Source organism: Melanerpes formicivorus, unplaced genomic scaffold, assembly GCF_026170545.1.
Source record: "Melanerpes formicivorus ecotype bairdi unplaced genomic scaffold, bMelFor1.0.p_v2 SCAF_285, whole genome shotgun sequence".
Taxonomy (NCBI): domain Eukaryota; kingdom Metazoa; phylum Chordata; class Aves; order Piciformes; family Picidae; genus Melanerpes; species Melanerpes formicivorus.
The window spans coordinates 35,947-279,834 of record NW_027142637.1 but is presented as its reverse complement, the minus strand read 5'-3'; the positions used below and the strand labels follow the sequence as shown (position 1 = coordinate 279,834).

General features: G+C 42.0%; 1 protein-coding gene across 1 annotated transcript; it reads right to left on the bottom strand.

The window, feature by feature from the left end:
- Positions 1–1,659: 1,659 nt before the first annotated feature.
- Positions 1,660–167,768, bottom strand: LUZP2 (leucine zipper protein 2; the record flags this gene model as incomplete). The annotated part of the gene is made up of 11 exons (XM_068170101.1): positions 167,503–167,768; positions 81,028–81,145; positions 78,947–79,017; positions 74,463–74,544; positions 67,667–67,729; positions 46,599–46,661; positions 43,529–43,591; positions 39,079–39,153; positions 33,503–33,667; positions 16,231–16,317; positions 1,660–1,737 (listed from the first exon to the last, which is right to left on the bottom strand). Coding segments are annotated over exons 1-11 (927 nt in total), but the record flags the coding sequence as incomplete, so codon positions are not given.
- Between the last annotated feature and the right edge of the window lie 76,120 nt (positions 167,769–243,888).

Sequence of the window (243,888 nt, the reverse complement as noted above, 5' to 3'; positions counted from 1 at the left end):
TACCAATTTCTACTTTTTTTTTCCCATTTGCCCCAGTCCTATTACTCCCTGACACCCCAAAAAGTCCCTCCCCAGCTTTCTTGTAGGTCCACTTAGGAAGGCCACAATTAGGTCTCCTTAGAGCCTTCTCTTCTCCAGACTGAACAGCCCCAGCCCCCTCAGTCTGTCCCCATTGGACATCATCAGCTGTGCCTAGAAGAAGATTCTGATTTCCACTAAGGGAAGATTGTTTAACCATCTTTGACAGTCTAAAACCATACAAGTCTGATGCTGCTTTACAATCATGGTGATTTAAATCTTCTTCTTCATGGTCTATCAAATGAAGAGCTCAGTTATATGTTACTCTAACTTTTCCATAGGAAACATGGCTCCATATGGCTTCACATAACCTTGTCCCTGGTCTGCACAAAAGGCAGTGAGAGCCACAGGATGAGGGAGGTGAGTCTGCCCCTCTACTCTGCTCTTGTGAGACCTCACTGGAGTACTGTGTCCAGCTTTGCTGTCCCCAGCATAAGGACATAAAACTGCTGGAGCAGGTCCAGAGGAGGCCACAAAGATGATCAGAGGGCTGGAGAACCTCCCCTATGGGGACAGGCTGAGAGAGTTGTGGCAATTCAGCCTGGAGAAAAAAAGGCTCTGGAGGGACCACAGAGAGGCTTTACAGTACCTGAAGAGGGCCTACATAAAGGCTGGGAAGGAAATTTTTACAAGGGCTTGTAATGGTAGGAAGAGAGGGAATGGATTGAAACTTGAGGAGGGCAGACTTAGATTGGAGATTAGGAAGAAATTGTTTACAGTGAGGGTGGTGAGACACTGCAACAGGTTGCCCAGGGAAAGTCATGGATGCCCCCTCCCTGGAGGTGTTTAAGACCCGGTTGCACGAGGCCTTGAGTAACCTGGGCTAGTGGGAAGGATTCCCACCCATGGCAGTAGGGTTGGAACTAGATGATCTTTGAGGTCTGTCCCAACCTAAACCATTGTATGAATCTATGAATTATTTTAGATATAACTATGTGCTATGGACAGCACACTATCAAATTAAGCATTTGACTACTGGGATTGTCCAGTTCTTCAAGAGTTTTCCAGAATTCTGCCACCAGAAGCCATTTTGAAAGGATGGACTGCAATCAGGAACTAAGTCTGAACTGAAAAATCTGTTCTGTTTAAGAAACATTGGGATAGGATAGGATAGGATAGGATAGGATAGGATAGGATAGGATAGGATAGAATAGAATAGAATAGAATAGAATAGAATAGAATAGAATAGAATAGACCAGACCAGGTTGGAGAAGACATTCGAGATCATCAAGTCCAACCCATCACCCAACCCCATCTAATCAACTAAACCATGGCACCAGCCTCTTCTTAAACACTTCCAGTGATGGTGACTCCACCACCTCCCTGGGCAGCACATTCCAATGGGCAATCTCTCTTTCTGTGAAGAACTTCTTCCTAACATCCAGCCTAAACCTCCCCTGGTGCAGCTTGGAACTGTGTCCTCTTGTTCTGGTACTGGTTGCCTGGGAGAAGAGACCAGCCCCCACCTGGCTACAACCTCCCTTCAGGTAGTTGCAGAATGTGTTAAGAATACTTCAAGTACTTGCATGCTTTACAAGACATTTTAGTTAAAACCCTGAGAACTGCTCAGAAATAGGATACCTGAAAGCTGGTCTCTGCTTCTGCTGTCTTCAAATGCGATGTTGAATTATTGCCGTTCCCCAAACACGTCTTGCCAGCCTGTCAATACAAATGTTGGCAGTAAGTATGTCATATGTTTTTCCTAAAATATAAATAGTTTTCTTAAAAATAGGTTTGGTTGGCTTTTTGTTTGTTATTTTTTTAGCCTGGCTGATGGAATCAAAGAGAACAACTTTTCAAAGCTAAGTGAATCACCTCCTGCCATCATCTCTATTAATCCCTATTATAATATCTAATGTGGCTGCAAACTTAACCATACTTACCATAATTCCCCCCTTCCAGCCCCCCCCCCCCCCCCCCCCCCATCAAATTTCAGAACAAAAAGTGAAGTTTATTCTTAGAGTGTTTCCATGGAACAGATAACTACTTATAATTGCCTGTTATGGGTGAGAAAATAGAAACAAACAGCTGAAAGCTAGCATTGAAAGTAGGACTTCTGTGTTGTTATTCTCCTGTCTTAACTGCTCAATCTCCTTGGTAGAGCAATTCTCTGAATGGGGAAGTGAGATGACACTTAAGGTATGGAAATCCTTGTTATGGGTGAGAAAGTAGCAACAAGCACCTGAAAACTAGCATTGAAAGTAGGACTTCTGTGTTGTTATTTCTTTGTCTTAACTGCTCAATCTCCTTGGTAGAGCAATTCTCTGAATGGGGAAGTGAGATGACACTTAAGGTATGGAAATGCTTGTTAGATTCATTGCTGTCATTTGCCTCCAGCAAAAATGTAATTTTCTTTGGCAATATGCTTTTCAGTGGCTGGAAAACAGAGTTGAGGAGCATAAATAAAACTAACTACACGTTAGACTTCTTGAACCAAAGAGATCTCATGTTATGAGTCTTAAGTACAGATTGAACCAGCACTGAAATTTCTGCTGTAATTAAATTAAAGTCCCTTCAGGAGCAGGATTAATGATGCCATAACTGAAGAAGTGAAAATGTGAAATACAGTAAAATATTGCTAAACTTTAGTCATTACTTGAATATGTGATCACATTGGAATTTCTTTACTGGTTTTGTAATGAAAACTGGTGCATTTAAATGGAGTACTAACAAATGAAGGGGTTTAAAGTCATCCAGAGGAGGGCCATGAAGATGATCAGAGGGCTGCAGCACCTCTGCTATGTGGACAGGCTGAGAGAAGTTCGGGGAAGATTTGAACTTGATATTAGAAATAAATTCTGTACAGTGAGAGTGGTGAAATGTTGGAATAAGTTGCCCAGGGAGGTCATAGATGCTCCCTCCCTGCAGATGTTCAAGGCCAGGCTGGATGAGGCCTTGAGCAAGCTGGGCTAGTGGGAGGTGTTCTGGCTCATGGCAGTGGGGTTGGAACTGGATAATCTTCAAGGGGTCCCTTCCAACCCAAACCATCCCATGATTCTATGCTCAAGACTCTTTCTACCATAACAATAATATTATTTAGTTTAAATTTTAACATTACTCCTCTGAAATTCTTCCTGTTTGGCATGAGCCCTTGAAGTCAAGCCTGGATAGAATATTTTTGGCACATGAGATATAATCCAACAGATTAATGAAAAAAGGTGAAAAAATCATAGCTATGCAGACATGAGCTTTGCTCATAGGAATGTGAAATCAAACATGCCTTCAGTAATATCCAACAATAGCCACTATCATAGCACCATACAATCACTAAGGTTGGAAGAGACCTCAAAGATCATCAAGTCCAACCTGTCACTCAACACCTCATGACTACTAGACCATGGCACCAAGTGTCACATCCAATCCCCTCTTGAACACCTCGAGGGACAGAGACTCCCCCACCTCCCTGGGCAGCACATCCCAGTGGCTAACAATTCTCTCAGCGAAGAACTTTCTCCTCACCTCAAGCCTAAACTTCCCCTGGTGCAGCTTGAGACTCTGTTCTCTTGTTCTGGTGCTGGCTGCCTGGGAGAAGAGACCAACCCCCACCTGGCTACAAACTCCCTTCAGGTCATTGTAGACAGCAGTAAGGTCTCCCGTGAGCCTCCTCTTCTCCAGGCTAAACAATCCCAGCTTTCTCAGCCTCTCCTTGTAGGGCTTGTGCTCAAGGCTTCTCCCCAGCCTCATTGCCCTTCTCTGGACACATTCAAGAGTCTCAATGTCCTTCTTAAATTGAGGAGCCCAGAACTGGACACAGGACTCAAGGTGTGGCCTAACCAGTGCTGAGTACAGGGGCACAATGAGTTCTCTGCTCCTGCTGGCCACACTATTCTTGATGCCATTGGCCTTCTAGGCCACCTGGGCACACTGCTGGCTCATGTTTAGCCAGCTGTCACTAAAAGGTTTCCTGGCATTTCTACAGCTCTTTTTTCTTTTGCACTTTTTGGTTGGTTGGGGGGTTGGGGTTTTTCTTTTGATTGTTTGTTTGCTTTGTTTGTTTGTTGGGGGTTTTGTTTGTTTGTTTTTGTTGTTGTTTGCTTGTTTGGTTGGTTGGTTTGGTTTTGATATTGTGATTAATTACACCTGGAACAGAAAAAGTTGTTTGGGTCTAGGACAGCAGAGGAATCATGAACAAAAAGAGAGGGGTGAAAAAAAAATCCCTAAATGGGATGTTCTGAGAAATCTTTTCCAGACCTATTGTCTTAAGAAAGGGGAAGGTAAACTCTAATTCATCCTTTGGCATCTTAAACCACAACCCAATAATAGTTACCTCAGTGAGCAGAGAACACTTAAAAATAAACACCCTAACATGTACATAAAATATCAAGGAATTTTATAAATACCCTTGCAGAAGAGCTGATGTCAGATTAGAGTTAATTAAAAAGCAAGAGAGTGACAAGGGGAAAGAAATTCATTACATTTTTGCACTTGAGAAATCTCGTTGGTCTCCCTTGCCTGTAACAAAGTTGATCTATGAACAGGTGTGAATATGAAAATGAAACATGTTATTAAGAGAACTGCTTGGAGAGGGGACAGCTGCCTCCCTCCTGCAAGCTTCTAGAGAGTCAGGGGTGCTGCCAAGGATTTTATAATGCTTCAGGGGGGCTTTAGTCGTGTTCAAGCTACTGAAGAGCCTCTGAGATGCTGCAATTATGTGACTGATGGTGAGGAGTCCCTTTTGATTTTTTTCCTGGTTTACTCAAAAGTTGGGTTAATATCACATCATAGCAATAATCAGGGTAGCATTAGTGGGGAAAAAAACATAAAGAATCATAGAATTGTTAGGGTTGGAAGGGATCTCAAGGATCATCCAGTTCCAACCCCCCTGCCATGGGCAGGGACACCTCACACTACAGCAGGCTGCTCACAGCCACATCCAGCCTGGCCTTATAAACCTCCAGGGATGAGGCTTCCACCACCTTCCTGGGCAACCTCTTCCAGTGTCTCACCACCCTCATGGGGAAGAACTTCTTCCTGACACCCAATCTGAATCTACCCATTTCTACTTTTTTTTTTCCATGTGTGGTACTTTATGACAAAAAATACCAACAAAGCCAAGAGGTAGTTTTTTGTTCTAGAAAAAGTCTAGAGAGTGAGATGGCAACAGGAATTCTTAATAAAATTTTAATGCATCAAAATCTTAAAAGTGTGGTCCTGGCAGGACTGCTAGCTAATGTATTTACTAGTAAGCTAGATTAAAATAAATGTTTTCAGCTCAGTCATATTTAGAAACAAATCAAGGCTTTTAGAGATTTCCAGGCAAACAGATTGAGGATAAAAGATATGGCAGGTCAAAAAATGGAACAGCATTTCAGGTTGTGTGAAGAAGAGGGCAGAAACAATGCTAATGAGTTAGCATTAAAAATCATTAAATCATTTAAAAATAAACTGTACATACACTAAAAAATACCCTTCAGGCAACCTGTTTCACCACGACAATAGACATGAGATAGGAATCGAAAAACATTAATTGAAATTAATGCAAATGATATCCTAAGGCTGGGGAAGGACTTCTTAGTATATCAGGTAGTGATAGGACTAGGGGGAATGGAATGAAGCTGGAGGTGGGGAGATTCAGACTGGATGTGAGGAGGAAGTTCTTCCCCATGAGAGTGGTGAAGCCCTGGAATAGGTTGTGCAGGGAGGTGGTTGGGGCACCGTCCCTGGAGGTGTTTAAGACCAGGCTGGATGAGGCCATGGCCAGCCTGATCTAATGTGAGGTGTCCCTGCCCATGGCAGGGGGGTTGGAACTAGATGATCCTTGTGGTCCCTTCCAACCCTGACTGATACTATGACTCCATGATTCTATGAAAATACCAATCTAACATTTAAGATGTATATATTAGAAGGCAAAGAATAAACCAAGCCAACAAACTAATGGTTGGCTTAAAGAAAATAAATCAGATGATAAAACTGATGCTGTATAAGTGACTAACCATTCATACTCTTCTCATAGACCAGATAAAGGCTGTCTTGGTAGGAGAACAGCAGTGAAGATTTATGTCTAGCATATTTGTTCTTTCACAGTTGTTTTCCTTTTAATAGCACACCATAAGGATCACTGTTGGAGAGAGGTAGTAGAACTGGACATTTTTCTAACCAAAGCAGCTCTATGTCTTGATGTTGTTAATGCATCAAGCATTTGTTATTGATTCCTTGGCACAGAGGAACCTTGTAGATCATTAACAAACAGATTGCGGATCGAACAACAGTGATGACTTTCAATATGTCAACAGCAGTTCAATAGCCAGAAGTGTGAGAAGTCCCAATGAATGAGCCCTACTGGTCCATGGGCCTGTCAATTCAATTCCTAAAGGAGATGGCCATGACAACATAGAATCACAGAATCATAGAATGGCTTGGATTGGAAGAAACCTCCAAAGGTCATTTAGTCCAACTGCCCTACAGTCAGCAGGGACACTAGGTCAGGTTGCTCAAAGCCTTGTGAAGCTTCACATTGAATATCTCCAGGGATGGGGCCTCCCTGAGCAATTTGTCCGAGTGTTCCACCAGCCTCATGGTGCAGAACATCCAACCTAAATCTCCTCTTCTCTAAGTTCAAGGCATTGCCCCTTGTTCTATCACTGCAGGCCCTTGGAAACAGTCACACTGCAGCCTTTTTGTAGCTCCCTTAGGGTACTGGAAGGTCACTACTAGGTCTCCCTGGAGCTTCCTCTTCTCCAGGCTGTGCAAGCCTGGCTCCCTTAGCCTGTCCTTGTAGCAGAGGTGCTCTAGACCCCTGATCATTTCTGTAGCACTCCTCTGGACCTACTCCATCAAATCCATCTCCTGCTATAACTGCAAACTGGATTTAAAGCAACCTAAACTCAACCCCACACATATGCACCCTCACACCCACATAGAAACACATGCACATATACACACCTCCCTCCCCCTGTATCTTTATGTGCTTATGTAGATATGTGTATATATAAACACATACAAACATACACCTCCCCCCATCCCTTCCCTCACCTAAAGACCACCTTAGATAAATAGGGGAAATATCAACCAAAAGACCAGTGTGGCCAGCAGGAGCAGGGAGGTCATTCTGCCCCTGTACACTGCACTGGATAGGCCACACCTTGAGTCCCGTGTTCAGTTCTGGGCCCCTCAAATTAGGAAAGATATTCACTTGCTTGAATGTGTCCAGAGAAGAGCAACACAGATGGTGAGGGGTTTGTAGCACAAGCCCTGTGAGGAGAGGCTGAGGGAGCTGGAGTTGTGTAGCCTGGAGAAGAGGAGGCTATGAGGAGACCTTATCGCTATCTACAACTCCCTGAAGGGAGGTTGTAGCCAGGTGGGGGCTGGCCTCCTCTCCCAGCCAACCAGCACCAGAACAATAGGACACAGTCTCAAGGTGCACCAGGGGAGGTTTAGGCTGGATGTTAGGAAGAAATTCTACACAGAGAGAGTGATTGGCCATTGGAATGGGCTGCCCAGGGAGGTGGTGGAGTCACCATCATTGGAGGTGTTTAGGAGGAGGCTTGACTGGGTGCTTGGTGCCATGGGTTAGTTGATTAGATAGTGTTGGATGATAGGTTGGACACGATGATCTTGAAGGTCTCTTCCAACCTGGTCTATTCTATTCTATTCTATTCTATTCTATTCTATTCTATTCTATTCTATTCTATTCTATTCTATTCTATTCTATTCTATTCTATTCTATTCTATTCTACTCCTATTCTATTCTATTCTATTCTATTCTATTCTATTCTATTCTATTCTATTCTATTCTATTCTATTCTATTCTATTCTATTCTATTCCTATTCCTTCTCACAGCCATGAATGACATACAGGCAAATCTTAAAAGTATGGTTTTTTTGTTGGTTCCCTCTAGTGCCAAAGGCTGGAAGATTGTTTTGTTTGCTCTTCTATGCAAGTCTCTCTGTCAGACTCACTCCTGTGAGGGGTGCAGTAATTATACACATACAGAAGGATAGCTTGACATGGTGGAAACAAGCCAACAGCAAATATAATTGCTTTTGGAAAATAAAGGGGTTGAAATGCTGTCAATGTGTTTTAGCTGCTCTGTGAAGATGGTAGTTCAGAAGTGCCTGCTGGAAGGATACTGGGGTTTTTTCAAGCTTTAAGTTGAGGTTTCAGCACATTAAGGACATTAGGATGAACTCATATATTGGTGTTTCTCCCACAAGAGCGTTCTCTATTTCTCTAAGAGAAGCTCAGTTGCTGTTTGTTCAAAGAATTAATATTGTTTAGGAAGATTGCTGCTAAGAAAGCTAATAAAATGTTAAGTCTATAAGGAAAGTCAACAAAGAATCCAAAGTTCAGAAGTTAAAAAGGAAAAAAAAAAAGGCAATAAAACCCCAGAAAAACAGGGTCACAAGTCAGCCTTGCTAGTTTACTGCAACTCTATTGAATTCTCTTGTAGCATCAGAAGAAAGCAGGCTGTAATTTAAGATCTTGTCAGCACTACTTCAAAGAGGATCTGGCTTTCACATCAGGTGTAACAGGACATTTCACAACACTGCATCCCCTGCTGTTGTTCAGAAAGCTGTATGGCGAAGAGTGGGACCAACACACAAAGGAAGGAAGGGGTTTGTCTGCACACAGTCTCTGTTGGTCACAAGTTTTACATCTGTGCTGGCTTCATGGGAGGGCAAGGAACAGCCACTACTACACTGTCACCATTTGAAGACTTTGAGAAAGTTCAGGTAACTCTTCAGGCAGTTCAGTCTCAACCTCTGTGTAATGACTTCGAGAACAGAACAGAACAGAACAGAACAGAATAGAATAGAATAGAATAGAATAGAATAGAATAGAATAGAATAGAATAGAATAGAATAGAATAGAATAGAATAGAATAAGCCAGATTGGGAAAGACCTTTGAGATCATCGAGTCCAACCTATCATCCAACACTACCTAATCAACTAAATCAAGGTACCAAGCACCCCATCCAGTCTCTTCCTAACACCTCCAGTGATGGTGATTCCACCAACCCCCTGGGCAGCACATTCCAATAGCCAATCATTCTTTCTATGAAGAACTTTGTCCTAACATCCAGCCTAAACCTCCCTGGCGCAGCTTGAGACTGTGTCCTCTTGTTCTGTTGGTGTTTGCCTGGGAGAAGAGACCAACCCCCACCAGGCTACAAAATCCCTTCAGGTAGTTGTAGAGAGCCATAAGGTCTCCCCTGAGCCTCCTCTTCTCCAGGCTAAACAACCCCAGCTCCCTCAGCCTCTCCTCACAGGGCTTGTTCCTCACAGGGCTTGTGTTCCAAAACCCTTACCAACTTTGTTGCCCTTCTCTAGACATGTTCCAGAACTCCACATCTTTCCTAAACTGAGGGTCCCAGAACTGGACACAGGACTCATGGTGTGGCCTAACCAGTTCTGAGTACAGAGGTACAATGACTTCCCTGCTCCTGCTGGCCACACTATCCCTGATGCAGGCCAGGATGCCATTGGCCTTCTTGGCCACCTGAATAAATACATTGTATATTCCCTGTGCCCCTTTGCAGTGGTTCCACAGTTCAGCCAAGCTAGATACCTAAATAAATAAATATATATATATATTTTTCTCTTTTAAAAGAGAAATTTCTAATACCAGGAGGAAATAAAGACACCATGTCTAGACAACTGCCCTTTGTCTCTTAGCTAAAGCCTTTCGGGGGATCCAAAAGGGTAGTGTGTGGCTCTGGGGCCAGTGAAAGGATGCAACTAAATAATATAGGCTGTTTTCTTGCTTGTTCCTGAAGGTGATTGAAGAATGCATATTAAAAGGCAGAAGACATGGCAGGGCTGGGCAAGACTAAATACTTGGAAAGGTCTAAAGTAAGGAGAAGATACTTTAATTTAATGAAGATGTTTTGATCTAGTTGAAGCCACTGGATGACTGAAATCTTGCAAGGTTTTAAAAAGGGCAAGTTGTTAGCAGGGGGAAAAGCTGTCTTATAATGAACTTCTCATACATGATTATGAAAACACTCAGTGCACTGTTTTGCATTTATGAAACTGACAGCAAAAAAAGCTAACAACACCCTCCAGTTCTAACTTCATTACTGAACTCTGTTTCCTGCCATTAGCACTTGGAAGAAAAATGGGTAGTTTAACCCTAAGCTACATCCTGTGCTTTGTTCTGCCTTTCTTTAAGGTTGGCAGTTTCAAAGGTAGCAGGGATAGCAAAGTCCTAGTCCAATTCAGAAGCACAGTCTCTGTCTTTGTGGGGTTCAGGCAGTATTTCCTCTCCCTGGGCTGAAAGGAGCACTTGGACCATTTCATTGTTTTCTTCATCCAGCTAAGTTTAACATTTACCAAAGCACTACATTTATAGGTTCATGAGACAAAGAGGAATTCTACTATAGATACTTTCCCCAGTTCCTAAAGACTCCTCAGTCAAGTACACTTTGTCCTAGCTTCATCATCATCATCTGCCTACACAAGCAATCCCCTTTTTCAACATTCAGGAAGCAAACTTTCAATGTTTACAATCATAGCCTGTCTTTACCCAAGTACACAGTTATTAAGTAAATGATGACTAGTCCTTGAAGTAGTTTAATGACTCAGAGCAATGAAACAAGGCACAAAGATGGATTTCTCTGGAACTTAGTATCCTGTCTCCTCTCTTCCCCCCCCTTTCCTTAATATTTCCTTATCTTGATTTAAAATATACATATATAAAATTATAGTGTGTTCTATCTAAACCCTAGTGACAGATCCCAGAATTTAACCCATGAATAAATTACTATCACAGAACAATCTCTCTATTTTATGTGTGGAAGCATTCTGTACCATTAATTTGTCCTGTCAGTAAGTGATGCATGCTGGGGTTTTAATCATATAATATCAAAAAGGATCCAACATTTGAACACTCAACTGTAAAAGCTCCACCATACAGCACTGAGAATGCCGAGCAGTGAAAGCTAAACTTTTCCTAAGGAAAAAGGCTTTATGAAAAAGAGATTCTGGAAGCTTTTATTTGCATGCATTTGGTAGCTGGCTGTGTCATTTCACTTTTAATGTCTCCTTAAAATTTAGCTCAGGTAACATTTACAGTTTTTATGACTAAGCACAACAGAATTCTTGCGATTTTCTTCTACATGATAGAATCACAGTATCACAGAATATCTTTGGTTGGAAGAGACCTTCAGGATCACAGAATCACAGAATTGTCTGGGGTGGAAAGCACCCCAAGGATCATCTAGTTCCAACCCCTCCTGCCATGGGTTGGACTCAATGATCTCAAAGGTCTTTTCCAACCTGGTCTGGTCTGGTCTATTCTATTCTATTCTATTCTATTCTATTCTATTCTATTCTATTCTATTCTATTCTATTCTATTCTATTCTATTCTATTCTATTCCATTCCATTCCATTCCATTCCATTCCATTCCACTCCACTCTATTCCATTCTATTCCATCCTATCCTATCCTATCCTATCCTATCCTATCCTATCCTATCCTATCCTATCCTATCCTATCCTATCCTATCCTATCCTATCCTATCCTATCCTATCCTATCCTATTGCCCAGAGCCACATCCAGCCTGCCCTTAAAAACATCCAGGGATTTGGCTTCCACCACCTCCCTGGGCAACCCGTTCCAGTGTCTCACCACCCTCATGAGGAAGAACTTCTAAACTTCCAAAATCATCTAGTCTAACCTTTGCTCCACCACTGCAAGGTCACTGCTAAAACATGTCCCTAACCATCAGGTCCACACAGTTCAAATACCTCCAGGGATGGTAACTCCACAACCGCCCTGTCCAGAGAGAGAAACAGACCAAATGTAGTGATGGCAAACACGTGCCATTTGCTCTGCAGAAACCTTAAGAAACACATTAATGGTAGTTTGTGTTCATAAAAGAAAATTTCCACACAGGTGATTTTTGCCTTTAAGCAGTGCTTTGATGAAGAGGAAAACATAACTCTGGAAGAGTACGTGAGAAATTTAACAAGACAGGGAGACGGAGGTGGGGCGTAGGACTTGAGATACTGGGCTGCCTTTATCAGTTCAGGGTGCAGTTTAATTACCAAAGCATCTTTGTGTGAAATTCTGGTGATAAAATATGCAGCTTGATTAATAAAGTATGCAAAGTTTCAGAAGGTATGGCATTCCATTCACCCAGTGAATTACACGGCAGAGCAGGAGAGGCTCACAGCTGGATGTATAAATTTCAAAGGTGGATCAGCCAAGTGTGCATCTTCATTTCAAAAGAATTCTTCAAATGCCAGTTAAAATTCAGCACATCCCTTGGCTATTAAGCTATGCAATTTGATCTACAAACCTCTGAACAATGAAACTTAGAAGGATATTCCACACTGCATCAATGCAGCAAATCAGAACTGGCTTTATTGCTGAAATAATCGTGGCAACATATCACAAGTGGACAGCAAATCAAGAAGTTTAAATAAGTCATATTCCAACCAGCTTTTACACTCAGGACATAGTTCCACCACTGCAGACCAAAGTTTGAAGCTTCAGCATTCTTTTCCATCACTATTAGGAAGACCTCACTGAGGTCTGCTGAAACCTCACCTGGAATACCGTGTCCAGCTCTGAAGCCCTCAACACAGCAAAGACATGGACCTGATGGAAGAGGGTCATGAAAATGATCAGGAGATTGGAACACCTTTGCTACAAGGACAGGCTGAGGGAGCTGGAGTTGTTCAGCCTGGAAAAGAGAAGGTTCCAAGAAGACTTTCCAGTACCTGAAAGGGGCCTACAAGAAGGCTGCAGAGGGACTGTTTGCAAAGGTTTTGCAGTGATAGGACAAGGATCAATGGTTTGAAATTAAAAAGCAGATTTAGATTGGATGTTAGGAACAAGTTCTGCACCATGAGGCTGGTGGAACACTGGAGCAGGTTGCCCAGGGAGGTAGTTGAGGCCCTATTCCTATTCAAGGTTGGGGTTGACAAGGCTCTGAGCAACATGATCTAGATGAGGATATCCCTGCTGACTGCAGGGGATGGTTGGACTAGATGACCCTTGGAGGTCCCTTCCAACCTAAATCTTTTTATGATTCTATGATTACAGACCTCCTTTTGCCTTCAGCAGGCACTAAACAAGTATGTGGGATGTTTGTAGAAGTACAGTGGGAGAGAAAGAACTGAGCAAGTTCCAAAGAAGCTAAATCAGGTAAAGGAGAAAAGGATGAAATTGTTAGCTCAACTGGCTAGCTAGGTATCTTAGTAATCATGAACCAAGTTGACTCCACAGTTTATTCAAGGACATGTTTAATTAATTTTATTCATTAATTTATTGCAGATTTGTATTTCAAGCTTCTTTCACCCTCATTCTTTAGAAGGAAGATATGGAGCAGGAGGTATGTGAAGTATGCATATAGGATTCCAGGAGACACTTTGCACTTCTCCATATCCTTCTATTTTAGAGCACAACACACTTAGTGGATGCTTAAGCTAAGATGGTGTAATGTCTTATGACCTTCACAGTCCTCATTCAGAGAGCTACTGAATTCACTTTAACAATTTTATCAGGCTGAAATTATGTTATAATGAGGATTTCTTTCTCCTCTCATCACTCCCTTGGGAAAGCAATGGGACAGTACAATGTGATCAAAGCTCTGCAGTTGAAGCTGATAGAGAAAAATGAAGCAAAATGCTGTGGTTGCTTAGAAACTTGTAAAAGTTTTGCTCCAATACTCAGTGTCCTTTGTCAGTGAATGATTAATGAGCATGCAGTGTTTGTTTACTGCAGGAAATTAAGGCAGTAAATAAAAGCACTATCACTTTTATTTATCAGAGCAGACTCTACAAGGACAAAGAGCCAGAAATCTGAGATGAGAACAGAGAGCAAGAAAATCACTTTATGAATTGTTTGATGCTCTATCACTATGAAATAGATGGGTTTAAATGACATGTTGCACTCATAAGAATTGTTTGATATGAAAAAGGGACATTCTGGTATAAAAGCCAACTCCCCACATTTTCTTTGGGAAGAGGCCGCTGCTAGACACACTGCACCAAGAATAGTGTGGACAGCAGGAGCAGGGAAATCATAATGCCCCTGTTATCAGCACTGATTAGGCCACACCTTGAGTCCTGTGTCCAGTTCTGGGCCCCTCAGTTTAAGAAGGACATTGAGACACTTGAATGTGTCCAGAGAAGGGCAACGAGGCTGGGGAGAGGGCTCAAGCACAAGCCATATGAGAGGCTGAGAAAGCTGGGATTGTTTAGCCTGGAGAAGAGGAGGCACAGGGGAGACCTTACTGCTTTCTACAACTACATGAAGGGTGGTTGTAGCCCAGTGGGGGTTGGTCTTTTCTCCCAGGCATCCAGCACCAGAACAAGAGGACACAGTCTCAAGATGCACCAGGGCAGGTTTAGGCTCGAGGTTAGGAGAAAGTTCTTCACAGAGAGAGTTGTTAGCCATTGGAGTGTGCTGCCCAGAGAGGTGGTGGAGTCACCATCCCTGGAGATGTTCAAGAGGGGATTGGACGTGGCACTTGGTGTCATGGTCTAGTAGTCATGAGGTCTGTGGTGACAGGTTGGACTTGATGATCTTTGAGGTCTTTTCCAACCTTGGTGATTCTGTGATTCTATGAAAGGATGCAGTGAAAAGAGCCCAGCAGAACTCTGGTTCTGCATAGAGACTTTCAAGGAGTCAGTCATAGGAAAAACATCCCTGGACAAGACTAAGAAAAAAATAATATAGATAGGATTCCTTAATAATCATCCTTATCATCTAAATCCTGGAAAACAAAACTGCAGCTAAGTTCTTTAGGTTTTTGATCTTCGACAAGTTTGGGATGATATTAAACAATCAAAACATTGTATTACAGGGTATCCTACCTACATCAGGCTGCTGGGGGGATCAGCAGTATCTACTTTCAAAACTGGCCATTCTGATGTGGCCTGCCTGTATCCCACTTGTAAACAAAACTTCACTTACATTCATTCCAATGTAAACTACACTCATTATTACAAACATCCATAAAACCATTAGGAAGGAATTGCCGCTGGATTACACATTTGGGACAGAGAGATTGATGCTTAGCTATGCAAACTGAAAACTTAAAGTTGAGGCTAGTAAACAAAGAAAAGTGGATAACATCTACAGATTTTGACAATTTGTGGGACACTCAATTCTCCAAGATTTGCTTAACAAACTTTTCTTTACGTTGCTGTGCTCACTACCAGCAAGCTACTCAGTCACCTCCACAGGAGCATGTTCTATCTAGAGAAGGTTATGTGTTCAGTGCTTTATTCAATAACTGTTGTGACAGGCTTTTTCCTGCTGTCTCATGTATTTCTCCTACCATGGCTCTGTATAGGATTATTGAGCACACAGTACATTCACTCAATGTATTTTGCCCCTCTTTTCCTCTTTATTCCAGTTTTATTTATGTTGTGGTAATTGCAGCTGGAATACATGCACTTGGGATTTCTGTTAACAGCTCCCACCGTGCTGTTTGAAGGAGTTTTGCCTCAGTAAAAGCAGCAGATTGAGCTTTCTGTCAGACATGTCATAAGAAAAATACAGCTTACAACATTCCTAGGCTGGCAGTGGACAAAATTACATACGTAGCTGTCACCTCTTACATCTCCCCAAAGCTTTTGTGTTATCAAATGAAGCATCTGTGACAGCTCTGCCTGATTAATAGTGGAAACAATATGTAAACAAGGTTCAGCATCTCCCTGTAATGCAACAACTCTTAACTAGGAGCAGTTCTGAAATGGTTAAACTGAGCACATCTTTCCCACTGCTGCTCTTCCTGCAACAGCTCTACAAGTTCTATTATGGAGCCTTTGAAAGAAACCCAAAGAGTGTATCTGTACACATTGACAATAAATGATCTCAGAGGTCTTTTCCAGACCTTCCAGGTTAGTTCAGTTCTATTCTATTCTATTCTATTCTATTCTATTCTATTCTATTCTATTCTATTCTATTCTATTCTATTCTATTCTATTCTATTCTATTCTATTCTATTCTATCCCATCCCATCCCATCCCATCCCATCCCATCCCATCCCATCCCATCCCATCCCATTCCATTCTAAAGAGCATTCTAACCTAAGCCATTCTGTGATTTGCTCCTCAGCATTTTAATATAGAATATAGCCAGGCTGAAAAATATATGTACCAGCTTGACTAGGAAAAGTCAGTCACATTAATAGTTTCTAAAGGCATTAATATTTCCATCTAGATGAGATTCATTCTAGGTGAGCTAAGCTTACATCTTGAGAATCACATTCCTGGGTGCTCTGATTTTCTTCCTTTCTTGAGGCCAGGTGAAGATGCTCTTTCTCTGCTGAGGCATTTCGCTGGACATGGAAAACAACAAAGAAAATGAAATAAAATAAAGAGTTAAAAGAGATAAATTTCAAACAAGTCACATTTGAAAAAAATCAGGAAAACAACAATAACAAACTCCCCACAAAACCACAAAAAACACCAGAGTTCAGATACTGTAAATTGCCAGCTACTTTATATTCTGCATCTCCAGCAAGTTTCATAGAGGGTAAGATTTAATGTACATTCTCATTAAAGCAGAGCATTGCAAAGGATTACTTCCATAGAAGTAATCGAGGCTATATCTGAAAACTGACCAAGCCAATGTGATTTGGTGGTGGATTTACTTTGCTCCTAAGCAAGATTGGAATGAAACACAAGTTATATTACATTTTCTTTTGTGCAAATATTTGGATGGAAGGGGGAGGAAAAGGCAGGGGGGAAGGCATTTTTAGAACTCCTCTTCTTCTCAATCTTGTGGATTCTGGGAGAGCTTTAGGCCCTGAGTTGAAGTTATTTATAAACTGCTTTAGCTCACTTCAGCTTTCTGCGGTATCTGCCCTCTGGGACCTCACATCCTTGTGAGCTGGCAAAGCGTGTTCTGTTTTGTGCCTTTCACTCACCTCCCATTCCAGATGGACTGCTAGATGGGGCAGCTACTACACAACCCAAGCTGACACTGCTCTGCACATCCTGAGTTGTAGTTTAAAACCCCACCACACCTAACAGAACAGAGACCAAGAAAGTGTCCTGCTGGGTCCCCTAGATTTGAGTTCTGTCCTTATGGCCAGAACGCCACAGTTCTTTCTTCCATCTTCTGTAGGTACTCTTAATGTATAACATTTTGAGACTGATTTCTTACATGGAAAAAAAAAAGGGGGAGAGGGGAAAATGAAATAAAAAACATTGTGAAAGCTCCTCTGTGTGCTGCTGCTGCTGTGGGAGATTTTGAGGGAGGTTTTGTGAACAAAATCCTTTCTTATTAAGAATAATCTCTTCTAATAAAAGATGAATATGCTACTGTTTGTCTGAATAAAGCATATTTACTAGACTGACAGCTTACTGATAAAAATGCCATCAAATGTTCCAGAGTGAAACGATTTGGAAACCGGTGCTGAACTCCTTCCCAATTTGCTTACAGTTTTCTGAACCCTCCTCAAAGCTTTTCAATACAGGATTTTTAACATGTGAATATTTCTTCAGGGATCATCAACCTTTTCATCTTTTTTTCTTTAAAATAACTTAGAAATCACCACATATTTCTGGTGAGCCCTTGCAAGCTTGACTAATCACCAAGCTTTGCATTTCAGAAGGTTGAAATAGGCAAAAAACGTTTGCAGTGTATTTACCCTATCTGTTTGCAGACAGAGCTAGACTCCATCAGGGTGCACTTTGCTTGCAGCAAAACTTGCAGAATGCTTCTGACAGAGGATCAAACCAAAATCATTATTTCTTTGAGTTCTTTCCCAAAGTCTGCACTGGGATGAATCATGGAGCCCAATTCTTCATGCCTTTGAAATGTCCTTCAGTCATGCTTTATACATAGTTTATTTTCTAACATCAAACAAATTTTCTTCTCAAAGCATGCATTGTTATTATTGTAATATCCTCATCTTAACTGCAAAATGAAACTGCAAAGCTTTCATAAGATGCTTTGACTTTGATGGGCAGTTCAATTCTTTCCTATATTACAGGCAGTCTTAACAGATCTTTCTTCTTCCCACATGGCTTTTGGCATGAGTGCACAACTCTTAGTGCACAACTGTCTCTAGTCGGTGTTTGTTCCCATGAGATGCCAGAGTGCTACTGACAGAACTGCTTGCCAGGTGACCTGCCAACATAAACATGGGTTTCATCAACACATTTTGGTCCTGTTACTTAGACTCTCATATGTTATTCTTTTCTACACTAAGGCCTTCTACTAGTGACATTCAATTTCCACATTACAAAAAAATATGTGTGTTTTAGGATACTCATGCTGATCTAACAAGAAGAATGCACAGCATTTTGAATGGAAGCAAAGTGAGTGATTTCTGCCAGAGTGTAAGTTCCTGATAGTGAAGGACCAAAAGACCCAACTCTATGTGACCCTTGGATCCATGATATTTTTTCTCTCATAATGGGCAATGTTGTGATATTCATATCCTACTTTGATAAACTTTAAAAGCAGAAGTCACTAGATTTTGCCCAGGAGCATATTTTTCACTATTGAAGGCTTCACTGGCCTGATCTACGATCAAATGCTACCTGCAGGGAAGGCTGTCTCTGATGTGCCTGTTGTGCCTGGCTGCACTTCTTGACATTCGCCTGGCACACTGAGTGTGGCCAGTCTCAGAGACCTCCCTGATCTGGGAGGTGCTTCCATTCACCAGCCTCCACAGAGGGCACTAACAGATGGTCTGCAAGGGGCTACAGATAGGAAACAATCAAGGCCTGAGTCATCCCCATTTCTCAGCTCACCCAAACAGTTTGTATTCTTCTGGGAGAGGTTTTATTCCTCTGGGATGGAAACAGCTTATTGTAGTGTCTGGGAAACCCCAAATGCTCAAAGATTTGTAGCACTTACTGTGAAAACTTAGAGCAGTTTTGTATGTGGCAGGTGGATGAAGCTGTCAGAGCATTTCTGGGCAAGGTGTATAGTGCAAGAGCCAGAATTATCTCCTTCCCAGAGTCAGTTCTGTCTGACAGCTCCTGGAAGCCAGGGACTTTGTGTATCACACACATGGGCTAACTGCCACGTAATGCTTTGCTTATTTATCCAACGTGAACAAAGTGTCAATCCTCTCACCTTCTCCTTCCCTATTCCTTTTTGAGCAGCATCATTTGCATTACAGAAGTTTACAGCAGCATTTTGGATGGTGTGATAGACTCTTGGACACCCTGCTAGCTCCCCTTTGCAAACAGTCCTTCTGCAGCTTCTTTTAGGCTCTCCTCAGATACTGGAAGGCTGCTATTAGGTCACCTTGAAGCAGTCTCTTCTCCAGGCTGAACAACCCCAGCTCCTCAGCCTGTCCTTGAGCAGAGGTGTTCCAGCCCCCTGATCATTTTTGTGCCCCTCCTTTGGACCCACTGCATCAGGTCCATGTCCTTCCCATGTTGAGGTCTCCAGAGCTGGACACAGTACTTCAGGTGAGGTCTTACCAGAGAAAAGTGGCAGAATCACATCTTTTGATCTGCTGCCCGTGCTTCTTCTGATGCACACCAGGATGCCATTGGCCTTCTAGGCCAATATATATAGGCATATATTTGTCTGTGTTTACAGAACAGTAACCCACTTTTCTGTGTTGCACAGTTGATATCATTTAATGATAATTGGGAAAGACATAGCTCAGGTTTTATTTCTATTTAATGCCCATAGTTATGTTTATATAGGGTAATTCTTCTCAAAGGACTGCCAATCCTGCAGTGTACCAGATCTTTAAACTTCCACATGTTATTTCTTAAGCAAACAGAATGGTGCTTATTTGGATGGATACAGGTCCCTGTCAGGGGAAGCAAGGGAAATCCATCCCAGCCCTCTCCTCCTCTTCTGTTGCCCTTGCATAATAAGTATGAGGCCCTGCAGGCCAAGGGCAATGTGGATGAGAGGGCTGAGGAGCAGCCATGTGGGGAGATGCCTAAGGCCAAGCAGTCCCCACCAACTATAACGACCAGCGCCATGAAGTAAAAGAGAAGGGTTATAGTTGTTGGGGTCTCACTCCTGAGGGGTACTGAGGGACCCATATGTTGTCCCAACCCATCCCATAGGGAAGTTCTGTGATTCTGTGATTATTTACTTATTTTCTTCTTTTTCACTATATTCTATGATTCTGTATTCAAATATCTTTAAGGTAAAATCCAGCTGCTCACCACAAATGAAGTTTTGCGAAGAGCTAGAACAACCTCACTCCCATCAGAGGTGAAAATTGTTACCATGGATAATCAAAGATCACATTTGTTTTTTTTCCCCCCACACATTTCACATGCACTTGTGCTGGATTTAATGGGATTTCTTTGAGATGAACATTCACAATAACCTCAAGTGGCTGAACATCCATCCCAGAGAAAGGACTTCCACATGTTATTTCTTAAGCAAACAGAATGGTGCTTATTTACTTATTGTCTTCTTTTTCACTATATTCAACTATCATAAAGGTAAAACCCAGCTGCTTACCACAAACGATCAGAAGTTTTGCAAAGAGCTGGAACAACCTCACTCCCATCAGAAGTGAAAATTGTTTCCATGGATAATCAAAGATCACATTTGCCTTTTCTCCCCCCACACATTTCACATGCACTTGTGCTGGATTTAATGGGATTTCTTTGAGATGAACATTCACAATAACCTCAAGCAGCTGAACATCCATCAGAGAGAAAGGACGTGTTCTTTCAAATAGATCATTTGGGATGATAGATGACATATTTAGCTGTTAATTTCCTGAATCATCCTTTTCATAACAGTACTGCAAGTGCAGAAACTTCCCCTCACACATGCAGCCACACTCAGCAGTATGTTTTGTTGGACATCACATGTACATTATTGTTTTAAATGTTTTAAGTGGGTCCTTTCACTCTTGAAAAAAAAAAAAAACTACTCTAAGAAACATAAATATAAAATTCCAATGTCTCAGTTGTCAATATCTTCAAACATTCCCATTAGAGCTATGTTAGACCTAATACTAACCCAGCAAAATTTTGGCTTGGGTGTATCATTTGCAGATGACACCAAGTTGGGAGGAGATGTTGATCTGTTAGAGGGTAGAAGGGCTCTGCAGAGGGACCTCGACTGACTGGACAGATGGGCAGAGTCCAACAGGATGGCATTCAACAAGCCCAAGTGCTGAGTGCAGCACTTTGGCCACAAGAACCCCATGCAGAGCTACAGGCTGGGGTCAGAGTGGCTGGAGAGTGGCCAAACAGAAAGGGACCCAGGGGTGCCGATTGACAGCCGCCTGAACATGAGCCAGCAGTGTGCCCAAGTGGCCAAGAAGGCCAATGGCATGCTGGCATGCATCAAGAATAGTGTGGCCAGCAGAAGCATGGAAGTCATTGTGCCCCTGTACTCAGCACTGGTTAGGCCACACCTTGAGCCCTGTGTCCAGTTCTGGGCCCCTCAATTTAAGAAGGACATTGAGACACTTGAATGTGTCCAGAGAAGGGCAACAAGGTTGGGGAGAGGCCTCGAGCACAAGCCCTATGAGGAGAGGCTGAGGGAGCTGGGGTTGTTTAGCCTGGAGAAGAGGAGGCTCAGGGGAGACCATATTGCTCTCTACAACTACCTGAAGGGTGTTTGTAGCCAGGAGGGGGTTGGTCTCTTCTCCCAGGCAACCAGCACCAGAACAAGGGGACACAGTCTCAAGCAGTGCCAGGGGAAGTTTAGGCTTGAGGTGAGGAGAAAGTTCTTCCCAGAGAGAGTTGTTAGCCATTGGAATGTGCTGCCAAGGGAGGTGGTCAAGTCACTGTCCCTGGAGGTGTTCAAGAGGGGATTGGTTGTGGCACTGGAGCCATGGTTTAGTCATGAGGTCTTGGGTGACAGGTTGGACTTGATGATCTTTGAGGTCTCTTCCAACCTTGGTGATTCTGTGATTCTGTAAATGTGTAAGCCTGAGATGTATTAACAATTTACTGTGGGGGATTTTCATGCATGTTCTGTGTACACGGCAAATCTACTGTCTATAGTTTTGGGTGATGAGAACTTGTGCAGTTACAAGAAAGATTCATGCTAAAAAAGATGGTTGTTACTTTCTGCAGATAACAGAACTGAGTCCTGCAACTAACCTCACAGAGAGGTCTTCTGCAATGTAAGAAAAGCTACTGAAATGTGAGGCCAGATGGCATTTTGACATTAGTTGAAGTGGCACTGCATCATAACACCACCACCAAACCCAGCTCTTCAGCTTTGAGGATCACTGAACACTAACATTTTCCAAATGAGTTCCAATTACAAAAGCACCTGGGCCCAGTAATTTTATGTTAATTCAATGAAGAATGCAACAGCTTTAGCACCATGAGTCTACATAATTTCTCATTCATTACCTGTAGCAATGTAGCCTATTGTTTATCTGCTCTATTTTAGCAGAGGACATCATTGCAAAGTGAATTTAAAGCACACTTGGTTTACATTCTGCCAAACTCAAACAGGTCTTCTATTGTTAAAAATATCCAAACTTGCTAGCCATACAGCAAACTTAAATACAGGATGTTAACATAAATACTAGGCTACATTTTGTGTATTTATAAGACTCTAAAGTCAGAGAATAGTTCAGGTTGGAAGGGACCATAAAGATCACCTAGTTCTAACCCTCTTGCCACAGGCAGGGACACCTTCCACTGGACCAGCTTGCTCAAAGCCCCATCCACCCACCCTGGTCTTGAACACTTCTAAGGAGGGGACATCCACAACTTTTCTAGGCAAGCCTTTTCCAGTGCTTCACTGGAGAAGAACTTCTTCCTTATCTAATATAAATCTACCCTCTTTCAGTTTAAAGTCACTACCCCCTCATCCTGTCACTACATGTCCTTGTAAAAACTCCCTCTCTAACTTTCTTTGGCCCCCTGTAGGTAATGGGAGGCTGCTACGAGCCCATGGAAATGGAAATTGCACCTTGTCAGTAAAAGGCAATATGAGATTTTGGTATTACTGCCAGCAAGTGACACTTTATTCCATAGGAGAAGCCAGCAGAATTGCTGAAATGTTTTTCTTTATGTGATTACCTGTTGGGGTTTTGTTTGTAACCAGGTAGGTGTTCTGTCTCACTTTAATTGTATGGCTGATATGCAAAGAGGAGAAAAATAGCTTTTGAAAAACATTACCCACTCTATGAGTGTATACCAATACGTGAAAGTTTGTGCCTTAAAGAACAAAAACTGAATTATACTTCATATAATCCAGTTAGGTAACTGAAGCAGTGCTATTAGATCTCCATCTGTTTGCACAGCTTTTGTTAATCCTGCCTTTTATAGGTAAGAGAAATGCTCTATGGCTATATGATTCTCCTTTCAAGTCAACTGGGCTAATGATACAAACATTTTCTGAAGGCTAGTGCTGCCTCTAATGATATAGAGTGTGAGCTGTAAATATGTCTACAAGTACCTGAAGGGAGGTTGGAGCCAGGTGGAGTTTGGTCTCTTCTCCCAGGCAACCAGCACCAGAATAAGAGGACACAGTCTCAAGCTGCATCAGGGGAGGTTTAGGCTGGATGTTAGGAAGAAGTTCTTCATAGAAAGAGTGATTGGCCATTGGAGTGGGCTGCCCAGGGAGGTGATGGAGTCACCATCACTAGAAGTGTTTAGGAAGAGACTGGATGAGGTTCTTGGTGCCACAGTTTAGTTGATTAGATAGTGTTGGATGATAGGTTGGACTCAATGATCTCAAAGGTCTCTTCCAATCTGGTCTGGTCTGGTCTGGTCTGGTCTATTCTATTCTATTCTATTCCATATTATGTATTTTGAGGACAGTTGACTGCCATGGGAAAGGTGTTGCTAACATGTTAGGGGTTTGGTCCTGCAAAGCCCTGGCCACCGCCACAGCAGTGTCAGTGGGAGCTGAGCATGCTCAATGTCTTATAAAACAGAGTGGAATTCCTGTAGGACATCCCTTACCTCTATTTTTTTTGAAACCCCCAATGAAGCCTTTTCCTGTGACCTCTCTGTTTGGGATTTCCTTTAGACTAATTTCCAATCCTGTCACAGAGTTGAAAGAAAATGTTTTTGTAGTACTACAGGATTGCAGTCCTGAGTTCAGATCTTGTAGCACCACACTTGGGTCACAGGGTTACCATAAAGTTCTACTGCAGACATTTTTATAATTCATCTGCTGGTGTGTTGTTAAGGTCCACAGACAGCTCTGCATAAATTTCTCCAGAGAATTGGACTCTAAAACCCCTTATTTATACCATATAGACCTGCATATTTTGTTGGATATATTTAAAAGCATAAAAATATCATTGCTAAACTACTTTCAAGGCACTTTATTGCACCCAATGCACCTAAAGCTATGTTATATAGATAAAAGGGAAAGTAGAACAACCTCTAAAGTGGCCAGGCAAGGAATTACATTCATTACTGAAGGCTCTGTGAGGTTGGCCTAGAAATACAACTGGATTTGCCATGCAGAGCATCAAGACTTTCTTGAATTATTGTGCTGTTCAAGGACTTGGTAATAGGCTTTGGGCATCATTAATCATTTGCATTTCAATTACAAACTTTTAATGTGTTACTTCTCTAAGTCAAGCAAAAGAATTGGGGGCAATTTGAGAAATAACTGGGTTTGGACATAGTGAAAGCTAGATCTACTTTTCAGGCTGCAAGAGTTGGGACTGTTCAGCCAGGAAAAAAGGTGGCTCTGGGGAGAACTTATAGTAGCCTTCCAGTACCTGAAGGGGGCCTAGAAGAAAGCAGGGAAGGGATTTTTCACAGGAGCTTGGAGTGGTAGGAATGAGAGGAAATGGACTGAAGCTTGAGGAGGGCAGATTTAGACTGCAGATTAGGAAGAAATAAATATAATTCTATATTTTGATAACATGCTTGCATGCCATTAAAACAGCAGATAGAATTATTCATGCGAGCTTGTCTCCATCTTCCTGCTTTTAATTCTCGCTTTTCACAGCATAAATTGAGACCTGTTTGGAACAATGCAGAAGCGTGGACCTGATGACAAACAGCATGCTCAAAATAGCTCTCCTACTGTGGTTTGCAGTAGTCAGTGCCCCTTATTTCACAGATGACAAAGCACCAGTACTATATAGTGAACTGCAGGATCGCTTAATCAGTGGAAATAATAGGAAAGAACTTTGTTTCATTCAGTTGCCCAGGCTGCATTTTTCATAGTTTACCCCACTCAGGGACAATAAGTGAAATATCAGTCAAGTGAAATTAAGAATATTGTGGGAAATTACAGAGATAATTCCACCTCCCAGCAAATACAGGTATTCTTTTAGGTCCTAAACAGGTGAAGTCAGTGAATACGTTTTAGACTGAGCTATCACATGCACTTAAAACATAAGATCTGAACAGATCTAAATCAGCTTGGCAAGTACCTAAAGGGTGGAGGTCATGAGGATGGGGCTGGGATCTTTTCAGGGGTGCCCAGCCACAGTACACAGGGCAAAGGGCACAAACAAGAACACAGGAGGTTTGACTTGAAATTAAGGACAAATGTATTTGCTTTGAGGGTGCTGGCACACTAGACCAGGCTGCCCAGAGAGGTTGTAGAGTCTTCTCGTCTGGAGACTTTCAAAACTCAGCTGGGATGAGCAGATGGGCAAGCTGCTCTAGCTGAGGTAGGGAGGTTGGATTAGATCATCTCCAGGGGTACCTTCCAAACCCCACCAAAAACTACATGAAAAAGTTAAAACATTAAAAATATCCAAGTGCAGAGCAAAGGTACATCATTTGTGCCAGGACTATACTGCAGAGCCCGGGGGGGCTGGACTTGGGGGTTTTATTATGTGCTGTCTACCACCTCAGCATTGAGACATCTCTCTCGAGCTCCTAACATGCTGAGGAAAAAAGCAACCACCAAAACTTCTTCACTAAATAATAGATACAGTTTTAATTTCTGTAAGATGGATCTGGAGATAAGCAGAGCTTATTAATGTCTTCCTTACAGAGATTTAGGCTTTTGTGCTGACATTGGAGATCTCAGATCAGCGTGTGTGATAGAATAAATGGCATATTCTGCAATATCTAGGCCCAATTTTAGCATCTGAGGATGAAGGGTCACATTGACCCAGCTTAATTGTTCTTGGCACTTATGTAACCAATTTACTACCTTTCAACACAGTGTTTATGCAGTAACTTTTTTGTTTCTTGGTAAAATACATCAAACAGAAACTAGCTGATGTGCTTCTCCTGTTTTCGACTCTATAATCACATTGAAACTATTTTATTCAACTCTACTGAGGCAAGTCTAATCTTAAAAACATGAATTGAAATGTTGTTTTTTTCACTTGTTTCTCCCACTTGACTTGCAGTGGGAGTTGCACATTAACCTTTTATTTCTGTCTTTGCAGTTCCCTACTCCAGTGTTGACCACATCACAACAGAAACACAGAGGAAGATGCACCATGGAATCAACAAATCAAGTATATATTTCTCAGGTGTGTATCATAATTTGGAGATAAAGCTGTGCTAAACAAACTCCATGATGAGTTTGAACTATGGTATTACCTTCCCAACTAGAAATTGAGAGGAAGGCAATTTGTTCCCTTCCAGGTTAACATTTCCACAATGGATGGATTGTGAGGGACAGTGCAATGGAATGGTTTTAGCTGACTCTGCTGCCATGTAACTCAGCTGAATGTGAGTGTTGAGGAGGCTGAAGGTCCTAAAAAGTTGAACTGTTACACAGAATCACAGAATAGAATAGAACAGAAATAGAATTAACCAGGTTGGAAGAGACCTTTGAGATCATTGAGCCCAACCTATCATCCAACACTATCTAATCAACTAAACCATGGCACCAAGCACCCTATCAAGTCTCTTCCCAAACACCTCCAGTGATGGTGACTCCACCACCTCCCTGGGCAGCCCATTCCAATGCGCATCATTCTTTCTATGAAGAGCTTCTTCCTAACATCTAGCCGAAACTTCCCCTGGTGCAGCTTGAGACTGTGTCCTCTTGTTCTGGTGCTGAATGTTAGGTGTTGGAAGGGACCTTGAAAGAGCATATTTAGAGTGAGACTTTGGAGCATTTTTCATACACAGCAAACTGACCTGCAGTTAACAGCCACAAAAATGCTGTGACAAATGGTTACCTCTCCAGCCCATTAGCCCATTGTTAATTTGAGAGTTGGACCCTGGGGTAAGGGGCCAGGCCAGCTACTTAGAGTCTGTAACAAAAAAGCAGTGAGGTCAAACAGCTAACAAAATGACAATGATTATAAAGACCATGTCACTAAAACTTCAAAGGGGAATGATACTGGTTTTAAGTTATGGACTAATAAGAGATGCTAGGTGTTTGATTTTTTTCCCCCCCACTTTCCCTTGATTGTACTTAGCTGAAAAAAAAACCCACACGAAAACTAATTTACTATCGAGATAATGTGCTAATAATGAAGACTTCTTTAAAGTAAGCAATAAAAGCAAAGGGCTTCAGCTTTCAATATAATGATCTCTGCTGTTAAATGTTTTTCCAGCATGTAATAAAATTTTATTAAAAATTAGTCACTGAAGAGAAAGGGCTGTTAAAAACTTCCCCTGGAAGCTGTCGGAGGCAACAACAAAAATACACTCAATCTGAAGCAAGTCCTGGAAAGAAGAGATATGAGGAAGAGCTGCCACACTCTTCTGAGTCATCATTGAAAACAATGCAAGACTCTGGTCAGCATCTTAGTTAAACAAAGTGAGAATAAATGGCTGTCAGGTCAAAAACAGCTATAAAAAGAAGAGGAGAGAGACTTAGGTGAAGGAACATGCCACGCTAGTCATTCTTCTGTAATTAAATTACCTTTGATCTCCTTAAAAACAGATTTCTTACTGCATTAGCCTTACAGATACTCATAGCACCTGAGATTTTCATGGTAAATACCATAGAAAGAGATCTACTGTTCCTAACTCTCTTTGCAATTAAATCCTAACATTTTTCAATGCTATTTTAGTCTCATACTGTTTGTGTCTTAGGAAAGGGTTCTACGACTGCGTGTCACTAGTGTGCATTAAGAAATGTGGCTGAGTTTGCATTTAGTAATTGCCTTTTTTAATTATGGTTATTCAGTCCTGGTGCTGAATGCAGTGATCTACAGGTCACTGAAACTGCAGGTCTTGGGGACATCTCATTAACTCTGGTGGAAGCAAAGTGTAGAATCACAGAATCATTTCAGTTGGAAAAGACCTCTAAGATCATCAAGTCAAACCATCGACATAACACCACCATGGTCATTGAACCATGTCCCAAAGTGCTATGTCTACATGTTTTTTTAACACTTGGGTTTGATCCAGGCCAGGATGGCATTGATGTTCTAGGCCTCCTGGGCATACTTCTGGCTCTTGTTCAGCCAGCTGTCCACCAACACCCACGATCCTTTTCCACCAGGCTGCTTTCCAGCTGCTCTTCCCCAAGTCTGCTCAGTATCTATGCACTCAGGATAACTGTGAGCTTGAATTTAACCTAAAGACATTATTTATGTACCAACACAGAAAACTCAGCCTCTGAATTTCATATATGACAAATAAAAAATAATTTTCAGACTCTACTTTGCTATTGACCAACTTTCCAGACTTGTACCTCCTTTGAACAGTCTCACAAGCTCTCCTTGTTCCTGTTCATACAAGAACACTTTCTTAGATATAGGTATAACAAAGATAAAAAGTTCCCCAAGTTTACTTTGATGGGGAATGGATGAAGTACTTATTTGCAGATAAAAGAAGGGTGGCCCACAGTACTTTAACTTCTCTGAAGTTTTACACTGATCATTGTATGCTGGAGTCCAAAATACTCATAATAGATCAAAGACAGAGGCAATGGCTCCTTGCAGCACTTTTTACCACAGAAGTGATGCATTTCCTTGTGAGAACTTTAAGTCTTTTTAAAATGGAGTGGTAGTTCCCCTATTAATCTGTCTTATACACTTCTACAGGAGGACAGTTCTCATTCTTATGCAGCCTGTGTTTCCTTCATCAAGACTAGGACACCAGAGTGACATTCATATCTTCTCTTTCCACCTCTGCTATGTACAAGATGGGAGGGGGTGCTATTCCTCACAGTTTGAATTAATGTGTATTTTCACTCCTAAAACAGTGCAGTTCACAAAATACACAAAAACCTCAGGGCATTTCTAATGAGGGAATTTATCTGGGGAATACATGAAACAATGTTTTTGCATTAAGCAAAACCACTATAGAGCAAAGCAGTCACTATTACTCTGATATGTGTCACTGCATTCTCCATCAGTTCTGTATTCAAGCTTGGTGCTGGAAATAGACCTCTTTTTTTTTGTTGCTGTTTTGCTTCTGTTTCACTTCTGACTGTGGTTTGTCATTAATTTTCCACAGTGCTGCTATAGCATTTTGGTGTATTTAGAGCACAGGCACCTTTACACTGCACATAGTTGAATGGTAGCTGTTATTATGATTTTTTACAATGCATATTTTTAACCTATTTATAAAGAGGAATTAAAACAGAGGGAAAAAAAAGGCATTCCATCTGCTAACTCCATATAAATTCATAGAGTTGTCACACCAAGATAGAGTAAGTGCAGAAGGTGCCTCAAGAGGAAGCTAGTCCCTGAGCTCTGATTCGTGCAACCCACACATCCAACAGCAGGCAGCCTAGGAGATGCCATGGTTGCTATCCATTAGCAGTACCCTTTAAGAACTCAGGTGCTTTGGCACTCCTCTGGAGATTAAAACAGGAAAATGGAGTTTCAGCCTTCCTCCTTTCTATTAGTTTTTCTCTTTCCTCATCACCCCTGTAATGGGAATGGGGAAATGCCACACTGAAAGCCACGTCCAACAGCTCTCAACTAGTTCAGGAGCATTTTCCACTGTCAGAACACAGAATGGTTGCTGCTGCAACATTACGCAGCAAAAGAAACTCTATAGTAAAAATAATTGCCAACAATTCAGAAAGTTAAAGACCTCATAGTTCAGGATTAATGATCAGCCTTCTGGTTATGCTTGGTTTAGTTGTTAGTGTCATAGAACTTGTATGCACAGAGCCCTAAATCCATTTGTAACGGTCAATGCTTTCAGCAGCAGTATTGGTGTTATGACAGGTACATGACAGGTAAAATGGCTTTGGTCTGAAGTATTAGTGCCAATTCAAGTGGTGCATTCTGTATTTTATGTTCTTGCACACTGCAAATATTAACCCATTTAGGACATGTCACAAACCTCAGACTGATCCTGCTTTTGATCCCTTCCAGGGAACTTTCTCTACAATCTAAAGTTAAGGATTTCCCACTAGCCCCCACTCTGCTGAATTCTTAAGCTATCAAGAACAACTTCTTTGCACTGATTCAGGCACTTCTATACTCTGATTTTTTTTTAAACCTGATCTATGCTTCTTTACACCCTTTGCATTGTCTGGGAAGACCAAAGCACCTTCACCAGGAAATCAATTTTTAAAAATGAACCTTCCCCAGAAATGTGGCAATTTGCTTTCCTAATTACCCTTTCTACACCATGTTCTGTGTGTTAAATATCATCTCTAACAAGCACTCAGGTGTTAGGTCATCAGTTATGAGTAAAAATATGCAACCTACTTATTTTCCCTTCCTGCCCCCCCTGCTATTTTTCAAGCAGGAAGCATCCAGGTCCCAGGGATGATTGTCCCCAAGTGATACAGGTATCATGCAATGCTTGACGGTCCCTTCAGTGGATTTAAAATACATTGGACAATTTCTAAAGCAATTTTTAGTCTGGATGAGAATATCTTTCAAATAAGATATTAACCAGAGAAATAATTTATTTCCTGCAGATGAAACTGCTGCTTATCAGGCATGACAAGAGGCACAACTGCTGCTCATCCAAGATTCCCATTTTTCACAAACACAACCATATTTAAACAACCAAACACATTTATACTCACATAAAAAGTACTGCTGCATAAAAATGCATAAGAAAATCTAATTAAAAAAAAACCAAAACAAATATATGGAGAAAACCCTAGTTAGAGTTAGTTGGTCTGAAAGAGGAAGCAAATGGCAAGGAAAAGATACATAAGAATGGATGTCATCGTTACAAAATCCTTCTGTAGTACGGCTCAAGTACAGAGGGTATAATTATGGACTGACTAGGATTCTTTGACAACCTATTTCACAGCAGCAGATTTCAGTGGGTTTATAATCACAGATAATGCACAGATTTATAATAATGAGGTGTCAGTGTGTGGAAGAAGAGGATTGCAGGCCATTATTTTCTCAGACGTTTTCATGGCATATGCCAAGTGGGGAGAAATGTGAGCATTGTCTGTTAAAGAGGCAGTATGACTTATTCAAGCACTTTCCCACACAGAGGACTAAACGCCGCTTCTCCAAAGGCTGGAGCACAGAAATACTGCTATACTTTACTAACAGGAACATTAAACACAAAATCTATATGAATATGACCATAGGAGAAAAAAAAAGGCAAAGTACTCCATGTTTCTGCCAAATATGAATAATGTAATTCCAATTTCTACACTGTATTCCCATTTCTTTTATTGCATTACAGTAACACTTCTAAAACCAATGAGACCTCAAATGCTTTAAAGTGTCTGACCCTACACCAACCCTAAACATGGGCATAGTGGCTTGTTGAGCCTCTCCCTTCTGCACATCTCTGCATTCTGGACAGAGGCACAGACACTTCCACCTTGAAGAGAAGGGCAACAAGAACAAGACAGAGAATTCTACAGCTGCATTAACTAGGAAAAATGTGCTTCTGAGATCCTGGGGCAAAACTCAGACTGCATGACCTACAAAAGAAGTCTGGTCTCCTGCAGAATGCAGAGCCAGTGATCTTAATCTAAATGAGCACTAGTATCCCCATGTGCTGCCACTAATTTTTACAGTGCTTTGTTTGCAGAGGTAGTAATTTTGGGGAATGAAGGTTTCTTCCTGCAAAAGTTATTAAGGAAACAACAGCCTTTCTTGTAAAAGTAAGGATGTGGGATCCAGTTTATAATTATATTCTGTTGTCTGAAATTATATTTCTATTTTAATTACACTCAGATATATTGCTTGCTTGCTTGTTTGGTTCAGACTCTGTGCTAATAGTGAAGAGCAACAGCTGCCATTTACAGATTGTAAAGTGGCTATGAGTTAGCAATTCCTGTTTAGTTTTCAGGAGAGAACTTAAGGAGTCACTCTTTTGCATAAACTTCCTTCTTAACTGAAATCACTGAGTTCTAAATCTACTGTATGTGATGGGTTAATGCCCACCCTGAAAGCACGGTGGGGAGGGCTTGGGAGTGCTTTGCCCTCCCTGCAGCACATTTTCCCCCTGGGAAACTGAATCTGTTCCACTCCCCCTCCCTGCCCAACTAGGGTATAAAAGGGAGAACACTGCAGCCATTAGTTCTCTTTTTTGGCTCCTGCCTTTCCTGGACAAGAGCTACTGTAGCTGCCTTCCTGCTCCTCTACCACATGGTCAGGCCTGATCCTTCTCCCTGATGCCTCCGCGCCTCTTCAGAGAGACTAGTTTTGTACTTTTATTTGTTCCCCCCAACCCCCCACCCCCCCCGCCATCCATCCTTGTTCCTTGCCCTTGTGAACCTTACCTGCTATTGAGATAGATAGATAGATAGATAGATAGATAGATAGATAGATAGATAGATAGATAGATCGATCGATCATAGTATCATAGTATCATTCAGGGTTGGAAGGGACCACAAGGATCATCTAGTTCCAACCCCCCTGCCATGGGCAGGGACACCCCACACTAGATCAGGCTGGCCAGAGCTTTCATTCTCTCTCTCTCTCTCTCTCTCTATATATATATATAGTTTAAAGAACACTCTTTACCTCTCTACTTCCAAGCCAACTCCAAATTATTTCTTGCTGGATTTTCTCCTTCTCTTTCTTCTTTTCCTCTCTGTTGGGAGGGAGGAGGGGGGAGCGAGGGAGGGATTCTCAGCCTTGCCCCCATCTGAGCTCTTAAATCCCAGTTAAGGCTCAAACCACTACAACTGTATCACTTGAATTCACGAGCAGCATGCAACCATGGAGATGAAAATCATCAGCACAGGTGTTAATCACTGTGTATCTTGAGTTCAATAAAATGCTGAGTTGAAACAGTTTTCATCACCATTTTTCCCCCTTTTGCTTTCTCCTTTCCCATTTTACACGATTAGAACATCCTTTATGTTTTCTATTATCAATTATACAGAGCCTTCCTGGCAAATTTGATTTGGTTGTCCCAGACTATTTTGTATTAGTCTTCTTCACTTAAAAAATAGACCCATGATAAGCAAAACCTGACTTGCTGTTTAGTGTTAGATTACCACAAACTCACTATCAGTGCCGAACAGGTAAGTAATCCTATGACTGAACATCCTGCCTTATTTCAGATGTAAATCCATCTTCCTTGTAGATTTGTTATGTAGGCATGGTCCATTTACTAAGTGATAGACAGAAAAAAACAGCAGTAGCTTCCCAACTTTACTAAAAGTTTATTGACATCAGAAACAGGCTTAGAATTACCCTCAAAATTCATCCTAATCTTCCAATGAATTTAAAATCCTCCTTAGTTCCGGTTTGATGCTCTTATAGGGCAAACTTTCAAATAGGTTTGAAAAAATGGAGAGAGAAACCTTACCTTGGTGCCTGTCACTGGGAATGGCACTTTGGAGGCTTTTGTAACTGGGGATGTCAGCTTCTCAGCTGGTTTTGAAGGGATTAGATTCTTAGTGGGAGGCTGATTGTGCAGAACGGAAGACAAGCAAAGCTGCACAGTCTCTTTCAGAGCTTTCAGCTGTGACTCCTGGGAAAAATGAGAAACCATCAGCTCTCTAAAATGTGTTATTATGAACAGAATTGCTTGTTTTCTCTCTTTGCCTTAAACCAAACATTTATGAGCAGTTGCTGCTGCTTCTTATTAATGGAAGAAATTAAGGCTATTTGAAGCAGTGTTTTTTCCCATGGTTAGATTATTGTGGGTTGCACACCAAACTGCCCAGAAAGCCATGGCACTCTTCCCTTTCCTCCATGCAGTTATATCCACATGATTGCAAATAGTTAGCAAATATTATTTTACCTGGAAAGAAACAAACAAACAACAACAACAGCAAATACAATCTACCAAATATCATACAGTATCCAGGTTTTTACACATAATAGTTACAGAGAAGTAAATGTTTGTGGCTGTTGCAAAGACACAGGCTTAGCATGGAGTCTTGTTTACAATGTTCAGAATCGTTGCTGTTGCTCCACGGGGTATAAAGATTGATTGCAATCCAGCAAAGATGACTTCCCCCGTGGGCATATTATGCTGTTGTAGTGTGCAACAACTAAACCATAGGGTTTTTTTGATCTATTAAGAATATTACTGCCCAGCTCCATTACTGTCCATCAAAAACAAACTAAAACTTTTAAATGGTGAAGTGCTTGCGCCTCGTGTTAGATCGCTGCTATTTTACCCACAGAAATGCAACTAGGTGTATTAATGAAGATAGCAGGCTGTCACTGAAATGAGCTGAGACAGTAAGAACAATGAGAAACCCACAGCACTAACAAAATCTCACAGGATATCAAGGGTTGGAAGAGACCCAAAGAGATCATCAAGTCCAACTCCCCTGACAGAGCAGGACTGATAGCAGATAGAATCCAGCACAGGTCACACAGGAACACATCCAGACAGGCCTTGAAAGTCTCCATAGAAGGAAACTCCACAACCTCTCTGGGGAGCCTGTTCCAGTGCTCTGTGACCCTTCAGTAAAGAAGTTCCCCCTTGTGTTGAGGTGGAACCTCCTGTGCTGCAGCTGACATCCATTGCTCCTTGTCCTATCACAGGGAGCAAGTGAGTAGAGCCTGTCCCTTCCCTCCTGATCCCCAGCCCTCAGATATTTATAAACATTTATTAAATCCCCTCTAAGTCTTTTTTCCAGACTGAAAAGCCCCAGGTCCCTCAGCCTCTCCTCGTAAGGCAGTGCTCCAGTCCCCTAATCATCCTTGTAGCCCTCTGCTGGACCCTCTCCAGTACTTGAAGGAGGCTACAAGAAGGCTGCAGAAATACTGTTTGCAAAGGCCTGAAGTGATAGGACGAGGGGCAATAGTTTGAAATGAGAGAAAAGCAGATTTAGATTGGATGTTAGCAACAAGTTCTTTACAATGAGGGTGATGGAACACTGGAACAGGCTGCCCAGGGAGGGAGTTGAAGTCCCATGCCTGAAGATATTAAAAATCAGGCTTGACAGGGCTCTGAGCAACTTGATCTAGTGGAGGGTGTCCCTGCTCACTACAGAAGGAGGTTCCCAGACTAGATGACCTTTGGAGGTCCCTTACAACACAAATCATTTTATGAAGTATTTAATGTTTTACAGCAGATAAACTGAGCTGGAACCAAGGCATATAACAAAGACAGGTAGTAAGGTAGGATCAAAAGACAGCTATGAAAAGACTATTAATGCAGAGCACAATAAGGGAAATCAAAATAATATGAGATGGAATGGTTTGGTTTGGTTGCAAACAGATGAAATTGAATCTCCTTTAAGATGTGTGCAGTGAGGAGGAATGCTAGATTATCATCAAAGAGGACAGCACTTCACATGAATTAGTTATTCAAATGTATGAACCTTGGGCCAGGCTGATATGCCTCTGACCTAATGGCAGTGTAAAAGGGGATGGATTACTTCATCCATCTGACTCCAGGATTTGTTAATTTCTAACTGACAACAGAAGATCTTAGCACAGTTCTTTTCATGTAGTGTGTCTTTACCCCTACACTTTCAAGAAGTGACTGCACAAAGAACATAAATCACCAGCTCACAAAGTCAAAATAAGCTCAAACATCAAACTGTTAAGAGGTAGTAGACTGTCTGATTTTGCTTGAAGGTATGGACTCAGCTTTTACAGCACTATATGAGTCCAGTGCTCCTGGCTAACCACACAGATCTGAAACCACTCTTCCCATCCAGGAATCCCTCTGGCTACTTTCTCATCCCCTCATCTCCCACGCCTGTCACCCAGTAGGCTTGGCTACAGCCAGCCATTTTGCCATTCCAAAGGCAAAACCGGAACAGGTTATTTTGTTTTCATCTTGTGGGTATCAAAATTCCAATTTGACTTTGCTGATAGGAAATGTGCAAATGGGAAGCATGAGAGTACAACTGAAGGGAGCACTATGGGAACCGCGGATGTCAATAACCTTGTGTAGATGTGATTGTGGGGAAAACAGGCTGCTTGCTGATCAAAACACTGTCTTCAGATTTCCCAGACCTGTGTGTACTCTTGTCATGTGTCTGGATTCAGTACAGAATAATTTGGGCTGTGATAATGCCAAAGCTGTCAGTCTTCGAAGGATCCATCATGGGAACTGGAGAAGTGTTGTGTAAAACAGACTTCTGAGGGACGCTAAGTCCACTGTCAGCTCAGAAAAGTCTGATGCCCTCTCAAAGGAAAAACATAAATTAATGCCTATTTATAGGCCCAGTTTGAGATCTGATCACTCAATTATTCATTACTAATAGAGCTCATTGTTCCAAAAATGCACACTGCTTTACATATCACTTCTGTTCCTTCAGCTGAAAGTATGCATGCCAACTGAGGGCATGGATAAGCCACTTTTAACTCTTCTGTTCGCAGTTGATACAGGAAAGGTTTTAACCATGAGAAAAAGGCACCTGCTGCTTTAACAGTCTTATTAATCTGCAGAGAGAAGCAGCCAAACATGGATATTTCTAGCCTCACAAAACTGGCTTACAATTCTCACTGGCTTGAACTTTGCCTTTTCCCATCTTGTGCACTGCACTTTTTGCTCATGATTGCCATTTCCACTGCGCTGTTATAGCATGTAAGCAAAGACACCATCCAAAAAGACTCTCCTGATGGTTTGCAAGAAGATGACACCATGTTTCTGTTAAGCCTACTCAGACTGAAATGAAAATTCTATAATAATTAACAGGAAAGAAACAGAGTGTCAGAGAAGTCAGTTGGGTGTGCTACAAATCCCCTTTTAATTTGCAGACAGAAGCCCTTAATGGTACGCTCATTGAAAGTTCCTGATGTCAACTGTTCTTTGCTTTCTCCTTCAGAACTATCTGCATTACAATGAATGACTGCATTTAGCAAGATATTTAGGGCAAGCATTCCTCTCTAGCTAGTGCCATGGACTAGTGAGAGACCATGTCTGTGAGCATTATATGAGCAAAGAAGGAACAGGCTTAATTTGTTTACTTACTATATGGAGCAGTTCACTTCAATATGCTAACCACAAACTCCAGCTCTATCACCAGATGCACACACAAGTTTGAATAATGTTACTGTGAGCATTGCTTGCACAGATGACATTTTGCAGCAGAAGCAACTCCTCGCTCAAGAGGATGATTTCAGTGTTTGCTATACTGCAGAGTAAAGACAAAATCTTTGAGTGCAAGGGGTATGCTTTTATAAATGTCTAATGGAACCTGAAAATACTAGAAAACCAAACCAAAATAGCAGTCCTTGATAGTGTATTGAAGTTCCTTTTTTCCTTTCTGGATAACTTCCCTATTGCATGATATTTTCTTCCTAGCTAACCTAGTTTTGGGCCCAATCCTGTTCAATATCTTTATTGATGGTCTGGACGAGGGGATTGAGTGCATCATCAGTAGATTTGCAGATGACACCAAGCTGGGGGCAGGAGTTGATCTGTTGGAGGGTAGGAGGGCTCTGCAGAGGGACCTTGCCAGGCTGGGCAGATGGGCAGGGTCCAACATGATGGCAGTCAAGTCCAAGTGCCAGGTGCTGCACTTTGGCCACAACAACCCCATGCAGTGCTACAGGCTGGGGTCAGAGTGGTTGGAGAGCTGCCAAACAGAAAGAGACCTGAGGGTACTGATTGACAGCTGGCTGAATATGAGTCAGCAGTGTGCCTAGGTGGCCAAGAGGGCCAATGGCATCCTGCCCTGGATCAGGAATAGTGTGGCCAGCAGGAGCAGGGAAGTCATTGTGCCACTGTACTCTGCATTGGTTAGACCACACCTTGAGCCCTGTGTCCAGTTCTGGGCCCCTCAGTTTAGGAAGGATGGTGACTTACTGCAACATGTCCAGAGAAGGGCAACAAAGCTGGGGAGGGGTTTGGAGCACAATCCCTATGAGGAGAGGCTGAGGGAGCTGGGGTTGCTTAGCCTGGAGAAGAGGAGGCTCAGGGCAGACCTTATTGCTGTCTACAACTACCTGAAGGGAGGTTGTGGACAGGTGGGGGTTGGTCTCTTCTCCCAGGCAACCAGCACCAGAACAAGAGGACACAGTCTCAAGCTGCACCAGGGGAGGTTTAGGCTGGAGGTGAGGAGAAAGTTCTTCACTGAGAGAGTGATTTGCCATTGGAATGGGCTGCCCAGTGGGGGCGTGGGGGGGGTGGCGGTGGTGTCACCATCACTGGAGCTATTTAGGAAGAGACTGGATGGGGCATTCAGTGCCATGGCTTAGTTGATGAGATGGTTTTGGATGCTAGGTTGGACTCGATGATCTTGAAGATCTTTCCCAACCTGGTTAATTCTATTCTATTCTATTCTATTCTATTCTATTCTATTCTATTCTATTCTATTCTATTCTATTCTATTCTATTCTATTCTATTCTATTCTATTCTATTCTATTCCATTCCATTCCATTCCATTCCATTCCATTCTATTTTTCCATTCCATTCCATTCCATTCCATTCCCTTCCATTCCATTCCATTCGGATGGTCCCCTGTTGCACAGCTGACAGGCGCAAATATCTCCTGCTCTGTCGCTATCCTGAGGCTCCCCATAGCTTCCCCGAGATGATTTGGCATCTCTGCCTACAGAACAGTCAGCTCTGTCACATCAGACCCACCCTAACAAGAGGCTGCCCTGTTTCTATGCTGTGTCCTCCTCGGAACTCTGACTATCGCTCAGATAAAAACGGCAGAGGTTACAAGCACATTCCCATTAGTGTACTTTCGCACACAAAGAATCACAGCCTTTGGCTTTCCGGAGGCTGTTGAGATGTTTGTTTCTAATTTGATTGCCCTCCTCTTAAATAACTTTGCAGCTGTACTTAACTCCATGCATCATAATTAGTTCCACTGATTTCAGCAGCATTACTCCCAGGTACGTGCAATTAAGTTATGCATCTAAATCACAGCAAGGCTTTCATTTGTTTTTGTCAGATTACAGCGCAACATTCCTAGCTGATAGAGACAAACATGCTTACATTACATTACACTTCTTACTTTGTCAAGGGCTGCCTTTTCCAATTCATCTTTTGCAACTGCTAGCTTTTGCTCCAGATCTGTTAGCTGTTGTGCCTGTGGGAATAAAGAAGAAAAAGCTGATGCAGCCTGCAATGATTTCCACCCCTCCCCCCGATAATTTCTCATGCAGTGCCTGGGAGAGAGGAAAGGATATAAATTTTACAACTAAAATATACGAATTGGGTCAGAATTGCTTGCAAAAAGACCAGGGCTCAAGGGATAGGTGTGTTTTTTTTCCTGAGAAAAAGTGTATTTTTATGTGGGAAAGGAGCTCAAATCTGCTCTGTTTATGTGAATGCAAATTCACTCTGATTTTAATGTCAGTAGCAACAGTAATCCCATGGTATAAAATATTTAGACTTATGCCATAATACTTCTCTGGAAAATTCAAAGTATTCAAAGACCCTGGAGGTCCTAGGTGGTGGAAGGTTGACCATGAGCCAGCAGTGTGCTCTTGCAGCCAAGAAGGCCAATGACATTCTGGGGTTGATTAGGAAGGGTGTGGCTAGTAGGTCAAGAGAGGTTCTCCTCCCCTTCTGCACTGGTGAGGCTGCATCTGGAGTTTTGTGTCCAGTTCTGGGCCCCACAGTTCAGGAATGACCTCAAGGAACTGCTTGAAAGAGCCCAGTGTAGAGCCACAAAAATAATTAGGGGAGTGAAACATCTTCCTTATGAGGAGAGACTGAGGGAACTGAGGGCTCTTTAGCTTGGAGAAGAGGAGACTGAGGGGTGATCTCATTCATGTTTATAAGAATGTAAAAGATGAGTACTGAGAGGATGGAACCAGGCTTTGCTCAGTGATGTCCAATGACAGCACAAGGGGCAATGGGTGGAAGCTGAAGCATAGGAAGTTCCATAGAAACAGGAGGAAACAATTTTTTTCACTGTGAGGGTGACAGAAAACTGGAACAGGCTTCTCAAGGGAGTTGTGGAGTCTCCCTTTCTGGAGATATTAAAAACCTTCCCAGATACATTCCTGTGTGATCTTGTACAGGTGATCCTGCTCTGGCAGGGGGATTGGACTGGATGATCATTTCAGGTCCCTTCCAGCCCCTGACATTCTGTGAGTCAGTGAAAGAGTTTTATTATTTCATTCATTTATCTGCTATCTGCTTGCAATTGGAAACATTGCTTTGTAGTTTTAAACACTGAGATATTAACAATAATACAGCATGGCATTAACACCCAAACATTCATGCATGTAGACACCTTGTGAAATGCTACTATCTGCTGGTGTACCTGTGGTTAACTCTAGATTTGTTTCTCGATCTACTTCTCTGGAGATACAAATGGAAAACTCACAGCAGTAGCAAGTTACAGTACTTCATAGTGAGAAAGTATTTTGAGACATTTGGGCTTGAAGCCAGGGTCAGGCAAGCAGCTTGTGCCCTGTGCAGGAGGACTGCTGCCTTGTCTGTCACATAAGGAGACTTGATAGGGTTCTTGGTTGCACGGTTTAGTTGACTGGGTGGTGTTGGATGATGGGTTGGACACGGTGATCTTGAAGGTCTCTTCCAACCTGGTTTATTCTATTCAGTTCTATAACACTATTTTCCTCCACAGTCCTTCAGAAGATCTGCCTTTTTACCATGTATACGAAATGTATTGAGTGCAGGTGTTCAGAAGATGCTTTTAAATGCACAGTAAATAAAGAAACTTGTCTTCTCTTCCCTAAGAGCTAGATACACTCAGACAGACTACTCACTTTAGGGAAATAACTTCTCTGCAAGGTCTGCTCATTTTAGGGAATCAGGAGCTCCCAGATCCCTGCAGTTCTCAGCTCTGCCATTAATAGCACAGTACCATGCAACCAAAAGGAATAAGCACAGGTTTCTTTTACTGTTGTAGTTACAAACTCACTAGTTGTTTTCTGTCTGTTCCATAACTGTCATAGAAAACATTCCCTTTTTCTTGCTACTACATGCTTACACAGGATGATGCTTTGACTCATCTTTCAGCTTATAAGCCTTTCCCTCGGTCCTGTGGTTTTTTTCTCTCTGATCTTTAGGCAGTTTGGGATTTTTCAATACTTGACATGACAAAGTTTTTAAACTTTTCAATCCTGCTGGGCACACTCAAAATCGGTATTATAGTTAAACCATTTGGAAGCTGTCACTCAAAGTCCCAATCAATTTCAATTTGATATTAATAGTAAACTGCTCCTCATGTTAGCAGGAGTTAGACTAGGTCTGTAAGTTGATTGAATAGCTGTAAGGTGCCAGTTATAAGCGGAGCTGCTGCTGCTAGATTTAAGTCACCTTGCTACTGACTGGCTTTGTCTCACACTAGCTCAGACAAGCTATTTAAGATTGCATTACAGTCTAATGCAACTCTGCATCCTCAAGGCGACATCCTCAGGGTCATGCAGAAACTTTTCAAATTGGATTTGTTCAGTTCATTAAAAACAAAAAAAAAGTTACAACAATTTTTCATGCTCAAAACTGTGGTGTGAAATAATGCACTGACAATAAATTAATAGACCTGAATTACTAAGTGCTGAAACGAGTCACATTTTGCAAATCCATGATTTCCAGGACTGCATGAAACCATTAAAACCCCAGAAGAGTAGAAGGAGGTTGGTTACAATAAGGATAAAAATCAATTATGTTAATACATAATCCAATATCCTAACTGGGAAATACATATGATGAAATCCCTCCTTAGAATCACAGAATGGTAAGGGTTTGAAGGGACCTCTGGAGATCTAGTTCAAGACCCCCGCTGATCCAGGTGCACAGGTGGGTTTTGAAAGTCTCCAGAGAAGGAGACTCCACAATTTCTCTGGCAGCCTGGTCCAGTGCTCTGACACCCCCAAGTAAAGGATTTTCTCCTTAAGCTCAAGAAAAACTTCCTGTGTTCTAGTTTGTGCCTTAGGCCCCTTGTGCTACCAGTGGGCACCAGTGAAAAGAGGCCAACCCTCCATGATCTCCATGACTAGTGCCTGTTTCTAAATCTCTTCCCCTGGTTTGGGCCTTATGATGATATAGAATAGAATAGAATAGAATAGAATAGAATAGAATAGAATAGAATAGAATAGAATAGAATAGAATAGAATAGAATAGAATAGAATAGAATAGAATAGAATAGAATAGAATAGAATAGAATAGAATAGAATAGAAGTAGAGTAGAATAGAATAGAATAGGAGTAGAGTAGAGTAGAGTAGAGTAGAGTAGAGTAGAGTAGAATAGAATAGAATAGAATAGAATAGAATAGAATAGAATAGAATAGAATAGAATAGAATAGAATAGAATAGAATAGAATAGAATAGTTCCTGGGGGAAAAAAAAATGAAATCAACCTGTGGATGGAAAAAAAAAGTAATAAAAGAATTAAACCCCAAGCAAATAAAATAAGGACAAATCACAGCATGCATTTTAAGTGGCCTATGTCATCCCAGGTTTGCAGTACGAGGCATGCAACAGAGAGACAGGAGACAGAGTTAAATACTTCCAGAAGGCAATTTGGGCCTCACATTGAGAAGAATTACTTTGTAAGTAATTCTGGCTTTAGTCACTTAGAAGATAACTACTTATCTTCATCTTTTATGTCATGAATAAAAGCATTACTCAATTAGCAGCCTCCAGTCAGGTGACCTGAACCATTCTCCTCCTTTAGCAGAGATTAATATCTCCTCTGTTAACTCGGAGTTGATGCCCTTCAGCAACATGTCCTCACACCTCCCTTTCTGGTTTTCCTCTTTTTGAAATGTGCTAGCTAGACAGGCTGTTCATTTGAATTGCATAAGCCATGGCCTTTTTTTTTTTTCCCCCTAAAAGCTTCAGTTTTGGTAAAGGTATTTCCAGCTTACAGCAGGAATTTTGTTCCAGGGATCTAAGAAGCATCCCATTGCTCAAGCTTCTAACAAAGATTTGTTTTAAGTGTTGGCAATCATAGAATCATTTCAGTTGGAAAAGGCAGTTGAGATCATTAAGTCCAATCATTACCTAAGTCTGCAGCAACTGACACTGCCATAGAGGATTGTAAATAAAAGCACAACCAAGAACCATCTGTAAAATGTTTCATAGTTCAGTTAGAAATATCAAAAACTTGTTACAGAAGCTATAGAATGGGGCAATATGTTTTGGTTACCAGTAGGAAATGAGAACATTGCTTTATGTGAGCATATAAATACAGACACTCATAAATTAAATACTTGCCACTGCTTTTGTCTATTTAAATACAAGCACATCAGACAACTTTTTAGGCTTTGAACCTTATCTTCCTTGCTCCAAAGGAACCAAAAAGAAAACCAAAATAGATGTTATTTCTGAAATTGCATGATGGTGCTTTGAGCTGTTTTCAGTGTGGTGAGAAGGAAAGGATTCCTTAGAAGCAGAGCAACAAAGACAAGTCTCATACTCCTAGATTACCTCAGCACTATATTAATTCTAGTATATTAATTAGTTAGCTATATTAAAATAAAACTTACCTTAAAAATCAAATCCTTTTTCCCATAACGAAGCTCTTTTAGCTGGGCTTGGATCTTTTTTGACTGAAAGTGAGGATAATAAAATCAGAGGGGTTTTAAATCTTTCCTTTTAAAATTAGTTGGGGGGGGCGGGGGGAGAGGGGAAATTAGCAAGTTCTGACAACACCAGAAACAGGATCAGGTTGGGAATGCAGAATAACCAAAGTCAATGCCAATGGCTTGTCCAGGGTAGAATGGCTAAACCAGGCAAAAATTTCATGGAAAATGTAAAATGGCACAAATTCTGAAACAAATGCCCAAGATCAGGTCAGTTCAACTCTTTCTTCTGTAACTATATTGGCTGTTGTTTCACCCACACAGCAGAAAGTGCCAATAGCAACCAGAAGAGCTATGGAATATGTTCCACACCAACTAAAGACCCATGAGGAAACCTTAACCAACTTATTGCTCTAGGATCTTTTTGAACCAGTTGCTCAAGGAACTGTGCTTAAGAAAATGTAGAGTCTCTCTGACATGCAAGGTATCCAAAATGTCTATGGAAGTGTGGTGGTTCAGGCTGGGTGCCTCCTGCTGCTACCACACAAGCCACATCTGCGGTGTCCTGAGGGTCCAGCCCAGTGGGTGGACACGGGAAGCTACGTATATCATCCCATAATGTCCTGCTCCCTATAACACCAGCAGCAAGGTTCTACACTTCCTCTTTCTTCCCTTGCTGTGCTCGTGGGAGATGCTCCCTGTCTGGTAATGGAGGAGAAGTTATCTCAAGGCCTTTTTAGACCTGGCTGTGCTTAATGCCAAGAGGAAAAGGGGGAAAGGCAGTCTCAGATCTGGCCTGCAGAGATTAGCCTAACAGTGGAAGCGGGGGGGGGGGGGGGGGGGGGGGGGGGGAAGAAAGAGTGCTGGGGGTTTTGGGTGTACCCTCAAGTGGGTAAAAAGGGGAGTGTTGGGATGCTTCTGGGTATGCTTAAGGATCTCCTTTTGTCACTGTGCTTGTGGTTCTCTGAAAAATATTCACTGCTTTTCCATTTAAACTTTCCACCACTTCTGCAATCCGTTTGTCTGAGTCTCATTTTCTTTCTGCCTTGGTGGGAGGCAAGGAAGGAGGGGCCTTTCAACCCACCACAAGAAGGATCTAAGAGTTGCAACTGAGGTATCACTCATTTGCTAAATCACAAACCTGTGATTGAATACAGAGTTGCATTAATGTACTTGGTGTGTAATGTAAGTAACCGAAAACCAGGTACATGACCTGCAAGTCTTTAATTCTAAAATTTCATTGTTTTGTGGCATTGTTTTTGCTCCTAAAGAGAGGACTTCCTGGTGGATAACAGCAGCATCAGACACAAGATGATACCAATCTCTAAACCACAGCATCTGGGAATATTGCCACTTTTTGTGTCCTGGGAAGCCTGAGGGTTGCATCCCCCTGCCTTCCTCCCTGCCTTCCTCTGTCCAGGGCTCGTAGTTTTCAGAGAAGAAAATCCAGCCATGTACGCTGTGTAGGATCATGAGCATGTTCCCATCTATGCAGCTGGGGAAGAAGGAATCACAGGGTTCATTAAAAGTGTTTGCATGAAGCTTCAGAGCAGACTGAAACAAGAGCATCCTGGTAGGCAATTCTATCCATGAAGGGTATTTGATCTAATAACTATAAAGATACTGACTTCACACAGCTGTTATGCTTGGTGAGTACTTAAAGAGCAGAAAATACACCATGTTTCTTTGGTTGACACCACCTGACTGGAAAAAAACACCACGAACAAAAGGATGCTCCTGTAAGCATTTATTCTTGTTCTAATGGCACTAACCCACTTAAAAGTCACAAATTTGCCAGGATGATTCATAAAGGCTGAGATTCTTAAAGTCGAAAATACACTCACAATCTGCTGCCTCGAGTGTTAGTTAGCTTAGGTTTAGCTTTCTGAAATTTTCTGACAGCCAGCCTTGTCCCACTACAATAAATTTAATCTTAGGCTTTGCCCTTAAAGGCATTTATGTTGCAAACACTAAAGAAGACACAGCCAGGGAAAAGATCTTCAAGTTAATTACCGAGCACTTAAGATGCTATGCAGCTAGGGAAAAACAAACTTGAAAACGAGGGGGAAACAGAAAGCTGCGTTGCACACCCTGCCAATTCTTTAAGCAGTAAACATGGGAAGAAACATATATTTCTTTGATCTGTATCCCAGAACTATTATTTCTGAGGATTTCTCGGAAAGAGTGACTGCGGGTCTTCAGTTAGCCTAAATAGCGAATAGAACTAGAAAACATGACTTTGACCTCAGAAGTTTTGACCTTTAAGTTAAAAGGTAGAGTCTTTGAATAAAGAAAACCTGTTCAACCATAATCATGGCAATTTTAGTCAGGAACAAAAAGTGTTACACTTCTTGTTTCTTCTTGGCAAAGTGTAATGACTTACACACAAATTAGTCATGGATTTTTTGCATCGATGAAGCCAAGTAAATGAGCAAACCAGAGTCACATATAGTAATATCCTCCTTCATGAGAAGCTGAATAACTAAAGGGAATGCTTACATGCTTGCAGTTATATGTCCATTTATATATTGCAAAAACAAATAGGGCTTTTGTATCATCAACTGTCTTTGCCAGATTACTCTTCAGCAGAGGGGAGGTTTCTTCCCCTCCTTTTCATAAAGTGTCACTTTTTTTTTCCTTGAGGTAATGAAACATTCTGAGAATCAATAATAACAAATCTCTCTTGTCTCCATAAGCTAATTTCCAAAATAAAAGTCATTTGGCAATCCCTGCCCTAGTCCAAGCATGGAGCTCAATGAAAGGAAATCCGTTTTATACATATTGTAGAGCTAAGTTTACTTTTTGTAAACATGTCTAGACTTTAGTTTGTTTAATATGAGTTCATGACTCACAACTCTTTAACACATTTGAGCTGCTTCTAGTGAAGTCACAGAAACAAACTGACATGAGAAGGCTTTGGGAGCACTCACCATACATGCATAGTATAGAGTAATCTAGACTAGAACATCAGCACAAAAGATGCTGATACAAGCTTATTTGGGGTATGCTAACAATAGAGAGGATCCTTACTTACCTCTTCTGCATGAATACCACAAAGCTTGTTTCCAGACAAGAGCTTGTTTTTGAGGCTTTTGTTCTGGAAGAAGAGAAGAAAAAAATACAGATTTATTATTTAGAATAGCTGGAATATTAAGGTATTTTTTCAAATCTTTGATCACACTGGTTTTGTTTTATAGGTGGATGGCATCCTCAAGTCACCAACAAAAGCACAGATAAGAATACAAGACAGAAGCATCATGGCACAATACCTTCTCTTAGAGGTCTATGAGGCTATGCCTTATGTTAAAACCTGCATCCACAGGCACAAGAGCTGCACATAGAAATCTTCCAAAACACTACAGTAATTTCCACTGAATATACTGAAGTGAAAAAAAGGAGAGAAAAAATGCCCTAATCCTTAGCAGAAACTGCGATGTGCACAGGCGGCCAAAAGGGACAGAGGCATCCTGGCCTGTGTCAGGAACAGTGTGGCCAGCAGGAGCAGGGAGGTCATTCTGCCCCTGTACACTGCACTGGTTAGGCCACACCTTGAGTCCTGTGTCCAGTTCTGGGCCCCTCAGTTTAGGAAAGATGTTGACTTGCTGGAACGTGTCCAGAGAAGCGCAACAAAGTTGGTGAGGGGTTTGGAACACAAGCCCTGTAAGGAAAGGCTGAGGAAGTTGGAGTTGGGGTTGCTTAGCCTGGAGAAGAGGAGGCTCAGGGGAGACATTATAGCTCTCTACAACACCCTGAAAGGAGATCGTAGAGAGGCGGGGGCTGGTCTCTTCTCCCAGGCAACCAGCACCAGAATGAGAGGGCACAGTCTCAAGATGCACCAGGGCAGGTTTAGGGTGGAGGTGAGGAGAAAGTTCTTCACAGAGAGAGTTGTTAGCCATTGGAATGTGCTGCCCAGGGAGGTGGTGGTGGAGTCACCATCCCTGGAGGTGTTCAAGAGGGGATTGGATGTGGCACTTGGTGCCATGGTTTAGTCATGAGGTCTGTGGTGACAGGTTGGAGTTGAGGATCTTTGAGGTCTCTTCCAACCTTGGTGATTCTGTGAAAAACAAATTCTTTTCCAGCTGTTTGACACAGGTGCCCACAGTTCTGGCATGCAATAGAAAGGGATTGGAATGTAACTTTGAATGAGACAACTCAGATTCTGCCTTGCAAAATACAGTTTGCAGTGGGCTGGATGTGTGAGGAGCGAGAACAACTGTTATTCTATAAATCTCACTCTTTGTTCTTTATTTGGAAAAATGACATTGTAGCTTGTCACAGAGCAACACCTCATCACACTAACCACTGTAGAAACACAAAACAAGACTACTGGCTCTGCACAATAGAAATTGGGTGTCAGATGGAAGATGAAGAGAGATAAACCAAAAATAAACCAAAGATATGATGCACATCTAGCACATCTATTGCTCACCAGGTGTATACCTAAAGAGTGATGCTCATTTAGTAGCTGTGATTGGTTTCACATAAAAGGTCAACATCACCTCTTGGGGTGATGGCCAAACAGATGTGCCAAAGGCACTGCTTCATTAGGCAGATGCTCTGAATTAATCCAGGAAGTCACTACTTTGTTTTGACTGACTAGCTTCACTATCCTTCAGTTCCCTGACAGTTTGGCAATGGGTGGCTTAGGATATAGACTGCCTACATTTCAGAACCAAGTTAAGGATGAGTTGTAATCCTTACATTTTAACTCATTTATCTTCCTTTTGCCCAGCACAAGCTACTATAAGGAATAGTTCTACTAATGCGTTAACTAATTGCAAGCAACTTCTACATGCACTATTTTGAGGAGGCCCTGCACTAACCCCCAGTGTGAAGATGCAAACGCTTACCACCTTTACAAGACACACATTGTGTTAGATGGTGGGCACAATTTTCACATTTTGTGCCAAAGTAACCTGGTAAAAAGAAATAGTTAGAAGAGTTTGTTCAAAACCAAAATATTTTGTTAGGAGGTGGACTCCATATTGGAGATTTAACTAGGTTTTAGAGGATTTAGCAATCCTGCCTCATTATCCAGTCTACTAGCAACACAGAACCCCAGGATTAGAAGAACGCAGGCAAAACAGTTATGATTTAATCTGTACTTAGAGCTGGCAAACAGAAAGGGACCTGGGGGTGCTGATTGACAGCCACCTAAACATGAGCCAGCAGTGTGGACAAGTGGCCAAGAAGGCCAATGGCATCCTGGCCTGCATTAGGGATAGTGTGGCCAGCAGGAGCATGGAAGTCATTGAGCCCCTGTACTCAGCACTGGTTAGGCCACATCTTGAGTCCTGGGTCCAGTTCTGGGCCCCTCAGTTTAAGAAGGTCATTGAGACACTTGAATGTGTCCAGAGAAGGGCAATGAGGCTGGGGAGAGGCCTCGAGTACAAGCCCTATGAGGAGAGGCTGAGGGAGCTGGGGTTGTTTAGCCTGGAGAAGAGGAGGCTCAGGGGAGACCTTATTGCTGTCTACAGCTACCTGAAGGGAGGTTGTAGCCAGGAGGGGGTTGGTCTCTTCTCCCAGGCAACCAGCACCACAACGAGAGGACACAGTCTCAAGCTGCACCAGGGGAAGTTTAGGCTGGAGGTGAGGAGAAAGTTCTCCACTGAGAGAGTTGTTAGCCATTGGAATGTGCTGCCCAGGGTGGTGGTGGAGACACCATCCCTGGAGGTGTTCAAGAGGGAATTGGATGTGGCACTTGGTGCCATGGTTTAGTCATGAGGTCTGTGGTGATGAGCTGGACTTGAGGATCTTTGAGGTCCTTCCAACCTTGGTGATTCTGTGTGAAATGAGTGTAAGCATTAAACGTTACAAATATCGAGGGCATAGTATATAGAAGCTTGTCAAAGGTGTATGATGACTTCTTCCTGCGGTGGTTTGAGCCTTAACTAGGTTCTAAGAGCTCAGATGGGGGGCAAGACTGGGAATCCCTCCCCTGCTCCCCCCTCCTCCCAATAGAGAGGGCAAAAAAAAGGAAGGAGCAAATCCACCGGGAAATAATTTTTGAGTCAGTTTGGAAGTACAGAGGGAAACAAAATTTTCTTTAAACAATATATATATACATATATATATATATATATATATCAACAACAGAAAGGGTTCACTAGGGGTAAGGAACAAGGATGGATGGGAAAAAAATATAAAATACAAAACCAGTCCTTTGCAAAGGTGTGGAAGTAGCAGGGAGGAGGATCAGGCCCAACCACGTGGCAGAGAAGCAGGGAGCCACCAGCAGTCCTCATCCAAGCCAAGGCAGGCCCAAGAGAGCTAATGGCTGCAGTATCCTCCCTTTTATAGTCTTGCTGGGCAGGGAGGGGGAGTGGAACAGACTAATTTAGTTTCCCAGGGGGAAAAAACCCTGCAGGGAGGGCAATGCTCTTACAAACTCTAGCCCCGACCCCTGCTTCCAGGATGGGCATTAACCCATCACACTTCTTTACAATTTAAGTGATTTTATATTACTTTGCAAATCACATGTCACCATCAAAATTAGCTTTGCATCCTGATCAACAGTGATCAGTTTCTACAGCAGAATGTGAAGCATACCAGTAAAAGCATGTGAAGTCAATTCTTACTGTCCTGGTAGCTACGCTCAAGAAATAGTGGTGAGTACAGTGTCTATTTTGTGTCCTCCAAAAAAGTGAGAACTGCCAATGACAGCTTGTCAGATTTGTTAACATAGTCTTCACAGAGCTTCCATACTGACAAGAAAAAAAGCTATCTGCCTCATTCCCAAACAGATTTGTCAGTCAGCTCCTGGACATTTCTTTTCCCCTTTCCTTTTACACTGACATAACTTTTGCATATTTTGTTGAGTTCTCATCCGATTTTCAGCATGTGAGACCAGGCTTAACAGAAGCTGAATTCATTATATGAACACTGGCAGCCACTCTACATTTCAGTTACCCAAAGATCTCCCACCAACATAAAAGCATCTAACAGAAGCTGCAGTGCCGTAGTTGCATTGCTAGTGTGCCTTTGGAACCTGCAAGAAAAATAACATCCCCTTTCCTTGTTGGCTAGAGGGGTATATATTCCTTTACAGTCCGACCTTAGGAAAATAATTCCTTCATGTATGTCATTTATTCTCCTGAATTCAAGACCAGCAGCCAGACAAAACATCCACAAAGTATCTGAAGAGATGCCCCCATGTTAGCACAACAGCAGCAATCGCAGTCATGACCAGTGTGGCAGTTCAGGCTGGGTGCCTCCTATTACTGCCACATAAGTTACACCTCTGGTGTCCTGAATGTCCAACCCAGTAGGTGGATATAGGAAACAGCCTATTTCATGCCCATAAATCCTGCACCCTATAAATCCATCTGCAAAGTCATTCTTTCCCTCTTTCTTCCCTTTCTGCTCTCGTGAGAGATGCTCCCTATTGGGTAATGGTGGAGGAGTATCTCAAGGCCTCTTGGGTTTGTCTAGGCATAATGCCAGGAGGAGAAGGGGGGTGGCAGTCTCAGACCTGTCCAGCCTGAGACTAGCCTAGCAGTGGGGGGAAGAAAGAGCCCTGGGTGTTTTGGGTACACCCTCAGGTGGGGAGGGAGAAGGGAAGTGTTGGAAGGCCTTAGGGTGTGCTGTAAGGGCTCTTTATGCTTTGGGATATCTTTGCCACTATGCTTTGCAATTTCTGTAAAACACTAATTGATTTCCATTTACACTTTCAATCACTTTCCAATCCACTTGTGTGAGTGTCATTCTTTTGTCCCTCTCGGGGCAACAGAGGATCTGTCCGGCCTCAAACTACCAGTGAGCACTTCACCACTCCAGAGAAGTGGGAGAGAAGGAAGAAAAAACAGCAGGCAGATATGACTACCTTAGCATTTTTCAAAACCTATAAGCATGATGCCAGCAGTCTCTTCTTTTCATATTGTTAAATAGTTTTATTATCTTTTAGCTCAAGACAATGCAAGTCCCCTTCCCTCTCTCTCCATACAATATCGATGCATAATGGCTGAAAGATGTGACAGGGTTTTTTAGTAATTATTTTCTTGGTTTAATTCCCATGTCCCTATTGGAAAACTTGGACAAAGACTTAAGAACAAAAGCACAAACAATGCACTTGAGAGCTCGGTCCAAGAGCTTTTACAGTTGCAGTTTTAATTCCTTTTCTGCACACTCATTTGATTAAACCAATTCATTATGTAACTGCATATTGTATTTGTCAGAATATTCCCTCCTCATTTAGCGTACACAATAAACACCTCATGAGTTTATAGGCATTAAATGTGACAAACTACCCCTGGGTCCAGTTTAAAAGGGTTTATTGTCATTGCAATTCTGAAGTTATAGGGATTAAAACTTATCTGTTGTATCATCTACACTACTATCAGAAAGGTAAAATTATGCCACCAATGCAAAAAGGCTTCAATTCACACATGTTATGCCTTGAAGTTAGGTTAGCTTGACCTCTAGGCACATATATGAATGCTTTAAGGCTCTTATGCTTGTTTCATGATTTGAAACACAGGTATTACCTCTTTGAAACAGCATCAATCTTAACCCAGGATGAACAAACTGTACAATGTAGACATCATCAGTACAGAACAATTTGGTTTGCCTGCTAGCCTTTGAAAGCAGGAGGACGCAAAATATGTTCAAGGAAAGAAAATCACTTTCTCTCTCAGAAAATTATTCCCAGCAATCAACTTCAATTCAGACATTTTATCTGAGGTCTGACAGCAGTTATTTGTTGTATACAAGATAAATTTGTCTCTCCTTTCACTTGATGAATAGAGCAAATCAAGCCATGTTGAGCCCCTGCTCAGAATCTGAACATTTCTCTCTTATGGGCATCCTATAAAAAACACCGCCCCCCTTCCCCCCCAAAAATAAAACCCAAAAGCCAAAAATACCCAAGGCAAAAAACCCAAAGAATATCCAAGAACAACAAAAAAAACCTGGACTCTGATCAGCTGGAGTGTCAGGGCCAATTGCCAAGATTAACTGCTTTCCATCTCCTGTTAAACCAAAGTGTTTCGCTGTACCCTTAGGAAGGAGATCAGGAGAAAGACACACCAGAATCAAACACCTGGTCTTATCTGATGTTATGATGTATTTATACCCACTTTGCTTGGGATATTGGCTTTGTATTTCATGATAATGAAAAATGGTTCATATAGCATGAAACAGTGCAACTGCTTTGATTCCAGCAGCTTAGCCCTTCCTCTCTCTCAGACAGCTAAATTGAGTTTTCTGCATTCTATATGAAGTTTTTCAGGTAAGAACTGAAGTTCCACCTTGCCTTTATGGTCAGTGAAGACACTGTGACTTCTTGTAAGAGGAGATTATACTAGTATTGTGGAGGATGTTAGAATCTCTTTTCCTCACTTTGTGTGCCCAGCAGCTGATGGACTCTGCTCACCAATGTATTTTAGTACTGATGATGCACATCTGATCTACATGCTTTGCAGATCTGTTTTTGTGAGGTCACACCTGGAGTACAGTATTCAGCTCTGGGGCCCTCAACATAAGGAGGACATAGATCTGTTGAAAGAAGTCCAGAGGAGGGCCACAAAGATCAGAGGGCTTGAGGTCCTCTCCTATGGAGACAGGCTGAGATAGGCAGAGTTGTCCAGCCTGCAGAACAGAAAGCTCTGAGGGGGCCTACAGGAAAGGTAGAGGTGGATTTTTCATAAGGGCATATAGTGATAGGAGAAGGGGCAATGACTTTAAAGCAAATGAGGGTGAATTTAGACTGGTTGTAAGGAAGGGATTCTTTACTGTGAGGGTGGTTAGGTACTGAAACAGGCTGTCAAAGAAGTGGTGGAGGTCCCATCCCCAGAAGTGCTCAAGGCCAAGGTGGATGGGACCTTGAGCAACCTCATGTAGTGGAAGGTGTCCCTGCCTTTGGCAGAGGGGTTGAAACTACAGGATCATTAAGGTCTCTTCCAACCCAAACCATTCTATGATTTTATTTTGAGCTGTGTACTGGAACAAGTGTTCTTTTATTCCCCAGGGTGTTTTTCACTTGGATTCTAAAGGATTGGGACCATTTATTTTCTTTATATCTAATTAAAGATAGCTCATGATGGGAAAATGATGCACGAAATTTATTGGATGGGTTTAATATTCAGTTGCAATTCTCCAGCCATTTCAACAGGACTTTGCTATGAGACAGCAAATGCCCTTTCTAATTCTCTCCATGTCAGATATTCTAATTAAAAACATAGCAGCGTATTAAATACTGAATCCCATTTTGCAGAATTTATATCAGAAATGGAGGGTAATTGGCTATGCCGCGCAGGATTATCTAGAGAAGAAACCTGACAATTCTTTGATCTTTCACTTTGGTAGAGGTGGCTGAGTGCCCTGGGGATGGTTTGTGGGATCAACAAAGCAGAACACCTCGTTAGGTAGATGTTAGCCTCAAGCTCCCTCTTTTCATTTGTTCAACACTTGTAAACAGAACGGTGAAAAGAAGCTGGCCCTGCTGCAAGCTGTGGGTTAGGCTTAAAAAGAATAAGCTCAGTGAGAGCTCTGTTAAAGCAAGGTGACAGAAATGAAAGGAGCATGCTGAATGGGACCAAACATGCAAAGGAAAACAATTTAAATGTAAACCACATTTTTTTTTTTAACTGTGAAAAAAAACCTGAACTCCTTTATCACTAGAAGAGTAGAGGGTTGTACTGGTTACATTCTGTTCTACAACTTCACTTTTTCTGCTGTACCAGCTGCAGGGCATGAAATGCTGCATTAAGCATATTTTAGACCCAAAATTGTCACAACATCTGCCTTAAAACATAAATGACAGAGTTATGAAAGAAGGGCAGGAAATGACTATGGAATACGTATATGCTGCTCTCTGTGGAGTCATATCACTCAGATTCACTTTAATATTAATAGGCTCTGTCTTCTGAATTCTCCCAGTAGCAGTGCACTGAGGATTTGCTGTTACAGAACTTTTTTGCCAATATATTTAATTTTCAAAAGAAGCTTTGCCAGGTACCATCTATAAACACCTACTAATGTGTATCAGCTCTCTTGAAGACGTTACTACAGTATGTTTCAGTCCAGAAATAGATATCCCTGAGACAGTTGTCCTGGATTGATTCACATTCTAAACATCTTTCCAGCAGGCTGTGCTCATTCAGAGATTCAGCCAGCTAACTAGTCTATCCTTTGAGAACTACCTCAGTATGTGCAATGTCAGTCATGAGCTGACCACACGCCCTGCCCTCAGACATCAGTTCTGTGCTGGCTAGCCTCATCAAGTGCACCCTGATATGATAAATGATGACAAGGCTATGTAAAAAAAATAACAAAACAAAACTGTAAGACCGAAAGGAAGAGAGGGGAAGTAACAAATTTGTCTGTCTGCTGATTTAAGAAGACTATGCACCAGGTCCATTACTCCTGTGTAAACTGGAATTAACAAACACTGCAATTTTCATGCAGCTGCATGGATTTTATACCTGAGATTTCAACCCTGGGACCTGTCAAAGGCAGCTACAAACATGGAGAACATTGTTGTAGCATTCCCTCAGCACCAGAGGCTTCACAGTCCTAAAGGGATCTGCCATCTGAATAAAGTACTAGGAAATGCAGCTAAGCAAAATAAATGACAAATGCATTTCCTTTGTTCCAACAGTGCCATAAGAAAACACAAGTGCACTCACAGAAGCAAAAGATATGAATGACACCTCCCCTACAAAGGCAGGGAGGAATAACAGCCCTGTACAATTTTATTGCTCCCATAAGAGGAAAAGGTTTACACAGAAAACAAAAGGCCAAGCGTGTCAACTATGTGCTCATTAGGTGCAGATTCTGGAGTGAAACAAAAACACCCAAAGAAGCTAGTAAGGGTCAGGAAAAAGCAAAAAGCACAAAGCCAGTGCAAGAGAAACACATTTTTCTTCAAATTACTTATCTGCATTTTAATGAAATTATCATCATAGAATGGCTCACATTGGAAGGGACCTTCAAGATCCCATGGGCAGAGGATGCCTCCCACTAGACCAGGTTGTTCAAAACCTCATCCAACCTGCTCTTAAAACACTCACAGAGATTAATGGTAAATTAATTAAGTGTCAGACAGCAGGTCTTACTGGGGTTTGTGCTTTTCAACATTGTATAGAATCCAAGTTTCAAACAAGTCACACACTAAAAGCTGTAATCCCACAGGTAAATACTTTAAATACATGAATGTTTGTTCTCCTTCCCTGTCTCACCTCTATAGTCTTTCAGAGTCCACAGTGTTAAAACCTCACACAACCAACAGAGCTTCTGGGCAGGTCTCAGCCTCAACAGTATTCAGTATCACTAAGGTTGGAAGAGACCTCAAAGATCATCAAGTCCAACCTGTCACCACAGACCTCATGATTAGAGTAGGGAGGACACTACTGCCCACTGCAGGCTTGAACTCACGACCTTCCCATTAAGGGTCTGATGTGCTACCAGCTGAGCCACAACAGTATCCAGCAGTTTGTCAACATACCTTTACTTCACAAAACCTCACACAACCAACAGAGCTTCTGGGCAAGTCTCAGCCTCAACAGCATCCAGCAGTTTGGCAACGTACCTTTACCTCACAAAACCTCACAGAGCCAACAGAGCTTCTTGGCAGGTCTCCGCCTCAACAGCATCCAGCAGTTTGGCAACATACCTTTACCTCACAAAACCTCACAGAACCAACAGAGCTTCTGGGCAGGTCTCAGCCTCAACAGCATCCAGCAGTTTGGCAACGTACCTTTACCTCACAAACACCAAAGCTGAGAGCTGTCGTGTTGTGTCTCAGACTGTGGAAGATCTAAACTTGGATTCTTTCCCACATTTCAGACCCATCCCAGACCCAAAACCCATGCAGATATCATTTTAAAAGGGAGATCTAAACCCAGAAGTTTTGGTATTTTAGGGTCATGGAATGAAAATGACTCAATGTGGCCCTGGGCAGCCTGATCTAGTTGGAGGTGCCCCTGTTCACTGCAAGAGGGTTGAACAAGATAGTCTTTAAGGGTGTCTCCCAGCACAATGCAAGCTGGGAAACCATGAAAAGTATTCAATCTTCAATCTTGTTTTCCTGCTTTCATAAAACACAAAGATTCAAGACAGCTGTTCCTAAGAGAAGACCTACAAAAAGTCGTGCAGAATTAATTTATCTTTTTAATGTGTTTATGTTTCAACACCTATTAGATTCTTTCTTTTTGTTTTAGTCAAAATGAAGTGCTAAGAGGTTTAGATCAGACAGGAAATTTGACAGTCAGCAGATTTCATATTAATACTTGTCTTGGAAAAGAAAGGATGTTAAAAATGCAATTTACTCAATCCAATGATATCAGGTAGAATATTAGCCTGTCAGTCATAGGCAAGCAATCTCAGTAATGCATCTGCCCAGCAAATTTAATAACTTTTATGCTCACATACTTTTCAGAACTATCTTGGAGATCTGGCTCTAGGTCATGGAAGGTGTACTTCTCATCAATGCTTCTTAAAGCTAGAGCTGGCTACACACAGTACTCAAAAGCAATATGCTTTTATCTGCAAAATAGATTTCAATAGTTCTGAATGCAGCTGGATTTTCAGGGGAGCAATCTTTAATAAACTTACTGCTCCACAGCTGCTTGTTTTGGAATCTATAATTATTTCTCAAAATCCACATCCCATATCAAGGATAAAACTGACATTCCAAATACCCACAAATTCATAGAATCGTAGAATGGTCTGGGTTGGAAGGTCATCCAGTCCAACCCCCTCTGCAGTCAGCAGGGGCACAGAATCATAGAATCAGTCAGGATTGGAAGGGACCACAAGGATCATCTAGTTCTAACACCCCTGCCATGGGGGGGACACACTAGATCAGGCTGGCCAGAGCCTCATCCAGCCTGCTCTTAAACACCTCCAGGGATGGGGCCTCAACCACCTCCCTGGACATCCCATTCCAGGGCTTCACCACTCTCACGGTGAAGAACAACTTCCTGACATCCAGTCTGAATCTCCCCACCTCCAGCTTCATTCCATTCCCCCTAGTCCTATCACTGCCTGATATCCTGAGAAGTCCCTCCCCAGTCCCTCCCCTAGTCCCCAACTAGATCAGGTTGCCAGGAGCTCTGTCAAGCCTGACTTTGAATATCTCCAGGGATGGAGATATTCAGGATTTAGATTCCATGGCCTCATAGATTCATATTCAAAAAATAAGTAACTAGGCTTTGAGGAACTGACAGTCAAAGTCTTCACTTAGAGAGACTTGTAGCTCATCAGCATGAAGGCTACACTTAAAATGCTAAGTGCCTGGCATCAACCAAGCCAAACACTCAAAAGCTCATGGCTGCAACACACAAATGCTCAGCAAGAAAAGATTTTGGTTTTTTTAAAGCACATAAAAATGCTATTGGGAATTGATGGGGAAAAAATTCTATTCAATTTAATCTGCCTACAGACTCTGTGCAGCAGAAAAAAAAATGAGAAATTTACAGCATAGCAAGCATTTGATTTAATACAGACAATACATGGGAATTACCTCAGAAACTTAATGGTGCTCAACTGGCCTCTGTGACTGCTGGAAGAGAGGCAGCAGAGTACAAAAGAGGCTGGCTGACCATCCAGCTCCTCCTCCTCCTCACTCATTTAGGCTGTCTGATGCCTCAAATAAGGCATCATCACATCTCCTAGGACTTTTGTTTTACACAACTCTTTCAATATATCTGATAACCAATATTTTTTTGCTGTCCATGTCCATAATTTGAAATGGAAGGCAGCTTCTTATCAGAATTCAACACATTGGAAATTAGCAAAGGCAAATCCTAACCACCGGCATTTGCTCCAACAGGAAAGTAGCCTTGCTTCCATCATATTTTTTCCTACAGTCTTGCTTTCACCTTTAAAACACAAGTCAACAGCCATAAAGGACACATATCCAAATGGAAGGAAGTTGTTAATAGCTGTTCTGTTTCTCATTGAAATGTTTTAATTCTGGTTTTGTATGGTGTCTGGGGATTTTCCTAGGTAGGAAAAGCCCCAACCCCCTTTTGGTATCTCCCAGTAGCACAGCACCCAAAGCCAGAATCCCAGAGTGGTTTCGGTGGAAAGGGACACTTAAAACATCATCTAGACCAACCCAACTGAAGTCAGCAGGAGCATATACAACTAGAGCAGATTGCTCAGGGCCCAGAAAAACCTGTCCTGCATTGGTTGCAGGGATGGGCCATCTCCCAGCTCTCTGGGCAACCTCGGCCAGGGTCTCACTACCCCAGACCTACAGTTGCACAGCAGACCTCACGGTCCCCCACTGAAACATTATAGAATCAACAAGGTTGGAAAAGACCTCAAAGTTCATCAAGTCCAACCTGTCATCCAAGACCTCATGACTACTAAACTGTGGCATCAAGTGCCACATACAATCCCATCTTGAACACCTCCAGGGATGGGGACTCCACCACCTCCCTGGGCAACATGTTCCAATGGCTGATGACTCTCTAAGTGAAGAACTTTCTCCTCGCCTCGAGCCTAAACTTCCCCTGGTGCTGCGTGAGACTCTGTCCTCTCATTCTAGTGCTGGTTTCCTGGGAGAAGAGACCAACCCCCTCCTGGCTACAACCACCCTTCAGGTAGTTGTAGACAGCAATAAGGTCTCCCCTGAGCCTCCTCTTCTCCAGGCTAACCAACCCCAGCTCCCTCAGCCTCTCCTCATAGGGCTTGTGCTTGAGGCTTGTGCTTGAGGCTGCCCTTCTCTGGACACATTCAAGAGTCTCAATGTCCTTCTTAAACTGAGGGGCCCAGAACTGGGCACAAGACTCAAGGTGTGGCCTAACCAGTGCTGAGTACAGGGGCACAATGACTTCCCTACTCCTGCTGGCCACACTATTCTTGATGCATGCCAGGATGCTGTTGGCCTTCTTGGGCACACTGCTGGCTCATGTTCAGGCAGCTGTCAATCAGCACCCCTAGGTCCCTTTCTCTTTGGCAGAAATGCAAAAATACCACCACCAGAAAGTTGATACCTGATGCAGACAGGATTAAATTTATAGTCTGAAATGGAATACCTGGTTTACATTTGAAAGAAAGTAATCACAGTACATCCAAAAGACAGCCTAGCTTGTGGATGAACCATATGAATCTAATATTTTGACAGGGTTTTTTTTAATCCACGAAGACCTTTCCTGAGTTCAAGTAGTTATTTGATAAAATATTACTCAGATCCTTATGCACAAAAGTAAATTGACACAAGAAAACACCTTCCAGAATACCTTAAGTGGCACCTGCTTGATTAAATCCTTATAATTTCACATAAGAAACATTTCCCAACCTATTCAGCTCTGCATTTTTTAAATTGTTTACAAGAGAGATGCTCATAAAAAAGAAAGCAAATAAAATAGAAAGAGCAATTAAACCATTACTGTGGTGGTTGTTTTAAAGGGTGGTTGCTAATCTGCCCCTGTACTCAGCATTGGTTAGGCCACACCTTGAGTACTGTGTCCAGTTCTGGGCTCCTCAGTGTAAGAAGGACATTGAGACTCTTGAATGCGTTCAGAGAAGTGCAACGAGGCTGGGGAGATGTCTGGAGCACAGCCCTGTGAGGAGAGGCTGAGGGAGCTGGGGTTGTTTATCCTGGAGACAAGGAGGCTCAGTGAAGACCTTCTTGCTCTCTACAACTACCTGGAAGGAGGTTGTAGCCAGGAGGGAGTTGGTCTCTTCTCCCAGGCAACCAGCACCAGAACAAGAGGACACAGTCTCAAACTGTGCCAGGGGAGGTTTAGGCTCAAGGTGAGGAGAAAGTTCTTCCCAGAAAGACTAATTGGCCATTGAAATGTGCTGCCCAGGGAGGTGGTGGAGTCACCATCCCTGGAGGCGTTCAAAAAAGGATTGGACGTGGCACTTAGAGACATGGTTTAGTAGTCAAGAGGTGTTGGGTGACAGGTTGGACTTGATGACCTTTGAGGTCTTTTCCAATCTTATTGGTTCTATGACTCTATTAAATGAAATTCTGGAGAAGATTCATTCCATGGAAAAGTTTTTGTAGGTAGACTTGATAAATGAGCAAAATTATTTGGAGAGAGATGACAAAGGCACATGGAGCTAGTCTAATGAAAACTGTATTTTTAAATTCTAGCACAGCCATGAAAACCAGCTTTCTGGAGATCAATGCAGTGCTTAACAACTAAACAAAATCAATGCAACTCTTACCAGTTATTATGCCTAAAATTAGTGACAAGTCGATTGATCTGTTTAATATCTCCTTCTCCAATAACAGCTGCAGCCCCAAACATGGTTGAACACTGCTCAAATGGGACCATGGGAGAAAAGATCCAGAAATAAGTCTTTAAAGAATGTTTCTGGGCAAAAGAAAATTGGCCATTTGGGGCTAGAATACAAAAATTTCTGTGTTTAAGCCTCGGTGTGAGGTTAACTGGACAGTGAATGTGAATTTATGTGTCACTAAAGTGAGAGTGAATTGCTGCAGTGGTTTTAGAGGAAGAAGCCAGTTAAACTTGAATGTTTTGTTCCCATTGTGCTGCACAATCAGTGCTTTCACATTTGTAAGCCAAGCAATTCCCTAGCAAGGCTGACCTATTCATTAGAAAAAAACCAATACCTAAGTGTCTGAGCTGACCAAATCTGGACATCCCTCCTGAGAAATTGAATTTATTTACTTATTTACTCTGCAGGGGCAAAAATATCTGCATTTCAAAACATTTCAGTTTCAGGCTGAAATAGGTGAAGATTTTTTCCTGCTGGCAAGAAAAATTAGTTTCCTATACTGAACAGCCTGAACAGCCACCTTAACTTAGGTAGTGACATGAACAGCAGCTTAGGACTTCTATGTGAAACTTTTTTCTGGGGTAATTCTAACAAGTCTCAGTGAAGTAATCTGTTATTGTTATCTTGTTGTCCTCTCTGAAGAGGCTCTTCCCACTTGCTCCCCGTGATAGGACAAGGAGCAATGGATGTAAGCTGCAGCATAGGAGGTTCCACCTCAACACAAGGGGGGAACTTATTTACTGTAAGGGTCACAGAGCACTGGAACAGGCTGCCCAGAGAAGTTGTGGAGTTTCCTTCTGTGGAGATTTTTCAAGACCCATCTGGTTGCATTGCTCTGTGACCTGAGCTAGATTGTATGGTCCTGCTCTGGCAGGGAGGTTGGAATCTTTGGGTCCCTTCCAACCCCTGGCATCCTGTGATCCTGTGAATATATATATATATATAACTGCAATTACCATTCCAAATATTTTATTTAGCTTGATCAAATCACAACTGAAGTATTCAGTTTGATCATATCCTGGCTAGAGGATTATGAGTCTCAGGAGGGGCCTGTAATCCTTACAGAGTCACAGACTATCAACCCTCAGCTGAAAGATACTTCACCATGCAAAACTGACATTTTCCTGCTCATGTCATCTTAATTAAAATCAAAACACATGAAACAACAGCACATAAAAATAAGATTAAATGGATCATCAGAAAAATCTGGCACCTCCCACAGACCTCTAATACCTGCTCATTGACACGGGGTATAGAAGTTTATCTTGCACACCGCTATGGTATGCAGCATCAGTGTCCAGGAGCACTAACTACCAGCAATTTCCTATGAAAGGAAATGAAGGCACATGTTGGAAATTACTCTATCTTCTTTTCACTAAAAATGACAATTATAAAAAAAACGAACTCTTTCAGGGTTAAGAAGCCTATTACTCAGATTTGAGTGAGAAAAAGAAAAAATTCAGACCTATTTTGGAATGTTGGACTTGATGAAGGAGGATGTGAGAAATAAAGATTTAATAAAGCATCCTGGGCAAGCGGAATGAAGACGTCAGAAGGACTTCAGCAAAAGAACACTGCTGTTATTTTCAATTCTTTAGTTAATAGAAATGAAAGATAGAATAGAGTTAACCAGGTGGGAAGAGACCTTGAGATCATCAAGTCCAACCTATCAACCAACACCATCTAATTAACTGAACCATGGCACCAAACACCCCATCCAGCCTCTTCCTAAATGTCTCCAGTGATGGTGACTCCACCACCTCCCTGGGCAGCACATTCCAATGGCCAATCTCTCTTTCTGTGAAGAACTTCTTCCTAACATCCAGCCTCAACCTCCTCTGGTGCAGCCTGAGACTGTGTCCTCTTGTTCTGGTGTGGGTTGCCTTGGAGAAGGCCAACCCCCCCGCTGGCTACAACCTCCCTTCAGGTAGTTGTAGACAGAAATAAGGTCCCCCCTGAGCCTCCTCCTCTCCAGCCTAAGCAAGCCCAGCTCCCTCAGCCTCTCCTCATAGGGCAATATTGGACAAAATCCAAGCAAAATTTTCTAAACATGTGGCTAAGTACAGAATGAAAAGAGAGCCCTAATAGGTGTACATCTAATTTTTACCCTCCTCATTGCTTAAGGATGCTTTTCCCCTGCACATTCTTATTCAAACTTCTTCACTTTCTAGTAGTTCATAGCTGTGAATCTTTAAAGCTTGCATCTGGATGTGAAGAACAAATGAAGAATCCAAAACTGTGGCAGCCCCTTAGAGAGAGGGGTCCAGACACTGCAGATCCATTGTTTTCCTTCACCTAATACTCTAATTCTGATTAACATTCACAACAGCAACTGAAAACAAAAAGAAGTGTCCTACACACTTGGGCCTGAAGGACAGGGAAAAAAAATCCACCCAGCTTTTAAAAGCAAAAGCTTGTTTATTCTGACATTCACTGCAGTTACCACTGTATCACTATAAATATATCTCCCTGGCAATCTTGATGCTGCATTATTTGTTTTCTGATTGATCATATGTACTATCCCCTAAGAGCTATTTCCAACTGATTAAACTCCATTTCCTCTTTCCCCTTATACTCAGTAAAAACTTCAATGAACTATTTTAAATGAATCATTCTTTTAAACTAGGAGCATGTTTTCCTCCAAAAGGTGGACTCAGTCAAGAAACCAGAGTGAATTCAAAGTCCTTCAGCAGAATATGATGCCCTTACAAGTTGCCCCTAATCCTAGTATTTGAGGATGTTTCCTGAATTGTATGCAGCAATGCAATACCCAAAGAGCAAATAGGATTTTACCCAGGCTTTTACACTTAAAAAAACCAAACCCAACTACAACCAGAACAGGAACACACAGATTTGTAGAATCAGAACAGAACAGGAACACACAATCAAAGAAATAAAATTATAGGTTGGACTTGATGATCTCAAAGATCTTTTCCAGCCTGGTTAATTCTATTTCTATTCCAATTGTATTCTAATTCTATTCCAATTGTATTCTTATTCTATTCCAATTGTATTCTTATTCTATTCTATTCTATTCTATTCTATTCTATTCTATTCTAATTCCTATTCTATTCTATTTCCTATTCTATTCTAATTCCTATTCTATTCCTATTCTGTTCTAGTTTTCTATTCTATGCTATTCTATTCTATGCTATTCTATGCTATGCTATTCTATGCTATGCTATGCTATGCTATTCTATGCTATAGAAAACCCCCAGGTATTTTTATCTACAGAGCATGGAGACTGAGGAACTTCGATCATAGCTTGTCAGGTTGGATGGGACCTCAAGGATCATCAGGCCCAAACTTTCAAGGTAACAGCAGAACTTAAATCAGATGGCATGGCGCCCTTCAGCCCTGCCTGAAGCAAGGATGGGAAAATAGCTCAAGCACAGGAAAAAGCCACTGACTCTTTTGTAGTAACAATATTTGAACAAGTAGAAAAGAAACTCCTAGAACAGCATTAGCATACAGTCTCAAGCCCTTAATATTTCCGCTTCACTAAAGGAGGTTTGTTGTGGCTTTTTCTTTTTGTTTTCCTTCCCCCAGTATAATTCAATGCAGTTCAATTGAATTCACCCTGCAAGGCATGAAATTCCCAATAGATCAGGTGAGACTTTAAACTGCTGTGGCTTTACCTTTTATTAGTGCAGCGAAGCCCAGAGAGTTGGAGAAAATTCTGGTTTAGGGTAATTTACTCGACACCAAAGCTATAACCACAATTTATACATGAATAGAACAAAAGTATTGTTTGCAAGGTAGTCATTTAAAACTGTGCTTCACAGCAAAAAGAAACAGATATTACTGAGAGCTACAGCCAAATTCATTTCCCACTCCTGGTTTACTTTGTATTGCCCACACTGCTTTATGCAATTCATGCTTTTCAAAGTCCTGCCACAGCCTAATTAGTTAAGAAATATATTGCTTGATAGAAGCCAGTGGATCAGCTTTAGAAATAGATGGGATAGTTACAAATACATAAAGAATACCTTAGTGGAGGTATAAACAGAGATACAGTTTAGCCTAAATGGCTTAAATAAGAACAAACCTTTTTTTATTCACATTTTTTAGACCACCATAGCATCCGTGTGACAAAGCTGAATAACATTTCATTACCTTTCAGTAGGAAACATATAGCATTTGTTAACTTTTAGGGAAGAATCCTGACTCATTTATCTCAGGGAAATCACATATACATCAGCTAGGACACTCACCTTTAACTAGAGATTGCTTTTATAGGTGTACCAGTAGGAAAAGGACTTGTACCTGCAGAAAAGGACTTGGGGGGTCTTGGTGGATAGGAAGCTGGACATGAGCTTGCAGCCTGAAAGGTAAATGGCATCTTGGGCTGCAGCAGACGGAGAAAGGTGATTCTGCCACTTTCCTCTGGTGAGACCTCACCTGGACTGCTGTGTCTAGCTCTGGAGCCCTCAAACCAGCAAGGACATGGACCATATGGAGTGGGTCCAGAGGACAGCCACAAAGGTAGTCAGGAAGCTGGAATAACTCTGCTACAAGGACAGGCTGAGGGAGCTGGACTTGCTCAGCCTGGAGACAATCCATAGCTGGAAGCCTGACAGTTTTGTTGGTTTTGTTGTTTTGGTTTTGGTTTGTTTTTTGTTTTTCCCCTGGTTTTGTAGGAAGCGCATAGAGACCTCCAAAAAAGGATTTTGAGACCCAAACTTTCTATGTATTCTATCTGGCTCCTTTTTCCTCCACAACAGGGACTATTTTTGTGGTTAACTTTTTTTTTTTTTACCACAGCCTTGAATAGCCTGAAAATTGCCTTTCTGTACAATGTCATCTCATACACTACATCACAGCTGCCGCATTTAGTTGGAAGGCTTTTGTCTATTCCTATCTCCAAATTGCAAAGTTGAATGGCAGCAGGGCACATGCTGAAAGAACAGAACTAAAGAGGGAATTATTTTTACAGTCATGGAAGAGGCTGAGATTGCAAAATTCACCATTTGTCAGTACAAACTGGGGGTGGAAGCAGCATGTGAAGGACAGAAGTAGCAATGAAAGGAATTCCATTTTCATTATCTGCAGCTAGCACTTTTAATAAATACATATAAAATGTTATAAATCATTTAAATGCATAGTATATCTCATCTTAAAAACAAGATTGTTAAATGCATGCTGCACATTCAGTGACTGAATCACAGAACATTAGGAAGTGGAAGGGACCTCTAGAGACTATTGAGTCCAACCCCCTGCCAGAGCAGGATCACCTAGAACAGGTCACGCTGGAATACATCCAGGCAGGTTTTGAATGTCTCCAGAGAAGACTCCACAACCTCTCTGAGCAGCCTGTTGCAGGGCTCCAGCACACTCACAGTGCAAAAGTTTTTCCTTATGTTCATGTGAAACCTCCTCTGCTCCAGGTTGTACCCATTGCTCTGTGTTCTACATTTGGACATCACTGAACACAACCTGGCTTCATCCTCCTGACACTGCCCTTCACATCTTTATAAACATGAAGTTACCTCCTCAGTCTCCTCTTCTTCAAGCTGAAGAGACCTAGGTGACATAATGTTTCCTCAACATCACACCATTTAAATTCAGTCAAATCTCTGACAAAGCAGTAAGTCCTTAGAGAGACCCTCAAAAACCATTACTGGAATACCAGAAAAGCTGATATTAGTGAACCTCCTTTTTCAAGGAGGTAGTAAACATATATATAAAGTTCAATAGGAAGCTGTTAGATAGGTAGAGTTATTGTTTCCTTTACCACATAATAGATAGTACATAGAAGGACTAAGCAATGCTCTCAAATATAAACCAAACCAAACCAGGTTGGAAGAGACCTTCAAGATCATCACATCCAACCCATCAACCAATCCAACCCACCCAAACAGCTAACCCATGGCACCAAGCACCCCATCAAGTCTCCTTCTGAACACCTTCAATGGCGGCGACTCCACCACCTCCCCGGGCAACCCATTCCATAGCGCAATCACTCTTTCTGTATAGAACTTCTTCCTAACATCCAACCTGAACCTCCCCTGGCGCAGCCTGAGACTCTGAGAATCTTCTCAAAGGCACCTCTGTCTGAGCCAAGAAGCCAAGAAGCTGGAGCTTCTGGTTTCCAGGGTACACTAAGACCACATTGCTTCTCTAATCACAAACACTCTCCTGTGTAAAATAAAAAGCGCTCACAGTTCCTACAGCTCTTGGAACATTCTGCAAATTGACAACATAAACAAAAATTGGAATTTTGGAGGCAATTTAGCTAAATTAGAAGCAAAATAAAGAGCAGATCACTGGTGCAGACTTCTACATTATTTATCTATGTGAAGGTGTTTGGATAAAGTAGCAATGAAAGAATGTTTGGGACGATAAAGGAGGGGAAAACACATGAAGCTGTTGAAATGTTTTAAGCTTTTGTTCCAAGAACAACTTTTGAATTAATTCACTTTAATACTAACAAAAATTAAGCACACACATTGATGTTTTATTTGGGATTTGGGGATTAATCTGCAGCTAAAGGAAACAACTTAGGAATGTGATTTTCTTCTTTATTTTATTAAGGACTGCAATTCTAAGATGGTATTTCCTTTCTCTTCCTCTTGCTTCTTATTTCCAAAGCAGGCTATAAGACTGCAGAGAGTGTTTCACCCTGTATCAATGATTTAGAGGACTGAATTAAGTATTCCTTTCTGCAAAAGCACAACTCATAAGTACAGCAAAAGATACAGAAATGCACTATGGCCTTACTCATCAATTACAGTCAATAAATTACTGTTTCTAAAGACACACTCTCAGTTTTGTTTGCTTCTGTGTTTAGAGTATTTCATTGGAGCTTTGTCTTTCTACTACAACAGTGTGTGCTTTAAATATAAAGCCATACCCTAATTTCTTTCTGGTGTAAACTCAGCATGGAGATGACAATGCTCTTACCTCGTTTTGGAGGTCACGGATCATTTTGCTCTTCCTTTCCATTTCAGTCTTCAAAAAGTTAATCTGCAAGTTCAGAGAAATTTTGTGTGTGAGTTGCAATGTATCTAAATGCCAGGTAAATCATTAATTATTTCTCACTCTACTCACAGCTTGGAAAACAAACAAATAAAAAAACTCACAAATGACCAAACCAACCAACCTAAAGAAAACCAAAAGCTCCAAAAAAAACCCCAACCAAACCAAACTTCTGCTTATATACCAAATTGGTGCAAGCCAGAGTTAGATTGTTAGAAAGAAGTTCTTCACAGAAGGAGTGATTGGCCATTGGAATGGGCTGCCCAGGGAGGTGGTGGAGTCACCATCACTGGAGGTGTTCAAAATGGGATTAGATGTGGCACTTGAAGCCATGGTTCCTACAGACTGGATGGGGTGCTTGGTGCCATGGTTTAGTTGATTAGATAGTGTTGGATGATAGGTTGGACTTGATGATCTCAAAGGTCTTTTCCAACCCGGTTAATTCTATTCTGTTCTGTTCTATTTGCTAAGACTGTAAGCATTGAGCATGGTGTTTACTAGAAAACAGGATCCAAGAGAACAAAATCACTGTACACAAAGAGGCTTACTTAATTTCTCCACCACTACATGCAGTGTTTATTTTTTCACCATGAAGTCCAACATGATAAGGATTTTTACAACAATATTAACTGATTTTATGATCTAAAAGTCATTCTTTTTTTTTTTTTTACCCTCTAAGAACATAACATCACTGAAAGCAGGTTTATAACAGTTCTTTTTAATTGCTGCAGTACTGGTCCTAATGAGATAAACCCCTTGATTTTGTGGAATAAAGTGTATTATCTGTGAAAGAATTGAAGTTTAAGTCTTTACTTCCTATTAAATTCAATGAGTTCCCTTGGGAATCAGCAATTCTAATCTTAAAACTATGACTGAATTTAATCAAACACAGTTTAAAAGATTGTTTTCATAAATCAGTCCCAGGATTGAGCTTTCATCCTTAGCTTATGGAACATAATCAGACCAAGGAGGATGCAATTATAGCAACTAGGATTGAAAAAAACACACATTCCTTTCACTTTGAAGGATGCTTTTGGATGCCTTAATTAGCAAAATGCTCTTCACAGTATCACACTATCACCAAGGTTGGAAGAGACCTCAAAGATCATCAAGTCCAACCTGTCGCCACAGACCTCATGACTAGACCATGGCACCAAGTGCCATGTCCAATCCCCTCCTGAACCCCTCCAAGGACAGAGACTCTACCACCTCCCTGCTCTTCACTGTGCCATGCTGCATTCTCTCCCCATTGATACAATTGTCTACCTATGTTTGTGGGAAACTACAGTTCTGACACTGCAGCAGATTTGATGTGAAAAACAAAACCTCTGTAAGTAAACAAAACACATTTAGATTATAGAGACATGGAGCCAGAGATTAATGTTTTGGATGTCATGCAGATCAGAAATGACAGTGACATGATAGCTGTTCTTAGAATGATGTCCAAACTGAAGTAGACAGATGTCAGTAATTTAAAAACCATCACTGGACTTGACATCCCTCTCATCCGTTTCAAAAGACAAGTCAGAAGATATTACAACCACTTAAAAGAGATGGATAGGTAGGGGGGCTCCACGAGATTAGTGACTCCTGACATGAACAAAGAGAACTTCGTTTGCAAACTCCTCCAAACTTTTGTCGAAGTGGTTTGTTTGTACAAACATTAACCCTGCATCAAGCTACCACTGAGGCTAAAGTTTTAACAACAGTTAATCTATTCAGCACTTGCCTAGCAATCAGGGAGGTGGTTGAGTCATCGACCCTGGAGGCGTTCAAGAGGAGATTGGGCGTGGCACTTGGTGTCATGGTCTAGTCATGGGGTCTGTGTTGATAGGTTGGACTCGATGATGCTCGAGGTCCTTTCCAACCTAAGTTATACTGTGATCACATTCACAATTGCCTACATTTACTCTGTGTGTACTGTGTAATAAACATGAACATTTTGCACAACAACAAAATATGAGGTAAGGATTAATGGGGGAAACTGTAAAATGATTATTCACATGATGGGTTTTGGTTTTCCAGCTATTCAGATGATTTGCCAGTTGCCATTAAACCCTGACAAAAAGAACATACTGACCTCCATCAGAGTGTTCCCTTTCTCGGGCCTGGCGCTCAAGAGATTAATATTCCTTCAAAGCACTTAACTTCTAAATCTGAATATATGAAATAATTAAAGAGATAGGAAAGCAAAATTACTATCTGTGTCTTCTCTATACACAGCTTGGAAGTATCAACTTGGGTCTTCTAGGGGAGAGGTATTTAAGACACTGCAGCACTGCTAAATTAATCAGCAATCTATGTCAGTTAAACCAATAATTTTTGTTGATTACTCTTCACACAGACATGTATCTGATGTCACTAATACAGGCATATTAAATAGTAGAAACTTACTGGTTTAGCTTACTTAAATAATGAAAAATATATATTTTTGACATGCCTTTCATTAAAAAAAAATCATGCAAATATTAATTAAGAAGTCATTAATTTTTGCTTCCTTATTAGAACAGCTTTTTTAAAAGCTGTTCTACTAAGCCTCCAACAAGCAAAGAATCACTTAGTCATAAAATGCAGCTGTAGAGAGCTCCACTGGAGGGATTTACAGGGCCTGGCTACTGCAGCTAAAAGAGAAATAACTCTCTCTATCCATTTAACTTCATCTATGTCTATAATTTCATGCTTTAAGGCAGATCAGTCTGTATCAGACCATTTACATGATGCTTTTAGTCAGTCCTAAGGACAAGGCATAATGCTATTTTCCAGAAGAGATGTAAAAATTCTACTTCCAGTCACCGCATCCTGACAGCATAATAAATAAGAATGGACTTTTAAAACCAGCTCTAAATTGAAAGGCACAGAAACCAAAAAATTGAAACTATGAAACTTTCTACATCTCTTCCTCCTTCCTCCCCGCTCTTTGCTCCTGGTATTCACCTTTTCCCACGTTGGCTGCCTTTAATTGCCATCTAGCTATAATTATGAAAATACATAATGAAAACATACTGGTCTAAGGCTGAACTTTGCAATATTAAGCAAGGACACTGCTGCTGTCTCCTGGAGACAGACATCCAAGGTACTCAGAGCTTTGTGTGTTTCAGAGCTCATTATGTTTATTAAAGGCAACAGCTTCCATCCAGTGGCCTTTACTCACAGCAGTTTGTGACCTTGAAATGTTCAAATTAAATTTTCCCCCAACGAAATACAGAATGCTTTAGCAGATGGTGGTGATCTAATGCTAGGAGTCAGACAATAGTTAGTTATTCACTACAGAGGAAGGATGGAAGAATACCAATGTAGCATCATTAGCACACAGTCAAAGCTCAGCTGTAAGCTTCTTTGCTTACCTCCAGCCTTCTTGTATCTTGCTCAGGACTAAGACATGAGCAATTAAGATGGGACTGAAATGCATTCATTAACCCTAAATGATTTTGGCAACATCCAGAAACCCCAACATGCTCAGTATTCATTTTCATGCTCTGATTTTCAAGTTATAGAGTAGAAATTGACTCCAAAAATCAGAACGAACTGGTTAAGCTATTAAACAAAATAAATAGGAGTTAGTCTTTCCTTTGGCAAAAAGTGCTCTACAAAGTGTAAAATACTGCTAAAAGCAAAGCTAAATGTATTTCTATCCACTACAATTTATTTGATGAACATAACATTTAAGTAGTAGTTTATCTATTAATCAGTAGAAGATTTTTGTCAGAAATTCACCATGAGCCAGCAATGTGCTCATGCAGGCCAGAAGGCAAATCACATCCCGAGCTGCATCAAGAGGAGTGTGGCCAGCAAGGCAAGAGAGGGGATTCTGCCCCTTTATTCTACTCTGGTGAGGCGCCACCTCAAATACTTCATCCAGTTCTGGTGTCCCCAGCATAAGAAGGACACAGGGCTGTTGGAGTGAGTCCTGAGGCGGACCTCAAAGATGCAGAACACAAAGAACCCAGAAAGTGACTGCTCACTCCTGCTGAGGGACGCTAGGTCAGCCCCCACTGTGATTTGTACTGTAAAGGACAGGAATGTCTTTACATCTCCTTTTTGTTTCTTCCAGCCTGAGCTGCTCTTTCTACACTCAGAAAGTTAGGACTGCCTAGCAGCAGCTCCCTGGCTGCTCTCTGGGAGGCTAGACCCACCAACACTACAGCAGATCCACAGAACAGCAACTTTTTAGCTGCCTACCATTCTTGGCATCTCTTCTAGTAGCCACATAAATGACTAAGAATGCACAATAACGCTGATGAGATTGTTTCTGATGAACTATTTGTGCTTCCTACATCCTTACCATACACTTCACGAGATGTAGATGCAAAGTGTACTGTACTGCTGCGGTGCCTCCTTTGTTCTTTGGGTTTCATCAGTGGCCTTGAATACTTTCCAGGTTATTTTTCAGGCAACCTGACTTAATCTGTGTAAATTGTTACTTACACTTTTGCATTTACCTAATAAAGAACACCTTCAGGCAGGTGTCCCTGTTGAATATATACAGTGAATTAACCTGCAGCAAGCACTGTAAAACCTTTTCCAAGTGCAGAAAAGAAATATGCATTTCCAACCCCCTCCTGTGTTTTATTCATTTGGCTTTGAGAAATGTAATTCCATTCTTATTTACTCTGATGAAAAATCAAGATTTACTTCACCAAATGCTGCAGAATGAAGTGTGTTTAAACTGGATGAGAAACAAGACTCACAATTCATTAAATCAGAATTAAATTCAAGCTCCTATCCCCTAGCTAGGCTCTCCTCAAAGTACCTAGAGCTTCCTTCATAGCATTCATATTTATTTCAGAAAAGGGTGAAACACATGGAGAGAGCAGGTGTAAAGTAACCCTGTGTGACAGTAATAATATTATTTCCATTCCTATTGCAGATTTTATCTGAGGATCCTGAAGCACTTTTTGAATATTCATTCAGTCCCAGTGTGTTGGTGAGCTTCGTTATGTAGATTGTACCCTGAGGCATAAAGAAGTAAGTGTCACAAGCCAAGGACACACTACTGCTTTCCTTACAATCTGTGGCAAAGTTAAGATTCTATTATTGGCAAACTTCAGAATACAGCTCAAGAGCTCAGTTTCTCTAAGCAGCTGACAACACTCCAAATTCTGTTATCGACTCAGAGGGGTTTTTCCAAGTTTCTGCTCTGGGTAATACTTTTTTATTCACTAGCACAGGACAAATCTTGTGCTCTTCCCCAGTGCCAGGGCGTGTACAAAGAGTTTAACACAAAGCACTGCTGCCCCAGTTTAAAGCAGTGCTATAACACAAACAACAACAAAACCATTAATCACAGAATCACAGAATGAACCAGGTTGGAAAAGACCTCAGAGATCATCAAGTCCAACCTATCACCTAACACCTCACGATAACTAAACCATAGCTCCAAGTGCCACATCCAATCCTTTTTTGAACACTTCCAGGGACAGTGACTCCACCACCTGCCTGGGCAGCACATTCCAATGGCCAATTACTCTTTTTGGGAAGAACTTTTTCCTCACCTCAAGCCTCCAAGTGCCACATCCAACCCGTTCACCACATCTGAGATTTATTTAACCCACAGCTGAATTAGTCTTAAATATCAAAATCTCACAGAGAGATGAAATGGTGAAATATGTGTGCCATGTTTTATTTGCAGGACTAGAATTCATTGTGCTGATAAAGCTGGTGGGAATTCTTCCATGCACCTGGCAAAGGGCAGCTTTCAACCAGCATGTTCTGAGTGAAAATTAGGCGCTGTATTGTGTTCTTCTTTCAGGACCATGTATCATGCCTCATTACAAAAGCATCTTAAAACAAGTGCAGAAGGTTTTTCCTCCTGCATGGCTATTGAGAAAGACCCCCAAAATGTGTTAACACTTTTCCAGTTCCCTATATTCAGTTTGCTACTTTTCTCCCCTCAAGAACAAAAGAGCATTTCTGTTCTCTAGACAAAATGACAAGTACCAAAGTACAAGTACCAAAGATGTACTGAGTATTTCTTATACATGAAGAGATAAAACAATATCTTTACCCTTCAAACTTGTGAGCAACAAACAGGAAAAAATGATTTGCAAAAAATCATGTTAGTTGATAGAAACCTGCAAAAGGAGCAGCTGAGTTAAAAATCTAAGTACTTTATAATTGACTTATATTTATTTTACCAAGCAACATTAAAAGGCTACACATAAATCCAACCAATTGCACAATTTATTCAGAAACAGAACTTCATTCAAGCACAAACTCTTAGTGGGGCCCAATACCTTCCTAGAGTGGTTATTCCACCTGCCATGGTCACAACTGGGCGCTCTATTTTGTTGCTGAAAGCAGTAGTAACACCAAAAAGTTTGTGGATGTATGATAATGTAGAGAAGTATGGATGAGGCATGAAGGTCTGCATAGATAACCTCATCAGGGAAAGGATGAGGCCCAAGACTCCAAAAGCATGTATACACACACCAAAATGCTACAGAAATGACTGAAGAAAGTGAGCTCAGTGATTTTGAACTAACTTTTTTCCAGCTTCTTTCTCCTGAAGCTCATTGAGTACATGAAATCCTTTTTGTTTTATATACATTGTGACAGTTTTAGCTGTGGTTTGGGGGGGGAGAACTGAACTTTTCTCACTACCACATACATGCAAGGTTGTTTGAGCTAATGGCAAATTTTCAAGGCAGAAGGAATGGGGGAAAAAAAAAAAAGCAAAAAAGAAACAAACAAAATAATAAAAGAGAGGCAGAGAGTCACTCACGGTAGCCTGCTGCTTTTCTGCTTTCTCAGCTGCCTCATTAAGCTGCTTCTGAAAGGCCTCCTGGAGAGATTTCATTTCTTCCCTAGTTTGTTGAAAACACAGAACACAAAATGCATCACAAGTGTCCATTAAAGAAATAATTCCTCAGATTCAAGAAAAGGCACCTTTAATTATTCAGAGTAACAGATAGCTGTACTTGCTAATAAAATCGTAATGACCCATAAGCTATTGTGCCAAGACAAGGCAAAAATGATCTGTGATCAAAATTGGCCACCTTTTACATCTGCTGAGTAGCCTGCTGGGCAAAACATCTGCCAGTGCATAATTTCTAGTAAAAAGGATTGGCACCAAAAAAGGAAGGAAAGTGGGCTACTGAGAACGCATCGAAATGCAAACATACCATTGTTGGTAAGAAACAGTGTATACCTGCTTTAAAATAAATAAAGAACTCATGCTCTGATAAAATTCAGCTTTCACCTGGCTGTTTCTAGAGAGAAGCAGCATAAAATTCAGTAGAAGATTTTGGCATACAAGAAAAAAGGTAAACAAACAAAAGGAAACAAACCCCTCGGTCTAGGAAAGATTCTGAGTTGCTGGAAGGTGTCCAGAGAAGGGCAACAAAGCTGGCAAGGGGTTTGGAACACAGCCCTGTGAGGACAGGCTGAGGGAGCTGGGCTTGCTTAGCCTGGAGAAGAGGAGGCTCAGGGGAGACCTTATTGCTGTCTACAACTACCTGAAGGGAGGTTGTATCCAGCTGGGGGTTGGCCTCTTCTCCCAGGCAACCAGTGGCAGAACAAGAAGACACAGTCTCAAGCTGTGCCAGGGAAGATTTAGGCTGGATGTCAGGAAGAAATTCTTCACAGAGAGATTGGCCATTGGAATGTGCTGCCCAGAGAGGTGGTGGAGTCACCATCACTGGAAGTGTTTAGGAGGAGACTGGATGGGGCACTTGGTGCCAGGACATAGTTGATGAGATGGTGTTGGGTGATAGGTTTGACTTGATGATCTTGAAGGTCTTTTCCAACCCGGTTAACTCTATTCTATTTTATTCTAATTCTATTCTAAACCAAACCCAACAAGAACAACAACAAAAAAGCCCAAACCACACCCAACCAAACACAAAACAGGTAAGCCCAACAAAACAAAAAAGAAACAAAATGAGAAACACCACACAACCAACCGAACCCAAGAGAATAAAAATTAAAAAAAAAAAAATAAAAAATTACAGCCACCACAAAATCCCCAGGATCACTGCTTGGAGCAGGCTTTCTTTAAAGAAAAAGACCCCTTTGGTTACTGAGTTTCCCCAAATTCTCAGCTGTGGTGGCTGAGATCCTCTGTGGGTCACCTGCTCACAGCATATGACACACTGTGGAGCTTTTCATAGAATCATAGAAGCAATAAGGTTGGAAAAGACCTCAGAGTTCATCAAGTCCAACCTGTCACCCAACACCTCATGACTAACTAAACCATGGCTCCAAGTGCCTCATCCAATCCCCTCTTGAACACCTCCAGGGATGGTGACTCCGCCACCTCCCTAGGCAGCACATTCCATTCTGTGAAGGACTTCCTCCTCACCTCAAGCCTAAACCTTAAGACTGTGTCCTGTGTTCTGGTGCTGGTTGCCTGGGAGAATAGACCAACCCTCACCTGGCTACAACCTCCCTTCAGGGAGTTGTAGAGAGCAATAAGGTCTCCCCTGAGCCTCCTCTTCTCCAGGCTAAAGCAGTTTTAGAACAGCTGTAGACTTTGAAAACTGAAGACCAACACAGAACTGAGTTTACATGCAGATAATAATTTAGACCAGTGGAAACCAAAGAGGAATGGAAACCATGTAAGCACCTGTGAGCTGCTGGATCATCTTTCCTGTTCGCCAATAACTACTGTTTTCAGCAATTTTAGCAACACTAGTTGAACAGATTTAATTGAAATGGTGATTGAGCAGCATGAAACCAATGCACCATCAGCACAAAACAGCTTCCTTATTTTACAAACAGATGCGATCAAAGCATTGATGGTGCGCAGAAAGGATAAAAACAAACTTGAAGCATCTTAGTAAGTGATCAAGTTTTACTTGCAACTTGGGAAGTACTGAAGAACTCACACAAAAGAGATTAAAAGAAAAAAAGTTCAGTTTGAAGTCAGCAGAACTGCATCTGCTTACACAAGCTGAGATGCTAGAACTTTAAACTTTACTGTACCATCCATCATTGCAGAGAATAATCAAAGTAGGGCTCACAGCCCAAGCACAGCTCTTGTTTGTCCAAAGAAAGATGCTCAGATGAGTATTTGGACGTATTGTGACATTTGGTTCAAATTCAATACATTTAAACGTTATGTTCACTGCTCTTCACTTACTCCAGAGGAAGTACAGCCTGAGGATCTCAGCAAATAAACTGTGACCCTGAGTGAAATTCTGTCAGGGAGAGTCTCTGGCACATTTTTAACACCTTACACTCAACTTCGACCCTCTCTGGAAGAGAAACCCAGTAAGCCTCTAAACAGCTGTCAAGTACCCTCAGTATCTCCAAGGCATTTTCTTGAAGTATATTGTAAAAGCCTTTTATTCCCTGAAGCACAGCAATGTCATACTGCAGGGATCCAGGCTCTGGGAAGTGCTGTTGTGCAGTATACTCAACAGCTGAATCCTTCAGAAACAAAAGTCACCAAGTATTTTTGGGGGCATCTTGAAGGACTGCAAGGGTTGATTTGAGGAGGAGATTGGGAAGAATACTTCTAGTATGCACTGATTTTTCCCTTTAGCAGACTCAATTCTACCATCTGCTACGAAGAGCTATTTACTAAATGCCCCACTAGTACTTTTTATCTCTCTACAAAAACTGCACAACAATCAAACACTACAAAAACATATTCATGTATCAGGGATGGAGTCCATGACAAGGATAGTAATGATGCTGAAACCTAAAATCACAGAATCCACCAGGTTGGAAGTGACCTCCAAAATCCCCAAGTCCAACTGATAAGCCAACCCTAACTGACCAACTAAACCATGGCACTAAGTGCCTCATCCAGTCTTTTCTTAAACATTTCCAGGGATGGTGACCCCACCACCTCCCTGGACAGCTCGTTCCAATGGGCAATCTCTCTGTGGAGAACTTCTTTCTAAGGTCAAGCCTAAACTTCCCCTTGCACAGCTTGAGACTGTGTGTCCTTTTGTTCTGTTGCTGGTTGCCTGGAAGAAGAGACCAACCCTGGTTACAACCACCCTTCAGGTAGTTGTAGAGAGCAATAAGGTCTCCCCTGAGCCTCCTCTTCTCCAGGCTAAACAACCCTAGCTCCCCCAGTCGCTCCTCATAGGGCTTATGTTCCAGACCCCTCATGAGCTTTGTTGCCCTTTGCTTGACACTTTATTTCCTCGTAAGCAATAGAAATAGGAAATTATCTAAAGTCTAGTTTTCATCATTTACTAGATCAGTCTGGGATGCCTGAAAGACCTTTATGCATCTGATCCTTCTGTATCAGAGTAAAAATGAGAATTTCTCTATGTATTGTATTATGTATCTTGTTTGTCGGGCATTGGAGAGCTGAAGCACATTTTACCACAAACCCTCTCTGTACCCATGCAATTTACTTCTCTTAAAAGCAGTAACAGCAGAAAGATGGCTGTGGGATTGAAGTATCACATTTCTAACAAGGAAAGAAGCATGAACTCCAGCCTGATTTTGTAATATTTTCTTAAGTAAAACTATGAAGTACCTATGCATTCAGTATAGAATATTGCTTCAAAGGAAATAATCCCTGTGTTAGTTACATTTCTCTGCTACTGAAACTGGATTGATGTTCCTAGCTGCTGGTCTGAATTCCAAATATTAAGAGAAGTAGAAGGGTAGAAGGATGGGAGTTGCTCACAATGAAGCAGCATTAAGGGATTTGAGACTAAGGACTAGGCTGGGAACTTTTATTCCCAGCCATGAAGACTCGTTATCTCTTAAGTGCTCAATGAATAATTTGAAGCTAACACTTCTCTCTCCTCCTGATGGCCTTCCTCACAGAAACCCAGTGCAAGTATTCCTACATTTGTAGAATGGCTAGTGAGTTTGAATGCTTACATGCATGAAGATTTAATTAAGAGGCCTGAATACATTCATAAATTCAGATACTGAGACACTTTAGTAGTTCAATTAATTGGGCATTACCATCCACCAGTAATTTGCTAAAAACTCTGATGTTGTTCTTTAAGAGGAAACTCCATGGCTAAACCTTCCTGAGACATTCAAAATCCCTTTCTTTAGCAGATACCTCACTACAGCATTTTCATCTCTTTTCCTAACAGAAGTCCAAGTATCAGCTAATACATCTTTTGTCTCTGACACTTCCCAGACTACCATTCGCTGCACTTCTGTTGCTGTCAACAGACTCTGGAACATGGCAGTGTTTATACATTAAAATAAAAGGACAGAGGCAACTTCTGATAGTCTTCAGTCTGGAAATATGAAGACAAGGGAGGAGGTGTGGGGTCTTACCTTTGTTTTTGGCCCAATTCCAGAAGCTTCTGCACATCATTTTTGGCTGATGCTTCATCATTCTTCAATGACTGATGGCAAAGGAAGAATTCTGATTACTAAAGAGATCTTTAATATTATTAATCTGTGAAATGATAGATACATTTGATCTTCTTGCATAAAATAATCCTGGTGAGCTACAGATATTGCCACTTGTGGGAAATGGAGCAATGATCTGATTCTTCTTTTACTGTAACTCGGCACAGTTAATTGTACACAGCTGCTTTTCCAATAGTACATTAGAGTTAATCAAATAAAACAAGTAGATTCAGATACAAGCAAATTACTAAAAGCATCGAAATTGTATGACCAAGTGTGTTTATATAGAAGACAATGCTACAACTCTTTGCCTACATAAAGATCTCTGCAGTCTTGAGACTAAAATGTTTCATAGTATATATCCCTGCAAAACACTACCTGCAGCTCTGCTGCAGAAGAAATCCCATTCTAAAAAATAAACCAAAAAAACCTGGTGCAGGAAAAAAAGGGGGAAAAGGAAAAACAAAGGGGGAAAATTGGGGGAAAAGGAGGGAAGGTGTAAAGGGAAAAGTAGAAAAAAGGGAAAAGGGGAGAGAAGGGGGGGAAAGGGGAGAGAAGGGGGGAAAGGGGAGAGAAGGGGGGGAAAGGGGAGAGAAGGGGGGGAAAGGGGAGAGAAGGGGGGGAAGGGGAGAGAAGGGGGGAAAGGGGAGAGAAGGGGGGGAAGGGGAGAGAAGGGGGGGAAAGGGGAGAGAAGGGGGGGGAAGGGGAGAGAAGGGGGGAAAGGGGAGAGAAGGGGGGGAAAGGGGAGAGAAGGGGGGGAAAGGGGAGAGAAGGGGGGGAAAGGGGAGAGAAGGGGGGAAAGGGGAAAGAAGGGGGGGAAAGGGGAGAGAAGGGGGGAAAGGGGAGAGAAGGGGGGGAAAGGGGAGAGAAGGGGGGAAAGGGGAGTGAAGGGGGGAAAAGGGGAGAGAAGGGGGGAAAAGGGGAGAGAAGGGGAAAAAAGGGAGAGAAGGGGAAAAAAGGGAGAGAAGGGGAAAAAAGGGAGAGAAGGGGGAAAAGGGGAGAGAAGGGAAAAGAGAGGACAAGGGGAGATAATTGAAAAGGGGAGAAAAGGGAAAAAAGAAAATAAGAAAGATAAATTATTCAAGAGTTCACATTAATTAGAGCAAGAGAGATCTTTAATATAAGACTATAACATTATGCTGTAGCACAGTACTGACACAGAGTATCAGTATGAAGAAAGAATGACTTTACTCCTTGTATTTTCCCCATCTATCTTACATCAACATGAAGTTAAAAGTGCAGTGTCAGAAACATACTGAATTTATGCACGGTATGAAATAGAGAGACAAATCTTAACTGATAAGGAGTCTGAATATTTTCACCAGCCCAACAGGCTACATCTGGAAATGGCAGATGTGTTCTTAAGTGAACATCTGGTGATTTCAGGACCTCAAATCCAGAGCAGGAGTTTTAATCTACTTTTCACTCTGAGGAGCTAGGTGGACTCCCAAGTTAATCTGACTATTGCCCTTTCAGCCTGCCTGTGATACCAGAGTTAAACACAGAGGTGCCTCAGCTCTAGCTGCAGGCTTATCTAGTCCAATTTGTCAGCTGCACTTGTAAAGTGATGCCCTGCAGTAAATCCAGTCAGGCTGTGTAGATGGCACATCAGGTAGATAAAGTGAGCAGCTGAACTAGGCTGACTGCATGTAGCTCATCAGCAAAGATGCCACCTGCAAGAGTGAAGGTGATGCTTTAGAGTAGCTGCCAGGACAAAGGTATAACTCCATTGAAACAGCTTATTCATTTCCTTTCCCTTCCCTTCCTTTTTATTTTGTTCCATTGTGCTCTACTTCCATATTTTCTTTATTTTCAGTAAATGGTCAAAGGGCTCAACTCATGAGGTTTAAATTTTTCTCTAAAAACATCAGGTTTATTTCAAGTGCAAGATTAACAAAATTATTCACTTTAAAAACCACACCAGGGCAAAATGCAAGAACCCTCCACATCCTTAATAATAAATAGATACTAATATGAAAAACTCAAGTTAAGAAGAAGCCAACCTGGAGGTTTACTTTAATGCCCTCAAGTTCTTTAGAAGTCTTTGACAGCTGACGAAGGATATTGCTCCTTTCCTTGAAGACTTCTTTCAACTGTCTCTCCAGTTCTTCATAGCCCTGTCTAACACAGAAAATAAAAGCATGAGACAGTTTCAAAACATAATTCAATGCAGCTCAAAACAGTCTCAGCTCATCTAATTGAATTAATTCCAACACTCTTTACAGATCACAAAATGGAAGTGAGTTCACCTGTTCACTTCTATAATCACAGCTTGATGTCTCCTAACATAGATTCACAGATTGCATTGGGTTGGAAGGGACCCTCAAAGGTCATCTTGTACAACCTCCCTACAGTGAGCAGGGCCACCTCCAGCTAGATCAGGCTGCCCAGGGCCACATCAAGTAGATAAATAGATATTTCATATGTCGACATGATGTGCTGTGTCTGCATATGCATCTATAGATCAGACAAACACTGTGAAAGGTGCGGAGTCTGTGATGAACAGGAGGCAGCAAAGGTGCATTTAGCACCAGTGATGGCACACAGGCTACCTTCTGCATAACTTATCTTTTCTGAAAGATAATCCTTGCAAATGTGTCCAGCAGGTCTAAGGAGGTTCTCCTCCCTCTATATGCTGCCTTGGTGAGATCACCCCTGGAATACCGTGTCCAGTTTTGGGCTCCCCAGTTCAAGAGAGACAGGGGAGAGAGTCCAATGGAGAGGTACCAGAATGATTGAGGAACATGAACATCTCTCCTATCAGGAAAGACTGAGATAACTGGGAGTGTTTAGTCTTAAGATCTCCTCTCTGCCTTCTCCTCTTATTGATGTCTAGAAATATCTGAGGAATGAGTGTCAAGATGAGGTGATGGTCTGGTTTTGGTGGTGCCCAGTGATAGAACAAGGAACAACAGGTACAAGCTAGAACACAGGAGGTTTCACCTCTACATGAGAAGAAACTTCTTTACTGTGAAGTTGACAGAACACTGGAACAGGCTGTGGAGTCTCCTTCTCTGGAGACATTCAAAACCTGCCTGGATGTGTTCCTGTGTGACCTGCCCTAGGTAATCCTGCTCTGGCAGAGGAGCTTGGACTCAATGATCTCTAGAGGTGCCTTCCAACCCAACTGTGACTCTGTGAAACCAAGTGAAAATTTGGCAGTATGAAGTTTTGTGACACCCATTAATTTGAGGGAAGGATGATCCGAATCTTTAACTCTGAAAAATTTATTTCATTCCACAATTTCTCCTCACTTAAACCTCCCTGTGGTCTAAATGAGACCCGACAAATCTGCCAAGAGGAATCAAAAATTGTCAATTTGAGGGAGACTGGTCAGTGAATTGAAACACCTATTCCTTCTACAACTCAATCTTCTTTTTCCCTCTCTCTTTTTTTTCCCTCTCTCTTTTTTTTCCCTCCCTCTATTTTTTCCCCTCCTTACTGTACAACTGTTCTGAAGGAAAAAAGAGTACTTCAACTCTGCAACACATCAGTACTATTTTATTATCACATCCAAGAGCTTGAAGTTAAATGGGAATCTTAATGCTCCTTTAATAGATTTTGAATACACACAGTGGCAAAGAAAGTCAGTAAAGCAAATTAAATATGCTATCCAATATTAGTCCTACCTTTTTTAGCAATAGACAGCCCACAAAATATGATAGAACTATGCAAAAATATCGTATATGAAATGATACTTTGGATACCTAGAAGAGATGAAAGTGAATAAAACATCTCTCTCATCAACACAAGACTTTAGGCAACAAATCAACATTATACTGAAGTTGCAAACTAAAAGTGCACAGTTGAGTTTGCATCTCTGATGAAACACAAAATATTCCCAGTTTCTACTTGCTGATGGCAGAGGACTGCGATGCTTTGGTCTGCAAGGTAGCACCCAGCACTTTCAGTGAAGATCTTCAGCACAACTGCTAGGTCAACTGTTTAATTTTATAGGTGAAGTTCTTTTTAGAGGAAAGTTGAAATGGAAAAGAGAAGATTGTTAGGTTTTCCCTGGATGACAAAATGAAACCAACCATCTTTCTGGTATGGTCTGTAGCTGATAGATAAAAAGCTCAGCTCTCAGAAAGTTCAGATAAGTTCTTCTCTTTATAAGCTTTGCTTGTTCTTTCAACATGTGGATGAACTTTATGTCAAGAAACTGTGGTTCCAGGCCATTTTGATTACATCCATTCACCAAAGGAAAAAACTGCAGATCTAGTGGGAGGATGGCTGTAAGACGTGGGGTGAAGTCAGGGTAAGGAGGTAATGCCAGGACTCAGCTTACCTACTGGTAACTAAACAGCACAAATAAGTAACCTGGTTGTCCTTGATAGGGATATGATCCTATTTTTTTTTTTATTAACAATGTTATAAAAAATAAATTATGGAAAATAGAGGTCAGGGAGTCAAACTCATCAGGGGTTTACAGGAAAATCTATATGCCCAGGTGGTGAACCTTCCAGAATGTAAGCATTGTTTATGTGGGGGAGTTTGGTTCACATTTTTCCATCAAACTGAATGAAAGAACTTATATAAAATACATCCAGTTAGTGCTAGAACACTTAATAAATATTAGCATTCAGATCATTAGATGCAAAGTAAATAAAATGTCCTGCACCAAGGTTTATACAGAAGCATCTATTGCTACCACGCAAGCTAGGCATTATCAAACAAGGTATACATCACTGCGAGAGAGCTGGCTCACCCCAGCAGTAACAATATTATGTGTAATCAACCTGACAAGCTTCAGAGAATACTCCCATTTTAATTTGCAGATGAACAGAGGTCAAGGAAGAATTTCTTCCTGCTAAAGTAATCAAGTAGTTTCAATAAGGTCATCACTTCCATTCCTCTTTAAGCATCATAAAAAAGCCTGTTAGGCTTGATGGTCTCTTTTGCCCTTGAAATGTCCTGGTTTTGTTTAAAGTTAAATGCTGCATTGAGAAAGAATTACCTGCAAGTGCTAACACCTTGTTTTAAGGATTCCACTCCAATTCCAGTTTAGCTTGAGTATTTCAAGGGCAGTTATATCAAGCAGCCAATTACACAGTTCCATTAGTTGTTCAGTTAACCCAGGTTTCACTCTTGTAAATACTGATACATTTCAGTTTGCATAAACTAAGACATCCTCATTGTTAACAAATCAATTTAATTCAAATGTTTAAATGAAATTTAATATTAGCTATGTGTGCACCTTTTGTTTTTAATTATTATTATTTTTTAGGGCATGCTAGGCAGGAAGGAGCCAACAAAAAGCCAACAACAACTTATCACAATGAGTCACAAACCAGATCAAACTCTCACAACTATGAGAAAATAACTGAAAACAAGGATATAGAATGAAGATACAAGATACAGCTATCAGATCTCTTATCCATTTGCTCCTCAAAGATTTTATTCCTGGACATTATCTCTAAGAGGACACAGTCTCAAGCTGTGCCAAGGGAAGTTTAGACTTCAGGTGAGGAGAAAGTTCTTCACTGAGAGAGTCGTTTGCCATTGGAATGGGCTGCCCAGGGAGGTGGTAGATTCACCATCCCTGGAGGTATTCAAGAGGGGATTGGATGTGGCACTTGGTGCCTTGGTTTAGTCATGAGGTCTGTGGTGATGGGTTGGACTTGATGATCTTTGAGGTCTCTTCCAACCTTGGTGATCCTGTAATATCAAGCTTGACTCTCCACATTGTGTTTGAGAGCAGTGCCCGTGTATTTCAAGACAGGAACATTCCACTCTGCACCCTTGTGATAGCATAAAACTCCTCAGATTAGCCCAGAAAAAACAGTGAAGCATTAAACTCAATGAAAAAAATTATTGTTGGTGTGGAGGGAGAGTGGATTCTTGCAACTAGAAAAATAAGGTCTACAATGAACAATTTGTTGATGCTGATTTTGGATGCTGATTTTGTAGCACAGGACCATTCTGGAGGAAGCTGACTCAGCCCATGTGCCGTGTGACCACTGCACCCCCCTACTATAAAAAAACATCAAATTCTAGTGACTTTCTGAAATCTTCTGATCCTCAAAACCTAACAGGTCTCTCTACTCATTTTGCAGTGCAATTATGTGCAGCCAACATAAGTTAAACTCACTCCTAGGAAACCCAGCATGTAATCACACGCTAACCAAATCTGTTCTCTCACTTAGGTTACACCACTTATACCATTTTGCAAATAAAGTGTCACTATCAGCCTATCACTTGGGATTAAAATTGATGCAATTTTAGCATACAAATTTGATTTTAAAAATGTGCATTATGAAACAGAACAATTTAGCCAATACTCTGCATGTTAAGGTCATCTGTGGCATTCTAACGGCAATTTGTTTCGCTTTCACCAGCAGCCTATTGATGTAGTGTCCTTGTAAATTCCAATATAATTTGTTTTCAAGAGTGTGATATTAATTTAAGCATAAGCATAGCCAGCTGCTTTGACTCTCCTTACTGACATGATTTAATGGATTATAGTAAACATTTCAAGAGATTCTAATTTTCAGCACAAAACAGAGACCAATATCCAGTGACTAGAAAGACTTGCCCCCCAGAGATCACTCCACCTCTAACTGTTATTTCCTTAAACATTAGAAGTTAAGCTTCTAGTCTTCAAAATAAGAATGGAGTTTATTTCTCACTGAATCATATGCACTGTGTCATGGCAAAGTAAAATTGATTTTAGTTTCCCACTAGGTTTACAATGCCTGTCTTTGAAATAGAACTTTGATAATGATTTCAATTATTTATGGTATGCAAAAGTCCCTGATGGGGGAGGAGGGGAAACCAACCCAAAACAAACCACCATCCACAAAACACCACAACCCTTAAAACAAAAGAGGACATTGGAATACAATCTGCAGTTTAAGACAAACTTAAATAGATGTCTCTTTCAGTAAATCTGGTGCCAGTTCTACTCTTTAAGCCCTTCTTTAAGAAACACGCAACACTTTTCTGCTCTAATTACAGCTAACCATTTAGGGCATTCTACTATAAAGTCTAAGGAAATTCAGTGAGAGGATAAAGTTTCCAGCCTCATAGGTTTGGCTATTATTTGTTTTTAAGCAGCAATACTTAAGAAAAGAGTCTTGTCTTAGTTTAAAGTGTGGGCAGGAATACAGAATTGTATTCAAAAATATAGAGGAATATACAGAACTGTGGTGGGCTGAAGTTGCCCCCAACATAAAATTGCCAGGCCAGCTCAGTTGAAAGCAAATGAAGCTGTATCTACCATCACAACTGCAATCTAGAAATATGGAATGCAATGAATATGTACAGCAGATACAATATTTACATATATTTACAATTTGTAAGAAGAAGCACAAGAACTCCCCTGGACAAAGCTAGGGGATTACCAATAGCTTCCACTTCTCTGCCCCCCTTCCCTCCCCCTGTACAAGACTGGAGTAAAGCAGAGAGCCTTTTGTTATTACTTAGCCACTACAAGAACACATTCAAGATCAGCAGAAGCCAGCAGAAGCCAGAGTTAGTATCTGCTAGAGCAAAGGAAGTGAAAAGAGTGAAAGTTAGTTTATATATGTTAGTACTCAGACCAATGAGATTATTTAGACCTTATCATTATTTTCCCTTTAATGCACAGTGGTAATTTATTTACATTCTATCACTTTTCTGCTCAGGATCTGTGGAAAATTTTTCAGGCACAGCCTCGAGGTCCTTTCCAACCTAAGTGATACTGTGATACCACACAAATCTATGTTGGGGCTATTCAGTCTGGAGAAGAGAAGACTTAAAGGAGACCTTATTGTGGCCTTCCAGTATCTTAAGGGAGCCTACAAGAAAGCTGGGGATGGACTTTTTAGGGTGTCAGGTAATGATAGGACTAGGGGAATAGAAAAAACTAGAAATGGGTAGATCCACATTGGATGTTAGGAAGAAGTTCTTCCCCATGAGGGCGGTGAGACACTGGCACAGGTTACCCAGGGAGGTGGTGGAAGCCTCATCCCTGGAGATTTTTAAGGCTGGATGTGGCTCTGAGCAACCTGATCTAGCATGAGGGGTCCCTGCCCATGGCAGGGGGCTTGGAACTAGGTGATCCTTAAGGTTCCTTCCAACCCTAGCAATTCTATGACTCTATGTTTCTTTAAAAGAAAGACACCTGCCTCAAACCATGCCAAGTGTACTGATAGCTTGGCCAGACATCATAAACAGTAAATATTGCTTACAGTGTACACTTGAAAAGGATACAATTACCTAGGTGTTTCTAAAGCAATCTTTTGAAGATATTCTTGGTGGCAGATGTGTACACATAAATGCAGGTTGTAGTCAGGAAAGGGAAAATATTTGTTACAATTCTAAATCACTGTATTTGGAAATTGAAGGTGAGAATCTACAAAGCTCTAAAATAAGTGAGGTGAAAATAATATAGAACCACAGCATGTTAGGGGTTTGAAAAGACTTTGAAAGACCATCTAGTGCCAACCCCCTGCTAGAGGAGGATCACCTAGGGCAGGTCACCCTGGAACACATGCAGACAGGTTTTGAATGTCTCCAGAGAAGGAGACTCCACAACTTCTTTGGGCAGCCTTCTCCAGGACTGTGTCACCCTCAGAGTGGAAAAACTTTTTCCTTATCTTCATGTGGAACCTCCTTAGTTTTGCCTTGCTCCCATTGCCTTATCCTACCACTGGACATTACTGAGAAGAAAATGAGGGGATTTATGGTAAAGGTTTTTTTTCACCTGACTTTCATAGTCTTTGCAAAATATTTGTTTGGGATGTTTCACTCCCAGCTATTGAGAGTAATCCATGGTCATGTGGCCCTGGCTCAATTAACAATACTGTCAGCATGTATACAACTATAGAAGGTTATGAGTGCTTAAGTGCCAGACCCATTCTAACTATAGTAGCTCACGAAGGGGTGGCGGTGCTGGTACATTTTATTTGGTTTGGGGTTTTTTACACAGCTAGCAGCTATAGAATTAGGCCCTTTCCATCTATTTCCTCTCGGTTTTTAATGCACTCTTCATAAATAAAGCAAAACAATCTCGTCTCTTTCTGGCAGACTCATGGCTCTGTAGAATCAATGACTCATCAGGGAAAAGATGCCACTGTCAGTTCCCATCAAAGAGCAAAGGAGGAAAAGGAGATTTCTGAAAACTTGCAGCTGGTGTGTACACCTGGCCCCGGGAAATGAAACAGCAAGTTGAATCATGATGAATAACAGGATAATGAAAATAGCAACCCAGAGGGAAAAAACAGCAACTTGTCTTCATCCACAGAAAAGTGCACAGGTCACAGAAGCAGAGTTAACTTTATGACTGTGAAAAACCTTCTGACTAACCCCACAGAAAAATAACTCCTTCTCCCAAACATACAGGGGGGAGTGTTGAGGCATTTTCCTTCAAGTTATCATTGCCAAAGCTTCATTTAGTGCAGTAAATCCTGACTGGATTTATACACTTGGAAGGGAAATTATCAAAATCTTTGCAACTGCTCAAAATGTATAGCTATGGACTTGTTCTGTGCAGCTGACTTTTCACATCAGTTCTACAGATTGAGTCTTTAATGGGATATCCATTCACACCACAGGATCACAGAACATGAGAAGCTGGAAGAGACCTCTAGAGATCTTCAAGTCCAACCTCTGTGCCAGAGCAGGACCATAGAATCTAGTGCAGGTTGCACAGGAAGGCATCCACATGGGTCTTGATAGTCTCCAGAGAAGGAGACTCCACAACCTCTCTGATGAGCCTGTTCCAGTGCACTGTGACCCTCACAGTGAAGTTCCTCCTCATATTGAGGTAGAACTACCTGTGCTGTAGCTTACATCCATTGCTCCTTGTCCTACCACATTGTGCAAGTAGGAAGAGGCTATCCCTTGCTTCTTGACACCCAGCCCTCAGGTATTTATACACATGAACTTATATTTATACACATGACTTTATATTAATGAACATGAGCCAGTAGTGTGCCCAGGTGGCCAAGAAGGCCAATAACATCCTGGCCTGGATCAGGAATGGTGTGGCCAGCAGGAGCAGGGAGGTCATCTGCCCTGTACTCAGCACTGGTTAGGCCACACCTCGAGTACTGTGTCCAGTTCTGGGCCCCTCAGTTTAGGAAAGATGTTGACTTGCTGGAACATGTCCAGAGAACAACAAAGCTAGTGAGGGGTTTGGAGCACAAGCCCTATGAAGAGAGGCTGAGGGAGCTGGGGTTGCTTAGCCTGGAGAAGAGGAGGCTCAGGGGAGACCTTATTGCTTTCTACAACTACCTGAAGGGAGGTTGTAGCCAGGTGAGGGTTGGTCTCTACTCCCAGGCAACCAGCACCAGAATGAGAGGGCACAGTCTCAAGCTGCACCAGGGGAGGTTTAGGCTGGATGTTAGGAAGAAGTTCTTCTCAGAAAGAGAGACTGGCTATTCGAATGTGCTGCCCAGGGAGGTAGTGGAGTCACCATGACTGGAAGTGTTTAAAAACAAACTGGATGAGGCACTTTGTGCCATGGATTAGTTGATTAGATGGTGTTGGGTGACAGGTTGGACTCGATCTCAAAGGTCTTTTCCAACCTGGTTAATTCTGTGTTTCCCTATAAAGGATGGGGATTCACTTCTCACAATGTTCCTTTCTCAGTGATTTTTTTCTGTAGAGACGTGTGACTGGATTGAACTTTTTTTTCCCCCTCTGCATTTACCACCATGACACATAACCACAATGGAGAAGATGCAGTGTTGTGCTGTCTGTTCTTTATGATATTTGTGTCGTGATTCATAAGAAGTGATTGTGCCTTTCCAACCTGCTCCTCTTCCTAAAAACTTCCTCTTCAGCACTGATTGGTAAGTGAACACATTTTCCAGATATACTTCATTGCTTTTTTACCCCCTCCTTTCCTTCCATATTTCCAAAAGGAAGCAGTGAGGGGGGAGAAATGGTCTGTAAATGAGACACAAAAGCAGAGATTTATTGAATGAGAGCAGACTCCAGGGGCCTCCAGGTAAAAAGAGTGTAATTAGAATAATATCATATGGCTAAACAGGTCCTGCTCTTCCACCACCATTACTGCAGCCATCCCAGAGCCAGGGGCAAGACCCTCACCAGCCAAGAAACCACACAGAGGAGCTCAGCCCCAGGAAGGAGACCCAGCCAGCACCTGTGGATGATATTGGAGTAGTCATCAATTCTGGTCCTAACAACCGGGGGGCCACTAGGCCCCCCGGCCTTTGTTGTCACCACCACCATCACCCAGTGCACACCATGGGCACTCACCAGTGATGAGAGGAGGATCCCTCAGCCCAAATGGGCTCAGCTTGGGGTTTCTGCCTTTCCTGGTGGGGATTATAAAGGAGAGTGGGTGGGCAGGGCCAAGTGGCCACACTTGGGGTGGGAGGAGACTCCAAAAGAGCCCAGGTGCTCTGTGATATGATGGGAAAAAGTGGGGAAATGGGACAGGTGAGGGATATTTAGTGTGTCAGGTAATGATAGGACTAGGGGGAATGGAACAAAATAATTGAAATGGGTAGATTCATATTGGATGTTTGGAAAAAATTTTTTACCATGAGAGTGGTGAGACATTAGAACAGGTTGCCCAGGGAGGTAGTAGAAGCCTCACCCCTGGGAGTTTTTAAGGCCAGGCTGGATGTGGCTCTGGGCAACCTCCTCTAATGTGAGGTGTCCATGCCCATGACAGGGGAGTTGGAACTGGATGATCCTTGGGGCCCCCTCCAACCCCAACAATTCTATGACTCTGAAACAATTTTGCAGTTTAGGCTGGATGTTAGGAAGAAATTCTTCACAGAAAGAGTGATTGGCCATTGGAATGTGATGCCCAGGGAGGTGGTGGAGTCACCTGTCCCTGGAGGTGTTTAAAATAAGACTGGATGAGGCACTTAGTGCCATAGTTTAGTGATTAGCTGGTGTTGTGTGATAGGTTGGGCTTGATGATCTGGAAGGCCTTTTCCAGCCTGGTTAATTCTGTGATTATGTGTCTGTTCCACATCCCCTTTCAGTCTTCTCCTCAGACTAAAAAGCCCCAGGTGCCTCAGGAATTTTTTCTGATAGCTAACATCACCCTTTTCAGTTCTGTATTTCTTCATCATTTATGTCCATAATGCTGCCTTTGGGCTGGTTTTCTGCTGCACATTTGAAACTTTTCTTTACGACCATAATGCTATTACCTTTAAATACAGTACAATAATCTCTACAAACAGCCAGCAAGAGTGTAGATATGTACCTGCACCTCCATGTCCAATCCACCTCTCTCAGGTGTTCAAGAGATACTAGCAAAATAATTGAGTTACTAGCAGTAGATATATATATTAAAACTTGGAGGAAAGACGTTTCCTTGCTATTTAAACAGTGTGCTTGGTTGGCCAAGAAGGCCAATGGCATCCTGGCCTGCATCAAGTATAGTGTGGCCAGCAGGAGAAGGGAAGTCATTGTGCCCCTGTACTCCGCACTGGTTAGGCCACACCTTAAGTCCTGTGTCCAGTTCTGGGGCCCTCAATTTAAGAAGAACATTGAGACACTTGAACGTGTCCATAGAAGGGCAACGAGGCTGGGGAGAGGCCTCGAGCACAGCCCTGTGAGGAGAGGCTGAGGGAGCTGGGGTTGTTTAGCCTGGAGGAGGCTCGGGGAGACCTTATTGCTGTCTACAGCAATAAGTACCTGAAGGCAACTACCCAGGCAACCAGCACCAGAACAAGAGGACACAGTCTCAAGCTGTGCCAGAGGAAGTTTAGGCTCAAGATGAGGAGAAAGTTCTCCACAGAGAGAGTCATTAGCCCTTGGAATGTGCTGCCCAGGGAGGTGGTGGAAGTCACCATCCCTGGAGGTGTTCAAAAGGGGATTGGATGTGGCACTTGGTGCCATGGTTTCGTCATGAAGTCTGTGGTGACAGGTTGGACTTGATGATCTTTGAGGTCTCTTCCAACCTTAGTGATTTGGTGATTCTATGATTCTATAAACACCTACCATGACAAAGCATGACTATATCAGGTTATTCTTGCAGCAATAAATCTCCCTTTGTTTTTCCCCCAAATATACCCAATTTCCAAATCATTTATTTTGCCAATTTCCCAGCTCCCAAATATTTAAAACTGCTGTTGCAACCTAACTTTTACCTTAGTTCTGCTCATGCTAATGTGACTCAACACAAATCTGTGTGGTGCACAAAGCTGTGTGGTGCAGCAGACAGGCTGGAGGGAAGGGAGGCCATCCAGAGGGACTTTGACAGGCTGGAGAGGTGGGCACAAGCCAACCTCATGAAGTTCAATAAGAGCAAGTGCAGGGTCCTGCATCTGGGTCGAGGCAATCCCAGGCACAAATACAGGCTGGGCAGTAACTGGCTGGAAAGTAGCCCTGAGGAGAGAGACTTAGGGGTGCTGGTGGACGAGAAGCTCAACATGAGCTCTCAATGTGCACTTGCAGCCCGCAAAGCCAATCAGATCCTGGGCTGCATCAGGAGAAGTGTGGCTAGCAGGTCGAGGGAGGTGATCCTCCCCCTCTACTCAGCCCTGGTGAGACCCCACCTGGAGTACTGTGTCCAGTTCTGGAGCCCCTATTACAAGAGGGATGTGGAGGTGCTGGAACGTGTCCAGAGAAGGGCCACAAGGATGATCAGAGGGCTGGAGCACCTCTCCTATGAGGACAGACTGAAGGAGTTGGGGCTGTTCAGTCTGGAGAAGAGAAGGCTCCAAGGTGACCTCATTGTGGCCTTCCAGTATCTGAAGGGGGCCTACAGGAAGGCTGGGGAAGGACTTCTCAGGATCTCAGGTAGTGATAGGACTAGGGGGAATGGAATGAAGCTGGAGGTGGGGAGATTAAGGCTAGATGTGAGGAGGAGGTTCTTCACCATGAGAGTGGTGAGACCCTGGAATGGGTTGTCCAGGGAGGTGGTCGAGGCCCCGTCCCTGGGGGTGTTTAAGAGCAGGCTGGATGAGGCTCTGTCCAGCCTGATCTAGTGTGGGGTGTCCCTGCCCATGGCAGGGGGGTTGGAACTAGATGACCCTTGTGGTCCCTTCCAACCCTGAATGAAACTATGAAGCTATGAAATCATTAGAAAAAAAAAAACAAATACCAATATTTTTCCACTCTAGGAATTAAAACCCCCTCCGTTTGATTCAAATGGATTAAGTAGATTTTGAAGAGCAAGAAATATGAAATAAAATTAAGGGATATAAAAGCAAAAAAAATATACCTCTGTCTAATACTTGCCAAAATATTGTGAGTTTGGCTAAGAGAGACACTGAAAATTTGCATAGGACAGATCTAGTCCTCTGAAATTCAACCACAGAAAGCTATCCAGAAATAGCTGAATGCAGAAAAAAAATGCAACATAGCACAATATCTTCTCTGCTTTGTGATTCTTCTCTTGACAGATGCTACACAGCTATATATACAATCTCAAGACTTCTTTATCCTGTGAAATGCTTATGTTTCCCTCCAAAAAAATTGTGCTGAAACTCAAGTTTAAAGTAAGAGTCATACACAATAAGTTGGGCACCAGCTGCTCTTCCCATCAGACCAATGACTAAAACCATATTGATTTTTCTCTTTATGGAGTCTGTATGAAGTTAGTCTTCATACAATTAAGCTTGATAAAACATAATTGCCTAATAAAAACTGCCTGTGGTATTTATGGCTGGATGATTCATCAGTAGTGTATCTGAAAAAAAAAAACCCACCCCTGAACAATATGTGAATGGATAAACTCCAATGGCTGACACCACAGAATACATCAACACAATAGGCACAACTGAATTCTTTTCTACATTAGGTTTGTTTATAGGTTGTTGGTTTTGGTTGTGTTTTTTTTCCTATATGACAAATTTGCATTTCAAAATACTTGGACATAAAATAATTTTGATTTTTGATAGAAATTTTAAGTGAGTAGGAATTGCATTCATGAATCATCAAGTCCATTCTGAATCTTATCTCAATAATGTGAGGGTCTTTGTTGAGATTTGGATCAATTCTTCATTAAATCTTTGGTGGGCTTCACTTAGCACTTCAATTTCAGGAAACACTTCATGTCTATGACAGAACATTCAGGCAATGTGCTTCCTACCTCACATCTGTGTTTCCACTGTGTTTAATTATCCTGTGCCCAAAGCACTTCATAAACACTTTTTGTTTTGTCTTGTTCTGCTTGGCTGTTTTGTTACCTGAATAATCCAGAAAATGGCTGGGTCATTTTTATCACTGGAGTAAACCTTGTTAGTGAACAGACAAGAACACCATGAGGAAAAGGAACACCAGGTAATGAGACAATGCTCATTTATTAACTGGCCTAAGCAAGGTGGCTATTATGAACTGGCCTAAACAAGGTGGCTGCTTCATTAGGACAAGATTCACACTCACAGCTGCATCTACACCATATGCATTGGCCTGATGCACCCCCAACTGTCACTCCAACAAGGTGGAACAGTCACACTAGGAGAATTACAGCACTTTCTCCAAAGGATCTCAGTGTTGTGCCATCTGGGTGGCAGATTTTTACTGCCCCTCCTTCCCAGTCTCTACCACTGGTTGGTTTTATAGCCAAGTGTCAACACAAGCCTACAATCAAATCAGAGCATTTATTGACATGAAGTAGTCCTGAAAGTCATGCCTTCCTCTATCAGCTACACAGGTTTGACTTTACAAACCCAAAACACGATGGCATTTCATTTTCTCTGCTTACAGCCCATGAAACTAATGCATGTTAGGTAATTCACCATGCCCCTTCTCCAAGGGACAACCATTAATTTCTAACTATTAGTATCTGAAGAAGTCTTACTGTTACTAAAGGCACTCACACTGTTATTACATTTGCACATGCATATGAAACCAGGGGCTGATGCAACATTCTACTCTTGGATCACTAGCAATTTTCCTGAGAGAACTGCCTACTGCACTCAACAGATCATCTTCTGAAGGTACCCAGGTTTTTTACTTCAGGCAGGCAACATATGAAAGGAAGCTTTAGCCCATGCAAAATTGTTTTAAATGTCATTTACAGAGTGCTAGAAGGGAAAAGGTGCAACAAATATACAGGAGCAAAGGAGATAGATCAACATCCCCCGTGTTCAACAGACCAGTTGTGAGCGTGTAGGAGTTTGGTTCATATTTTCAACTATTTAAACTTTCATCTCTAGCAGCAATATAGAACAACACTTTAAAGCACTTAGAGGTGATGCAGCAGTTCTTGTTGATGTTGTTCAGGGTTTATGGGAAATTACATATTCATGATGGTAGGAGTACAATGCCATCCTTTATGGGAATGATCCTTTCAGGAAAAAAAATAGGACTGTTCACAGTGTATTACCCTATTTTATACAGGGTAAACCAGCTGTAAATAAATGGGATTGATGGGCACTTCACTATCTCACTTCTCAGAGTAACTAATTGGCTTCATATTTTATACATTGAACTTCAAAAATAGTGGAGATTCACAGCCTGTATAGGACACAAAACACCAAAGGTTTTGTAACATCAGAGAGAAGAGGGATTAGGAAGAAAGAAATATGATTTAGTTTAATGTTGCTGTTTGGCAACCAAATATAAAATAATTATTTGTTCTACCTCACTGCTTTTATAATCCATATGTAAAAGTTTAGGTTTAAAACCACAAGATGTTTAGAACAGTCTATTACTTGTAAAGCAAACAAAACTAGGAAGGAGGCAGTTTCCTTTCTGGTTTTCCAGATGGTTTGCTTTGTTTTGACACATCAGTTTTGTTTCATGTGGTAACACCAAGAGTCCAATGCACCTTTAGGGTAAGCAAAATGAATGCCACTTCTTGGCTGATAAACAGTTGGGCTCAATAACCTTTCTCTCTTTAGGCAACTGAGACTGGGAAGAAAAGATTTATGAAACCAACTGGCAACTCACAACAGAGCCACAAAAGTCTTAGCTCCCTAAACCCACACTTGTTCAAATGGCAGTCAGTGTTGGTATGTGGGGCCCTGATAACACTGCTTTCAGAAACAAGCATACTAGAAAGACTAATTCCTCCTCAGGACCCTCACCAGGCACACTGCTAGGAGAATAGTAGTTTGGCATTTTGTGTTCACATCAGCCCTGAAGAGAGACAAACCACTAGGATTAGGATGACACAGTTGAGTTGAAGGAAAAGCATTTGGCACGCAGCATGTCTGCTTGTCTGCAGTTACAGGTTTGATTTGACATGAAGTTGTTGGAGATAAGTAATTAGGTTCTTTCCAAATTAGTTCACCTCTGCTGCTTAGACAAAGCAGGGGACAGGACAGGAGGGCTGAGAGCTGCCAGTTATTTTGCATTTGGAGCCTAAAGTCTACCTATGCTTGCAAGGTTGGAGCAAGAATTCTTCCTTAACTGTAGCTTCCTTATAACTCACCACATGCTGCTTTTATGGGGTCACTTGCAAAGACTTCATATTACTCACCATAACTATGACAAGCTTCTGTAAAGACATCAAATATTGACAGCAAATTTAAAGGGAAAATCTGGTTTAATAAATATTTTTTTCTGCCCATCTTCTCTTCGACTTTTAAATTACTATTTTATTCTCAGCTTTTGGAGGAATTTGAGATGTTCCAGGTAAGCATTCACAGCTGACAGAGAAGGGGATCCTGAGAATGAACCGAGTGCAAAGTAGTATCCTTTAAGTCTGTACTACAAATGTGGGACACTTTCAGCTTCTGCTAAGTTGCCCAGTGAAATACAGTTCTCTCCTATATCAGTAAATTAAGTTTTAAGGCTCAGAAGGCACTATTCTATACTCAGATCTACCAATCAGAAGGAAATCATTCTGTTTCATTAATTATTAGCTACAAGAGAGCTATATTTCAAGCTGATGTCTGATAAAACCTTCAAGGCACCTTTGGTCTTCCAAAGTCAAGAACTGTAGAAAGGGTACAGGTGAGTGTCTTGTTTCTAAGAGGGAGACAGCTCTAAGGAGTTCATTTCCATTTTAGCTGTATGTGTACTTTTATCCCAGCTCTTACAACCTTTTTGCTTCAGTGCTGTATTCAGAAAGCTTATATACTTCCCCGGGAGATCTTTGAATAGTTCCCATCTACCAGTTTCCAAGGATATATTAAATTCTCAGCCATTATCTTTCACATTTGACTGACTTTTTAAAGTCCAGCATTAAGTTCACAGAGCCCAATTTGACTACTTTTATTCTGCTATTTTTGATGTAGCCAAACCTGAAGAAATTATGATCACTGGACCTTAGTTGTTAAAAAATTGATATCTAATTTGTCATTTTCCATTGCACAGTCTGAAATAACCTGTGAAAGCAAATCTCTTCAGCAAACATGATTCAGAGGAAAGGAAGAAAAGAAGGGGGAGGGGGAAAGAGAATACTCATGTAGTTCCTTTTTCTTTGGGGGGTGTGTGTATGTGGAAGTGAGGAGATATGTTTTATTCCTAGCAAAAAACAATCCAGTTTCCTAATTAACTGAAACCCTTCCATGACAACTGCAACATCCTCCTCTACATATTTAAGCTTTGCCCCCTACAGCCTGTTTGCAACTTATGCTTAAGATACTTTTGGCAAAGCTATTTACCTTATGGAGCGTAGGGTTTTAATTAGAACAGCATGAAAAATATTTATATTAAACAGAGAAAACTAAGTGGAAAAAGAAGCATCTGGGTCCCAAGGCTTTAACAGTGAAATCTTAGCACAGAATATTGTTCATAGAAATTTATTTTCTATAATGAAGCAACCTCCAAAGGGAGCTTCCTTTGCTCTATCGTTTGTAGTTATCTAATGTCAGGCAGAACCAATCACTGGCCCTGTAATCTCCTGTTAAGTTTATGTGCTGGGTTACACCCATCCTTGATGGGGGCTGAAGCAGGAACCCAGCACCAGGTGGACAAAAGAAACTTGATCCAGGTGGGCAGAGACTTTTTCCTCCTCCCAGAAGGAGGGGTCCCCTGGGTCAAAGGTGGTCTATTCCACTCCCCTTTCCTGTCCTGCAAGCCTATAAAAAGGGAGGACATCTTTTACTTTCCTCTCCTTCCCTGCTTCATCTGCTAGAGAGAGGCTATCTGCTGCTGCCTACATCGACCATGTGGTGGGGGGCTACTTTCCAAGCTGCATCTACGCTTTCTGAAGAACTGAATCCACTTACATCTATGGAATACAAGGCTACCTGGGCTTGGTTTTGTATATTTTCCTATTTATCCTTATCTTTGTAAACCTTCCCTGTGATTGATAGATAGAGGTATATATTTATTTTGTTAAAAAATTACCTCTTTTACTTCCAATCTGATTCCAGACTATTTCTTTCATGAATTTACCTCTCCTCTCCCCTACCCGATATTGGTTTAACTTACCTTATTTTACTGGGAAAAGGAGAGGGAGGAATCTCAATCTGTTACAATTTGGGCTTTTAGACTCCAGGTAAAGCTCAAACCAGCAGAGCTTACAATATATTTTGATTTCTTCTAGTTCACAGGACCTCTACAGTAGTCCAAATCTAGTGAGGCAGCCATTGCCAAGCAAGTTCATCAACGGTGCTTCCCTATCCTCTCCTTTTCCAATGCTTTTGTTGAGAGTTGGAAAGCGCCAAGTGACAGGGTAGGCATCACATTTGAAGGACATGGAAGGATCATACATACAGAAAGCAGAATCCTAAGGCCTGGGGGCCTGTTTTGCAGCTACTCTCTTTACACACCAGTGGAGCAGAACTGTGAGTATCCAGGCAAATCCCTAATGTAAACAGCACAGAACAGGAAAATGAGCCCTCATTTAGAATACAATGCAATGTCTGGCTCTTCTTTTTTTTTTTTAGCAAACATTGTCCATTTTACTTTTATAAACCCTGGAATACAATGCTGCTGTCAATCCCAAAGATGCATTTCAAAGCTAATAGATGATCTGGTATGCTAAAGAGGTTTTTTTGCACTTGCTTTTTGTAGTACTCAGTTCATGCACGTGCTCTGCTGTCCACAGCCCACCAAGGAATGTATGTAGCACTGGCAAGGAGTGTGTACAGAAACTAGCTGCCCTCAGGGTTCCAGCAGCTGAATAGAAAATACAGATGCACTCTATCCAGTAGCTAGGAAATTTTTATCATTAGCTTATGCTGAGAAGGGCAAAGGCTATTTTTTAATGCCATAATCTGTTAGTTAATCACTCAGGTCTTGATTATTCTAATACTTTGTACAAAAATCCACTCCAGACATTTCCAGCCTGCAGGTTCCTGGTAGTCAAACAGCTTATCTCCGGGGGTCTGAACAGACCATTTTTATTGCTGTTGTCATTAGTATTCCAGGTAGGCTGAGCAAACACATTTTGACATCTGATATGAATTGTATGAGCAATTTAAATCTCAGGGAATCTATTTTTATGTTCTATACAACAATTAGCCAGAAAACACAAGCCCTATGAGGAGAGACTGAGGGAGCTGGGATTGCTTAGCCTGGAGAAGAGGAGACTCAGGGGTGACCTTATCGCTCTCTACAACTACCTTAAGGGGGGTTGTAGACAGAGGTTGGTCTCTTCTCCCAGGCAACCCACACCAGAAAAAGAGGACACAGACTCAGGGAGACTCAGCCAGGGGAGGTTTAGGCTGGAGGTTAGGAGGAAGCTCTACACAGAGAGAGTGATTGGCCATTGGGATGTGCTGCCCGAGGAGGTGGTGGAGTCACCATCACTGGAGGTGCTCAGAAGACTTGATGGGGTGTTTGGTTGCATGGTTTAGTTGATTAGGTGGTGTTGGATGATAGGTTGGACATGATGATCTTGAAGGTCTCTTGCAACCTGGTTTATTCTATTCTATTTATTCCATTCTACAACAGACTATGTTGTAATTCTAATAGTAAGGAGACACATTTTCAGACAGCTATCAAGCACAATCCATGAGACTAACATGATACTATGCAAATTATGAACTTATAAACCTGCCCCCTTTTTTTCTTTCTTTTGTTCTCTAAATCTTGGAAACCTCTAGATAGGCAGCAGGAAGAAATGTAGACAGTATTATTTCAGACTCTATAAACAATAGTATAACCTGTTTCCAAATGAAGCAAGATCCAACAAGGACAATCACCCCTGATTGTCATAGTCAGCACTTAAACTAATCAAGAAAACACAATATTTACTAAAATATAGTAGATTCCCAAGGCATACTTAAACTCTGAAGTAGGGATGAAGTAGGTTTGTCAATTATTCTGTTACCTATCTGTAGCCCATCCCAGTACTGACCGAGAAGTATTGATTTAAAGCATCACCTATCTTCCAATCTTTATTTCCTGCTCCTTCCTGAACATACATAGTATTTATTAACTGGAAAGAGGGGCAGCATCTGTCAGGTAATCAAATAAAATAAAGCAAACTAAAAGAGGGCAGAAGTAGGAACAGAATAATGAGGAAGACCTAATTTGAAAAGTGTTTAATTCCCCTCCCAAATATTCTAATTTATTGGAACAAATTAACAGATTCTGCAGTCAGCAAAGAAGAGAACCCCATGCAGTGTTTGAGGAAGGTTATCATAGTGTTTAAACCAGAACCAAGTTAAAGTAGTATCATTTTAGCTGTGTCCATGCTGATATCAGAAACATTAGTTCTCCATCTTCTGCCAGAGAAGTCCAGGCACTGCTAATGGTTTTTCTGCAACCCTGTTATTCCTTTACATATATTTACAGTTTGAAAAATACACAGGGAACCTTCCATAGGCACGCAATCATTCAGTGTTTGCTTGCATGGCAGTCCTTTCTAGACACCTATTTGTCTTTTCAGACATACCTGAACCTCCTCTTGCACAAAAAATACTGTTCTCACAGGCCCTGATGCCTCAATGCTTCCTTGAAATTACAATTCATGAAACATTGAATAGAATTAACCAGGTTGGAAGAGACCTTTGAGATTGAGTCCAACCTATCATGCAACACTATCTAATCAACTAAACCATGGCACCAAGCATCCCATCCAGTCTTTTCCTAAACACCTCCAGTGATGGTGACTCCACCACCTTCCTGGGCAGCACATTCCAATGGCCATTGCCTTGTTTATGAATTTTCTAGGAAGGGCAGAAACAAGCAATGGACCAGATTTTCAACTGATGTTACTTATTTGAATACAATATGTTTCATAACATTTGTCATAAAAGATGTGAAAAGCACTGAACAAGCTTTGAGAATAAATGCTATAAATACAATTTTTACCTACAAAACCAAATATTTTGAGGCACCTGAATCTACCTGACTTCTTTTAGCTGCTCTTTTTTGCACCTCTGAAAGACAAATTCCTGCAAACAGCCTCCCATTCAAGGAGACAAAGAAAAATAGGGGGGAAAAAAACAGCGCTTTTTATTGACACCAAGCTGTGTGGTGCAGCAGACACACTGGAGGGAAGGGATGCCATCCAGAGGGACCTGGACAGGCTGGAGAGGTGGGCACAAGCCAACCTCATGAGGTTCAACAAGACCTAGTACAGGATCCTGCATCTGGGTTGAGGTAATCCCAGGCACAAATACAGGCTGGGCTGGAAAGCAGCCCTGAGGAGAGAGATTTGGGGGTGCTGGTGGATGAGAAGCTCAACGTGATCTCTCAATGTGCATTTCCAGCCTGGAAAGCCAATCACATCCTGGGCTGCATCAAGAGAAGTGTGGCCAGCAGGTCAAGGGAGGTGATTCTCCCCCTCTACTCAGCTCTGGTGAGAACACACCTGGAGTACTGCATCCAGTTCTGGAGCCCCCATTACAAGAGGGATATGGATGTGCTGGAATGTGTTGAGGGAAGGGCCATGAGGATGATCAGAGGGCTGGAGCACCTCTCCTGTGAGGACAGACTGAGGGAGTTGGGGCTGTTCAGACTGCAGAAGAGAAGGCTCTGAGGTGACCTTATTGTGGCCTTCCAGTATCTGAAGGGGGCCTATAGGAAGGCTGGGGAAGGACTTCTCAGGATATCAGGTAGTGATAGGACTAGGAGGAATGGAATGAAGCTGGAGGTGGGGAAGAAGTCCTTCACCATGAGAGTGGTGAAACCCTGGAATGGGTTGTCCAGGGAGGTGGTTGAGGCCCCATCCCTGGAGGTGTTTAAGAGCAGGCTGGATGAGGCTCTGGCCAGCCTGATCTAGTGTGAGGTGTCCCTGCCCATGGCAGGGGGGTTGGAACTAGATGATCCTTGTGGTCTCTTCCAAACCTGACTGATACTATGATACTATGACACTTAAAATGCAAGAATGATGACACATGGACAATGCAAAAATATTGCATATTTGAATGAAATAAAACCCAATTACACTAAAAGTCCTTGTATTTTTGAGCACCACTTCACACCTTTGTGTTTCTTCAGGGAAATAAGAACTTCCAGAAAGGTGTTGACTCAAATAAACATTGACTTCAAGGGCATTTCTCATTTATAATTGAACTGGACTGAGATCTTGGATTTGAATTCAGAAAATCTGGCTTCATTATATAATAGGTTTTTGACAGCTGCCCTTTCTATTGAATGCTTTTTGAACAAGTATAAATGTTCTACCTCTTTCAGGAATCACATTAGAAGTCAAATGTTTTACATCTCGTGAGTTTTCTTAAGGTTAAATAAATAAATTGAATCAGGAATTGAACTGAGAGTTTGACCTTGAAATTGGCTTTTCATTGCTACAGCTCTCAGAGGCACCATAGCATCAATAATGTTCTTGCTTAGATACAAGTTTAAATCAGGAATGTCTGCATCTTTATTCAGCAAAGAATCTGGCAACTCCACTTCTGAAATAATGGAATTAATGAGTTGCTGTTTCTTTTGCTAGACTCTGTCATGGACAAATCTGTCTCAGCTTGGGAAATGTTTACTTGCTGTTAATCAGCACAAACTTCTGATCCCTGACTTGAGCATTGGGAAGAGAGCATGAGAAAAACAGCCCTGATTCCCTCAGCTGCTCCTCACAAGATTTGTTCTAGACCTTTTCACCAGCTGCGTTGCCCTCCTTTGGACATGCTCCAGCCCCTCAGTGTCCTTGTAGTACAGGGCTCAAAACTGAATTCATATCACCTAGTTTTTTCTATTCTATTCTATTTCCTCAGAGCATGGAGAGGGGCAAGTTCTCTGAAAGATAAAATCCTCCTCCTAGATTTACAAGGAAATTTAGATTCCACTTGATCTCCCTATCTGTTCCTTCTGTATGTATCAGCAAGATTGTCTTTGACTCATTCATTTACAGTAATGACAATATGTGAATGGATGTTTATTCTACATATTACACCTGCCTCCAAAATGAAAGCTAGGGGAAAAGGTAACATTGTTTTAGACCTTTTCAGCACTCTCTAAGGAAAAAAAGCAACATGTGATATTTTACAGAATGGAAAAGTGATCTTTCACTCAGAACTTGGCAGACTTCTCTTTCCATCATAGCCTTTATCTCCCATTTTATGATATTCCTAAAAGTTTGGTGAATGGTAAAAATGCAGATAATAGAATAGAATAGAATAGAATAGAATAGAATAGAATAGGATAGAATAGGATAGAATAGACCAGACCAGACCAGACCAGGTTGGAAGAGACCTTCAAGATCATCGCGCCCAACCTATCATCCAACACCATCCAACCAACTAACCCATGCAACCAAGCACCCTGTCAAGTCTCCCCCTGAACATCTCCAGCAATGGCGACTCCACCACCTCCCTGGGCAGCCCATTCCAATGGCCAATCACTCTCTCTGCGTAAAACTTCCTCCTAACCTCCAGCCTGAACCTCCCCTGGTGCAGCCTGAGACTGTGTCCTCTTGTTCTGGTACTGGCTGCCTGGAAGAGGATACCAACCTCTGCCTGTTTACAACTCCCCTTCAGGTAGTTGTAGACAGCAATAAGGTCTCCCCTGAGCCTCCTCTTCTCCAGGCTAAGCAACCCCAGCTCCCTCAGCCTCTCCTCAGATTGGCACATGCCAACTAAAAATAACAGTGATGATTGTTGTATTCTACATATCTGTACAGACACTCTTTCATCTGAAGTATCCACCAAGAACATAGGAATTCATTCACCTCCACATTGTTACAGAATGGCAGTTTCTACCTTCTCTGCCACTTTGTTCTGGTAAGACCTCACCTCGAGTACTGTGTCTGGCACTGGATCCCTCAACACAAGAAGGACATGAACCTGATGGAGTGGTTCCAGAGGAGAACCATGAAAAAGGTCAGGAAAACCTCTGCTATAAGGACAGGCTGAGAGAGCTGGAGTTGTTCAACCTGGAAAACAGAAGGTACTGGTGAGACCTAATAGCATCTTCCCAGTACTTGAAGGGGGCTTACAAGAAGGCTGCAGAGGGACTGTTTCCAAAGGCCTGCAGTGAAGGATGAGGGGCAATGGTTTGAAATGAGAGGAGAGCAGACTGAGATTGGATGTGAGGAACAAGGTTTTTCCCATGAGGGTGGTGGTACATTGGGACAGGTTGCCTAGGGAGGTAGTTGAGGCTCCATCCCTGGAGTCATTCAAGGCTCTGAGCAACATGATCTAGTGAAGGATGTCCCTGCTGACTACAGGGGGGTTGGACTGGGTGACCATTGGAGGTCCCTTCCAACCCAAACCATTCTATGAGTCTGTGTTAAGAGTTCAGAAGCATCTGAATCTTCTGGGCAAACCTGTAGAAGAGACTGCAAGATGATACTTGAGCAGATGCTCAGATCCACGATTTACTGCCTGTATATTCACTTAATGGTGATCATTAAGCCTCTAGATTGAGGCTGGAATGATTCCACTCATTAAAAATTAAAATAACAATTAAAAATTGGAAATTAAGGTTTCCTAATATGTCAGTACATAAGACACATTATCAGTGTTACTGAAGGGATAACCCAGCAAGAGTTGCAGTAAGTGCAGAAGATGTCCGGTTGGAAGAGACCTTCAAGATCATCACATCCAACCCATCATCAACATGAAGCATTTGATCAGCTTCAAATGCAGGAAAAATGCTTTTTAATTGGGAGATCAGCTTTCTAGAGATCTTGTGGAGTCTCCATCCATCCAGATATCCAAACCAGCCCTGAACAACTTACTCCAGCTGACTTTGGTCTGGGCAGGAGGTTGGACTAAACCCATTGGCAAAGGTCCCTTCCAATTTCAGCCACTCTGGGATGTTGTAAATACTCTCAGAAAGTTATCAAGTTTCTATTAACTCTTAGAAGTTTTTATTGAATTCATCACAGCCTCTCATCAGACAAATTCAAGGGACTTTCTGTGGTCATGCACCCTCTATTTTGTCCCATGCATGTCCAGAGTTTAAAGTAATGTTCAGAGAATACATTTCCCCCCTTCATGGAATCCTTACTGTGAGGATTCCCAAACTCATTTTATTTTTATGTGGTGGTTCCCTAAGCTGAAATACTTTCACAAAAGACAAGTGAAAGGGGCTTAAGACACTTTATTAAAATTTTATTTCTACTGCAGTAGGAAATCATGTTCTTATACAACTTCCTTTGATGGAGTTTATTGACATGAGGAGATCTACACTCGATTCCTTGATTTTTCACTTGTATCTAAAAAAAAAAAGAAACAAACACAAGCCACAAGCAAACAAAGAAAGAAACCTGAAGAAAACCCATCCAGAACTAGGATATGAAACACACAATCTTAAGGGGGCCTACAAGAAAGATGGGGAGGACTTTTTAGGGTGTCAGGTAATGATAGGGCTAGGGGGAATAGAAAAGAAATAGAAATGGGTAGATTCAGATTGGATGGTAGGAAGAAGTTCTTCACCATGAGGCTGGTGAGACACTGGAACAGGTTGCCCAGGGAGGTGGTAGAAGCCTCATCCCTGGAGGATTTTAAGGCCAGGCTGGATGTGAATCTGAGCAACACGATGTAGTGTGAGTGTGAGGGGTCCCTGCCCATGGCTAGAGGGGTTGGAATTAGATGATTCTTGAGGTCACAGAATCACCGAATTACCAAGGTTGGAAAAGACCTCAAAGATCATCAAGTCCAACCTGTCACCACAGACCTCATGACTAAACCATGGCACCAAGTGCCATATCCAATCCCCTCTTGAACACCTCCAGGGACAGTGACTCCACCACCTCCCTAGGCAGCACATTCCAATGGCTAACGACTCTCAGTGAAGAACTTTCTCCTCACCTTGAGCCTAAACTTTCCCTGGCACAGCTTGAGACTGTGTCCTCTTATTCTGATGCTGGTTGCTTGGGAGAAGAGACCTACCTCCACCTGTCTACAACCTCCTTTCAGGTAGTTGCAGAGAACAATAAGGTCTCCCCTGAGTCTCCTCCAGGCTAAGCAACCCCAGTTCCCTCACTCTCCTCATTGGGCTTGTGTTCCAAACCCCTCACCAACTTTGTTGCCCTTCTCTGGACACGTTCCTAGGCCTAATACCAGGAGGAGAAGGGCAATCTCAGATATGGCAAACTGAGATTAGCCTAACAGTGGAGAGGGGGGAAGGAAGAGCCCTGGAGCTTTTGGATGTACCCTCAGGTGGGGAGAGGGGAGTGGGGGGATGCTTCTGGGTATGCTTTGGGATCTCCTTTATCACTGTTTGTAGTTCCTCTGTAAAACATTCACTGCTTTTCCATTTAAACTTTCCATCACTTCTGCAATCCATTTGTGTGAGTCTTGTTTCTTTCTGCCCTGGTGGGAGGCAGGGGAGGGTCTGCCTCAAACTCCCATAAATATACAGAAGTGCTGGTCCTTGGTCATTTGAAAGTGATTTTCCATCAGTGACTGACTTTACTGCAAATATAAGCCAAACACCTTCCTGTAATGGCCTGCAGTTATCACCTATAACGGACACACTGTGTTTTAAATCCATATACAATTTTATTCCATATTATTAAAGCAATAATAATAATCTTTTTCTTCCTTCATGATGCAGCCACAATAAGTATTGCATTTGCATAATTCTTCAGAGCATTTGTCCCGGTGCACTACATTTTCCCCTATTTAAACGGACCATTGACTTTTAATAAGTCAGAAGTTTCATGTGTGTTTAATTGACTTTTGTTGCTCCCCAGATAAAAGCTCAACCAAAGACTTTAAGGCAACTTTGCCAGAGGTCTGCCTTGGCTCCATATGGCTCTTTGTGAAAGGTTTGCAGAAAATCATGCTGTTCACGGCAAATAACATCCTTACTACTGAAACCTTTCATGCAAGCTAAGCAAAGACCTAACTACTTCCAAAGAAGAGGTTCTGTGCTGGACCCAGACTGCAGATGAATGTTATTCATTCTCTTTAACAGCACTTTAAAATAATGTGACCATGAGAGAGAAAGACTTCCTTGCACAGAGTATTTCCAACTATTTGTAACAGTCTCAGGAACACTCATTTGTAACATGCATCAATTGTAACAAGTGTGGGGAGAAAGATTGCAGATCCATATAACTAGAGTTACTCATTTTAATGTCTTCAGTTTTCATTTTAGTCTTTTAGAAGTGTGATTTGTGAAGTTGTACTTGACATTTGAGATTTCATCAAGAATGATCCAGGGGAGGTTTAGACTCGAGGTGAGGAGAAAGTTCTTTCCTGAGAGATTCGTTAGCCATTGGAATGTGCTGCCCAGGGAGGTGGTGGAGTCACCATCCCTGGAGGTGTCCAAGAGGGGATTGGACGTGGCACTTGGTGCCATGGTTTAGTCATGAGGTCTGTGGTGAAAGCTTGGACTTGATGACCTTTGAGGTCTCTTCCAACCTTGGTGATTCTGTGATATTTTTCAAGTTTTAAAGGACTCACTAAGGCAAGCGAAAGAGAAAAGCCTTTGAATTACTTTTAACTATGATTCAGCCAAGGTCTGTGTAGTGAAAACCTGAGTGAGAAAACCCTTTGTCCAAAAGAGAGAGGAAACCAAAAAGGAAAAAAAAATCAACAAAAAAACAAACAAAAACCCCACCCCACCAAACAAACAAAAATCACCCCCAAAAAAAGAGAAGACAAGAAAGGGACTCAACCCAAAAGAGGAACTAAGCTGAAAGCCCCAGAAAGGTGATATTGGTATAGTTGGGGTTTCTTGGAGTTGGGTTTTGTTTTTTTTGTTTTGGGGGAATTTTATTGTGTTTTCAAACTTCAAGATTGTAGACAGATATCTGTACCTATTGTTTTCCTAGGGATAACAGTCTGCATACTGACAGGGGTTTCAGTACAGCTATCCAACTTAATACTCCCCACAAGCCTCAAAAGATAGGATACACAGAACAACTTGTATATCATTCAAAGATTTTTCCTTTGACACTTTGTTCAGTGACAGCTATGACAGACCAAGCCTTACAACACACAACCAACATCATCATTTCATTACAGTGCTTCTACTCCCTCCCTCAGAAGAGCAAAGGTGTGCTAATTATATCTGGAGCTATATATAAACTGTGATCCTTTCCTAGAGAGCTCATCAAGCACAGCACTGAGTGGTAGAACGCTATCAAGCTCTGTGCCAAGGTTATATTTGAGATGGTTGGTAGTTCTAACCCAGGAAACAACCAAAGTCAATTAGAACATACTGATACCCTAAAAAGTCAATGATCCGTTTTAAGCAAATAAAAATGGAGTGTGGACAGACAAATTAGTGTCGTGTGATATCTGCTGCAACAGTGTTATAAATGCAGGAAGGATGCTTCTATCATTTAAAAAATAGAATATCTCAATGGCTAGAAGGCAAAGTGCAGTGAGAATTTCACTCCTAAGTCATCTGACTGTCTTAGAGCTTTTGTATACATATCTAAGCACACACATTTCCATATATAGACCCTACAGCCTGGCAGCTTCTTTTTAGCCTTCAAGTCTTGTCCCACTTGCTCTGAAAAATACTCAGTAAAAATGTGATAATTCCTCAAGAAGCCACTGCTATTTTTTGTTAAATGGCAGATGGCTCTCAATGACTTAATGACATTGCTTTCATAACTGATAAGTCCTCTGCAGAGTGAAACTTCTTTTACACTGAGATGCAACAGATGTATATAGAGCAGAGCATCTTTGGAATGGAAGTTTCATCAACTTCCTAATTCTTATTTTTTGTCTCCTGAGAATAATTTAGGATTTTTTCTTGGTTAAAAAAAAGACAACAACCCAAACATTTCCAAATACCAATATGTTGAATACCTACAAAGGTTATAGACATTAAGAGCTTCTGAAGTCCCTGAAGTTTTCAGTTTAAAAGGATGGCTAACATGCACTTAAGGCCATTCTGTTCCTCCATTTTTAATAGAATAAGATTTCATTTGTTCCAGACAAACAAATCTAAGCTATCATAACACATACTTATTCATCAATTAAAACCAACCAAGTCCTGTGCATATTCTTCCTGTAATTTGGATGCCAACATTTTATCTGAATGCAGCCACTTGATTCATTCAGTAGCATTTCATTCTTTCCGTTACCCAAATATAGTCAGAATAAAGCAACATCTGCTTTGAGAGCTCACCTGTTGGGCTCATGTCGCACTCCCTTACTTTAAACTGCCACAGCACCAACCTAAATGCATTATTTACTAGTGGGCAATATTAGATTCTTAATGCTGCTTCTGAAATCAACAATACATTTTGCATACATGCTGGATAAAACAAACAGAAAAACAGTTGCCTGAACTAAACAATGCTTTGATATTTTTCCTGTTAACACTCAAGAAGAGCTGAAGCTATGATCTTCATTAATTATTAAGACACTACGGGCCTGCCAGTTAGACTAGCCAGGGTTTCACTGCTTGTGGATTACTTTTCTGGTTATAGCCTCATCCAATCTGGCCTTAAATACCCCCAGAGGGGAGGCATCCATCCACAACCTCCCTGGGCAACCTATTCCAGAGACTCACCACCCTTGTATTGAAGAACTTCTTCCTAAAATCCAGTCTAAACCTACTGTCCCTCAGCTTCAAACCATTCCCCCTTTTCCTGTCTCTAGACAGCCTTATGAAAAGTCCCTCTCCAGCCTTCCTGTAGGATCCTTTCAGGTGCTGGAAAGCAGCTATAAGGTCACCCTGGGGTAATTACAGCACCATTCTGGCTGGTTATTTCCCTTCTGTGGCATTATCCCTGAGGTTAGATGCATTCATCTGCAAGTTCATGGAAATTCACAACCTTTGAAAAATTAACACCTACTTTTTCTTAAAAAAAAAGTCAATAACCCCCCAAACAACTCTTGTGAAAGCAGTTACACCACATGACCCTTTACCTGTCTCTACATGTGACAGTGACACAGCGTCATTAGAGAGGACAGAAAATGCTACATGAGAATCACAGCATCACCAAGGCTGGAAGAGACCTCAGAGATCATCAAGTCCAACCTGTCACCACAGACCTCAGGACTAAACCATGGCACCAAGTGCCACGCCCAATCCCCTCTTGAACACCTCCAGGGATGGTGACTCCACCACCTCCCTGGGCAGCACATTCTAATGGTGAATGACTCTCTCAGCGAAGAACTTTCTCCTCACCTCGAGCCTAAACTTCCCCTGGCACAGCTTGAGACTGTGTCCTCTTGTTCTGGTGCTTGTTGCCTGGGAGAAGAGACCAACACCCTCCTGGATACAACCACCCTTCAGGTAGCTGTAGAAAGCAATAAGGTCTCCCCTGAGCCTCCTCTTCTCCAGGCTAAGCAATCCCAGCTCTCTCAGCCACATTGAAAGCAGAAAAGGATACTAAAAAGATCTCAGTAAATCACTGGGAAATAAATGAGAAGGAACACCACCCCCACTTTTCTCTACCTTGTGCAATCAGGCAGCTATCTGTACAAGGAGAATTTCCATGCTTTTTTAATCAGCCCAGACTTATATTTTCAGCTGACACAAAACCCAGAAGCTGTGGCTAATATTTTTATCTATGAAGTCCATTAGTCATAGACACGACAAAGTATTCCTCTGTTCCACAGGTTAACTTCGTCTTGAATTCTTCCTTCATTTTAATCAAGGGAATACAATGATAATAAGCATTCAGCATAAAATCAAAGATCCATTTCCCAAGTAACTGAAGATATAGTTTTCTCTCCATGGTATGCTCACTTCAATGAATCACATCAGGGAAAAAAAACTCCTTCCTGAGTACTGATTCTCTTTCTATGGAATTTTGTTTATCATTACTCCTTCCAATATGCAGTACCATAAAAAGGGATAAAAGAAAAAGATTATTGCAATAATCTATCATCTAACTAAGATCTTTACTTAAAATTACTTGTCTGAGGAGCTCATAACTAGGGTTTCATCTCAGACTAGAAATATAGAAAGAATAATGTTTGTCCAAGCACAGCTTCATTGCCTTTCTTCCAGCATATGAGCTATCAACCTCACATCTGACCCACGGAGCAGTTTTGCTGTTCTTTTTTCTTCTTCTTCTTCTTTTCCACCTCTTTTCATATAAAATTAATTCAAGCTGGGCCTTGAAGCAAGATTCAACAGAGTTGCTCCAGATGATGGACGTTTTTCTCTGATTCATTTAAAACTGCAACAATAACTGCAGACTCCTCCAGAGAACAACAGCTAAAGTGTAATACCAGCATCAACAGATAAAATGAGACATCTCATTCACTCTGCTGCTCTCAACCACCCCAGAATTAATAGTTCTGGGTGAGTGGCTAAACAAGCTAATGGGAGAATAGCACTTGCAAGAAGGACAAAAAAAAAACCACAACCAAAGTTATTTCCCAAAGGTATCAAAGGAAGACAGGCACATATATTAACTGTTAATCTCACCTGAATGAAACTTTCATTTTGGTTAAAAAAATGAAGTAAAATTTTGGGCATTTCTGATCCAGCACTCATGATTCTTTTCATTTCATTTAACCTAGTTAAATTTATTTTCCTTGCAGGAATGGTGACAAAGCTAAACCAGGAACGCTCAGCTGCCCTGTGTATGCAAATCCTAGGCTGTAAACATACTTTTGATCTTCATGAATGAAGAACATTCATAGGTTGTGGAGCCAAATGAATAAAATGAAAGAGGGAGAAGAGAAGGCTCCAGGGTGACCTTAGAACTGCCTTCCAATACCTGAAGGGATCCTACAGGAAGGCTGGAGAGGGACTTCTCATAAGGGTGTCTACAGACACAACAAGGGGCAATGGTTTGAAGCTGAGGGAGAGCAGGGTTAGATTGGATCTTAGGAAGAAGTTGTTCAGTATGAGGGTTGTGAGACTCTGGAACATGTTTCCCAGGGAGGCTGTGGATGCCTTCTTCCTGGGGGTGTTCAAGGCCAGATTGGATGAGGCCTTGAACAGCTGAGGCTAGCTGAGAGGTGTCCTTGCCCATGGCAGGGAAGTTGGAGCAGATGATCTCTAAAGTCCCTTCCAACATAAGCCATTCTATGACAGGCAGCTCAGAAAGAGGTCCTGAGCACCCTGAAAATACACTGAATATAGCTCTTTCTTCCCACTGTTTGCCCTTACTAATCCCATCCTATTTTATGGTTGGCTACCAAACCAGACTATAATGATACAAATACCACTGACACCAAGTGAAACAGGAAAAAATAGAGAAATAGAGAAATGATTTAAAGAGGTTAATACTTCCTAAACTATGTGTTTGAAAATTTAGTTAGTCATGAGTTGCTAGGTATGAGGTAATAGGTTGGACTTGATCTCTGATGTCATTTTCAACCTGGTTGATTCTATGATTCTTTGAAAACAAAAGGATGGAACAAAGCCTGAAGAAATGTCTCTGTTGATATACTAATTAATTTGACAACTTGCTATTCTACACCTAGTGCCTTATCACTGATGGTAACTTGCCCTTAGCCCTTCCCCATCACATAGAGAAATGTGCTCAGAACTGTGGGTTCACTTGATGTGCTTTGTCTCTTGGTACTACCAGAAAACTCCTTCAAAATACATGAAACTCCAGGAAATGCCAGAGTCTTTCCATCTGCAGAAGTCACTTAGATGCAACAGGACTGCTTCCCTCTGTAAAAAGTTGTCCTTAAATCACTGCATCATGAAAGCTGCAATAACTGTGTCCAGTTCTGGGCCCCTCAGTTTAGGAAAGATATTGACTTGCTGGAACCTGTCCAGAGAAAAGCAACAAAGCTGGTGAGGGATTTGGAGCACAAGCCCTATGAGGAGAGGCTGAGGGAGCTGGGGTTGGTTAGCCTGAAGAAGAGGGGGCTCAGAGGAGACCTTATTGTGCTCTACAACTACCTGAAGGGAGGTTGTAGCCAGGTGGAGGTTGGTCTCCTCTCCCGGGCAAACAGCACCAGAACAAGAGGACACACTTTCAAGCTGTGCCAGGGGAAGTTTAGGCTGCATGTTAGGAAGATGTTTTTCACAGAAAGAGTGATTTGCCATTGGAATGTGCTGCCCAGGGAGGTGGTGGAGTCACCATCACTGGAGGTGTTTAGGAAGAGACCGGATGGGGTGCTTGGTGCCATGGTTTAGTGGATTAGATGGTATTCAGTGATAGGTTGGACTCGATGATCTCAAAGGTCTTTTCCAACCTGGTTCATTCAATTCTATTCTAACTTTAGGCATCTCCTCTAAATATTTTCCCAGTGCCCTTTAGCACAAGTGGAAAAACCTGAATAGCATGTCAAAAGTGCTCTAAACTCAATTTCACACTCTTAGCCTACATTTCATTGCTATATTGAAGGAAATTTTTTTTTTTCCCTCCCCTGAACAGTTTGTAAAAATTGTATTACCATCTAAGTATAGCCTTCCTCAAAGAGACAGAACAGTAGTGGAGTCACACAATACCTAGGTCATTTTGGAAATTATAACTGAATTTAAAAGAGTAATAACAACTAACTAAAGAACATTAAAAGTGCGTCAAGCGCAAAGGCAGGCAGGCTTTAAAAGCTTTTGAGGAATTGAACACCTTCTCCTCAGTTACATCAATATAATTTAGCAGAGCAAAGGGCTGTGCTTTCCTTGGCCCCATTCATTTAAATGAGAAGTTATAGTCTAGGGAAATTTCAAATCAAATTTTACCAACAGAGCTCAACCTCACCTCCATTATCAGCCACATAAAGGAGAGTAGAATTCCCTTTTGCTGCTAGAGAACAGCAATAGAAACACGGTGCAAAATACGGAATCACCTTCTCCAGTCGTTAGCATTCACTGAACCACTGTATCACACGGCAAAAAGGTACAGTAATTCTCAGGTGGCCAAGAAGGCCAATGGCATCCTGGCCTGCAACAAGAATAGTGTGGCCAGCAGGAGCAGGGAAGTCATTCTGTCCCTGTACTCTGCACTGGTCAGGCCACACCTTGAGTCCTGTGTCCAGTTCTGGGCCCCTCAATTTAAGAAGGACATTGAGACTCTTGAACGTGTCCAGAGAAGGGCAACGAGGCTGGGGAGAGGCCTCAAGCACAAGTTCTGTGAGGAGAGGCTGAGGGAGCTGGGATTGTTTAGCCTGGAGAAGAGGAGGCTCAAGGGAGACCTTATTGCTCTCTACAACTCCCTGAAGGGAGGTTGTAGACAGGAGCGGACTGGTCTCTCCTCCCAGGCAACCAGCACCAGAACAAGAGGGCACAGTCTCAAGCTACACATGGGGAAGTTTAGGCTGGAGGTGAGGAGAAAGTTCTTCACTGAGAGAGTCGTTCACCATTGGAGTGTGATGCCCAGGGAGGTGGTGGAGTCACCATCCGTGAAGGTGTTCAAGAGGGGATTGGATGTGGCACTTGGTGCCATGGTTTAGTCCTGAGGTCTGTGGTGACAGTTTGGACTTGATGATCTCTGAGCTCTCTTCCAACCTTGGTGATTTGGTGATTCTCTGATTCCTTCAGATTCTCTTGATTTTCTCCTTCTGGCTTTCTTGTTTGACACTACACTGGACCTTCTTTTGTCATTATATTCTAGTTCTGAAAAGCTAAACTTCTAAGAAACAAGGAAAAGAATGGCATGAAAGTTACCACAGTGCAGTTCAGGAGAGTAAAATAATTTTCTGCCTCATTGAAACAGCTTCAAATTACTGCAGTAAAAGCCAAAACTTTCCATCTGGTTCATGTTTACTCAGCTCTGTGACCACAGCTGGTAGCTGCTATTTGGTCCTACCTAGTAGATAAACAGACATGATGAGGAAGATTTTGTTATTCACAGCACTCTTGCCAGTCAGCACCTAAGCATACCACATGAACTGCTTTCTCCAGGATATTCTCATTGACTTTGTACTTAGAACATGTCCTTGGTTGAGAACAAGTTCCTCCTTTCCTTCCTCCTTGTTCTAGCACCTGAGAAGAAAATTAAAAGCAAGGCAAGTGGAAGAAATAGCTGGTTATTTGCTACTTCTTGTCTTTTGGTATGGGGTGTGTTTGGGTGTTTTGGTTTATTTTATTTCTTTGGCTTTGTTTAGTTTCTTTGGTTTTGTTTTGTTTCAAAAACAAGCAGCAGTAGGCAGACTCCCAATTGCTTTTCCACTAAATAAATACAAATAAAATCTTTTATACAGGAAAGAGATTCCAGCAGTGTCATCAATTTTCCTGCCTTACTAAACATTCTTCAGTACTTCCTGATCATTAGAAATGTTCTGACTCTTTTGCATGAGCAGTTCTAGGAAGCCATTCCTATTAACCAGAATCATTTATATAAAAGCACAGATAAAGCATCCCTAGATTTCCAACAGAATTTCTATCTCTTATCTTCAGTGGTACACTGTCTCTTGGACTTCTTATGTCACTTAAGTAAATTATTCCCTCTCCTCCAAGAAAACAGCAGAAGTGATTTTTGGCATGATATTAACATCCTGCTCGCCACTATGTCTCTTTCCTTTCTTTGTGTCATTTCTATTTGGAGTAGACAGATGAAGAAGCTACTACTCTGCACAAATGGGACTTTATTCTGACTTTGCTCTGGTCTTCATTTTAACAAGTAAGATAAAAACATTATTGCTACCTATAGAAGCAAACCCTATCAAAGTCCTCCAGTAATAACTGACATTTCTCTCTTTGTGTGCAGTGCTCTGAGTCTCAGTACAGGCTGTGGTCACTGATTCAGTAAAAAGGGGACAGTACCAGAGCTATCTCATTCATCACTTCCCTTTCTTGTGTGTCCTATGAGCATGACAGATAAATAGACCAAAAGTCACTCACAGTCCTTCCAGCCGTTATTTTCTGGCTTTAGTGTTGACTTTGTGATGAAGTTTCAACACTGCATGATATAAATTAGAGGCCAGCAGGTCTAAGGGTGTGATTAACCCTGTCTACTTGGCACTGGTGAGGCCACACTTTGAATACTGTCTTTAATTTTGGGCCCCTCACTATAAGAAGGATATTGAGGGGCAGGAGTGTGCCCAGAGTAAGAGCAACAAAGCTGAGGAGAGGTCTGGAGAACAGGTCTGGTGAGGAGCAGCTGAGGGAACTAAGGTTGTTCAGTATGGAGAAGGAGGTTGGAGCCAGGTAGGGCTTGGGCTCTTCTCATATGCAACAAGTGACAGGATGAGAGGAAAAGGGAGTTGTGCCAAGGGAGGTTCAGGTTGGACATTAAGAACAAATTCTTCACAGCAAGGGTTCTCAGACCTTGGAACAGGCTGCCCTGTTGGTGGAGTCACCACTACTGCAGCTATTTAAAAGGTGCATGGATGTGGTGCTGAGGGATGTGGTTTTGTGGCAGTAGCTTATGAGTAGTGGTGGGATTGAAGAGCTCTAGGCAAACAGCTGGACTTGATAATCTTAAAGGCCTCTTCCACCCTGAACAGTTCTATGTTTCTATTACTAAGCCTTTTAATCTTTTCTTTTCTCCCTCTCCTCTTCTTCTTCTTTTGTTTTTTATTTTAAAGATTAGAAAATAAATTAAGAGTGAAGTTCAGCTAAAGAACTTGCAAACAACAAATCAATTTGAGATAAAGTTTTAAAACACTGTTATTCTTATTAATTATTGAATAAACAGCAGAATACGGTCAAGGCTTTAAGTTTAGCATGCAAGACTACTCCAGGAGAAAGCACACCTTCCTAACCACTGCAGGATGAGCCTCAGAGTCATTCTATAACCCTTTCCCTGCCCTCCCCCCACCTTGTTTAGTTGTTGGCATCCAACAGCTTTCCTCCTTTGTAACTGTAGCTGCTGCATGATGAACACTGCTGAACAGAGAGCTCTGTCTGAGCTCTGCGGAAAAACAGACTCTGAGAAATCGGAGCTGTGTGGGAAAAAAATAGGGACCCTGGCATTGGTGACTAAATTGTATCATTTTCTCATCCAAGTAATATACAGATAAATATTTTAACCAGAAAACTGTGATGACTTGAAGCAAATCCACAGGCTTCTCCTATGCAGTTACTATCTAAAGAGTGTAAGAAATAAGAGATGCCTCAGCGTGTGCTCTGAATTCTGAAGAGAACAGAGACAGGACTGGAGGTTCCCTGCGTCCTCCCTGCACTCAAGGCAAATTCTGTACAGTCAAGCCATGCTGTGCCATGCAGAACTGAAGGAGATTCATTTTAATTATGAGACTTAGTTATATTCTGATTCCCAGGCATTTGGCTTTCTTTTATTTTCTTGGGTTTGTTTCCTGTGCCTGTGAACGGTAGAAGAGCAACTTGACTCAGAAATTGAGTGTTTTTAACCTCGGGAAAAAGGTATTTATCTGTAAGATTTGGTTCCACAGTCACAGTTTTGTTTTGTTTTCTTTTGTTTTGTTTGTTTATTTTGGATCGTTTGTTTGTTTGATCACAGAATGGTAAGGTTGAAAGGGACCTCCAGAGATCATCAAGTCCAACCCCCCTGCCAAAGCAGGATCACCTAAGGCAAGTCACACAGTAACACACCCAGACAGGTCTTGTCAATCTCCAGAGAAGGAGATTCTGCAACATCTCTAGGCAGCCTATTCCAGGGCTCCAGCACCCTCACAGTAAAGTTTTAATCTCAACATGTGTATAGAAAAATCTGTCATTTTTCATTCACAGTTAATTCTTCTAATCCTTACCCTGAAGATGCCATGCAATATGTGAGTAAAACCCAGGTGATCACATAAACAGCAGAAAGATCTCAGAATCATAGAGCAGCTTAGGTTGGAAGGATCATCTGCTCCAACCTCTCTGCCATGCAGAGATGCTGTAATGGGTTGGGGCAGACCCCCTCCCCACCACGCGCAAAAAATAATGACTCAGACAAACAGATTGCAAAAGTGATGGAAAGTTTAAATAGAACAGTGAGTGTGTGCAGAGAACTAGAGATACAGTGATGAGAGAAAAGAACCCAAAACAGACCCAGAGAAACCCATCCCTACCTGGGGGTACACCCGAGACCCCCAGGGCTCCCTCTTCCCCCTCCCATTGCTAGGCTAGTCTCAGCTGGCCAGATCTGAGACTGCCCATCCCCCGTGGCCTTGGGCCTAGCAAGGCCCAAGGCCAGGAGATCTCTCCCCCATGTTACCAACTGACGGAGGAGGAAGAAAAGAGGAAGTGCCAGACCCCGCCGCGAAACTTAGAGTGGTGCAAGGGATCATGGTAGGAAATAACCTAATTTCCTGTGTCCACCCACTGGGCTGGACTTCTGGACACAGGAAGCAGCCCTGTAGCAGAGGGCACCCAGCCCAAACTACGACAGGAGCCACCCCTTTATTTCAAACCATGATGCCTGCACCCAAACACATCATCAAATCAGAAAACTGATGACATGTCCGGCGAAGTCCGTGTCTTCATCTGGGCGTCCACTCAAACAGTCTCTCAGTCAGGCTCTAGTGTCTGTTCATTCCAGTTCTTCTTCCTTCATCCAATGGAACCTCCCGGCGATGCAGAACTCATTCTCCTGCGGTGCAAGTTCTCCATGGATCCGTTGGGCATCCTGGTCACCTGGAACAGCCTCACGACTTCTCAGCCAAGCCTCTACTTTTCACCCATGGTCACTCGGCGGCATATTCCCCACCCCTGGGGCAGGCCAGTCGAAACAATCCAACCCACGACTGCCTTTTTCAATCCATCCAGGGTGCCGCAACCAACCGCTTCCAACTGCGGTCCAAAACCACACGGATGCTTGTCCAAGGTACTCCGCCCCCCCACTAGGCGTACCAGTACCAAGGCAAGACAGCATCCGGCTGCACACCCCCCTCTTGGAAAGGGAGGGGCTGCACCACAGCTCACTGAGAAGAAGGGAGGTGGAGCCAGGTGCTCGGCGCCAGTTTCGGAACTCGTCCGAAAAAGTCGGGGAAGAGACTAGGGCCGGGCCCGCCGCAGCCCGAGCGTACGGCCTGGTCCGCCGGCGCCGCTCGCCCGCAGCAGGGCTCCGCCCACCTCTGCCGCCGCGGCGCAGAATCAAAATCACCTCCACCCCTCGGACACTCAAACGGCTTCTCCAGCGAAAGCCATGCGCGCGTTCTCAGAGCCCTTGAAAACGGCTTTCCAGCTGGAGTCCCCGTCGGCCCCCCGGGGCTTCGGGAGCTGGCTCGCCCGCTCGCAGCGGCTGGCTCTATCCCCGCAGCGAGAACGGACCTGACTCTGATCTGCTCGCCGCTGCCCCTCCCCCACTTCGCTTCCCGCCGCGGAGGAGGGGCAGGTTCCGCGTTCTCAAGCGGTACCCCCGATGCCGATGGTCGAGAACCACCCCTGCCTGAAATAGCAGAAGGTCCGTGCCACCGGCAGCGCACCAGTCATCCCCCCACAATCCACACGAACTTACACGGCCGCCCCGGCAACATCACTTGAGCCCCCAACTGCCAAACCCAAACCGACGCCCAGAACTGAATTTAAACTCTCCATCCTTTGCAATCGATCTGCAGAGTGGGCACAACAGCCAGCCCCACGTTGGTGCGCCAAAATGTAATGGGTTGGGGCAGACCCCCTCCCCACCACGCGCAGAAATAACGACTCAGACAAACAGATTGCAAAAGTGATGGAAAGTTTAAATAGAACAGTGAGTGTGTGCAGAGAACTAGAGATACAGTGATGAGAGAAAAGAACCCAAAACAGACCCAGAGAAACCCATCCCTACCTGGGGGTACACCCGAGACCCCCAGGGCTCCCTCTTCCCCCTCCCATTGCTAGGCTAGTCTCAGCTGGCCAGATCTGAGACTGCCCATCCCCCGTGGCCTTGGGCCTAGCAAGGCCCAAGGCCAGGAGATCTCTCCCCCATGTTACCAACTGACGGAGGAGGAAGAAAAGAGGAAGTGCCAGACCCCGCCGCGAAACTTAGAGTGGTGCAAGGGATCATGGTAGGAAATAACCTAATTTCCTGTGTCCACCCACTGGGCTGGACTTCTGGACACAGGAAGCAGCCCTGTAGCAGAGGGCACCCAGCCCAAACTACGACAGATGCCTCTCAACTAGACTCAGCTGCTCAAGGCCTCATGCAACCTGACTTTGAACATTGCCAGGGAGGAGACATCCACAACCTCCCTGGGCAATGTATTCCAAAGTCTCACTACCTTTGTACTGAAGAACTTCTTCCAAAGATCCAATCTAACCCTGTTCTCCCTCAGCTTCAAACCATTGTCCCTTGTCCTGTCTCTAGATCCCTTATAAAGTTCCTCTTCAGCCTTCCTGTAGGAACCCTTCAGGTATTGGAAGGCAGCTATGAGGTCCACCCTGGAGTCCTCTCCAGGCTGAACCACCCCAGCCCTCTCAATCCTATCCCCACAGCAGAGGTGTTGCAGCCCTTGGATCATCTTAGTAGCCCACCACTGGACTTATTCCTAACTTTCCAGGATTTTTCAGTCTGGGCAGATAGATGCACGTCCTAGAGAGAGAATTGCTCAGAATAATAAAGCATTATAGTCTGAGCACTGTAACTGTAGCACTGGGAATGCTGGTGTGCATTTCACATAGCAAAAAGGTGTGTGAAGAATTCTGTGAATACAAAACACCTCTTCACAGACAAGAATTGAGACTCGTTTGGGAGCATTTCAGAAGCAGCTGTAAATTTGATGAACAAAACTCTTGAGCTACAGTCACAGTACTGGGAATAGGCTGAAGCAAGCTACATTGATTGGAATATAGGAGATGCTTAGATATTTTAAACTACTTTTGAAAACAAAAAAAAAGCAGAAGAAAATAAATCAGTGGATTTTACATTAAATCTTGAAGCTAGGTGTTCAGTGAAGATGACATCTAATCTCATTTTAAGACATTTGTAAGAAGGAACAATAACTTCAGACAATAATTAATGTCAATACAAGAAGAATTAATTTTGAAGAACTTGTACCTGCAGTACTTCATAGAATAGAATCACAGAATCAGTCAGGTTGGAAAAGACCTCAGAGATCATCAAGTCCAACCTGCCACCCAGCACTTCATGACTAACTAAACCATGACTTCAAGAGCCACATCCAATCCCTTTTTGAACATCTCCAGGGACGGTGACTCCACCACCTCCCTGGGCAGCCCATTCCAATGGCGAGCAACTCTCTCAGTGAAGAACTCTCTTCACCTCAACCCTAAACCTCCCCTGGCACAGCTTGAGACTGTGTCCTCTTATTCTGGTGCTGGTTGCCTGGGAGAAGAGACCAACTCCCTCCCGGCTACAACCTCCCTTCAGGTAGTTGTAGAGAGCAATAAGGTCTCCCCTGAGCCTCCTCTTCTCCAGGCTAAACAATCCCAGCTCCCTCAGCCTCTCCTCACAGAACTTGTGCTCGAGGCCTCTCCCCAGCCTTGTTGCCCTTCTCTGGACACCTTCAAGAGTCTCAATGTCCTTCTTAAATTGAGGGGCCCAGAACTGGACACAGTATTCAAGGTGTGGCCTGACCAGTGTTGAGTACAGGGGCAGAATAACCTCCCTGCCCCTGTTGGCCACGCTATTTCTGATGCAGGCCACAATGCCATTTGCCTTCTTGGCTACCTAGGCACACTGCTGGCTACTTCAACTCATAGAAATCATTGTTTAGACTGCTATTGCTCTTCCTCATCCACCCATGCTGCTGGATAAAACCGTTAAGTCCTAGAGAAACAATGAATCTGAAATGTTTTGCAAATTATTAAAACCCTCAGTTGCAATAAACAGATATGTGCCAATGGATAAAAGAAGGGAGGGGAAGGTGAGGTGAGAAGAAGAAAAACACCCCCAAAATCCCCATGTGGCTGTAAAAGGTCAGAAAAGAGTTTCTATAGAGAGCCTCATTAGCCTTCTGGAAAGTGTTGAGCTCCTGTTCTTTTTTCCCTTAATTGGCATGAATTAGCTATTTTGAAGGCGTTGCAAAATGCTAGCAGCATAGTCATATATCCAAGTGCTGCCATTCCACTCCTCTGCCAACCAACCAAATAAATAAATAAATAGACATGGAAAGGAACAAGAATCATGGAAACTCACATGGAAATGTCTGTCACCATATGGGAGCTGAGACCAACTGCAAACCAGAGGAATAAACCCTACGTGATGAAGGCTTCCATTTCCCTGAGTGATGCAGTGAAATGTGAGATGACAGGAAATCTTAGGAGCAGTATTTCCATTTGGCTGTGATTCTTGCTGCTGATGCACAAGCAACCTCCTAATCTGGTGTGTACACACAGAGTGAAAGCAAAGCAACCTGCTCTAGTACAGCTGTGTGAGCTACGCAAATTATCTTTACACCTGTAAACACTCAGCCTATTTCTTCACGTTTCATGTAAATACAGGCACTCATCCTTTGTGGAAATAAAGCTCTCTTCTGTTACATGTGTACCTGCAGTTTTTACTCTAGGGTGGATTTGTTTTGAGTGTAAACTACATTATGTTCAAATCCCCAATTAAACAGTTCACACTAAACCTCAGGTCAGCAAAATCATAAGCACGCAGTTAATCTCCTGGAACATCCCACTTTAGTCCACGCTTTTTTTGTGCTCTTTCCAAATATCAGGGCTCTTTGCATGTAACAAGCTTGCCCTACTTCTCATCTCCCATGGAGTACATCCTGGTAAATATGACTGCTCTAATGATAGGAAAATATATACTTAAAAAAAAGACTGGCTACATCGAATAGAGGATGTGTAACTATCACAGTCAGAGGAGATGTGGTTCTGCCTTCCATCTGTATTATTTTCTATGAGCTGTTTTCTTCTGCTTCCATCTCTATTATTTTCTACAAGTTATTTTCTTCTGCTTAGCTCCTTTCTCACCAACTCCAAACATGGGTTTTTTTTCAAAGGCTAACTACCTTACTGAGACAAATTTATGCAATAACATATGGGCTGCACTATTTCAGAAGTTTACTGGGAAAGCTACATTATGTTATTCAAATAAGTTTGGTATTTTTCCCCTTTACATCAACAAATATAATCACATGCCATGCATTGACTGTGCAGTGTATCTTTGCAGTGGGTGTAAGGTTCTCAAATGGGTCTGCAAGTTTGCTGACAACACCAAGCTGTGTGGTGCAGCAGACACACTGGAGGAAAGGGATGCCATCCAGAGGGACTTTGACAGGCTGGAGAGGTGGGCCCATGACAACCTCATTGTCCTGCATCTGGGTCAGGGCAATCCCAAGCACCAATAGAGGCTAGGCAGGGACTGGCTTGAAAGCAGCCCTGAAGAAAAGGACTTGGGGGGTGCTGGTGGATGAGGAGCTCAACATGAGCCAACAGCGAGCAATTGCAGCCCAGAAAGCAAATCACATCCTGGGCTGCATCAAGAGAAGTATAGCCAGCAGGTCGAGGGAGGTGATCCTCCCCCTCCACTCTGGTGAGACCCCCACCAGGAATGCTGCATACAGTTCTGGAGCTTCTACTACAAGAAGGATCTGGACATGCTAGAGCATGCCCAGAGAAGGGCCACAAGAATGAGCAGAGGGCTGGAACATCTCTGTTATGAGGACAGACTGAGGGAGTTGGGGCTGTTCAGTCTGGAGAAGAGAAGACTTAAAGGAGACATAATTGTGGTCTTCCAGCATCTGAAGTGGGCTACAAGAAAGCTGGGGAGGGACTTTTTAGGGTGTCAGGTAGTGATGGGACTAGGGGGAATGGAACAAAAATAGAAATGAGTAGATTCAGATTGGATGTTAGGAAGAAGTTCTTCACCATGAGGTTGGTGAGACACTGGAACAGGTTCCCCAGGGAGGTGGTGGTTTTTAAGGACAGGTGGGATGTGGCTCTGAGCAACCTGCTCTAGTGTGAGGTGTCCCTACCCATGGCAGGGGGACTGGAACTGGATGATCCTTGAGGTCCCTTCCAACCCTAACAATTCTGTGATTCTACAAATTACTTCAGCCAAGAGAGATTCAAATCACTTAAAAAGGATCAAGAGAACCCCAAACTGAACTCCCCAAAAAGCAGCAAACCTCATTTATGAAGGGATTTACAAAGAGATTGGAACAAAGACCTAAAAATAAAAAAGTCAATAACCAGTAAATAGCACTTCCAGACCGCTTGGACTTCCAGGAAATTTGCTTGGGACAGGGTGAAGCACCAACAGTGCTGAATGTTGCGCAGGAACATCAATCCAGCTCATGAACGCACACTTGGCAGTCAGTAGATGTTACATACTGTAGCAAGGGCACAGAAATGACACTGAGAAAGACAAGGCAGGCTTTGAGAAAATGCAGCTTCAGCTGCTCTGGGGAAGCAGCATCTCAGGAAAGGATTTCTGTTCCCTCATAAATCCTCATAAAGTGATGGAGCAGATTATCCTGGTGGCAATAACTGCGCACCTGAAGGATGGCCAAGGGCTCAGGTCCAGCCAATATGGATTTAGGAAGGGCAGATCCTGCCTCTCCAACCTGATCTCTTTCTATGATCAGGTGACCTGTCTGGTGGACATGGGGAGGCCTGTGGATGTGGTCTACCAGGACTTCAGCAAGGCCTTGGACACCGTCCCCCACAGCAAACTGCTGACTAAGCTGTCAGCCCATGGATTGGACCATTACACTCTGTGCTGGGTTAGGAAGTGGCTGGAGGGCCGGGCCCAGAGACAGGTAGTGAACGGTGCCACAGCCAGCTGGCGGCCAGTCACCAGTGGTGTCCCCCAGGGATCAGTGCTGGGCCCTGTCCTCTTCAACATATTCATCGATGATCTGGATGAAAGGGTAGAGTCAGTCATCAGCAAGTTTGCAGATGACACCAAGTTAGGGGCAGATGTTAGTCAGTTAGAGGGTTGAAAGGCTCTGCAGAGGGACCTCGACCGACTGGACAGATGGGCAGAGTCCAATGGGATGGCATTCAACAAGTCCAAGTGCCGAGTGCTGCACTTTGGCTACGGCAATCCCATGCAGAGCTACAGGCTGGGGTCGGAGTGGCTGAGAGCTCCCAAACAGAGAGGGACCTGGGGGTGCTGATCGACAGCCACCTGAATATGAGCCAGCAGTGTGCCCAGGTGGCCAGGAGGGCCAATAGCATCCTGGCCTGCATTAGGAATAGTGTGGCCAGCAGGAGCGGGGAAGTCATTGTGCCCCTGTACTCTGCTTTGGTTAGGCCGCACCCTGAGTACTGTGTCCAGTTCTGGGCCCCTCAGTTTAAGAAGGACATCGAAACACTTGAGCGTGTCCAGAGAAGGGCAACAAGGCTGGGGAGAGGCCTTGAACACAAGCCCTATGAGGAGAGGCTGAGGGAGCTGGGATTGTTTAACCTGGAGAAGAGGAGGCTCAGGGGTGACCTCATTGCCCTCTACAACTACCTGAAGGGTGGTTATAGCCAGGAAGGGGTTGGCCTCTTCTCCCAGGCAACCAGCACCAGAACAAGGGGACACAGTCTCAAGCTGCGCCAGGGGAAGTTTAGACTCGAGGTGAGGAGGAAGTTCTTCACCGAGCGAGTCATTCATCATTGGGACGGGTTGCCCAGGGAGGTGGTTGAGTCATCAACCCTGGAGGCGTTCAAGGGGAGATTGGACGTGGCACTTGGTGCCATGGTCTAGTCATGGGGTCTGTGTTGATAGGTTGGACTCAATGATCCTCGAGGTCCTTTCCAACCTAAGTGATACTGTGATACTGTGATATCACTCAGTGCAGCAACGTGAAGAACTTGGTATCTTCAAGCTGGAAGAGCACCAACCAGAAGGAAACACCCACAACTAACTCAAATATTTTGCAGCACTAAACCCATCCCGATGAAAAGTTGGGAAAAAGGGATGAAAAGAATCTCATTTGCACTCCTCACAAAGAAATGAGCAAAGTGGTTAAATGACTTTAGCCCACAGGAGGAAAAAAAAATGCAAAAGAAAGTTTTTCTGCCTCACTAAGGTAGTAAGTCATTGAATATGGAAACAAAAAACAGTGCCATTATTGGTAAGAGATAATATATTGATGAATATATTTTGCTAATGAACCCTCTTCAATTAATAACTATGCAAGAAATGGCACAATTTAGTATGGGAAGTCAAATTAGGAAAATTCATTAAAATCTGGCAATCTGTTACAGACACCTAGTGCTGAATAATTCATCAAGTGCTTAGCACACTTACTAACAAAACAACTGAAATTACTTTTATCACTGGCCTAATTCTAATTCTTCTTGGTTTGCAAAGGAATTCTTTTCTTCTTTTTATTTTTTTTTTTCCCTAGAACAACTCTGAAAGTTTAATTGCAATTTGATTAACACAGAGCTTTGCTAATTAAATCAGCTGAAGGAGATTTAGGCTGACACCATGCTAGGTGCTCAAATTAAGGGACTGTCCCGTTGCATTAAATACAGTGCGTTTATCATAGATAAACTAACAGGCTGTTAATTTGAGCTGACAGATAATGGAGGAGGAAAATGAATCTTTACATTATTGTGTGTAATAGATACACAGCTCTTTTACTACTGATAGTAGCTTTACAGGCTTCTGAACAGTGAGAAAGGGTTTTAATAATGTTGTTTTCAGCTTGAAATGAGAAGAACAAAATCCCTCACTAATGCTTTGGTTCTGTGACAGTATCAGCACCTAAGGTCTGCACATACTTCAGTGTTGATAGGCTGACTGTAAGAAACCTTAGGAAACTACACTTTGTATTTAGAAACCCTTGAGTGGAGAGTGTTAAATGGTAGAAATTGGCTGTATAGTATCTAAATGAAAATTTCTCTCTAGGTGTATCTTTACTCTCCAGGCATTGCCATCTAGATGGAGGTGTTTAGGAAGAGACTTGATGGGTGCTTGGTGCCATGGTTTAGTTGATTAGATAGTGTTGGATGATAGGTTGGACTCAATGATCTCAAAGGTCTCTTCCAACCTGGTTTATTCCATTCCATTCCATTCCATTCCATTCCATTCCATTCCATTCCATTCCATTAGTGTAAAAAGTAAAAGTTTCATGAATTTAGCTGCAGGTTCCTTTAGTTTCAAAGAGTCTTAGCACTGTTAAATGCATTTTCAAAGTTACCAATATGGAAAAATTATCAAATGAATAAACATGTGAAGGGGGAATGTTAGTAGGATGGAGCCAGGCTCTTCTCAGTGATGTCCAATAATAGGACAAGAGGCAATGGGTGCATGTTAGAATCACAGAATAGAATCATAGGAAAAATAAGGTTGGAAAAGACCTCAAAGATCACCAAGTCCAACCTATCACACAAGACCTCATGATGTTGGTACAGAGGAGGTTCCTCAGGAACCTAAGAAAAAACTTTTTCACTGTGAGGGTGACAAAGCTCTGGAGCAGACTGCCCAGAGAAGTTGTGGAGTCTCCTTTACTGGAAACTTTCAAAACCTACCTGCATGTGTTCCTGTGTGACCTACACTAGGTAATCCTGCTTTGGCAGGAGGGTTGGATGAGATGATTCTGTGAAGCCAATTAATAACATAGGTTTAGAAATTCTACTTAGCTCCAAATCTGAAATAAGGAAATATCCAGGAAAGTAAAACTGCTTCATCAGTGCAGCCTGCCAACATCCTTTACTGTAATTGAGCAGAGCCACCAGAGAAGTTCATGAACATCCCACCACCAGGAAACAACGTAGTTTAGCCTGGAGAAGAGGAGGCTCAGGGGAGACCATACTGCTCTCGACAACTACCGGAAGGGTGGTTGTAGCCAGGAGGGGGTTGGTCTCTTCTCCAAGGCAGCCAGCACCAAAACACAAGGGGATAGTCTCAAACTGCACCAGGGAAATTTTAGGCTCGAGGTGAGGAGTAAGTTCTTCTCAGAGAGAGCTGATAGGTGTTGGAATGTGCTGCCCAGGGAGGTGGTGGAGTCACTGTTCCTGGAGATGTTCAAGAGCAGATTGGACGTGGCACTTGGTGCCATGGTTTAGTAGTCATGAGGTGTTGGATGACAGGTTGGACTTGATGATCTTTGAGGTCTCTTCTAACCTTACTGATTCTATGATATGCAAGTGGTGCCCAACAGCACAGACCTGTTTACTGCTGTGCTCAGACATTCCACATATGAACACGTTAGCAGGTAGAGGAAGGAGTATTGCAATTCTACACAAGAGTATGCCCCAGTAGCCACAACATACTAAAGACATCCTAAAAGTTTTTGCACCTCTTGGTTCAGATAATATATATGACAACATAGAGCACTGGAAATACATTTGGAATTGATTTGTCAGGTCCATGCATGGACCTTAATATCTAATTAGTTAGCTTAGCAAATTAAAGACAAGATGAAGAGTCATCTTTTCCTTTCTTTTTTCCCCCCTGTAGTGAGACTGTCACCCCTTGATCCTCTCTTTGTGTTCTTGCCAGCACCAGTGACTATGTGCAATCAGTCACACAGAGAGGATCAAGGTTCAGATAAAGCTTCAGCAAGATCACTTCCCTGATACACCTTGTAAGCAAATACACTGATGTATGTATAAGGAAATGCACATCCGAAAACAGGAGAAGCATGACACTGTTTTGGTATCAGATTAAGTGCTGGCTGGCTCAAAATAGTAGCACTGCTACAACTGGAGAATTTCAATACTTTCACTTCAGCAATCAACCCCTCCTCTCCCCACAAATATGAAGAAAAGATCAGATGAAATCTGAGAGCATATGAAAAATACTCAAGTTTGTGCATAGTAAAAATCTCTTGCTCTCCTCACTTTCCTTTCAAATGACTGGAAGGAAAAAGAGAGCAAAATCCCAGGAGTGATTTTAAGTTAAGAGTAGAGATAAGCTGGGGCATTAATATCATATAATTAGTCCAAAAATTAGTTAAGAATCCGTATCTGAAGCAAATAATACTTTAACTGTTAAATTTTGCCTATATTTTATGGCACTAATGCCAAGTGTAGTCTCACGATATATGTAGTCAATATAGAAAGCCTGCATTATTAAAGCCCCAGAGCTAAAGGTTAATTTTTCATTAAATAACCTCACAGCTTCCACATGAGGTGCTCCAAATATTCTCCAAAAAAGAGTTATCAGCAGAAAGTAAACTAATGGCATGTTCCCTCACAAGAAAAGGTTATTTGGCTAGGAACACACTATGGATTTTCAAGAAAGGTCAGAGACCTTTCCAAGTCTACAATGACCTGAAGGGAGGTTGTAGCCAGGAGAGGATTGGTCTCTTCCCCCAGGCAACCAGCACCAGAACAAGAGGACACAGTCTCAAGCTGCACTAGGGGACGTTTAGGCTGGAAGTGAGGAGAAAGTTCTTCACTGAGAGAGTCGTTCGCCGCTGGAATGTGCTGCCCAGGGAGGTGGTGGAGTCCCCATCCCTGGAGGTGTTCAAGAGGAGATTGGATGTGGCACTTGGTGCCATGGTTTAGTAGGACAGGACAGGACAGGACAAGACAGGATAGGATAGGACAGGATAGACCAGGTTGGAAGAGACCTTCAAGATCATTGTCTTGGGTGACAGGTTGGACTTCATGATCTTTGAGGTAATTTCCAACCTTATTGATTCTATGATTCTATTCTAAGACCAGACTCAGGATTAAAATCAAAGTCCATTATTGTGCTAAACTTGAAAAGTCATGCTCCATGAAACCCTAATACCCCAGGATGAACAACTGCTGGCCTAGTTTTCAGGTGTATAAATACTTACAACTATGCTTCTTGGTTAATTAACTTATCTTACAATAATTGTTCATTATCATTGCTCTCAGCTGGGCAATACTTTAAAGCCATCCTCATTATGAAAATGGCTTCTAACCAATTCAGTCCTCTACTCCTTTCAAAGTAAACTCAGTCTATACCAGCTAAATGTTAACTGCACATGAAAGCACTCCCTGCCTTTCTCCTACTTATCACCTTGACATGGCAAAATCACCAAGATTCTTGAGAGCTTTGTGCACACTTGTTATAAGATGACAGTGATTCCAGCTTTCAAATGGAATAGAGACCAAACAGCAGACACTGGGAAAATGCTATTAGCCTGAAGAAATCTCCCAAATCTTCCTCTCCCTTTTACACTACCCACAGAAAAAAATAAATTACCATGCATCATAGATGCTGGAGAGGGCGTCCAACCCTGCTCTTAGAATAACTTTTAGGGGGTGCTAAGGTATTCCTGTAAGGAGAGATCCTCAAGCATGCCCTGAAATTAAATGAATTGGACCTTTGGAAGAGATCACAGAAATAGTCCACAAGTTGTGATTTGCTTACTCTCCAAGCTGCGTTTCACCCCAGGAAGGTACAGAAACAGGGCAAACCATTGGAATTTACAGAGGTGATTAAAATGTTGTTGCTGGGTTCCACCCAATAAGTGACCTTTTTTCAGAGACTAATAAACATTCATGCAAAAATGAAGGGTTGAGGCTTTTTCAAAGCTGACATTGCATGTGCTAAAACTGATGCTATCTTAGAATAGAATAGAATAGAACAGAATAGAATAGAATAGACCAAACCAAACTGGACCAGACTGGAAGAGACCTTTGAGATCATTGAGTCCAACCTATCATCCAACACCATCCTATCAACTAAACCATGGCAACAAGTGCCCCATCCAGTCTCTTCCTAAACACCTCCAGCGATGGTGACTCCACCACCTCCCAGGGCAGCACATTCCAATGGCCAATCTCTCTTTCTATGAAGAATTTCTTCCTAACATCCAGCCAAAACCTCCCCTGGCACAGCTTAAGACTGTGTCCTCTTGTTCAACAGAAAGTAAACTAATTGCACATTCTCTCACAAGAAAAGGCTATTTGGCTAGGAACACACTGTGGATTTTCAAGAAAGGTCAGAGACCTTTCCAAGTTTACAACTACCTGAAGGGAGGTTGTAGCCTGGAGGGAATTGGTCTCTTCTCTGAAACAACCAGCACCAGAACAAGAGGACACAGTCTGAAGCTGCACCAGGCGAAGTTTAGGCTGGAGGTGAGGAGAAAGTTCTTCACTGAGAGAGTCATTTACCATCGGAATGGGCTGCCCAGGGAGGTGGTGGAGTCACTGTCCTTGGAGGTGTTCAAGAGGGGATTGGATGTGGCACTTGGTGCCATGGTTTAGTCATGAGGTCTGTGGTGACATGTTGGACTTGATGATCTTTGAGGTCTCTTCCAACCTTGGTGATTCTGTGATTCATAGTAATTAAACTGATGACCTCTCTGTTCCATGGTAGGTTGATGGTATATTTCCAGAAGTTTAATTTCTTTCTAGACCCCTCTTTCAGATGCCTAATGCACTTTAACTCCTGCATTTATCACTTTTGGCAACATCTTGTTCTGCATGCACTGTTTCATTATGCTCATTAATTGTTTAGTGAGCATCAGAGAACACCTCAGACTAAAGAAACCCACATTTGCTGATGATGAAACAGCAGATTCTGAGCTCTCATCTTCACCTGTTCTTTTCAATCCTCACCTCTGTCACTCGAGAGCATTGGTCTGAACTTCCAATCTTTATTGAAGATTTCAGTGTTTCAGGCCTGTGATTCAGGAAGTGATTGCTTATCTCCCACTTGTATCAGATAAAAAACTGCTGCTGCAGATGATCTCATCAAGTCTGCCTCACTAACAAGGCAGCAATATGAGCTTGTTATGTGGAGTTTGTGAACCTATTTGACTTATCACCCTAAACTTCTCTGCCATTTGATCTCCCTTTAAAATCCATACTGGAGGAAATAAATAAATCCATAAAAGCCCCACACAGCAGTCTCAGCTACCTATTAAAGTCATCTTGCTCATCAATGACAAAATATTTTCTTTGTGTTGCATGTGTTTTGCTCTTTAGCTAGATTCACAAGCTTTCTGTCACCTAAGGGACAGGTAGCATGGACTTGGGCTTCACTGTTATGTTGTACTTACTTTGCATGTGTGTTTTCTCTCTGCCCTCACCTAAGAACTTCAAGAACAAAGTGACCAAAGACACTGCAGTCCTAGTGTGCTCATGCAGAAGGTGCCTAATGGTATCCTGCAGAGAGAGACAACGAACATCAAAGCACACCTCAGAGTAAAGAGAACCTTTGTCACCCACTGTGTGCTTTTTTCTAGGGGATTTTTGTATGAATAATTTGATGCAGGCACTACAAAGTATGCAGCAGAATAAAGAGGACATAGGACAGACCTTGACTTTCAAAAGAGTTTACAGCATAATTCCACATCATTATGCTCCTGTAGAACTGCATCTGATTTTGCAACTGTTGAGTGAATGAGTGTTATATTAATATTTGGGACAGCACTGCCTGTAGTAACACTCCAATATTTGGATTCTGGAAGAACAGGGGTGGCACTGAGACAGGACAAATCCATAAAGAAGTCACATTCATTTGTAAACTATGCAAATTCTATCCAAATTTGTACCTAGGGAAGTACCACAGGAAACTGTGATTACTGCCTCAGTCTTACCAGTTTTACAAAGCAAGTGAAAATCTAGGAACATAACATGAAAAGCATATGTACAAATACAAACAATTTAGAAACAACACAAGGACCCCTTGAATTGTTCCCAGACACCTCTGGATGATCCAGGGGAGCTGCTCACAGCCTAGCCTCTCCCCCTCTTCCTCTCCCTCCTTGGTACCTCACAGACACAAACACACCAGCAGAAGGTCAGGAAAGAGCTAAGGCAGCAATGCAGAAGCAGAGATCGCAGAGAGAGGAAGCAAAGAGAGAGAGAAATGTTTATGCAGCTCACTTCTCACTAGCAAACCAATGACATTATAGAGCCACATCATTGGTTTTCTTTTGTATCCCATGGCCAATTTTATTCACTTTCTACTCAGAGATGTCCACAAAGTACCTATTATTTGTTTATAGTTAAGAGACTAAGCTAAGGCACTTAGCTTTAAACTGTAACAATAGGTGAGGAGTAAAGAAGGAGGAAATCCCCCTGAGCTCCTAAGATTCTGTGGGAATTCTCCCTCTCTGGAGACATTCCAAACCCACCTGGATGTGTTCCTATGTAATCTGCTCTAGGTGGTCCTGCTTTGGCAGGGGGGTTGGACTGAATGATCTTTCGAGGTCCCTTCCAACCTCTAACATTAGTTTCATAGTTTCATTCAGGGTTGGAAGGGACCACAAGGATCACCTAGTTCCAACCCCCCTGCCATGGGCAGGGACACCCCACACTGGAGCAGGCTGGACAGAGCCTCATCCAGCCTGCTCTTAAACACCCCCAGGGATGGGGCCTCGACCACCTCCCTGGACAACCCATTCCAGGGTCTCACCACTCTCATGGTGAAGAACCTCCTCCTCACATCTAGCCTGAATCTCCCCACCTCCAGCTTCATTCCATTCCCCCTAGTTCTATCACTACCTGAGATCCTGAGAAGTCCTTCCCCAGCCTTCCTGTAGGCCCCCTTCAGATACTGGAAGGCCACAATTAGGTCACCTCGAAGCCTTCTCTTCTGCAGACTGAACAGCCCCAACTCCTTCAGTCTGTCCTCATAGGAGAGGTGCTCCAGCCCTCTGATCATCCTTGTGGCCCTTCTCTGGACACGTTCCAGCACCTCCACATCCTTCTTGTAATAGGGGCTCCGGAACTGGACACAGTACTCCAGGTGGGGTCTCACCAGGGCTGAGTAGCGGGGGAGGATCACCTCCCTCGACCTGCTAGCCACACTTCTCCTGATGCTGTGATTCTTACCAACCCACCATCTTGTATTTAAAACATGCACTTGCATGAAGGAAATCAAAGTTGTCAAGATATATTGATAATATATATGACAAGCAAACTCTCAGTATATGCTGAAGATATTTTGAATTTTAATCTCTTTTAATGATTTTGTATTTCATACAGCTGAGAACAGAGCAGTTGTGAGTACAGCTGCACTTGGCTAGTCTGTGGTTTAAGATAAGCAAAGTTTATGCTGTTTCAAAAGATAAGCAAAATCTAACTGGACAAATGTAGCACAATTATCAATGAAATAAGGTGTCTCATTGATAAATGCAGTGTTACTTCCAAGCCTTAGACTTTAAAGCTATTAATTTCTGATTTTGTTTTTCCTAGAATCTAGGTTTGCAGATAAACAGGTGGAAGAGAATTATTTCTCATACACACAGTAAAATCAAGATACAGGCTCCATTATCATTCACTGCTACACACTGGCAGCTCAGGTATTCTTTCTGCTTCACCACCTAAAATTCAATCATTATACTCCAGTATTTATTTGGCCAACAGTCTGCCCAAAGGATTGAAATAGTGACACAGAGAAGAGAAGGCTCCCTGGGGGGGACCTTAGATCTGCCTTTCAGTATCTGAAGGGATGCTACAGGAAGGCTGGAGAGGGACTTTTCATAAGGGTATCTAGAGACAGGACAAGGGGTTTGAAGATGAGAAAGAGTAGGCTTAGAGTGGATCTAAGGAAGAACTTCAGTACAAGGATGGTGAAGCTCTAGAACAGGTTGCCCAAGGAGGTTGTAGATGCTTCTTCCCTGGAGGCGTTCAAGGCCACATCGATTGAGGGCTTGAGCAACCAAGTCTACTTGTGAGGTGTCCCTGCCCATGACAGGGAGGTTGGAGTGGATGATCTCCGAGATCCCTTCCAACCTAAGCCACTTTATGATTCCATGATGTTCCTGCATACTAATATTACAGTGGACACCATTTTAACAAACTATCATCTCCAGTACTTTTCAGTAGAGGATATTACCTGATCACAACAGTAATTCAAGACATGAAAAGTGTATTCACTTTTATTAGATGTTAGTTTTGGTTGGTTGGGTTTGTTTGGGGGGGGGTTGGTTTTTGTGTGTGAGTGCTTTGCTTGTTTGTTTAAAAAAAAAAGAAGGCTGAAAAAAGATCACAACACCCAAGCACCACTGCCAACAAAACTCAGTCCTTGTAAACCACAGCCATGAGAAATCACAAGGCAAAAACCCTCAGTGACAAATGATGGATTGTCAAGCAATGAGGATACTCTCATTTAAAATCAGCAGACGGGAACAGATTCTAAAGAGACTTCCAGGTTTACAGCTGCATGCAGAAGTTTTGATTTGCATCATAGCTACACCCACACAGAGTTTGTGTTATGGCTTTATCATATCACCCTGGAACACATTCCACCTCAAAATACAGCATCTTGAATTTCCCTTCTGTTGCCAAACGGGTTAGCCCTACTGCTCTTAATTACAGGACTTAAATCTACTAAATCATTTGCTCTTTCCTAGATAGTGTGCATAGCATACAGCTAGCTATAACTGAACCTCTATCCCAAGGAAATATTGGGAGTGATGAAAAAGTGGAATGGTGTCTTCTTTATTAGCAGTCTTCAAAGAAATTGTCTTGCTAGGAATGGATTTCCTGGGTAATGAATTTTTGATTTGGAGGGTTCATATGAATTTGACCTTACTGTTATAAAAGCAACTTAAATTGTCCTCTTTAGCTGCTTGCCTATTATAAGCAAATATAAATAATTACCTACAAAAATTAACTTCCATGTACAGCTATTCTTTTCTCTCTTAATTCCACATCTTATTATACAGGGGTAAGTGATACTTCTACAAGTCTTAATATCTACCCAAAAAAAAGAAAGAAATTCTGTGGTCCAACTGTATTGATACCTGAATGTCCCTTGTTCAGAATCACTGAATCACCAAGGTTGGAAGAGACCTAAGAGATCACCAAGTCCAACCTGTCACCACAGACCTCATGACTAAACCATGGCACCAAGTGCCATGTCCAATCTCCTCTTGAACACCTCCAGGGATGGTGACTCCACCACCTCCCTGAGCAGCCCATTCCAAAGGCTGACGACTCTCCCAGTGAAGAACTTTCTCCTCACCTTGCACCTAAATTTTCCTTGGCACAGCTTCAGACTGTGTCCTCTTGTTCTATAGGCATAGACTATGCAGTCTAAGAGTAATGGATGTCCTGACAACTGCTTCAGAGTGAACTCAAAACAGAGTCTGAAGTTTGGAGAATTTCTGAGAATGGTCCTTCTTAGCCCTGGTTTCATTTCTAGCACTACCTACCTGTGTAGTTTGGTGAATCATTACCTCCTACAAAGGGTAAAACATGAAAAGAAACATGGATGTGCAAGCATTATGTAAAAGTTTTTACATGACATTCTCTTAGCTGTGATTTGTGCTTGTAAAGGCATTTTCCTCTCTGCTTCCCTGAGCCCAGAAGAAAAATATTAAAAGTCTTGCTCTAGTGTTGCTTCACATGGTACTTTGTGTCTGTAATGCAGGGGAGGCATTATTGCTCTCTACAACTACCTGAAGGGATGTTGTAGACAGGCGGGGGTTGGTCCCTTTGCCCAGGCAACCAGCAGCAGAACAAGATGAAACGGTCTCAGGCTGCACCAGGGGAGGTTTAGGCTGGATGTTAGGAAGAAGTTCTTCATAGAGAGAGTGATTGCCCATTGGAATGGGCTGCCCGAGGAGGTGGCGGAGTCACCATCACTGGAGATGTTCAGGAGGAGACTTGACAGGGTGCTTGGTTGCATGGTTTAGTTGGTTGGGTGGTGTTGGATGATAGGTTGGATGCGATGATCTTGAAGGTCTCTTCCAACCTGGTCTATTCTATTCTATTAAGTAGAAATTCAACAATTAGAAAAAAATAAACAATAAGGTAATTGTAGTTTTGAGTGGTCTAGGATTCTGGGTTTAGAATAGAATAGAATAGAATAGAATAGAATAGAATAGAATAGAATAGAATAGACCACACCACACCAGACCAGACCAGGTTGGAAGAGACCTTCAAGATCATCGCATCCAACCCATCATCCAACACCACCTAATCAACTAAACCATGCAACCAAGCACCCCATCAAGTCTCCTCCTAGCTTGCATTTGCATTAATTACTTTTGTAGGAATAAATGTTCAGCAAATTACTGTGTTCTACAGGACATTTCCTCAGAATTTTTAATCATGCTAACTACTTCCCAGCTTCACTTGCTGATGACTTGTGTCAAAAATCTGAAGTGCACATCAAGTTTTAAATACCATTGCTTCTCCATTTCTTGAAATCATAATCAACCAAAACTTTCAAGGTGAATGTCTCTAATTTAGCATGCCTCTGACCGATACATTTTAATTTGTTGTCGTTACTCATGCCATTTGGCTTGATGTGCTCGTTCATAAATGAAAAATTCCATTGCAGTATTGATTTTAGATAGCTGATGACTTTCTTCTCTCTGAAATTGTCAATGTCATAGATTTATGTATTTATTTTTTTTTCTTACTTCATAAAGACTCACTGCCAGGTGTTGCCACAAATCTTATCCTTACATTTGCCACCATACTTGTTTGACTCTAATACAGAATTTTTCCTGTTCAAGAAGCATTTAGGAAATCTATTCTATTTCATCAGCATTTCCTGCTGTCAACAGCAACAACAGAGCAAGAAGTTACTTCCACTTTGATTGCTGCACTGTCACTTATAATTAACTGGGTTTGCTATGCTTAGCATTTTTCCTAGCATGGGGGGAATACATTATTCATATAATAGATAAACTACCTAAATATCCTTCAGCTGGTTGAACTACAGAAGAAGGCTTGCAACGCACTTATTTCATAGGATGGTTTGGTGATGTCCATTGGTTTTGACAGAGCAGCATTCCACAATTTAAATATGCATCCTGCACCTGGGTCGAGGCAATCCCAGGCACAAATACAGGCTGGGCAGTGACTGGCTGGAAAGCAGCCCTGAGGAGAGAGACTTGGGGGTGCTGGTGGACAAAAAGCTCAACATGAGCTCTCAGTGTGCACTTGCAGCCCACAAAGCCAATCAGATCCTGGGCTGTATCAGGAGAAGTGTGGCCAGCAGGTCGAGGGAGGTGATCCTCCCCCTCTACTCAGCCCTGGTGAGACCCCACCTGGAGTACTGCCTCCAGTTCTGGAGCCCCTATTACAAGAGGGATATGGACATGCTGGAACATGTCCAGAGGAGGGCCACAAGGATGATCAGAGGGCTGGAGCACCTCTCCTGTGAGGACAGACTGAAGGAGTTAGGGCTGTTCAGTCTGGAGAAAAGAAGGCTCCAAGGTGGCCTTATTGTGGCTTTCAAGTATCTGAAGGGGGCCTACAAGAAGGCTGGGGAGGGACTTCTCAGGATATCAGGCAGGGGGAATGGAATGAAGCTGGAGGTGGGGAAATTCAGACTGGACATGAGGAAGAAGTTCTTCACTGAGAGAGCGGTGAAGCCCTGGAATGGGTTGTCCAGGGAGGTGGTTGATGCCCCATCCCTGGAGGTGTTTAAGAGCAGGCTGGGTGAGGCTCTGGCCAGCCTAGTCTGGCAGGGGGATTGGAACTAGATGATCCTTGTAGTCCCTTCCAACCCTGACTGATTCTATGATTTGTAACTGCTTCACCATGTAGTTTCAATAGATCACCTCCATAAAACTGAACAGCTTGTCGAGTACCAGAAACACTTGGAAATAAGATTTTTACTGCTCAGAGTAACACATGCATCATCTTGAAACTCAGGACCTAGTTATTACTCTTCTGCTGCTGGTTGCCTTGATCTTTTTATCTGGCATCATTCTCTTGACCAGGTACACTGGTTGAGGTGAATGCCAAGAAAAATCCCTGCAAACACACACCAGCTATGACTGATGTGGTGTCTCCCCCAGTTTGACAATGAGATTTCTTTTCAGCCAACAGCAAAGCATAAGAGATTGCCTCTTGGTTTGTTGGGTTTGTTGTTTTGTTTTTTTTTTTTTTGTTTTTTTTTTTTAATTTAATTTTATTTTATTTTATTTTATTTTTTTAATTTTATCTATTTATTTTGGGCTCAACACACTTCACTGGCTCCCACAATCAAAATTTGCACTCAACATGTCAGTTTTCAAACAAGGAAATCCAAGGTCTTTCTCATTTCAGGTTTTAAATTTGGATTTATCAATCTATTTCCATTCATGTAAAAAGCATGACACCAGCTGTTATGGGCAGAGTGAAAGAAGAATAGAATAGAATAGAATAGAATAGAATAGAATAGACCAGACCAGGTTGGAAGAGACCTTCAAGATCGTCGTGTCCAACCTGTCATCCAACGCCATCTAATTAACTAAACCATGGCACCAAACACCCTATCAAGTCTCCTCCTAAAGACCTCCAATGATGGCGACTCCACCACCTCCCCAGGCAGCCCATTGCAATGGGCAGTCACTCTCTCTATGGAGAATTTCTTCCTAACATCCAGTCTAAACCTCCCCTGGCACAGCTTGAGACTGTGTCCTCTTGTTCTGGTGCTGGTTGCCTGGGAGAAGAGACCAGCCCCTGCTTGTCTACAGCTTGTGGAACCATGGATGTTTTCCTTTCCCACATAAGTGTACAGTATACAGATACAAAATAAACTAACAGCACTTCTCTAAGAAAGTATAAATAGTTTTATTCTCTTTTAACATTCTTTATTGGGGAAAAAATAAAAGGAAAACCACACACTTTATGTTTAACCAAAATCACTTTGGGTTCCAAAACTGAATTTTTTTAACAGCTTGTTGAGTGCAAAATAATGACTGCACTTTAAATCTCAATATAGTGTTGAGCAATAATTCCACCTACCTAGCAAACTATTTTTATGAAGGTCTTTAAAACACATTTGTATGGAAAATATTATAGGCCCCATTTGACAAAAAAACAAACAACTGCTTTAAAACAAGCTGCTTGTGTAACTGTGAGCTTTATGCAGGTGGGTAATTGTGCTTTCTTACATCATTCTGCATGTAAGAGGACAGCTGACCATTCTGCTCAGGTGCACTGTGTTCTCATCATTATTTCAATCCAAATGTATTCTAAAGGAATGGACTTCAGACCACAAACTACTATATTTTTTTCTGCAGCAGAATGCAGAGATGTCAGATTAACCCCAAATGAAAGAGCAACTTGATTTTAGTCCTGCAATTAGCCTACTGCCTTTCAGGTAGTTTTATGGCTCAATTTTCATCTGCTCTGCTAAGCTCACATTTTACCCCTGTGACACAGATGTCCTCTCTTCTGTGAAGCACTTTGGCCAGATTATTAATACTGTTGAACCCTCAAGCGTTCCTCAGAAAGAGTCTAAAGGACTGGAGAGAGCAAAATTACAATAAAACCCCAAAAGTGACATTACTGGAGTCATAAGAAAGAAAGGAACAAACAAACAATGCAGAACTGGGAATAAATCCCATGTTGTTTGAATTGTGGTTTTGTGTACTTTCTGATATTTGTCCTGTACTGCATTATTTTCTCAGGAAATTAAATACCTGCAGTCCTTTATGTAGGTAAATTTTGTCCAGGATGGTTTTCTGAGAGGAAGTGCAGACAAAACGTAATGAGTGAAACCAAAACTGACTGGCTGGCCTTCTAGCATTGCTCATGCATGGATCTGAAAGCTTAAACACATTTACCTCAATGCAGCATACTTACAGTAAAATTAAAGCCGATTTGGAAGACATAAACAAGAGGAAATGATGACCTTCAGAAGTCACTTCCAACCCAGACCATTCTATGAAATACAGAATAAACCATGTTGGGAAAGAGCTTTGAGATCATCAAGTCCAACCTATCACCCAACACCATCTAATCAACTAAACCATGGCACTAAGTGCCTCATCCAGTCTCTTTTAAACACTTCCAGTGATGGTGACTCCACCACCACATGGAAAACCAAAGAAACAGTGGTTGCCACCAGGACACTGCAGCAGATGTACTGCTCAATAGCATTAGTACCAAAGTACCTGAACTGGTTCAACACTGTTTTCTAGCATAATTTCACCAATTCAAGGGTCAGGCTGCATCAGTTTTCAGTCTAGGCTGTAAATAAACTCTGCCTTATGTTAACTTGCAAATACACTTTTTGACAACTACATTACAGAAGGACAGAATCACAGGGTTGGAAGGGACCTCAAGGATCACCTAGTTCTAAACCCAATTCCCAATACTTTCCACTAGATCAAGTTGCCCAGAGGCACATCCAGCCTGGTCCTAAAAACATCCAGGAATGGGGCTTCCACCACTTCCCTGCACTACTTCCAGAAACTGCTTGTATTACTACCTTTGAAGTAAAGATAGAAAATATATCAGCTTCTAAGGATCATTCTCTCATAATCAATCATCATATAAATAATTCCTTAGCAAAACCAAACCAAACAAACAAACATCCAGGCAGCAAGCCCTCCCTCCACACAGCAAAAATTTCCCTCCAAACAACCCACCAGAAAAAGCCAGAGACAACACAATCTCCTCCAAAGAAAAAGAAAACAACCAACCAGTCAAAAAAGAGTCCCTGGTAAGCCTGCCAAAAAGCCCCACTCAGCCACCAGAGATTAAACTTCTGCCAAGTTTTGTGGGTTTGTTGTTGTTGGGGGGTTCTGGTTTCATTTTTTTTAATTCTGTAGTGACTGCATTTTCATTCCAAGAAAGTTCATTAACCCAGAAAAAAAGTTCCCTTGTTTGGTTGCTGTTTAGGGGAAAAAAACAAAATCTCAATAGTAACTAAGAAATGAGGACAAGTAACTAGGAAAAGCAGCAGGTCTTACTCAACCAAATGACTAAGCACTAAGTGGAAGGAAGGAAGAAGTCTTAGAAAAAGCTGTTTATCTACACCATGCCTTCCTTGTGCCAAGTCAGAATCCCCACTGACACCTTTCTTACACCTGAAAACAGTTAATTTGATAATCAAGCCCTATTTATTGTCCTCTCCTCTACAAAATGGGCTGATTTTTTAAGAACAGAAGAATATGACCTATGCTGTTAGCAACAGTCAGCCTGCCCGACAACTTAGAATCATAGAATCAATAAGGTTGGAAAAGGCCTCAAAGATCATCAAGTCCAACCTGTTACCCAACACCTCATGACTAACTAAACTGTGGCTTCAAGTGCTATGTCCATGTCCAATCCCTTATTGAACACCTCCAGGGACAGTGACTCCATCACCTCCCTAGGCAGCACATTCCAATGTCAAATTATTCTTTCTACGAAGAACTTCTTCCTAACATCCAGCCTAAACCTGCCCTGGCACAGCTTGAGACTGTGTCCTCTTGTTCTGGTGCTGCTCACCTGGGAGAAGAGACCAACCCCCACCTGGCTACAGCCTCCCTTCAGGTAGTTGTAGACAGTAATAAGGTCTCCCCTGAGCCTCCTCTTCTCCAGGCTAAGCAACCTCAGCTCCCTCAGCCTCTCCTCATAGGGCTTCTGCTCGAGGCCTCTCCCCAGCCTCATTGCCCTCCTCTGGACACTTCTCCATTTAAATGGGAGCAAAATTTTTGCAGTGAAGGAAAGCAGCACATTTCTACACCATGGCAAACATAATCTACATTACCTACCTAGGAACAACCCCAACTAATACCAAATACTCACTCAACGTTAATACTGTTCTTATTATTCATAATTTAAGTGTTTTTTAATGATACATAGCTTCTGCACCTCTATTCTCTCTTTCAGGTCAATATCTTTACTCCCATTACAGGCAAGGGCATTAAAAATAACGTTATGTGAGTAGCTAATCAATACAGTTATTAACTATTTGAATACTTAAAATATTGGGGTTTTAAAATGTATTCATTCTTGACATAATTGCTTCAATACAGGCACTTTCATGGAAAAATTTAAACACATTTTTATTCCAAAACAGAAGAAAAATAACTGTCTCTTAATGAAATGCACACTACTAACTCTTAATCATGTCCTGATTCTCAGATAATATTAAAGCAATTCCTAAAAGATCCTCAATGCAAAGGAGATTTATGAAGCATTAAGCATTCCTTTGCAGCTCACTCATTTCATCCCTTTTTTAAAGTTGTATTTATTTTTTAGCAGTCTGGAGGAGCTACATGTGCATGTCTCGCAGCATTCCTGCACAACAGCATGAAGAGAACAATGCTCAAACAAAATTCAAAGCCTGCAGTGACACAGTTTTAGGAAAAGTGTCTAATTAATTTGATCTCAACCACAGGATATCAAGTTATGTGTCACCTAAGACCATACAAGTAGCTTGTAATACACTTTATGATTCTGGGATTACGGTTTACAAGACACCTCTGACATTTAAAAAACTGAAGGATGTTATTTTGTGCCATGGATTCCACAGAACCAAACCTCTTACAGTGAAATTCACAATTGACTACTCAAGGTCAAGCCCAGGAAAAGAACTAAAGCATTTAATTGATGTTCTATGATCAATCGTTTTGATTAACGATTCTTTGAATTGCTTTTATCACAACATCTAATCTGCCAGGTGCCTTTTTTCCTCTAGTTTCCATGTGCTTATCTACACAGAATTCTGCTTGTGCCTGGACTACTGTCTGATGTGCTTTATGAGCCCTTCAGCAGAGCTGACTAAAATGTAAAATCAAGCTTCCCTCACACCACTTCACTAGTGAATAACTTAGCACATACATTGCAAGTAAAGCAGATAAATGGCAGAAGAGGAAAGCTGTCTGGATTTTAGGAGGAAGAAAAGAAATATGAAATGAAAATAACAAGAGTCTGAACAAACCTATATCTGCAGCAGCAGCAAGAGAAGGCCATCATTAGACGTCTGCAGGATGCAAGCACCAGTACACCCCAGAGGTATTACAAAACCCAATCCATAGTCCCACCATGACTATATCTATCACAGTTTGGAATCCAAGAAATAGACTTGCATCTATCCCTACAGCATTTTTTCAGCTATTATTCTGTTATTATGTGGGGAAAAAAAATATATTTAATCATTTGATCATTATTCTTGTCAATAGAAACTTAGTTGCTTGGTTTTGTGCTTCTATGTACTTTAAAACCTGCAATACAAAATTTAAACCTTATTACTAAAATGTGGTTGACCCACAGAGATAATTTGAAAGAGTCCTAATTTCATAGGCTAGTGGAGCCTTACTCAGATCTCTTAGGATCCCTTATTGCTGTCACAATAACAACTGACAATTCTGCCCAGAGCCTCCACAGCCCTAACCATCTCTCACTTTCACCTTCCCCTTCACAGTCACTGGCATGTGAGAGAACACTCAGAGAAAGCTAAGAGCTTGTTTCAACCATGTCCATTTACTCCGTGGAGGTAGCAGGAGCATTTATTTACCACACCACTTTTCTCTATGCAGTAAATGTACAAGTACATTTACAGATCAGACAAGAATCCAATTTCATATTAGGAATTATTTCCTTTTGACCACATCAGAATAATTCTCACTCTTACTCTTTGCTGCAAGTCTCATGGAGAATAAATACACCTTGCATTAACTTGCTCTGTGAATTTAGTTTTACATGTGTGATGAGTGAAAATTGCTCTATAAAATAGTTAATAATAATAATAAAAAAAAAAGGAGATGAGGAGTAACTGTCACAAAGGAAAATTAAATCAGCCATTCACAGAAAGTGTGTGGTTTAGGGGCTGTGCCCATCCATAAATGAAATCACAGAGAGTAAAATACATATTGCACATATCTGTACCTACCATTTCTTGCTGGTGTGAAGGAGAAATATTCTTTTCTAATGTATTTCAGGTGCCAGTCAAGTTTTCCTGTCGGGAGCTGAAATCTAGTTAGATCTTCCTCCCAACATTCCCCAAAGCCTATTATGAAACTTGTACAGACATGTGCAAGGCCAAATCAGTCTCAGTGACATGACTTGGACTCCTTTGATCACAGTGTATATGACTTTACAATTGCAGTTAGCAAGAAGTCCTTTCTAATGCTTCAGCTGTCAGTGGAAGAGGCCACAGAGACCAGAGCCCTGAAAGAAAGAGAACACAATCCTCTCTCCCTTACCTCTGCGAGCCACTAAAGCTGCTACCTGTGACTAAATTCTTAAAGAGCAGACACAGAAGACTGTGGTTAGGTCCCAAACAGAAAGTTGATTTTTAAGGTCATTTATCATGCACTAAAATTAGTCTTCCTTGAAGCCAGTGTTTCTCAGCAGATAAAGCCAAGCAGGGTTTTATCTATGGGATATTTCCATCACTATCCATTTTCTAACATGACAGTCACAAGCTTTCAAAGAAGTATGAAAGGCAATGAAATTGAGTTTAGTATTTGTTTTACTTCATAGTGTTCCTGGCAATCAGGAGCAAGCCTTTTAGAACAGTCAACTGGCATACATGTATCCAACAGGGCCTTTCTAAAGAGAAGTGTGCCCATTTGAAAGATATAGGAACCATCTATGCTATCTCTAATTGTTTCTGTTTCTTAACTCACAAGGCATTCATAGTAGACTGTTCATGGCAGATACACACCAAATTTTTGATCAGCATAGAAAAGCCACCTGCAATATCTGCCAAAATGTAGCTGTTCTTTTCAATTGGTCAAAACTATATTTTTTTGTTGTTGTTTCTGAAATAAGAACACAGTTTCTGAAAAGGAGAAAACAAATTCATTCCTTTTTTTTTTAGCCAAGAAGTGGATATAGTAGATTTAGGCACTAGCTGTCAAGGCCACACATAAAAACAGCAAAACAAGAATGTTCTCCTATGCTGTGTGTTCTATTGAATAAGAAAGGTGAAACAATAATCAAATCATTTTCCCTGCTGTGAACTGTTGAACTGAAATCTTACCTCAGTTGGACTTCAGTTTTATGGCCAACCCCCTGCCCAATTCCTAGCTTTGTGACCGAACCACTTTGCGACACATTTCGTACTGCACAATAACGTTTAAGTGCCCACTGAAATGGAAAGCAGCAAGAAAGTCTGATTCATACAGGCCTTTAAATAGTAGGTATATTTTTCTACTGAACAAATATAACTCATCGACGGAAGGCTGTATTACTCAAGAAAATACAAATACATTTTCCTTAATGGTTTTCTCAAGCCAAATTTAACTGCAGCTCTGACTTAAATCTGGTAAGAGAGAGATGAAAAATAGCTTTGATGTGACACAAGAAAATAACACAGAGGGAACAAGTGACTCATGTTTAGTCATTCCTTCATTTCCATTGGATGGACACCTATGTCATGGCTTTAAATTAGTAAGAGGAGGAATTATCCCACTCATTAGGAAAAAGATTTCCAGTTAACTTGCAGCGCAACCGTAAATCCAAAGCTAATTTGCTAACATCAAAGATCATTAAACGTAGACCAAGTCCAAACCCAAAGGGCTCCTAGTTAATGCTGAAAACCTGAGAAAGCAGGTCTGAGCTACTCTTCTGTACCACAACAGCCTGAAAAGTCACAGTGCATAATTCTGCTCTTCTCACTCAGTTTTTCCAATTACTTGTTGTAAGAGAAGCCGTTTAATGAGCACTGTTGTGTGTGCAATAGCAATTGAACTTGAAAATATATCCTCTGATGGCTGCCTGTTTCGCTGGGGTGGACCTGCATTAAAATCAACAAGGAGATTGAGTGATTTAAATGGATTTCTGACTTTAAAAAGCAGAATTTTCCATGGTATACTCTCTTAAAACACATACCCTAGCCTCATTACTGCATGAATTCCATGCACGTTAAATGCACAGCACAAGTAATAGTTTGACTGATTTGGTAATATATTTTTTACCTTAGCTTGACCTTTGTAGGAGTTTCACAGGTCTAAATCCATATTGCTAATGGAAAATTATACTGGCTATACGCATAAGTTTGACAATTGCATCTGCACACTTTGTTAGGATGTTGTCAATTATATTCTTCTTCTCTTTCAAACTAAAGTCTCCCATCAAACACTAATTTCTGAAAGAAATTTACTGTTGCTTTTTTTTAAAGAATAACTTTGTTAAAAGATCTTTAGTCAAACTGCAAGATGGAAGAGATTGTACAGAGGAAAGATTAGGAGAAATTCTGACCTTCCGTAAGAAGGAAATTCTGTGTGGCCAGCAGGAGCAGGGAAGTCATTCTGCCCCTCTACTCAGCACTGGTTAGGCCACACTTCGAGTACTGTGTCCAGTTCTGGGCTCCTCAGTTCAAGAAGGATGTTGAGTTGCTCGAATGTGTCCAGGGAAGGGCAACAAAGCTGAGGAGGGGTTTGGAGCACAGCCCTATAAGGAGCGGATGAGGGAGCTGGGATTGTTTATCCTGGAGAAGAGGAGGCTCAGGGGAGACCTTATTGCCATCTACAACTATCTGAAGGGACATTGTAGCCAAGTGGGGGTTGGTCTCTTCTCCCATGCAACCAGCACCAGAACAAGAGGATACAATCTCAAGCTGCACCAGGGGAGGTTTAGGCTGGATGTTAGGAAGAAATTCTTCATAGAAAGAGAGATTGGCCATTGGAATGTGCTACCCAGGGAGGTGGTGGAGTCACCATCACTGGAAGTGTTTAGGAACAGACTGGATGGGGTGCTTGGTGCCATGGTTTAGTTGATTAGATGGTGTTGGGTGAGAGGTTGGACTTGATGATCTGGAAGGTCTTTTCCAACCTGGTTAATTCTGTATTCTGTAAAGAGATATGTATTAAGTCATAGAAGATACACTGGGACAAGCAATCATTTGGTTATCTTTATAGTATCAAATGAAAGTTAAAAAATATGTTTTTTAAACTGTAAGTATTTCAAACAACACTTCACAGACACATTTCACATCATTCAACTACACACAGAAGTACATGTGACAGAAGAGTACTTGACCCCTCCAGGGTAGCACTTGGGCCTCACATCGAGAGTTATCAAGGCTGATGGCACCTTGCAAACACCACTCTAGAGTCCCTCCAGGCTGCTTGAAGTGCCCAGATTGGGTAGAGAACATTTTTTAACATTCACAGAGAACGGTTGCAAATATCTTTCAGCTGGAACTCCCCAACTATAATGAGGATTATCCCATCCGTGCGATAAAGTTTACATTTCAACTTTCCTCATGATTGCGGCAGAATGCAATTAAACCTGAATTTGGACAGCAGTACTTCTTCCTTATGTGCTTGCTCTTCTGCTAATATCAAACATAAGCAGACTTTGCTGCTCTTGTGAACACATTTGAAACTACATTTACTTGAAGGTTGCCTCAGAGATCACTTAGGTATAAATCACCAACTTCTTAGAACATTCTAGATATTAATTCACAGCAGGGAAGGTGATGGATAAGTCTAATCTCACTGTCTGAAATGTAACTCGATCATGGAAGATGGAACCTTGTTTTGTCTTTAGTAAAAAGAGAAACAAGGTTTTATTTTGCTGTTACTCTGAAGTCTTGTGAGGAAGGACCCATTCAATAACAAGAGCAAGTTCTGCTTGCAGTCAGGTCAGTGACATGGTTTCTTGCTGATTTCAAGCAAGACCAACGTTCAATCCAGAAAATATCAACCCAAAACATTCCTGCAGTGGTGTAGTTTCAATGGTTTGGTTTGGTTTACTTATGCAAACGTGGGGGCAGAGAGCAAGGGCTTAAGAGTCTCTCTTAAAGCTATTAATCTGCCAGAACCAAACCATTACTAATTACCACTCTTTTCAGCTTGTGGGATTTTGATTTGGTTTGTGGTGTTGGTTGTTTGGGGTTTTTGTTTTGGTTTGTTTTTTTGGGGGTGGCAGTGTTGTTTTTTTGTTGATGCTTTCTTTCCCCTCAGGAAATACAGTGTGCATTATTACCAAGGCAAGTAATCATGTAACAGAGAAGAAACAAGCGATGGAGTTTTCAAAGTATGACAGTTTAATATTGCTTTACCTTCTCTTTCTGTTGTAACATAAAAAGAATATTAAAAGACATTTGACACCTGCAACACCTCTCTTTAAAAGTACAAACAGATCATATCTAAACTATGAGGAACAAAGTCATGCTCAACACAGGATGGGGTCCCACTTATTCCTAGGCTCCCTTAATATTGGAAATACTTTATATTTCAAATTTTCCAACACACAGCTATCTGAGACAATCCACTACTTCTAATGAAATAATGAGTTGTTAGCAATCAAGTACAGTAGCTTGACAAGAATGGGGAGTTTTTTGACTTTGATAATAGCTTCATAACAGCTGAAGAATAACCATGATTTTCAAACTACAAAACTCCAGGGACAGTTTTGAAATAATGTAAGCAGCAGCTGATACATTACCAATCTCTACAAATACACCAGCTGAGGAAAAATAGTTCTGCAATATTCACTCACCACAGGATTCTTTTGAACACAGGAGTTTTTCCTGAAAATTAGATGCTTAATCTAAAATGTCTCTAAGTTCCAACAAGTACATTTCTGACCTCATATTTCAACACAAGATAAAGTATAAGGAAATAGTGAACTGGCTCCTCTGCCATTTTACTGGAAAACTCAAGGCATTTATTCCTTCACTATCTGAATTAGAAACATATGCACATAACTTCATGTTTCAGTTTGTTCTCTATCTTATTTCTACAACCCTTCCTCTAAATTTTATTGTCAGCCTTAAAGGAAACTCCAATACTATAACTAAGTCTTCTACAAAGTCACTTGTTTCCAGACTGCTATTTTCCTGTCAAGCAATGTTCCTCTTCATCCTTCACTACTTATCAGTTCCTCCAGAAAGTGATACTTCACTTTGCTTCTGTTACCTGTTGGCAATAATTCCACTGCATGACGACAGCTGTATTTCTGCAAGTTACATTTTCAACACTACTTCATTCTCCAGCATCTGAGCTGAACTTTCATTGTGCAAATCTCCATGCACAAGCCTTAGACATGCTGCTCTTTTCAGAGCTGCACAAGCCCTCAAGCTTAAACCCTGGGAGAGCAACAGCCAGGGCACATTCTTTTCTGTCCCCATTGTTTCAGTTGTGCATCATTTACCAAGTTCTTCAACGATTCATGCTCCACCTCATGCAGGAATTAAAATCCAAAGTTACAGTCTGGCCTTCGGAGAAAAACATTTGTTTCTCGCTTACTGTGGTGTACCAAACATATGTTAGCCATCTAGTGAAACCATGTGAATCTTTTCTGACATTGGTATTTAATACACATGGCATCGCTGAGTATCTGTTGGAGAAATAAATGGGATTTCAATCTCAGTCTTTCTCACTCCATTACCTGCCTTCTCTCCACCTCTTTCCTGAAGCTGAACTGATTTTTCTATCCCTATTTCTCTCATCCTATAATGAAAGCTAAACCAGAAATATTTTTAACTCAGTTCCCTGAATGTAAGATAATTTAATGATGCAGTTCTTTCCAGTTCATTTCCAAGACCCATGGACTTGAGGTGTACAATAATGCCTACTGCTTCTGGTGGGGGCAGGGCACAGTGATATAGAACAGAGCTGGGTCAGGACTGCAACGTAGCACAAAGGCAGTACTGTCACACTAGCATTCTTAGAATGCACTACACCTCATCTACCTCCATCCCACCTTCTATTTCCCCTCAAGCACTGCATTTTATGTCTACATTCCACCATCCCTGATATATCTGTACACATTCTGACACTTCTAAGGGAAATGTAAGAATTGTTATTTTCACGTGGCAACACAACACCACGGTTTTAATTAGAAGAGTACACTCTTTCCTGACTCTCAAAGGGCAGGCACAATAACAATTACATCAAACTAAAAACTAACACAGCATCAATCATAATAACATTAACAAAAAAACCCCAAACAAACCAACTCCAAACAGATGGCACAAGCCAATTGATAGCTGTACCTGTAAGGCATGAGCAATTCACTGAAATAGCAACACACTATTAGCTCCTTTAAGCAGGAACTAAGCGAATACAAAAAATAAATGATAACAAGACTGAAAGACACCAGTCTTAAAAGAGACCTTGTTGGTCACCAGAGGATAGGGGTACAACAGTATGGGGGTAAACCAGAACCTTGCTTCAAACCATATTCTATGCAGAGCCCTACAGCCCTCCTTGTTTAGTCACTGATTAGCAGCAAGCATTAAGCATTGCATGCAACCTGTAACTTCAGGAAACACTGAAAACCATGCCTTAGTGTTCAGTATTTTAAGAACAATAACAGATAATCAAGTAAATTACTTTCTGTTCTGGACTTTTCATACCACTTGCTGAAAAAAACAAAACCAGACATGGATTTCTACCCAAATCACCTTAGTGTTGCCAAGATAAATACCCTAACGCTCTCCACCATCTCACCCACTGATTTAGCATAAGGGAATAATACTGACAACCTAAGTGAGTGGTTCCAGATTTTGCAAATACTTCAGCAGGTAAAAAACAAAAGCAAAACAAACCCCCCCAAAAAACAAACAAAAAAAACCCAAAAGCACCACTTACAAAATTCAACTCAGCTACTGCAGTTGACATAAATTAGCTCTCTACTCTTAGCACAGTTTTTCTCTATTAGTGAATATGAGTGATTAGCAAAAGATATATTAGTCATCGTTGGACCCTACATGAACACCCAATTTTCTCCATCTCTGTCTTCTGTCTGCTGCAGATGCCATACAGACTATTTTATTCAATTCTCTTCCACATTAAAGATTTTTTTTTAATCTAGCAGCAGCTTAGCAATGAACTCATTAAATGAAGCATAAAGCAGAGATCTTCCAACAGACCTGTCCATTCCTGATTTCCTATTGCCCAGCACCTTACAAAGTAGGAATGAACTTAGAAGTGGCCTTTTGGAGCACTGGCTACCCCTTTTTATTTCCTAGTAAAGCAGAATACAGACTTAACCACATTAGGAAAGAACTTTGAGGTCATTGAATCCAGCCTATCACCCAACACCGTCGAATCAACTAAACCATGACACCAAGTGCCTCATCCAGTCTTTTCTTAAACACCTTCAGTGAAGGTGACTCCACCATCTCCTTGGGCAACCCATTCCAATGGCCAATCACCCTGTGAAGAATTTCTTCCTCACATCCAGCCTAAACCTCCCCTGGCACAGATACCATTTGGAAGCAGGTGTGCAGGTGAATAAGAAAGAAGACAGGCAGACATTAGACTGATCAATAACACACAAAGTGAGTATAATTTGGAAGGGTGGAAAACTGGACCCAGATTAGAAAATATTCCTGCACGAGCAGTAGGGAGGGAGCTCTGGTTTATATGCTGCAGTTATCTCAAAGGAGCTAGTTTAGTTTTAGAAAATAGAGGTCATCTAATATTATTATTTTTCATGTTTGGCTGTTCTTACAAAGCTCAGCCTAAGAATCAAGTCTTAAACATCGATTTGGACTCAAATGTTGAAAGCGCTAATTGAACTGGCAAAGATACAATGCTCACAATTAGAAGATGTCTCCATTTGGTTAGCAGCCAGAACCATAGACAGAATAAAGTTGCAGATGCCAGCTCACAATGTGAGCCAGTTCCACTCTGAAACACAGTACCCGCATTTCTTTCTTACACATTGGAAAGGAATACAGTGATCCTCATGTGGCAGTGCAGACATTGACCTCAGGTACTGGCTTCCAAAAGGGGAGTTTTCGTATCTTCTCAGCATCACAGATTCAGCCAGAATTTAAACATCAGAATATCCAGATGCACTTTTCAGTAGAACCATCTTTCAGGTATGATGTACAGCTTTGCCTGTTCATGTACAGCTTTGCCTGTTGATGTACAGTGTCCACTTACTTACAGAAACCCCTTTTACTCTTTTGACTTGCCTACTGAATTCCAATATAAATTGAAACACAGTTTTGCCACACCTGTATTCTTCACTTTTGCACATTAAAAGTCATATGGTTGAGCTGATCATTATGAACTGATAAGTGCTGGAACATTCAATCATTGTTTTCCCTACTAATGCAGTGGACCAGCAATATCTTATGAACCACTCTCTGTAGTAAACATTAGCAAAACAAAAATGAAAACTCTTAAAGTATCAAAGGCTTAAAATTTTCAAGTGACAGAGCTGCTAAAGATGTTTCTGGGACACTGTAGTTGTCATAAATTTCTCAAGTACAATCAGCCAGTGGAATAATCTTCACAGGGAATTGCAAATGTTGGCTTTCCCAACATTGGACACTTGTAAGACACAGCTGGACAGGCTGCCAGGCCATCCTGTCTAGACTCTGTCCTTGCCAAGAAAGGTTGGACCAGATGATCCTTGAGGTCCTTCCCCACCTGCTGTTCTCCCATTGACACTTCTCCCACACACAAATAAAAATGTTAAGCCTAACACAGACCACTTCATCAATTCCAAATTATCTCAATTGAAAACAGTGCTGGAAGGCTTAGCACTGATAGTTTAAGAGTGAGCACTGGTCTTTGCTCTGTTCTGCAGAAGTTAGTTACTGCTATTTTAGGATACAATTTTATAGATCCCTATCTCAGTGGTTTCTGTAAGTGGATCTCCTAATTTTTGACTCAAAGCTGCCATTACTTTATTCTCTTCCTTCAATGAACAGTTTACTATAACATGGGCCAAAAGGCTGAAGTTCTGCAGTGAGGAAACAATCATTAAAACATCCCTGTGAAGACAGTGTTAAATCCTTAGCTATCGTAAATCTTCATAAATAAATTGCTTCTGTATGATTGCAGAATGTTAAGAGCAGCAACTCTCAGGAGAGCAAATAAGTAGTGAAATGCACTCTGATTTAGGGATAAGAGTTTATAAGAACTCTTTTCCAAAGGAAAACAGATTGCCTAAGTGTTATTGATAATTTTTCCATAACACCATTGTCTTGTCATTTAAGTAGTTCTGTGTCTTTGATCACAAATCTCTTTATTAATTTCTCATCATCACGGCACGCAAAAGTTTTAGGATGACTGATAGCTTCATTTATTACCAAAGGTAACACAGGGCTCTGGGCAACCTGATCTAGTACAGGATGTCCCTGCTCACTGCAGGAGAGTTGGACTAGATGACCTTTGGTGGTCCCTTCTAACCCAAACCATTCCATGACTCTACTTTGAAGCCCAGCTGTCCCAAGTAGGGCAAACATGATTTTTTATTATTTTGTTTTAATCTTTTGCCTAAGTTTATTTATTATTACTCAAAGGCAGATGCAGGATTCTGTTCATCCCACCTATTGCTCCAATCAGGCCTGAAATCAAATTTTACAAGCCTAGTAATTTTCAAAAGCTCAACTAACCTTCATAACATGGATTGACAGGTTACAGGAAATATTGCCCATTCATAAAAGGATTTGAGAGTGTGGTGGTTTGAGCCTTAACTGGGACTTAAATGCTCAGATGGGGGCATGGCTGAGAATCCCTCCCCTGCTCCCCCCTCCTCTTTCCCCATAGAGAGGAAAAAGAAAGGGAAGGAGCAAATCCACCAAGAAATAATTTGGAGTCGGCTTAGAAGTAGAAAAGTAAAGATTTTTCTTTCAACTCTATATATGTAACAATAACAGGTAGGGTTCACAAGGGTAAGGAACAAGGATGGATGGGAGGAACAAAAAGAATACAAAACCAGTCCCTTTGAAGAGGTGTGGAGGTAGCAGGGAGAAGGATCAGGCCTGACCACATGGCAGAGAAGCAGGAAAACACCAGCAGTCCTCGTCCAAGCAAAGGCAGGGGCCAAGAGAGCTAATGGCTGCAGTATCCTGCGTTTTATAGCCTTGCTGGGCAGGGAGGGGGAGTGGAACAGACTAATTTAGTTTCCCAGGGGGAAAACCCCCTGCAGGGAGGGCAATGCTTTCACAAGCCCTCCCCACCCCTGCTTCCAGGATGAGTGTTAACCCATCACATGACAGAGAGACTGGTATCTTTCTCTAATGAAGACTGGAAGGGATACCTGCCATGGAAATTTTGCAATAGCTTCAGTGGTAGTTAAGAAGAGAGCATGCAAAAGCACCCACTGTTTCACACACATAAGGGAGTAGTTCAGAACAGCCCTCAGGGTGCAGCAGATGCTGCCACAGATCACACTGAAAACCCAACCTAGCTAGGAAACACCCACCAAGATAACAGAATGCTGAGTAAGTGTTCAGCTCAACAGCAGCTTCTGAACTTACTTTTCTAGTAGCATGTGATGGGCTGAAATTATTCCCCAAAATGAAATTGCCAGAGCAGTTCAGTTGGAAAGCAAATGAAGTTGTATTTACAAGCAGATTAAAATCTAGATATATGAAATGCAATGAATATGTACAAAATGTACAAAATTTGCATATATTTACAATTTATAAACAGCACAAGAACCCCCCTGGACACAACCAGGGGGCTTCCAACAGCTTTCCCCTCCCTGTTCCCTTCCCCCACCCTATACAAAGGAAAAGAGAAAGAGAAGAGCAGAGGGTAATTTGTTAGTACTTAGTCACAAGAACACAGCCAAGGTCAGCAACAGCCAAGCTAAAGCACCAGCTAGTATCAGCTAGAGTAAAGAAGCCAAGAGAGAGAGTTAGTTTATACAACTAACTTTTACACCAAGGGGATTATTTTGACCTTGTCATTACTTTCCCTTTACATCCAGTGGTAATTTATTTACATTCTAACACTTTCTGGTTAATCTGTGGAAAATTGTCCTAGACATCAGCCTAAAACTGCCACATAATGTTAAGACCTATGCAACAAAAGCATTGAGCACTGGCGGCTAAATGTAATCTGTTGAAACACAAGGAATCTCCAGAATGCTTTTACCGCTATGAGGATGATTGCAGGACTTTGATATCTCTCCTATGAAGAAAGAGTGAGAGACCTGGGGCTGTTTAGTCTGGAGAAGAAAAGACTGAGATGGGACCTGATCAATGTCTATAAATATCTGAGGGGTGGGAGTCAAGATGAAGGTGCCAGGCTCTTTGGGGTGGTGTCCTGTGATGGAACAAGGAACAACAGGTACAAGCTAGAGCAGAGGAGATTCCACCTAAACATGAGGAAACACTTCTTTACTGTGAAGATGACCAAGCACTGGAACAGGTTGCCCAGAGAGAATAGAACAGAACAGACCAGGTTGCAAAAGACCTTTGAGATCACCAAGTCCAACCTATCATCCAACACTATCCTACACAATCAACTAAACCATGGCACCAAGCACTGCATCCAGTCTCTTCATAAACACCTCCAGTGATGGTGACTCCACCACCTCACTGGGCAGCACATTCCAATGGCCAATCTCTCTTTCTGTGAAGAACTTACTAACATCCAGCCTAAACCTTCCCTGGTGCATCTTGATACTGTGTCCTCTTGTTCTGGTGCTGGCTGCCTGGGAGAAGAGACCAGCCCCCATCTGGCTGCAGCCTCCCTTCAGGTAGTTGTAGACAGCAATAAGGTCTCTCCTGAGCCCCCTCTTCTTCACGCTACACAACCCCAGCTCCCTCAGCCTCTTATAGGATTTGTGCTCCAAACCCCTCACCAGAGGTTGTGGAGTATCCTTCTGTGGAGAATTTCAAAAACCTGCCTGGATTCATTCTGTGTGACCTGCCCTGTGTGATCCTGCTTTGGTAGGGGGGTTGGACTCAATAATCTCTAGAGGTCACTTCCAACCCCTGCCATTCTGTGATACTGTGATCTTTTTTACGCTGAAGCGCAAGGCCTGTTCAATTGTAAATCTGCAAAGGTGACAGTCAGCAGAAGAATTCCAGAACTTGTCAGAAACAATGTTTGTCTCCAGCATAGTCTCTTGTATTCAAAGGAAGTGGCAGGACATTTAAAAATAAAAAAATAAGCCCAGTGTTATGTGTAGAAATGAGTTGATAGTTTTGTCTGCTGAAGGTGTATCCAAATTTGACACTTAAGCATTAAAGTCAAAACAAGATCCAAAACAAAACAACCTGGCCATTTTGGAGCATTTAATTCTGTACAAACAGAATTATACAGCTTCACTCAAGCCACTGAGAAAAGATAGTCAAAAATCAATTTTCCACCCTTCATTATGTGCCTACAACTCGAAATCCTTTGCACAGAGGCACACACACTATACATATTTATGTATCTTCCCTTGAGCTAAAGGGAACTTTTGCATTCAGAAAATGCATTAATGGAACTGGGTATAATTTTGCAGTCTTTAGTTTCTTTTTATCAGCACCTACAATGATGTTTTGGCATTTACTCCAGCTGAGGAGACTTCCCTCTGTCACTTTTTTTCCCCATTATTAAATTACCAAGAAGCAGGTAAAAATTCTCTCCATCCTCAGTGTGTGGCAAGTAATAAGCACTAAGGAGATTTCCACATACACACACACACTACTTATAAAACAGTGTTATCTGTAGAATACTGAGAACTTTACCCTTAAGGTAGAATTAGATGTATGCCATTTATAAGGTTTTAACTATATGGAGCATGGGTATCTGCAACACAGGAGAAATCTGTACTATTCCCTTAGAATCAAGGTGGAAGTGTTTGGGTTTTTACTACTTTCTTATTAGGAGAATAGAATAGAATAGAATAGAATAGAATAGAATAGAATAGAATAGAATAGAATAGAATAGAATAGAATAGAATAGAATAGAATAGAATAGAATAGAATAGACCAGGTTGGAAGAGACCTTCAAGATCATCACGTCCAACCCATCATCCAACACCATCTAATCAACTAAACCATGGCATCAAGCACCCCATCAAGTCTCCTCCTAAACACCCCCAATGATGGCAACTCCATTAAAGCCATATTTTAGAATCACTTTTTAAGCTAAAGCTAAAAGGATTAAACATACACCAATACCATAAGTTCTAAGTAATGAGCAGTAGCAAGGAGAGCAGACCAAAACTGCTTCCCCCCAGTTTTTGCTCACACTCTACATATATCTTAATTAATTACTTTTTTAAAACTTTCTATAGAAAGAGTAGCACCTGGGTGTAGATTCATAGAATAGTTCAGGTTAGAAGGGAACTTAAAGATCAGGTAGTTTCAGGTGGCTTGCCTCTGATAAGATACAGGTAACCAGAATATCTCTGGAATGGGATCAATAGTCCAACTTACTCATTCACCACATAATGTCTTTTTTCACCTACCCCCTTCTAGCAGATACCAAATTAGTCTGTTTTCCCATCACCCTCCCTTTGATATCTTATCTCATTCTATTAGGCCCTAGAATGGCTGTGGCAATTTCTCACTTCTGGCTTTGTGCAATGAAGTTTTATAGGGATACAGGTTCCCTGCAGATTGGGTGGTTGGGAAGGGATTGCTTGAACGTGTGCATTTGTTTCCAGCTCAGTCATCAAACTAACTGCTGAAAACTCCTCTACTTATTTTTCCAGATGGGTCCTTGCAAATATTTGCAAGAACATTCTGTGAATAGAATAGGATAGAATAGGATAGACCAGACCAGGTTGGAAGAGACCTTCAAGATCATCAAGTAGTCTTCTACAAGAATGGCTCAAGTTACTGTAAGCATCATTTCATGCCCTAGAATGTGAAAAGATTTAAGGCAGATGAAATTATTCCATACTGCTTCTTCCAAAGTTCTTTCACGTTCCTCTGGTAGCAACCACCCTTGGCAACAGCACTTTATTCCATAGATTTAATGCAATGTGTCAAGAGTTAGGGTGACAAAAACTTCATGTTCCTGTAATGACTAAATGTTATTGGGAAAGTTTTTTTTTTTCATTACACATGAAAATACCTTTTTAACACATACATTTAATCCTCAGGTTTAAGCAGCAAGGAAACATATGATTGGCTCTACAGTAAAATGGAAGCTGCAATGTTTAACCCTGACTGCAATATCAACTTCTCTTCATTACCTATTTGATGGAAAGGGGTTAAACTGTTCAGATTATATTTTATAAGCCATCCATGAAGGATTAGGCTCATAAAAAGAAGGGAAGATGTATTCCTTATACACTTAGTTCTGGTATCTGTGTCCTGTATTTTCTTCGTAGCTATTTCAGAAGCTACTTAAATTTTGTCAGTCTAGGTATGTATGAAATAGGCATAACTGACTAACATATTAATAGGCATAACTAACACATTGAAACAGGGAGTTGTTCTGACACTAGTTGGAGAACTGATTAGCATTTCTTTAAAAGAGATTTATTTATTTTCTTACAGCAATTTAATTCTTTCTGCTTCCAGTAACAGATAACAATTTCCCCTTGAGCCTATAGAGCTCCAGCTGAGTAGAAATTTGGGAAGGAACTAGGATGTTTGAAACAAGGGAGAAAGAGAGAGATATGAGTTAAGGAAAAATACTAAATTGAATGTCTGCTTTCATAAGCTTTCCTGAGCCAAATACAGCACATCTGTGTATACTGAACAGCAGATAGTTGTTTTACAAGTAAATAAAAAAACCTGCAGAGAAGTCTCTATTCACTACCCATGTACTCAAGGAGTGCATTTTTTTTTTTCTCCATACATCATTCATATTCAGAAGTAGAGATTTCGAAGAAAGCAGTATTTAAGACTGATCCTTCAGTGGGTTAAATAGCACAGGCAGCACTGATTGCAAAGTTAGAGATGCATAATGAAGAAACAAAAGGGAAGCAGCAATGCTAATGCGGATTCCGACCATGGCCATAGTGTTTCCAAAGTTTTGGGGAATTAAACATTAAGCAATTAGGAATTTACATTAGGCCAAATTACCTTATTCCTCAGCCCAGACCGAAACAAAGAGAGCTGCAAGGCTAGACCTTCTAAAAGAGGCCAAGATGGATTGCTAACAATCAGGACTCTTCCCCCCACCACACACATCAGCAGCTAAATAGCAGTTTCATTTTCAAAGCATACAGCTCTCACTGATGTTCAGGTTTTCACAAGGTTAGCACAGCCAACATGCTGTCTGCTTTTGAAATTCCAAAGGCATCAGATTAGACTCATTCAGCTCATTTAGAGAAAATCCACTACAGATTACAGGTATTAAGCCTTCCTGAAATGTCTGGTCCCTTGGCAAATCTTGGCTCCCTTCACGGAAGGAAAAAGGAAACCAACCAAATCCAACAAAAAAGCCACAGTGCCTACTTTCAGAGGAGCTCATATCAGGAACTTTTGTACTCTCCGTAGAGCAGAGGGGTAGATGTGCAGCAGGGATGATGGACTCTGGCAGTCAGTAATAAGTAGAAAGGATACAATGGCTGTGTTGCATATCTTGACACAGAAAAGTAGAATTAATCATCAACTGATCGGTTTCAGCAAAGCAGCTCAAAGGTTCAGCCACTTACTCAAGGCAGCCGTTTGCTCTGTGCCCTTCCTGAGCACAAAGAGATTTCTTTACAAAAAAGCTGTAAGTGGAACAGTAGTAAAATGGATTTCATTCCTCCATTTTCAAGAGAGACAATCTCTCTTTGCACATCGAGCACACATTTCATTACACCACACTTCATCAAGGGGGAATAAACTTCTTCAACAGGTAATCTAATGCCACCCAGCACACAGCTGCTTTTCAGTCTTGTCAGCTCATGTTTTCCACACTTTCTTTTCTTTTCCACATTTCAGTAAAATCTCTTCTCCCCACCCTCCCTACCTCAGTTGTTGCCACATGCTGGCCTGAAACAAACACATGACTGGAAGATCATTCAGCTGTGATGAGCATAGCGTACACAAGGCGGACACGGTTCATTACTGGGCTCATTGTTTCTCTGTGTCCCTTGGGTCCCCAAGCAATTCTGAGGTACAAAGTCACAACTCCTACATCTGTAGTTATTCACATCAACAAAATCAGAGACACCTGAAAAGCAGAATGAAGTTTTGGGACTCCAACAACTGCATAGTCCTAGTAAACAATCTCATTTTGTTTATCTCTTACCGTGCCAGGTAATTTGACTTCCCTTCCCGTCACCTACTACCAAGCCAAGTTTTATAAAGACCCATACGAGTTCCTGAAAGTGTATTCAAGCATTATTCTACAGTGAAATTACAGAGACTGTACTCCATCACAAACCTCCATTTGCCTGTCCTTTCACAGAAGGTGTTCTGATGCTCATTAAGAGATAACATAGGAGCAAAGTCAGTGATAAGACATATCATTGGGTGAAAGTGTAGTGGCCTGGAAGTGTAGTGTCTGTATAGAGGAATTAGAAGCTGCTGCAGCTCCATCTTTAACCAGAAGGGAAAGCTGTTAGCTCTGTGATTAGATGGGATTTAGCAAATATGTGCTTGATTTTCAAAGTGCTTCAACTTGCCTCACACTGGGGAAATCTGTTTGGCAACCAGCTTCCACTTTTAGAATTGGTAAATGGAAAGGAAATCTACATAAATCTCACAAGGAAATTGTGAGCAGAAGTTAAACAAATATGACCATTCATTAATAACAACATGCAAATGGGGGTGGGGGGTGGGTGGATAAAATAACCATTTAGGTAAAATACAGTAGCTGGGAGCATAGTGGCCTTAACCTTCCTAAGATGGCGAGTGAAGACAAAACACACTACATTTTTTTTTGGCACTTCTCTACTCCTTTCCATAGAAACTATCAATCAATATTGGCAGGGAAGATATAGAGAAATTCTGTCCATGCTTGTTTCTTCAGCTTATGAGAGTCAGGCACATTGATTTCAATCATGATTCACCCAAATATTCTTTGTTTCAACTAACGCAGCAGAGACTTCAAAGGGAACACTACAGAAAGCATTGCAAAGATAATACACAAAGACTAATAAACACAGGAGTGATAGGAGGTAAGAGCTGAGATGAGTGAGTAACAGCACAAGAAAGGAAGGAAGAAGACTCAATCATAGCACACAAAACCTGCTGTTTGATGCAGTGTCCTACTTATTATTCAGCATTTCTAAAATTGCCACTCTGATGTCTTTGAAATAGCAATTGCAACATTACGCATCTTAAAGCTTCGCACAACATAAAGACTGAGGGATGGTATGAAATGTCTTTATTCTTCCTGCCAAACACGTTCCTTGTCTTCCACACAGAGAATATTTACAGATCTGACCCTTACCATGCAGCTGTGCAAAACTAAACAATGAGTTGAACAGCAGTTTTGACAAGTGACACGAATGAGATGTATTTGTCATTAGAGGAGCGTATCAGGAGGATTACTATCTGTGAACAAGTTTCTGTTAAATATAGACAATAATATCAAACTCTCAATCTCACAGAAACAGGGCTTGCAAGTTGAGGTTAAGATATCCTTTTACTCTGCCCCAGCTCTAAATTAATAAATGAGAAAGGAACATGAAAGAGTCAGCCTTACAATTTCTCTAAACACACAAAAATATATTAAAATGTCAAAAGTAGCTCCACAGCAAGTCTCCTGGGCAGGCAGGCATTATACAGAGCATAAAAAGCAGAATTCATGCTGTTCTATTACAGTAAAACTGGATTCTAGAGACCCTCAAGATTTATCAGAGATCACATGGAACTTCTAGAACATTTTGCCTGCAGATCAAACCTCAAACAGGTCTTTCCTGATGGCTACAAAAGTTATTTGTTTCTTCTCCTCCCTTATTTTTTTCCCCCTTATTCCTCCTCTTCTTCCTTCACATTCTACATTTGCTTTTTTTGTTAATTGGTTGGTTGTGTTTTGTGTGCTTTGGGAACTTTTTTTTCCTCCCAGAATGTAGAAAAGGCTTTGTTTCACCAAGGAGATCTAGACACTTGTTTATAAATCATCAAAACAAAGCCATCATGCTGAGCATATTCCTTGAAATAACAGAGCTGTGCTGCTGGTAAGTTTGTGCTATTAGCCTTCAACACAGACCACTGCAAAGCTCATGGGTTTGTAAGCATAGTACGGACACGAGACATGTGCTAAATGCCACTTCTGTCCTTCAAATATAAGGCCTTACCAGTAATCAACCAAACATGCAGCATCATCCACATTGATGGAAATCAGAAAGCGTGCACAGCCCAGAAAACTCAGAGAGCAAAAGCAAGTGTGAAAGGAATTCTAAGCATGAGTCAATGCCATGGAATTTCGGGAAGACTTTGAAAAGTGCGATACTAAGAGAGTCTCGTGTTATCCATGAACCTACAGCAAAAATGCAGCATCTGGGTTTTTTTCTGCTAAAAAAAAGTAGCCTACTACTGTCCTGCAGAGTTCTATTTCAGTCATGGGGAAAAGCAAGGACATTGCAGGACCTCAGCCTGAGATCTCAAAAGTGAGAATCAGTTTTGACTACTTGCCGGAGTATGTAGAAATGGTGTGGCTACGGCTGAGGGCATCAGCACAGACTGAGTCTCGTTCTTCCACCTCAAACTCTAGAAAGGAGCAGGGTTCCCCCCGCTTTCCTATCAGTCCTTCTTTCAACATCTGATTATAGTTCAGTGTTTTTAAGACAAGACCTTGACAGCTAGAGACAAAGATTATTAAATGTTCTCCCCCACACCTCCTTATAATAACATCAAAGGTGTTTCCCTTTATCTTCCCTTAAGTCTCAAACTGAATCTTTTGCACACCTTTATCTGAGGGGCTGGAAAAATATCAATATTTTCATATTCCTGAAAAACATAATTACCAAACCAAACAAATGTAAACAGTCAACCTTGAAAATACATGCAGGGGGGAAAATAAAGCATTTAGATCTAGTTCTCACATTTAATAAGTTTTTCTATAACCTGCAACAATAGACGCACACCAGATCAACACCTGTATCTTCATGAAGCAACATCCACCCTCCAGAAATGAGCACACTACTTTTATCCTGCTACAAACTGCAGAGGTGGCATTCTTCTGAAGCCAATTAACTACAGATTGCCTTTTAACACCAATGCAGTCAGACTGCCAGTAAACTGCAGTAAGGAGGAAAAAAGAAAAAAGACCAGTGGTCATTTCTCTGCCATAAAATAAGTTCTGTCTTCTGCAGCCCTGCTATTTGCACATCCATTTAATGAGTTGTTGTGGTAGTATCATTGCTATTCTGGGCCCCTCAGTCTGGGAAAGATGTTGAGTTGCTGGAACTTGTCCAGAGAAGGGCAACAAAGCTGGGGAGGGGTTTGGAGCACAAGCCCTATGAAGAGAGGCTGAGGGAGCTGGGGTTGTTTAGCCTGGAGAAGAGGAGGCTCAGGGGAGACCTTATTGATGTTTGTAACTACCTGAAGGGGAGTTGCAGCCATGTGGGGGTTGGTCTCTTCTCCCAGGCAACCAGCACCAGAACAAGAGGATGCAGTCTCAAGCTGCACCAAGGGAGGTTTAGGCTGGATGTTAGGGAGAAATTCGTCATAGAAAGAGTGATTGTCCATTGGAATGTGCTGCCCAGGGAGGTGGTGGAGTCACCATCACTGGAAGTGTTTATGAAGAGACTGGTTGGGGTGCTTTGTGCCGTGGTTTAGTTGATTAGATAGTGTTGGATGATAGGTTGGACTCGATGATCTCAAAAGTCTCTTCCAACCTGGTTAATTCTATTTTATTACTAAAGTGTATCTTGTATGGTTTATGATCTCGTTCTCAGCTATAAAGTGTTCTGTCAGAATACTCAGTGTCTTTGCATCTTTGTCATATTTCATGTATGGACAGAAAGGAATTTATTGATAGAGGAAGAAAAGGCAAGTTTTGTATCACATCAAGCTTCTAAGGATTCACATTTTGGTCATTTAGAAAAAAAATAAATACAAGATTACTGGTGTCCAGCTTTTCAATAGTAATGGTCAAGTAATATTCACAAAACTGTCCTTTCAACTGAAAGTAAGGAAGCCTCATTAGACAAGACAGGCTGGACTACAGCTCTTAGTTATTGACGCCAATGACTGACTTCATGCAAACGTTTCCTTCAACAAACAACTTCCAGTCTGAATGCTTAGGTGTCTGGGGCCACAAAAGCACAGGGGTGGCTGCAGGGTCTGACCCTGGCACTGTGTGCACTCACTGACTCATTTCTGAAGTGGTATGGGAAAACAATAACATGGTCTTCAGCGAAGCATGACAAAAAAAGCATCATGTACAAAACCATCACATTACAGCTGCCCAAACCAAGATATCCAAAGGAAAGTAAAAGCGGACAGGAAAACACACACTTCAGAGTAGTTTTATCAAGTTAGATTCACCTTCCAAAATGTTCCCCTTAACATTTTATGGGTCTGATTTTAGAGCAGTAAATTTTACTTCTTCCATCAATACATCTGTAGTTAACTGGACACCTCAATCTTCTTACTTCTTTGTCACTGCAAGCAACTGGAAATATGACTACGGGCAACTCAAAGCCCCACCAAAACTGCTTAAGTAATGAAGAAAAGATTGCTCATTTCTAAACCATGAACCTGCTGTAAATTGATAGGCATTTGGCTCATGCCTGACTTTAAACCATGCTGATAAACTACCCTCAAACAGTTCTGAAAATCAGATTCAACAAGGAATGCAATGTTTAAAGTGCCAGCTGCGTATTTTCCTCTTTTTAACAATACTATAAACCAAGAAAAGATGACATGCTGTGGTAAGAGCTGAACTCATTAATTCCTATTTGTTTTCAATTAGGCTTGAAGACATGCTGAGATCTTTCAAAGTGTCACCATGACATGATGGAAAAAGGGATGGCATCACCACATGACAAGGAACAAAAAGCAGCAGCTGTCCACCTCTACAGTGCCATGCCCACTGAGTCCAGCACCAGTGCACAAAAAGAAGGCATTGTGCTGTACAAACTTTGAGTAAAATAAATCTTCATGATGGAAAACTTTCTCCCCTGCAAGGCTGATGCTTTGCCTTAGCTAAGCAGTTTCAGGCAGTAAGACATTAGACCCTGGGTTGTTGTTTTATTTTTGCACACACAACTAGTCCTGCAACCCTACTCTGTTTGGGTCCAACCCATGAATTAACCATATGTTTACAAGAAATACTAACTGCCACAGGCAGAATTGCCTTCTGCTGAAGGAGATTAAAGCATAATCTCTTTCCAGTAGATGGCATATTGATAGCACCAAATCATTTTTTAAACTTCCATCATGTACTGTTGAAAAATTACTCCATGTTCTATGCAGCCAGCTAAAAATTAAGTGACTTGCAAGCAACTGCTGAACAGAGTTGTCCAGGACTTTTATAAATCTCCAACTCTACAGCAGACTTTCAGTCTCCTTTTTGACAGGATAACCAAGCTGGTATCAAAAGCTAAATTTCACTTTGCAACACACATTCTACTTGGGTGGGGTTTTTTAGCTGGAAGTCCGCTCACATTGATCATTTTCATCCCTCACGTTACATGAGAAGGTGAATTATGCGCCACAAACTTATACTCTTATGAAAGTATAGTTCTCCCTCAGAGTCATACAGTTCACAATTAGCATTAATGTGGCAAGTTCAGCTTCTTCATATTATTTCCAACTACTGTTTGGAAGGTAGGGAGAGACTTGTTGGTTTTTACAGCTCATTTTTCTCACAGATAGTATTTTCTAAAGAAGATGAGGACCTGCTTTTAGGGCTTTACACTAGGCAGCTTGTTCCATTTTACCCCTCTGAATGTTGAGGTAGTTTGCAAGACTTCATCAAAACGTGAAAATTTAGTATACTTTCCCACCTCCCTTTTCACTAGAGTTTAATCTGCAAAAGCTCATGTAGGATATAAGCCTGCATCTTTAAAAAGTGGTTTGATGCTTCCTCCCCTTTTTAACTCTGGCATAATTTAGCATAGAATGCATCACTATTAAAGGAGTGCAAAATCATTAATCTGAATTGACCAGAAGTTTCACACTTGACTGCTAGTGAATGTTTCCTTGGACCATTTATTAAATCAGAAGGGATAATTACTGAATCACAGTATATTACCATTTTCTTCCAGGTGTTATATTTCAAAGATCATTGGAGTGATTTGCATGGACTGGTATTACAAAGTCCCTAAATAAGAAGTATTACCCTCACCAAGACAACCCTCTCCAAGGGACTGAAGTAACTGAAATATCTGGATAGTCTTAACTTCTCTATTTGAGGCCTTTTCTCCACTCAGAGATCTTGTTGCTACTTGTGTTTATGTAGAGATGTGCTCCTGCTGCACCTGAAGACAATTTTTTCCTCTCCTTTTATTTTCTTTTGAGTCTCAGTGAACAATTAAGTCTAAAAACACACAGTGCATGTGCCAAAAGCTGCTTCCATGCTGATTTTACAGGGAAGAGACACCCTGATAAATGTACACGCACACATCTGCTGATAACACGCTTTATGGACTTATTACTAAGTAGCCTACAAACTTCTAACACAGCAGAGAAATATCACAGTCAAAATTTGAGCTTGGTTTTCTGATAAGGAACTGGAAGTTAAAAAGCCTGAACTGACAGCAGCATCATTTTAACAGATCTGCTCTGTACCAGCATTAACTTTCCATCTGTGTACATCGAGGCAATGGGATAGAGTGCCTCGGCTTTATCTTTTCTTTGCTGAACATATTCTGTCCACAACAGAGAGAATATACTATCTCTGAGCAACTGAGCAGCACACATTATCTTATCAGAACACTGCCTGGTCAGAAGAGCTTTTATTTTTAAGCTGCCATAGAATTTTTTCATATTTTCTCAGTGATTGATTATAATTGCCCAGAAAGGAATGCTTCTAGATTCCAGCAACTTTTTGACACATGTTTTCCAGCATTGGCATAACACTGCAACATCTCACCTGCATTTTCATGGTAAAAAAACAACAACAAACAAATAAACAAACAAACAAACAAAGCCAAACAAAACTAAAAAATAAAATAAAAGGTAAACCCTAGGTCTGTGTTCAGATATGGAAACATAAAGTGACATGAGACTGCCCAAGTGTTCATCTTGTCACTCTGTATAAGGTAAAAGGTTAGCATGGTCTCAGTTTCAGCTGTTCGGCTTCCTTCTTTCCAATGAAACTCGATCCGGTTTTGCTGCTGTATATGCAAACCTTGTATTTGTTACTGCCTTGCTACACCACACAAGCTGTGGGTCAATTTCTACAGGAGTAACAGTTTTACATCACAGGAGAAAAAAAAAAAGCCTAGAAACACCAAGAGAAGACTCAGTCTCTTTCAGAGGATCGGGAGGGGGCGAGATAAGAATCACAGAAGATATCTGCTCTAAACTTCCTACCCCAGCTGAGGATGAAATCTCTATCATTTCTCTTGAGAGCACTGAATCTAAGATAGAAAACAACAAATAAACCAGCAGAACTCCAAGCAAAATAGCTCTCGGTACTCACCTAGTGCCGAAGACCAGTGCAGGAAAGAAAGGCAGCAAGTAATAAGCGGAGATTAATCTCATGCTGGAGCTCCTCCGTTCCGTTCTGTTCCGTTCCTCTTCGCGCCGACTCTTTCCCCTCTCCTCGTCTCTTCCCGAGCCTCGCCTTGCCTGGGGAGCTGCCTGCCCTGCTGGGGAGGGTCCTCGCTCCGCCACAGCTGACAAACCAGCAGACTGAGTAGGGCAAGGAGCTCCGAGTGGGATTTGAGCTCAGGAGTGATGTCACGAGGCAGGGCGAGCTGCTGCTGCTGCCGCTGCAGCCCACAGCTCACAGCCCACAGCTCACAGCCCACAGCCCGGCCGGAGGATGCGCTGGTACCCGCTGCTTAAGCGGCGGCCAGGGAGGGATGGGCACACGGGGCTGGGCACTTCTCTCTGAGGTGACGGCAGAACATAGCTGAGAAAATCCTCCTGGAAGGAAAAATAAATAAATAAATAAAATTTTAAAAAACCCCACACCACATCAAAACAATGAATCCAGCGCTAATATTTTCCACTTAGTGTCTTATAAAGACCTTAAACAAAGACAGATGATACAGAAACGGAATGGTTCCAAGGAAGAGTTAAGTCTCAGATCAGCCTGCTACAATATCTGGAACGGTGTCATTTCTGTTGGCAAGAATTCACAAGTTACTGTTTCAATTAGATACTCATTCACCTCAGTGCAACATCAAGCTGAAGGTAAGAGCAGAAATAGCTTCCAAAGTGGTATTTTGAAACATCAATGTCACCTCCAAAAACCCTTCAGCACCTGAAGCAACTAGGTGCTATTAAGAGTGTTTTCCTGCTTTCCATGTCTGTATTTACTCAGATCTTAACTTCTGTTGGAATAAATCAGCACTGGATAAAGGTGCTTTCAAATTCTAAGCATTCCCTACCTTGACACAAGTAAAGCTCAGCTGATGGCAAAAACATACCAAAGTATAACATTTAAACAAGAATCATCTTTCCATGGAATGCAACAAACAAACTTGTGTCCAAGTGAACCAAGTGTGATTGCTACAAGAGGGAGTTTCGGTCATCTGGTGCTTGTCTGAACATATGAAAGGGATCCAGAGTAGAGTAGAGTAGAGTAGGGTAGAGTCGAGTAGAGTGGAGTGGAGTGGAATGGAATAGAATAGAATAGAATAGAATAGAATAGAATAGAATAGAATAGAATAGAATAGAATAGAATAGAATAGAATAGAATAGAATAGAATAGAATAGAATAGAGCAAGTTGGAAGAGACCTTCAAGATCATCATGTCCAGCCCATCATCCAACACCACCTAATCAACTAAACCATGCAACCAAGCACCCTATCAAGTCTCCTCCTAAACACCTCCAATGATGGTGACCCCACCACAGCTACATTATACATCACATGCATAAAATACAGGATTCATTGTTTAGGCTGCTGTGTCAATTTATTTCATTGGCAACTGAGGAGAAATTTTGGAATCCTTCAAAGCAAATGGAAATTCACTGTTTGGAATGGATTGGAACCTTTGGGAAATAAGTATTGACCCTTAACCAGACACTCTCTTGACATACAGATAGAATTAATAAATTCAATTATTTGCTACATTCTTCAAGTATCAAAACGAGAGGGAAGGAGAGACAGCCAGAAAGGAATAAAAATATGTTATTCTGACTCCTTTTCCTTGTGTCCAACCCTAGTAAATGAGTTTATTTTTTTTTTTCAGCACATCTGGCAGCAAATTCTATTCCACCCCATTAATTTAAATCAGCATTTATTGTTATTTTGATGCCATATACCAGCATGAAAGAAACAGTCATGTTACCATGGATACTTATGATAGAATAGTAAAAAGGTCATAAAAAGTGCAGTCAGCTTGTCATTTTCTCTTCCAGAAAAAAACCAACCATCCCGGGCTACCAGGCACCTCACAGCAGCTAATAGTTCTTACAGCTCCCTTTTATGTGCACACAGACAGAACATGGAGGAAGGCACTGGTGCATCAAGGGAGAAAATTATGCCTGATGATGCTGCATGAGCTTAAGAAAACTCATGAGATTTTGCAACTTGAATTATTTTTCATTTCCATTATTGCTCTGCTTTTTTAACTCTTTTTTTTTGGTCTTTTTAGGGTAGATTATGGTGAAGAGTAGAAGAAAGAAGCCTATTGCTCCATCTTGGTTTCTTCTCAAGGTTTTACTATGTTTTTTCTATGAGTGGCTTAGTGGCTCCTGTACAGGTAGTCTGCAGCTATAGTAGTGTTGTAACACCCAGATATCACATCTTGATTCTGAATTGATTGAACTGTTAGGAAGCTTTTCTCCTTAGCAGCACTGCTTCCTTAGTCTTGTTCTGATAGGAATACCCTACCCAGGACTGGCACAGGTCAGTTTCAGCCTATGAGCACCTCAAGGACTCAGTGCAGAGGATTTGCAGCAAGCTTTCCTACCTCTTTTCAGGACATAGGTGTGGGAGGATCTCACTTGGGCACAGCCTGCACAGAGCCAGGCTGTTTGGAGATGGTAGCAGTGGCTAAGCAAGGAGTGCAGCTATTGCAACGCTACATGCTCAGATAGGCTGAGATAAAATTGTGTTGCTGTGACAAAAAACTCTCAGTGCTGAATGCAGGTAGGACAAAAGCAAGAACCTGCATCTTTAGAAGGAAATGTCTATAATTAAGGGCTGGGCACTTAATCTCAAATACTACCTCACTGTGCTCAAGCAACTTGCTTGAAGCCCTCAGCTTGAGGCTGAGGGAGCTGGGGTTGCTTAGCCTGGAGAAGAAGAGGCGCAGGGGAGACCTTATTGCTGTCTACAAGAACCTGAAGAGTTGTAGCCAGGTGGGGGTTGGTCTCTTCTCCCAGGCAACCAGCACCAGAACAAGAGGACACAGTCTCAAGCTGCACCAGGAGAGATTTAGGCTGGATGTTAGGAAGAAGTTCATCATAGAAAGAATGATTGGCCATTGGAATGTGCTGCCCAGGGAAGTGGTGGAGTCAGCATCACTGGGAGTGTCTAAGAAGAGAGTGGATGAGGCACTTGGTGTCATGGTTTAGTTTATTAGGTGGTGTTAGGTGATAGGTTGGACTTGATGATCTTGAAGGTCTTTTCCAGCCTGGTTAATTCAATTCTATTCCATCCCATCCCATCCTATCCCATCCCATCCCATCCTATCCCATCCTATCCTATCCTATCCTATCCTATCCTATCCTATCCTATCCTATCCTATCCTATCCTATCCTATCCTATCCTATCCTATCCTATCAAGCATCTGTTGTTCCGCCCCCCCCCCCCCCCCCCCCCCCCTTGTATTCATCTAACTAACCTTGATTTGGACCTTTCCATTATGAAGGCTTTGGTGGTTTTTGTTTTCCTTTGGGTTGGTTGTTTTTTTTTTTTTTTCCAAGGAGATTTATTTCATCCCCACAATGTGCATTTTAAGTGTATTTTTACCAAAATATGTGAGAGAATTGTTTGCAGATCTTCTTAGATGGCTCACATAGTCAATTTGCTTAGTACTGCATACACTTAAAGTGAGATCAAATATCAATGTGTAACAACTTCAAAGACCTTGGATAGAAACAATCTTATAATTAAAGGCTTTCCTTTTCTTGGCTTAAATTTATTGACAGTCTTACTGGATAAATAATTACTCCTAGCTTAGCAAGCAGAAGTAAGGTGCTCATGTATGCTCTTTCCCAAATAAACATACACAGAAAACAGAAGCTGAAGAAAACAGCAAAACTGTTACTACAAAATTCCAAGGGCATTTTGAACACCAGTTGAAACCCAGGCTCTTGCAAGTTTGGTAAAGCACACTGAGAGTGCAAGAACCACATTGCCTGCTTCAGAAAGGAAAATGAAGGAAGCATCCCTCTTTGCAAAACATAGCATAAGATTGTGCTTGCCAGAGCAGAAAGACATCTACTTATGCCTGTGTTTATCCAGTAACCACTCTAGCAGGGGTCCTAATTTTATTTTCATTATATGGAAAGAATGGTAATCATAAAAAAAACTCCCAGGAATCATGATGTGATGGTGTGTGTTAGAGTCAGTTATTTTGAATGCCTATTTGCTAATAGAGAAGCTTCTATAAATATTCTTAACAAAGCAAACCATTATCATATCTCGCTAAAATTCTCAGTGTTGAAGCCCTCACAAGGCTTTGTGCAAAAGATTTTCAGGAGAATAAGGGAACAATCTTTGGGGGAAAAAAAGAAAACCACAATGCATTGTACTGCAGTGTGCTTTACAAATGCAATCAGGGAATTTTTATATGTGGGAAAAAAATACTAAAAAACAACCAAAACCCACAACCTACAATTGAGATAAAGCTATGGGTAAGAACTCAACTATCCCAATTTCATGTCCAGTGAAGCAGGCTACATTATGATGTAGATGGCACCACTGCAGTGCAGAGGATGCCAGCTTTTTTATCTATGTGTGTGTATACACATACACATACACTCATCCAAGTGCATGTATGCACAGTTTTGTTGAACTGAAGCACCATTTTACATAGCTAAAACAATAACCTGGTACATTTTTACACTTGATACACAGAATCACAGAATGTTAGAGGCTGGAAGGGACCTCCAGAGATCACCCAGTCCAAGCTCCCCTGCCAAAATTAGGATCACTTAGGATGCTCTGCACAGGAATGCATTGACAGGCGGTTTTTTAATGTCTCCAGAGAAGGAGACTCCAAAACCCCCCTGGGGAGCCTGTTCCAGTGTCACCCTCACTGTGAAGAAGTTTCTCCTCATGTTGAGGTGAAACTTTCTATGTTCAAGATGGTATCCATTGTTCCTTATTACTGTGCACCACTGAAAAAGAGGTTGACTGCCTCCACAAGACACCCACCGTTCAGATATTTATAGGCATTGATCAGATCCCCTCTCAGTCTTCTCTTCTCAAGACTAAACAGCCCCAGGTGTCTCAGTCTCTCTTTATAAGGAAGATGTAAACAGCCCCAGGTCTCTCAGTCTCTCTTTATAGGGAAGATGCTCAAGCCCCCTAATCATCCTCATGGCTCTCCGTTGGACTCCCTCTAGCAGATCCCTGTCTCTCTTGAATTGGTGACCCCAAAACTGGACACAATACTCTATACAACACAATATATTGCACTCCTGCATCTTACAAAGACTAGCCAGACATACTGAATTCCCATGTAATAGTGGAATCTCTGAAATACAGTAGGACAAACAGCATCTTAAATAATGGAGGAATTATGAAGCCACAGACACAGGTTGTCTCTTCTTAAGAATAATTGTTCTGAGCTAGTTAACACAGTAGAACTCAGTGGTGTAAGAGGAGTACCAGCAGAGCTCTGACACAGCAGTACTGGTTGAGCAGGTGCAGAAAGGATGAGTGACTTAGAGGAGACACTTCAACTCTTACTCTCATTTTTACCTCCCCTCATAGAAAGATTTCACCTTAAACTTGAAAATAGATGTAACATTCTTTTTACCTTTTTGTTTTCTTTGTCTTGCTTTTCCCACTCTATCTTCTCAATCCTCCACCACCACCACCCCCACCTCTCCCAGGGGAGATTTTTCCTGCCTTGGGAAATGCTCCTTGGTTTAAGTAAACTTTTAATAGATCTCTCCAGCTACTGAAAAGCGAATGTTCTTACCAAAAGAAGACAGCAAAACTGAAGTCTCAGGTTGAAGCATTTCAATACACTGGGCCTAATGTTTCATTTCCACATGTACAAACACAATCAGCACAAACACGTACATAGAGCTAATGCATGCAGCTTATTACTGCTCTTGATTGAAACCTGACACATTAACAGTACCACTTTGTGAGATAATAGGCTTGGGGTGACTGATTCCCAACTCAATCTTCAGTACACATGCTTTTATAAACACTGTGGGAATCCACTTGCTCTGAATGGTGATGCCCTGGAGACTTGCTGGCACGGCAAATGAAAGAACACGAGTGACAAATGTGTGCAAGAAACGTGGAAGAGTTTCTAGCAGTGTCTTTTTCAGGAGCTTGTATTTCACCTTTGTTTAGCAGTATATATTTCAGGTGAAACAGGACATCTCTTATTGCTTTGTACAAATACACACATAGCAGAAAACCAGTCCAAATAGCAGGTAGCTAATCCAACTTCCACAGCATCTTGAAGTCTGTTATGTCACTATCTCCAGAGACCAAGGGCATGAGATTTAATACGTCTAAGTGCTGGGTTCTACACATTGGCCACAACAGCCCCACGCAGTGCTACAGGCTGGGATCAGAGTGGCTGGAGAGCAGCCAGGCAGAGAGGTACCTGGGGGTACTGGTTGACCATAGGCTGAACATGAGCCAGCAGTGTGCCCAGGGGGCCAAGAAGGCCAATGGCCTCCTTGGCTATGTCAGGAATAGTGTGGCCAGCAGGAGCAGGGAGGTCATTCTGCCCCTGTACTCAGCACTGGTTAGGCCACACCTGGAGTCCTGTGTCCAATTCTGGGTCCCTCAGTTTAGGAAAGATGTTGAGGTGCTGGAACATGTCCAGGGAAGGGCAATGAAGCTGGGGAGGGGTTTGGAGCACAAGCCCTATGAGGAGAGTTAGGAAGAAGTTCTTCATAGAAAGAGTGATTGGCCATGGAAATGTGCTGCCCAGGGAGGTGGTGGAGTCACCATCCCTGGAAGTGTTTAGGAAGAGACTGGATGCCGTGCTTGATGCCATGGTTTAGTTGATTAGATAGTGTTGGATGATAGGTTGGACTTCATGATCTCAAAGGTCTCTTCCAACCTGGTCTGGTCTGGTCTATTCTATTCTATTCTATTCTATTCTATTCTATTCTATTCTATTCTATTCTATTCTATTCTATTCTATTCTATTCTATTCCATTCCATTCCATTCCATTCCATTCCACTTTTCTTTCCTTATTTTTTTTTGCTTTAATATTAAAAAGTAAACTTAGAGCAGTAAGCTTAAATGCCACCTCACCTAACAAAATGATGATAGAGTACTATCTCTCAATGTATTGGTACATCATCTTCATTTATATTCAGCTGAAAAAATGACAGTGCAACTGCCCAAGGTATTGTCCAAGTAACTTTGGAAGGGTAAAAAAACATCCTGGCTACCACAATGCTGGAATTATAGCTTAAACATCAGAGTTGAGTAAAAGCTGCTACAAAGGTGCCTTTGAAGGTCATTTGGACTTTGTAAGTGATTTTCAAGGTAACCCCTTTTAAATCCAAGAAGCAGATAATTCAGAAGTAAGTTCATTAAAATAACAAATAAGTGAAATGTAAGTAAATTTAACCTGGCTGTTAACCTTTCTTTTAGCAGGTTAGACTTCCAATTCAAATTGTCATTTGAAGCATTAGCAAATATATGCAGTCCACACATCTTTGCAGCTGAAATAGAGAGAAACGAGCAGTTTCATGAGCATGTGATTACTGGGGGGAGGGGAAGTTTTATTTCATTCTACAGAACACCTCTTTGTTTCTGCTGTACAAATCAGCAATCATTATGTATTTAACACGCTGGGTTTGCCTACGCTTTATGTAGCATTATAACCTCAGTAATCCTGGCAGCAACAACAAGACTTGATCTGATCACTGCATACGCAATAATAAGCAGCTCTAGGATCTCAGAAAGCACAACAAAACCAACTCACTCCTGAATTTCTGAACCTCTTCATCCACACATTTACAATTAAAGTTGTATGTGGTAGAGGAAAGGGAGAAGGAGAAGAAAGCAGTACAAAGGAAACCAGATCCCCTGCAGCTTTCTGCATAAGTTGTGCAAGAACAAGAACTAGGAACAACCCCCAAGGTACACAAATGACCTGCAAGCATTACTTGCTATTAGGAAATGTGAAATGATATTTTGACGCAGCTTCTGAAGCAGAAGCTGTTACAAACTTCTCTCCTTGTACATCTGAAAGAAGTCACCCCTGGTAACTTGTAGATGCTGTCACACACAGTGGTGTTTATTTAGAGTTCACTGTACCAGGCACTTGAAGCCCAAGGTTTCAGAGAGACCTCTTTCATTTTGCAGCTATAAGAGCTGAGACTTAAATCAAACACACCACTGGGTTCACCAAGTCACTGTGAAAAAAAAGAAAGGAGTTAGGATGATTTCAGAAACACTGTTTCAGTCAAGCAGTCATTGACATTAAAAGTTTTTTATTAGCATCTCAGAGCCAGCAGACAATACAGGGCAAATCTTCCTTCTCAGACTGAAATTTACCTCTGAAACTGGCATTTATTTAAATCTGAAGGTAGAAAAGATGGGTGGGTACCAAGGTGGTTTGTCAATCCACATACAGGTCTAGTAAAGAACTATTTAACTGGGCAATAATTCATGTTTAATTTAATAACATTAAGTTATGTAAGTTTGAATTTTATAAAGCAAAAGCTACTTGATGAACCTTCCAGATAAAATGGAAATCAAGTCTCGGAAAATATTCCCCCCCCCATTTCTGTGAGAATAGAATAGAATAGAATAGAATAGAATAGAATAGAATAGAATAGAATAGAATAGAATAGACCAGACCAGACCAGACCAGACCAGACCAGGTTGGAAGAGACCTTCAAGATCATCGTGTCCAACCCATCAACCAATCCGACCCACCTAAACAACTAAACCATGGCACCAAGCACCCCATCAAGTCTCCCCCTGAACACCTCCAATGATGCCGATTCCACCACCTCCCCGGGCAGTCCATTCCAATGGGCAATCACTCTCTCTGTAGAGAACTTCTTCCTAACATCCAACCTAAACCTCCCCTGGTGCAGCTTGAGACTGTGTGCTCTTGTTCTGGTACTGGCTGCCTGGGAGAAGAGACCAACATCCACCTGTCTACAACCCCCCTTCAGGGAGTTGTAGAGAGCAAGAAGGTCACCTCTGAGCCTCCTCCTCTCCAGGCTAATCAACCCCAGCTCCCTCAGCCTCTCCTCACAGGGCTTGTGCTCCAAACCCCTCATCAACTTCGTTGCTCTTCTCTGGACTCGTTCCAGCAAGTCAACATCCTTCCTAAACTGAGGGGCCCAGAACTGGACACAGTACTCGAGATGCAGCCTAACCAGTGCAGTGTACAGGGGCAGAAGACCTCCCTGCTCCTGCTGGCCACACTGTTCCTGATGCCATTGGCCCTCTTGGCTGCCTGGGCACACTGCTAGCTCATGTTGAGCCTACCATCGACCAGTACCCCCAGGTCCCTAACTGGTTTAGAAACCAAAAAGGCTGGGCAACAGTGTTTGAATAGCATTTTAAACAAAACAAGGAAAGAATAACAAATTTCAGTCACATCTGAGTAGCCCTAGAGGGATCAGAAATTGTTCTCATTGGTTTCACAACGAATGGACTCCTAGGTTTACCAGACTTCAGAGCATGCTAAAAATTGCTTTAAAGATTTGTTTCCATTTCAGATTCGACAACTTTAAAATCAGTTTGGCATTCAAGAATGTTTTTTTCTAATTATTTTTTGCTTTGTTGTTACATCAAAATGAGACTGAAGTTTTCGGAAAGCAAACAATATTTTGTACTGTGGAAGAGAAGTCTTCAAAGGACTTTCTCCTCTTAGTCAGAAGGTTGAATGCTTAGCGTCAATTCTTTTAGCACCAATTCATTAGAGGATTGAAACCAAAAATTCACTTCAAAATTAAGACCCTGATTAAAGGTCACTTGAACAGTTGAGCAAATTATTCTCTTTAAAACATTTGTACCAATTAAAAAAAAATCATTCCTGCATCCTCTCTCCATCCCCACCCTTAATTTAACATAGTAAAGGTAAGCTGGTACCTATTCTATGTAGGGAGATGATCTGTCCTAATATACTTGGATCCTAACTGACCACCAGTGTTAAGAATAAAAAGAATAAATAAATAAAGAGCCACAAAAGAAAAAAGCAAACCCAAAGAATACAGAAGTGTGTAAAAAGAAATTAAAGACAATTCATGTAAAGAATATATAGAGTGTAAAAAGAAATGAAATCAGCTGTAAAACATTTGGTCTGTAAAGAGACTGCATTTTAGGCTGGAGGTTAGGAGGAAGTTTTACAGAGAGAGAGTGATTGCCCATTGGAATGGGCTGCCTGAGGAGGTGGTGGAGTCACCATCACTGGAGGTGTTCAGGAGACTTGATGGGGTGCTTGGTTGCATGGTTTAGTTGGTTGGGTGGTGTTGGATGATAGGTTGGACAGGATGTTCTTGAAGGTCTCTTTCATCCTGGTCTATTCCATTCTATTCTATTCTATTCTATTCTATTCTATTCTATTCTATTCTATTCTATTCTATTCTATTCCATTCTATTCCATTCCATTCCATTCCATTCTAACCCAAGAGATTCCAACAAGGTCATTAGCCTATTTCAGCCTTGAACTTCACAAACCTCCCAATCTAGATGAGTCAAATGTCAGAACTGGTACCTCTACTACTACTCAGACTCCTACACCCAAAGTACTTAAACATCTTTGTTAAATCCATATTCAGTTTGACCACCATTTCCCTGTTGGAACCAATAGTGTGACATAATTTGAAACACTTGGGGGGATGTAGAAGCATTGAGAAGTTACTGCTGAAGTACAGTCTGCAGAAGAGAAGGCTCCGAGGTGACCTCATTGTGGCCTTCCAATATCTGAAGGGGGCCTACAGAAAGGCTGGGGAAGGACTTCTCAGGATCTCAGGTAGTGATAGGACTAGGGGGAAAGGAATGAAGCTGGAGGTGGGGAGATTCAGGCTAGATGTGAGGACGAAGTTCTTCCCCATGAGAGTGGTGAAACCCTGGAATGGGTTGTCCAGGGAGGTGGTCGAGGCCCCATCCCTGGAGGTGTTTAAGCCCAGGCTGGACGAGGCTCTGTCCAGCCTGCTCTAGTGTGGGGTGTCCCTGCCCATGGCAGGGGGGTTGGAACTAGATGATCCTTGTGGTCCCTTCCAACCCTGAATGATACTATGATACTATGATACTATGATCAGCTCTCCATGAGGGATCTTGATTTATAATAAGTATTTCTGCCTGGATATTAAACAACATCAGGAGCAGTCTCTCAAAAGTATAAATGGAGGCTCAGAAAACACACAATATAATAACTAGTAGCACAGAAGGCACACACATAAACCATACCTCCATCTTGTCAGTCTGGAATTGCTGCAGCCTTTTATGATGGTCATAAATGTTCTCCTCTTCATTCTATACCTGGTTTGCTTTACTGTGTTATTTCACAATATATAAGTTGTTGCAGCGTTTTCATGGCCAAATAGAGGTTACTCTAACAGAGACTGAGCAAAGGAGAATGCTCCACAGTTATCTTTTCACAGCTACAAACAGAACATGCTGCGTGCTCTTAGTCCCACCAGTGATGCACATATGTGCTTTCCTCTCTGCACAAAGAAGTCTGCACAGCTGAATAAAGTAGCAATGCAACTGATAATTGGATTTCCTTGATGAAATAGTGAGAATTTCCTAATATTTTGAACTGTTTGCTGTTATACCCTATTAAAAAAATGATTTTTTTGAAGAACTAGGAGCACAGCTTTAATTCAAAATTTATTAGATATGACATGCATTAGGATTATACTATCAAGATCATACAAAAGTGTCATTAATAGAGAATTAATGGGAAGTCAGTGAAATTGCTAAATTCTATCAACAGTGAGATTATCACACTAATGTTATGTTTTAATTGCATAGTTTAAAAAGTCTTGATGCTATCTGCATTCTAATGGCACAGTTGCACTTTTTGGGAAACAAACAAGGCAAGTACAGGCAGAAGCAGTTGTGCCAGACCTACCATGTGACTGCTTTGACTTTTCTTATTACTTGTATATAGAATCATAGAATTGTCAGGGTTGGAAGGGACATCAAGGATCATCTAGTTCCAACCCCGCTGCCATGGGCAGGGACACCTCACACTACAGCAGGTTGCTCAGAGCCACATCCAGCCTGGCCTTAAAAGCCTCCAGGGATGGGGCTTCTACCACCTGTTCCAGTGTCTCACCACCCTCTACTAATCTCTACTAATCTACTAATTTCTATTTTTCTGTTCCATTCCCCCTAGTCCTATCATTACCTGACACACTAAAAAGTCCTTCCCCAGCTTTCTTGTAAGCCCCCTTAAGATACTGGAATGCCACAATAAGGACTCCTTGAAGCCTTCTCATCTCCAGACTGAACAGCCCCAACTCCCTCAGTCTGTCCTCACACGAAAGCAGCTCCAGCCCTCTGCTCATCCTCATGGCCCTTCTCTAGACACATTCCTGCACCTCCAGATCCTTCCTGTGATAGGGGCTCCAGACATCTCAATAATGGTCTAAAACACCCAGCCCTCAAAAATGCTTGGTGACAAACAGAGTAAACCGTCAATCAACCACAGCAAACAAGTATGAGCAGGACACTTCTGTTCTGCTTACTTCAAATGTTAACGCACTGCTTTTGTCTCTCTGTACAGTGCTGGGAATCACAGTAGGAAAACAGCATCTGTACTTCTCCACAGCCATCTGTGATCCTAGCTGCAGTGAAAACTCAAGCATAGGGTAAAAAGTAAGCTCAGAGCTGAGCTACTGAGCTCACAAAAACCCTTCTGATTGCTCAAGCTTCAGAGAAATCACCACTTTATATTTTCTCAAAGTATGGCCTAGAAAGGTTTCAGAACATTTAAGAATTATTTCCTTTGCTCTTGTGAGAGCCCACCTCGAATACTGCGTCCAGTTCTGGTGTCCCCATCATAAGAAGGGCACAGAGCTGCTGGAGTGAGTCCAGAGGAGACCACAAAGGTTATCCAAGTGCTGGAATATCTCTGCTGTGGGGATAGGCTGAGGGGGCTGGAGTTGTTTAGCCTGGAGAAGAGAAGACCCTAGGAGGACCTTATAGTTGCCTTCCAATATCTGAAGGGATCCTACAGGAGGGTTAGAGAGGGACTTTTCATAATGGTGTCTAGCAACAGGTCAAGGGGAAATGGTTTTAAGCTGAAGGCTTAGACTGCATCTTAGGAAGAAGTTCTTTGGTAAAAGGGTGGTGGGACTCTGGAATATGATGCCCAAAGAGGCTGTGGATGCCTCCTCCCTGGGGGTGTCCAAGGCCAGGTTGGATGAGGCCTTGAGTAGCCAAGTCTAGCTGAGAGGTATCCCTGCCCATGGGGAGGTTGGAGCAGATGATCTCTAAGGCCCCTTCCAACCTAAGCCCTTCCCTGACTTTATGATTATCTCATATTCTCTTTCCAGATCTGCAGTTTCAAATTAAAGCCATTATGTATATCAAACAAGACACTGAAGTGGCAAATACTAGTCATATTTAGAAAGTACTACTACCTAATAATGTAGAAGAAAAGGTACCTTTACACTGGCATTGAGTAACCACAAAACTTTCACATTTAACCCAACATTCCTCAACACCAAAAGCAGTGAATAAAAACAAAAAGTAATAGTAGTCCTGACTTATTATTTACCTTAAAAGAATTTCATCATCTTTAAACAGTGGCATAACAGCTTTCTTCTTCTGTTCACATTTTCATCCCATTGCTAGATTTCACAGAATGCACCATTTTATCATCAGTTTTGGTCAAATATAGGGTGTGTAGTGTCACCTGTGAGGTCTGATATCAAATAGAACTTGGTTTAATAAATGGATTTCAGCAGAACCCAGAAGCTCGAACTGCAATCCTTCAGGTCTCTGATTTTCCATCTCATCACCAAAGTGATATGGGAGTTTTGAGGCTGGAGCACCTTTCCTATGAGGACAGACTGAAAGAGTTGGGGCTGTTCAGTCTGGAGAAAAGAAGGCTCCAAGGTGACCTGAGCTCCCCTGAGCCTCCTCTTCTCCAGGCTAAACAACCCCAGCTCCCACAGTCTTTCTTCATAGGGCTTGTGCTCAAGGCCTCTCCCCAGCTTCATTGCCCTTCCTTGGACATGCTCAAGTGTCTCAATGTCCTTCTTAAATTGAGGGGCCCAGAACTGGACACAGGACTCAAGGTGTGGCCTAACCAGTGCTGAGTACAGGGGCTCAATGACTTCCCTGCTGCTGTTGGCCACACCATTCATTAATTTTGTTGGTTTTTTGTTTGGATTGGGTTTGTTGTTTGTTTTTTTGTAATTTGTGGGGATTTTTTTATACATTTTCTTTCTATAGGAACATTTTGCTTTCATTCAGAAATATGAGTTATCACTCATTCATGAAGTATCCTTTCAGATTTTAGGAGGAATATCTATCCAAAGTGTCACGTGTGAATTGCTGAAGAATAAGACAGAACAAGCTTTACCTCTAGAGAATTTCTGTGTATTCTCATGCCTCCTCTCTAACCTAGTTTCTACTAGCAGATGTAAAATGCAGATGTACCAGTATTAATGGCTGGAACAACAAAGAATATTGCAATGGACTGGCTATCAGGGGACAGAGCTCGAAGTCAACCCCTATTAATTCACCTCATAACTGTATGCACTGCTGCTATTCTTTCAAGAAGTGTGGATTCTCCTGATGGGGAATACATCTAGCAGCTATTCTTGTTCAATAGCCACTGACTAGAAGGTTAGAGAAGAGAGATGATTTATTTTTTTTCATAGCAATGAACTGGGTCACAGCAAACTCATGCAAAGCAGGTTGGCACTAAAGCACAGCATGCAACACGGATGGCATCTACACACTTAACTGCTGCTTTCAAATCCCATTCTGTAACCACAATAGGTTCTGGGGAAAAGTCATTTATTTGAACTGTATGTGAGGTAGGATGATTTGGCCCTAAGTACACTGGCATTTCTATAAAACCCTCTAGAAAAAGCAGTTCACAGTGTAATTCTCCAGAAAAACACTCACTTCATTATGTCCTAAGCTGAATAAAACTGGTGAGTACCTATCATGATATAGAGCACTATACATTAAGGGCACTTGAGACATTTAAGCCACTTCTGTTTAAATGAGAGCCCAAATGCATTCAGACAGAATCTCAGAGGTGACAGTAAGTTGCTAAACACACCGAGCTTCCTACAGGTCTGCTGAAAGACACATTTAAGCTTGTGCACATGTTAAATCCATAAAACACAGCTATGAAATCATGCATTCAGAACCACTTGCTCCTACATTTTCACTTGAATTCACCTTCTAACATAATCTTCACTAAAAAGACACCAGAGGAAACCAAGCATTTCCCTGACATTTCTAGCTCCATCTTTCTGATGTTGTATTCTGCATCTTTCTCTGAGGGCAGATCACTCTGAATTCAAGGCAGCATAAAACCATTCCATATTTTAAATAAGTTGCTGAGAGACTGTTCAAGCAAGAGGCATACTTTAAATGAGGGGTTTGTTGGGGGGGGTTTGTAACCAAGCATAGATTCACAGAATGATAGGGAGTGGAAGGGACCTCTGAGGATCATCTAGTCTACTTCACGTTCTAACCCAGGTTCACCTAAATCAGGTTGCACGGGAATACATCTAGGTGGGTTTTAAAAGTCTCCAGAGATGAACATTCCACAGCCTCTCTGGGCAGCCTGTTCCAGTGTACTCTCAGCCTCAAAGCTCCTCCTGATGTTTAGATGGAACTTCTTACATTGAAGTCTTGCATTAAAGCCTGTTACCTCTTGTCCAGTCACTGGGAACCACTGGAAGAAGGCTGGCCCTATCCTCCTGACACCTACCCTTTAAACATGTATAGGCATTGATAAGTTCCCCTTTCAATTTTCATTTTTCCAGGCTAAAGAGTCCCAGGTCTCTCAGCCTTTCCTCATAAGAGAGATGCTCCAGTCCCCTAATTGTCCTTGTGGACCTCTATTGGGCTCTCCCGTGAAATGAGAAGACCAGAATTAGACACAATACTCCAGTGCAGCCTCACTAGGACAGAGAATAGAGAGAGGTAGTACCCAACCAAACCACCCACTGTAAGGCTGGCTTACACAAAAATGGTTAAATTGGGAAAACTAAGGAAAGCAGGAAAAATCTCAAAAGTAAGGGACAAATTGTTCTTCTTTAAAATGTTGGGTTTAAAATTAAGTAGAAGATCACATTTCCTACACACCTATTCTGCCATCCCTCTGCTCATCTTTTAGCCTTGTGCTGTCTGTGCTGGAAGGTATATTGGAGTGATTTGGGGGGGTTGTTTGGTTGTTTCTTTAATAAAGCAGCAGTTAAGGAAGGAGATGACTGAGATTCTGGGAGAGTGAGGTTGAAGTATCATGTTAGTGTAGCCTTTAAATGAAACCACACAATCTTTTTATCCCTTCTGGAATATCAAATGTACACTAAATTGTCACCACTACTCGTTCCTGTTTTGTGACTCTCCAAAGGGTAAGCCTATTATCAAGATCATGCAAATCAAAGTATGCAGCAATATATTAGTATTCAATAATCCCAATAAAGGGATAGGAAGTGATGAAAGGGTTTGTTTACCATTTTTGAAGTACAAAAGAATGATCAGCATGTAATTCTCACTGCACAGAGACTTTCTTGGCGGGTGACTTTTACCCAGAACAGAACAGGCATGACTGAAAGATTAACTCAATACATTATTTGAGCATTTCTACTGAGACTTGTTATTAATCTAGGACAAACCATGACATTGTAAATCTTCACCCTGGTTACCCTGTGAAATCTATTAAATTGCATCTGAGTTTATGAAGAATCTGTTTCTATATAATCCTTCAGCTAATCACTTCTCATTAGTTAGTGAAGGATAATGTGTAAAAGTGCTAATTTAAATATGGAAGGTTGGAAAATGCTCAGAATAACTTAAAAAAACCTAAAATGCAAATTAATTCTTTGCATTCTTTGTTAGTTTACTCATTCCTCATCAAACATTGCCCCTTACAGCATTCCACAATAAGTATTTCAATCCTTTCCAAACAACTTTCCACAATTTTCTCTGACCTTTATGTTTTTGTACTAAAATGACCTTTAATGTTTGATAGTTCAAGGCTTTCCTGTTGTAGTTCCTTAATTTGGGGCTGATCCTGTCATAGATTTTAACAGAAAGAAGAGGTTTTCAGGTCACAAATGAGGCATATCGTTATTATGCTTTCCTTTCCACCCCCAGCTGTCTGGCAACTGCCTGTCACACAGAAATGGTAATTGCACAATCTGGCATAGCACTATAAGTGACAAGGTGAAGCCCACCAAAAGTTAATTTGATAACAGACTACATGAGTGAGAACCATAATGCATAGGATCTAGGGTAGTTAGCTTCCATTTTGTTGCATTCTGTCTTCTAGGGAAGCTGCCTGCCTTTGCCAAAGTCTCCTCAGGATCACGCCATAGAATAGAATAGAATAGAATAGAATAGAATAGAATAGAATAGAATAGAACAGAATAGAATAGAATAGAATAGAATAGACCAAACCAGGTTAAAAGAGACCTTTGAGATCATCGATCCAACCCATCATCCAACACCATTTAATCAACTAAACCATGGCACCAAGCACCCCATCCAGTCTCTTCCTAAACACCTCCAGTGACAGTGACTCCACCACCTCCCTGGGCAGCACATTCCAATGGCAAATCACTCCCTCTATGAAGAATTTCTTCCTAACATCCAGCCTAAACCTCCCCTGGTGCAGTTTGAGACTGTGTCCTCTTGTTCCGGTGGTGGTTGCCTGGGAGAAGAGATCTGCCCCCACCTGTCTACAAACTCCCTTCAGGTAGTTGTAGAGAGCAGTAAGGTCTCTCCTGAGCCTCCTCTTCTCCAGGCTAAGCAACCCCAGCTCCCTCAGCCTCTCCTCAGAGGGCTTGTGTTCCAAACCCCTCCCCAACTTTGTTGCCCTTCTCTGGACATGTTCCAGCAACTCAACATCTTTCCTAAACTGAGGGGCCCAGAACTGGACACAGTGCTGGCCTTTAAACTCCTCAAACCCACCAGAACTTCTCCCCGCTTGTATCCTTCCTCAGAAGGAATTGCCCAGTCTGCTTGAGAAACATTAATAGCAGTGAACACCAAAGTCTTCAAACTGTATTTTTAAGGCTACAGATTATCTACGATACATAACAATATGTTACTGCTCCTTCCCAACTTTGGGCAAGTCATAAATTCAGGAGGCTTGACACAGCCTGATTGCAGAAACACTCTGAAGCAAGTAAATATTTGAGAGCTTAGGTTACCACAGCGGCTGTTATATAGCAGGAGACAAAACTGGTGTACTCATTCCATTTTCCCATTCTATACTCACACCAAGGATAATTGCAGTGTCTTAAAAACAAACCAGCTTAACCCTGCTATTATGTTATTCTACTTCAAAGCAGTGCTGAATTCCACTCTAAAGAAAAAGTGACATTTTGTGCAATAAAATCAATTTTTCTTATGAAACAAATGCAAAAAAAAACCAAACCCCAAAAAAACCCAAACCCCACAACAACCCAACTAGTGTAAAAATGCCATAAACTGAGCTCCATTGGGTAGCTCTTTGATCTCCTGAGCAGTGTCATTGTAAGTTTGAAGTCTACTCACAGAGGCAAGCAATCTGGCCCTTTGCAAAGAAGGTCATGCTCAGAATACAGGGAGGAACCTTGCCTCTAACAGAAATGTTTGTCATTTCTGTGTGAAATGCCTCCCTAATTTTCTCCAGGTACTGAAATCATCTCTCCAATTTGGTCAGCTTTCTATAAATTGCGGTTTTCTTAACCTTATTTTCCATCCTATACAACACAGTCCCTTGTTGGACTTCAGGTGCTCAAACTGCATTTTAGTCCACAGCTGTTGCTAGAAGCAGATGGGGATAAACAACATCTGAAGTCTAATATCTGCTTTAGATGCTGCACACCTACATGTTCTTAGAAAAACAGTACCACATGGCACCCATTGCACCAGCAGCCCCAATGCCAAACAAAACCATTGGCAGGACTGTGCAGCATATTAGACTTGGGAAGGATTCTATCCATATCTCTCATAATAATAATAACAATAACAATAACAATAACAATAACAATAACAATAACAATAATAGTAATAATGTATCAGCTTTTCCACACATCAGAAGCTATCTAATTTGGGGATTGAGGGGGTCAAAGTATCAGGAATGGTGTGGCCAGCAGGAGCAGGGAAGTCATTCTGCTCTTGTACTCAGCACTGGTTAGGCCACACTTTGAGTCCTGTGTCCAGTTCTGGGCCCCTCAGATTAGGAAAGATGTTGAGTTGCTGGAATGTGTCCAGAGAAGGGCAACAAAGCTGGGGAGGGGTTTGGAGTACAAGCCCTATGAGGAGAGGCTGAGGGAGCTGGGATTGCTTAGCCTGGAGAAGAGGAGGCTCAGGGGAGACCTTATTGCCCTCTACAACTATCTGAAGGGACATTGTAGCCAGGTGGGGGTTGGTCTCTTCTCCAATGCAATCAGCACCACAACAAGAGGACACAGTCTCAAGCTGTACCAGGGGAGGTTTAGGCTGGATGCTATGAAGAAATTCTTCACAGAAAGAAAGACTGGCCATTGGAATGGGCTGCCCAGGGAAAGGTGGTGGAGTCACCATCAGTGGAAGTGATTAGGAAGAGACTGGATGAGGCCCTTGGTGCCATGGTTTAGTTGATTAGATAGTGTTGGATGATAGGTTGGACTCAATGATCTTGAAGGTCTTTTCCAACCTGGTTAATTCTATTCTATTCTAAAGGCAGAAAACAAGACTTGAAGAAAGGGATGAATTGTGAAACAAGGTTTAAATCCAAACCCAAAACAAAATCAACCAAACCAAAACCAAAACAAACCCATGAAATATTGCACAACAAAAAAGACCAAACAACTTACAGGAAAGGGCAATGATCTCCATATGTAACCATTGCTAAATTAGGTATTAAAATCCTGGTAATTTTTGCTTTAACTTATGAAGCTCATTATAGAAATGCAGATTGTAGAAGTTAACATAATTTTGAACAGGGTTGTACTGCTCATATTTTCCATACAGCCTTGCAGTATGCCTTCCAAAACCATCTGACAGGTAATTCTGTTTATGAGATTTATGCTCTTTTTTTTTGGTTGGGTTGGGTTTCTTCCCCCCTTCTTTAGTCATTCTTGGGTTTGGACATTTATTCTCCTCAGGCACATGCCAGCTGTATGTCTTGTTGTTCACAAAGCAGCAGGTGGTGATGAATAAACACTGCTGTGTAACTTCCTCAGAAGAGCCATAGCTCTGTACCAGTCATCTGCACAAAAATCTCTTTGTAAATAGCATCTAAGCAAGCAACAGATGTTTCAGTGTAACTAGACTATGAGGGTAGTACACAGGGTTTGCTCCTCACCACCCCCCTTCCAATATAGCTTTTTTAGGCTGTACAAACACTAATACTGCTCCATCAAACATCAGTGTAATTGCTTGTCAGTTCTTCTCTCCTCTTTTTTCACTTATTCTGCCCATGTGTGTGTCCTGTTCCACTCCTTCACACCTTCACATCAGTAGAGAAATAATTCCCAGGAAGATTTTGGCAAAGAACACATTGCCCTCATAATAGTGGAACATGTACAGAAAGCATTTATTACTATGTAAAAACATCATGTAACCATTAATGAGACATATATATGTATTCTATCTAAAAGTGTATTCTATCTAAAAGGTCTAATGTTATCATCTCAATTTCAGTGCTTTGCAGCACACAAATATAGAATAGAATAGAATAGAATAGAATAGAATAGAATAGAATAGAATAGAATAGAATAGAATAGAATAGAATAGAATAGAATAGAATAATAGAGCAGCATAGCATAACATAGCATAGCATAGCATAGCATAGCATAGACCAGACCAGACCAGATTGGAAAAGACCTTTGAGATCATTGAGTCCAACCGATCATCCAACACTATCTAATTAACTAAACCATGGCACCAAGCACCCCATCCAGTCTCTTCCTAAACACCTCTAGTGATGGTGACTCCACCACCTCCCTGGGCAGCACATTCCAAGGACCAATCTCTCTTTCTGGGAAGAACTTTCTCCTCACCTCAGGCTTAAACTTCCCCTGCTGAAGCTTGAGACTGTCCTCTTGTTCTGATGCTGGTTGACTGGGAGAAAAGACCAACCCCCACCTGGCTACAACCTCCCTTCAGGTAGTTGTAGAGAGCAATAAGGTCTCCCCTGAGCCTCTTCTTCTCCAGGCTAAACAATCCCAGCTCACTCAGCCTCTCCTCATAGGGCTTGTGCTCCAAACCCCTCACCACCTTTGTTGCCCTACTCTGGACACGTTCCAGCAAGTCAACATCTTAATATATGCAAGAACAAAATCCAACAGAACAAATTATTCCAGGATTTTGCAAGCTTGAAATGGTACCAGAGTATGATTCGTCATAATGGAGCCCAAAACCATAGGTGTCACTACAGCATGTATTTAGAAACATGCTTGATCTCAAATACAGACTCATCAGAGGCAATACACTTCACTTCGGAGCTTCATCTTTCCTATGGATTCCCAGAGCCACAAGGTAGAAGAAAACAGTTCCTGACAGAGGAGCATAAAAACACAATTTAGGTAAGACTGTTGTAGTCTCTGAATATCTTTGGATAACTTCTTGTCTGGATTATTTCAGAAGAATATTCAGGAATCCCCATGCAGATTTCCTAGACAGCTGAATTTCAGTTACCAATCATAGAATTGTTAGGGTTGGAAGGGACAATCATAGACCCACGAGGCCACGAGGATGATCAGAGGGCTGGAGCACCTCTCCTATGAGGACAGACTGAAGAAGTTGGGGCTGTTCAGTCTGGAGAAGAGAAGGCTCCAAGGTGACCTAATTTTGGCCTTCCAGTATCTGAAGGGGGCTACAAGAAGGCTGGGAAGAGACTTCTGAAGATCTCAGGCAGTGATAGAACTAGGGGGAATAGAATGAAGCAGGAGGTGGGGAGATTCAGACTGGACATGAGGAAGAAGTTCTTCCCCATGAGAGTGGTGAAGCCCTGGAATGGGTTGTCCAAGAGGTGGTTGAGGCCCCATCCCTGGAGGTGTTTAAGACCAGGCTGGATGAGGCTCTGGCCAGCCTGATCTAGTGTGAGGTGTCCCTGCCCATTGCAGGGGGGTTGAACTAGATGATCCTTGTGGTCCCTTCCAACCCTGACTGATTCTATGATTCTATGAACTCTTTCAATTGGAAAATCCCTCTAAGGTCATCCAGCCCAGCCATCAACCTAAGACCCCCATGTCCCAAAGTACCACACCCACAGGTTTCTCAAATACCTCCAGAGATGGTGACTCCACCACCTCCCTGAGCAGCCTATTCCAGTGCCTGACCACTCTTTCAGTAATTTTTTTTACCTTATATCCAACCTAGTGTTTATGTCTAACTAAAACAAACTTGAAAACCTGCATTCATTTTATTTTTACCTACTCTATCATCTACATTCATCCATGCTGAACCCCTTCCCCACCCCCCCCAATTAATTCCTTCAATTCTGACACTTTGCACAAATCAGTTCCATTATGAAAGGTTCTATAGGAAAGAAAGAAAGACAAAATCCCACGAAATGAGCATTAAAATTCATCTCCTAAACTCTTTAATTTTCAGTTTATTTGATTTACTGTTCTTATGCTACATCAAGGAGTAGCATAGGTGGACTCCCACTATAATTCTCTTAAAGTAATTTTAATGATTTAAATGAGATGTTTTTCATTTGTTTCCATTACTTTCTTTCTGAGGGCTCTAATGAGCAGTCGAGTTGATTACCACTCTTACAGAAGCAGTTAAGTCCTTTTCCTGCAGTCAGTTTCAGGCCTCCCAGTTATGAGTTTATAAAATTTTATCATGCAGATTTGGCCTCTGTTTGGCAGTCCTCAATCTGCCAGACAGCTGCTCCAATCAAGTTCTTCTGGAATAGCTTCCATGTGCTTTCCAAATGGTCCTTCACCTACTGTGGCAATTTTCCTACCACTGATTAACACACCTTCCTAAATCACTAACAGATCTACCTTTGTTCCCTAAATTGTCTTCCAAAATACTTTTTCCCTTGCTGTAACTGTTTTGGTTGGTTTTAAGTCTTCCTCTCTAGGCTTGTTTTTGATCCATGAAAGTTACCTACCACTCACATCAAGGCAGTGTGGGCTTTTTCTCCCTTTGGAACCACTTGGATTGATTTTGCCAGATGCTTGTAAGAAACCAAAGCATCATTCATCTTCTACTTCATCTAATTCCTTTGGGTTTTTGTTTGTTGGTTACAGTGATATTTGCTAAATGCTGTGACAGTGCAATATACAGAATGGCACAGGACAGAAGGAGAATGACAAGATGACTTCTCCAACTACTGATCCTGAGGCTGAACAAACTTAATTTGAAGGAGCTCAAGAGCATGGGCTGAAGCAGACCCTCAAGGCCACATTCTCTGCATCAGCTGCAAGAGGAAGAGGCAAATCTGCACTGTCTTCAAAGCACCTCCTCTAGGGATCATCATGTATTGGATCCTCAAGGTTCTTGAATCACATAAAAAATAGCCTCTAATAGGTGACCTAATTTATAATTCCCAGACTGACTACCATACAAAATTTCACTGTTAATTCCCAGCATGAATTATCATAACAGGATCCTTGAACACCCTCCTGCAAATCACAGAATCACAGAATCATGGAATCAATGAGGCTGGAAAAGACCTCAGAGATCATCAAGTCCAACCTATCACCCAACATCTCATGACTTACAAACCATGGCTTCAAGGGCCATGCCCAATCCCCTAATGAACAACTCCAGGCACAGTGCCTCAACCACCTCCCTGGGAAGCACATTCCAGTGGCCAATAACTCTTTCTGTGAAGAATTTCTCTTCACCTCAATTCTAAACTTCCCCTGGTGCAGTTTGAGACTGTGTCCTCTTATTCTGGTGCTGCTTGCCTGGGAGAAGAGACCAACCCCTTCCTGGCTACAACCTCCCTTCAGGTAGTTGTAGAGAGCAATAAGTTGTCCCCTGAGCCTCCCCTTCTCCAGGCTAAAGACCCCCAAGCTCCCCCAGCCTCTCCTCATAGGGCTTGTGCTCGAGGCCTCTCCCCAGCCTCGTTGCCCTTCTCTGGACATGTTCAGGGACCTCAATATCCTTCTTAGATTGAGGGGCCCAGAACTGGACATAGGATTCAAGGTGTGGCTTAACCAGTGCTGAATACAGGAGCAGAATGACCTCCCTGTTCCTGCTGGCCACACTATTTCTGATGCAGGCCAGGGTGCCATTGACTTTCTTGGCCACCTGGGCACACTGCTGGCTCATGTTCATCTGCTGTCAACCAGTACCCCCCAGGTCCCTTTCTGCCTGGCTGCTCTCCAGCCACTTTGACCCCAGCAAGACCAAAAGAACTAATTAAAAAGCTAACTTTCTAATTCTGCACCCCCCTGAAAATTAATTGAAAACACAGCCTTTTAGTTTTAGGGCATTGATGCTAGAAGCATACTTCAGGATTTCAGGAACCTGCAATGACTAGCAGCAATGCTGGATATTTAACATCACAAGGTAACAGATTCCAGCAGTGTAAGTCACGTCTGTATTCATAAGCTACAGCTATTCTCTGAAAGAAGAGTAGGATGCGTTCATCCCTGACATTCCTGCAACCTTGATTCTCAGTCCACCTTAAGCCATCAATAGATGGGAAATGGTATTTTCTTCATTATTCTAGCAGTCCTCAAGCCCAATAATAATTTCCCCGGTCTTAGATACGGGGATAAAAGATCAGTAATGCACAGCATGTGAATTACAAGGTTAATATGGCTTATGTTTACAGAGAGAGACAGGCAGTATATTTGAACCAGGCAGGCTTCTTCTATTAACTTCATAGCCATTATAGAGAATTTAATTGGTTATCATTTCTGGCAGACTCCCACATGGGGTTTGTTCTCTTCTCCCTGGCAACCAGCACCAGAACAAGAGGACACAGTCTCAAGCTGTGCCAGCGGAAGTTTAGGCTTGAAGTGAGGAGAAAGTTCTTCACAGAAAGAGTTATTGGCCACTAGAAGGTACAGCACTTTATGGCTTCTATAGTTCACTTTACTAGTCAATTATATTTACTATTATTTATTCTATTTGCTGTTATTTATTTTATTTACAATTATTTCAACGTGTCCAGAGAAGGGCAACAAGGCTGGTGAGAGGTCTCAAGCACAAGCCCCATGAGGAGAGGCTGAGGGAGCTGGGGTTGTTTAGCCTGAAGAAGAGGAAGCTCAGGGGAGACCTTATTGCTGTCCACAACTACCTGAAGGGAGGTCGTAGCCAGGTGGGTGTTGGTCTCTTCTCCTAGGCAACCTGTGACAGAAGAAGAGGACAGTCTCATGATGCTCCAGGAGAGGTTTAGGCTGGATGTTATGAAGAAATTCTTCACAGAAAGAGAGATTGGCCATTGGAATGAGCTGCCCAGGGAGGTGGTGGAGTCACCATCACTGGAAGTGTTTAAAAAGAGACTGGATGAGGCACTTAGTGCCATGGTTTATTTGATTAGATGGTGTTAGGTTGGACTTGATGATCTTGAAGGTCTTTTCCAACCTGTTTTGTTCTGTATTCTATGTTCTGGGGTTGCCTGTAGCTGGAGAGGGAGCCAGGCTGCTCTGTGCAGTCAGTGAATGCTTTTAAAGGAGACATTTACAATAACTGTAATTTAGGTATCTTGGACCAACAAAGCACTTGGCCTTACAAGAAACAATTTGTGGAAAATAGGTTTAGTGCTTTTTTGTTACCAGCTGATTGCACTCCATGCTGCTAATATCACACAGTAGCCAGCTTCACACTACCCATGAAAATTTATATCCTAGCCCAGAGCAGACTTCCTGAGGGCTTGTGTCATGATTTATGTCTGCACTAGGATACTGTTGGCACTTTATAAGAGTTGATTGCTCCAATCATACTAAAATTTAGGTTAAAGAAACTACCTACCTTAAAGCTCACCTAAAAAGCTCAACCTTTATTTCTTCCAACAATAAAGTGCCTGAGAAAGGAGAAAATTCTTCAAAGCTATGTTTCAGTAACTTCAGTCTCAAGTTAAAATGTTCTGTAAAGATTTTCTAAATATCATGCTCAGTATAGGCTTCCTTTTAAGCATATGCTCAAGGCCAAGATCCCAAGTGAGGGGGTTTTAGGAGCACAAAGATAACCAATGAGTCCTGTATTTCTTAGCCAAAAAGCTACCAGAAAGGAAAAGGTAGCAGAAGGCAGCCCTAAAAATCTAAGCCTACTGAAATAAACTAAGATCTTATGCTCAAAACCCAAAGGGAACTTGTGAGAAGGGGAAGGTCTCTACTGAAAAGTAATCTTTTATCTCTACTTTTCAAATGTTTTGATTTACCTCCAATATAATTTCTGCTAGCTGTTCTTAAGGTTAAGCACAGAGAATATCAGACTAAGTTTGGCATTATCATTGCTTCAATTTACTTCATCCTTCATTTGGATTTTGTTACAGGATTGAAAGGCTCTGTAGGTGTACTGCATCAGCTTCTCTGAAACCCAGTGGAAAAGAGTTACTGAGAGCTAGAAACATAATAAATGTAAATCTTATCATGGACTTAGTCCTTATTGCTCACCTACACAGCTGAAAAGAAAACAGTAACCCAACATCCATTCTATAGAGGAAATAACTAGTGTGTCAAAAAAATTTCTGAAACTGAGATCTCATTCCCTCTAAATTCCTGTACAGAAATCAAGTGGATTTCACAAAGGTCCATTTGGAGATGGAAAGCCATTGCAAACTTCCTGCCTTATTAGTGACTTATTTATTCCATCCCTTTGTTTTTTGGTTAGGTTTGTTTATTTCCCTAAAGGGATGTGGATTCTGACAGCCAGTATATTTCTTCCATGCCCACATAAACCACTGTGAGTTTGCTGTCATGCTTCAGTTTCAGTACATTATCATTTTTGTGCTTTTGATTTCATCTTCATTAATTTTCAAATCCTTTGACACCTAGGAACATTTTTTTTTTTTCTTTTGTCTATATTTTGTTGGTCTCAGACATCCAGTTCTGGGGCCCCTATTACAAGAGGGATATGGACATGTTGGAACGTGACCAGAGAAGGGCCCTGAGGATGATCAGAGGGATGGAGTACCTATGAGGATAGACTGAAAGAGTTGAGGCTGTTCAGTCTGGAGAAAAGAAGGCTCCAGGGTGACCTTATTGTGGCCTTCCAGTATCTGAAGGGGGCCTACAGGAAGGCTGGGGAGGGACTTTTTAGGATATCAGGTAGTGATAGGACTAGGGGGAATAGAATGAAGATGGAGGTGGGGAGATTCAGGCTGGAGGTGAGGAGGAGGTTCTTCACCATGAGAGTGGTGAAGCCCTGGAATGGGTTGTCCAGGGAGGTGGTTGAGGCCCCATCCCTGGAGGTGTTTAAGCCCAGGCTGGATGAGGCTCTGGCCAGGCTGATCTAGTGTGGGGTGTCCCTGCCCATGGCAGGGGGGTTGGAACTCGATGATCCTTGTGGTCCCTTCCAACCCTGACTGATTCTATGATCTTCTGTGAATAATAAGCTAATAATTTCCAAAATCTTTGACTAACCAAGACCAACAATCTGTCTGGTCTTCTGCTCTTCAACAAATATTTTGCAAACTTGCATTTATAAGACCAATCAATAATAACCATTGCTCTGATTATTGATTTCTGTTGCATCTATACCTCAATTCAGAAACTAACTGATCTGTTAAGTTATAGGTATATGAAATAATTTTCTACCTTGTCTTCTTGAGATGTTGCAGTTTATGTCAGCAGGGAGGTGATTCTGCCCCTCTACTCAGCACTGGTTAGGCCACACCTTGAGTACTGTGTCCAGTTCTGAGCCCCTCAATTTAAGAAGGATATTAACACACTTGAGCGTGGCCAGAGAAGGGCAACAAAGCTGGGGAGAGGTCTGGAGCACAGCCCTGTGAGGAGAGGCTAAGGGAGCTGGGGTTGTTTAGCCTGGAGAAGAGGAGGCTCAGTGAAGACCTTACTGCTCTCTACAACTCCCTGACGGGAGGATGTAGCCAGGAGAAAGTTCTTCACAGAAAGAGAGATTGGCACAGAAGAGAGAATGTGCTGCCTGGGGAGGTGGTGGAGTCACCATCCCTGAAGGTGTTCAAAAAAGGGTTGGATGTTGCACTTGAAGCCATGGTTTAGTTAGTCATGAGGTGTTGGGTGATAGGTTGGACTTGATGATCCCTGAGGCCTTTTCCAACCTTATTGATTCTAAGATTCTATATCTATTAATCCTAAGAAAAAGAAATGGTTTTGGGGCGATATCTCCAGATTTGTGTCTACATATTTGTGTCAGAATACAGAATACAGAATATGTGTCTACATATTTATCTATAGATAGAAATTCATGTAGATATAGATATGAATGACTGCATGGAAAGGCGATAAAGCAGCTATTGATCATTGTTGGTGGATTGTTGTTGTTGGTCTGTTACCATCTCTAACAATACAATTTATCAGACTGTGGGTCACAACAAACACACTCATTTTTATCCAGAGAAGGAAGTTGCATGCACCTCAGTTAATTTGAAGTAAAAGCATTACAGATACCTTGCCTTTGCAATTACTAGAACATGCACTGTGGAAAAAAAATATGGTGTTGCTCATCTCCTTGTGGAAAGGAGAGAGCAGAAGAATAACTACACGCAGTCTGCAACTGAAAGATTCTCAGTGATAGATTTTTGAGGAGCAGATACACTAAACCATTTAGGTTTAGAGCACAGTAGAGGCACTCCACACCCCAGAATGAGATTTTTCAGGTGTCTGTGGGAAGTTTGACTTTTGCAACATGCCTAAACATATCAATTTGCATGTTCCACAGTCTCCAAGGAATTCCCCATGTTCAGTATCAAATCTATTCTGATCCACCTGGGGAACAATCTGGGTAAGCAAGCTATGGTTCCAAATATCTCTCTTGCTGTCTTAGCACACACCACTCTCAAAAGCAGGTCTCTCTTCCTTGTTTTGCATCTACCTAACTGAAGCATTCCTCTTGCCACACAGAGACATAACCATCACTCCCAGGGGACCTGAAGCTCCACATAGCATGCAACTTCTATGCAAATCATACAGCCTGAAGACTCAGAAGAAATCAAGTTCTCTGACTTGTAAAGTCAACCAGTTTACAGATTCATTTCTGTGATACTATAGCGTGCCTTTGTAACAGAAATCTTTAGTAGATTGATGTGTAAAACTTGACAGCTCCATTCTCACGCAGGTAAATGTTTTGCATACGTGTTGAAGGCTTTAAATGGAACTATGGTCATACATTTCTTTTCCTTGTGAGCACTAATACTGCAGTTAAAAAAAGGAAGCCTCTGTCACTTAAATATGGATAGGATTTTCCTTGTAAAATTATATTCTAATGGGTTCTAATTGGCTTTATTTAACTGTGTATTTCACTATTGATTACTCTTAGTGCTGCTGTGTTGTTTCAGAAGAGGACATGATAAGCAGCTTCTCTCCTGAAGCAGTTTGTTCGATTTAGTGATGAATTTTTCTTATGCGCAGCATAGAGCAGTGGAGGAACTGGCTCGCAGCTACTCCAGCAGTTGTGTCTCTTGCAGACAGCTAAGACAAAAGCTAAACAAGTCTCTCCAGAAAGAGCCCTAATTTTGAATTTGTCTCCAGAAAGAACTGCTAATTTTGAATTGGTCTCCAGAAAGAACTGCTAATTTTGAATTGGTCTCCACCATCAAGGTTGGAAGAGACCTCAAAGATCATCAAGTCCAACCCATCACCACAGACCTCATGGCTAAACCATGGCACCAAGTGCCACATCCAAACCCCTCTTGAACACCTCCAGGGATGGTGACTCCACCACCTCCCTGGGCAGCACATTCCAATGGATAACAACTCTCTCTGTGAAGAACTTTCTCCTCACCTCCAGCCTAAACTTCCCCTGGTGCAGCTTGAGACTGTGTCCTCTTGTTCTGGTGCTGGTTGCCTGGGAGAAGAGACCCACCCCCTCCTGGCTACAACCTCCCTTCAGGTAGTTGTAGACAGCCATAAGGTCTCCCCTGAGGCTCCTCTTCTCCAGGCTAAACAACCCCAGCTCCCTCAGCCTCTCCTTGTAGGGCTTGTGCTTGAGGCCTCTCCCCAGCCTCATTGCCCTTCTCTGGACACGTTCAAGAGTCTCAATGTCCTTCTTAAACTGAGGAGCCCAGAACTGGACAGAGTACACAAAGTGTGGCCTAACCAGTGCGGAGTACAGGGGCACAATGACTTCTCTGCTAGTGGTTACGTTATCATGTATCCACAGAGAAATTTCTTTGCTCTAGGTAAATTCTTCCTCTTTCTCAATCTACATATCCCTCTTCTGGGGGAGCAATCCCTGTCATCAGGAAAAACCAACCAACCATAAAATAAATAAAGTCACTGGACTGTAATCAGCCTAAGGAAATCACAAGTAGTTAGACACTTGAAGAAGCATTTGTTATACAGAATATTCATATCCCAAAAGGTAGGAGATGATCTCAAGTTAAAAAGTATGCTTGGATGGTTTGAAATTTTTCCTCACCTTTTAAACAATGTGGTGGAGGCCATGGAGAGTTGTTCCAAAGCTTCCTTGCTTAAGGGAGCACTAGCTCCAAGCTGATACTCCCCTAGTTGTTTCTTGTTTGTTTGTTTTCAGTTGTTTCAAAACCTTGTATTTTTTGTTAAAGTTATCATTCAGAGTCAGATTGAAACTATAAAAATGCTTTGAAGCTCTGCTCCTGCACTTTACCTTCCGTGGGAGCTAGATCAAACTGCTGATGTCTACAAACCTGAAATCTATTTAATTTACAACAGCGTGAACCATGAGTGACAACGATAATTTCCTGTCCAAATCTCATAAGCTTTCTGCAACTTAAAGCCCTGCCAGCTGCCATTTAAAGGTACAACAGTCAGCTTTTTTACAAGGAAAAAAAAAACAAATCAACAAAAAAGCAAAACTATTTTCAATGTGCTCTCTTTACTTCATGGCCTTGATCTCTTTACTACTTCTACAGAGAAGGAAGGGGGAAGTATCACAGTATCACAGTATAACTAAGGTTGGAAGAGACCTCGAGGATCATCGAGTCCAACCTATCAACACAGACCCCATGACTAGACCATGGCACCAAGTGCCACGTCCAATCTCCTCTTGAACACCTCCAGGGACGGTGACTCCACCACCTCCCTGGGCAGCCCATTCCAATGACGAATGACTCACTCGGTGAAGAATATTTCTCCTTCAGTTCTGGCACTTTGTATCTTTTATTTCATGTAACTAGGTGGTAGGTCTTGAGGAAAAATCCCTGCTGACTAATCCACAAATAAAACAAGGATGAGCTTGTATTGAAAGAACTGAGATTCATGCAAGATGTTGAAAACTTTGCTTGCATAAATGTCAAGTTTTCAGGACTTTAACTGCACTTTATACTTGAAGACTTGATATAAAAACCAGTTGTTCCAATTTTATTTTTTCCCCTTCCCTGATCCCAGTGATATATATATAAAGTCAGCTAGATATGAGAAATGAAGTTCCATAAGTGGGTACAAAGATTAACTGCATGAATCATCATCAGGATGCTCAGAGATTTTGCACCTCCAAAGTTCTACAGCTGGAGGCATTCATATAAAGTCTGCCAGTGCACAATGGAGACACTCAAGTGATGTGACTAAGCCCCTGAATTCATCATTCCACGTCATGTGGATGAGTCATCAGATATATAAGTGGCCAACTTGCATACAGTAGAGATTAACCTCAATTCAAATTATGGGGCAGAATGTTGGTGTGCTTGGAGTCCACGTGTGGAATCAAGGCCTTTAGACAATTTGGAGAGTCAGGAGCAGTGATTTCTTCAGACTGCAGAGAGCAGAAAATTTCCTTCCTGTACATCTTTGAGCAAGTCTTGATTTACATTTCGTTTCTTTCAAAACAGATTTCTCTCTAGAACATTGAGATCTATGCATTAAAATAAAAAGCTATAATTTTGCCACTTCAGTCACCCTCTTTCACTCACACTTCTGAGAAATATTAGTATAGCATACTTCAGTGCAGCTGGTTTGGAAACAAATTTCCCATCCCTAATATGACATTAAGAAGTTAAATGTCTTTCCTGTACTATTCCAGTCCATGATAAAAATCTTCCGCTAAACCAGAGACAAGATATGAAATTCCACTGACAATTTTTCACTGTGTTGATAGTTAATTAAGCTAATTAACCTTGATTTAATTTAAAATGCAACAAAGCTGGTGAGGGGTTTGGAGCACAAGCCCTATGAGGAGAGGCTGAAGGAGCTGGAGTTGCTTAGCCTGAAGAAGAGGAGGCTCAGAGGATACCTTATTGCTGTCTACAACTACCTGAAGGGAGGTTGTAGCCAGGTGGGGGTTGGTCTCTTCTCCCAGGCAACCAGCACCAGAACAAGAGGACACAGTCTGAAGCTGCACCAGGGGAAGTTTAGGCTGGATGTTATAGAATCACAGAATCACCAAGGTTGGAAGAGACCTCAAAGATCATCAAGTCCAACCTGTCACCACAGACCTCATCACTAAATCATGGCACCAAGTGCTACGTCCAATCCCCTCTTGAATACCTCCAGGGATGGTGACTCCACCACTTCCCTGGGCAGCAATTCTACATGGATTCTTTTCCAAGAAGTACCAGAAATATTTTTCTGGTGTATTACAAAGACTCAAGTGATAGCATAGTGTATAGGGCTACTTTCCTTGTGAAATATTGTAGCTGTTAATACCTAGAGAATAAGCATTTATAATACCCAACTTGCAATTTGGTAATTTCCCTCAGGTACTATAAAAGCCTATAAAGGCCATTCTGTACTACATGCAAAAACTGGCACACCCAGGTTTGGTGGTGGTTTGTGTTGGATTAGACACAGACTTCTCATGATGTCAGTGTGAGTCCTTTGCCTTGTTCAGGTACAGAGCCTTTCTAGACAGAAGCAAGAGTTTTAATACCATCCCTGGAGGTGTTCAAGAGGGGACTGGATGTGGCACTTGGTGCCATGGTTTAGTAGTCATGAGGTATTGGGTGACAGGTCGGACTTGATGATATTCAAGGTCTTTTCCAACCTTATTGATTCTATGATTCTATGACTACAGAGTAATCCCATCATTAATATTTGATACTGCCTGACATCATACTGAATACTTCCCTTTCCTACAGAAATGGGATGATCCCAGTTCATCAACATACCTTAGACTGGTGTTAGGATATGTTTTCAGTTTAGCTGAATTTTGAAACAAATTCAGATTTTCAGCTTCTGTAGCTTTGAGAATATAGAAAACCAAATAAAATTAAAGGGAATGCAATGAAATGACATAAAATTAAATTAAATAAAACAAAATTAAATAAGCCAAAATGAAATAAAATAAAGTAAAATGAAATGAAATGAAATTAAATTAAATGGAATGGAATAAAATTAAATTAAATTAAATAAAACAAAATTAAATGAACCAAAATGAAATAAAGTGAAATAAAATTAAAAGAAACAAAATTAAATGAAATGAAATAAAATTAAATTAAATTAAATAAACCAAAAGGAAATAAAATGAAATAAAATAAACCAAAATGAAACAAACCAAATAAAAATAAACCAAAATGAAATAAAATAAATTTAAATTAAATTAAATTAAATTACATTAAATCAAACAAAACAAAACAAAATAACACAGAGAGCTGTGATAGTCCATGAAACATCTTTTAAACTGGTGCTGGTAATAATTCTATCTTCATCTTATTTGCAACAATAATTGCATGAAACCAGAGTGATGCTCAAGCGTCAGCAATCTACCAGGTGAGGTAATGAATATCAGTTCTACAGCATTTGCTACCTTCAGCTTGCAGTTACTCCTTTAAATGGTCTGGTAAACAAAAAGCTGACAAGCAAGCCCAGTCAATTCACTTCCTCCCAGCCTAGATAATAGTTGCTAAGCTCCTCAGAGACATTACCTATAAGGATACTAGGAGTTTACTCAGTCTGTCTGCAGCAAACATGACTCTCTTGGGGTTTTTGCCAAGTTATCACATAAATCTACCTATTCTGATGTGTGGAGAATTTGACTTTAGCAATACATTTTCCTAGTAGCACTGGCAGTATTTCAAAAGCATTATCACCATCCTGTTGCACAGAGGTTAACAATCCAGCTGTGAATTTGGTGTCCTCTGACAACTTAAGCCGCCCACCACTGTCACTGCTTATTATATACAAACATCTCAATGCAATCCTGCCCTTCCTCTGTGATGTCCAAAGACAGTTCCTTTTGGCATGGGTATTTGTGATATTGCAAGAAATGTCAAATTTAATGTTGAACAACTTAAGAAAATCCTAACCTTGGCTTCCCAGCACATGAGTCCAGATTGTCCATGGATCAATATCCATAATGAAAATGTCTCTGGGACCCTTTGCCATCTGTATCCAGCTTGGTAAGTGTCTAATTTATGTAGCTATTTATTCAGAAGTGCATTGACTTCAGGCTAGCTTATGTTGTTGACAACTTCTGAACAAGCAGCTTTTCAGTAACATCCCACCAGAATGATCTAGCACAGAAGAGCCATGTAGCACAACTCCTTATGGACTCTATTGTCAGCTCTTCCACTGACAAACACAGGCAAGTGGGCAAGAGTCCTTTTTCTTCTTACATTACAATCCCCTCTGTGATACATGTTCAGCAAGCAGTCCTCCTAAACACTTGCATCTTTACTTTTTCAGTACCTAACACTTTTTTTCCCTGTTAACTACTTCAGTAACAATCTCCAAAACTAAACCAGAAGCTTGATAGATAGTCATAGTTAGTGTTGGTTGAGTATAGTCCAACTGCTCAAGGAGAAGCAGTTTCAAAAGAGCAAGTCAAAAGATTGATTTCTGGGCTTAACAGATAGAGCTACTGGTCCATAAATCCAACTAATGATCTGATTTTCATTAGCAAGGCACTGCATCAAAGGATAAAGAAAGTAAGATGTAGCTAAGTTTCTGAATGCAAATGAATACCTGAGGGTAACAGATCCCTTACAGTGTAAAATGTACAAGGACTGGTGAACAACTGTCATGGTTACCCAGCATGGTGTTAGGAACACAGAGAAATTATCAACTGAGATGGAAAACACAGCATTAATCTGAGACACAGAAGATTTTTCTTCAACTTCTCAAACACCCTGAAAAATAAGGTGCTTAGGATGAAGAGTTTCAATAGGAAATTAATTCAATATACTCACCCAAAACATTTATTTCCATGACAAAACTCTAAAGGGTTTTGCTAATGTTTTCTCCTCTAAGAGCACACTTTTAAAAAGCCATGTCTTCAGAGAGCGGAGCGTGCCCCTGAAGTGTTCCTGGATTTCCAAGTTAGCGTGACACAGACTTTGTGCACTCCTAACTGCAACACTCACGCTATGAAAGGAGAGGAGAGGAAAGGTGCCATTCAGTTAATTATTCATGTCATCTTTCCTCACTCAGGGAGAGACCCAGAGAATAGAAACCCAGACTGCCTGAGAGCTACTGTGGTCACCGAGGGCAGCTATCAGCGCCACATAATTAGCATTATCATAGCGGCAGAATGCAAAAGTATTCTGAGGCTACAGTTAGAGGGTTGTGGGGGTTTTGTTGTTCAGCATTGAAGAACTAATAGAACAGCAAGGTAAAGAGCTGGCAGTTATTTTTTATTTCTTTTTTCATAGATAACCCAAAACTCCACTAAAGGCAAAACTTCCTACTCTGACAATCAAGCTTGGACTCTGTGTGGTGGGTTGAAGCTACCCACTCCAAAATAAAAAATGCCAGACTAGCTAAGAAGGTTTTGGGAGCAAATGAAGCTATATTTGCAAGCAACCTAACATCTAGAAATATAGAAATATAGAATGCAATGTACAAAATATGCAATATCTATGTACTCTCTCTGTATATACACACACACACAATTTATGAACAACACAGAAACTCCTCAGACCCCCCTGGATGGATCCAGGGGACTCGTTCACCTCCTCCCCCACTCCCTCCCATTACCTCACAGAATAGTCAAAAACAGAGACACCCAGGCAAGGCCATGGAAGAGAGACAGGGGAAAGTTGCAAGCAGAAGCAACAGAAAGAGAGAACTGTTTCTGCCACTACTCTGTATCTCCCATTAGCAAGCCATTGAATTATATAGGCCTTATCACTATCTCCCTTTTGCATCCAATGGTGACTTATTTTACCTTCAGTCTTTGCAGTCAGGGACTAGGCTAAAGTTCCCTCTTCAAACTGTAACAACTATATTTACTGCATAATGCTTTATATGTCCAGCCACACTCTCCCACTAAAGGTTAATTTTGAATGCCTCACAGCTCTTCCTTTACTAGACTGTTACAGTACATATAGAAAATCTAAGCATATGTATATATATGTATAAGAGGATGTTCTGTAAACTGTTATAATATTTGTAGAACCTATATAGACACATCTGTGTGTATTTTGTGTCTACATATTCAGCACTTCAACATGAGTAATGTAAAAAAAGCTGAAAAAAGTACCCTGCTCTTCTTCTAACCATAGTCCAGTTCTGGGCTGCACTAAATATTTTTCAGCATCATTGCTAAAAAGGTGGTGGCTAACACCACAAAAAAATCTAACAGCTTAGCTTCCTTGCAGCTTCAAGCAGAGATCAAACCAAGGAGATAAGTCATTAAAAGGAGGTTAGCTCCCACAGCCTATTGAAGAGCAAAGCAGCAAATACTTTGCTCTCAATTCTGATCGTGATTTCAAAGCCTTTGATTGCAGGAAAGTGATCAACTGCAGTTATAAATTGCAAGCTTACCAGAAACATTCTTCAAGTTTCTGGCATACTTACTTATCTACACAACAGAAAACTTATTTAAAAGGAATACTCATGTTTTGTGCCAATTTTAGCAGCTACTAACCTGGTGGAGGCATTTGAAATTTCCAGGCCACTTGGACTGATGGAGCTCAAAACCGATACATTAGAAAAATGAAACATGACAGAAGGAAGAGAGCAATGTATGAGCTGCAAGGAGTGAAAGATAGAACAGAACAGAATTACCCAGGTTGGAAAAGACCTTTGAGATTATCAAGTCCAACCTATCATCCAACACCATCTAATCAACTAAACCATGGCACCAAGCACCCCATCCAGTCTCTTCCTAAACACCTCCAGTGATGGTGCTGACTGGGCAGCACATTCCAATGGCCAATCACTCTTTCTATGAAGAACTTCTTCCTAACATCCAGCCTAAACCTCCTCTGGTGCACCTTGAGGCTGTGTCCTCTTGTTCTGGTGCTGGCTGCCTGGGAGAAGAGACCAACCCCCACCTGGCTACAAGCATTCTAGGACATGCTTCAAATACATCAAACACTCTATCATGTCTAACCCCTCTTATACATAAACCATGCAAAAAAGCAGAGCTACATGGAACAAAAAGTCCCCAAAGAACAGCACCCTGAACAATCTGCCATCCTTTTGCTAGCTATTTGAACATGACTAACATCCTTTTTATCATATTTTTGTTTTTAAAATATCACAATCTGTCCATGTACTGAGAGGAGAGCCTTTGCATTTAGCTAATTAAGACAGTCTCAAAGGCAGGAAGTCTAATGCATAACTCAGAATAGGTGTTCATTAATCAAGCAATGTCTCCTAAGCATACTGGTATTCCTAGCCCTAGTCCACTTGGGATAAGCCCACTGAGAAAAGATTGTGAATCAGAAAGTTGCTGGAAGGCAGCACATAACAACTCTTAGATATCATTATTTTATTGTGTGGAATGAACAGCAATGCAACACTTCCACACTGTGCAGTCCTTAGAATTTTCTGACAGAGGAAGAGCTTGAGACATAGAGCTACAAGCCACTCAGCCAGCCAGCTGCATACTGATACAGTTTCAGTGCGAACAATATGATTAGTACAGAGGAGACTGTGTCCAGATCTGGGCACCTCAATTTAAGAAGGACATTGAGACACTTGAATGTGTCCAGAGAAGGGCAACGAGGCTGGGGAGAGGTCTTGAGCACAAGCCCTACAAGGAGAGGCTGAGGGAGCTGGAGTTGCTTAGCCTGGAGAAGAGGAGGCTCAGGGGATACCTTGTTGCTGTCTGCAACTACCAGAAGTGAGGTTGTGGCCAGGAGGGGATTGGTCTCTTCTCCCAGGCAACCAGCAACAGAACAAGAGGATGCAGTCTCAAGGTGCACCAAGGGAAGTTTAGGCTTGAGGTGAGGAGAAAGTTCTTCCCAGAGAGCGTGTTAGCCATTGGAATGTGCTGCCCAGGGAGGTGGTGGAGTCACCATCCCTGGAGGTGTTCAAGAGGGGAATGGACGTGGCACTTGGTGCCATGGTTTAGTAGTCATGGGGTCTGTGGTGACAGGTTGGACTTGATGACCTTTGAGGTCTTTTCCAACCTGGTTGATTCTATGAGTCTATGATTTTATGAGAGCTGAAGCAAGCTCTCTAAGTTAACTGATGTTCCTAGGGTTGCTTCAGGTAGTTCCAAACCTATTTCCAAAAAAAATTAAAAAAATCAATAAGCCTAATTCCAATTATTAGATAAAGTTCTCTAACAGATAGAGGGCAGATGTGGTTAGAAAGAACTGCCAACAATAAGATTTAGATTTAAATTGTGCCACCTAAATCTAGGGCTGTTTCTGAAGATCACAGCTAGTCATCATGGTTAGACCTTCATATTTATCCTATGTATTTAGAACATATAGAACTTTATTATTTATATTTAGAATCTTATCATCCAATCCCCTCTTGAACACCTCCAGGGCTGGTGACTCCACCACCTCCCTGGGCAGCACATTACAATGCCTAACAACTCTCTGTAATGAACTTTCTCCTTGCCTCCAGCCTAAACTTCCCCTGGCGCAATTTGAGACTGCATCCTATTATTCTGGTGCTGATTGCCTGGGAGAAGAGACAAACCCCTCCTGGCTACAACCACCCTTCAGGTAGTTGTAGACAGCAATAAGGTCTCCCCTGAGCCTCTTCTTTTCCAGGCTAAACAATCCCAGCTCCCTCAGCCTCTCCTCATAAGGCTTGCACTCGAGGCCTCTCCCCAGCCTCATTGCCCTTCTCTGGACACATTCATTACTCTCTATAAACACTGAAGATAGACTTTTTGTCACATCCATGTTCAGATGCTGAGCACACCCTGAGCTCTAATCAATTCCTGGGAGACATTCTTCCTTTAAATGGAGATATAAGGGCAAAATCCACTATCATATACATTGAAACCCCTGACTTTTATCCAATAAGTTCTTCCCTGGCTGCTCAGAGTGAATTTATCACAACACAACAGCTCCCTGGGAAACTTTTTATTTTCTTTTTTAGACTAAGTCATGTCCTTCCAGACGTACTCTGGCAGCATAAATACTATTTTTAGCCCTATTTTATCCAAGATGTCAAAATAAATAGAAATGCCATATTTCAGACACACTGAAAGACAAACACAGCCAGTTCATACCATATAGCTTGGCCCCAGATGTTTTGGATTTCATAGATGAAGTCATTAGAGGCAGGAAAATAAATTGTGGGAAACAACAACAACCAAAAATACTCATTTGTCATTGAAAATAATTTGGGGAGGGGGGAAAAAAAGAAAGGGTTTTCCCCTATGGACTACCCAGAAACTTTGCACAATTTTGATGTATGGTTTCTGCAAAGTTCTCTTCTGTACTCGTTCAACATTATCAGCCCACAACGTGCCAATCAAAGGAGAACCAAGGCCAGTGTCTGCTAAAGAAGAAGGGGACAGAAGGGAAGGACCATTTATTAAATTAATTGAAAATATAATTGTTCATTAATCAAGGCTTGTTCCTTACCCAGATCCAAAAAAAGAAGCTGGCATGGATGTGAAGTTCCAGCACAGTGTGTTACCCAGTAGAACCTCACCAAAACATTAATCAGTACCTCAATTTTCCTGTTTGGCACCATTGAGCAAAAGGAGCAGCTATCACCAGCTTTAAAAGACTCTTTTATTGGATATGTTGTCCCAAGCTGGGATTTTTCCTCAATATTCCTTCCCTGCCCTTTTGCTTGCTGTCATTAAAATGTAAATTTCAGAGAGAAATGGACTTGAAGTCCCTTATTACGTCGGTAGGAAATATCATTACTGAAGACTTCAAATACAGGATTAACTTTTAAGAAGGGAAACATTTTTATGCAAGAATACTTTTAACACTTCTGCAGCGTCTTTACTGTGAAGGATATTGAGATAGTCTCTATTAAAGCTAAGGAAGTTATGCACTAATATGCTCAATGCCTGAATCAGCAAAACATTAATTATTGCAAAGTATCAGACCTTGGCAAAATTAAGCCGCACAAAACTGCTTCAAAGATGAAAATGGTAGAAGGATTATTCTGTTCATCACTGAATGCAACAACCCCTGAAAAAGCTGGGCAACACAGAAACCACGTGCTGCATGAATGATATCCTTAGGAACCTCTGGGTGGATCACTGCTTCCTCCACTGATGAGTTTCACAGAATCACAGAATTTTAGGGGCTGAAGGAGACCTTGAAAGGTCATCCAGTCCAACCCCCCTGCCAGAGGAGGATCACCTACACCAGACTACACAGGGATGCATCCAGGCAGGTTTACATCACTGTGGCATGGATTTTTATTAGAATAAACCTTTAGAATAAACCAAACCAGGTTGGAAGAGACCTTCAAGATCATCGTGTCCAACCCATCAACCAATCCAACCCACCCAAACAGCTAACCCATGGCACCAAGCACCCCGTCAAGTCTCCTTCTGAACACCTTCAATGACGGCGACTCCACCACCTCCCCAGGCAACCCATTCCATTCCATTTTGGCCACCACTGAGAACATTTCTTATTACTCAGCCCCTCTGAGTGTATCCCTGGTGGCATATCACATATAGCACTGCAAAATTACAGCTATCCTCCCAGTTCCTCTGTTTCAGCTGACATGTACCATACTTCATTTCTAGTGAGTTAAGTGGCACCCATCACCTTCATTAATGAATAGAGTAAGGCAACAAATTTTGTGTTTGAATGAAACAGTTTATTCATTGCCCCAGCAGAGCTTTGCTGTTCAGCTCAGTTATGGTTTCCTTATTTAAAACTTTTGGCAAATGTTTCACTGTCTGCTTGCTTTCAGTGGCACTAAGGATCAGGTGCTGCCAACTGGAAGCTCTCTCTAAAGGAGAGGATCACATGGGAAGTGGCTGGATGTGCAAGAGCTCTGAGTGATATACAGCGTGACAGCTCCTTGGAACAGAAGCCCACAGCACTCTGGTGGTGCTGGCAGACTGTGGAGCTCAAGGTTTTTCAGACAGCAGAATGAATCAAGTGTTTGACAGACATTAGTATGTGGTAGGGGCAGCAGCTTCCCAATCAATGCTGTGAAAAGAAAATTGGAGCTACAAACTCTGCTGCCAGAACTCCAAAGAAAAAAGTATCAGAAAACAGAGGTGGAAGAAATCTTTCTACATGGAAAATAATGTCCCAAAGAACACAACACCACTATAAGAGCTTTTAGACAGCTGTGCACAGAAAAAAATGAAGTAATAAGTGCTGTGAACTTCTAGTTGTTCTTGGGGAAGGAAACACTGCACGATGAGCTCTTCCATCTTGATGCTCAGAGGGAAACACAAGCGTTTGTTAGCTAGACAGTGGTTCCATTTATTAAACAGCAACTGAAACAGTATTGACTGTCTTCCCAACATTCTCCTTCATGGCACACGCATGAATGCATTTCCTGATTTTTGGGGGGGGGTTTACTTAGTAGCTCTTCACTCACTAAAACACTGATTTGGGTGTTCCAGCCTGAAGAACTGCAAAAAAAAAAACAACAAACCCAACATTAAAACAAAGGAGGGGAGGAACAGTAGAGGCAGAAAATCAAGACAAACCAACCCAAACAAAATCCAGCATGACAAAAGAGTGAAAGAAGAAAAAATAAAGAGGAAAATTGTTAGAAATTTGAGTGTCACTGATCATAAAGAAAAAAAATCAGGAAAAAAAAAAGTCACCTGTTTACTAATCCTTGTTGTCTGGTGTAGCCTTCCATATCTATTTAGCTATCATTAAACACTACCAGCATGAAGTGAGGTAGCCATCAGGAAAGCCTCATTTATAATGGCAAGGTCAACACTGTTCCTCTTATTCCAAAAGAGAAAAAGCTATTATTCTGAGGTTCATCTTAGCTCAGTGGAGACATCTATACTATAAACACTTGAAGGTGACTCTAACCTTCCCTGTAATAAATAGTCAGTGAAAATAAGCATCTACAGAAGACAACTCATTTTTTGGTACATGCTGCACTATCTCAGGACAAGATGTTTAATTTTGTAGAGTGTCCCCAACCCTGTATCAGATGTAATCAGCTCTAGGTGACTGGCACGAACACAGTTCTTCACATCACTGAGGTCAAAAGCTTAAAGTCTGTTGTGGTTTTTTGCCTTTTTTTTAAAGCACTTCACCATCAGCAAGACAGAATACCAAGTTCCCATCATGTTCCCCTCAAGCTCAGCTTTCCAGCACAGGGTGGGATTTCATTCACTGAAAAGCAGCATTTGGATTGCCTAAAAAGTAATAAGTAATAGGAGCCAACATTGCTCAGGCCATTTAACCAAAGGTTGATGCTGTTCCTACTATTAAAGATGAGAATTTTGACAGCTTTGTACACATGTTTTATTTTCACATATAAAAACATTTACACCTTGTAATCCTGACAGGGGTAAAAAACTTGCTCAATTTGCTGCTAATGTGGATGCAGGGACTAATGATGCATGCCACACAATACAGACTACACAGTGATACATTTTGAAGTGCTTAACAATACCATGAGACTGCTTTGTCTGTCTCCATTATCAAAAAACATATGAGGGTCTACCCATAATGAAAATGTTTAATTACTGTTCCGTGGGACAAGGTTTTATTGGCTTATCTCAAATAAACAACTACATGGACTAAAAGTATCCTTGCCTCATCTTTCAAATTCAGTGAAGTCATTGCTTAGTGCAGGTGCTTAAAAGAGGATGACTTGCATATTCTGTCATCAAATCCAGAGCTCCACTCACTATTAGCTTCTATTTTCTGCAAGATGGACTTCTGCCATCCATTTGCTATTCCCCTATCAAAGATAAGCCACACCAAGACATTAAGGACGGGCAGATGGGTAGGTAAGGTCCATGCTTGTCCTTCACCATGCTCACCCCAGAAGGTTCTGGCATGCCTTCCAAGTTTTCTACAATTTTCTCTCTTAAAAAAGCCTTCCCCAATACTGACTCTTCAGTTTTCTGAAGTTTCTTCAGTTTTTCCTCCCTCAGTTTTCTGTTTGCCACGTGCATTCCCAGTGCACTCACTTTTCTATTGTTGTCCCTAAAACTATCCTTTGTGACAGTACTTGGCTTATTCTGTCTTCCAGTCACTAATAAGTAGTGATTCAGGGACCAACAACAGGGAGGGAGATAAAAATGTTCCTTCCTGCTACTCTGCTCAGGGAGATGGAGAAGACCCTGCAGAAGCTCCTCTCGATGACCAGAGTGATGCTTCCTCCAGGGGAGAGAAAAACAAATAAAAATAATCAAGGAAAGGCAAAAGGCTCCCTTAGCTGTGCTAAGAACAGCTCTGAGGTAGACTTACAAGCTTTAGCTGTGCAATTTAGTCAGCTCTAAGGTTCAGACTCTCTAATTTCTAGAGTACTTACTTTGGCACAACTCCTATTTTATTCACTGCTACTCTTTGCTCTGGGGGAATTTATGACTGGTTCTGGCATCTCACTTCGCTTCTCCTTTGCAAGCACTGAAACAGAATTCATTTCATTTCTTAGCACTCTACTTTCTTTTGTCAATAAATTACTACTGTTATTGAACAGAGGCCTGGCTGTTTCCTTTGCTGACCTTTTGTTGCTTATAAATTTCTTATTATTTACCATAACCTTTTCTGCAGGCTTCCTTTCATCTTTCACCTTTGCTTTCTGTATTTTTATTCTCCCTTGGAGTCGTCTGAGTCTGTAATATTTTTAAGTCCTCTTTAGTTGCACTTTTATACCACACATTTTCTTCTTTTGAGGGCCTTTTTGATACATGCACATATATAATTTATTACCTGCTCTGCTCAGCTTGCAACTTCAAAGAGTGGCAATACACTGACCAAGAGTAAAGGCCAAATAAATGTTTTAATCATAACTGAAATTTGTTGCTGGGCAAGAGTATTTTTTGCACTCAATAGTTCTGTTGTATCCCAACACAGCACAAATTCCAGACTATTTCAGTGCCTTAAACTGTGGTCAAAAAGAAGTTTTATATGAAAGTTGAAATTCTATGAATGAGAATTGAGTCTGTTATTCAAAACACATCATAATGTAGAAGCAGTGTAAGTGAGAGCAGAACTGCCCTTCATCATAATTGTCAGTTCTGGTGTTGACAGCTAAGCCAACTGTTTTTCTTGATAGCTGTTAGAATTGTTTGTAAGTTGGTAGCCATCTACAAGAGAAGAGAAGCACAAATCTAGAACAGGCTGAGTTTAAACTGCCTTGAATCCCTCAGTCCCTCACGGCTGCTGGGAGCTGTGTACTTGTCAGAAGGCCCAAGAAGAGCCATGAAACCATCTAGCCATATTAAATAGCCTCCAAAAGCAAGCAACAATGTAGAATAGAATAGAATAGAATAGAATAGAATAGAATAGAATAGAATAGAATAGAATAGAATAGAATAGAATAGAATAGAATAGAATAGAATAGATCATCACGTCCAACCCATCATCCAACACCATCTAATCAAGTAAACCATGGCACCAAATGAAACTTGCCACTGCCTTTACAGTTTCAAATATTCTATTTCCCACTCTTTTGTTTAACTTCTCACAAATAAACGTGGTTAATTTCTCTCCGCCACATCACAGGATGTTAGGGGGTCAGAAGGGACCTCTGGAGATCATCAGGTCCAATGCCCCTGCCAGAGCAGGACCATAAAATCTAGGATAGGTTGCACAGGAATGCATCCAGATGGATCTTGAAAGTCTCCAGAGAAGGAGACTCCACAACCTCTCTGGGTAGCCTGTTCCAGTGTCTGTGACCCTTACAGTGAAAAAGTTCCTTCTCATGTTGAGGTGGATCTTCCTGTGCTGTAGTTTATATCCATTGCCCTATCCTATATATATATCCTATCACAGGGTGCATCTGAGCAGAGCCTGTCCCCTCCCTCGTGACACCCAGCTCTCAGATACTTAAACATTTATTAAATCCCCTCTCAGTCTCCTCTTCTCCAGACTGAAAAGCCCCAGGGCTCTCAGCCTCTCCTCATAGGGCAGTTCTCCAATCTCTTAATCATCCTTGTAGCCCTTCATTGGACACTCTCCAGCAGATTCCTGTCCCTCTTGAACTGGGGAGCCCAGAACTGGATGCAATATTCCAAGTGTGTTCTCACCAGGGCAGAGTAGAGGGGGAGGAGAACCTCCCTTGATCTGCTGGACATACTCCTCTTAATGCACCCCAGGATCCCATTGGCCCTCTTGGCCACAAAGGCCCATTGCTGACAACATGGGTTGAGATAAGATGTTTGACTCAGACATGATGAAAGACAGGGCAAAAAACCAACAAGACTGCTACCACAGCAATCCTTTTCCTCAGCTGTGTAGATCTACAACAGCAATCAGTACAAAGCTTTATTCTCACTCACTGGTAAGCTTTAATGTTTTGTGCTATTTGGATGCATTTCTGTTCACAAAAATATGACTCTGCAAACTTATTTTCTTTTCCAGTTACTCCTTCATTCCATGCTAGTGTATCTTTATATCCTATTTAATCTCTTACACAATGCAATTCATAGATAAATCTGCTCTTATAGTCCCTTTTTAGTGACATATACTTCTCTCACTGCTGACTGCACATGCTAGTTCCACTGTTGGGGTTTTTGATTGTTTTTTAATTTAAGCCCTGTTCTATTCAAGACTTGTCTTGCATACAAATCACTGAACAGATTCTAACCATCCAAATTTTCCAGGATCAGCTGTCAAAACAGAAAGACTTGAGAAATATTACAGAACCTCAGCTTTCAACTGCAGTCCAGCAGAACTGAGAGCTTGCAAAGATATGAAGGATCACACTTCACACCTCCTCTTTTTCTTAAAGGAGTTATCACCACCACCACCCTCATCTGTGTTAAAAAAAAACAACCAAACAAATCCCATACACAGATGATGCAACTTGTGAGCAGTGACCAGCAGCAAAGCTTTCATAGTTGTGGTTGTAATGAGAAGTGCACTGATTAGTCAAAGCCAGGAGCATTTGGCCAAGCCATAGGAGTGAGCACAACAGTTTTATACTTATTTAGAAGTTTAGTGTGCTTTGTGTTTTCACAGAGAAGATATGAGACCCCAAGAACCATACAACCAGGTAGCAGCAATTACATTAAATGTCACCATTTATGTAGCTATACCTTTATACAAGCCACCTGAATAAGAGCTACCCACTGCACAAAGACGTTTCTAGGACAGATACAAAAGCTTTCTATTAGAATTTCCACCTTTGCTCTGCAGCACACGTTCCTTGAGTTCAGTACTGCAGGATGCTGCAGCTGACCTGAATACAATCGCAGGTAACTAACACAAGCAGGATAAGCCATTTTTACAACTCACACAATTACTTATAGAAACCTCCCTCAAGACCCTAAGAACCAGCACCAGTGTTTTATATGACCTTGTCCATGCATATTTGTTAATGACTTCAGTAGCACCAACGATATTGCAGAGAAACTGCATCAAGCTGGAATTTAGCATTGTCCTGTGTTAGCATAATGGCAGCAAGAGCAGTTCTAAGTCAAAATGGAACAGCTACCCCTCTACTTCCTGAAAGATATACCTGCATTTACTTTCTTTTGCCTCTCACACAGCTGCCCTGACAAGAATCAGTAATTCCAGCAACGTCCATTCAGTTACAACAAAGACAACGACCATCTCAGCAACTGCAAAAATATTCACCTGGGAATTTGGAATGTCTTCCTTCTTGCAATTCAGTAAATGCTTTGGGATAACATCTCCTGTTTATGAACATTAACTGATTTTTGCAAATATGATGATATTAGGGGAGGCATAATGCAACAAAATGCATAGCTCTAACTATTTATTGTGCTTACCAAGAGCACATGAACATCATCTCTAAAGAAAAGAAAGCTATGATGAAGAGAGCTGGGCAAAAGGGACCTAATCAAGGATTAGAGGGGTTTTAGTTTCATTTTCCTTTTCCAAACACCTTTCTGTTTACTGGATCCTTCTCACTAGTTTGAAGATCTTAAGATCTTAAAATTCCAGGAAGGACCTGTAATTTGAAAAGCAAGAAAATAACAGTGTGGTGGGTTGAAATGTCCATCCCCCCCAACATTAACTTTGCCAGACCAGCAAATGAAAGCTGTATTTACAGGCAAAACTGCAATCTACAGTGGGATGCCATGAAGATGTACACAATATCCAGGATTTACAATATTTACAGGTATTTACAATTAATAAACAGCACAAGAATCCCCCTGGTCTGACCAGGGGAAGCTACTAGCTTCTCCTTTTCTACATCCACCCCACCCACATGCACACCTCCCCAGTACAAAATGGGAGAAAGGAACAGAGAAAGTTGCTGTTAGACTTAACCAAAACAGTGCAGCCAAGGTCAAGCAAAAGCAGGTTAGTATCTCTCCAGACCAAAGAAGCAAGAAGAGAAGAGAAAGGCTGTTTTGGTACAACCAGTTTAAGTTCCTCTCCTATGGAATAGTTTAAAATTACCTTTATTTCCCTTTTAACACCCAATAGTGATTGCTTTACATTTTACTACTTTTCTGTTCAAGATCTGTGAGACAAAAATGTAAAGTCATAGCCTAAAACTACCACAAACAGCAAATGTGGATTGGGTTCACAACAGTCTGCAGAGCAACTAAAGATCAGATTTTACTCGCCTGCTGAAGACACATGTCCTGATTCATATTGAATCAGGGCTTGACAGTAGTTAAAGCTTAGCATTAAGAGTAAGAAGATGCAGGCTCATATCTCTCTACAACCTCAGCTTCACTGAACCTTCTGAAATGCCACTGGACTTGTATGGCTTGACATTGTACATTTCTTTAACTGAACAATGTTACTTCTTACTTAATGTTTTTGATGAGAAATCTATTTTGAGCATGTCTGATAGAAGTGTTAACACCCATGCTGCTTGTCTGTGTATGGGGTAAACCGTGTCTCCCACTGACATTATGCAATCAGTCCTTGGATATTAATCACACTAATTATTACCTTGCTAAATTTACTCATATCTGAAATATATTAATCAGACAGATGAGATAAATGCTTAAATATGGGACATCACTGAGAGTGAGAAACATGGTAAGCTAACACTCACATTCCTAAATGCACAAACCAGCGGCACAATTTACATAAAAACACCAAAATGAAACACAATGAGAAAATTAGTCCAAGAATTAGCCAGAGGACTACTTAAGTGATGCTCATTTCCAACTTCCCTTTAAATAAGACCTTCTATTGGCTGCTTAGTCTTATTTATAACTACCCAACTGAACCTCCTGCTTCTCAGGAGGGCTCTGCAACAGAAAAAAATAAGTTGTGTTCTTCCAGTCAAAAGAACCCTATCCCTTTTTTCCCCTACTATTTTCTGTTCCACAGCATGTACTAATCCAAACACCCTCTTCCCTGTTGCTATCCACACTTGGCATTTCATTAAGTTCTATCCAATTGGAAAACCTTCAATATGGTCACACAGGAAGTATGAGGGGGAGTCCAGGAACCCTTCACAAGAGCTCAGAATAACCTCTCCTTACACACAGTAAAAAGGTTGCTACAAAAGGAAATACAACTGTGCTAGGGGCATCTTGGTTCATATACCTCCCCCTTAATTACAACTTCTGAGGGAAGCTGCTACTTGCTCCCCACCCATTTATCTACCTCTGTCACAGGGCTCTGGATAGCTTTGCCAGCCCCAAAAAAACCCTCACACAGTGAAGGTGAAGTTGAGGGTCAAAGCTGAAATACAGCTCTCTGTCTCTAGGTCTGTGTGAATTTGACAGCACGCTGGCCAGCTATGCTAAATAAAAGATTCCCTCATCTAAAGGATTTTACTGCATGCCCCTTGCTACCTTTAATTGTAATCCCCTTCACTCAAAATTCAAACATCAGAATGAAACAAACTCAAAATATCCTCTCACAGCTGTACTTTTGTGCTGCCATTGGGGTTTTTTCTTGTGGTTTTGTTTTGGGTTTAAGTCCAGACTCTCCATCAAACTTTCACAGATCTTGGATAATTTGATTTATTTTCCTGACAAATTGCATAATGAGAAATTTGCCTGGAAAATTGCTTGTCAAGCTTGCAAAATGGGAACTAACTGTATCACTGATTGGGAGGAAGACCAGGTACTAATCACACCGCTTTATACGGCTTTATATTGCCCCACCAAACCAAAATGTTACATGGAACATGGAAGGATATCCTGTGATCAGAGATCAGAGCTCTCACAACACAGTCTCTTGTTGCAGCTCTAATGGTCCATGGAGAAGGGAAGAGTGCTGAGTAACAAAAAGGTCAAGAAATGAGGAAATTCAGAAGCCAGAAACGTTTTCCTAATGCAAATGAAGTGCCACTGTAATACATAACTACGGTTAGAGAGAGCCCTTTGTTTTGATAGTGAGACTTGGTCACTACAATAATTCCCATCAATTCCATGGATTTCTGAGTAGCTCCTGCACCATCATTCTTTCTTTACCTTGTATTTGAAAGGTGAATCAATACTGAAGTAGACAACTTAATTAGGTTGTTGACTGTCAAGGAAATCTGCATCACTGTTCAGCCACAAAAGTAATTTCCTACTGAGCTGGCAACATACAGAAAATCCAGTAGCCAGAAGCTAAACTTTTTAGCAGAAGATCATGAAGCACTTCACAAACCAAGCAAGGACACTGCAAGAGCATTTTAGCATGTGTGCTTCCATGTCAGCTAAACTCCTAGAAGCTAAAGAAATACAGAACAACCTCTACTCATATCAAGATCTCAAGGAGCAGCTTCTGAAAAGTGCTAAGCAGTGTTATGAAATCAAGAGACAGAACTGTGATGGTACGCAGCACTCAGTGTCACCAGCTCAAATCTGGCTTAAAATGGTCTTCATCAGAAACTGAATTTCCAGAGTGAAGACAGAAGTTTCAGCCATTAGTGTCAAGGGGAACTTGTTATTCATTTGTCAGATGTACTTCAAGTACTGTTAGAAGGCTTACAAAAAGAAGGGAGAAAAAAAAAAGGAAGAAAAAAAATCCAACCCCCCAAAAAAGGCATCCCAAATGAACCTTTAAGATTTAAAAACTGTATTGGTCATATCTTCTGCTTCTCCCACTCTCCCAGTGCCAAGTCCTAACTGCTTCACTCTTGCTTCTGAGCTAGTTTATAAAATCATTTCTACAGGGAAGGGTAGGGCTCAGCCACCTAGTTACAGTATCACAGTATCGCCAAGGTTGGAAGAGACCTTGAGGATCATCGAGTCCAACCTATCAACACAGATGCCATGACTAGACCATGGCACCAAGTGCCACATCCAATCCCCTCTTGAACACCTCCAGGGATGGTGACTCCACCACCTCCCCGGGCAGCACATCCCAATGACGAATGACTCGCTCGGTGAAGAACTTTCTCCTCACCTCAAGCCTAAACTTCCCCTGGTGCAGCTTGAGACTGTGTCCCCTTGTTCTGGTGCTTGTTGCCTGGGAGAAGAGACCAACCCCTTCCTGGCTACAACCACCTTTCAGGTAGTTGTAGAGAGCAATGAGGTCACCCCTGAGCCTCTTCTTTTCCAAGCTTAACAATCCTAGCTCCCTCAGCCTCTCCTCATAGGGTTTGTGCTCAAGGCCTCTCCCCAGCCTTGCTGCTCTTCTCTGGACACATTCAAGTGTCTCGATGTCCTTCTTAAACTGAGGGGCCCAGAACTGGACACAGGACTCAAGGTGTGGTCTAATCAGTGCTGAGTACAGGGGCAGAATGACTTCCCTTCTCCTGCTGGCCACGCTATTCCTAATGCAGGCCAGGATGCCCTTGGCCTTCTTGGCCACCTGGGCACACTGTTGGCTCATGTTTAGGCAGCTGTGAATCAGCACCCCCAGGTCCCTTTCTGTTTGGCAGCTCTCCAGCCACTCTGTCCCCAGCCTGTAGCTCTGCATGGGGTTGTTGTGGCCAAAGTGCAGCACCTGGCACTTGGACTTGTTAAATGCCATCCCATTGGACTCTGCCCATCTGTCCAGCTGGTCAAGGTCCCTCTCATCAGTCTTCAGATTTTTTCCCCAAAACCGTGCATCTGCTGCAAACAAAGAGTTGCTTTCTGAAATTGCCCCAGTACGGTTGTATCTTCAGGTCTTTTGCAGTAACAGATTTACAAAACCAAACTACCAGAAAAAACAAATATTCCCACCCATACTCCTGACTGAAAAAAAAAATAGCCAAAAATGTATTAATAAGAACCCAAAAAGGAAATGATAAAAAAACAGCAACAAACCACACATAAAATGAAACCACTGAGCAAAATGGTTTGGGAAAGGGAAAAGGACTGTCCTCTCCAAGGAAAAACAGGCTATGTCTCATAAATGCTGCATCAAATCCACCTGATGCTTCATGAAAGCTTATTTCTGGTACTTCATGGCTCCATTCCATCCTGGCAGACTTCGCTCTGCAGCTGTTCCTTATCTCTTAGGAAAGGCTGTTGTGCAGCTACAGCATTTCTCTCAATGGTTTGACACTTCCAACTCCTCCTTCTTCCTCTGTGCATCAGGTTTTTTATTCCCCTTGTGGTATTTTAAAAGTCTTATAATTTAGCCATAAGGTGGTAGCTTCTTATTCTGGTTTAGGATGAGATACTGAAAAGTTAAAGTTTCTTAAGAAAGAAAGAAGAGACTTTCAGTCAGCTTTGCCCACGGTTTCCCCATTTCCCCCACAGACACAGCAGGGATTTATATACACAAGTGCAATTGAAATGATCTTGTTAGTGTTTGCAAATGACATTTAAATCGCATCTGTTAACCCAGTTGTCATCTGGGAACAAAAACATTTCCCTTTGCACAGTAACCAAAGAGAATCCATTTGTACAGAATTAGTGTAATATCTCGACATTGAGAAAATGTCACATTTATCCAGCTTGATTTGGAACTCTGCATGGATACAGATTCAATCCCCAGTCTAATGAGGAGGAGGAAATAGTCTGTAAATTACCAGGAGGTACAGACTCTAGCAGATACATGACATCATTTCTTTCATGGCAGATATAGGCAAATCCTTCCTTCTTGCCCTGATCTGCAGGTTATGGCTACTGGGCAATTTAAGAAATGAGTTATGCCAATGAATATTAGTTCAAACAAATCATGAAGGATCAAGTTCACTCTAATGACTATGGCCCAGCCCACAACCAGTTATACCGTGATAGCTGAGAGGACAAAACACAGGCTAAAAGACTGAGAGTTCAACACACATTCAGTGCTGCAGGGCAAGCTGCAATCATGACCTTTAAAATTAAAAGATGAAAATGCTTCTGTCCTCCAGGGAGGTGGTGGAGTCAGCATCACTGGAAGTGTTTAAAAAGAGGCTGGATGAGGCACTTAGTGCCATGGTTTAGTTGATTAGATGGTGTTGGGTGATAGGTTGGACTTGATGATCATGAAGATCTTTTCCAACCTGGTTATTTCTGTATTCTGTATTCCATTCTGGTTTTGTAACTGACTCAGTCTTTACTATTGAATGCAATTATTAACCTTTACATTTATGTTGTTAGGATTTTGGGGTGAGTTGGTGTTTAATTAGAGTTAAAAACAAAAAGAATGAAACCAAGGAACAACTCTTTATTGGAGCAGCACTCAAACCAACAAAGCAAATTCAGCACAATGGTGCAGTTTCTCCATACACTGAGATCTGGCAGGCTGCATTCCTCAGTCATACCTGAAGAAATTGCAGAGCACACATTCTTGGGCTGCAAAAGGAGCTCAGATTACATAAGCCAATTTTCTTCATTATTGTCATTGGAAAATTACTGGAGAATTCAGTGATTTAAAGCACCATAAAAAAAATGTAATATGTTTTTATGATCCACGGTGCCATATTCCCTACAAAGGATGCCAAGGCTGCAGCAAGACCTCTCACTTCAATGGTCAAGAACACTTATTGAAAGTTCACTATAAAAATATTTTCAAATAGAAGCCAATCCAGCCTGGTTGGATACCATTTGGGTGACAAAAGTGAACATAATTCATAGGCTGGTAAAACCTTTCTGCATCAGAAGATGAACATTTCTGTTACAAGGTGAAATATGTTATTTACTTAAAGGTCCCCAAACTAGGTCAAGCAATTCAAGCTAATAACTAAATATGCAAATATGCTTTAAGCACATGAACTATGACTAATAAATCACATGCAAAGCATACAGAACTGACCATTTCAGCATATTCCCAATTTCAGAAGCACTTATCATGTAAGGATTAATGATACTTAAGTCTTCAGAGATTTAAATATCCTTTAAATTGAAGTTTGATATTTAAATACTTGCACCATCAGACTTGTGATTATGTCTGATAATCCTTGCACATGCATTAGCACACTATTCCTTGTCCTGTAGGAAAATATACTTGAACTCCATGTGAGGGAGAGAAAGTGCTGCGAGCCCGGGTGCTGCAAAGCAACTGGAGACAAGCAAAACTCTATCCAAAAAAAAAAAAAGGAAAGAATTTAAAACTGAGAGATAAAAGGGAAAATACCAAACAACTCTCAGTAAATCAGCTGCCCTACTTCTCTGCTTTCAAACCATTTCAAGAGTTGCCAACACTCTTTCTTTGGGTGTTCTTAAACACATGAATACATTTTCCAATTACCACACCATAGAGTGGGGAGGGAAACAAGCAATGCCTGTGCTGATCACATAGAGCTGGGCTCCTGCTCATGAGCTAGTTTGAAAGCTTGCTTAATACACGACTCCATAACAGACCCAGCTCTGCAGTGTTTGTTTGAATGGTGTGATGGGTTGAAGGGCTGATCCTCCCTTCCTTCCCACCACGGGCAGAAAAAATGAGACTCAGACAAACGGATTGCAGAAGTGGTGGGAAGTCTAAATGGAAAGGCAGTGAATATTTTTACAGAGAACCACAAGCACAGTGAAAAAGAGATCCCAAAGCATACTCAAAAACATCCCTACAGTTCCCTCTCCCCACCTGAGGGTACACCCAAAACCCCCAGGGCTATTTCTTTCCCCCTCCCCGCCTCCTCCACTGTTAGACTAATCTCAGCTGGCCAGATCTGACACTGCCCTTCCCCATTGCCTCCCAGCCTTAGGACTAGCCAGGCCCAAGAGACTGTGAGATGTCTCTCCCTATTACCATACAGGGACCATCTCCACAGGAGCAGTGAGGGAAGTAAGATGAAGTGCAGAACCCTGCTGATGGCTTTACAGGGAGCAGGGCATTATGGGATGAAATACATAGCTTCCCGTGTCCACCCGCTGGGCTGGACCCTCAGGACATCACAGGTACAGCTTGTGTGGCGGCAACTCAGCCTAAACCACCACAAATGGTTACTCAGCAGCAATGACAATTCCAGACTGCAAAGTATTCCTTGATGGATGAATCCACCCAGCACAGATCATCCGAGAGAAAAATGTTAGGATATTTTAAAAGAAAATGAACTGCATATGATTTACAAAGTCAGGCTGAGAAACCAGCCCAGGTCAGTCACTAAGCTCCTGATAAGGGAATGTCATTAATAAATATTAGAGCTGCAGAAGAGGGGAAGTCTGAGTACTGAGTCAGCCACTATGTCCCAAATAAGATTTTTAGCTTTATCAGAACCAGAGAACTTCACATCCACATCTGATCACCCTCCTTCTGTTTCATTTGGATTCAGTGAGCACTAGCACATGGCTATTACAGAACACAGTCCAGACATTTGTTGGTGATTAAATGCACATTAGCAGATTTATGCTTTGCCCTAATTCATACTTGCTATTCATAAAGCAGCACTGCAGGAATCATCTGTCTCGTTATCAAATGGTTTAAACCCAACAGCATGTCTCCCTTTTTTTTCCCCTCTCAACATTTAAGCAGAAGTCCTCAAATGAGTTTCAGTGTTGGGACAGTCACTAACTTCATTTTGACCTATACAGACGGGTGTGGGGAGTTGAAATCACACCCACCCCAACCACCACCCCCCAACTAATTTGGAGAACTAACCCCCCCCCCAAAAAAAAAATATGCCAGAACAGTTCAGTTTGGGGTGGAAGCAAATGAAGCTGTATTTACAAGCAAACCAAAATCTGGAACTGTGAAATGCAATGAATATGTACAAACTATAAATAGAATCATAGAATCAACAAGGTTGGAAAAGACCTCAAAGATCATCAAGTCCAACCTGTCACCCAACACCTCATGAAAAAAACATGGCACCCAGTGCCACGTCCAATCCCCTCTTGAACACCTCGACTCCACCACCTCCCTGGGCAGCCCATTCCTGTGTCCAGGTGGCCAAGAAGGCCAATGGCATCCTGGACTGCATCAAGAATAGTATGGCCAGCAGGAGCAGGGAAGTCATTCTGCCCTGTACTCAGCACTGGTTAGGCCACACCTTGAGTACTGTGTCCAGTTCTGGACCCTTCAATTTAAGAAGGGCATTGAGACTCTTGAACATGTCCAGAGAAGGGCAATGAGGCTGGGGAGAGGCCTTGAGCACAATCCCTACAAGGAGAGGCTGAACTTTCTCCTCACCTCAAGCCTAAACTTCCCCTGGCACAGCTTGAGACTGTGTCCTCTCATTCTGGTGCTGGTTGCCTGGGAGAAGAGATCGACCCCCTCCTGGCTACAACCACACCATGTAGTTGTACATCTACATATATTTACAATTTATAAATGACACAAGGATCCCCCTGCACAAAACCAGGGGGCTATCAATAGCTTCCCCCTCTCTGCCCCCTTCCCCCTTGTACAAGGGGGGAAAAAGAAGACAAGAAAAAAGAGAAGAGCAGAGAGTAGCTTCTTAGTTACTTAGCCACAAGAAGAGCACAGCTATGATCAGCAACAACCAAACAAAAGCCACCAGCTAGTGTCAGCTAGAGCAAAGAGCTGAAAAAGAGAAAGCATACTTTATACAACCAACTTTATGTTAGTTATCAGACCAATGGGATTATTCAGACCTTCTCATTATATTCCCTTTACATCCAATGGTAATTGATTTAAATCCTACCGCTTTCTGCTCAAGATCTGTGGAAAATTTCCTAGGCATCAGCCTAAACCTGCCACAAAGGGAAATAAAGGCATAAATAAAGACAAGTGCAGAGAACCAAAATATTTGCGTTATTCAAGCTCCTAATATATTCCTCACAAGTATGCTAAGCGACGTTCAAAACCAGACAGATGGAAATGTACTTTGCCTGTGAAAGCTCAGAATCTGGGGACTTGATCAGACAGAAAATCAACATTTTAGGAACATCAAAGGTGACATTATTGATGGCGTTTCGAGCTAATGCACAGCGAACTGCATTGAAGCATCTAGTATAAAATTAAAACCCACAAAGAAGGAACTCGAGGTCCATGACCTGTTCTTTCTCTTCTTGTTCTCCAGGAAAACATACACCAAAGGACAAAAAAAAAAAGTAAAAATCAAAAAGCTATACCTGTTCTGAAGATGCACAAAAGCCACTTGAATAAAGCAGACATCCCCAGCACAAGAGCCTCTTAAGACGACGATGTTCTATTGTTTGCTGCAGTGTTCTGCAAATGACAGCTCTACTATGATTTGAAGAATAAGAAAGAAGTCTTGTGACAAAAAAAGAGAGTCTTCAACTCAGTAGGCTCTTTTGTACCAAGCCTTGGATAGGGATGTGGAACTAAATAATAAGGCAAAAGCGCATTGATTTGTAATTCTTCTGCAGATAGCCTAAAAACCAAAAGCAGCTCCTATGCAGGTTATCTTATTGACAGTATTTATGGAGGCAGCTATTACAAAGGCTTAACAAAGGAAAATCTTTCAGAGCTATTGTTGGAATATTGGAATACAAACACCAGCTACCATTCTACCCAGTCAGCAAGTTTCCATCACAAGAAAACTTCAGCTGTGTTTGTGTTTTGTAATCTGGGCATTTCCAACTCCTTCTCTCAGAACAGAAACATATTTGTCTCCTCTCCTTTGTTATTCAAATTCAAACCACCTGGTGTCCAAATTGCTAATTTGCCTTCAATTACCATCCCAAACATTTTCAATTGATCCACTTGCACATCCCAGGAATTTCCAGCATGTTCAATTACTGTGTTACAATTTTGATCCAGCCTCCTGCTGTTCAAACCTAAGCAGCCTTTTATTTTTTCCTTTTTTTTCCTGAAAAGACAATCACAGAATCGTTAGGGTTGGAAGGGCCCTCGAGGATCATCCAGTTCCAACCCCCCTGCCGTGGGCAGGGACACCTCACACTAGAAGAGGTTGCTCACAGCCACATCCAGCCTGGCCTTATAAACCTCCAGGGATGAGGCTATGTAAATGAGCAGGAAAAAACTCCGGTTTCTGATCAAGTCAAATCATATGCTTTCTCCAGCATCAGAGCACTCCCTGATCCCATGCCACAGCTTTCATATAGAAGTCCCTGGGGAGGGACTTCTCAGGATCTCAGGTAGTGATAGGACTAGGGGGAATGGAATGAAGCTGGAGGTGGGGAGATTCAGGCTAGATGTGAGGAGGAGGTTCTTCCCCATGAGAGTGGTGAAACCCTGGAATGGGTTGTCCAGGGAGGTGGTTGGGGCACCGACCCTGGAGGTGTTTAAGAGCAGGCTGGATGAGGCTCTGTCCAGGCTGATCTAGTGTGGGGTGTCCCTGCCCATGGCAGGGGGGTTGGAACTCGATGATCCTTGTGGTCCCTTCCAACCCTGACTGATACTATGATACATATAAAAGGCAATGTAAAGGAAAGGAAAGGATTCAATTTCCCACAAAGACCACAAAGCACTCCCACTCCTAAAAAAAAGGATACTTAGAGGTGTGTATTGTTTATAAACACTAATATGTATGCTAATTGAGCTCAAGCGATGGGTCTTCAGAGTACAAGAGAAGTTGTATCACCTTTTTTCTCCCTAGGATATTCCTTAAAACACATTCTGCAACTGTAGTAGATTCTGCCCTCTTTTCCTCCCTTTGTTTCCAGTTTTCCACCTGAACACTCCAATTCTTCTCAGTTATTTAATCATAAGAACAGCTCTAGTCATGGGGTTATATGAATTTCTGGGCCACTCAGTTTAGGAAAGATGTTGAGTTGCTGGAACATGTCCAGAGAAGGGCAACAAAGCTGAGGAGGGGTTTAGAAAACAAGCCCTGTGAGGAGAGGCTGAGGGAGCTGGGGTTGCTTAGCCTGGAGAAGAGGAGGCTCAGGGGAGACCTTCTTGCTCTCTACAACTCCCTGAAGGGAGGTTGTAGCTAGGTAGAGGTTGGTCGCTTCTCTGTGGCAGAACAAGAGGACACAGCCTCAAGCTGTGCCAGGGGAAGTTTAGGCTGGATGTTAGGAAGAAGAGTGATTGGCCATTGGAATGTGCTGCCCAGGGAGGTGGTGGAATCACCATCACTGGAGGTGTTTAGGAACAGACTGGATGGGGTGCTTGGTGCCATGGTTTAGTTGATTAGATGGTGTTGGGTGATAGCTTGGACTTTTCCAACCTGGTTAATTCTATTCTATTTTTTATTATAATCATCTTGGATGATCATAGAATGGTTTAGATTGGAAGAGACCTCCAAAAGTCATCCAGTCCAACCCCCCTGCAGTCAGCACGGACATCCTCCACTAGATCAAGTTGCCCAGAGCCTTGCTAAGCCTGACCTTGAATATCACCTGGCATAGGGCTTCAGCTACCTCTATGGGCAACCTGTTTCAGTGTTCCACCAGCCACATCCAATCTAACTCTCCTACCACTGCCCCTCATCCTATCATTCCAGGCTGTGGGAAACAGGCCCTCTGCAGCCTTCTTGTAGGCCCCTTCTGGTACTGGAAGCCTGCTCTTAGGTCTCCCTGGAGCCTTCTCTTCTGCAGGCTGAACAACTCCAGCTCCTTCAGCCTGTCCTCATAGGAGAAGTGTTCCAGCCCCTTCATCATTTTCACAGCCCTCCTCTGTATCCATGTCCTTCCTATACTGAGGGTCCCAGAGCTGGATGCAGTACTCCAGGGGAGGTCTTACCAGAGCAAAGTGGCAGCACCACCTCTCTCAATCTGCTGGCCACACTTCTTTTGATGCAGCCCAGGCTGCCATTGGCACAATGTATGTTGCTTGTGTACTAATGTGCCCTTTTCCTGGTGTGAAATTCCTTCCAGAATCAAGACCTTTCTCTTTGTAGTAACCTAAGATGCCTCCCAGTCAAGAGGTTCACAAAAATAATTAGAGCTCATTGCTGATTCCCAAACTATTTTTTTTTTTGGCCAATATTATTGTACTACTTCTGCACTAAAAGTGATCCTCAATTATTTTATAGGGCCAAGAACTATTACAATCTGAGACTGCAAAAACACAAGAGTTCGACTCTGCTGCTTAAATCACATCGCATTCTATGACCTTTAGCATTCTTTCACTTCATTCTATTGACTATAACAAACTATCTACTCAAGCAGCTACAGGGTAGTGAGAAACTACAGATAATGCATCCTGCAAACAAGTGCAACAGAAGACTCAGCAAGTAAAGATACAATCTTCACAGCAAGCATCCCATTGACTCCTTACCATGATCAGACATAAATTGTTCAATAAGTAAAACTGTAATACATGCAGAGTTCCACTTAACAACATCCTGAGTCCCATGTAATAAATTGTCTACTAAGTTATGCTTCATAATAAAATTCCTCCAAGTTGCAAAGCACACTGAGTGCTGAAATGCCACCAAAATATCTTAATACTGTTTGTGTGGAAATTGCATCAACACAGCTTCCTTTAATCAGGCACAAGCTGTGCTGTCCTGTACTATTAAATGCCTACAGGAAATGAGGGACATCTCTATACCTAGTTGCAACTTCAGGGGAATGTAGAAGCATTACTGCTTTGTCCACATGCCACAGGCAAACAGCTTCCAGCTACAACCTTCTCCTGAAGATACCTGCAGAAGCCATAAACTACAGAGGACAACACACCTAGCAAATTTCATTTAGGTGCCAAAATGAAACAGAACAGCATTTGGAAGGCATCATAGAAGCATAGAATCAATAAGGCTGGGAGAGACCTCAAGGATCATCAACTGCTTGCTTTGCTGGTATGAAACAGCATGACTTGCTGACCTCAAAACCATCTCAGTGATTTATATTGGATAAGAAACTGGTTCTCAACTTCAGAACACCAGTCCTGAACACAGCCTTCTGCAAAAGTATTTTCTTCTTACTGAAGCAGCATTGCACCTCAGAAAGTGTTTTTGATATTTAACCATAAAGGAGGCTCCACAAATAGCAACGTTCTCATTTCCTAATCCGATTATAAGAAGTACAAAGAACTTCATCCCTATTCTGCTTCTATATGCTGGCATTTTGATGTGTTAAATCTGTTTTCTGATGTCAGCAGTAAGAAGAAAAAAACCCATCAAGAACAGCAGCCAGAAAGGAAAAAACCCACCCCCAAAAAAACCAAACCACCAGGCAAACAAATAAACAAAGCACATCACAAAAGACACCCCACCCCACCCCACCTTGATGTATAGCAGAATCAGGTTACTTGATAAGCTGGGATGAAGCTGCATTGTGAGTAGCAGTCATTAAACACCAAGAAGTGTTTAGCTCAGTGTTTTAACTCCTTTTAGAAGAAGAGGCACTTTCCTTACTCAAAGGGAAGGAAGCATTTTTTAAGATGTTTGAATGATGTACAGAGTTTTACTTAGGAGATCTAAATAAAGTACCACAGGAGACACACATCATGTCAGACTTGTAACTGCTTTTACCACACCAGCAGGCATTTAGGAAGTAACTCAGATTTAAAGCATAGGAAGCAAGATACCTTGAGCACACAACCACTCAATCCAAACATCCCAGTGCTATTTCAGTGTTTGAAGGAGCAAGAACTAACCCTAAATATCAGGCTGCACTTGGCTGCAGCGTAACATTACTACCTACAATAACACTAACAGGTCTATTCCATGAGAGTCTCCAGGAAAATTTACACATCCCCCTTACTCAAAGTAATAGCAACATAAAGACAAGTAGCATATACAAAGCCCTTCTGTTACAGGGATTGCTTTTTATTGCTTTTCAAATGGCCATGCACAAATATCCATGCCCCATTTTCAACCCCAAATCAGCATTTCATTTCTGTTTTGATCCTTAGGTACTGACAAGTAGCAATTTTGAATGTATGAAGTTTGGTAACTCCCTTTGTTTGAGCATAAGCTGCTTTTTGATATGGTTTCACGAGGTATAGAATGGAAGAGAACGAAACAGAATGGAATGGAATGGAGTAGACCAGGTTGGAAAAGACCTTTGAGATCATCGAATTCTACCTATCACCCAACACCATCTAATCAACTAAACCATGGCACCAAGTGCCTCATCCAGGCTCTTCCTAAACACCTCCAGGGATGGGGACTCCACCACCTCCCTGACCAGCACATTGCCATGGCCAATCACTCTTTCTGTGAAGAACTTCTTCCTAACATCCAGCCTAAACCTCCCCTGGTACAGACTGAGACTGTGTCTTCTTGTTCTAGTGCTGGTTGCCTGAGAGAAGAGACCAACCCCACCTGACCCCACCTGGCTAAAACCTCCCTTCAGGTAGTTGTAGAGAGTAAAAAGGTCTCCCCTGAGCCTCCTCTTCTGCAGGCTAAGCAACCCCAGCTCCCTCAGCCTCTCCTCATAAGAGGAGCAGGGAAAGAGCTCACCAGCATCCCTTTGGAATCCCAGTTCTGCACTGTCAGTGGGTTCCTTCCGAGTGCCATCAGCTCAGGAGTCTGAGCTGAGAAAGGGGAGATGGTAATCATGACAGCCCCAGCACTGGCAAAGGGACTTTATTCCTTCAACAAGACCACAGATGTCAAAAGCCTTGATACAAAACACAGTTCAGTACCAGCCCCAGGTCTTTTTCATCTCCCTACAGAGCTGGGAGAAGAGCACACTTTTCTCAAGCCTTTGATCAAATTTCAGGAGTTAAAATGGCACTGGCTGAGCTTCTGTCCCTTTATAATTTGTGTGGTAAGTGAACATAAGTAATTTTGATAGTAGAGAAAAAAAAAGAAAGGCTCCTGCACTTTCATGTTCATACCAAAACTGGCCTGCATGAGATATATTCTGGGATTGTTTAGCCTGGAGAAGAAGAGGCTCAGGGGAGACCTTATTGCTGTCTACAACTACCTGAAGGGAGGTTGTAGCCAGGAAGGGGTTGGTCTCTTCTCCCAGGCAGCCAGCACCAGAACAAGGGGACTCAGTCTCAAGCTGTTCCAGGGGAAGTTTAGGCTTGAGGTGAGGAGAAAGTTCTTCACTGAGAGAGTCATTAGTCATTGGAATGTGCTGCCCAGGGAGGTGGAGGTGTTCAAGAGGGGATTGGACGTGGCACTTGGTGCCATGGTCTAGTCATGAGGTCTGCAGTGACAGGTTGAACTTGATGATCTTTGAGGTCTTTTCCAACCTTGGTGATTCCGTGAAACAGAAAAAGCATTAAAATACTAAGCCAGCAAACCTTCCCTTCATGACTGATTGTTATTTATTCTTCTCTTTATACATGTATAAACAAGAAAGTAGTATCTATGCAAAATCTTCTACATTTATTTTAGAAAAATTCAGTACTCCACAGGTTCTGCAAAGCTGCTCAGAAGTCATTTTCCTCCTTCTGGTTTCTCATTAATTCATATGTCAAAAGGCAAAGGCCAGAATCTCAGCTGTAATCTGAAGTGTAAATCAGAGTAGGTTAATTCTTTTGAAGAAGTCTGACACAAGAAGCAGCCATACAGAATATAGATTGAAGGCTGGGGTTATATACTCAAGGAGTGAAAAATGAGATTACCACAGCTGAGAGGCTGGCTGGCTCAAAGGCCAGCTCTAGACACTTTTGTTGTTAAGTGAAAGAGCCACTTGTAAAACCAGAATCTTTAGCAGTGTTTCTGCAGCTGCAATGTAATATCCTTTAACAGCTCTTCAGTGATTTTTTCCCATTGCAAGCTGTCACTTGATTTACATATTTCTTATGAAAAAAATAAAGTTTGGTGAACTAATTGTGTTTTCTTTGCTGGTGTAAGAGTCCAGCACAGAGCCACGAGGATGATCAGGGGTGTGGGATATCTTCCCTACGAGGAGAGACTGAGGGAGCTGGGGCTCTTTAGTTTAGAGAAGAGGAGACTGAGAGGTGACTTCATTAATGTTTATAAATATGTAAAGGGTGAATGCCAAGAGGATGGAGCCAGGCTCTTCTCAGTGGTGCCCAATGACAGACAAGGGGCAATGGTGGAAGTTGAGGCGTGGGAAGTTTTATGTAAATATGAGGAAAAATTTTTTCACAGTGAGGGTGACAGAGCACTGGAACAGGAACAGGCTGCCCAGGGGGGTTGTGGAGTCTCCCTTTCTGGGGATATTCAACACCTTCCCAGATGCATTCCTGTGTAATCTGGTGTAGGTGACCCTGCTCTTGTGGGAGGATTGGACTGGATGATCATTTGAGGTCCCATCCAGCCCCTGAAATTCTGTGATTCTGTTGTAGTCAACCCAAACAAACAACAAAGGCACAACAACAAACAAACAACTAACAACATTGAAGTAGCAACAAACAAACAAACAAACAAAAAGCCCCACAAACAGCCCCCCAAACCCAAAGTCCAGTGACAATCACACCAGAAGCTGGTAGGGGTTGTTATCTTCTCCCAGGCAACCAGCACCAGAACAAGAGGACACAGTCTCAAACTGTGCCAGGGGAGGTTTAGGCTTGAGGTAAGCAGAATGTTCTTCCCAGAAAGAGTAGTTGGCCATTGGAACGTGCTGCCCAGGGAGGTGGTGGAGTCACCATCCCTGAAGGTGTTCAAAAAGGGATTGGACATGGCACTTTGTGATACTGTGATACTTGAGGTGTGAATCATGAGGTGTTGGGTGACAGGTTGGACTTGATGAGCTAGAAGATCTTTTCCAGCCTTATTGATTCCATGAAAAATGGCATCTGCAGAGAGAAGCAGCACAAAGAGTAACCCAGCACCGTGAGGCAGCCCGCTTTGACCCCAGCACACAATACAGGTACAGCCACCACTGCCTTTCCTATGCAGATTACCTTACAATCTAATAACAACTGTACTGAAATGATAGCTAAACCATCAGCTTTTTATTTTTAAACATTCTGAGGGGTGTAATTATAAGTATCAAGTAGCCTGCCACAGTGGACATGCATGAACAGTTCACTCCCCATCCCAAACATTATGTGGAGACACACAGCCCACACACACGCTGATACCTTTTCTGCCTACAAAATCTTGTTTGTTTGCAGAGAGTTGATCACCTGCAGAAGTGGATGCAGTGGAGTTGATTAGATTTGATAAATTTGCTCACTTGCTAATTAGGGGAATATATCTGCTAGCTTCAGATCCACAGCTTAGCAGCCTTCTTATTTAACCGAGACTACAAGGCTGTGCCCTTAAAATGTAGCAGTTTAAATTAGCTGAGCGGAGCTAGAAGTCAGTGAAGGAATGATTAGGTGAAAGAAGTCACTGGGGTTATTAAACTAAACAGACTGTCTGAAAATTCACATCTGCTCTACAAAGACCTTGAATGCTGCAAGAAATCCTTTGATGTCCTTTATCATAGATGCAGAAGTGCTTCACTGAATAGCTTCAGCCATCTACCAGAGCATTGTGCCACGCAGCTCCTTTCAGAGGTCACCGTTGCAGACAAGCACTAGATTTCAGCCTTCAGAACTGTCTTTCCAAACATATTTTGAGACAGGGCTTCACTTGGGAACTGCCTTGCTTCTGACCTCCAAGTTATGTCACTGCAACATCTTCTACATGGGGACACTGTTAAATAACATTCATATGTTCAGACTTGAGTTGCCTTTAAGACTAGGTAAAATTACTCCCAGGGCTGTTTTCATGCTTACCACATTCTGCAACCTGTACTCTTTAAATAATAACCACACTAAACCACCAAGGACTACAACATCCTTGTAACCCACTGAATCCTGCCTTCCTCACATTGCTTCAGGTCACCACAGTTACAGATACTAAGCATCTTATGCCGTAACTCCTCTTTTAAAGTATGTTTGAAGTATTTCTTCCCTCCACTGGGAGGCAAATAAATAAATAAAATCAGTCTTTCTGATGTCCATATATAGAGAACTTAGGCAGCAATTCTTCCAGCCATCTCCTGCTCTTTGTTGGCTCAATTTTCCCAGTATTGCTGACAAATATCTGATTTGAAATACAGAGGAAGACACGAGAAGCCTGCAGACCCTCATTTATAGACAGATTTTCTGTTAATACTGCACACTTAAAGTAGAGAAGCAAATCACAGCCACCAGAACTAGTGACCTACCTTTGCAGAAGAAATAAAGCAGAACAGCTTACTTCTTCCCTTCCCAAACATCCAGCCAGCTAATAAGCAAGCCACACTAGGAACAGGTACGCCAGGTGCTTTCAATCTAAACCAGGAGTGAACTGTACGCTTTACTTAGGGCACGCTGTAAAAGCAGCTCCTCTGTAGGATATATTCAAGAGAGGCAGTAGCCCATTCAACTACAACTGCTTCACACAGTTGTTTGCTTTCAAAGCTATTGTTTATTGTGTGTTGGAGTAGCTGATAAAAGGATTTCTTCCTTGGTGTTATTTCTTCAGTTGTTAGACTTCGCTAAATCCTTTCCTTCTCTATTCAGAAGCAGGAAATTTAGGTGCAAGTACCAGATAAATGCAAAGCAATTCTTCTAACACAAGGGAGCCCAAGAGCACATGTTGTTTGTGTGCCTCACTGAAAACTCACACATAGATTCCTTCTTTTTTTTTTTCTTTTCTTTAAATAAAGATTATTTTTCCCTTTCATTGCAGCAAACCTTCATGTTCCACATTGCAGTCTGACTGCAGACAGAACCAACAGGATTTTGTGGAGACTGACAGAGCCAGCTGAACCCTGGACAGAAGCTACACTACCTCTGAAAATGTGACCTGCAGATGTTAAAAGACTGGACCACAGTAACAATGTCAGGAGTGCACTAGCGAGCCAAACTAGCATTTGCTTCAGTAGAAGAATCCTGCAATTGCAAGTTCATAAAAACAAATCAATTTTCTTCATGGTAACAAAGCAGAAGTGGTCACCTGAGAAGCAGTTCACACAGCAGCCCAGTGCAGGCACTGCTCATCCCCTTCCCTACCTGCCTTTCCCTAATAAGAGCATCAAGTCAGGCTCCAGAAGGCACATCCCCATTCCTCACAGGATAATTTGATTTATTTTCTTCATACTGAAGCCAGCAGCAGCATTTAAGTGAATGCAAGGAGGGAAAATCTGTTGACTCACTTTCCGGTATCATTTAAATGCCATTTCAAGAACACAGTATCCAGTGCTGGGATATGCGGAGGATTAGGGACTCGATTAGCACTTTACTCCTGATGCAGTAAAGTACTTAACACATATTTAACTTTAAACACATGAAGAGTCACAGTAATTTATTCAGATCTACTGAAGTGAAATAAGCTAATGACATGCTTAAGCATCTGGTGTCACCCAGAGCTGAACTCTTCTGCTCCTGGTGGGATCAAGCTTCACATCCACATCTCCTTAAAGATTTCAGAGCTCTCAAAAATGGGAGAGGTGCAGGCTGCACCACTTCTGTGCTGCCTTGTGGTGGGTGGAAGGGCAAGGCCAAGAAGCCTCCTCCCTTCCCCCTTTGTAAAGTAAAAGGGAAAAAAAATTGAAGGGAAAGGAAAAAAAAACTCGCAAGCTGAATTAGCAAAGCAGTGGAGCTATATTTACAAAGCGATGTAGGGTTTGCAGGGGATTATTTACAAATTTACAATATCTACAATATATACAAAGATATACAACAGAGTAACACAGAAATGAGAGTGACCCCCCTCTGGACAGAGGGGGTTCCCCACCTCCGCTCTCCCCTCTCTCCCCCCTTTCCCCAGAGTGGGATAGGAAGAGAGAGAAAAGAGAGGAAAGAAAAAAAAATGTTAGAAGCAGTTTGTGTTAATTGGAAAAGAGTTAATACAGGCCTGTTATCTGTTTTTCTCTCAAGGCCGGAGCCTTGGCAGAAAGCCCAGGACAGAAAGCTGTTGCCTGAAGAAGAGGCGGAAGCAAGACTGACTGAGAAGTGCTGGAAATGTCCAGTTCACTCCCAGTTCCGAAAAGTGCTTCCTCCCACTCGTCCAATGAAATTAGTTTAGACTATTCCTTCCGTTTACCAACTTCCGTCCACCATGTTCCCTTTCTTAAGGGGGCAACGTCAACCGGCCACAATCCACCCCTTCTAAACAATTTCATTGGCTGTTCATACTGTCCATCCAATCCAAAATGATATTTACAGTTCGTGAGTAAAGTTCATAGTCCATTCCGGCTATACTCAGAAGTAGATGATTCAAAAGTCCAAGAAAATCAGAAAATGAGAAAAATGGAAAACAGTTCATTTCTTCACCGATGAAGCGAAGAAAAGGGAAACAGGGATTCTCAGGGTCTCTTAGTTGACTCAGGGCTCTCAGGGATCTCAGGGTTCGTGCACCGTAGATTCCTCGTTGATTCTTCCTTTGGACGCGATGTAGCTGTACAGCAGTTTGAAATTAACCTCTTTCAGCTAAAGTTAAATTTCTTTGTGGAATACACTGAATTTCACCATTCTCTTGCATTACCCAATAAGTGTGACCCGGACCTTCAGCTGAAACCACCCCTCGGACAGGTTTAGCCTCTCCTGAGGGTGAAAATACCCAAACAGTTTTACCTAACAGATTCTTTTCTCTAACCACAGGAACTCTATCACCTTCTACTTTCCGTAGCAAATCTGAATGTGCAGGTCCAGCTCTGTTCACTGAACCTCTACTATTTACCAGCCAGGTTGCTTGTGCTAAATGTTTTTCCCAGTTTTTCAAAGATCCACCTCCCATGGCCTTGAGAGTGGTCTTCAACAAACCATTGTAGCGTTCAATCTTCCCTGAAGCTGGTGCATAGTAGGGAATGTGGAATATCCACTCAATACCGTGCTCTTTTGCCCAGTTCTTTACAAGGTTGTTCTTGAAATGAGTTCCGTTGTCTGACTCAATCCTCTCTGGAGTTCCGTGTCTCCACAGGATTTGTCTCTCCAGACCGAGAATGGTGTTGCGTGCAGTTGCATGTGGAACTGGATAAGTTTCCAACCATCCAGTGTTTGCCTCTACCATAGTAAGCACGTATTGCTTACCAGAACGAGAACGTGGTAGAGTGATGTAGTCAATCTGCCAAGCTTCACCATACTTGTATTTGGACCATCTGTCACCATACCACAAGGGCTTAAGTCGTTTTGCCTGCTTAATAGCAGCACAAATGTCACAGTCATGGATGACTTGCGTGATAGCATCCATGGAAATGTCTATGGATCTGTCACGAGCCCATTGGTATGTTGCATCTCTGCCTTGATGTCCTGACGAATCGTGAGCCCACCGAGCTAAGAATATCTCACCTCGGTGTTTCCAGTCGAGATCAAGATTAGAGTCCATGTCTACTTGAGAAACTCTTGCAGCTAGATCTGCCTGATGGTTGTGTTGCTGTTCCTCAGTAGCTTTGCTCTTAGGAATGTGAGCATCGATGTGCCTCACTTTCACTGGAATTCTCTCGATTCGATCAGCAATGTCCTGCCATAGGTTGGCTGCCCAAATGGGTTTTCCTTTTCTCTGCCAACCACTCTTCTTCCAGTTCTTTAGCCAACCCCATAGAGCATTGGCTACCATCCATGAGTCGGTGTAGAGATAAAGCTTTGGCCATCTCTCACGTTCAGCCACGTCGAGAGCTAGCTGGACAGCTTTTACCTCTGCGAACTGACTGGATTCTCCTTCTCCATCTTTTGCCTCTGCAACTCGGCGTGTTGGACTCCACACTGCAGACTTCCACCTTCGCTTGTTTCCAACAAGACGACAGGAACCGTCTGTGAACAAAGCGTATTTCTTTTCATCATCAGAAAGGTCATTGTAAGGAGGAGCTTCCTCAGCACGAGTTACTTTCTCCTCTGGAGGTTTGGCACAGTTGATGCCTTCAGGCCAACTTGAGATCACCTCCACTAGACCAGGTCTTTCAAGATTTCCCATTCGAGCTCTCTGTGTTATCAGAGCCATCCACTTAGACCAGGTTGAGTCTGTGGCATGATGTGGTGTGGATCCTTTGCCTTTGAACATCCAATTCAAAACTGGTAATCTGGGAGCTAGAAGAAGTTGTGATTCAGTTCCAATCACTTCAGAAGATGCTTTTACTCCTTCATAGGCAGCTAAGATTTCTTTCTCTGTTGGAGTATAGTTAGCCTCTGAACCTCTGTAACCTCGACTCCAGAAACCAAGAGGTCGTCCACGTGTCTCCTCTGGAGCTTTTTGCCACAAGCACCAAGTTGGACCATTGTCACTTGCAGCCGTGTACAAAATGTTCTTAATGTCTGGACCATCTCGGACAGGTCCCAGACCCATTGCTTGAACTACCTCTTGCTTTATCTGATCAAAGGCTGCTTGTTGTTCAGGTCCCCAGTGGAAATGGTTTCTCTTTCGAGTCACATCATACAGAGGTTTCACAATCTGACTGTATCCAGGAATGTGCAGTCTCCAAAATCCCACTATCCCCAAGAAACGTAGGGTCTCTTGCTTGTTTGTGGGACTTGCCATGGTAGAGACTCTATTTACCACATCCACTGGAATGTGTCGACGTCCATCCTGCCATCGCACTCCCAGAAACTGAATCTCTGTGGTAGGTCCTTTCACCTTGTCTCGTTTGATGGCAAAACCTGCATTCAGAAGAATGTCAATGATTTTGTTACCTTTCTCGAAGACTTCCTCAGCAGTTTTACCCCAGACGATGATATCATCGATGAACTGGATGTGTTCTGGAGCACCGCCTTTCTCCAGAGCATCGTGGATCACTGCATGACAGATGCTTGAGCTATGGATCCAGCCCATTGGCAATCTGTTGAAAGTGTACTGGATTCCTCTCCAGGTGAAAGCAAACTGAGGCCTGCACTCCTCTGCTATGGGAATAGAGAAAAATGCATTAGCAATGTCTATGGTAGCATACCATTTGGCCTCTTTGGATTCCAGCTCATACTGTAGCTCCATCATGTCTGGTACTGCTGCACTCATAGGTGGTGTCACTTCATTCAGGGCTCGGTAGTCTACCGTCAGACGCCAGTCTCCATTCTGCTTCCGCACAGGCCACACTGGACTGTTGAAAGGTGAATGAGTTTTGCTGACGACTTTCTGACTTTCCAACTGACGAATCAGATTCTGAATGGGCAACAAAGAGTCACGGTTGGTTCTGTATTGTCTGTGATGCACAGTCTGAGAAGCAACCGGCAACTTAATGTCCTGTATCTTATGTTGTCCCACAACTGCAGATTCATCAGAAAGTTCAGGTCTGGCAGACAGCTTCAATTTTTGTCCATCAATTTCTATAGAAGCTACTCCAAAAGCCCATTTGTAACCTCTAGGGTCTTTGAAACGCCCTTCTCTCAGAAAATCAATTCCCAAAATACAAGGTGCGTCAGGTCCGGTCACAACTGTATGCTTCCTCCATTGTTTACCAGTTAAACTTATATTAACCTCTACCTTACTTAACTCTTGAGATCCACCAGTGACTCCCAGAATAGTTATAGACTCTGATCCCTGATAATTTGATGGTATTATGGTGCACTGAGCTCCTGTGTCAACCAAGGCCCTGTACTTCCGAAATTGTGAAGTGCCAGGCCACTGGATGTACACATCCCAATAGATTCTATTATCTCTGTTATCCCTCTCCTCCCCCTGGCGGGAGGCAGGGCACCCCTAGTTATGGGGAACATGCGCACATGTGCATTGCACATATTGTGCAGGGTTATAACTTTGCGTGTTATAACTGGAGCCACTGTTGGAGCCATAAGAGTTGTTCTGGGGAACTGTGGAAGTAACAGCTACCCTTCTGGTATTGCTACCTTGGGTTCTGCCACTTTGCAATTCCCTCAGTCTCCTGAAAAGATTAGAAGTTGGTTGGCCATCCCAGCGGTTCATGTTCTCACCAAACTGATCACGCAGAGTTATCCAAATAGTTCTACGTGATTGCCTTGGTGGTCTGTTTTGGAATGACCTGTTTTGGAATGTCCTGTTTTGGAATGACCTCCTTGGAGGACGTGTATTCCTCACAGATGAAACTTGTACCCACCTGGAGGAAGAATTGAAATTATCCCTTTGTGCCAATTGGGATATGGAATTTCTAAATTCATCTTTTAACTCTCTCATGCAATTCTCAATTTTTCCAGACAGAGTTTCAATGGCTGAAACCAAAGAACCACGTGTCATGCTATCCTCCAATTGTCTCATTTGATCACTGAATTGGCCAACCGTAGGAGAAGCTCCACCATAACTTCTTGACACAATTCTGCTTGCCAGAATGTTTGCATAATTGGAAGGAGCAAGTTTGATGATCTTTTTAGCAAGACCAATACCCACAGGAATGTCATCAGGATTCAGAGTTTCATGTTCACCATAGAGTAGCTCTCTAACAGCAAATTCTCTCAAGCGCTTAATTCCCTCATCTATGGTAGTCCAGGGTTTAGGATTCCAGGGAAGATCATCTCGGGAAGGGTATCTCAGGGCAACCGCTATTAAAAGGCGTATCCACAGATTAACCTTACCGAGAGCTTCGCCTAGATGTCTATCTATTCCATTGTCCCTTGAGAGAGTTCCTAACTGAGCTGCTGACTTGTCTCCAACTGTTAGAGCTGAAGCACCTGTATCATAACACCTACTAAGCCAAGCTAGAACTGGCTCCTTATCTGCCCTGGTGAAATCTTTACGGACATTACGCAATTCTTCCCGTGGTGACGAACAGTCCGTAATATCATCTTCCTCTTCATCTCCCTGAATTCTTTGCCCATAAAATCCTGCTGTCATTCTCCTAAGGATCTCTTTAAGCTGAGAACCACCTTTGCCAGCTGCTTTCCTAGCTTCATCTCTATCCTGCTTTGATCTCACTAGGTTAGCTAGATCTTTAAAACAAACCTTCTCTTCCTCCTGAGCAGGATCTTTTAGAGCAGAGGGCCCCTCCCCAGGATCAGTCTCCTCCTCTTCTTCTCCATCTTTGCCCTTTCCAGCTCTAGTCTTTAAAGGAGCCACCTTAACTGGAGCTGTGTTTGAATTTACAGCCACCTTAATGGAAGCTGACAGGTCCTGAGATAAATCAGCTGCTGGGGCAGTGACTTCCGGTCCCACCGAGGGAGTGGGTGGAAGTGATGTTGCTCCATTACTGGCCGACGGAGAAGAAGAAGGAGAAGGAGTGGGAGAAGGAGTAGGTGCCATGTTGATACCAGCCGATGCCCTTGGCTGCTTGCCAGAATCAGCAAAGTCATTTAGAGCTGCCTTACCAATTAACTTTTTAGCCTTCTTTTTAACTGACACGGGTTCTCCACAGTCCTCATCACTAGATGACTCTGGGACTGATCGAGAGCCACGGCGTTTTCTTTTTGACCTAGTTTTAATAACAAAACACGCCCTGGACACCTTTTTCTCTCGCCATAAGGAATACAGAGAAAACACATTAGTTATCACCAGCAGCAGAATTATACACATCACATAAATCACTTTTGGATCCCAGGCATCACCTAAAGTTACTGTCTCCTCAGGCGGAATCTTAAAACCCTTTATCTCAATTGGGAGAGTGGTGGAGGTAACATTCCTGTATCTCACTGGCCATAGGATATTAATACATTTTCCATACCATAATTTAACTTTATACATAACCCACATATAAATTGTCCGCACCAAATATTTACCCAGGTAATCCAGAATCAAACCCAAACAATACCTGTAAACCAGAGCCCCAAAAATTGAAAAGAACAATCGCTCCACAAACCACAATACCTTCATGTTTGCTAATTCAGCTGGAAAACACTAAATCAATCAAATAATAAATTAAACTAATTATCTGCCCCACGTTGGGCGCCAATAAAAAAAAATGTGGTGGGTGGAAGGGCAAGGCCAAGAAGCCTCCTCCCTTCCCCCTTTGTAAAGTAAAAGGGAAAAAAAATTGAAGGGAAAGGAAAAAAAAACTCGCAAGCTGAATTAGCAAAGCAGTGGAGCTATATTTACAAAGCGATGTAGGGTTTGCAGGGGATTATTTACAAATTTACAATATCTACAATATATACAAAGATATACAACAGAGTAACACAGAAATGAGAGTGACCCCCCTCTGGACAGAGGGGGTTCCCCACCTCCGCTCTCCCCTCTCTCCCCCCTTTCCCCAGAGTGGGATAGGAAGAGAGAGAAAAGAGAGGAAAGAAAAAAAAATGTTAGAAGCAGTTTGTGTTAATTGGAAAAGAGTTAATACAGGCCTGTTATCTGTTTTTCTCTCAAGGCCGGAGCCTTGGCAGAAAGCCCAGGACAGAAAGCTGTTGCCTGAAGAAGAGGCGGAAGCAAGACTGACTGAGAAGTGCTGGAAATGTCCAGTTCACTCCCAGTTCCGAAAAGTGCTTCCTCCCACTCGTCCAATGAAATTAGTTTAGACTATTCCTTCCGTTTACCAACTTCCGTCCACCATGTTCCCTTTCTTAAGGGGGCAACGTCAACCGGCCACAATCCACCCCTTCTAAACAATTTCATTGGCTGTTCATACTGTCCATCCAATCCAAAATGATATTTACAGTTCGTGAGTAAAGTTCATAGTCCATTCCGGCTATACTCAGAAGTAGATGATTCAAAAGTCCAAGAAAATCAGAAAATGAGAAAAATGGAAAACAGTTCATTTCTTCACCGATGAAGCGAAGAAAAGGGAAACAGGGATTCTCAGGGTCTCTTAGTTGACTCAGGGCTCTCAGGGATCTCAGGGTTCGTGCACCGTAGATTCCTCGTTGATTCTTCCTTTGGACGCGATGTAGCTGTACAGCAGTTTGAAATTAACCTCTTTCAGCTAAAGTTAAATTTCTTTGTGGAATACACTGAATTTCACCATTCTCTTGCATTACCCAATAAGTGTGACCCGGACCTTCAGCTGAAACCACCCCTCGGACAGGTTTAGCCTCTCCTGAGGGTGAAAATACCCAAACAGTTTTACCTAACAGATTCTTTTCTCTAACCACAGGAACTCTATCACCTTCTACTTTCCGTAGCAAATCTGAATGTGCAGGTCCAGCTCTGTTCACTGAACCTCTACTATTTACCAGCCAGGTTGCTTGTGCTAAATGTTTTTCCCAGTTTTTCAAAGATCCACCTCCCATGGCCTTGAGAGTGGTCTTCAACAAACCATTGTAGCGTTCAATCTTCCCTGAAGCTGGTGCATAGTAGGGAATGTGGAATATCCACTCAATACCGTGCTCTTTTGCCCAGTTCTTTACAAGGTTGTTCTTGAAATGAGTTCCGTTGTCTGACTCAATCCTCTCTGGAGTTCCGTGTCTCCACAGGATTTGTCTCTCCAGACCGAGAATGGTGTTGCGTGCAGTTGCATGTGGAACTGGATAAGTTTCCAACCATCCAGTGTTTGCCTCTACCATAGTAAGCACGTATTGCTTACCAGAACGAGAACGTGGTAGAGTGATGTAGTCAATCTGCCAAGCTTCACCATACTTGTATTTGGACCATCTGTCACCATACCACAAGGGCTTAAGTCGTTTTGCCTGCTTAATAGCAGCACAAATGTCACAGTCATGGATGACTTGCGTGATAGCATCCATGGAAATGTCTATGGATCTGTCACGAGCCCATTGGTATGTTGCATCTCTGCCTTGATGTCCTGACGAATCGTGAGCCCACCGAGCTAAGAATATCTCACCTCGGTGTTTCCAGTCGAGATCAAGATTAGAGTCCATGTCTACTTGAGAAACTCTTGCAGCTAGATCTGCCTGATGGTTGTGTTGCTGTTCCTCAGTAGCTTTGCTCTTAGGAATGTGAGCATCGATGTGCCTCACTTTCACTGGAATTCTCTCGATTCGATCAGCAATGTCCTGCCATAGGTTGGCTGCCCAAATGGGTTTTCCTTTTCTCTGCCAACCACTCTTCTTCCAGTTCTTTAGCCAACCCCATAGAGCATTGGCTACCATCCATGAGTCGGTGTAGAGATAAAGCTTTGGCCATCTCTCACGTTCAGCCACGTCGAGAGCTAGCTGGACAGCTTTTACCTCTGCGAACTGACTGGATTCTCCTTCTCCATCTTTTGCCTCTGCAACTCGGCGTGTTGGACTCCACACTGCAGACTTCCACCTTCGCTTGTTTCCAACAAGACGACAGGAACCGTCTGTGAACAAAGCGTATTTCTTTTCATCATCAGAAAGGTCATTGTAAGGAGGAGCTTCCTCAGCACGAGTTACTTTCTCCTCTGGAGGTTTGGCACAGTTGATGCCTTCAGGCCAACTTGAGATCACCTCCACTAGACCAGGTCTTTCAAGATTTCCCATTCGAGCTCTCTGTGTTATCAGAGCCATCCACTTAGACCAGGTTGAGTCTGTGGCATGATGTGGTGTGGATCCTTTGCCTTTGAACATCCAATTCAAAACTGGTAATCTGGGAGCTAGAAGAAGTTGTGATTCAGTTCCAATCACTTCAGAAGATGCTTTTACTCCTTCATAGGCAGCTAAGATTTCTTTCTCTGTTGGAGTATAGTTAGCCTCTGAACCTCTGTAACCTCGACTCCAGAAACCAAGAGGTCGTCCACGTGTCTCCTCTGGAGCTTTTTGCCACAAGCACCAAGTTGGACCATTGTCACTTGCAGCCGTGTACAAAATGTTCTTAATGTCTGGACCATCTCGGACAGGTCCCAGACCCATTGCTTGAACTACCTCTTGCTTTATCTGATCAAAGGCTGCTTGTTGTTCAGGTCCCCAGTGGAAATGGTTTCTCTTTCGAGTCACATCATACAGAGGTTTCACAATCTGACTGTATCCAGGAATGTGCAGTCTCCAAAATCCCACTATCCCCAAGAAACGTAGGGTCTCTTGCTTGTTTGTGGGACTTGCCATGGTAGAGACTCTATTTACCACATCCACTGGAATGTGTCGACGTCCATCCTGCCATCGCACTCCCAGAAACTGAATCTCTGTGGTAGGTCCTTTCACCTTGTCTCGTTTGATGGCAAAACCTGCATTCAGAAGAATGTCAATGATTTTGTTACCTTTCTCGAAGACTTCCTCAGCAGTTTTACCCCAGACGATGATATCATCGATGAACTGGATGTGTTCTGGAGCACCGCCTTTCTCCAGAGCATCGTGGATCACTGCATGACAGATGCTTGAGCTATGGATCCAGCCCATTGGCAATCTGTTGAAAGTGTACTGGATTCCTCTCCAGGTGAAAGCAAACTGAGGCCTGCACTCCTCTGCTATGGGAATAGAGAAAAATGCATTAGCAATGTCTATGGTAGCATACCATTTGGCCTCTTTGGATTCCAGCTCATACTGTAGCTCCATCATGTCTGGTACTGCTGCACTCATAGGTGGTGTCACTTCATTCAGGGCTCGGTAGTCTACCGTCAGACGCCAGTCTCCATTCTGCTTCCGCACAGGCCACACTGGACTGT